Genomic DNA, 215,291 nt, shown 5'->3' with positions numbered 1-215,291 from the left:
CCCCAGGTAACATGGGGAGGGGAAGAGAGGGAGGGTCCTGGGCCGCGAGGGGGGTGGAGTCACGTGGGGGAAGTCACGTGACCCCTAGCTGGTGTGCCCGCCCCCTCGCATACTGGTTAGAACTTTTGTTTACCTACATCCGTATGTGTATCATCCATCCACACGCCAGGGGAGGCTCCAGGCCCTAGCACGCCAAGCGCGTGCTTGGGGCGGTATGCCATGGGGGGGGGGGCACTCTGCCAGTCACCGGGAGGGCGGCAGGCGGCTCCGGTGGACCTCTCGCAGGTGTGCCTGTGGGAGGTCCACTGGAACCGCGGCATGCCCCCCTGCTTGGGGCAGTGAAATGTCTAGAGCCGCCCCTGCCTCCCCCCCCCAGATATACACACACACACACAGTGTCTGTGCGTCCTAGTCAGTGCCCTCCAACTGCCCTTCTGTCCCCAACAGCAAAACTGACAGGCTGCATCATATACCAGGGATACACACATTGATGGATGCTACAAAGACCTATCAATTAACATCCCACCTATCTGTAAACTTGGGGGGGAATAGCTTAGTGGTTTGAGCATTGGCCTGCTAAATCCAACTGTGAGTTCAATTCTTGAGGGGACCACTTAAGGAACTGGGGTAAAAAACAAACTCAAAAAACTGTCTGGGGATTTGCCCTGCTTTGAGCAGGTGATTAGATTAGATGATCTCCTGAGGTCCCTTCCAACCCTAATATTCATTGCCAGACACTGACAACTGTACAGCCCATTCAACCCTTTACTATCTACTTTGGGCAGTGGCTCCCTGGAACTGTGGCAATATTCAATCACCTTCAATTTATGGTCAGGTTTTGAACACTCTGCTAGATTGAACAGTGGGATACTGTTTAATTAATTCTATACTGGCCTGGACTTGGGTTAGAACACACACATGAAACTAGCTTATTCAATTTTTCCTATTTTTAACTCTCATTGGGCCAGAAACCCTCTACCTGAACTCACCAGCCCTCCATAAACAAATTGAAGATTATTCCTGCACCCCACCCCTGGGGGTGTATACCCCCTGAATTTCCCCAACACCCCCCACCCATTTTTGTGAACTAGTTACATGCCAATTTAGTGATTGTTTGGAAATCTGAATTAAAATTGAAACATTAATACACACTTTAAAAGCATATACCGTGTATAAGATATGAGTGTCTGAAAAAGTATAGTAGATTTGAAAAGTATGAACATAGACTAGTTTCCTTATACAGCTGTTGTTTTTTATGACAACGTCAGTGCATTAATTTTGGTGATGTTGGCCAACCTAATAATTTCACATTATGATTTGTAAGCAAAGTCAAAATGAGCTCTCCCTGACAGCTAGTGATGAGCTGGGGGAAAGGCTTCAGGACCAGATAGTATTTACATTCACATCTAATCTACCTAGGTATCGAGCAAACAGCTGTGTTGCCCAAGTGATAGATTTTGGCTGGGGTTGGGTTACAAATTATTTGAATGCGGGGGCAGGGCAGAATGAACTGTTCTTATTGTATGACTAAAGAGCAGTAGAACTGTACTTAACCTGTACTGATTGCGGGCATCAAGAGGGAGGGTGGGGACAGGTGTTTTGCTTGATGGTCTGTCTGAGTCATAAGTACTATTTGTCCTGCCCCTCTGCACTGTTTAAAGACGGAGCTGATTAGGCTCCATAGATAGTCTTTTGTTTTGTTAAGTGACCACTACAGCTGAAATCACTGATAATCAGGTCTAAGTGTTTAGTCCTGCTGTGGGGACAGTGTTCCTGTGGGTACAGTATTTTTGTGTAAGAGATGGCCCAGACTGCACTAGGAGTGACGTTTCCCCACTAAGAGCTCAGCTGAAATCACTGAGAGCTGGATGGAACCTCAAAAGACCAACTCACAGAGGTCACAATGGCAGGTGGCAGCAGAAGGTGACGGCGCAGGGCCATTGGCAACAGAGTGATGGAGTGAACGGTGGCACAACAAACAACAGTGGCCAGAGCGAACAGTGAACAGCTGGAGGAACAAGCAAGGTGCCTTCTTGTCACTCACCTGGGAGGTGTATTCACGTGAAATTACCTCTGAACTCTGAGTCTCCACTGACCAAGGACAACACCAATGAGTGGGGTGAGGTGGAGGGAAAAATGAGGGGCACGTTAAATAAACATTTGTTTGTTGGACTATATTTCAGTGACTTTGCTCCAAGATGCTAGATTTGTGACTGGGAATGGAAATTTATATAAATGCCTTTCCTAGTAGGCCAAGATTTTTAAAATGCATTATTTGCCAAGGTTGTTATCTCACATCGTTGCTATCTTGAGAGGTCATTATTTGGGGAGTTTCTGCACTAAACATTATTTTTATTATAATTAATTTTTACATAAGAATGGTCATACTGGGTCAGATCAGTGGTCCATATAGCCTGGGTATCCCGTCTCCCGACTGTGGTCAAGGCCAGGTCCTTCAGAGGGAATGAACAGAACAGGTAATCAAGTGATCCATCCTCTGTTGCCCATTCCAAGCTTCTGGCAACAGGCTAGGAACACTCAGAGCATGGTATTGCATCCCTCCCCATCCCGGCTAATAGCTACTGATGGACATATTCTCCAGGAATTTATCTGGTTCTTTTTTTAATCCTGTTATAGTTTTAGTCTTCACTCCATCCCCTGGCAAAGAGTTCCACAGGTTGACTTTATGTTGTGTGAAGAAATACTTCCTTTTATTTTTTTAAAACCTGCTGCCTATTAATTTCATTGGGTGACTGCTAGTTCTTGTGTTATTTGAAGGATTAAATAACATTTCCTTATTCACTTTCTTCACACCAGTCAAGATTTTATAGCCTCCCTGTCATAATCCCCCCTTAGTCATCTCTTTTCTAAACTGAAAATTCCCGGTCATTTTAACCTCTCCTCCTGTTTCATACCCCTAATCATTTTAATTGCCCATCTCTGTACCTTTTCCAATTCCAATATATCTTTTTTGGGATAGGGTGACCAGATCTGCACACAGTATTCAAGGTGTGCACGTAGTATGGATTTATATAGAGGCAATATGATATTTTCTGTCTTATTATCTATCCCTTTCTTAATGATTCCCAGCATTCCGTTTGCTTTGTTGACTGCCGCTGCACACTGAGTGGTTATTTTCAGAGAACCATCCACAATGACTCCAACATCTCTTTCTTGATTGTTAACAGCTAATTTAGACTCCATCATTTTGTATGTAAAATTGAGATTATGTTTTTCAATGTGCATTATGTTGCATTTATTAACATTTAATTTCATCTGCCATTTTGTTGCCCAGTTTTGTGAGATCCCTTTGTAACTCTTCACAGTCTGCTTTGGACTTAACTATCTTCAATAGTTTTGTATTGTCTGCAAATGTTGCCACCTCACGGTTTACCCATTTTTCCAGATCACTTGTGAATATGTTGAACAGTAATGGTCCCGACCCCTCAAGTATACCACTATTTATCTCTCTCCATTCTGAAAACTGATAATTTATTCCTACCCTTTGTATCCCATCTTTTAACCAGTTACTGATCCATGAGAGGACTTCTCTTATCCCCTGATGGCTTACTTTTCAAAAGTCAGTTTAAATTAAATACATTTTTCTTTAAATTATATTTTTTGGACTGTGCACCTGGTGCACCTCTTGCAAAAAAGCTTACGAAGAAGGATAGCTTTCCAATGCTATAACTAGTAAAAGTGGAGGAGCTTGGTTTGTCAGACCGATCAGCAAAGCCAATGCTGACAAACTACGTGAAAAGGCAGCAAAACACCAGGTCTCTGGACTGCATCAACATGCAGAAAGCCTTATAAGCCCACTTTCAAAGCCAATTTTAGAAGTGCTTAATGAGGTATGAGGACACCCAAGAAAAACCTTAAGAAGAAGCCTTAGCCGGGAGGACAGAACAGTCAGCCTCAACACCTTAGAGCAGACAGAAGCAGCATAAGAATGTAGGAACAGCCATACTGGGTCAGACCAAAGGTCCATCTAGCCCAGTATCCTGCCTTCTGACAGTGGCAGGGGGGAGAGATAGCTCAGTGGTTTGAGCATTAGCCTGCTAAACCCAGGGTTGTGAGTTCAATCCTTGAGGAGGCCACTTAGGGATCTGGGGCAAAAATTGGTCCTGCCTAGTAAAGGCAGGGGGCTGGACTCAATGACCTTTCAAGGTCCCTTCCAGTTCTAGGAGATTGGTATATCTCCAATTATTACCTTTTAGTGCCAGGTGCCCCAGAGGAAATGACCAGAATAGGTAATCATCAAGTAATCCATTGCCCATTCCCAGCTTCTGACAATCAGACACTAGGGACACCATCCCTGCCCATCCCAGCTAACAGCCGTTGATGGACCATCCTCCATGAATTTATCTAATTATTTTTTGAACCCTGTTAAAGTCTTGGCCTTCACAAAATCCTCTGGCAAGGAGTTCCACAGGTTGACTGTGTGTTATATGAAGAAGTACTTCCTTTTGTTTGTTTTAAACCTGCTGCCTATTCATTTCATTTGGTGACCCCTAGTTCTTGTGTTATGGGAAGGGGTAAATAATTCTTTCTTATTTACTTTCTCTATACCAGTAATGATTTTATAGAGCTCTATCATATCTCCCCTTAGTTGTCTCTTTTCCAAGCTGAAAATCCCACTCTTATTAATATCTCCTCATATGGCAGCCGTTCCGTATACCTAATCATTATTGTTGCCCTTTTCTGAATCTTTTCCAATTTCAATATATCCTTTTTGAGATGAGGAGACCACATCTGCATGCAAATGACAGAGATGAGAAGCACTTCTTTCCTAAATAAACTGCTCAGTATGATTTCCACTGGCTGCTTCTCACAGGGATCAGAGCACAGATTACTTGTTGGTTGATTAAAGGAAAATCTCAGTTCATCAAAACCATCAATTATGAACAGGAGTTTTTCTGGAGTCATCAGAATCTCTTTAGTTGGTGCATTTTGATCAGGGCAATTCTTTAAAATTAAATCTTCAACACTTCTCTGCTCTCTGACAGAGTTATTTTCCCTACAATTTATGTAGAAAACATAATCAAACCTGCTCTGATACAGTTCTTCATTTTCCCAGTCCAACATGATCTTTCTTGCTGTCAGTGTTTTTCCAATCCCTGCAGCTCCCTGCAGCACAACAATTTGTGGTGATTGTCCCTTTCCATCAGATTCAAATAAATCGCCTATGGTAATAGGAGTAACATACTTAGTCATGATTTCTGCATGTTTCCATCCCAAGGCCATTATTTCATGTTCTCTCTGCATTTCATGACGATGTTCATTTGTAATGATCAACTTTGTGTATCTGCTGTTTAGCTTCACATTCTCACCAAAACAGGCATTCATGTCTTTTATTTTGTTGCATTTGCTTTTTATATGTTCTCTATACTTCACCCTGTAAGCTGAGTTTGTGACATGAAGCATTAGATATTGTAATGTTACAATACAGCTATTTAAACAATACTGGTACCGTAAATTTAGAGTGCACTTTTCTTCAAAAAGTATCCCCACATAAATTAACTATGGTTCCAGTCCTTACTCACATCAGTGATCCCATGTGAGAGAAAAGGCTCAGACCTTCTATGCATATTATATAAATAAAAGAATCACTTTATAAGTTACTGAAATGTGGGCACCTCTATGGTGAAACCTGTCAGGTGTTTAACAGTGAACAATGGTACTTTATAACAAACTAAGGCATGAAGGCATGGAGAATGACATGTATAACTGAAACAGTAATGGGAATTTAGGTGCAAAGAATATAACTAAAGTATAACCTAAAATTTGTGCAGGGGCCAGAGGTTTAAAAAAATGCCATAGCACCTTCAGTGACCACAAATGCTGACCTCCAGTTATTTCAACTCATTTAAAAGATGGCATCCCTAGCAAGATAGTGTCTTCCAGCATCATGCTGCTGCACTTGATCAGTACTGCCTCTGAGACAAGAGCTTCACCTACTCACCAGCACCATGTTCTGCAGCACCTGATTCTTTCCTGGAGATCTCCCCATTCATTTCCTTATCCTCCATCCCACCCTGCTTAACCTGTGTGATCTGATGAGACTGCTCTCTGAGACTTATTATTTCTACTAGTAAACCCAATGTCTGGCTGATCTAGCCTAATGCTGGTAATCACTGGTAATTATGCAGCACAATTTTGTTAGAATGTCACAATACCATTTGCTGATCTTTCAAGTGTTTGCTGAGGACCCAAAGCTGAAAGAGAAATTTCACATGAATGTTAGGGTATGTCTACACTACTCACCAGATCGGTGGGCAGCGAACGATCCAGCGGGGATCGATTTATCATGTCTAGTCTAGATACGATGATGGGAGAGGGCTTGGGGGTTGATAGACGCAATAAATCGATCCTGAGCCCTCTCCCGTCGACTCCTGTACTCTGGCGCTGTGAGAGGCACAGGCAGAGTCGACAGGGGAGCAGCAGCAGTCGACTCACCATGGTGAAGACACTACGGTAAGTCAATTTAAGTACATCAACTTTAGCTATGTTATTCACTTAGCTGAAGTTGCATAACTTAGATCAATCTCCCCTGCCCCTAGTGTAGACCAGGGTTTAGTGTAACAAAAATCACAGAGTATCATGCAGTTCCGGACATTGGGACAAGTCATTCATTCAGTGTTCTCTGCAGTAATAAGCTCCCTAGAAAACCCATGGCTGAGGCAGGCAGAGAGAATTTTTTTGGAGACACTAGTTCAGTGATCTGTTAAAAATGGCCATCAGAAGCAATGTTCTTTAAATAATAAAAAAAAATTAAAACAAACAAACAAACAAACAACCACTAGAGTAGCCACTTATGGTATGTCTACACAACAAAGCAAGCCTGGGCTCAAGTCTAACCCCCTTTGGGTCCACACACCAATTGTGCTAACCTAGAGCTCAGATCTAGGGTCCCTGGACCTGGCAGGGCTGGAGGGTCTGAGCCCATGTTAAGTTGGAACCTAGGATTCAAGTCCTATTGCTTTGGCTTGACTTGGGTCTTGGAAACCCTCTGGGTGTATCCCAGAGATCCTGGTGGCAGAGGAGCAGCACTGCAGGCAGCCAGCCCAGCAGCCATTCCTGCCTGGCCAAACACGATCCCTGGGCCTGCTCCTCTCGCAGCCGCAGCAGCTCCTGCTCTGGCTCCTCCTCACTGCTGCACAGAGCTTCCTAGAACCAAGGAGCAAAGCCGCCAGGCGGGAGGCAGCTCCCAGCCACTGGGATGCTGGGAGTCATCCCTTTCCTGGCCATGCTGAGCCGGGATCCCTGCTGCTCCCCTCCCTGCCTGTCTCTGGCTTTGCAGGTCCTTTTTATATGGCCTTCCTATGCCCTGATTGGCTGCTTCCCCTTCAGCCACTCTAGGCTGCTTGAAGGACTCCTCTACTACTCCTTTCCTGGGACAAGAGTGGCAGAAGCCCGAGGCCTCCAGCAAGGGGGCCTCTGGACCTGGTCCACCCCATCATACTCATATGGTAGAGGCAGCTTTGGCTCCAGCTCTTCCTTGTTGCTATGCAGAGCTTGCCAGGAACAAAGCCGAGAGGTGGGAGACAGCTCCCAGCTACCAGGATGTTCGGCATTATCCCTCTTCTGGCTGTGCTGAGCCGGGAACTCTGCTGCTCCCCTTCCCTGCGGGGCAGCCACTTGGTCCCACTCTACTCTCTGTTCCTTGCTCCCAGGCCCCTACTGCCCTTCCTGGGGCTCTGTGTGCAGAGATGCCTGGGCAGTGTGCACTGTGAGGGCAATGGGTGGGATCCAGCTCCAAAACATCCCTACAGACTCCAGGGATCTTTTATCTCTGCCTCTGGGGTGTGGTGGGGGCAGGGATAAAGGATCCTTGGGGGTGCTGGAGCACACTGCACCCCAAGCCCTGGGAAAACACTGCAGCACTCCATAGCTGGCAGCAGCCAGCCTGGGGCGGGAGTGTTTTTTTCCTATGATACTGTCATCTTATGTCAAACTTCAAAACAGACAAAAATAAATTAACAAAATAGCTTCATCGAACAGGCCATTTTTTAAAATTAAGAATTGCAAAGTTTCATTAAATAGTTTGACAGCCCTGGAGACTGACGTCCTAATTATCCACAGAACAGGAGCACATGGGAATTTTCCTGCCAGTGTGACTCAGCCTAGAGGTGCAGAGCCCAACTCTCAGATTAGATCGTAGTTCAGTATAAAGCCTTCACAAGATGCACTCATTCTACTGAAAGCCACCAAAGGAGCTAGTTATGCAGTTGATGTACTCGTGTGTCCTTATGGGCACCTGAATCTCATCAATAGCATCATCACAGTTAAGAAACAGGGTGGGCATTAGATTTTTCCCACAGTGCAACACATTCATAGGGCTAGAGTGCTGACAGTAGGATGGAGGGCACCAGGCACTCTGGGATTGGGTTACTTTGACTCAGGTCTGTGCACTGCAGTGTGGAGACTAGAACCCTAGGTTTAAGCACAGGTCAGAAAATCCTTAACCTAGGGTTAAAATGCAATGTATGTGCTCAAACCGTTCCCTGACATGGGCCAGCTAACTCAAATCCCACTAACCCTAGGCTTACAGGTTGATGCAGACATAGCCATAGAGTCTTTCTTAATGATATTTGAACACTGAGATCTGCTAATAAAAAGCCCTATATTAGAGTTGGGTATTATTATAAAAAACAAACAATCTGAAAGGGTTGGAAGCAAACCTACAAAGAACAAAACAAAAAATGTTAACAAAGTGGGGTTTTTCTTCTTTAAAAAAACAAAATAGAAATTTCATTACTGCTTCATTTAGTCATCCCTGGTTGTGGCAGGGGTCTCACCACAAGCCCAGATAAGAGGTGTAGAAGCTTTCTCAGCCCAATAATTAAAGGGGCAGATGTTCTGAAGATATTTTTTCTCATAACTGTATATCAGAAGCTTGAGTTGAACAAAAAACACGTTAAACACTCAAGTCTTCTTTATATATAATACAGCAGGACAATTTTTTTTTTAAAACAAACCTTTCCTCCCACCCCACAGGTAAGCAGTTCAGGAGAGTAAATGTATTATGACACTTCCCAAACTTATTTTTGGGCTGTCACACAGCATGAGGAATTTAATCCCAAAATAATATTTTTATAGAACTGAAAACAGGGAGCCTGAGGCCTGGTCTACACTAGGACTTTAATTCGAATTTATCAGCGTTAATTCGAACTAACCGCTCAACCGTCCACACCAGGAAGCCATTTAATTCGAACTAGAGGGCTCTTTAGTTCGAATTTGGTACTCCACCCCGGCAGGTGGAGTAACGCTAAATTCGCACTTGCTAGCTCGAATTAGGCTTGGTGTGGATGCTAATCGAACTTAGCAGCTCCGGGAGCTATCCCACAGTGCACCACTCTGTTGACGCTCTGGACAGCAGTCCGAGCTTGGATTCTCTGGCCAGCCACACAGGAAATGACCCGCGAAAATTTGAATTCATTTTCCTGTCTGGGCGGTTTGAATCTGACGTTCTGGTTGCACATCGGGGCGAGCTCCGCAGCACCTGCAACGATGCAGAGCTCTCCAGCAGAGGAGTCCGGCAATCCCAGAATAGAAAGAGGTCCCCAGCATGGACTGACCGGAAGTCCAGGATCTGATCGCTGTGTGGGGCGAGGAGTCTGTGCTCGGAGCTGCGCTCCAACAAGCGGAACGCGAAGACCTTCGAGAAGGTCTCTAAAGCCATGAAAGACAAAGGATACAGCCGGGATGCGATGCAGTGCCGCGTGAAAGTGAAGGACCTAAGACAAGGGTATCAAAAGTCAGAGCGGCAAGCGGACGCCCGGAGCCCAGCCCCAGACATGCCGCTTCTACGAGGCACTGCATGCCATTCTAGGTGGGTCTGCCACCAGTGCCCCACCAGTGACGGTGGACTCCGAGGACGGAATAGTGTACCGGACAGTTCCCTCCCTGTTCGCCGATGGGGAAGATGAGGAAGGGTCTTTAGAGGACGGCGCAGGCGACATCGAACCCACTCCCGCTTTCCCTGACAGCCAGGATCTCTTCATCACCCTCACAGAGATCCCTACCAACCGCCCCCGCCCGTTAACCAGGACTCGGAATCAGGGAAGGATCAGGCGGTAAGTGCTACAAACAGGGAAACATTTATTTTTTAAGAAACAGGGATTTATATAAAAAATAGAAATACTATATAAACATTTTTAAATATGAAACTAAACAAACAGCAGGTCTACACAAACAGCAATGGAGCAATAGTCCTCTGGGGATATTTCAAAAAAGCTCTCAGAGAGCAGCTGGAAAAGCCTCAGCAAGAGGTTTCTTGGGAGAGGTGCTTTATTGGGTGCTCCGTTGAAGCACACTCTTCCGCGCCATGCCATCCTCAGGTAGAGGGTGACCATCGCCTCTACGAGCATGGCAGCGTAGGGTCCTGGTCTGTGCAGGGCTTCTATTAACATCCGCTCTCTCTGTGTGCGCCTGACACGCCTCAGGGTGATGTCGTTGTGGAAGTGCTGCATCTAATTAGTGGAATTAGTGTACTGTTACTATTGTGCATGGTAGACTTTTACTTTGCATAAGAATGACCCTCGCTTAACAGAGTTTTACTTTGCATAAGAATGACCCTCGCTTAACAGAGTTTTACTTTGCATAAGAATGACCCTCGCTTAACAGAGTTTTACTTTGCATAAGAATGACCTCGCTTAACAGCCACTTGTGGCAGGCCTCAGAGGAAAAGCATACAGGGTCTTTCCTGTTCACTGGCGGGAGATGCCGCATAACGCTCATCTTTTCTGCTTTGCACATTGCCTCCAGCAGGAGAGCACAGCTAAGCACTAACTGATAAGCACTCTGTACTGTAAGGCTTACCAGGACTTTGTGCAAGAGGGATGCAGCTATCTTTCCTCGCTTGTGCGCTCTCCAGTGCAATGGCGCCGCAAATGAGAGCGTATTCCGAAATCTCGGACTAGTTCTGAGATCTCCTGAGACTTGGTTCCCTCTTTGGTCTTGTTCACTGAAACTGACTAGACTGTGTTTACTGTTGGCAAACATGTATGTGTTCAAGGAAATCACCTACTTTTTCACATCACACAGCTTCGGCTCCTTCCCGACTGCCCGCCATCCTCGCAGAGGCTGGCTCGGATTAGACGCCGAAAGAAAAAGACAAGGGACGACATGTTCCAGGAACTGATGGCCAGCTCCAGAGCGGAGGCGGCAGAGCAGAGACAGTCGAGGGAGAGCCTGTGTCAGCAGCATCGCACACACCTGGAACGGGAGGATAGGTGGCGGCAGGAAGACCAGCAGGCGACTCAAACGCTGCTTGGTCTAATGAGGGAGCAAACGGAGACGCTCCGGCGCCTTGTAGATGTTCTTCAAGACCGCAGTCAGGAGGAGAGAGCTCCCTGCAGTGCATCTGCAACCGCCTCCAACGCCAAGAAGTCCTGTCCCCTCACCCAAAGTGACAAGACGGAGGGGCGGTAGGGGCCGTGAGAACTGTCCCTGCACCGCAGCACACCGATAATGTTAGAGACAACTGTCGCTGTAAATTTGTACAACCTCTTTCTTTACAGCATCCACCAGTCCCAACTCCCAGTTCAAACCCCCCACTGTGTATTACATTATTAAAAGCGGGTGGGTGTTACTGACTGGTTCCGTCACGGTTGTGGTGGCAGAAGACTTTCTGTTGTTCTGTGGGGTAATTGTAATGTCACTGCATAGCCCACAGTGCCATGCTACAGACTTGGCTGCAGGGTCAACTGCAGGGCACACACAGACTGCAGTCACTAGGCACCAGGGACAGTCTGTGTGGTGTATGCTGCCCCGGTCTTTCCTTGAGGTGTATGCTTGTGCAGGGTCCTGGTGCCTGACATCCCGAATGTAAAGGCAGGCTTCCCTTCACATGCATTTGGACCGTAGTCACGATCCTCCCGGTGCCCCGAGCCCCAAAAATAGACCTCATCCAGGGCAGATACTCACCCTTCCCCACACCCTCACCCTTCCAACGCCCAAACCCACAGCCGTCATGGTAACCCCTATCCAAGGACGGCACCCTCGCCCCTTCCTGCAAACCCACCCATCAGTGCACACCTTAACCAGCACAGAATGCTTCCATGTTTCAACAAATAAACAGAAATGCAAAGTCAACGAAAGATTTATTATTAATTACTAAAACATGTCCTTAGTTTTAAAACGTCCTTGGGAAGTGGGAAAACTTGGTTTATGATCAGGCTCTCTTAAAATCAAGTGGACAGTCACAGGTTACCCTGCTCTGCGAGGAAACTCGCTTTCAAAGCCTCCTGATGCATATCGCTTCCGCTGGGATATTCTCTCAGCACGGGTGTCTGGCTGATCGTAAACAGCAGCCAGGCGATTTGCCTCAACCTCCCAAGCGGCCAAAAGGTCTCGCCCTTGCTCTCACAGAGATTGTGGAGCACACAGCAGCAATAACTACGGGATATTCTTTCGCTGATGTCCGAGCGAGTCAGTAAGGTCCGCCATCTCCCTTGAGACGTCCAAAGCACACTCCACCACCATTCTGCACTTGCTCAGCCGGTAGTTGAAGAGTTCCTTTTCAGTGTCCAAGGCGCCTGTATAGGGCTTCATGAGCCAGGGCATTAGCGGGTAGGCCGGGTCCCGAGGATCACTGTAGGCATCTGCACATCCCCAACCGTTATTTTGTGGTCCGGGAAGAAAGTGCCTGCCTGGAGGCGTCTAAACAGACCAGAGTTCCTGAACACACGCGTCATGAACCTTGCCCGCCCACCCGACGTTGATGTTGGTAAAACGTCCCCTATGGTCCACCAAAGCTTGCAGCACCATTGAAAAGTAGCCCTTTCGGTTAATGTACTCGCTGGCCTGGTGGGCTGGTGCCAGGATAGGGATGTGAGTCCCATCTATAGCCCCACCGCAGTTTGGGAATCCCATCGCGGCAAAGCCATCTATGATGGCCTGGACATTTCCGACAGTCACTACCTTTGAGAGCAGTTGCTCAACGATTGCGTGGGCTACTTGAATGACAGCAATCCCCACGGTAGATTTGCCCACGCCAAAGTGGTTCGCTACTGACCGGTAGCTGTCTGGCGTGGCAAGTTTCCAGAGGGCTATGGCCACTCGCTTCTGCACAGTCAGGGCTGCTCGCATCCTTGTGTCCTGGCGCTTCAGGGCAGGGGACAGCAAGTCACACAGTTCAAGGAAAGTGCCCTTACGCATCCTGAAGTTTCGCAGCCACTCTGTGTCATCCCAGACCTGCAGCACTATGCGGTCCCACCAGTCTGTGCTTGTTTCCGGGCCCAGAATCGCCGTTCCACACCATGAACTTGACCCATTGCCACCATGATCTCCACTGCCCGGCGTACCCTGCTTTGTGAGAGGTCTGCGCCACTCTCCTCACCGTGCTGCCGGAGCCTCCTCGCCCGGTTTCTCAGCATCTGACTGTGGAAGAGGTGGACGATAATGTGCGAGGAGTTGACAATGGCCATAAGTGCAGCGATGATCGCAGCGGGCTCCATGCTCGCAGTGCTGTGGCGTCCACGCTGTAACCGACCAGAGAAGGGCGCGAACAGATTTCCCGCCGGCGCTTTCAAGGAAGACAGGGAGGGCGGGATTGACGGTTCAATGACGACACATTTTTCCCCCCAGCATGCATTGGGGGGAAATCCCACAATTCAAATGGGCAGTGGGGAGTGCGGGAACTGTGGGATAGGTTCCCACAGTGCACCGCTTCCAAAGTCGAAGCTGGCCCTGTGAATGTGGACTAAGAAGTTCGAATTTGTGTATTTAGTATGGATACACAAATTCGACTTATTAAGGTCGAATCCACAAATTCGACTTAAGTAGATTCGAAATAGTCCTGTAGTGTAGACAAGCCCTGATTCTCCACTGCCCTGCACCTTTTGTATCCATTTGCACCTGTGCAAAGTGCCCCACATCACCAGTCTTGATATGGCCCATTTGTGCCTCTTTGATGATGCAGGAGGGCCATACAGCCATTGTAAGCAGCCTCCTGTGGATTTCCACTGTGTGGTGGAATCCTTAGGGAGAAGGACAGGGAAGGCCTATGTAACTAGCAGTACCCACTGCACGTTGTGGACATTAGTGTAGGAGCTGTGCTGGAGACATAGCTGGGTGTGTGCCTTGCCAGCTGCCTGAATGGATCCTCATGGCTCCACTGCCAGAATGGGATATTGTAAAACCATCTTCGTCTTCCTGCCATCAGCTGCACCGGGTGCTGCTCTCACACAGATGAGGATTGAGCCCCATGAGTGCAAAGGGTCTTGCAAAAAGCTTCCAATTGAGAAATCTCCACTCAGTTTATACTGAATGTAGCATTGGACATCCACCGAGTGCTCATTTTACACAGAGATTAATGACTATGCAAAGTATAAAGCAGTTTAGAATCAGGCCCATTAGTGTGCTCCTAACAACACATCATCCTGGAATGTTGTGTGGCTAACACAATACTATTATTCCTGGATGCAGCCTGGGGCCTTCAGAACTGCAGCTCTCCAGGTTTGCTGGCTACTTAATAACTCAGTTAGAGGAATAAAATACCCTCTCTCCCCATCTCGAAAATAAAGACAAACAAATATGTTGTCTGTTTGTATTGCACTGAATATGTGTCTTTATTTAAAAATAGCCTTGAAGATAAAGTTCCTGCCTGGAACCCCAGAAAGGTTTCATGGGGCCATTCAGCTGTTTGGGGATGTAACCCTTCTGCCAGGCCGAATTGATAGCAGCAAGGGCCGGGTTCAATACATAGGGGTCCCTTCCCTACAACGTAATGCAAAACCAGCTTGAGCCCCCACCCAGTGACCTGGGAAAATCTTACACACACCCCTGGGCGCCTCAAAGAGGCAATACTTCCCCTCTCGCAAGCAGAGAGTCTCGGTGTAGCAGAAAAGGTTGAATTACATGAGATAAACAACAAGCATTAAATTGGGAAAACACCTTAACTAGAGTTCATAGATCAAACCATGAGCAAAGATCCACCCCAGGAAATTGGGCCATGTCCTTCTCCCTGGGCTCTTGAGTCCAGCAACCCCCAAATCACCCACAGTCCCAAAAGTCCCACAATCCAAAAGTCTCTGTCCCGGGTCAGTGCAGCCCCAGAGTTTGAGAGTCTCTCTGCAGAGGTCCCCCTCCCCAGCCTGGGTAGAAAGGTGCACCTTACGTGATCCGGGGCCAACTGTCCTGCCTCTCCATGGGGTTCTGCTTCCACCAGCCGTCCCGTGATCCGCTCCAGCCGTCCCCGCAAACTGCTCAGCTCCACTCACTCTGTGGCTCCACAAACTGCTCCACTCCACTCTGCCAGCTGCTCTGCTCCACAGTATTGCTTCAGGCTCCCCCACTAGTTAGCACAATACTCAGTGCTTTCAGCTCAGCAATTCCAGCTCTTTAGTGATTTCAGCTCTTAGTGATTTCAGCTCACAGTAGGGGAGCCCCAGTGCCAGTGCACCATTAGCCCAAAGTGAATTCAGCTCAGTAACCTGTATCTAGATTCTTAAGGGAATCAAAAATCAACTCTGATATTCCACAGTGGAGAGAGACATAGGTGGAACTGGTGCTTCTGGCTCACACAAGGCACCTGCACCACCAGGTACAGATACCTGTCCCCAGCCTTTCTCAATTCACTGGGTTTTGGAACCCATGTCTCTTGTCTAGCAAGTGCTATTTAGTTGATAATGAAACCCTTTATCATAAAACAGTTTTGTAGTTCCTCATTTACTTAATCAGGGTGACAACATTTTATTCCTCCTGCCCCAATAACAAAGAAATTGGGGATCCCACAGCTGTGAAAATAACCATCCCAGGCTGCTGTGGGCTATGCTAGGTGGAGTGAGTGTGCCAATGCAAATGCCTGAAATTCCTTTCCCCACTCCTCATAATTTACCACCAGATGTCAGGTTAGAGCTCATCCTGACTCTGCTTACAGGGATAACATACTGAGCCAGGCTCTCTGCTGTGATCAGCTTTTAGTTACAGATCCTTGATTCTCTGACCCAGCCCTAGCACAGGCTAGAGCAGCCTGGGGGCTGTTCTACTTGTGCCAGCTGCTGCTGGTCCTCAAAGAATGGTGCTGCAACTGGGGATGCACTCCAGTAACTCCTCCTCCCGACCCCTCTCTGTCCATGACACTCCCTCTGCACCGCTCTGTTGGCTCTACACCCACTGGGGACTCCCCCACACTGGGGATTTCCTCAGATGGAGAGTTACAGGCTGACTCTGTTCCCCTTCTTCCAACTGAGTGGTGAAAAGGGAATGGAGCAGGTGAGAGAATCTGGGCCACTCTGGGCATCTCTGCTCTGAATCCCCCTGGTTCCCTACTGGAATTTAGAACTTGTCATTCCTGCCATCAGCCTGTTTCTCCTTCTGCTCCTGCTGCTGCCACCCTGGAGCAGATTCTTGGAGCAGGTTCCCAGGTTTTACAGTAACTTTAGGTCTCTTACCTTTCTCTCTTTCTTCTCTAAGTTTTGCAGCAGAATCTCTGAGACTGATCTGAGTGAAAATGTCTATGGTTACATCTACTGCAGCGTCTTCACCATAGAATTCCATCAGGAGGTTCTTAGTATGTATCCTGTTGTCATTCTCCAGCCGACCTCGGGGGATGTTACCTTTCCCCTCAAAGTCAGAGTGTGCTAGTTTGTCTTTAAACCTTTCAAAGTTTTCCTGAGGAAGGTTGTCGAGGGCACTTAAAAGCAGGTCACTGATTTTCAGTTTTTGGTTTTCCATCTTTGAAAACTCGGGGGAGGTCCAGGAAGATTGGAAAAAGGCAAATATAGTGCCCATATTTTAAATGAAGAAGGAGAACCCAGTGAACTACAGACTGGTCAGCATCACTTCAGTCCCCAGCAAAATCATACAGCAGGTACTCAAGGAATCCATTTTGAAGCACTTGGAGGAGAAGAAGGAACAGTCAACATGGATTCACCAAGGGCAAGTCATGCCTGTCCAACCTGATTGCCTTCTATGATGAGAAAACTGGCTCTGTGGATATGGGGAAAGCAGTGGACATGATATATCTTGACTTTAGCAAAGCTTTTGATACGGTCTCCCACAGTATTCTTGCCAGCAAGTTAAAGAAGTATGGATTGGATGAATGGACTGTAAGGTGGATAGAAAGCTGGCTAGATTATTGGGCTCAATGGGTAGTGATCAATGGCTCAATCTCTAGTTGGCAGCCAGTAATAAGCAGAGTGCTCCAGGGATCGGTCCTAGGGTCGGTTTTGTTCAATATCTTTATTAATGATCTGGATGATGGGATGGATTGTGCCCTCAGCAAATTTGCAGATGACACTAAACTGTGGGGAGAGGTAGATATGCTGGAGGGTAGGGATAGAGTCCAGAGTGACCTAGACTAATTGGAGAATTGAGACAAAAGAAATCTGATGAGGTTCAACAAGGACAAGTGCAGAGTCCTACACACAGGATGGAAGAATCCCATCCACTGCTACAGGCTGGGGACCAACTGGTTAAGAAGCAGTGCTGCAGAAAAGGACCTGGGGATTACAGTGGATGAGACGCTGGATATGAGTCAGCAGTGTGCCCTTGTTGCCAAGAAGGCCAACAGCATATTGGGCTACATTAGAAGGAGCATTGCAAGCAGATAGAGGGAAGTGATTATTCCCCTCTCTTCAGCACTGGTGAGGACACATCTGGAATACTGCGTCCAGTTTTGGGCCCCCCACTACAGAAAGGATGTGGACAAATTGGAGAGAGTCCAGTGGAGGGCAACGAAAATTATTAGGAGGCTAGAGCACATGATTTACAAGGAGAGGCTGAGGGAACTTGGCTTATTTAATCTGCAGAAGAGAAGAATGAGGAGGGATTTGATAGGAGCCTTCAACTACCTGAAGTGGGGTTCCAAAGAAGATGGAGATAGACTGTTCTCAGTGGTGGGAGATTACTGAACAAGGAGCAATGGTCTCAAGTTGCAGTTGGAGAGCTCTAGGCTACATACTAGGAAACACTTTTTCACTAGGAGGGTGGTGAAGCACTGGAATGGGTTACCTAGGGAGGTGGTGGAATCGCCATCCTTAGAGGTTTTTAAGGCCTGGCTTGACAAAGCCCTGGCAAGGATAATTTAGTTGGTGTTGGTCCTGCTTTGAGCAGAGGGTTGGACTAGATGACCTCCTGAGGTCTCTTCCAACCCTAATATTCTATGATTCTATCACCAAGTATCAGGAAACAAAAATAAAATACAAAGTAAATCGCTGTTAATAATTAATATAGAATAATTGCAATATTTCCCAGGTAGAGGAAAGAAATATAACCTTGGGGTTCATAACTCCTCAGTGCTTTGCCTCACAAAGGATTCACTGGACTTTGTCTCTCTGTGCCTCAGTTTCCCCATTTGTAAAGTAGGGATAATCATAGTGCTTTACCACACAGGGGCGTTATATGGCTTAGTTAATGTCTGTGAATCCTGTTGAGGATCTAGGATGAAAAGTGGTATAATAATATTTGTCATCCAAATGGACTTGACAACAGAGAGATGGGACCCCCCCTAATTTAAAATATTTCAGAAAACAACCAAATACAATCTGGAATCTGTACATCACAGTCCTGGAGTATGAGGACCTGTGTTCTGAGACCCGCTGTTAGCTTTACATGGCCTCAGGAGGGTTCTGGATATCAGAGCAGCAAGGTGAAGGGTAGCAATGGTAACTTCTGAAACACTGACTAGAGCCCATTTTGACAGGTCCCACAACCGTATAAACTGTAACATGTTCAGATTAGAAGTAGCCTATCCCCAGAGAACTATGTATTTACCATTAGCTGGACAGCTATTAGAAACAACAGCTGGTAACCCTCAGCTGATTTGTTCTCTCAGTCTTCTCAATGCTCAAACACAGGCACCCAGAGAATCTAGAAAGAGGAAGAGGAAACAATTGGCTCAAAGTTTATTTCTGCAGTAAAGAAAACATAACACATCTCCAGTTAAAGCTGAATTTAGAGCTTCAGAGCTCTCTGAATTTCTATAGCAGCCCTCATATTTTTTTTTCAGCCTTCCGAGGACTAATTACACACACACAAATCTTTTTGTCTGTTTTTTTATTCTTCCTGAAAGCTTGCCTTTTGGACACACCCCTTGGGCCTCAGCAGTTTGCACAACTGTTTTCTGCAACTAATGATGTAACAAACTCCAGCAGAGAAATGAGAAGAATGGACATAAGGAATCCATTGGATGGTCACAGTAGGGTGACCAGATCACACAGGTGAAATATTGGGACGTGGAGGGGTGGGGGAGGGCGAGAGAGCAAAAAAAACCCCAAAACCAAAAAAAAACGGCCGCCGGAGCTCCATGCTCCCTCCTCCCCCGCACCAGCTTGCCTCCGCTCCATCTCCACCTCCCCCCTCCCTCCAGTGCTTGCGCCACCATGGGGGGGGGGGAGAAGGAATGCGGTGTGCTTGGGGAAGAGGTGGGGTCAGAGCAGGGATTTGGGGAGGGATCCAATGGGGGAAGGAGGGGGCGGAGTCGGGGCGGGGTGGGGCAAGCCCCCTCCGGGCTCCGCTCCGCCTGTAGGTCCCAACCTACCTTTGGTGGGGACGTGGGACAAATAAGCAAATATCAGGATAGTCCCGATAAAATTGGGACGTCTGGTCACCCTAGGTCACAGAATGGGGCTTCTGCCTGGTATGATAGCAGAATTCTGATCCTCCCCTGGGGTAAGTCAGCACAGCTCTACTGACATCAATGGAGGCACCCTCATGTACACAAGCTGAGGATCTGGCCAAGGGACTGCTGTGCCCTGAAAAGGACAGAGGGGCTGGGAAGAACGCCAAGTCACCTGTACATAGGTCCCTACATGAGGGGCTTCCAAGGGGGACTGGATTTGCTCACATCATAGACTCATAGACTTTAAGGTCAGAAGGAACCATTATGATCATCTAGTCTGACCTCCTGCACAACACAGGCCACACAATCTCACCCAACCACTCCTGTAGCAAACCCTTAGCCTATGTCTGAGTTACTGAAGTCCTCAAATTGTAGTTTGAAGACCTCAAGCTGCAGAGAATCCTCCAGCAAGTGACCAGTGCCCCATGCTGCATAGGAAGGCGAAAAACCTCCAGGGCCTCTGCCAATCTGCCCTGGAGGAAAATTCCTTCCCAACCCCAAATATTGCGATCAGTTAAACCCTGAGCATGTGGGCAAGACTCACCAGCTAGCACCCAGGAAAGAATTCTCTGTAGTAACTCAGATCCCACCCCATCTAACATCCCATCACAGACCACTGGGCATACTTACCTGCTGATAATCAAATGAATTGCCAAAATTAGGCTATCCCATCATACCATCCCCTCCATAAACTTATCAAGCTTAGTCTTGAAGCCAGATATGTCTTTTGCCCCCACTACTCCCCTTGGAAGGCTGTTCCAGAACTTCACTCCTCTAATGGTTAGAAACCTTCGTCTAATTTCAAGTCTAAACTTCCTAGTGTCCAGTTTATATCCATTTGTTCTTGTGTCCACATTGGTACTAAGCTTAAATAATTCCTCTCCCTCCCTAATATTTATCCCTCTGATATATTTATAAAGAACAATCATATCCCCCCTCAGCCTTCTTTTGGTTAGGCTAAACAAGCCAAGCTCTTTGAGTCTCCTTTCATAAGATAGGTTTTCCATTCCTCGTGTAGGGATATTAAAGAAGGTTTATATCAAACATGGTTTATATGAGAAATGATTTATTGATTTATTGTTAATTGATACTTTATAACTTAAGGTTTATGTTAGAAGCAAATTTGTGATTCCCAACATTTAGCCTCTAACCTGCAAGCCACCAGCTGTGTCTGTGTAAAGCCTGCTCAAAGAGATACTTGGTATAAAACTTGTTTAATTATCTCTAAGTAAGCCAAAACAGTAGCTGTTATAGTGTATAGATAGAGACCCCCACCCTCTGTAAGTTTTCATCTCACTTTATCTTTGCTTGTTAAAAGACAGGGAGTCTCACATAAATTGGTAACACCCCAAAAGGTAAAGAGACAGTGAAATAGATGTAATTAAGATAGAGAATGTATGTGAATGAGTGCCTAGTTTAAACAATGAATGAATGGTTAGGGAGTTACCAGTCTAAAGAATTCAGTGTTGGCTGAAGAAGGTGTCAAATGGGATCAACCAGATGACCCCCGGAGGGCAAACTGGAATCCACCCACCACACCTCAAAGGAAGGAAAAACAAAACATCCAATAACATGGAGCCAGCCACCTGCTGATTGATTTAGCAACAGCAAAATGAAGCAACTCTCATGGACTGACATAGGAATAAATTCCTATAAAACTGGACTCTAAAGACTAAGGACTTTGAGTCTATGGTTCTGCTGCCAGCCTCCAGGAGCATCAGATGCATCTGACACAGACTCGGCTCCATCCTCATGACCAAGATACCTGGCCAGTAACTTGGCATGAGCAACATCTAGGCTGGTAACTATAACATCTATACAGAACCTGAATGAATGATTGTGTGAATGAATATATGTGTGTGTGTGTGTATGTATAAGGAATAAGTAGTAATAAAAATAAGTAGGAAAACATTGTCTTTTGTTTTGTTATGGTATTTACAATAAATGTGGCATCTTTGCCTTATCCCTCTTAATAAGATCCTGCTGGTTTTTATTATATTGGTATAACACTCGGATCATCCTAGTAGCCCTTCTCTGTACCAGTTCCAGTTTCTTAAACATAGGAGACCAGAACTGCACACAGTACTCCAGATGAGGCCTCACCAGTGCCTTTTATAATGGTACTAACACCTCCTTATCTTTGCTGGAAATACCTCGCCTGATGCATCCTAAAACTGCATTAGCTTTTTTAACGGCCATATCACATTGGCGGCTCCTAGTCATCCTATGATCAACCAATACTCCGAGGTCCTTCTCCTCCTCTGTTACTTCTAACTGATGTGTCCCCAATTTATAACTAAAATTCTTGTTGTTAATCCCTAAATGCATGACCTTGCACTTTTCACTGTTAAATTTCATCATATTACTATTACTCCAATTTACAAGGTCATCCAGATCTTCCTATATGATATCCCGGTCCTTCTCTGTGTTAGCAATACCTCCCAGCTTTGTGTTATCTGCAAACTTTATTAGCACATTCCCACTTTTTGTGCCAAGGTCAGTAATAAAAAGATTAAATAAGATTGGTCCCAAAACCGATCCCTGAGGAACTCCACTAGTAACCTTCTTCCAGCCTGACAGTTCACCTTTCAGTACGACCTGTTGTAGTCTCCCCTTTAACCAGTTCCTTATCCACCTTTCAATTTTCATATTGATCCCCATCTTTTCCAATTTAACTAGTAATTCCCCATGTGGAACCGTATCAAATGCCTTACTGAAATCAAGGTAAATTAGATCCACTGCGTTTCCTTTGTCTAAAAATCTGTTACCTTCTCAAAGAAGGAGATCAGGTTGGTTTGGCACGATCTACCTTTTGTAAAACCATGTTGTATTTTGTCCCAATTACCATTGACCTCAATGACCTTAACTACTTTCTCCTTCAAAATTTTTTCCAAGACCTTACATACTACAGATGTCAAACTAACAGGCCTATAGTTACCAGGATCGCTTTTTTTCCCTTTCTTAAAAATAGGAACTCTGTTAGCAATTCTCCAGTCTTACGGTACAACCCCTGAGTTTACTGATTCATTAAAAATACTTGCTAATGGGCTTGCAATTTCATGTGCCAGTTCCTTTAATATTCTTGGATGACGATTATCTGGGCCCTCCGATTTAGTCCCATTAAGCTGTTCGAGTTTGGCTTCTACCTCGGATGTGGTAATATCTACCTCCATATCCTCATTCCCATTTGTCATCCTACCATTATCCCTAAGCGCCTCATTAAAGACTGAGGCAAAGTATTTGTTTAGATATTGGGCCATGCCTAGATTATCCTTAACCTCCATTCCATCCTCAGTGTTTAGCGGTCCCACTTCTTCTTTCTTTGTTTTGTTCTTATTTATCGTCGGACCGCCGCATATATTCCAGGCCAAAAAAACCTCTGCAGAATCCGATCCAGGGTTTTATCTACCCCTAGATGTCCCCCGAACAGATGGCTGTGGGGCTAGCTCCATCACGCCCCTCTGATGTTTCTGTGGTACTAGGAGCTGTTCCACGACTTGCTCTTGGATACGGACTATTCTGTACAGCAGATCCTTCTTGATCATATAATACGGCCCTGGGCCCTTGGCTCTCCCTTCCACAGGGACCCCATTCACCTCAACTACTTCCTTGCGAATGTTCTGGTATACTGGATCATTGGCCTGATCCTGTCCAAAAATCTCTAACGAAGGTCCAATTTGCCCAAACTCAGGGGGTTCTATTTCTCCCTCCCCCTCACGGGAGGTCCCTGGGGAACTGGGCCCGGCTACCGGCTCTCCAACCTCCTGCCTAGTCCCCTTGTCAGTTGGGCGCACTCTCTCCCCTATGAGTATAGGCTTCTGGTTCTGGGTCAAGATTCTCGTTCCCCTCCTCTTATCTGCCCTCCTTTCTCGCCGAGTCTTCCTGGTCTTCCCAGGAGGCGAGAATAAATCCTGGGCAAATTCTTGGAAGGCTGGGGGGTTGCTAACTACTGAATCCACCCCATTACTCTCTGGGGTGTTCTCTTCTTCTGACTCCTCTCCAGGAAGTAGACCGCCAAACCCTGGGAAGTCTCGTCCTATGAGGACTGGGTAGGGGAGTTTCGGGACCACCCCCACCCTCACCTTCGTGGGGTTTCCTCGGACCTCTATTTTCACCGGGATGGTCGGGTAGTAATTGACATCCCCATGGACACAGGATATTCCTGTGCGCTTGGCCCGGGATAGTTGATCATACCCGACTAGCTTTCCCGAGACCAGCGTGACTGCACTTCCGGAGTCTACTAATGCGGTGGTCTTTATACCATTCATTTTAACTTGCCTAGTATATCTATGAGGGAGCATCGCTACCCCTACTAGACTTATTAGGTCACATGGCTCTTCTAGATTTCCCAGGTCGCATTGCATGGGCTCCTCTAGGTTTGGGCATTGGGCAGCTATATGCCCTATCTCTCCACATGCATAGCATGGGTACCCTCCTCAGGGCAGCCCCTTATTTTTTGGGCTGTGAGGCCTTACCTCCTGAGTCTTTCTCTCCCAGTCCGCAAGTCCCTCCGAGTACTCTGGCCGCTCTTCGTCCTCCTTCTTCCCTGCCATAGTTCGGCCTGGAGCTACGGCAACTCGGGCCCTTGGTACATAGACTTGTCTCCTATCCTGGCGCCTCCCTTCCCCAATGGTCCGAGAGAGTTCCTGTGCTGCTAGACGTCTCTCTACGAGGACAACTAGCTCATCTTAGGAGGAGGGATAGTTCTGACTGACCCATCCTCGTATGTCGGGCGGTAGCCCTCTCATGTACCTATCCACAACTATGGTTTCCACAACTTCCTCCGGCCGGCGGGTCTCGGGGCATAGCCACTTCCGGGCCAGATGGATCAGGTCGAACAGCTGGGACCTCGGGGCTTTGTTGGCTCGGTATTTCCACTCATGGAACCTCTGCACCCTTATAGCTGTCGTCAGGCCAGTCCTCGCCAGGATCTCCGCCTTTAGCTGGGAGTAATCTGAAGCTGCTTCTGTTGTCATATCAAAATATGCTTTCTGTGCCTCCCCACACAGAAAAGGTGCCAGGATACTGGCCCACTGGTCTTGGGGCCAGGCCTCCCGCCGGGCCGTCCTCTCAAACGCAAGGAGATATGCCTCCACGTCATCATCCATCGTCATCTTCTGTAAGTAGCGGCTTGCGTGCAGGGGCCGAGTCCCATGGGGGCCGTGCGTTAGGGTGGTCAGGGCCTTTAGCTGGTTCACAACCTCATGCAAGGTGGCTCGATCCTGAGCTGCCTGGCTCATCAGGAGTTGATTTGTCTCCTGCTGCATTCGCACCGCCTCCTGCTGGGCAGCCATCTGCACCCTAGTAGCTTCTTGTTGGGCCGCAGTGGCCTGCACCAATGCCTTCACTACATCTTCCATTTTTTTTGGGGGGGTGCTTTACCCAGCCCCGAGACGGTTTGCCACAAAGTCTCACTCAAATCCCACTCCTGACACCACGTGTGGCAAAGTACCTTCTCAGCCTCCCCAGCCTCTGCTGTTTTTAGCCCTGGGGAGACAGGCTTGGGTAATTGCAGTCCCTGTAGGACTCAGGGGAAGGCTGTTCCCTGTCTTCCCACCAGCCTTATTTAAAGTAATTTTTTCCTGCCTTGTGGGAGAGCGTACTGCCGCTCCTCCTGGGGAGGCTTGCTGCTCCAACACTCCTGGCAGCCAGGCTCCTTCTCTCTCTCTGCTTCCCCCCCTCCTTCCTCCCAAGAAGGGGTTTAAAAAGGTCTCAGGCAGCCCCAAGTTGGAATCACCTGGTCCTAATTACCTTCAGGTAGCTCCCCCTCAGCTGATTCTAATTTGCTACCTTGGTAACCCTTTCTCAGCTGAACCTGACTGACCTGTAGTTGTCTCTCAGTTGATAAGGAGGAGGGCCTTTTAACCCTCTGGGACTGACTCCTACCCCCCCCCCCTTGCAACTGTCTGTCCTGAGTTTATCACAGTAGGGACTGTCCAGTTTGGCCGATGTACATAGCAGAGGGGCATTGCTGGCATATGATGGCATATATTACATTGGTGGACGTGCAGGTGAATGAACCGGTGATGGTCAGCACTGTCCCTACACAGTTGTATGAAGACAGCTGTAACTCCCAGCGCTGCACATCTGTAAGTGTATCCATGCCCTAAAAGAACTAACTAGGGAGCCAATGCTGGAGGCCTCACTAAGGGAAAATGTATGTGTATATTCCATTGTTGCCCCCAGTCCCTGCAAACATTCTTCCAAAAGGGAAGCATTACAGGCTGCATGGTAGGTTTGGTGAATATCACGGAGACGGGCTATTTCCCTCATCACTCATGACTGCTCCCACTCCAGCTCGCTGGAGGGAAGGAAGAGGAAGATGGAATATGCAAGCGCTCCTCCCTTCTTCACATTTAGGGGTGGGATGGCTGGTTCAGTCATCCCTTCACTTGGGGAAGCAGGGAAGAACATTTTGCCCTTCATACCATTACAGCTCCTACTCTGGCTGCTGCACCTCACTTACTTTCTTCTTCTAACACAGCTCCAGAGATCTTTCAAGACATTTTGGAACCAGAGCAAATGGAATATGTTATTCTCCATGCTGGCTTTAATACAAATATATAAACAAACTATACAAATATATAAACCTGCAAACATATGCCGCCCATTTCAGGAGGGAGCAGAGAGCTTGCTACACCCATATATTCATTTGTCTATCTGCAGTGAAGATTCTGGCTTTCTCCGTAAAACTCGACTGACTGTAATATGATCTTAGCTCAATACAAATATCATGCACTGTGGACTCACCTTGAGGCACTGGAGAGAGCTTATTTAGGCAGAATTTGAGATTTTTTTCCATCCAGAAATAGAGGACACTGGTTCTCTGCAATCTGCTGTGATCAGAGCATAGTTTAACTTTTGCATGTGGCCCCTGCGTTTCCTGTCTCTTCAAAAGCAGTCACTGTTAGAACTAGCCCTGTCCCCCGTGGGGGAAAAAACACTCTTAAATTTAAGCTAATGCATTGACAGTTGATGTCCAGAATAACTGGTGGTCTTGCAAACATTCACATTCCCCTCTCCTCCCCCCGGTGTCCACACAACCTTCTGTTCTCATTGGTCTTATTTTTAAAAGTGAAAGCAGAAGACCGGAAGTCGAGCGCAGGCAACGCAATGTTTACTGGGGTTAGTTCCTTAGCCAGCAATAGCTCTACAGACCGGTAGTCAGTTGCCCAGTGTTCTGTTCCCAGCTCTGATACCACAGAGACTTTACCCATGTCCCCATTCCCCAGCTCTGACTCCGCAGAGCCTGTGTCCCTGTTCCCCATTCCCACCTCCTCTTTCTTAGCAGGCCCAAATATACCTGAAGTACACGCCCCTAATTCCACCCCTTACAACTTATGGTCATGTTCCCATTCGGAGGCGCATGAGTTTGGGGTCTTTGTCCCACCTCTTCTGTATCCCATGGGAGGGGTAAGGAGTGAGGTCATGTTCTGGCCAAAGCCAGGATTTCCTTTGGCTTTTAGTGTTTCTTATCCCTGCCCCCCATTCCCCCGTGCCCCTCCTAACTGGTTGCTTGACTTTGGCTTGAGAGAAAAGCCAGGCAGCCTTCCAGTGTCTGCTCATGTATTATACTCCCACCATACCCTGTAACACTTTTTACTCCATCTCTTATCGCTTTTCACTGCATCTGCTTGTGGGCAGATGTAACACATAGTGTCTTTGTTCACACACATTAGTATAAGATATATGAGTATCAAAAGGTCAAACCCAAAATTCTCTCTCAGGCTAACAAAGAGGCCTATATACCAACATCCCACCCCCTTTTGTTTTTCTTCTGTGTTCCACCTGCCCAGGTATCCCGGGAGAAGCATGGGACATATGGTGGCACATTTCCTGATAGGGTCATGGGTCATGATGGAATGGGTCAGTGCTCCGTTTGCCCCACTGCCCCCTGTGCAGTATAGTGTCCTGCACCTTCCCTCGTATGCCCATGCTGCACAGATATTCCAGTTTGTGTGTCAGACTTCCCATAGTGATGGGCCCAAGAAGGATGGGTCCGGGTTATCTGGTACATTATGTATATGGGACAATTAGTGGTTGTGCTTTGTATGTGCCCCCTTTAACCACCGCAGTGTACACTGCAGGATTAGTATACTCAATAATAGGCCAACAGCCATAATGATTCACAGTAACATGGAGAACTCTGACCATTGTAATATAGTCCAACATCCAGGCTACCACCAAAAACACTGCTTCTCCTCCTTAGACAGGGTTAAGATTTTTTAATGCCATTCTGGAGAATTTACTTTAAATGTGTCCAGTTGTTGGCAGTTGCAGTGTTCATGTGTTTTTGTCCATATTATGAGTCCACTGGATATTCACAGAGAAATGAGGCATTGTCTAAGTCAGCTTGACTACTTGGTATGGAATTAGGTAATATGTGCCAGTTTGATTATTTACAGCAATGAGTTCCAATGATGCATTCATGCATTGTAGTTCCAATGGCAGCGTATGGATATGTGTAACTTGGTCATGTGCTGGAGTAATTGAACCCCCTAGTATTGTGTACATTCCCAGCAAAATACCCCATGCCCTATATACATCACCCTTGATCACCCCCATTTTTCAAAAGGCCATTGGTTCTGCCCCTCCATGGACACTGGAAGGGACATACTTAAATATTTTTATGGACTGTGATGGTGTCAGGCCGGATGGCTACAGGAGAGTGATCCTGTTGGTATCCAGGAAGTGGGTGGGCTTTGCCCGCCTACTGCTAAAGAACCTCCCCCAAGCCTAAGGGGAGGATCCGCAGGTCTGTGATACCAAATAATTGTGGGGGACAACTAATGAAAGAACAGAAACGCAGGGCTAAATGAAGGGAACCTGACAGGGACACTGAGCAGAGAACCCCGGACAGCGCCCACTGCTCCTCAAAGGCATCAAGGGAGCCCACAGAAGCCACCCAGAGGAACTCTGCCTGGATGTGTGAATGGACGGAGGAGCGGAAATAGGCCCCACAGTTGCAGGAAATCCCGTCAGCCAACCTTCTCTCCCTGGTTTTGTAGATGGCCATTTTGGCCAGGGCTAGAAGGAGGTTGACAAGGAGATCCCACGACTTTGTGGGGCCATGGATGGGGAGCACATAAATGAACAGGTGAGAGGAAAAGTGCAACCAAAAACGTAATAATATATCCAAGAGCAGCTGGAATAGGGACTGCAACCTGGCACATTCCAGATGCATATGCACCAGGGTCTCCCTTACGCCGCAGAAGAGGCAGGTGTCCGGGACGGGGGTAAACCATGCCAAGTACATACCCATGTTCATGGCCCTATGAAGGAGCGACCAACTGATATCCCTGGCAGGCCTCGGGACCAGGGCAGAATATAAGCTGGCCCACCGGGGCTCCTCTCCCTCTAGAGGTGGCACTTTGTGTTGGGGCGGGACACGAGGGTGAGGAAGTGAAGGGTGTGCAGCATAAGCATGTATAGATGTTTCCTTTGTGCGGTCTGGAAACGAACCGGCTGCAAGTCATGCAGCTGGCTCACGTCGAAGGGGCTGGGGGGCCAGCTGGGTCCACGGGGCAGGGTCCCGTCAAAAAGGTCTGAAGGGCCAGGGTGGAGGGTGCCCTCATGCAGGACCCTGTTGAGGTATGCCCGAGCAGTGAGCGGTAAAGTGCCTCTCACCTCCTGAAGTACACACTGGGGAGTTCGAGGCCTGGGGATCCAGCCAGTCTCCCCGGTCATAGTCAAGACGTCTCCGACTTTGGTGACTTCTGCCAGGACCAACCTCTGGCGCACCACGAGGGACTCCATCACCTGCACATGGAGCTGGGGGCTGCGTAGCAGGGGCTCCGCGAGGAGATCTGCCCTCTCGGTGGCTGCCATGGACCTCATTGCTGAGAGCAATTTCCAGGTCCAGAAGAGGTCCTGGTAGAAGACCAGCAGCCCGGAGAGATCTTGTGGAAGACCTCTTGGATGGAGATAAAGGAGCTGCCGGTTGTATCGGAGCCCTCGGAAGCAGCGCAGGGAGGTGTGCTCCAGTACTCTCCATGCCGGACTATCTGCATCATACAGGAGCCTCTGCAGGGCCTGGAGGTGGAAGACATGGACTTGAGTGTGTAAGAACTTCAGGCCCTGCCCTCCCTCCTCCAGGGGCAGAGACCCAGTGCACTCCTGGCTAAAAGAACTTCAGAATCACCATCCGGAGTTTGGCCAGGAAGCCCGGGGTCGGGACCAGGGTGTTGAGCCGGTACCAGAGCATACACAGGACTAATAGATTGAGCACCAGTATCCTCCATCAACCTGCCCTCTAAACTGTGCCAGTTCTCCAGCGGAGACGGATGCATGGCAGAAATGTAAATGCCGAAATAGCGCAGCGGACCCTCTCTCCACCAGATGGCCTGAAGCATGGGTGGGAAGGAGCTCACCTGCCACTCGTCCCTGACCACCAGGCCAGAGGTCTTGACCCAGCTGACCCAGGCAGAGGAGGCTGCCGAGTAAATGGCCTGGCAAGCTTCAATCTGCGCCAAGTCGCCAAGGTCCTGGACCATGAGGAGCATGTCATCGGTGTACACCAACAGGATCAGTCGCAGCGCTAGCTCTCGGTACACCAACCCCATCAGCCTCCAGCGAAGGAAACAGAGGAAGGGCTCGATCGCCAGAGTGTACTGCTGGCCCGAGAGGGGGCACCCTGCCGCACTCCGCGCCCAAAGCTGACCGGCACAGTCAGGATCCAGTTGAGCCTGACCAGACACTCTGCGGAAGCGTACAGCACCTGGAGATAACCCACAAACTGGGGTCCAAAGCCAAACGCTCGCAGAGTGCTCAGGAGGTACCCATGGTCCATCCTGTTGAACTCCTTCTCCTGATCCATGGACAGGAGGACGAACGACAGACCATCCCTACACCCAAGCTCCAAGAGGTCCTGGACCAGATAGAGGTTATCAAAGATGGTGCTGCCTGGAACGTTGTAGGTCTGGTCTCGGTGGACCATAGACCCTAGCCGCAGGGAGATGGCCTTCATTGTGACTTTGTAGTCCATGCTGAGGAGTGAGATGGGAGGCCAATTTCATAAGTCACGGAGGTCCCCCTTCTTCGGCAATAAGGCAAGCACGGCTCACCTGCACGAAAGAGGGAGGACCCTGCTCTGCAAGGACTCGGCCCAGACGGTGACTAGGTCTGGGCCGAGGATGTCCCAGAACAAACAGTAGAACTCCACGGTCATCCCGTCCATGCCTGGAGATTTGTTGGTGGGCATATAGCGGAGGGCTTCCGAGAACTCGGCCAGAGAGAGAGGCAGCTCTAACCAGTCATGGTCGCCAGCACTGACCGTTAGGAGTCCATCCCAGAGCTCTCTGCAAGCGTTAGGATCAGTTGGATCCAGGGAGAAAAGGTGTGCGTAGAAGGCCCTGGCCCTGCTGCACATCTCCACCGGATCCGTGAGGGGGAGCCATCCTCTGCCAGGAGGCAGGTGATGTGCTTCTTGGCCTCCTTCTTTTTCTCCAGAGCATAGAAGAAGCGGGAGCCATGATCCATCTCATGAAGGAGGCAGATGCGGGATCGAACAAAGGCACCCCAGGCCCGATGGTCCTTGAGGGCCTGGAGCTCCTTCCGCTTCTCCCGGCATGCTCTGCGGAGGGATGGATCCCCGGGGCTGGCAGCCAGACACCTCTCCAGCTCTAAGACCTCCCGTTCCAACTGCTCTATCACTGCATCCCTCCATCGGCTGGTGCCCCGGGTGTAGTCGTGGCAGAAGAGCCGGGAGCGCACCTTCCCCAAGTCCCACCACCGCCGCGCCGAGGGAAAGGTGCGCCTCTTCCCTCGCCAGGCCAGCCAAAACTCCCGGAAGGATGCCACAAAGCCCGCATCCTCCAATAAACTGTTATTGATGTGCCAATAGGCCAGCCCCGGCCTCTCTGCGCACAGAGAGGCCATCATGGTGGCAAGATGGTGATCTGAAAATGGGGCTGGCCAAATGCTGGAGGAGTGGCCCTGTGAAAGGTGGAAACGTGACAGTAAATGTGGTCCAACTGGGAGTGGCACAACCGATGGGCCTCCACCCGGACGAAGGTGAACGTCAGAATGTCATCTGGGCGGTGGTTGTGCCAGACATCCACCAGAGAGTGATGTTCGATGATCTCCCAGAGGACATCCATGGCGGCCGGGCACTGCTTGGTCCCTGAGCAATCCCGCTCCTCGAGGCTGGTGTTAAAGTCCACACCCAGGTCCAGGCACTCGGAAGGATCTAAGGAGCCGAGGAAGGAAGATGCCTGCTGATAGAAATGCAACTGCTCCGGGCCCGATGTCAGGGCACAAACGTTGATGAAATTGACCACAAGCTTCTCCATGCGGATCCGGAGGTGCAGCAGACGACCCGGCACAGCCTCGGCAAACCCCAGCACCTCGGGCTGTAGGTCAGGAGAGAACAAGGTCATCACTTGGCTGTATGAACTGTGAAGTGGCTAAAATAGACCCTGCCTCCCCATTCCAGCCACCAGCTAGCTTTGGCAGCTGGACCCGTATGGGTCTCCTGCAGGAAAATCACGGTATCTCCGAAGGAAGGAGAGCACTTGGCATCTGCAGAGACTCATCCTACAGCCCTGGGTGTTCAGTGGAGCAAAGATGACAAGGGCCATGAGGAGGGCTGTGGGGGGATCCTCACGGGCAGGGGACCCCCATTGGGCCACGCAGCAAACTGTGACCTACCCCATAAGTGAGCAAGGAGTCACAGAAGCCACAGACCCGCTGGTAGGCTGCAGCGGTCTGCTTCCCGGTCCTTTTACCTTCCCCCATAGGGGCCCTGGCAGCCCGGAGGATCTGATGAAAATCCCCCCATCACTGGAGTACAAGCTGTACCTTGTTGCAGGAGCTATGGACGTCCTTGAGAAACTCCTGCAGCTCCTCTCTCAGCATATGGGGGGCGTCACCGATCTATGGTTTTCCCCTGGTGGGGTCCCTGTCAAAGCCCCATGGCCCACCGAGACAGGCAGGCAGGAGGCAGACCCCTGACGTGGCGCCTGATGGGCCAGCGCCATGTGGCCCGCTTTGATCCCCCGTTCAATGGGGGGCAGCGGACGGAAGATAGCAGCCCCTAGTGGGTCAGGACAGGGAAACACAAAAGCTGCTCGCTGGGGGTCATCCTCTGGGAAAGGGAAGGAGACACCCCTGGGGCGGCAATAGTATCACAGGAGGTGGAGGGGATAGGGATGGGGTTGACTTCAGGGTCAGGGCAGGAATCAGAAATAGGGGCAGGGCCAGGGGGCAGGAATAGGGACAGGGAAAGGAGCGATAGCAGAACCGGGGTCCCCAGTGGCTGGGCTCGTGCTCTAAGGCAGGTGGTATGGCCACAGCATCCGTAGGTGGAGAATCAATTATAGGACCCCCACCCAGGAAGGAGGTCAGCTGCCCTGCAACTATGAGGAATTCCCCTGGTGAGTTGAGTCCTGGCCGCATGGCACTGGCCGTTGCCTCAATAAGCTTGGCGGCCACTATCGGGATGCCATCCACTGCCGGGTTTGTGGAAGAGTCCAGGGGCTCCTTGGAGGAGGGAGCAGATGTAATGGTTTGGGGGGCAGAGCACAGGGAAAGTGGGGCTGGGGTGAGGTCTCCCAGATTGAGGTCCGCTGGCAGAGGGTCGTCCTACCCCTGGGTGACCGAGGTCAGATCCTGGGCCTTGATCTCCTCGTAGATGAAGGGGAGATCGCGTTCCACCACTCTGGGGTTCTCCCCACCAGGGCCCGAAACGATGCTGGCCTCGGGGTTTGCAGGGGCTTCAGATGATAAGGGGGCAGGAGGGGCTCCATCAGAGGCCTCTATGGGAAGGAACTCTGGAGGAGGAGTGGTGTTATCCTCCGGTGCTGCCATGTTGTCCCCAGCCGGCACCATTGAATGGGAGTTGCCAGGGGGCAGGGCAGAAAGCTCGGTGTCGGTACCCCCCTTCCTGTTCTTCCAGAGAGCCTCTGCATCAGATGGAAGGCGCAGAGCTCGAGCCTTCTGCTTGCCCGGCTTCCCCTGCGCTAGGGTCCAGCCCTCTATGGCATTATCAGGGGACTGGCTACAGGGGTCAGGTCTGGGGGCAGGGGTGATGGTTCAGGGAGGCAATGGTGGGGCAGCACAGGGGAGGGAAGATACCCCCTGGGGTGGGCCCTCTCCTATGCCTGGCAGTATCCCTGCTGCATCCTCCTCCACAGGCCCCACCAGACTGCAAGCAGTAGAGGCAGGACTCACCCGCTCATCTGGGCGTGCTGGGGGAGGTACCCATGGGCCAGAGTGGGAGCAGTGGTGGACTGGCAAGGAGGAGGGGCAGCTCCGGGCACCGGGCAGCAGGGTCACTAGTGATGATGGGGCTGGCACCCTGCCTGGGCTCAGGGGTCCCAGAAGCTCCTCTGTGCCAGGCCAAAGGGCAGTCCCTCCGGACATGTCCCATCACCCGGCAGAGGTAGCACCAGGCTTCCCCCATAGAATAATGCACCCAGTAGTGGGCCCCCTGGTAGGGGACCAGGAAGGACTCCTCAAGCACCTCTCCATCGCATGCTGCTGGCGGCAGTTGAAGCTGCACTTGCCGGCAGAACGAGAGGATGTGACAGAGGGCGGGGTCTTTGCAGCCCAGTGGCAGAGCGCTGATAGCAGAGATTGGTCTCTTCAGGGTAGAAAGGATGAGTAGCAGGACAGCATTAGGCAGGAAGGGAGGGATGGTGTTCAGGAATAACTGGATGCCCAGGTCTTCCAACGGCTCCAGGGGGATGAACAGCCCCTCCCAGGCCCTTCTCCACTGCCTCCTTGGTGGCAGCCTCTGATGCTATGAAAGAAGACCACCCTCCCATACAATTTGAAGACCGCCACGATGTCCGTGGGCCCCACCACCCTCGCCACATGGGGCGAGGCAGGCACCAGGAGGCAACGGATGCTGTGCCTCCTGGTCAAGGTGGGGAAGGGGCCCCAGCCGCTATAGATGGTAGTGGAGACTGTGGTCGGGAGAGATGACATAGCAGTGGGTGGGGGGGCACCCACAGAGCTGGTGGAAGGAGCAGCGGGGAGGGACTGCAGCAGTGGGAGCAGCCCATCATGGAGGGCCCGGTCTTTTTAGTGGGGCCTTTACCCTTCTTCCTTCCCTGGCCTTTCCCGACAGCTGGTGGGGGGCTCCCCCAGAATCAGATGGGGCAAGGGATGTGGCAGCAGTGGAGGTCTCCCCGGTACTTGCCACTGCCGGTGCTCCAGTGGGGGCGATAGCAGGTGGTTTGGCAGTGGCGGTTGAGGTAGAGTCTGGCGGGGGTGGTGGTGGATGCGGGGCCAGGTAGAGGAGGGGCAGTGGGGTCTGCTTGAGGGGGTCTCTCCCGCTGTGTCCCCCACCATAATGAGAGCAGGGAAGGACAAACACTGGAGGGGGTAGGGAAAGGAGGCAAGGGGAGTGAGGGCCCCCCGCTCCAGCGCTTGTTGCTGTGGACATGACCACCACCACCATCTGAGCGGGGTCCCTCCTGCCTGGCTACCAGACAACCACGTGGAGCTGCTGTGTTTGCTAAATATTCCTTGAGTCAGAGATGTCGAAAGTAGGAGTTTAGGTCACGACCAGGGCCAGCTCCAGACCCCAGCGCGCCAAGTGCGCACTTGGGGCGGCGTGCCGCGGAAGGGCGGCAGGTGGCTTCGGTGGACCTCCCGCAGGCATGCCTGTGGAGGGTCCGCTGGTCCCGCGGCTCGGTGGACCTCCCGAGACGTGCCTGCAGAGGGTCCGCTGGTCCTGCGGCTTTGGTGGAGCAGCCGCGGCGTGCCCTCCGCAGGCAAGCCACCGAACGCAGCCTGCCTGCCATGCTTGGCGGTGAAATGCCTAGAGCTGCCTCTGTTGCTGTATAGGATGTTGATCAGGTTGTTCCAGTTTCTTTGAGAATGTGTGGCACAATCTGTCAGCATAGTCTGTGTGGTATGTAGATTGTAATGGATTTTTTAAAAGACTGGGAGTGGATGGGTTATTTCACAAAGTAAAACTATTTCCCCATGCTTTTTCCCCCCCACCCCACTGTTATTCATAGCTTCCGGTCAACTGTTGGAAATGGGACATCCTGATTATCACTACAAAAGGTTTTTTTCCCTCCTGCTGATAATAGCCCACCTTAACTGATTACTCTCGTTATAGTTGATATTCAAACACCCATTTTTTCATGTTCTCTGTGTATATATATATCTACCTGCTATATTTTCCACTGCAGGCATCCGATGAAGTGGGTTTTAGCCCACAAAAGCTTATGCTCAAATACATGTGTTAGTCTCTAAGGTTCCACAAGTACTCCCCGTTCTTTTTGCTGATACAGGCAAACATGGCTACCACTCTGAAGTCTAGGATTAGTGGGACCTGAGTCACCTGACCTATGTCTGGAAACCCTGAGCTTAAGCATTTACTCTTCATTTTAACACGGGGTTAAAGTTTTTTTGACCTGTGTTTGAACCTAGGACTCTGGCACCCACACTGCAGTGCACAGATCAAAGTCAAAGTAACCCTCCCCTCCAGTGTCAACACTTCAGCCCTACGAATGTGCTGCACTCAACTTACTGCCCACCTTGGTTCTTAACTGTCATGGTGCTGTTGATGGGACTCAGATGCTCATAAGGACACACGAGCACAGAAACTGCATAATTAGCTCCTTTGGTGGCTGTCTCAGTAGAATGACTGCAGTGTGTGAAGATACTCAACTGCCATCTAATCAGAGAGTTGGACTCTCCACCACACAACCCAGGGAGGGCAGGGGGAGCCCATGAGAAAGGAACAGAGAATGGACCATGAGGCTGCCTTGCAATGGGGAAGGAGCATCAGGGCTCTCAGCTCAGCATGGCTGGAGGAGGGATGACCCCGAACATCCTGGCAGCCACAGTCACTGATTTTATTTCTCCTGGTGGATGCTCCCCCCCCACTCCCCGCCCAACGGGGCCCACCCTGGCAAGTGATCAGTGGCCAGTCCTAGGGCTCGGAACCGCTATGGCTGGTGGGTGCTGAGCACCATCTATTTTTTTTCTGTGGGTGCTTGAGTCCCGGAGCACCCATGGAGCCAATGCCTATGATGGCACCTGGGAGCTGCCTCCTACCTGTCAGCATTGCTCTGTGTTTCAGGAAAGCTCTGCAGAGAATAGAAGCGTTTTTAATATGCAAACTCTGTATCTCCTTTAGGGATAACCCAGGCTAATAAGATGGGGATCTCTAACTTATTCCTAGAAACCTCACCCCCAGAGTCCAAGCAGCATAGCAATAAAGTTATTTCTCATGAAGGATTTTTATTCCCGCTTTCCCAGCTCAGCTGATGGAAGGAATCACTTGCAAAACAAATCTTCATGGGGAGGAAGGAGAATAAAACAACAAAGTATTTTGTTCCCTTTAGTCATAGAATTGTATGACTGGAAGGGACCTCAAGTGTATGACTGGAAGGTCATCTACTCCAGTGCACTACTCTCCAGACAGGGCTAAGGACTAGACCATTTCTGACAGGCTTCTGTCTAAACTGTCCTTAAAAATGTCCACTAACAGAGTTTTCATAACCTCGCTAGGCAGGTTGTTCCAGTGCTTAACCACCCTGACAGTTAAGTGTTTCTTAATGTCCAACCTAAACTGCTCTTGCTGCCATTTAAGTACATTGCTTCTTGCCCTATCCTGTGATTAAGGAGAACAATTTTTCTCCCTCCTCCTTGTAACAACCTATTATGCACTTGAAAACTGTTAAGTCCCCTTTTACTGTCTTCTTCTCCAGACTAAACAAACCCAATGTTTTCAATCATTCCTTACAGGTGAGGCTAAGATTTAGTCATGGGCATTTTTAGTAAAAGTCATGGACAGGTCATGGGCAATAAACAAAAATTCATGGCCCGGTGACCTGTCTATGACTTGTACTATATACTGCTGACTAAATTGTTGGTGTTCTGGGAGGCATCAGGGGCAAAGCTGCTGCTCTGGAAGGGGACCTCCAAGGTGCCCGCTGGTGCTGGCTGGTGCAGAAGATAGCCCTGCCAACTCAGGACTCCCACTGACGCTACTGGCAGGGGACAGCTTCGCTAGCCCAGGACCATCACCAATGCTGCTGGAGAGGGGTGGCCCGGGACTGCGGCAGTCACTGCTGGTGGAGGACAGCCCAGGACTGTTGCCGCTGCTGCTGGTGGGGGATGGCCCAGGACCGCCGCTCTTGCAGGGGCTGGGAGGGGATGCTGTGGCTGAGGTCAGTTGCATCTGCTGGTTGCAGAAGTCTCAGAGGTCCCGGAAAGCCATGGAATACTCTAGTCTCTCCTTTTTCCCTGGTATAATTGCCCATGCTCCCCCTCAGATTTCGACCCTTCTCCCAGGTATCCATGTTTTTTACTTACTTGTGGACTTTTGTCTCCTAACCCCATGGAACCTAATTTAAAGCCTGCCTCACTAGGTTAGCCAGTCTGTAGCCAAAGATACTCTTCCTTTCCTTGGTAGGTGGATCCCGTTTCTGTTCAACAGTCCTTCTTCCTGGAACAGGATCCCATGGTCAAGGAAGTCGAAGTTCTCCTGGCAACCCCCTATACACAGCCATGCATGCACATCCAGGATGCATCTGTCTCTACCCTACCCTTTGCCAGAAGGATCAAAGAGTGTACCACCTGTGTCACCAACTCCTTCACTTACTCCCAGATCCCTGTAGTCACTTCTGATGGGCTCAATGTCCTAATTCGCAGTATCATTAGTGCCCACATGGATGAGTAGCATGGGGTAGTAGTCAAAGGGATGGATGATCCTCAACAATCCCTTCGTAACACCTCAGATACAGGCCCCGGCAGGCCTCATGCCTCCCGAGATGCCACGTCAGACTGACAGATGGGTGCCTCTGTCCCTCTCTGAAGGAAGTCACTGATGACCACTACCCTAGGTTTCCTCTTGGGAGAGGTGGCCATAATTCTCCCAGCCTTGGGAGAACAGATCTTCTCCTCTTCCACCTTTTGGGGGTGATTCCTCATCCCTCATTGCCAGAGCAACATAATGGTTCTTCATCACTATGGTCAGTGGGCTGGGAGCACGGGTGGAGCACTGCCAAAAGTAATCAGTAGCCAGTGTCCTCCCTCTGACTGACTTGTATCTTCCTCCTCCAGTGGTGTGACATCCATCCTTTTTAGGTGGACAGCTTCCTCAGCCTTGGATGTCTCTGTGACATTCCACCCCATAAGTCTTTATAGGATACAGATGTTATAAGTGAGATTATGTGAGTTGCCGCATGCACTGACATCTAAATACTTGGTTATAATTCTAACAGTTTTAACAATACTAACACAGAGATGAGCTAGACAAATACACCTATGTATACACCTCATGGAGCTTATTTAGCTCTATCTTTGAATAATGGGGAAGAACAGGTTAAACCAGACCGGGGACCCTTAGGTAGAGTCCACACCTCTTGCCAGGGACACTTGTCCCTACCCCTTCTTACTTTCCACAGGGGTCTTGTAGTCGAGCCCCTGGCTTAACTAGGTCCTTTCATCTGAGGATGACCTTCTCCTTTGGGACAGGTTATACTGCAATTAAACATAAACCGCTGGCAGAGGGGTACAGAGTTGGGGGAAAGCAAAATCACTGTTTTATCCCTGGGAAAAAGGAGGCTGGGTGTTCACCTCCCCATTCCCCTGTTACTCATCCCAAATCTCCTGTACAAGCAGAGGAGCCCAAGAGGTGCTATCATTGTAAGTCCACTGGGCACCTGAGAAATAAGTGTCCTTTGCTGAATGGAAACAGGCAGCAAGTAGCACATGAAGCTGCTGGTTCTCAAAGCCCGGCTGCTGCCTCTTTTCACACGGGGTTTGTAAAGGTTGCTTCTACACAACCAAGCAGTTAGCATATGCATGCTGTTGAACTGAATGGAAAGGTGGTTCTTGGATTGAGGGACACAGGGGGGAGAAATGTCTGTGGTCAGGAGGGACCTGATCCAGGAGAAGGATTTGTTGCCAGGGAAAATGGCAGAATTAGAGCTGGTGGGAGGGGGGTTACAAAGTCCTTGCACCTTTAGCAAAAGTACACATGGAAACTAGTCATTTGCAGGCTGAGCTGACTGTTGCAACAGTGGCACACAATTTTGCACCATTTCTACAAGGGAATGATTTCTTTAATGTGGCGGAATCTGTCCCAGGACTGGTTAGCAGTGCGAAGGAATCTTGCGCTAAAAGACCTGGAGGGCGGCATGAAATCACATGGACTGCTGAGGAAATAGGAGGGTGTCTCTTAGGCTTTGGCTACACTTGCATTTCAAAGCGCTGCCGCGGCAGCGCTGCTGCGGCAGCGCTTTGAAGCGCTAAGTGTAGCCAAAGTGTAGTCAAAGCGCCAGCGCTGGGAGAAAACTCTCCCAGCGCTGTCCGTACTCCAGCTCCCTGTGGGGAATAACGGACAGCGCTGGGAGCGCGGCTCCCAGCGCTGGGGCTTTGACTACACTGGCGCTTTGTAGCGCCGCAATTTGCAGCGCTGCAGAGGGTGTGTTTTCACACCCTGCTGCAGCGCTGCAAATTTGTAAGTGTAGCCAAGCCCTCAGATTCCTCTGTAGCAGTAAAGAATGCAGCTCTGGGGGCAGGGATGGTTGTAGCCAGTTCCTGTAGCCCCAGGGCTCAAGGTAAGTTCCAGAGAGAGGGGCTGGATGAAACCAGCTCCTGTTCCATAATAATCTGCCCGCGGGAGGGGAATGTTCCACCTTGTAGCAGGGGGGACACCCCAGCTACTGACTGCCAGGAAGTTGCAGATCAGCAGGGGCCAGGGCCTGCCTGGGGTACATAGAGATGTGTCCTGAAGGTGGAAGTTGAGATTCTGTGACCGCTGTGGTGGCAACAGACCCCCAAGGACTCTGTAGCTGGAAGCAAGCCCAACCTGAGTGAAATGGGGGGAATTTTGCTGGCCAGTGAAGGGTCTGGTAGCTGTGAGCCCACAGCCGGACTGGGGTCACCGTTTCATTTGGGGGACACAGGAGTGTCTGACCCAGAGGGGAGCCGAGAGAGGGAAGTCCAGACAGAAGGTGAGGGGGGGCCAGAGAGTCCGCCCACCTTTTGTAGGGAGGATCTTTCCCAGGAGGAGGGTGAAAAGTCTGCATTTAAGATGCCAGACTCCTCTCCTGTGGATCAAGTTTTAAGGGAAAACTGGGGGTCAGATCTCCTGGAGGGGGGAATCCATCCAGCTGACCTGTTGGGAACAGAAAGTGGGGTGTCCAAAGGGGTCTTACCAATCCAAGGCACGCCACTGAAAGATGTTCCTGCTATGTTTGTAAGAGATAAAACTCTCTCCTCAAGGCAGGAGGAAGAAAAGCTTTGCCTTATTTCACAAGTGTGTGGGGTCCAGCCCAAAGAAAGTCCAGAGGGAGGGGCTGAGGGCAGGCATGTTTGCAGTACACCCTTTCCTTGCCAGAGCCTCAAACAGATGCCTGAATTAAAAGCCTTCTCCAAAGAGGCAGAAGAATATGCATCAGAGTGCCTACCAGGGGGGCACAAAGAAATGGGAAAATGCAGTAAACACTAAACAATTTAACTAAATAAGCTAAATTGTGTGAACAAAGCCTGTCCACCGTAGACTTGCTGTTAACCTTATGTCTTTTACTACTTCATCTATGGGTCAAGACAAAGGAGTCAATACTAGTGGTTCCCTTTAAAGAGGTGGGACATACCTGATTGGTGGAAGAAACTGTTGTACATGCTAGGGATGGTGACAAGACAGCCCCACAAGCACGTTACTTTTCAGCCTATACCTGTAAACAGACTGGAAGCTTGGCACAGCAGCAAAAACCTAACAGGCCCATGCTGCTGTGTAGGAAGGGAAACTGAGGCACACCACTTCATGGCATTACTGGTTAAATGCCAAGACAGCTCCACTGTAACAGATATTGCTGTCTGCATTCTGTTAGCAATATTACACCCCAACGTGTTTTCAGGCACCTGGGGACCTGGAACCCCCGAACTTGCTAGAACACGTATGAATGACATCATATGGTTTAAAGGTACTGAAAGGGAGTGTGACCAAAGATAAACAGGGATTTTACTGCCTCTGCTGTGGACAGTGTCCAAGTCTCTGGCAGTAAGTTGAGGAGGAGGATGTGATGGTGCAACCCATAAAACTTCATGGGAATATGCTTATGAATGTATATATGATATAACTGGAATATGTTTTATGCCATATAGGCCATGTAACATATCTCTGTGTTTGTGAAGGTCAGAACTATAACTGGGTTCAAAGAAGAATTAGATAAGTTCACAGAGTGTAGGTCCATCAATGGCTATTAGCTAAGGTGGTCAGGAACACAATCCCATGCTGTGGATATCCCTAAGCCTCTGGGTATGTCTACACTAAGGGATTATTCCGATTTTACAGAAACCAGTTTTTTAAAACAGATTGTATAAAGTCGAGTGCATGCGGCCACACTAAGCACATTAATTCGGCGGTGTGCGTCCATATACCGAGGCTAGTGTCAATTTCCGGAGTAGCTATTTATCTCATAGCTATCCCATAGTTCCCGCAGTCTCCCCCGCCCATTGGAATTCTGGGTTGAGATCACAATGCATGATGGGGCAAAAACTGTGTTGTGGGTGAGTCTGGGTAAATGTTGTCAGTCAATCCTCCCTCCGTGAAAGCAATGGCAGACAATCATTTCGCCTCCTTTTCCCTGGATTGCCCTGGCAGTCGCCATAGCACGGCAACCATGGAGCCCATTTAGCCTTTTTTCATTGTATGTCTACTGGATGCTGCTGACAGACACGGTACTGCAGCACTACACAGTAACATCCCCTTGCCTTTGCAAGTTAGCAGAGATGGTCATCAGCCCTACTGTACCGTCTGCTGCCTTGCAAGTTGATAATGATGGTTACCAATCATATTATACTGTCTGCTGCTTTCATGGGTGCTCCTGGCTGGCTTCAGTGAGCTCAGCTGGGGACACATGGCCAAAAATGAGAATGATTCCTCAGGTCATTCCCTTCTTTAAGCTTTGTCTAAAGGGAGAGTCAGTCCAACCTAGAATATCAGGCAAGCCTACTAAAGAACCAGAGAGGCAAACAACCACTCTGGGTCAGAGCCCCAGACATCCCACAGAAATGATGAGCTGCATGCCATTCTAGGAGGTGCTCCTGCAACAACCCCACCCCTTGCTTCCCTTCTCACCCACCCCACCTGGACTGCTGTGGCAGTTATTCCCCCCATTTGTGTGATGAAGTAATAAAGAATGCATGAATAAGAAACAACACTGACTTTATTGCCTCTGCAAGCAGAGATCAAAGAGGGGAGGGAAGGGCAGCCTCCAGCTGCTATGATATTCCAGGCAGGAGTGAATCTCCAGGAGACAAAGTTTAAAGAGGAGAATGACTGGGAGTCATTCCTATTTTTGCCCAGGCACCCCCGGCTGACCTCACCAAGGCCAGCCAGGAGTACTCACTGGATGATAATGACAGATATCAATCATATTGTACCATCTGCCATCAGGAAGGGAAGGGGATGCTCCTGTGTAGCGCTGCAGCACCACGTCTGCCAGCAGCATCCAGTAGAGATACGGTGACATTGAAAAAAGGCAAGAAAGATTTTTTTCCCTTTTCTTTCACAGGGGCGGGGGTGAAGACATATACCCTGAACCACCCGTGACAATGTTTTTGACCCTTCAGGCTTTGGGAGCTCAGCCAAGAATGCAAATGTTTTTTGGAGAGTGCAGGAACTGTGGGATAGCTACAGTCCTCTCTCCCCGCTCCCTCCCTCCCTGAGCATCCATTTCTTTGGCTTTCTGTTACGCTTGTCTCAGCTCCTTAAGTTTCACGCAGCACTGTGTTGAGTCTCTGTTGAGACCTCTGTCTATCATAGCTTTGGAGATTTTTTCAAATGCTTTGACATTTTGTCTTTTGGAACGGAGTTCTGATAGAACAGATTCATCTCCCCATACAGAGATCAGATTCAGTATCTCCCGTTACAGTCCATGCTGGAGCTCTTTTTTGATTCTGGGACTGCATGGTCACCTGTGCTGATCGGCGCTCCACGCTAGGCAAACAGGAAATGCAATTCAAAAGTTTGTGAGGCTTTTCCAAGCTACCTGGCCAGTGCATCCGAGTTCAGATTGCTGTCCAGAGCAGTCACAATGGTGCACTGTGGGATAGCGCCCAGAGGCCAATACTGTTGAATTGTGGCCACACTAACCCTAATCTGAAATGGCAATGGCGATTTCAGTGCAACTCCCCTTGTCAGGGAGGATTACAGATATCGATATTAAATGCCCTTTATATCATTGTGTGGACGGGTGCAGGATTAATGTGATTTAACGCTGCTAAATTTGATATAAATTCATAGTGTAGACCAGGCCTAGGACTCTCCCTGAAGCTACTTTTCAATTATGGGGGAGAGAACGGGGGTGGTTTCTGTTGCAGTTGTCATGAACAGCTGTTTTGAAAGTGCTTTAAAATTCACTTGTGTAATTAGCTACGCCTGGAAATTGCTAGGCTAGTAGAAGGTCCAGGGTAGAGTTTGTGGTTCAAATTTGGACTCATTTGGTCAAGAGGTTCCCACATTACATCATTCCCTGTCCACCACATGAGTAACCATCTTTCAAAATGCAATAGTCTTCTAACACTTCTTAACACAGAGCTAAGGAAAGTCCAGTCCTCCTCCTGCTTGGTCAAGCCCACAAACAAATACACACTATGTGTGTTTGGGGGCATCTTAATTGTTGTGTAATGGGGCCTGCATGCGTGTTGTATCCCTATGAGCAAGGGAGTGGTTGTGAGGTGAGTGTGTTCACTTGTCCCTCCTCAATCATGCATCAGGCTTAACTAGAGCAGCAGCATCTGTCTAGGCACATGGGGTGCCTGTTAGGGCTTTTGAAAATACCAGGTGATCAGCCATGTTGTCCTTAACCATCTCTCTGTCCTGCTCTTTTGTTCTTCCCTCCCAACTTTTTATTCCGGGACCTTTGTTGTCGCCCTCACCGTTTTTTGGAAAAAGCCAGGAGCATCCAGAGAATGGGGGGAAACAATCCCCTCCCCCTTATAGCCAGCCAAACTGTCATTTTGCCAGCACACGCCTCTGAAAGTGTTGACTAGAATGGATAAGAAACTGGGATCATAACAAAATCTCTGTGAAACATCCCTGAGGACTCCCTCTTACCCCCCTCCCCCCAGCTCTGGAGAAGGGGAAAATTCTTTTACATTGAGCAGAAATTCTGAAAGTGCAGAATTATTTATTGATACGCGATCTCTATTGAACTCCAGCAAAACTGACACAAATATACATCCAGGACAAACCTCTGTTGGAGATGGCTACAGAAAAATTCCGACTTAATAGCTGTGGAGTTGTGTAAAATTACAACCCCCTTGTAAATATACACGTAATAGTATGAACCACTGTAAGAAAGGACAGTTCCCCTTTGGACCCAAGGATGGTTCTTGAGCCTCCCCCTGCACTGATAGACTGAAAAAGGGAGGTTACCAGACCCCTCCATCTCATAACCCCCCATCTCTCGCTCCCCTAGGCCCTGATCCCCTTTCTCCATTCTGCCCCCCGACTCCTCCCTAAAAACCTCTACCCCATTGCACAGTGAGAATAGAGCAAACCCAGCTCCTACTCCTAAGCCCTAACAATCTCTACTCAGCCTGTGCCGCGAATGTTGACATTTGCTGCTGGAGTCCCTGGGGCTGGCGGGGTTTAATTTTAACAGGGGCAGGTGTTCTCTCTCCCACTGCCCAGCTGCTCCCTCAGCTAGTGGCAGGGCAGCCAGGTCAGAGCTGCATTGGTGCAGTGGCTCCTGCTCACCAGTCCAGTAACTCTATGACCAGGTCAGGTTTTGTGTCTTTCACAGCATCCAGCTCTGCCTGTGTTTCTTCACTTAAATACCCTTTCGTCAAACTGTAGGAAAAACAGGGAAGGAAAAGGACGTATTAACTCTCTCTGCAGACACAACATCTGAGCCCACAGCCCCTAGGAAGCCCAGTGCTGCACCCACAGGATCTGTGTCACTGTCAGTCCCCTGCCTGCTGAGCTCTCTGCCAGGAGGTGCCTTTCCCTTGGGGGAGGGGGAAGAGAAGTGCTGGTGCAGTCTGTAGCCTGGCCTGCTCTGCACCCCCCAACACACACCCCACTCACCCTGTGAGCTCTGGGCAGGGACGGCAATGTCCTTTCTGCATGTAAAGGGCTGGATTGTGCAGCCCTTGGTCAGGGTGAGGAGCACTGACTGACACGGACAGTCCCATTGATCGCTGTGGGGCACTCAGTGCTCACAGGTAGCAGGGGCTGCAAAATCCAGCTCACAGAATCTCTCCATGGAAGCAGCATGATCTCAGCTCTCATGTGCTCCTCACACCCCCTTCTCACAAGCTTCAGTAACACTCAGAGGTGAAAGTAAGCCGGTACAGTCTGCATCGGCTTCAGCGGCGGGGATTTAAAGGGCTCTGCGAGGAGCCTCGAGCCTTTTAAATCCCGGTCCGCAGCTCCGGCGGCCGGGCTCGGGGCTGGCATTTAAAGGGCCCAGAGCTCCACGGCAGCTGGAGTCTCGGGCCCTTTAGTTCGCCCCAGGGGCCACCAGCCACTTCTGCAGCTGGAAACCCCATGGGTGATTTAAAAGCTCTGGAACTCCCAGCCACAGCTGGTGCCCCAGGGCCTTTAAATCTTGAGGCCCCACCTCTTCTGGATGAGCCCCCTCCCCTCAGAACTCCAGCCCTACCGGTAAGTCCTGTGAGTTACTTTCACCCCTGGTAACACTGTTCTTGAAGGAGAGTTTTTAGCAGCTGTTGTGGGGCTGCAGATTTGGCCTGACAATGCTGAAATGCAGGTGGGAGCTCAAATTCCACCCTGGCTGCAGGAAGACAGGAACATGTCACTTACTCTTGTATTTACTTTTACAGCCAGTTCAGATGAATGGGGTTTGTCTGTCTGCAGCCAGTTTGGGAGAGCAGGAGCCAGTGCTCAGTTCAGAGTTGTGATGCTGATAAACCAAGGGCCAGCTCTGGCCAAAGCCATAGACATCAACTAAGAACTGACAAACTCTCAGCTGGGAGCCAGACCAGCTGACTGGTATTTTAGTATCATTCAAAGGAGATGTTCAATATATAAGAATGTGTTCAGTATTTAAACTTCATGAAAATCTGGTGGGATGCAGCATGTGTTGTTTTCACTTATCTGTGCCCTGTTCTAACGTAATAGCAAACATATGCAGTGTATATGCCTCTGTAAGGAAGTAATTCATCAAACAAGAAAGAAGCTGCCTGTAATGCAAATTAAGAACTCTGACAGGGCCGGATTTACACCTTACGCACCCCTAGGCACAGCATCTTCAGCGCCCCTCTCCCCACCCAGAGATGCCTCTACAGACCCCCCCCCATAACTGTACAGCACCCTGCACATCACCACCCTCCCTTGAAAGGGGAAGGAGCAGCAGGGCTCTCAGCTCAGCATGGCTCAGGGAAGGATGACCCCAACATCCTGGCAGCCACAGACACTGCCTTTATTTCTCCCGGTAGATGCTCCTCCCCCCACCCACTCCAATGGGGCCCACCCTGGCAAGTGATCGGTGGCCAGCCCCAGGGCCAGGAACCTCAATGGCTGGTGGGTGCTGAGCACCACCTATTTTTTTTCTGTGGGTGCTTGAGTCCTGGAGCACCCATGGAGGCAATGCCTGTGATGGCAGCTGGGAGCTGCCTCCCACCTGTCAGCATTGCTCCGTGTTTCAGGCAAGCTCTGCAGAGCAGCAAGGAGGAGCCATAGACAGAGCTACCACCACAGGAGGCTACGGGAAGGTTTTGGGGCTGGCTCCCATTCGCAGCCCTGACAGTGAATGATGCCCAGGCGCCCTGCACACACAGCCCCAGGGAGTGCAGGGGGGCCAGAGAGCAGAGTGGGGACCAAGCGGCTGCCCTGTAGGGAGGGAGAACAGCCAGGGTGTTAGGGGTCATCCTCCCCCGGCTGGGGTGAGCTGGTTTGAGAGCTAGACAGGACATAGGGACTGTGAGGAGCTTAGTGTGATCTTATTGCTTATTCCAGGGGTGGGGAACCATTTTTGTAAGAGAAGCCATTGACCCACTGAAAAAATAAATGGTGGGCCACACACATTCAACTCACCTGCCCATGGGTGCATGACGGCTTTGGGCTTCTCCCCACAGTGGGATGAGCCAGCGCTTGTAGCTCCAGCCCTGGGGGTGGGGGCGCTGAGTTTCAGGGCTTCCCCCCTACAGGGATGCGAGCTGGCGCTCCTGGCTCCAGGCCCACAGGAGGATGCCCAGGCTTGGGGCTTCCTACCTGCGGCAGGATGAGCCAGTGCTCGCAGCGACAGCCCTGCGGGCAGGAAGCCCTGAGCCGTGCTGCCCCCGCATGGGGCTCGAGCCACGAGTGCTGGCTTGCCCTGCTGCAGGGGAAAGCCCCGAACATTGGTGTCCTCCCCCACCAGTGGGTGAGCTGATCATGTGTGGCCCATGGGCCAGATGAAAATGAGCAAGGGGCCGGATTCAGCCCTCAGGCTGTAGGTTCCCCACTCCTGACTTATACCCTGATATGAATATGTTTCAAGTTCTTTACTATGTATAACGACACTCATCAACCCTAAGAAGTCGTGTAGGTTCTAAATGTGAATGTGGCTCATGAGGCATTAACTAGGTCAGTGGTTCTCAGACTATTCACAATCCAGCCCTTGATTTATCCAAGGAAATAAATGTGTGGGGAGGGGGGACACAATCAAGACAGTGATCAGAAAGGGATAGAAATTCCTCTACATGATGGGTGAGGAGAGATTAAATGCAGTCTCCATCTGAGCAACTAGGGAGAGGCATGAATTTTTGTATACACTGAAGACTGATTTTTAAATCTGATATCATCTCACACACATTGGCAAAGGAGTAGAAGGGAGTTAGAAAGTCAAGAGACACTAAAAAAACACAATTGGATTTTTTTTTTAAATGTCATGATTTCAGGGGTCTAACTCATGATTTTTGACGTCTTCATGTTGGCAGTGCTGGATTCTTGTTGTTGTTTGTCTAAAGGGATCTGGCTGTTACTTACTGTAGTTTCTGTAGTTTGCAGTTTGGATGTTTTAGACCCTTACACAGCAGCCGCACTCCAGCATCTCCCAGTTTACCCCACAGGTTCAGCTCTGTCAGCCTCTGGCTGGTTCTGAGAACAGGGGCGAGATCCTTGCAGCCAGCGGATGTGATACCGCAGTACCCCAAGCTGCAAGAGAGAGAAAGGCAGAGAAGGAGGATCATGATATGAATGGGGCTCGTCACGGCTGCTCTGACAGGTGACCCCATCCACTAGCCCCTCTGTCTGACCAATCAGTATCGCGAATGAGCCAGAAATCCTGCGACAGACTCTTTCCCAAGCCCCACCTCTTCTTCCAGTGAGAAACAAACAGTGGGTGGGACTTTCTGTCTAAACTCCACCCCTTGCCCTTCACCAATCAACAGTGAGACTGGCCTAGACACTTCAAACCTCTGTCACTGAGTAATGAGAAATAAGATTTGGGGTAAGACTCTGTGGAGGCCAGGAAATATTTAATAAAAACTCCTTCCTAAGCACCGCCCCTCACTCTTTCCATTGTCCAACCACAATTCAGAAAGGTAAAAAGTTGCTCTTTAAGTCCCACCTATCCAGCTCTCAACTAATCAGGCTGGACTTGCCACTGATCAGCCCCGCAATGGTACAGCCCAAACAGAGCAGCCCCATCTCTACACGGAGGCTGTAGGGGAGCCCCCTCCTCAGGCAGCTGGACCAGGCTCAGAGCAGGAGGAGCTGGGAGATCCTGCCCCTCCGCGCCCCCAGCACTGGCTCTGCTGTTCCCCTACAGGATGCAGACGTCTCCTGTCTCTGTCCCCAGCTCTGACCATCAGGCATGGTGAGCGGAGACAGCCGGGAGGCCCAGCACAGGCAGCATCACACCCACCTTCCACTGAGACCAGGGAGCAAAGTGGGGGAGACAAAGAGAAAAAGATCCTTATGGCAGGGGGTTACCCAGGGTCCGGGGAGGGAAGAGCCCCTGAAAGGAGGGAGACTGTGTGACCCTGGTGGCAGGGCCTGTTCCAGAGTCTCTGTAGGGATTATAAAAGCAGAAGTTCTGCTGGTTTCTGCAACCCCCCTGCAGAGTCTGGGCTCCTGATGTAGCTGCCAGCCAGCTGAATGGGTAACCATGGCAGCAGACTGGCTATGACCAGGTGCACTTCAAGGACCACCTGCAAGTATAGCTGTCCTTTGTCTTCCTTCGAGGCCTCACAATGAGCCCCCTGCACAGCCAAATATGATCCCATCCCCACCTGCTAAATCTTGCACATGCTTTGAGACACCTTCCATCAGAGCTGTCACCTGCATGGCCTCCTTCATCACCTCATTTGCCTTAAAATATTGTTACTCTGCCCAATGGGAAGGTGACGGCACCCCCGGTGTGCAACCTGTGACTGTGGGACTGCTGTGTCCCTTTTACTCTCTATTCTGTGTTGTCTCTCACAATGCCATACTGGTGGCAAGCAGCAAACCCCTCCAGGTGCTGTTACCACTCAGTACAACCGCATGTGGAGCCCCATATCCAGGTAGGTTGCGTGAATGCTCCTACAGCCACTCATGATCACAGAGAAAGGGTCCACGAGTCGTACCTTAGGAATATACCATCTTGCACTGCTCAAGACCCTTTCTTGAGAAATGAAAGTTTATTAATTGGAAATTAAATGGAAATTGCACATACACCAGCCTTTGTAACCTGAGCAGATTTACCGAGCACTTCAGTCAAACTCACTGGTAAGGATAAACATTAAACTAAATTTATTGATTACAAACGGTCGATTTTAAGTGATTAGAAGTGATAGGCAAAAAGTCAGAATTAGTTACTAAAGAAAACAAAACAAGTGCACAGTCTTAATCTTAAACCTGTAAGACACTAGGCAGTGTTTAGAGTAAGCAGTTTTCTCACCCCACTGGATGTTACTGGATGTTACGGTTCATAAGACACCGAGAACTAGTATCTGGGCACTTCCCAAACCCACAGCATATTTTAGTGACAACCATACAACACAATTCTCATAACTTTATATTCATTAGTGATGTACAAATTTAGATGGAACAGTGGGTTTCAGCAGATCATAACCTTTCCCATGATACCTTACATGGCCTGCTTTACATGCAATATCCAGTGATGAGCTCCCAAGGATCTTCTGTGGCACTTCAGCGGCGGGTTTTTTTTCCACTCAATCCGGGTTTTTGGCGGCATTTCGCCAGCAGGTCCTTCAAATGAAGGTCCCACTGCCAAAGTGCTGCCGAAGACCCAGTAGGGAACCACCTGGTGAGTACAGTACAAGCCCCATGTGCCCGTCTCCACCCCCCCACCCACCTGACCCCAACCCATGTCCTGCCCCAGACTGCCCCCCTCAGACCCCGCAGGTTTCTCCCCCCCAGGGTAGCATCAGCAGCCCGGGCTCAGGGGGCTATTTAAAGGGCCAGGGCTCCCTGTCTTTACCACCCCGGTCCTTTAAATAGCTGCGGGAGCCCTGGGGAAGCGGAGGGGCTTTGGCGACTATTTAAAGAACCAGGGCGGCAGAGGCAGCTGGAGCCCCCCCCATCCCAGGACTCTGGGGGCTATTTAAAGGGTTGGGGCTCCCCTGCTTCTACTGCCCCAGCCCTTTAAATAGCTGCTGGAGCCCTGAAGTAGTAGCGTGGCTCTGACGGCTATTTAAAGGGCCAGGGCAGTAGAAGCAGCGGGACCCCCGGACTTTTTAAATAGCCCCCAGAGCCCTACAGCCCTACCCCAGGGCTCCAGCAGTGGGGCTCTGGTGGCAATTTAAAGGGCCTGGGGCATGTCATTACTTTTATAATTTATGCTCAGGTAAGGGAGAAAATCCCTGCAAACATTCATTTTTAGGAGGGGGTTTGAGAGACTTGACATTTTAGTGAAAGGAGTTCTTGAGATGTTCAAGTTTGGAAACACTGGATTAATGGGATGGGAAGGAGACCAGGAGCTGGAAATATTGGTTCAGGGGCTACATGTTGCAGGGAATGTTTGTATAGAGGGTGGAGGAGAGAGATACACCAGTCTTCTCTCATGTGCTAAAAGTTATGTAACAACCATGTAATAAAATTGTCAAGGTTTTGGGACATAAAGCATGGAAGAGATTTCTCTCACTGGCCCTGTTAGCAGCTGCTCATTGTAAACTTTCAAAGTACAACCATGTCATAAACAGATTGTGAAGGGTTAACATTTCACCTGTAAAGTGAAACCTGTAAAGAGCACCAATCAGGAGGCAGAATGTTTTGACTCCGGGTGGAGGGAAACCTTTTTGTCGTGTGTATTTTTTTCGTCTCTCTCCCTCTCCTGGCTGGGTGGCTTAAGGTTCTGAGGAAATCCTTTTATTTCCAGACTTGTTAGTCTTCGGTTTCTAACGTGTGAGTATAGGAAAAACAATATAGGCTTTTATATTTGTTTGGTATTTGCACGTGTGTAATGCTAAGATATTTTACTTGATATTTCTGGGTAAGGCTAATTATTCATTGCTCATAAGTTTACGGACCCTATATTTGTCATCTTGATATAGTGATTATTTCTATGTCTTTCTATTTCTTTTTTTCTTATTAAAAGCTTTCTTTTTATAATCTGATTTCTTGGGTTTCTTTTTCTCTCTCTCGCTGGTTAAGGCTGAGAGGGGGAAGGGAGAGAGGGAAAGAAAAGGTGGGGGGGGGGAAATGGTTTATTTCTCCTAGGTGTAAGAACTCCATGGATTTGGGGCTCTTGGGATCCCCAAGGATTTTGGGGAAGGACTGTGTCCCAATACACGTACATTATTGGGTGGTGGCAGCAAAGTAATGGCTAGGCTGGTAATTAAGCTTAGAAGTATATGATAACTCCCAATTGTTGGACTCTAAAGTTCAGATTTGGGAAATTCGGTTATTACAAACCACTATCCCTTTTCCACTATTACAAAATGTATGGGAGGCAGGGGAGCACTGAGGGATCACAAAGCAACCATGCATCCTAGTAGAAAGACCATTGGACTGGGACTATTCCTAGCTCTGCCACTGGCGCTGAGTGAGCTTGGGTTAGTCATTTCACCTCCCTGCGCCTCGATTTCCCATCTGTGAAATGGGGATAAATGATGTCAAGATCTTTGAGTGCTACTGAGGAAAAGCACCATATAAAAGCTAGGTCCTTTGACTATTACCTAGCCACAACAGCATAGCAGCTGCAAACCTAAGTGACAACCACAACTGTCTAAATGACGACTAACTCCTATCAAACATTTCTCTGTTTAAAAAACTAGTAATTTAAGTAGCAAGTAACTTAGATAATACAGAGTTAAGGCTGCCTGGTGATAGCTTGTGCCCTTCCAGAACACTTGAGTTCGGCAAAACTCAAACTTCTGAAAACAAGAAACGCAGAGTTATGGTAAATGCCCCCGCAACCTTAACTCTGCCCTCTTTGACCAATGGCTCAATACACCCATAACACACATAGTTGCATTCTTCCTTTTCATCATGATGCAGAGGCTCTACCTGCACTTGCCTTACACTGAAACACTGCACCTCCGCTTCTGCCAGAATACCACACTTGTAAAGTTTACACATGCATACAGGATACCCCCCAACCTTATACCTTCCCCATACCCATCATTCAATCTACAGACTGCACTCATATTCCCCACTTCACTACTGACAATACCCATGTGTCAAGAAGATCCCAGTGCCCTGCTACTGACACGACCTACTCAGTTTTGTACTGAAATGATGGAACCTCAAGGTACACATACATCTCTTTCCTTTGATAATGCACAAAGGGACTCAGACTTAAATCCCCTCATATCACAATCCCAGCTCTGCCAAGCAACTAGGCAACCTTAACTCTGTGTTAATGAAGAGTTTTGCCATTTAATTTAGACTGTAGGATCTTCAGGGCAGAGACTGTCTATATGTATTGTGCTCCTTCTTCTGAAGCCAGTCTCCAATTCTGACTTCGGTCTTACCCCTCTGTCGAGCAATAGTAAGTGTCTAGGACTTTGCAGATCAGAGGAGAAATCAGTGACAAGGAGTCTGGGTGCACTCTAAGTGTACCTGTAACTCTCCTGCTGCTCACTAAGCTCCCTCTCTCCCAAAGCTGCCTTTACACAAAACCCTGAATAACCTAAACACTGAATGTTTCCCCAAGACTGAAACTTGCTTATATCCTAAACAAAAAGAACTTGGACACATGTAACAGCTCCACCTGGGGGCACCTTCCATAATATGTCCAGTGCCTAGCACAGTGAGGCGCTGATCTCAGCTAAGGCATTTTACCACTACTACAATTCATTAATAAATAATTTTATTAAACTTCATGTTACTCAGGTTTGAAGGAAAGGCACTGTATATCTGGGGTGAAGCTTGGGTTATGAAAAATTAAAAGTCTTTGTGTAGCAGGGTGGACCCCTGCTCCGGCCCTGAAGGGGTTAAAAACTCCCCTGGGAAGGGGCAAAGGCTCGAGAGAGCAGCTTAAAAGCTGGGCTGAATGGGGAAGTGGCTGCAGCTGGGCCACACCCCCATTCAGGCCACAGCTGGCCCCGATAAAAGGCCAGGGAAGCCAGAAGCCCAGACAGTCTCTCTGTGCCTTCAGAGAGAGAAGGGCCTAGCTGCAGGGAGCTAGAGACTAGGTACCTGAGTGAAGCAGGGCTGGGGAAAGGCTGAGGCGCTGGAGAGCTCTAGCCTGGAAAGCCCCAGGCTGCGGCCTAGCAGTGGGCCAACAGGTACTGGGGGTTGCAGAGGGCAGCCCAGGGGTAGGCCAAGGCAGCAGGTCCAAACCCCTTTGCCAGTGATGAGTTGGCTGATACTGCAGTCTGCCCCAGGGCGTGGGGCTAGACAATGACTGGCAGTAGCCACTACTGAGGCGAAGTGGGGATAGTAGGGTGGGGGTTCCCCTGGGAAGGGGAAACTCAGTTAAAGGTTAAAAGGGCACCGGGTCCAGGGAGGGACATGGAAGGCCAGAAGACAGGCGGATCACCGGTCTGCAGAGGGTGCTCCAGTGCTGGAAAACGAGCTAATTCCCGGAATCACCAGCAGGAGGCGCTGCAGGGGTGAGTCCGACCCGTCTACACTTGGTTATAAAGTTGACGAGATACATAGGGTACATGACATGCATTGTTCCAGATTAATGTGTGAGAGTTTTTAAAAGTGGTAGGGAATAAGTGTTCTCAGGTATGTTGTTTTGGGCCTCGCAATTGAACACATCCTTGAAGTAGGAAAAGAGTGTCTCAGGTCTACCCCTTCTGCGCTATCCCATCTATGTTCTTTTTGTCTTTCAGAAAATCAGAGAAAACTGATGCCAGCTGAAAAGCAATCAACATTCCATGCATTTACTGGCACAATGGGAACTCTGTTCTGTGTTTTGTCCTGTGGCCAGAATTCTTGTGTTTAATATTTTCATAGGACAGTCTAGTTCAAAATCAAATAGAAGGGTTAAATCAAAATGCAGATACTTGTTTTATTCAACTTGAAATACAAAGTTTTTTGATAATATCAGGAAAATGTGATATACTGAAGTCTAATACATTTGCTAAAGTAAGAAAAATAAACTTCATTGGCCAGATCTTTGAATTGAAAAATATGTTGTTAAAATTTATACACAAACAGACTTTGGAAGCAAGGACATGAAAGATTAACCCATTCCCCATATTGCACAGGGGATCCTTCTGGCTACCTCAGATTTCTAGCCAGAGGGCTGGGGAGGGAAGGAAGACACCAGAGATTGTACCAAGTGGACTCCTCAAAAGTGGGTGTGCTTGTCCTGGCTTGTTGCTCCAAAGCTCTGTAATAAAGTTATTTTACTGGAAGGGTGTTTGTGGCACACATTGAATAATAAGACTAAAATACTGTATAATGGCAATGTGTATGTGTTCATTGTTGGGAAAAGGTGTATGAGTGAAGAGTGGAAGTTTTCTTTGTAGGTTAAAAGAAGCCAAGAAAGGGAGAAGCTCAGTCCAAAGATAAGACACTGGCCCCATTCAAGGACACTCCTCCCAGCTAAGACTTGGCTGACAACCAAGAAAAGGGGAGGAGGGGAGGGGAATGTGCCCAAGCAGCTGTAAAATCTGAAAAACAGTGCCAGGCATTTTACTCACAGGTAAAAGAAGCCCTACCCAAAGACCCTAGCTGCCTTGCCATTCATTGAAACCAGGAGACTGAGTCTACGTAAGGTCCATCAACGAAAGACCGCTCTGACTCCATGCTGGAAAGGCCCTTATCAAGTTTTGCCAACTACCAACATTGCTGTGAAGTGCCAAGGAGCCATGCTTTTTACTGCAAAAAGGCCCCTCCACCTCAAGATGACCCTCCGACTGCTGATCAGCCTGTCCCTCCTTTTGGTATTTCTTTTCCTCCTTCTTGACAGCAGGAGAAAAGGACAAGGTGATGTGCTGGTAACCTCTCCCTTGTCCATTGACAGAGCTAACCTGGATTCAGTATTTGGTACAGAAACCAAAGCACTCTAGGGTGACGTGCTTGTAACCTCTTCCCTGTATGATGCTGAGCCATGATTGCTTCCGGAAAGAAGAAGAAAATACTTGCTCCTCTGAAATTGCCAAAGTCCAGGAATTCCTGACTACAAAAGACATTAAGAACTGACCCTGGTGAAGAAACAAAGAATTATACACTGGCAGGAAGAAACTTGTGGGACGCATGTTTGGTAATGTGGTATTGATTGGATTCTGAGGTTTATTCTACAGGCTGCGCCCTGTGTTTTTGGATAAGTACCTTCAGCATGTATTGCCCTCCTTAAGTGAATTTTAAATGACAAATACCAAAGGCACCTTGTTGCCACTGCCCTTGCCATGTCCTCCATTACACTATTACCCCTGTAATACATCCAAATACAGACAATGCCATATATCTGATAAAACCCAATGGCCAAGGCCTTCACACTTTAGTGATTTATTTAAATATTGTTTGAAAAAAATATTTTTAAGGTTCAGAATAAGCGAACAATTGAGTGGAAAAGACTGGTCAGAGGAGATAAAAGTATATGACATCACTACAAATGAGCTTCAAGAATTTGAAATTAAGGTTTGAAAATGGGGTTGATATACTACAGACCCCTGGAATGGCCATTATATCAGGGGAAGGGGTCCTTATTATTTTGGTTACCCAATTAGTAAATAATCAGACTCATACTCAGAGAGTGTGTTCTGCTATTGGAAATTTTATTTGTACTGAAATGATCCCAGTAACTAATAATTTAACCTGTATCATATTACAGTATATCCCTTCCTATGCTATTAATGTTAATGCCTCTCTAAACTACCTGAGAATATTTAAATAATAGTTGTGGTATAATGCTATCCCCAAGACAGATGTACTAAGACATCAAATAACAATAATTAGTGCCCCATTAGGGACTGTAAAATTTACCCTGCCCCTATCCAGCTTTCAAATCACTTTCATGTATCCAAATTGCTCAAAGGGGGCTGCTATTTGGCTAGCAGAGCAAAGGACATGGGTCTCCTCTAGAAAGAAAAGAGATTTAGCTGGACACTTGTGGGATGGTGCAAATAGTGCAGCAGCAATTTGGAATATTCTTAAGGGCCAACAACATGATGAGAAATTAGAGCAACTAGAAAAGGCCACTCGTCTTATTACTGGAGCACAGCTGACCCAGGTGCAAGCTGGAGTTGGTGAATTACATGTTATTTCTGCCCTTAGTTCAATGACCCAGGAGCTGTTGACAGAGATGGTAGTAAAATCACTGAGGCAAAAAGGGAATTGCAGTGGGATCTAGCATGTTTGGAGATTCAGAATTTCCTGAATGATCAGCTGATGGCCATTCGGAGTGATCTCAAGCATCAGACATGGCCTAGTGCCCTTACAGTGCTTCAGGAGTGCCATCTGATTTGTGACATGGAGATATACTTGGAGATTTTCAGGATGTATGTGCAAGTACTTGTAGTGCTCCTTCCAAGCATACAGGCTGATAGGAGGGGTGTCGGCTCCCATATTCCGAATCCTGCCGGGTCCGTGGGGAGGAGGCATGTGATATTGGATAATTCACCGTGATATCTGGGAGATTAGACCACCTGGTAATGCCTAGCCGATTTGTTGTTAGTGCTCCTGGAATAACACGTGATATTTGGATTGGAATAGGGAATCAGTGGGTATTTGGTCCTTGGAACCCTCGCAGATTTAGTGTGTAAGGAAACTGAAACAAGGGAAGTTGTCACAATGTTTAACAGAGTTTGTTGGAAAGGTATGGGACAAGGAACTACCCTGATAAGATAGTTACTGTTCCAAGCTAATGATACCTGCGTATATATTAAGGCCACCACTTTGCTAGATATGCATTTTAATCTCACCATGACCACAGGAAATTACATTATTTATTGGCCTGTAGACAAAGCCCTACCACTTTAATACCTGACCGATTTCAGAATTTGTGTTTACTCCTACCAGATGTTCAAAAAAATTCTGATTTACAAGGTCAAATCCATGTGCTTCAGAATATATATCAAATTGAAAATCATGCTTTCCATATAGCCTATAGAGTGTTTACTTTGTGTACTAATTATGAAGTGATGTGCTATCTAATTAAGGCAGTGAAACTACCCCAGCATATTATTACAATGGGGACATTAATGCTTGTATTGTTTTTGTTTAGTCTAGGAATGTGTTGTTGTTGTGATAAGTGTAATAACAAAAATGCCTTTCATGTTTATAATAATCACGCATTATCATTATATCTAGCTAAGATGTATAGGGCTAGTCCTGATCCTTTTATGCTAGAAACAGAAACACAAGGCATGATGTAACTGGAGGTTTAAGAACGTTGGTTGTGCTAAAGACAAGCACAAAAGGGGGGAATGTGGAAACAGGGTTAAAGAATTTAAATATAGGCCTCTCAGTTGTAAGAAACAGAGCAACTGTCATGCAAGTCTTAGCCAAATATTGTGAGACCTGTAGAAGCAGGGCTCATGTCAGAAGCAAGTAAGAAACAGTAGAGTCAGTGTGACCCAGCTTTGAGATAGTGATGTTTTCAGAAGAGAAGTGAGAAAATACAGGAATGAGCAGGACATAACAAACAAACTGCAGATGTTTTTAATTAGCGCATGCCACTAAAATGTATAAATGCTTGTGTGATATTGCTTGTACTTTGAAGAAACTGAGGCAGAGATACTCTCTGTCAGCTGTGTTCTTCCCTTGCAATTGCATGTCCTGAATAAAGCGGTCTCTGATTTCCAACCTGAGAGTGGAGTTTATTTCTTCCACAGGAACAAACACATGGAACATCTGTTTACCAAATCAATACTGCATTTGGTGCTCAACAGGGAGATGCACAGAGCCTGTTCATGGGTAAATTGTGGAAGAGGTTCTATAAAAGGGCCAAATTTGGTAGCTCACTGGCTGAAGTGTTTGGTTTCCAGTTGAAGATTTGGTGAAAGACCTCCTCATGCACATTTGTTTCTATTGTAAACTAAAAAAATCCCTGTCACACAAACTTAAATCTTTGTTTTTAGTCTTTACTTGAAAGTGGTTACATAAACAAGCAATTCCTGCAGAAATACACCTACGGTCATGTTCTGCTTTGGCTCATGCCTCACACCTGATATTGAATGTAAGCAGGGTGCAGAAAAACAGATGTTTCTTTTAATAAAAGAATCACAGACATTGTCTGATGTTTTTTATTTGTCAGATTAATTTAAATTGGATTTTTCATTTAAATTAAATCTATTTTGCTTTTAAAAATATTTAAAATTAAATAAGAAATTATAACATCATGTGTTAAAGCATAAACTATAATCTGTATGTAAATTATTTAAATTAAATAAAAATGATATGCAAGAAGTCTGTGTTTGCTGATAAGCTGGTGGAAGTCACCAGCTGAGCACCTGGAAGCCCTGAGAACACCAGCTCGAGATAGGGATCGGTTTCTGGCTCGCCACTGCACAGCTGGAACCTCTGGAAGTCCTGGCTCCCTACCTCTACGGCTCCTGGCTCAGTCACTGTCCCCAGGGCTTCTAGGTTCTCAAGGCTTCTAGATTCATGGCTCACCATGAATCCGCTAGGGCTGATGGGGAGCCAGGAGTCTAGAAGCCCTGGGAGCCATGGCTGAGCTAAAAGAGTGGTTTTCAACCTTTTTGTCTCAGGACCCATTTGTAAACCTTGATGGCCTGTCACGACATAATAAGTAGCTTTAGTGCAAAATGTCTGGCTTATGAAATATTTTTAACCCATGATATAGAATATACATGTTAACGTAATACTTGCTAAATACAGCACTTAAGTATTTGTTATATAAATCCTAAGTTCTGAGCACTGCAACCTGACAGAATGTGTCAAAGGGTTGAATGGGAGGCCCTGACCTGAGGGTGGTGGAGGGGAATCATGTCCTGGCCCTGGGGAGTGGGTAGAGTTCACCATGCATTTAACCCACAGCAGCAGCTCCTGCAGCTTCAGTCCTGCAGGGCTGGCTAGGTCCCGGATCTGGGTGTTGCGACCTGGTGCATGAGGTCACAGTGCCACTCACTCAGATTTGAGTGAGCTCCCTGTCATGACAGAAAGGCAGTTGGGCCAAAGCAGTGGTAAAATTTTGACTGTTTTAAGGATAGATCAAGTCTTCAGGGACAACTATTTAGAGAGTAACTGACAATCAGTACAATGGGAGGCGGTGTATGAGAGATAGGTCCCCTGCACTTCTCCTTCCCGTGTGCGTGTGTTAATCAGAGAGAGATCACCGAATTCGGCTTTGCCTTGTCTTGAAAGAGAATGGCAACCCCTGCGTTTGCAATGGAAGCACAACTCAGAAAACCTCCCCTCTGCAATCAGGAAGCCTGTCAGTCTGGTTGCCTGCATTTGTGTGTATCTCTTGCAAAAACAAAATATTTATCTTTTTCTGGGACAGAAACTCAAAAAAAGACCTATGTTTTTATAGTCCCTGTGCACACTGACATTCAGAGAGCCACATGCAATATTATCCTTCAGACCAGAAAAAATAAAGAAAAAGATAGAAACAGGATCCTGCCCCCTGCAAAAAAAACAACAAACAAACAAAAAACCCCTACCAAGTGTTCCTATATCCGCTAATCCGCAATATTTCAATTGGTCAAAGAGAGACGTGCTTTGGTCATCACTTTATTCAGTCTATATCGCTTCTGTATGTCAAATTCACACACACAGACACATCTCATAGCATACTGAGCAGTCAGATAACAAAAACAGATGAAGTTCAGGAAACCAATCTGCCACTTCTACAGCACGTTTCCCCTTAGTCTTATCCAGAAACCTGTCATAGCCTCCGGGGTGTATCCCCCCTTCAGGGAGTTCAGGTCCCAAAGAATCCATGAGTTTTTCATCCCACACTCTGAGACTCAGAGTCACTAATGACCTCGAGGAGGGGGAACCTCAGAGAGACCAGAGGGAGTGGGCTGCTGGGACCGAGGGGCAAAACTAATACCTAAGAATTCCCCATGCCTCCAACCAAAGACTCACCCTCAGCAGCACCCACAGGTATGTGCTCCCTGACTGCACTGACTAAACTAATCCACTGGGGCCTTCAGTGGCTGTTTTTTTTATCCCAGAGTTTTGCCAACAAGCCAGAATCCACAGCCAAAGCCATGGAAACCACAGCAATAGGCTCAGCCTCCATTTCTCAGACAGGATCAGGCTGCGAGTCCACTGAATCAGGAGCCACAGAACCAGTAATACAATCTCCCCTGGGGGGGGAAGGGGTCACTAACCCCCTCCCCTCAATAACCAACATTCCCAGAGATATCTTGAGCCTGGTGGCGCTCAGTCTCTGCGACAGCCACCCCACCCTGTGCTTTACTCTCAGAACCCCCCACATTCCTAGGCACAGGGTCACCAGGGGCACTGATTGACTTAATGTGTCAGACTCCCACAACGAAAACAGGCCACGTCCTCAGTAGCAACAAACATGATGTTGTGTCACTCTCCAATCCGATACTTCATGGACACTTTAAATACTTTGGAAGCACAGCTTAATATCATATAGAGCTGCTGATGAAAGGAGAAGACATGCTGAACTTCTGGGCTTTACAGCCAAATGGAATCCTCCTAATAGAGCTAGTGATCGTACCATAACTCATCAGGTCTCTGGCCAGCTGCTCATTTCCTAAAAATGGAGGGACATTAGAAAGAGCAACTGTAATAGAAGATGTTGAGAGGGGCACAACAGGGATATAAACACCCTAATCCCCTTCCCCTCCACAACCACCTGCTCAAAGAGGCTATGTGTAGCAACAAACAACACAGCCTTGCTCATGTGGGAGACAATACATCATATTCTTAAACCCAGTGACCTTCCCCACAGCTAGAACATGCTCCTCCACAGAGGCAGAGTTTGGAGGCAAAATCCAAACCCCGTAGCCACACATTAAACCCTCACACTCTGCAACAAACTGCAGTCATTGTCCCCCTGGGCCCTCAACCGGCCATCCCAGTCCAGAGGGTGCACAAAAGCCTGCTAAGACAAAAGGATTCCTGACATAAACCCAGAACTACCAAAAAATAATGACACACACAGAATTTCCCCCCCAAAACACAGACAACAGCAAAGCACACTCACTCTCAACCTCCATCCTAAACAATCCCACAGTCCTCAGTGAGAGAGATCCTCCTGTACTTCATGTGTGTGTGTGTGTGTGTGTGTGTGTGAGAGAGATAAATGTCCATGCATGTGTGATCCCGGAGCACTGCTCATGTTTGGCCTGGCTACTCCCCATCATGACCACAAATCTCCTCCCTTAAATTAATTTGAAACTATTGGTCACTGTGCTCGTAAGCCTCTTATGGGGTTTTCCAGCTCCTGAAGCTCCAGTCTGAGCCTCTAGGGGGCCCTATCAAAAGCGACTGCAGCTAAAATGGCTACCAGTGCTCTTGGACCCTGTGCTCAGCATGCCTGGAGTCAGGACTAAGAACAGAAGAAACAAGGAGCCCTGGGTGGGCCTAGTTTGAGAGGCTTCTGCACGGGGTGACCCGGACAGTCTGTCCATCAGTCCAGTGACAAGCCAGGGCTGCACATCCCCCAACAGCAAGTTTACAGGGAAAAGGGCAGCCTGACAGAGAGAGAGGGTTTACAATTGGAAGCTGGGAGAGAGACAGCGCAGATCAGGGAGCCCCTGCTAAATTCCCACTACCCCGAAAAGGAGTTTGTATTACTCTGAGACTGTGGCTTCAAGAATATGGCAGCTCCAGCACTGCAGTGACCAGCATCCAGAGAGGAGAGAGAGAGAGAGAGAGAGAGAGAGAGAGAGATCTTACCCAGCACAGGTTACCAAGAGCCAGCCAAGATCCCAAGGGATTCTAGTGAACATGGACGGAGTCAGGAGAGGAGCCTGCCCTACCAAGGCATGAATTAAAAGGCGACTTTTGTTTTATCAGCCACCACCATAGAGCTGCAACACTCCATCTCAGGACATGTGACCTCAGGAGCACCAACCACCTTGGGAATGTGCTGGTTGGGAGCTGGGATTAGAGGAGTTTGTGAACTTTGAGTGCAGGAAATTGGGTTAATAATGTTTCTTAATTATTAGATAATCTCAACCTCTTCCTTCCCCAGATACTATTTTCCTGTGAACAATACCGTTCACCTTTCTGTTATAGTGTTATTTTTGGTGTCATTCATTTGTTGAGGCTTATTTTATTTACTCTATTGTCCCTTGTATACTGGGCTTTACACTTCTTTACAGATTGAAGTATTATCATGGCTTTATCAAAGGACAGTCACCCTGTGCACTGGGCTTAGTGCAGAGTCTCTTTGAGTGGAGATACCAGGAGCCAAAAAAGAAAAAGAAGCCAGAACCTGATCCGTGCAAAGAGTGGAGAGAAAATACCCCAAATATCAGTGATAGCAAGTGTCTGGGAGAGAAAAGAGAGGAGGGGTTACATACTATTATAATAAAAACAAGTTTTAAAACCGAAAGACATGTTTAAAAGAAAACCCGAAGAAAACTTAAAAGAAAGATAATGTAGCTAAAAGTTGTTTTGTTAAGTTTGTCAGAGATCCAAGTGGAGTCTTCCGTGAGCATTTAAAACAACAATAACTTCAGTCACAGCCTGAAGTAAAAGTAGAAAAGGCTTTTCATGCTGGTTCCTATGTTGTTTGAAAGTGACTCACAGAGCCTGAGTCCTCATTTAACAGTTAGGTCCAAAGTTTTCATTTCAAAGCCTGACAAAAAAGATGAGGTGTCAATTTTCATGGAACAGAAATTTAAAAAAAAAATTCAATTTAGAAATGAAGGAACTTTTTGTTTCAGCCCTCTCAACCCAAATGAAATATCTTGCATTAAGCTGCATTTTCCTGTTGTTGTGCATTGCCTCCTGCAATTGTAGTATGCAGCCATTCTCCCCTATGCCCAAGATTCCTGCATTGACAAGGTCTCCCATGATGCAGCCTCAATCCACCCATGATGCATCACATGCATTGATTAGAGGAGAATCTACACTGCACTGTGGGAGACGTAGACCTCCAGGGAGTCTAGCTCATAGAAGAATGAAGACCTGAGGTATAACTCCCATAAGACAATGTGCTAATAATGAAATGTTTTGGGTCAGTTCAACAAAAAAGTTCTGATTTGGGCTGAACAAACCCAAAACAAACAAAAAAATCATTTTGAATTTTCTTATGAAAAATCAAAATATTTATGCAAAATCAAAATATTCTCACACAAAGTTTCTATTTTGTGGAAGCTGCGTTTTCCTTCAGGATATCATTCCAGTGGTAAGTTCTTGACCAGCTCTTGACAACAGTCTCTGCATATGCCATTAGCTGCCAGAGCAAATTCTTCTTTAAGTATTGGAGCATAAAATGTACATGATAAAGTGACAAATTCAGTTATTGCTACAGACCTGCAGGTCTAATGCCTTGGGAAGGAACTGAATACTTGCAGGTGCACTGAGCAGGGGGAACCTGCATTAGATGTTAGTTTATTGGCTAAGAAAAGGAAATGAGAGGAACTGAGAAGTTAAAGCAGGAAAAATATATTAACAGGTGAGCCACAGTTTGTAAATCCAGATTGTGGTCGTGATGTAATAAACTGCCAGTGTCCTAAAAGTCTTTTCAGGGTACCCGGATTGCCTCTAGGGATCTCATTTTTGCATCTGATTTCCTTGTAAGAGTCCAAACAGTCAGAGATAAAGGATCATTCCCTCAATCCACATTTATAGTTTCTTCTGTCAGAAAATAGCCTGACAGCTTCTACCCACATGGGCTTTTCCTCTGATGACAGGAAGTGCAGAATGCCTTTAGAGTCTCTTATGTACAATGGTCATTATATAGAATGGCCAGTTGCTTTGAAATTAGCATTTCACAAGGCTTTTTTAAAATAAATGAAATATAAAATCCCTCTGACTAAGAAAAACTTCTGAGAGATTTGTTGTACAACACCACCACCAATCGTATTTCTCTGTGTTCTTTTTATAAGCATGTTAGTGGGAATAATGAACTGATAACTAAGGATTATAAGTATATGTAAACCTTGATGGCCTGTCACAACATATGTAATAAGAAATTTGTGTGATTTGCATTGTTTTCTGGTATAGTTTCTGCACCCCAGTGCTGGTCTATGTTAACCAATTCCAAGACTGCATGTGTTCTTAGTGTTCGGTAAATGCCTAGTGTATTAACATATATGGTTCTGGGGGAATTAATAAACTGTTGATCAGTTAAGAGCCCCACATGTCCTGATCTGAGAAATACTGTTCAAGGTAAAAGCTGACCTGAAAAGAATGTAGCATTAAAATTAGTTTGCAAACGCTCATTGGCTAAACGCATTTCAAATTAGCTAATCTAGTTTGTTAAATTTCAGGTTTAAAATCTAATCAGCCCCCTGGCAATTTTATAAAATAGCCCCACATTGACACTAACAGCTGTGGGCTATGCTTGAATTGTATGGCATTGGGCCGATGTCCTTTGCATATGCAGCAATTTAATCTCTATTATTAATTAATTTGCAATGGGCTTCTTCTCCCCCCGTGCCTGGGCTGCAGGGGGTTGTGGCGAGAGAGAGAGGCCGAAGGAATGGGAAACTGAAACAAAGTGTTCTTATGGTTACTGGTGTGCCCGTCTCTGCTCCAGGGTAAACAGGCACTGCTATGTTAAGAGATTTTTTGATTTTAGGTAATGTGGTTTAGCCTCATTCCTTCCAATACCCCTGATGTTACAATATATATTGTACCAGTATGGTTCTCTGGTAGGGGCACTAGGGATTATTCCCCTGGCCGGCCATCTACAATTACTTTGTCATGCTGCTGTGAGGCTGGTCATTTTTTGGTTTCTTGTCTGAGCCTGTGAAAGGTTGTTTTGGAAATGGGTAATATAAAGCAAAGTCAGGTTGTGAGCAACAGGCAGGCCCTGCTCATAGAATCAGGCAAGCATAGGGCTGATATTGCTAGGCACAGACACTCACACAGGCACATTCCAGAAAGGCGGTACCAGAACACCTCGACTCCAGAAAACTCCCCATAGATAACAAGAACATACTGACCCATCCTAAGGATAAAGTCAGGATGACAGCATGACACATAGGGATGTCATGATTGAAGACCCTGTACAAGGAAATGGGCGGCACCTTGATATGTCAAAGGGTGGCACCCTGATACGTCAGGAGTGAGGTATAACTTGTTTGTAATTGTGTATAAAAATGTATCCCAGAGGGGCTGTCTTTGTCCAGCTTAGGGGGCACTGGAAAATCCCAGCAATGAGTGAGCTTAGTCCATTGTCAGGGGGCACATATTTGTAGTAAATCCTGTAGTCTACTGGAAACTATTACTGTGCTTCATTTGCCAATAAACCTGGCTGGGTGCCTTCGTACGTTATCTGATTCTGTGGTCATTGGGGGTTCTCTTGGGGTTTGCTGTGCCAGCTATCTATGCAGAGTGAGGGCAGCACACAGAAGGAGTACACGCATTCAGCTGAACGGTTATCAACATTTGACAGGGTGACATCTGACAACAATAGGAAGTATTGCCAGTTGCAGGAGTTCAAAAGTCAGACTTCATGATCCCAAAATCATGATTAAAATTAATGCTTTTGTGTTGCTTTTTCTTAGTCTGCTAGTTCCTGAATGTGTAGGTTACACATGGTTCACATTTTTAATCTTTTCTCCACAATCATGAGGGCTGAGAAACATTATAAATAAATTTTAAGCTGAAATTCTAAATTATTCACATGACTCCAGGAGCTAAGGCCCCAAAAATCAAAGTATTGTAATCATCACAATAAAATGGAGGGTGATGCTTTGCAAAGTGGATTGTGTGATATGGCTTCCAGCACTTAAGTTTCATGAACATATATGGTCAAAAATCAATAGAGCTAGAATACACCCCAGACACAACAGCCAGCATATGTCTCTCAATGGGAAGTGGTGTGTTTAACTAGTGCTTTTGAAGCATATGCCACAATATAGTCATCACCCATGAGGACAACCCCCACCCATGACCAATCAATTGCAATTTTGGGCTCTACTTTAATTACAAGTTAGTTCAGTACTAGTGCCCAGTGACAACAGTTTTTTAAAATTCCTTAAAGCTTCTCTCTCATATATATCATCCCTAGGCCATCCTCTAGAGCCCTCAGGAGACATTCTGAGTAGAACACTCATTTGTGAGACGTTAAGGCTGAATTTGCTGAGACATTTTAACATGCTGTCATAGGATGCACTGTCCCTTTAAGGGAGCTACCAGGTCAGCTCTGTGATCTTGGTTTCTACCCTGAATGGGGGCTTCTGGTAGCTGTAATCCGGAGGGATGCCCAAGTGGTACTCTGGTTAAATAGCTCTGCCTTAATAACCTTAACCATATAAAAGAGAGATGTCCATTAAAAAAAGGCACAATTCTGAAGTCAAGAAACACAAGAATGAATATAGCTCCATGCACAAGAAAGCCTGGTTGTGCAGTTAAAGCTCTGGATGAGAACTCACAAGATCTGTGTTCACTTCCTGGCTCTATCATACACTACCTGTGTGACCTTGGGAAAGTCATTCCATCTTTCTGGGTCTCATTTTTTCATCTAAAAATGGGACTAATATTTCCTTCCACTTGCCTGTGTCCTGGAATGAGATGGTCACACAGCATAAAGGGCTGTCTCCTCTTTCAGGGATCTCAGCCCAACACCAAACTCCCAAGCAGAAACCTGCCTCCAGAATAGACTGTAATCAAGGCACAATGCAGACAGCAAACTCTCTGGCTGCTTGCCTAGTTCCCTTCTTCCCAAAACTGCACAACCCGTGTCACCCCACGACTAAACCTTGCTTACGTGCTAAAAAAGAACTTGGAAGACTACAAGAGAACTGCCTGGTGACACCTAACAATACAACATGTCTAGTGCCTAACACACTGAGGCCCTAATCGTGGCTGGGGCACTTAAGCAACACTGTAATACACTAATTAAATGACAAATCTTGTTTAATTCAGAGTTAAGGCTGCCCAGTGATAGCTTATGCCTTTCTCACACTTCAGAAAACCAGGAAATACAAAGTGAAGGCAAACACCCACACAACCTTAACTCTGCTCCCTTGGAGCTGACAATAGCCACTGGGTTTAAGTGCATGTCCTCTAGATGCATTCACTCCGTTAGTTGTAACTCTACTGAATAGTGGAGGAATAAGTCGAAGCAGCTGGGAAGAGCTGTGATTGTGATACAAGGAGCTCTGCCTCTGAGTCTTCCTCCTGTATATTCTCAAAAGAAAGAGGTGCATGTGAGCCATGAAGTTCCAGGCTGCATCATTCCAGTATAGAACTGTGGAGGTTGTGTCAGTAGCAGGACACTGGGTGGTATGGCAATTGTCAGTAGTGAGGTGGGATAGGAGAGTAGTCTGGGGATTTAATGATGGGTAGGGGAGAATATAGGTTAAGGAGGTAACCTGTGTGCAAGTCTGACAGGATTGTAAAGGGTATGAAGGGGTTGTTAAATTTTACAAGTGTGGCATTGTCTCAGGGGAGTAGGGTCAGTGTTTGAGTGTCAGTCAAGAGCAGGTAGCATCTGTCCATCAAATGAAATGCCGGATTGCACGTGTGTACGTTATGGGCATTCTGAGACATCACTCAGAGAGGGCAGAGTTAAGGTGGTGTGGGCATTTACCTTCATTTAATTTTTCCCACATATTTATATTTCATTCTCAGATTTCCACCCTGGGTGTGTTTCACCCCTCAAAATTGAAGGCTCAGACTGGTGTTAAATGGCCCATTCATTTAATCAGATGTTCGCGGCTGAAAGAGAAAACCCCATGGGGATGACTATAGTCTGAAAATTAGCTCAGATATGTGAACTGCTCCATTCATTTTGGTGGTTGTTCCCTTCCCTCTCCTCAGTGCCACAGAATTTCTGATATGTGCCAAGCGTATCAGTTCTTAGCTCCTCACCCCAGTCTCAGCACTGTGTTTTTGGTGCATGCTCTGAGCATGCCAGTTCTAAGCTAGTTGGCAGAGATTCCCCAGATCTTGGCTCACGTGGGGTAGGAAAATGAGCTCAGACACCCACAACAAGCGATCTCCTGTCACATGGCTCACATGAGGGCAGCAGGGATGGGGGAGGGCATATCGCTGTAGAGGGGCTGAGAAAACCCAGGTTGTGGCTCACACAAACTATTTTCCCCCGTGCCAACTGCACACTCTTCAGCTCCCATCTGTCTCCTTCCCATTCCTGCTAGACCCCCATGTCCTGAGCCTCAACCCCTCTTACCACCTACTCTTTCACCTCCAGTCTTCCTCCCCTCCTAATGAGCAGTTGCTTGTGTAGGTATTTTATTTTCAAACAATAGTTTCAGCACCTTCTGCATATTCTGCCCCACTCAGATTCTATTTCCCTTAAATTAAAATCCCCCTGTAACAGAGGTAGATTGGAGCAATATGCCTGCTTCTTTTACTTCAGATTTCTGCCCTGGGTTGGATTTTGACTTGGACTCACAGTGGTATACAGATGCAGTTATCGTAACACATCCCCGGAAATATCCGGGTCCTGTGATGGGTGGTTTTCCAGATAGTGGCCTCTATCTCTACCGGCTGTTACTTACTACAGTCTCTGCAGTTTGCAGTTTGGGTGTTTCACCCCCTTACACAGCAGCCGCACTCCAGCATCTCCCAGATTATTACCACGCAGTTTCAGCTCTGTCAGGCTCTGGCTGGTTCTGAGAACAGGGGCGAGATCCCCACAGCCAGGGGCTGTGACACCGCAGTACCGCAAGCTGCAGGAGAGAGAAAGGCAGAGAAGGAGGATCATGATATGAATGGGGCTTGTCACAGCTGCTTTGACAGGTGGCCCGACCCACTAGCCCCTCTGCCTGAACAATCAGCATCGAGAATGAGCCAGAAATCCTGCGACAGACTCTGTCTCAAGACCCATCACTTATACAGGAAGTTCCACCTATTGTTTTTTTCCACTGGACAACTCCACCCATTGCCCCTTGCCTTTCACCAAGAAACAGTGAGAATAGCCCAGATACCTCAAACCTCTGCCACTGACCAATGTGGAATAAGGTTTGGGGTAAGACTACTTTCTAAGCACCGCCTCCAATCCCTTTCCAGAATTCAGAAAGAGTAAAAAGTTGCCCTTTAAGTCCTGCCCACTCAGCTCCTGCCCAATCAGGTTAGTCTTGCCACTGATCAGCCCCACAATGGTGCAACCCAATCAGAGCAGCGCCATTACTACAGGGAGGCTGTAGGGGGAGCCACCTCCCCAGGCAGATGGGCCAGGCTCAGAGCAGGAGGAGCTGGGAGATCCTGCCCCTCCGCGCCCCCAGCACTGGCTCTGCTGTTCCCCTACAGGATGCAGACGTCTCCTGTCTCTGTCCCCAGCTCTGACCATCAGGCATGGTGAGAGGAGGCAGCTGGGAGGCCCAGCACAGGCAGCATCACACCCACCTTCCACTGAGACCAGGGAGCAAAGTGGGGGAGACAAAGAGAAAAAGATCCCTATGGCAGGGGGTTACCCAGGGTGTGGGGAGGGAAGAGCCTCTGAAAGGAGGGCGACTGTGTGACCCTGGTGGCAGGGCCTGTTCCAGAGTCTCTGTAGGGATTATAAAAGCAGAAGTTCTGCTGGTTTCTGTAACCCACCTGTAGCGTCTGGGCTCCTAATGGAGCTGCCAGCTAGCTGAATGGATAACCATGGCAGCAGACTGGCTATGACCATATGCACTTCAAGGAACACCCGCAAGTATAGCTGTCCTTTGTCTTCCTTCGAGGCCTCACAATGAGCCCCCTGCACACCCAAACATGATCCCATCCCCACTGCTAAATCTTGCACACACCTCGAGACACCCCTTCCATCAGAGCTGTCACCTGCACGGCCTCCTTCATCACCTCATTTGCCTTAAAATATTGGTTACTCTGCCCAATGGGGAGGTGTGATGGGACCCTCAAGATGCAACCTGTGACTGTGGGACCACTGTGTCCCCTTTCTATTCAGGGTTGTCTCTCACAATGCCATTCTGGTGGCAAGCAGCAAATCCCTTCTGGTGCTGTTACCATTCAGTACAACCACATGTGGAGCCCCATATCCAACTAGATTCCGTGAATGCTTCCAGAGCCACGCATGAATCACAGAGAAAGGCCTCAACCAAATCTCCCCAGCTCCATGAGTCGTACATTAGGAATATACCATCTTGCACTGCTCAAGAGCCTTTCTTGAGAAATGCAAGTTTATTAACTGGAAATTAAATGGAAAGTGGACATACCCCAGCCTTTGTAACCTGAGCAGATTTACCAAGCACTTCAGTCAAACTCACTGGTAAGGATAAACATTAAACTAACTTTATTGATTACAAATGGTAGATTTTAAGTGATAGGTGTAGACGGGTCGGACTCACCCCTGCGGCACCTCCTGCTGGTGACTCCGGGGAATTAGCTCGTTCCAGCCCTGGAGTGCCCTCTGCAGGCCAGTGATCCACCTGTCCTCTAGCCCCCATATCCCTCCCTGGACCCAGTGCCCTTTCACATGGGGTGCTGCCCCCAGCAGTAACCCCTTTCTCTTAAGGTCTCCCCTCCTTGGGGAACCCCCACCCTCTATCCCCACCTTGCCTCAGTTTATGGCTACTGCCAGTCATTGTCTAGCCCCACGTCCTGGGGCAGACTGCAGTATCAGCCTACTCATCACTGGCAAGGAGGGTTTGGACCTACTGCCTTGGCCTACTCCTGGGCTGCCCTCTGCATCCCCCAGTACCTGTCAGTCCTCTGCGAGGCCACAGCCTGGGGCTTTCCAGGTGTTAGGCCTGAATGAAAATAAAGCAGGCAAAACAGTTATGCCAACCTGACTAAAGTCAGGCTAAAAGAGGTTTCTGGGTAATCCCAGAGTGGAAAAGTAGTGAGAAGCAGCATTTTTTTACAGAGCCCTGGAAAACATGAGATAAGCCTGAGATAAACCAGGGATTGCATTGCTGGCATACCATTAGTTGTGCTAAGGACAGTGTTTGAAGAGCTGATAAGAAACTCTAGCATCCCACGGTTCAGATTCTAACTTTTTGGTTGAGTTATAGGTTGGTTTAAAACTCCCCTGTATTTTTAACTTTTGGGTGTTGTTAAGATATAATTAATAATCTAAAGTTGTAGACATAAAGTCTAAGCATGTGTGTATATTAAAAGTGTCTAGTTTTAAGTTGTTAAACAAAGGGGGGTGGGTTTTGCTCAAGTGAGTAATGTATGACGTAATAAAACTGTCTATATAGGCTAATACTAAGCTGAAAAGTGCTGCTGGTTCTCTTCGGATACGAGCTGTTCTTTTACTGACACGTGCACTTGTCAATAAAGAACTTTTGATCGGACCTTGCTGGTGTTGCCTGTCTCTCTGTGAACAGACAACGAATTTCACTGTTGGGGTTCGAGTCCCCGACACAGGCTAGAGCTCCCCAGCCTTGCTTCTCTCAGGTATCTAGTCTCTAGCTCCATGCAGCCAGGCCCTTCTCTCTCTGAAGGCAGAAAGAGACTGTCTGTGCTTCTGGCTTCCCTGGCCTTCTTATAAGGCCCTGTTGCTCAGTTTGGGGTGTGGCCCCTGCTGCAGCCACTTCCTTAATCAGCCCAGCCTTGAGAGCAGCCACTCTCAAGCCATGCCAGGCCGCTTTTAAACCCCTCAGGGCAGGAGCGGGGTCCACCCTGCTACATAGGCAAAAAGTCAGTTAGTTACCAAAGTAAACAAAATAAGTGCACAATCTGAATCTTAAACCTGTAAGACACTAGGTAGTATTTAGAGCAAGCAGTTTTCTCACCCCCACTGGATTTTACGGTTCATAAAACATCCGGAGCTAGTATCTGGGCGCGTCCCAAACCCACAGCATATTTTAGTGACAACCATTCAACACAATTCTCATAACTATATTCATTCGTGATATAGAAAGTTGGATGGAACAGTGGGTTTCAACAGATCATAACCTTTCCCATGATACCTTACATGGCCTGCCTTATATGCAATATCACAATTACATACGAATGATGAATATGGGGGTTACAGGGCGCTCCCTCAGAGTGTAGAGTGTCACAGGACAGAAACCTCAATATTTGAGAGAGAAAAAAGCCCCTGAATTTGTACAAGGGAGAAGAGCACCCAGAGTCTGTAAGGGTTTGTAGAGACCCCAATGTATTTTGGAGGCAGAAAAAGAGGAGCCTGCAATGGAGGGAGGGGAGAGATTCTAAGATTGGGTTGAAGAGGGGAAGAAAAAATCCAAAGGTGTATGTGGGAATCTGAGAGGATGAAGTCTGATTGGGGGAGGGGTGAACAGAAGAGGGCATCAAAGTTGAAGCAGAAGAGAAGAACCCCACAAGATTTAAATGTAAAAGAGAGAGTGGGAGAGAGAAAGAGAGAGAGAGAGAGAACACCTGAGAAGGTGAGGCGAGAGTCTGTTGTTACTGAACTCAGAGGCAAGAATAATCTGATTTTTCTTTCTAACAAAATGTTAAATGTAAAATAAAGGGTTTTCAGTTCTGATTAAATCTATAAATCTGAATGCAAACTTAATCCTGGCACTGTTTATGCTCCTCCATACATTCTCTCATTGACTCAAGTTGATGCTGGGTTTGAGAATATAGTTGTGTATGCATCTGTTGGCAAATAATCATATCTATTTAGGGTCTTGTAGTTTTGATGCATGTCTATATTAACAATATGTAACTTGAGACAGTAGAAAGTTATTCCAGTGCAGAACTTCAGATGAACATCACGAATGCTCTTATTAGTCTTATTGCATAGAATTTTGCATTTGAAATCTTTGAAGCCCTTCAAATATACTGGAAATGGCACCTGACATTTCAAAAATATTTGAGAGACTGCCACCCTCCACCTCCAGGCAACCCTACGTGGATTTTGTTTTGCTTCTTTATAGCTTTCAGATGTTTTTTTAAGTCTGCTCTGGTCAGAGCTTTTTGATTTTTTTTGACACATTTCAACCAATCAGAATGTGTATCATGGTCAGAAAATTCATCAGTAGTACTGGCCCTAATTTTGAAATGCCGATTGTTAAAGAGCACTACTTAAAAAAGCACAACCATATAAAAGAGAGGCCATGTCCAATCCAAAAAGCACATTTCTGAGACAAAAAACACAAGAGTATGAGCACAGCTCTCTGCAGGAGAAAGGAGGCTCTTGTAGTTAAAGCCCTGGATTAGAACTCAGAGATCCGTGGTTCAGCTCCTGGCTCTACCATACACTCCCTTATGTGACTTTGGACAAGTCACTCTATCTTTATAGGCCTCAATTTTCCATCTGGAAAATGGGAATAATTATATTTCCTTCCACCATCCTTTGTCTTTCTGGTCTCTTATAGGAGGGTGATGCTATAGTCAAGGTTTAGACCAGGTTTCTGTTTTAAATTCAACTCTTTTAACCATTCTAAAATCCACATGGTTACTCAGATTGCCTTGAAAGCTGGTAAGCCTCATGAGTGTCTGGGATTCTGTAAGTGTTCCAAACTTTTAGATGTTTGACAAAGTTGTTCCCAAGATATTATGTCAGGGAAAAAACAGCTTTTCTTAAAGATGACAGATTTCAGCAGCATTTTTGTGCTCAGAGGGTACGTCTACGCTGCAACTAGACACCTACAATTGGCCTGTGCTAGCTGATCTGGGCTCCAAGAATCAGGATATGAGGCTGTTTAATTGCAATGTAGACTTCCAGGCTCTGGCTGCCAACTTAGGCTCTGGGATCCTCTGACCTCAAAAGTCCTAGAGCTCAGGATCCAGCCAACCCCTGGAAACCTACACTGAAATTAAGCAGCCCTCACAAGCCCAAATCAGCTGACACAGGCCAGCCATGAGTTTTTAATTGTAGTGTGGACACACACACGGACAGCGATTAAACCAGGGCTCAGATCATTGCGCCAGGGTGCCCAGCGCTCGAAGGTTCCTCCAACAGAGAGTGTGGCACCCACCAGCCCTCTGGAGAAAATCAAATTAAAACTTTATGTGAAACATATTTTGCTTCTCTACATTACAGTATTAGAAGCATCCCCTTCCAAATGACATTTGAAATGGATTAACCTGATCATGTGTGGACAGAAGAGTTAACAGGATTGTTAGCCTTTGCTATTCTACAGCAACTGGATAGCTCAAAGGAATAATCAGTTGTCCTTTGATCCTAACCCCAAGTCAGTTTGACCTCCCACTTGGGGAGACATTTGGAAAAGGCAGGAGAGCAGATTATTAAAATGTGTGTCTGGGGAGTGTTATTTCTGGGAAATGTAATCAAAGTAGTTTTGTAAAAAAATAATTATGTTAATGCTTGCTGGCAGGGAGGACATTTTAGTGGTGCAGAAATGTGGGAATGAGGTTGAGAGGAATTTCGGGATGCACTGAGGGGAGGGGATAAATGGGGGTGGGTGGCAGAGGAGGTGAGGGGCCTGGAAGACTCAGGTGAGGGGGAAGGACACATGGGGTGAGTGGCAGGGTGTTTAGGGAGAATAAGGGGACAGGTGCCTGTCAGCCCCACATTCTTCCCTTCTGTGTGTGCCAGGATCTGGAGTGTCTGAGCCCCCATCCTACCCCCCACATGTGAATCAGGTTTTGGAGGGGTTGCATTTCTAAGGGTGTCTGAGTCCCACTCCCTCCCTGTGTGTGCCAGGATCAGGGGAAGCCCTGCCCCTCTGGGTGGGCAGCGTAGAACAAGCATGCTCCGAGCAAGCACCAAGCACCAAGCCCCATTCCCCCCAGCACAAACCGGCAGCCACCAGATGTACACTGGCTCACTTGGCCCTGCGCTGTCCGCGCACCCTGTCCCCTGGAGGCGGACCTGAGCTGAATCACACACACCCTGCTGAGCACCCTCCTCACTCAGAGACCCCCCAACAGACCCCTATACCCAGTGCTGCTCTGCTGAGACTCTCTGCCTCTGCACCGGTCCCAGCTGGCTTTGGTCCAGGGGGTGGGTGGGGCTCCACATGTCCCAGGCAGCAGTGTTCGGAGCCAGAGCTGCACTGGGGAGTGGAGCAGACCCCTTCGACATGACACCCATGAGCTTGTCCTAACTGGGTACATCCACTGGCCCTGTGGCCACCAGCCCTGCCCAGCCCACATGGCAGAGACCAGCTTCTGGCCGGCAAGTGGGACCTGCTCATAGAGCAAGGCCTGGGTGCTGGACTTCTCCAGAACGAGGGATCAAACCCAGTAGTGTGGATGGGTTAGACAGGTGCATAATGGGCCACTTCCCAGTGTAGGCCTGGTGCCATTGTAAACCCAGTACTGCACTTGACCCACATCACAAATTGTCTAGCACTGGGGAGGCATGGAGACTTATTGACATGAATGGCACAGTTCATAATTTCAGAGCCATTGTTTCAGGCTGTGTTCATCTCCATGAGGAGAACATCTCATTGAGATTAATGGGGTGCTTAACACTTCTCTAAGTTTGAAACCCACCCTAGGCAGAAATCTCAGAATGAACTTTAAATATTTGGGGAAAACCTGCCTCTCTTGAGGTTTTATTGTTTATTTTTGGGGAAATATCACCTGAGCACAGCAGAATATTCAGAAGGGGCTTACACTGTTGTTGAAAAGAAAACAAATAACACATGTGACTGCTCACCGGGGAGAGGAGTGATTAAGGGTGCAAGAGCAGGTAGCAATACGGGTAGGGGAGTTTGGGTCTGTAGCAAAGGATGGGGGTATTACGGGGAGGGGAACACCTGGGAATGAGTGGTTGGGGGGAGATACTTTGGTGAGCTCAGATAAGAGAGAGGGGTAGGGATTAGGGGGAGTGGAGAAGTAGGAGGGGTTGGAGAATGTTGTAGCCCAGTTGGCCACCAGTTTACCTCTATTATATTCACTGCTTTGCTTTATATTCTGCTTGATCATATTCACCAGTAATGCAAGGAACCTACAGGCTCGTATTCTGTAAGACACTGGCTTCAGCAGTTTGCATGGGGCTTGAGGCCTGCGACCTCTGGCACAAATAAACTCAGGTAACTCATATATTTTGGGGAACTAGAAGTAGAGTGTAGGGGGGAATTTTGTCCATAATGAGATTAGCCAACCACAGAACATGAACTAACACCAGCTTCTGAAAGGTTTTGGATGGAACATCCGACTGGAAGAGTGCCATGGCAATGAACTGACGTATACGATAATGGGGTGAAATCATGAATATATTAACCTGTAGAAGAAGGACACCTGAACATTGGTAACGGGAGGTGGAAATACAAATAAGGAAAAGGGGATAAACCCCTACTGAATAGGCATTAGACATATTAACGTCAGTGTAACATATTATAAATGTGGCATCCCAGCCTCTGGGCAGTGGAAGAGTGAGAGAACTGTAGCCCTTAGAAAGGGCTAGGATGATGGCCTCTGGTGAAGATGAGGAAGATGACTGTAATGAGGAAGATAATGGCTAACATTTCAGGTTGTTCTGCAAGGATGGTGTGAGTAGGGATGTTCAGACGTAGCTTCTGTGTTATCTCTATCTACCTTACTGAGTTAGAGTGTGTGCGACTTTGCTAAATGTATTAATAAATTATATATTTGTAAATATAAAAGAGTTCCTATAATGTGAGTGTTGCACCTGCGCACATGAGGGTTCCCAACTAACTAATAATTTTAATAATACTGGGCCTGATCTTGGAACAAGAACTTGTCTACCCTCAAAGTAATAACTGGAAATTCATATTCATAATCGATAGATCAAGGTACAATGTGAGTAGTAGCAGAAGAAGATGGAGGTTTAGGGGTGGGGGGCCTTGTCAGCCCTGTATTCTCCCCTTCTGTGTGTATGCTGAGATCTATGGGAGCCCTACCGCTTTGCAGGGCTCTGAGCCCCTCTCCCTGCCCACTGTATGTTCTGGGAGCTGGGGTCCCCGCTCCTCTTGGGGGATCTGAGCTCCCCTCTCTGAACCTCCCTGGGGGCTGGAATGGGGGTGGGAAAGAAGGTAACAAATTTAACATCTGAAATCCAGACAAAGAATTGTTAAAATACACATCACCCCTGTGTGGGGGTAGAGGGGAGGCTGGCCAGAAGATGTGAGGGGAGTGTCCTGGAGGAGGGGTGGACTGGGTGGACCTGGGACATGACTGGGGAAGTTTAGCTGAAGCAGGGCCAGGAGTCCCAACTGGAGCTGGGCAGTAGGAGTGAAGGGCCCAGCTCTGTGTGCGGTTTGGACTGTGTAACCAAGGAAGTGTGCAGCCCTTCAGTAAGCTGCTGCCTGTGATATGCACAGGCAGCAGCATATGGCAGGAGACAGCAAGGAGAAACGTCATACATGTTAATGTCTTCTACAGTACCAACCAATGGCTTAATGCAGTGGTTCCCAAACTGGGGTTTGTGAAACCCTGGAGGTTTACAAAATGTTACAGGGGGCTCTTGGGGATTTGTTTTGCTGTTTTTAAAATTAAATAGGCTGCTAGTGTTGTTTTTAAAGTTATTATGAAGAACAAGTTTAAGCTTTGTTGTATTGTGCGTTGTTTGCCTGGACTGCTGAAGACCTGAATGCTTGTGTAGGAGGAACTCTTTGAGTTGCCTTCTTAAATACCTTCATGCTGCTTCACATCTGATACTCCCTGATGAAACATAGGAGCCTTGTCTTATAACTGGCTTAATCAAAGTGATAGAAGCTACAAAAGTGAGATCTTGGAAGAGTGTTGCCATTTTCATAATGTAATAAAATACTGTAATGATAAATAATAATTAATAATAAATAGTGTGTAATAAGCATGTCATAAAACTAGATCATTGCTTTTATAATTTATGCTCAGGTAAGGGAGAAAATCCCTGCAAACATTTTAGGAGGGAGTTTGCGAGATTTGACATTTTAGTGAAAGGGTTCACAAGTTGTTAAAGTTTGGGAACCACTGGCTTAATGGGATGGGAAGGAGACTGGGAGCTGGAAATATTGGTTCAGGGGCTACATGTTGTAGGGAATATTTGTGTAGAGGGTGGAGGAAAGAAACACACCAGTCTTCTCTCACATGCTAAAAGCTCTGTAACAACCATGTCATAAAACTGTCAAGGTTTTGGGATTTAAAGCATAGAAGAGATTTCTCTCACTGGCCCTGTTAGCAGCTGCTCATTGTAAACATTTCAAAGTACAACCACTATCCCCTTTCCGCTATAACAAAATATATGAGAGGCAGAGGAGCACTGAGGGATCACAAAGCAACCATGCATCGTAGCGGAAAGACTGTTGGACTGGGACTATTCCTAGCTCTGCCACTGGCGCCGTGTGAGCTTGGGCACCTGTAACAGAACCACCAAGGGGCACCTTCCATAACAACATGTCCTAGCACAGTGAGGCCCTGATCTCAGCCAAGGCATTTTACCACTACTGCAATACACTAAATTTTATTAAAGTTCACATTACACAGGTTTGAAGGAAAGGCACTGTATATCTGGGGTGAAGCTTGGGTTATGAAAAATTAAAAGCCTTGTTTATAAAGCTGATGAGATACATAGGGTACATAACATGCATTGTTCCAGATTCATGTATGTGAGGAGTTTTTAAAAGTGGTAGGGAATAAGTGTTCTCGGGTACATTGTTTTGGGCCTCGCAATTGAACACATCCTTGAAGCAGGAAAAGAGTCTCTCAGATGGGATAGCGCAGTAGGATGAGAGCCCATCAAGGATCTCTCTCATGGCTTTCAGGCAGTTCGTCCTGTAGAGTTTTTGGATATGGGATGCAGCCAATGGGTCATAGCAGTGGCTGGCATTCCTTCTCCTGCCTTCTCTGGTGGTGGTGTCACGGTTTGGTGCGGGAAACCTGCAAGCAGTCTGCATGCCCTCCTGGGGTTCCCTTCTCCTTGATGCGATTTCTGCAGACAGTTCCACAGTCAGTCTGTCCATAAGGGCGTCAAAGTCCTCGAAGGAGTCCGTCTTCTCCAGCTCCTCCATCCAGGCTTTCTGCCATGGTGTGGCAGCTTTTGCCCATGGCTGCCGCTCCTCCAGCTGCCCTGCCTCCACAGGCTTGGGCTGGGAAGCTGCTGCGGGTACAACCTGCTGCCTCATTACCTCCCAAAGTTAAGAGAGGTGCTTGGGCGGATCTTGAGGCTAAGTGTGGTTGAGGGGGACTTCTCTCAGTGTTTCTGGGGCAGCGCTGGCTCTTTCAGGAGGGTGGGGGGTTCTGGAAGTGCTGATGTTGGATCTCAGAGGGACACAGTCTTGCTTGGAAGAACTGGGAGAGGTGCTGGTTCTCCTGCGGGCAGTTTTTAGCTGGGGAGTCCTTGGTGGAACACGGGACCTTCTGCAGATGGGGACTAGCTGGGCAGCCCTGGAGGCAGTGCTGGATCTCCCAGGGGCAAGGTCCTGCTGTGTGGTCTGGGGGCTGTGGGCAGTTCCTCCATCAGCTGTGTCTCACCGGGCAGCCTGCAAGCTGGCTGCTCCGATGGCAGAGTGGTGCGAGGTTACATTTGGGGGAGGGCAGACCTGTCTTGTGTCAGTTTTGAGCTGGATGGTCTGTATGAGGTCACTTAGCCCTCTAGTGAGGTCGCTGCCTTGCAAAAGGGCATTGATCCTCCTCGCAGTGGGGTCCAGCACGGGGATTCTGAAGATAGGGCTGATCCTTCTGGCTGGGGTGACCTGTTTGTCGGTCCCTGGGACGGGGATTGTCCTTCCCTCGGTAAGTGGTTGGGATGCCCTTTGTGACTGTGGGGACGCTGGCTGAGGTGCTGAAGCCGGATCTACAACTACAGGTTGTTCCTCCCTGGTCTGGCACCCTGAACCCAGGGCATTTTCCAGACCAGAGAAGGTCTATGCTAGCACCTCTTCTGCTGCCGGCTGCAGGGCTCTACGCCAGCGGCAGGGGCCAACCCGGCATTGATCTGGCGGGGGAGCGCGTGGGGGAAGAGGCTGGGCGGCTGCGGAGACAGGAGTGCAGCCCCATGGGTGGGTGCCAGGGCTGAGGGGACAAAACTAATACCTAAGAATTCCCCATGCCTCCAACCAAAGAATGACCCTCAGCAGGATCTGCAGCCATGTGCTCCCCAACGGCACTCCTGGCCCCACTGCCAGCTGCGGTGATATGCTCCTTTGACTGTTTTAAGGAGAGAGGAAAATCAAGTCTTCAGAGACAACTGTTTATAGAGAGTAACTGACAATCAGTACTATAGGAGGCTGTGTAAATTTTTTATAATCCCTGTGCTCACTGACATTAAGAGAGCCACATACAAAATTATCCTCCAGACCCGTACTCATCAGAAAAAATAAGAAAAAGACAGAAAGAGGGGGAAAAAACAACCAAACCGCAAACAAAACCACCAAGTGTTCTTATATCCATTAATCCGCAATATTTCAATTGGTCAAAGACAGACATGCTTTGGTTATCACTTTATTCAGTCTATACTGCCTCTGAATGTCAAATTCAGACACAGAGACACATCTCATAGCATACTGAGCAAAGTCAGGCAACAAAACCAGATTAAGTTCAGGAAACCAATCTGCCACATCTAGACCACGTTTCCCTGTAGTCTCATCCAGAAACCTGCCATAGCATGCGGGTGTATCCCCTTCAGGGAGTTCAGGTCCAAAAGAATCTATGAGTTTTTCATCACATACTCTCATACTCAGAGTCATTACTGACATCAAGGGGCGAGGAGCGGGGAACCTCAGAGAGACCGGGGGGTGGGGGGGAGGGTGCCAGGGCTGAGGGGACAAAACTAATACCTAAGAATTCCCCATGCCTCCAACCAAAGAATGACCCTCAGCAGGATCCGCAGCCATGTGCTCCCCAACTGCACTGACCAAACTAATCCACTGGGGCCTTCAATGGCTGTTTTTTATTCTGGAGTTTTGCCAACAAGTCATAATCCACAGCCAAAGCTGTGGAAACCACAGCAACAGGCCCAGCCTCCATTTCTCAGACAGGCTCTGGCTGGTAGTCCACTGAATCAGGAGCCACAGAACCAGTAATATCATCTCCCCTTGGGTGTAAGGGGGCTACTAACCCCCTCTCCTCCAGAACCAACATTCCCAGAGATATCTGGGGCCTGGTGGCACTCAGTCCCTGCCACAGCCACCCCACCCTGTGCTTTACACTTGGAATGACCCACATTGCGAGGCACAGGGCACCAGGGGCAGCCTGCCTCTTCTTTGGGCACTGATTGACTCAATGTGTCAGACTCCCTCAACAAAAACAGGCCACGTCCTCAGTGGCAACAAACATGATGTTGTCACCCTCCCCAATCCTATACTTCAGGGACACTTTAAATACTTTGGAAGCGCAGCTTAATATCATATAAAGCTGCTGATGAAAGGACAAGACATGCTGAACTTCTGGGCTTTACAGCCCAAAGGAATCCTCCTAATAGGCCTAGTGACTTACCATAACTTGCCAGGCCTCTGGCCGGCTGCTCATTTCCTAAAAATGAAGGGACATTAGAAACAGCAAGTGTAACAGCAGGTGTTGAGAGGGTCACAACAGGGACAAAAACACCCTAATCCCCTCCACAACCACCTGCTCAAGGAGGCTACGTGTAGCAAAAAAAACACAGCCTTGCTCATGTGGGAGGCAATACATCACATTCTTAAACACAATGACCTTCCCCACAGCTAGAACATGCTCCTCCACCAAGTCAAACTCTGGAGGCAAAATCCAAACCCCATAGCCACACGTTAAACCCTCAGACTCTGAAACAAACTGCAGTCATTGTCCCCCTGGACCCTCGACTAGCCATCCCAGTCCAGAGGGTGCACAAAAGCCAGCTAAGACAAAAGAAATCCTGAAATAAACCCACAACTATCAAAAAATAATGAACCACACACAGAAAAAATGTACCCAAAGCATAGACAACAGCAAAGCAAACTCACTCTCAACCTCCATCCTAAATAATCTCACAGTCCTCAGTGAGAGTGTTGGTGACATTAGGCACGGCCCTAGGTAACTCAGGAGGGTGGAAAACCACAGTTTCAATAAAGCTTTCCTGTACCAGGCCTGAATGAGCCAAAGTTAATTCTGTGCTTGCCCAAAGTGCTTCCATGTTTAAACTCTAATCGACCTCACAAGCTAGCAACTGAGAATGGAATGTGTAACAGCTGGTTATCAGTGCAACACTGGTACCAGGAGTTAATAATGAGGCCTGCTTGCACCTGGCTAAGGGCGGGCAGGATAACAAATCAAAGAAAGTAAGACAAGATAACGGTTCAAGAAAAATTCACTAACAAGATGAATTGTTTGCTGCCAAGTATGATTTAACCTGCTTAATGTAATTGCTGCTACATAGTGTACCTGCTACATGGGAATGTAAGGGGGAGGGGGGGAGAAAGGGGGAGGAGTGGGGGTAATAGGAATGCTTAGATGAAGTTATGTATAAAGAGAGAAAAACTGCTCGTATCTGTGTGCTTGATTTGAGACGCCTCTGTCTCCTTGCACCGCTTTGAGATCTCAAATAAACTTTGTCTGCTTCTCCACCTTGGTGTGTTTATTGGAGCGAAGCACACCGAGCAATGAACCTTCCCTGTTGCTGTCCTCGGGCATTAAGTGCCAGCAACAAGAGAGATCCCCCTCTACTTCCCACTCTGTGCGTGTGTGTGTGAGAGAGAGAAATCTCCATGTATGTGTGATCCCGGAGCACTGCTCAGGTTTGGCCTGGCTGCTCCCCATCATGACCACAAATCTCCTCCCTTAAATTAATTTGAAACTATTGGTCACTGTGTTCATAAGCCTCGTATGGGGTTTTCCAGCTCCTGAAGCTCCAGTGTGAGTCTCTAGGGAGCCCTACTAAAAGTGACTGCAGCTAAAATGGCTACAGTGCTCTTGGACCCCGTGCTCAGCATGCCTGGAGTCAGGGCTAAGAACTGAAGAAACAAGGAGCCCTGGCTGGGCCTAGTTTGAGAGGCTTTTGCACGGGGTGACCTGGAAAGGTTGTCACCAGATTATTATATAATCTTAACCCCTTCCTTCCCCAGATCCTATTTTCCTGTGACCAGTACAGTTCATATTTCTGTTACAGTGTTATTTTTGGTGTCATTCATTTGCTGAAGCTTATTTCATTTACTATATTGTCCCCTGTATACTGGGCTTTACGCTTCTTTAGAGATTGAAGTATTATCATGGCTTTATCAAAGGACAGCCAGCCTGTGCATTGGACACAGTGCAGAGTCTCTTTGAGTGGAGATACCAGGAGCCAAAAAAGAAAAAGAACCCATAATCTGATCCGTGGAAGGAGTGGAGAGAAAATGCCAGACATATTGGTGATAGCAAGCGTCTGGGAGAGAAAAGGGAGGAGGGGTTACATAGTATTACAATAAAAACAAGTTTTAAAACCGAAAGACATGTTTAAAAGAAAACCTGAAGAAAAGTTAAAAGAAAAATAATGTAGCTAAAAGTTGTTTTGTTAAGTTTGCCAGGGATCCAAGTGGAGTCTTCAGTGAGCATTTAAAATAACAATAACTTTAGTCACAGCCTGAAGTAAAGGAAGAAAAAGCTTTTCATGCTGGTTTCTATGTTGTTTGAAAGTGACTCACAGGGACTGAGTCCTCATTTAAGAGTTAGGTCCAAAGTATTTTGAACGTAAATAATTCAATGATCAAACTCATTCAACAGCAGAGTTGAGCAAAAGTCAAATTTTCCATCCAGTAAAGAAATTTCGATATTTCAACTTTTGTTTTCATTCCAAAGCATGACAAAAAGTGCAGTTGTCAATTTTTATGGAACAGAAATTAAAAAAAAATTCAATTGAGAAATGAAGGAACTTTTTGTTTCAGCCCTCTCAACCCAAATGAAATATCTTGCATTAAGCTGCATTTTCCTATTGTTGTGCATTGCCTCCTGCAATTGTACTATTGGAACCTCATGCAGCAATTCTCCCCTGTGCCCAAGGTTTCTGCATGGACTAGGTCTCCCATGATGCAGCCTCAATCCACCCATGGTGCATCACATGCATTGATCAGAGGAGAGCCCACACTGCACTGTGGGAGATGTAGACCTCCAGGGAGTCTAGCTCATAGAAGAATGATGACCTGAGGTATAACTCCCATAAGGCAATGTGATAATAGGGACATACAATTTAATGAAATGTTTTGGGTCAGTTCAACAAAAATGTCTGATTTGGGTTGAACCAAGCCAAAACAAAACAAAAATGATTTTGATTTTCTCATGAAAAATCAAAATATTTATGCAAAATCAGAATATTCTCACACAAAGTTTCTATTTTGTGGAAGCTGCAGTTTCCTTCAGGAAATCATTCCAGTGGTAAGTTCTTGACCAGCTCTTGACAATAGTCTCTGCATATGCCATTAGCTGCCAGCAAATTCTTCTTTAAGTATTAGAGCATAAAATGTACATGATCAAGTAACAAATTCAGTTACTGATACAGACCTGTGGGTCTCACTCCTCAGGAGGGAACAGGACGCTGCAGGTGCTGTGAGTGGGGGGATCTGTAGCTGAGTAGTGGCTCCAACAGCCACGGGGAGGGAAGGAAAATGGATGTGGTGGTGAATACTCTGAGATAGGAAATCACTGACAGATGGCTTTTTCTCATTACTGGTGTGTGGGTGGGAGAGGATCTTTGATAGCAGCTGATGGTTCCTGTCTGCTGCAGGCTGTGTAATGGAGACTGGCACCTCTGATCATCAAGGGGGAAGAGAAGGAAAAGGCTAAACAACACTGATGGTGGGGATAAAAGGATAAAACAAACAGCTCTGAGAGGAGTCCTATCCACCCACAAACTGATGGGAGAGCTCTGAGACCTTGATAGAGGCCTGGTGGGGTAGATGGCGACAGAAGCACCTCAGTCCTCCATGCCATGGATCTGATATTCTTGGGAGAGAAAAGTGGAACCTGCATTAGGTGTTAATTTATTGGCTAAGAAAAGGAAATGAGAGCAACTGAGAAGTTAAAGCAGGTAAAATATATTAACAAGTGAGTCACAGTTTGTAATTCCAGATTGTGGCCGTGATGTAATAAACTTCCAGTGTCCTAAAAGTCTTTTCAGGGTACCCAGATTGTCTCTGGGGATCTCAGCTTTGCATCTGATTTCCTTGTAAACAGTCAGAGATAAAGGATCATTCCCTGAATCCATATTTATAGATTCTTCTGTCAGAAAACAGGCTGACAGCTTCTACTCACGTGGGCTTTTCCTCTGATGACAGTAAGTGAGGAATGCCTTTAAATTCTCTGACCTCTGGTCATTATATAGAATGGCCAGTTGCTTTGAAATTAGCATTTCACAAGGCTTTTTTGAAATAAATGAAATATAAAATCCCTCTAACTAAGAAAAGCTTCTGAGAGATTTGTTGTACATCAACACCACCAATTGGAGATCACCAACTGTATTTCTCTGTGTTCTTTTTATTTTATTTTATATATATATATATATGCCTTAAGACAATTGAATGCTAGAATTACTTAAAGTGGGATAAGCATGTTAGTGGGAATAATGAACTGATAACTAATGATTATAAGTAGATGTAACAAGAAATTTTGGTGATTTGCGTTGTTCTGTGGTATAGTTGCTGGACCCCAGTGCTGGTCTATGTTAACCAATTCCAAGACTGCATGTGTTCTTTGTGTTCAGTACATGCCTAGTATTGTTTGTGTATCTATACCTGACTGATAAACTTGTGTATTTACATATGTGGTTCTGGGGGAATTAATAAACTGTTGATCGGTTAATTGCCCCACATGTCCTGATCTGAGAAATACTGTCCAAGGTAAAGCTGACCTGAAAAGAAGGTAGCATTAAAATTAGTCTGCTAATGCTCATTGGCTAAACCCATTTCAAATTGGCAAATCTAGTTTGTTAGATTTCAGCATTAAAATCTAATCGCCCCCCTGGCAATTTCATAAAATAGCCCCATATGGACATTTACAGCTGTGGGTTATGGTTGGTGGTGCTCTAGGGGAAGCAGGCACTGCTGTGTTAAGAGATTTTTGGATTTTAGGTAACGTGGTTTAGCCTCATTCCTTCCAATACCCTTGATGTTACAACATATATTGTACCAGTACGGTTCTATGATGGGGTATCAGGATTATTCCCTGGCCGCCATCTACACTTACTTTGTCATGCTGTTGTGAGATTGGTCATTTTTTGTTTCTTGTCTGAGCCTGTGAAAGGTTGTTTTGGAAATAGGTAGTATTGGAGCCAAACTCCTCTCCTTGTAGCTCCCTGATTTATAGATGGCCTTAAAAGCACAGCTGCTTTAAGGAGCTCCTTTCGGGGCCTTTCTTTCACATTAATAAGTACTTTTGTAAAGTGATAATTATTTTCTGACATATAGGTGTAGTGGGAAGGTAGCCTGAAATATAGGGCCATGTATCAGAGGCCTGGCATGACTCCTAAGGTCTGTCCTAAAATAATGATCAAAACTTGCTAATATAAAGCAAAGTCAGGCCGTGAGCAACAGGCAGGCCCTGCTCACAGAATTAGGCAAGCATAGGGCTGAAATTGCTAGGCAGAGAGCACTCACACAAACACATTCCAGAAAGGCGGTACCAGAACACCTTGATACCAGAAAGCTCCCCATAGATAACAAGAACCTACTGACTCATCCTAAGGATAAGATCAGGATGAGAGCATGACACACAGGGATGTTATGATCGAAGCAACATGTACAAGGAAATGGGCGGCACCTTGATACGTCAAAGGATGGCACCCTGATATGTCAGGAGTGAGGTATAACTTGTTTGTAATTGTGTATAAAAATGTATCCCAGAGGGGCTGTCTTTGTCCAGCTTAGGAGGCACTGGAAAATCCTGGCACTGACTGAGCTTAGTCCATTGTCAGGGGGCACATATTTGTAGTAAATTCTGTAGTCTACTGGAAACTATTACTGTGCTTCATTTGCTAATAAACCTGGCTGGGTGCCTTCGTACCTTATCTGATTCTGTGGTCATTGCGGGTTCTCTTGGGGTCTGCTGTGCCAGCTATCTGTGCAGAGCAAGGGCAGCACATAGAGGGAGTACATGCATGAAGCCGAATGGTTGTCAACATTGGTGAAATCTGACAACAATAGGAAGTATTCCAATTGCAAGAGTTCAAAAGTCAGACTTCATGATCCCAAAATCATGATTAAAATTAATGCTTTTGTGTTGCTTTTTCTTAGCCTTCTACTTCCTGAATGTGTAGGTTACACATGGTTCACATTTTAAATCTTTTCTCCACAATCATGAGGGCTGAGAAACATAATAATTAAAAAATTTTAAGCCCAAATTCTAAGTTATTCACATGACTCCAGGAGCTAAGGCCCCACCAATCAAAGTATTGTAATCATCACAATAAAATGGAGGGTGATGCTTTGCAAAGTGGATTGTGTGATATGGCTTCCAGCACTTAAGTTTCATGAACATATATGGTCAAAAATCAATAGAGCTAGAATACACCCCGGACACAACAGCCAGCATATGTCTCTCAATGGGAAGTGGTGTGTTTAACTAGTGCTTTGGAAGCATATGCCACAATATAGTCATCACCCATGAGGACAACCCCCACCCATGACCAATCAATTGCAATTTTGGGCTCTACGTTAATTTCAAGTTAGTTCAGTACTAGTGCCCAGTGATTATATTTTTTAAAAAATCCTTAAAGCTTTTCTCTCATATATGTCATCCCAAGGCCATACTCTAGTGCCCTCAGGAGACATTCTGAGTAGAACACTCATTTGTGAGGAGTTAAGGCTGAATTTGCTGAGACATTTTAACATGCTGTCATAGGATGCACTGTCCCTTTAAGGGAGCTACCAGGTCCAGCTCTGTGATCTTGGTTTCTACCCTGAATGGGGGTTTCTGGTGGCTGGAATCCAGAGAGATGGACAAGTGGTACTCTGTCTCTTTTATATGGTTAAGGTTATTAAAGCAGAGCTATTTAACCAATGTCCATTAAAAAAAGGCACAATTCTGAAGTCAAGAAACACAAGAATGAATATAGCTCCGTGCACAAGAAAGCCTGGTTGTGCAGTTAAAGCCCTGGATGAGAACTCACGAGATCTATGTTCACTTCCTGGCTCTATCACACACTACCTGTGTGACCTTGAGAAAGTCATTCCATCTTTCTGGATCTCAATTTTTTCATCTAAAAATGGGACTAATATTTCCTTCCACTTGCCTTTGTCCTGGAATGAGATGGTCACACAGCATAAAGGGCTGTCTCCTCTTTCAGGGTTCTCAGCCCATCACCAAACTCCCAAGCAGAAACCTGCCTCCAGAACAGACTGTAATCAAGGCACAATGCAGACAGCAAACTCTCTGGCTGCTTGCCTAGTTCCCTTCTTCCCAAAACTGCATCTCCACCAAATCTTGCAAAACCCAATAAAACTAACAAAACACGTCACCCTAAGACTAAACTTTGATTACATGCTAAAAAAGGTTTTGGAAGACTATAAGAGAATTGCCTGATGACACCTGCCAATACATCATGTCTAGTGCGTAACTCACTGAAGTCCTGATCGTGTCTGGGGCACTTAAGCAATAGTGTAATACACTAATTAAATGACAAATCTTGTTTAATTCACAGTTAAGCTTGCCCAATGATATCTTATGCCCTTCTCACACTTCAGAAAACCAGGAAATAAAGACTGAAGGTAAACACCCACACAACCTTAACTCTGCCCCGCTGGAGCTGGCAATAGCCACTGGGAATAAGTCCATGTCCTTCAGACGCATTCACCATGTTAGGTGTAAGTGTACTGAATGTGAGTTCTAAGCTAGTGAGGAGGGATTCCCCACATTTTGGCTCACCTGTGGGGTAGGGAAATGGGCTCAGACACCCACAACAAGCAATCCCCTGTCACAAGGCTCACATGAGGGCAGCAGGGATGAGGGAGGGCATATCGCTGTAGAGGGGCTGGGGAAACCCAGGGTGTGGTTCACACAAACTATTTTCCCCTGTGGCCATCACACACTCTCATGTTCCTCTCTCCAGCTCCCATCCCTCTCCTTCCCACTCCTGGTCGACCCCCGTTTCCTGAGCCTCAACCCCTCTTACCACCTACTCTTTCACCTCCAGTCTTCCTCCCCTCCTAATGAGCAGTTGCTTGTGTAGGTATTTTATTTTCAAACAATAGTTTCAGCACCTTCTGCATATTCTGCCACACTCAGATTCTATTTCCCTTAAATTAAAATCCCTCTGTAACAGAGGCAGATTGGAACAATACACCTGCTTCTTTTACTTCAGATCTCTGCCCTGGGTTGGATTTGGACTCACAGTGCCAGGGGTGGTATTGAGATGAAGTTATCGTAACACATTCCCGGAGATACCAGGTCCTGTGATGGGTGGTTTTCCAGATAGTGGCCTTTCTCTCTGCCAGCTGTTACTTACTCCAGTGTCTGCAGTTTGCAGATCGGGTGTTTCAGCCCCTTACACAGCAGCTGCACTCCAGCATCTCCCAGATTATTACCACGCAGGCTCAGCTCTGTCAGGCTCTGGCTGGTTCTGAGAACAGGGGCGAGATCCACGCAACTAGTGGCTGTGACACCGCATCCCTTCAAGCTGCAGGAGAGAGAAAGGCAAAGAAGGAGGATCATGATATGAATGGAATTAGTCACAGCTGCTCTGACAGGTCCAACCCACTAGCCCCTCTGTCTGACCAATCAGTATCGAGAATGAGCCAGAATCCTGCTACAGACTCTGTCCCAAGCCCCACAAGTTGTCCAGTGAGAAACAAACAGTGGATGCGACTTCCTGTATAACTCGACCCCTTGCCCTTTGCTGTTCATCAAGCAACAGCGAGAATGGCCTAGATACCTCAAACCTCTGCCACTGACCAATGAGGAATAAGGTTTGAGTATGACTTCCTTCCTAAGCACCGCCCCTTAGCCCTTTCCATTGGCCAACCACAATTCACAAAGTGTAAAAAGTTGCCCACTCAGCTCCTGACCAATCAGGTTGGTCTTGCCACTGATCGGCTCCAAGATGGTGCAACCCAATCAGAGCAGGCCCATCGCTACAGGGAGGCTGTAGAGGGAGCCCTCTTCCCAGGCACCTGGGCCAGGCTCAGAGCAGGAGGAACTGGGAGATCTTGCCCCTCCACGCCCCTGGCACTGGCTCTGCTGCTGCCCTGCAGGACATGGACGTCTCCGCACCCAGCTCTGGAACTCTGGCTTGGGGAAGGGAGACAGCTGCAAGACTCAGCACAGGCAGAACCACACCCACTTTCTACTGAGACCAGACATCAAAGCAGGGAGAGACAAAGAGAAGATCCCTATGGCAGGGGGTTACTCAGGGTGCAGGAAGGGAAGTGCCCCTGAAAGGAGGGCAACTGTGTGACCCTATTGGCAGGGCCAGTTCCAGTGTCTCTGTAGGGATTATAAAAGCAAAAATTCTGCAGGTTTTTGTAAGCCCCCTACAGAGTCTGGGCTCCTGATGGAGTTGCCAGCCAGCTGAGTGGGTAGCCATGGCAGCAGGTTGGTTATGACCATGTGCACTTTAAGGACCACCTGCAAATATGGCTCTCTTTGTCCTCCTTTGAGGCCTCACAATGAGCCCCCTGCACACCTCCACCTGCTACATCTTGCACACACATCGAGAAACCCCTTCCACCAGAACTGTCAGCTTCATGGCCTCCTTCATCACCTCATTTGCCTTAAAATATTGTTACTCTGCCCAATGGGGAGGAGTGACGGGACCCCCAGGGTGCAACCTGTGACTGTGGGTCTGCAGTGTCCCCTTTACTCTCTATTCTGGGTTGTCTCTCACAATGCCATACTGGTGGTAAGCAGCAAACCCCTCCAGGTGCTGTTACCACTCAGTACAACCGCATGTGGAGCCCCATATCCAGCTAGATTCCATGAATGCTCCCAGAGCAACTCACGAATCACTGAGAAAGGCCTCAACCAAATCTACCCAGCTCCCAAACACTTCAGTCAAACTCACTGGTAAGGATAAACATTAAACTAAGTTTATTGATTACAAAAGGTAGATTTTAAGTGATTACATGTCATAGGCAAAAGTCAGAATTAGGCCTGGTCTACACTAGGAGTTTATGTCAAATTTAGCAGCATTAATTCGACTTAACTGTGCACCCGTCCACACCAGGAAGCTAATTAGTTCGACCTAGAGGGCTCTTTAGTTTGAATTCTGTACTCCTCCCCGACGAGGGGAGTAGCGCTAAATTCGACATGGCTATGTGTGGACGGAAATCGACCTTAGTAGCTCCGGGAGCTATCCCACAGTGCACCACTCTGTTGACGCTCTGGACAGCAGTCCGAGCTTGGATGTTCTGACCAGCCACACAGGAAATGCCCAGGGAAAATTTGACACGCTCCGGCGCCTTGTGGATGTTCTGCAGGACCGCAGGCAGGAGGACAGAGCCCCCCTGCACTGTATCTGCAACCGCCCTCCCTCGCCACAAAGTCCCAAACCCCCCTCACCCAAAGTAACAAGAAGGAGGGGCGACAGGGGCCGTGAAAACTGTCACTGCACCCCTGCAGAGTGCACAAATGCAACAGGCTCTCATTCCCTAAATGTTGAGAAGTCCTTCCCTTCCTGGCTCACCGAAGCCCCAATCCCAGTTTCATCCCCTAACTGTGTAGTTGATTATTAAAAGTAGTTTGCTGTTAATTACTATTTCCGTCAAGTTTTTCTACAGAAGACTGTCTGTGAAGGGGGGGGGGGAAGGGGGTTGTTAATTGCATAGGACAGTCACCTTTACCAGGGTACAGACACAGGGGCAGGATCAACAGCAGGTCACACACACAGTGCAGTCAGTAGGCACCCTGGTCAGTCTGGGAGGTGTTTTCCATGTTCTGTGTGGGTGGGGGGTACATGACTTTGTGCCATGGGAGGGCGGTTACAGAACTTATGCAGCGGTCCTTGTCCCGGACCACAGAGCCACGCAGCAGGGGAATCTGTAACCGTCCTCCCCCACCACAAGGTCACGTAGCCCCCGCACACAGAGTCCCGAAAAGGAGGGATGGCAGGCTCCGTTGAAACAACCAGTCCGGCACTGCAGACTGCTCTAGGAGCAGGAGCCTATCATTCCTCGAGTGTAGAAGCGGTGTTAACATCACTGCACACCCTACCCACCACAGTCTGCGTCCCTGTTTCAACCCTTTAACGCGAATTCATTAATAAAGAAAACGTTGTTAATTAACAATGTTCCATTAACTTTATTTTTAAACGTGTGTTGGAAAGGGGGAAATGCGGTGAACGGGGTATGTAACCGCAGAAGAAAGTCAACAGTAACTGAAGCAGGGGCAGGTTCAGCTTCTCTGTAAAGAAACTGAACAGTCACAGGTTACCCTGCTCCCTGAGGAGCCTAGCTTTCAAAGCCTCCCGGATGCACAGCGCTTCCTGCTGGGCTCTTCTAATTGCACGGCTGTCTGGCTGAGCATAATCAGCAGCCAGGCGATTTGCCTCAACCTCCCAACCCGCCATAAAGGTCTCCCCCTTGCTCTCACAGAGATTGTGGAGCACACAGCAAGCTGCAATAACAATGGGGATATTGGTTTCGCTGAGATCTGAGCGACTCAGTAAGCTCCTCCATATCCCCTTGAGACGTCCGAAAGCACGTTGAATGATGACAGTTACCCAAGACCACCCTCGACACATTTTTCCCCCCAGCATGCATTGTGGGGAAATCCCAGAATTCAAATGGGCAGCGGGGACTGCGGGAACTGTGGGATAGCTTCCCACAGTGCACCGCTTCCAATGTCGATGCTTGCCCCATTAGTGTGGACTCACAAAGTCGAATTAGTGTCCTTAGTGTGGACACACAAATTCGACTTTGTAAGGTCGATTCCACAAATTCGAAATAAGTTACATCGAACTAATCTGGTAGTGTAGACATACCCTTAGTTACCAAAGAAAACAAAATAAGTGCACCGTCTGAATTTTAAACCTGTAAGACACTAGGCAGTATTTAGATCAAGCAGTTTTCTTACCCCACTGGATGTTATGGTTCATAATACACAGGGAGCTAGTATCTTGGTGCTTCCACAGCATATTTTAATGAAAACCAAACAACACAATTCTCATAACTTTATATTCATTAGTGATATACAAATGTAGATAGGACAGTGGGTTTCTGAAGATCACAACCTTTCCCATGATACCTTACATGGCCTGCTTTATTTGCAATATCACAATTATATACAAATGATGAATATGGGGGTTACAGGGTGCTCCTCCAGAGTGTAGAGTGTCACAGGACAGAAACCTCAATATTTGGGAGAGAAAAAAGCCCTGAATTTGTACAAGGGAGAGAAGCCCCCATGCCTTGGGGAACACCCAGAGTCTGTAAGGGTTTGTAGAGACCCCAAAATATTTTGGAGGCAGAAAAAGAGGAGCCTGCAATGGGGTGAGGGGAGAGACTCTAAGATTGGGTTGAAGAGGGAGAGAAAAAACCCAAAGACGTATGTTGGAATCTGAGGGGATGAAGCCTAATTTGGGGAGGGGTGAACAGAAGAGGGCATCAAAGTTGAAGCTGAAGAGAAAACCCCCACAAGATTTAAAGGCTAAAAGAGAGAGAGAGAGAGAGAGAGAGAGGACACCTGAGAAGGTGAGGAGTCTGTTGTTACTCAGCTCAGAGGCAAGAATAAAAGACGGTTACTCACATTTGTAACTGTTGTTCTTCAAGATGTGTTGCTCATATCCATTCCAATTAGGTGTGCGCGCCGCGTGCATGTTCATCGGAAGATTTTTACCCTAGCAACACTCGGTGGGTCAGCTGAGACGCCCCCTGGAGTGGCACCGTTATGGCGCTGAATATATGCCCCTGCCGACCCAGCGCCCCCTCAGTTCCTTCTTGCTGGCTACTCTGACAGAGGGGAAGGAGGGCGGGTTTGGAATGGATATGAGCAGCACATCTCGAAGAACAACACTTACAATGGTGACTAAACGACTTTTCTTCTTCAAATGCTTGCTCATATCGATTCCAATCGACTCCCAAGCCTTACCTAGGCGGTGGGGTCGGAGTGAGATGTCGCGGAGTGAAGGACCGCTGAACCAAATGCCGCATCATCCCTGGACTGCTGCACTAATGCATAGTGGGAAGCGAAGGTGTGCATGGATGACCAAGTCGCTGGCCTGCAGATCTCCTGGATGGGTACATGGGCCAGAAAGGCAGCAGACGAAGCTTGAGCCCGAATGGAATGGGCGGTGAGGTGGCTAGTTGAAACATGAGCCAAATCATAGCACGCATGGATGCATGACGTGACCCATGATGAAATTTGCTGCAAGAAGACCGGATGCCATCAGATCGATTGAGTGGGCTATACAAAATTCACAAAGATGTATAGCTTCTTGACAAAGGAGGGAGGACTGTGCCCCACCTTGCTTGTTGATGTAAAACATGGCCATTGTGTTGTCTTTGAAAATTGTGACACAATGGCCCTGCAGGTGTTCGCAGATACCTGAAACGCGAGGCGTACTGCTCTCAGTTCCCTTACGTTGATGTGAAGGGTTACTTCCTGTGCAGACCAAAGACCTTGCATGCGAAGTCCCGCAAGGTGAGCGCCCCAGCCCAGAGATGACGCATCCGTGGTCAGGGCTAGCGAAGGCTATGATGCATGGAATGGCATCCCCCCACATACCGGGGTGGGGTTCAGCCACCAACCCAGAGAGGCTAAGACCTCCATCGGCACAATGAGAATTGTCTCCAAGCTGTCTCGGCCAGGACGGTACACTGAGGAGAGCCAGGTCTGAAGTGGACGGAGGCATAGTCTGGCATGTCTGGTCACAAAAGTGCACGAGGCCATGTGGCCTAGGAGAGCAAGACATGTGTGTTTTTTGTCAAGGTCGGGAAGCTTCGGAGGCCCTGAATAATGGCCATCATAGCCTGAAAGCGGGGCTGCGATAAGCACACCCTGGCAAGATTCAAGTCTAGGATCGCCCCAATGAAGTCTATTCTCTGTATAGGTTCCAGAGTGGACTTTTTGGTGTTGAGCAGCAGGCCAAGTTGCTCAAACAGTGCCATGACAAAACGAACAAGAGATCGCACTTGCGTCTTGGAGGAACCTCAAATGAGCCAGTCGTCGAGATATGGGAAGACTTGTATCCGACGTCGGCGGAGCAAGGCCACTACGACAGCCATACATTTTGTGAAAACTCTTGGTGCTGTGGACAGGCCAAAGGGGAAGACAGTAAATTGGAAATGCTGCTGGCTGACCACAAAGCGAAGGAAACCCCTGTGCGGCGGGTAAATCGCTATGTGCAAGTACGCGTCTTTCATACTGAGGGAGGCGTACCAGTCTCCAGGATCCAAGGAAGGGATGATGGTTCCCAGGAATACCATGCGGAACTTCAACTTTATCATGAATTTGTTGAGTCTGCGCAGTTTCCAGGATGGGTCGTAGATCCCCCCTTTGCCTTGGGAATTAGGAAGTAACAGGAGTAAAACCCCTGCCTCTCAGGTCCTTTGGAAAAGACGGTTACTCACCATTGTAACTGTTGTTCTTCGAGATGTGTTGCTCCTATCCATTCCAGTTAGGTGTGCGCGCCGCGCGTGCATGGCTCTTCGGAAGATTTTTACCCTAGCAACTCCGGTGGGCCGGCTGGGCGCCCCTTGGAGTGGCGCCGCTATAGCGCTAGATATATACCCCAGCCGGCCCGTCCGCTCCTCAGTTCCTTCTTGCCGGCTACTCCGACAGTGGGGAAGGAGGGCGGGTCTGGAATGGATAGGAGCAACACATCTCGAAGAACAACAGTTACAACAGTGAGTAACCGTCTTTTCTTCTTCGAGTGATTGCTCCTATGCATTCCAGTTAGGTGATTCCCAAGCCTTACCTAGGCGGTGGGGTCGGAGTGAGACGTGGCAGAGTGTAAGACTGCTGAGCCGAAGGCTGCATCGTCTCGAGATTGTTGCACCAACGCATAGTGGGAAGCGAAGGTGTGGACAGAAGACCAGGTGGCCGCTCTACAGATGTCTTGGATGGGGACATGGGCCAGGAAGGCAGCAGACGAGGCTTGCGCTCTTGTAGAGTGAGCGGTGAGGTGGCTAGCTGGCACACGAGCAAGCTCGTAGCATGTCCGGATACATGCAGTCACCCAGGAGGAAATCCTTTGAGAGGAGACAGACTTGCCTTTCATGCGATCAGCAACTGCAACGAATAGTTGGGGTGAACGCCGGAAGGGTTTCGTCCACTCGATGTAGAAGGCGAGGGCCCTGTGGACGTCCAGGGTGTGACGCTGTTGTTCACGACTTGAGGCGTGCGGCTTCGGGAAAAAGACCGGGAGGAAAATGTCCTGGTTTAAGAGGAAGGCCGACACCACCTTAGGGAGGAAGGCCAGGTGTGACCGAAGCTGAACTTTGTCTGCATGGAAGATGGTATACGGTGGACCAGCCGTTAGGGCATGAAGCTCGGAGACTCGCCTCGCTGAGGTTATAGCGACGAGGAAAGCCGTTTTCCAGGATAGATGGAGTAGGGAACACGTGGCCAAGGGCTTGAAGGGGGCTCCCATGAGCCTGGCCAAAACTAGGTTCAAATCCCAGGACGGGGTAGGACGTCGTACTGGCGGGAACAAGCGATCTAGGCCCTTAAGGAAGCGGGAAACCATCGGATTGGAAAAGATGGACCAGTGACCGACGGGCGGCCGAAAGGCGGAAATGGCCGCTAGGTGCACTTTCAACGATGAGACCGCGAGACCTTGCTCCTTGAGAAACCAGAGGTAGTCCAGAATCGCAGGAATAGGGACTGTGAAAGGATTGAGACCCTTCTGATCGCACCAGAGTGCAAAACGCTTCCATTTCGCGAGGTAGGTTGAGCGAGTGGAAGGCTTCCTGCTGTCCATGAGGACTTGCTGCACCGCAGCCGAGCAGTCACGCTCCGCGTGGGTTAACCACTCAGGTACCAAGCTGTAAGATGGAGAGACTGTAGGTCTGGGTGGCGGAGCCTGCCGAAGTCCTGCGTTATCAGGTCCGGCCACAACGGGAGGGGGATGGGATCCTGTACGGAGAGCTCGAGCAGCAGAGTGTACCAGTGCTGTCTCGGCCAGGCTGGAGCGACTAGAATGAGTCGGGCCCTGTCCCTCCGAAGCTTGAGTAGAACCCGATGTACGAGTGGGAACGGAGGAAAGGCATATAGGAGGTGATCCGTCCAGGAGCAGAGGAATGCGTCCAACAGGGAGCCTGGGGAGCAACCCTGGTAAGAACAGAACTGGTGGCACTTCCTGTTCTCTTTGGAGGCAAACAGGTCTATCTGGGGAAACCCCCACCTTCGGAAAATTGTGTGCACCACATCTGGACGAAGGGACCACTCGTGGGAGAGGAACGACCTGCTGAGACTGTTGGCTAGCGTGTTCTGCACTCCTGGAAGAAAGGACGCTACCAGGTGAATCGAGTGGGTTATGCAGAAGTCCCACAGGAGCATCGCTTCCGTGCAAAGCAGGGAGAATCGGGCCCCGCCCTGCTTGTTGACATAAAACATCGCCATCGTGTTGTCCGTAAACACCGCCACACAGCTCACTTGAAGATGGGCGTGGAAAGCTTGACAGGCGAGGCGGATTGCCCGCAGCTCCCTGACATTGATATGTAGGGAGAGCTCTCGGGGTGACCAGAGACCCTGGGTGTGTAGGTCGCCAAGGTGTGCCCCCCATCCCAACGCCGAGGCATCCGTGGTCAGGGTGACGGACTGGCGAGGAGGTCGGAACGGGACTCCTGCACACACGACCTCTGGGGCCAGCCACCAGCTGAGCGAAGCGAGGGCTGGGTTTGTGACAGTAACTACCATGTCCAGGGGGTCGCGGTGCGGACAGTACACCAACGCAAGCCAAGTTTGAAACGGGCGAAGGCGCAGCCTCGCGTACTCAGTCACGAACGTGCATGACGCCATGTGGCCCAGGAGGCGGAGGCAGGAGCGAACCGTCGTTGTGGGAAAGGATTGCAGGTTCCGGATGAAGGAGACCATTGTCTGGTGCCGAGGTCGAGGGAGGCAGGCCCTGGCCAAATTGGAGTCCAGAACCGCTCCGATGAACTCCACCCTCTGTGATGGGGCTAAAATGGACTTCTCGGCGTTTATGAGAAGGCCCAGGCGCTGGAACAGGGCTAGGATCTCGGTCATTTGACTTGCTACCAGCTGTTGGGATGGCCCGCGGACCAGCCAGTTGTCAAGATACGGGTACACGTGCATGCGACAACGGCGGAGGGCTGCGGCAACCACTGCCATGCACTTGGTGAAGACCCTTGGCGCGGTGGAAAGGCCGAAGGGCAGCACCGCAAACTGGTAGTGTGCGTTGTTGATTACGAATCGCAGGTAGCGTCGATGGGGAGGGTAAATCGCGATATGGAAGTACGCGTCCTTCATATCGAGGGTGGCAAACCAGTCTCCCGGATCCAGGGAGGGAATGATGGTCCCCAGGGTCAGCATGCTTAACTTGAGCTTGAGCAGGTATCTGTTGAGCTCTCGGAGGTCTAGTATAGGTCGGAGACCTCCCTTCGCCTTGGGGATTAGAAAATATCGGGAATAAAATCCCCTGCCTCGCATGTCGCTCGGCACCTCCTCTATGGCACCCAAACTCAGCAGAGTCTCGACCTCTTGTGAGAGGAATTGCTCGTGAGAGGGGTCCCTGCTCGTGAGAGGGACGGGGAGGGGGCGAAACAAACTGAAGGCGGTAACCATACTGGACCGTACGAAGTACCCAGTTGTCCGATGTTATTTGGGACCATGCCGGGAGGAAGTGGGAAAGACGGTTGCAAAATAACGGGGAAGGATCCGGTAAGGAGACTGATGGGTCGTCCTCGGGTGTCCCATCAAAATGCCTGCTTCGGCCCTTGAGGGGCCTTGAAGGGCGCCTGGGACTGGTTACGCCGGTTTCCCGGTGGTCTACGGTGGTTCACCCTGCCTCCACGCCCAGTACCAGGCCGTGGTCTGGCCTGATTAAATGGCCGGTACGGCTGCTGCCGGAAGGACCTCCGTTGGGTAGCCGGTTCTGTATGGTGCGGATAAAGGGTAGGGCCACCCGCAGCGGGGCCTCAGCTCCAAGCACCGTGGTTACCGGGTCGTCATTCTCAGCGACCTCTTCAACTGGGAGGTCAATAGCCTGTGCCACCCATCGAAGGAGGTCCTGGTGGGCCCACAGGTCAATCGGAGGGGGGTCTGATGTAGATGCCCCCACCACCGCCTCGTCCGGAGAGGAAGACGAGGACAGGCCCTGAAGCATGGTCTCTGGAGGTGGTTCTTCCAGGGGGTGGGAATCCGCCTGGGCTACAGGATGCTCTGCCGCTACAGGTGGCGGTGGGGCCTCACCCTGTAGTGATGGAGGAGGCCTGCTGAACGTGGCTTCCGGCACCCTGCATTTGGAGCCCCTGGGGCACGAAGGGAGGGGGAGCCCTTGAGCCTCGTGGTAGGCCCAGGGGGTCCAAAAGCCCCACTGCTGCAGTCCGTGGTCCTGCCCTTGGGGGTCGGCCTGGAGATCTCCACCGCTGTCCGCCTGAGAGGCGACCGAGGGTTGGCGAGAAGGCCATGGGGGGGCAGAGGCGCTCAGGGACTGCGCCGTCGATGCCGCCGGTCTGTCCCTGGACGGTGCCGGGGATCGGTGCCGGTCGTCGCGGAGCCAGGAGCGAGAACGGGACCACCGACCGTGCCAGTGCCAGGAGGTCGACCGCGATCTCGACTGATGTGGGTGGGAGCAGCTTCGCGAGTCGCGGTGCCGGGAACGGTACCGGGATCCGGACCTCCTTCGGTACCGACGGTCTGGTGACCGGGACCAGGAACGTCTCCGGGAGTACGACCGGTACCACGATGCGGAGCGGTACCGGGACTGCGACCGGCGCCGAGACGGGGAGCGGTACCGAGATGGTGATCGGTGCCGGGATCTGGATCGGCGTGACGGCGACCGTCTCCAGGATCGGGATCGAGACCTGGAACCCCATCTATCCTGTCTGTCAGGGGAAGGTGGCCTCATCATAGCCGGCTTGCCCGCTGACTGTACAGCCCGCACCGGCGGTGCCAGGGGCCAGAGGCACGGTGCCTCTGTGAGCTCGATGAGCTCTCTCGCAGTCGAGAAAGTCTCAGGTGTCTAATTAAACTAACTATATACACTTATGCAAGGAGAAACACTAGGGTTGTGGAGGTGAACGGAGCACTCCACTGTTCCAATGGCGCCCGCCAGAGTTGCTAGGGTAAAAATCTTCCGAAGAGCCGTGCACGCGCAGCACGCACACCTAACTGGAATGCATAGGAGCAATCACTCGAAGAAGAACCTCTTCTATCACTCCAATGGCTAGGAGCGCCTGTACCTCCTGTAAGAGGATTTGCTCGTGAGAGGGGAGGGCGGGTGGGATGGGAGTGGGGTGAAACAAACTGAAGATGGTATCCAGTTTCCACCGTGCGTAGGATCCAATGATCTGAGATTACGTGAGACCACCCAGGGAGGAAATAGGAGAGTTGGTTGCGGAAGGGTGGGAAAAGATCCAGAAAGGAGACTGGTGCTCCATCCTCAAGAGCAGCTCCAAAAGTTTTGTTTGGGCCCCGCCGGTGGCTTTCGCGGGCCCTGATTCTGGGCTCCTTGAGTACCAAATTGTCTCCTGCAGTTACCACGGCCACGCCTTGTAGTGAAGTCCTGCCACGGCCAAGGGTTAGGGTAGGCTGAGGGCGGAAAGGTCTGCGCTGAGTCACCGGGGTATGCATACCCAGTGAGCGCATGATGGCCCGGTTATCCTTCAGGCTCTGAAGCCTGGGGTCCATTTTATCAGAAAACAGCCCTTGGCCATCGAAGGGCAAGTCCTGGATAGTCTGTTGTAGCTCTGGTGGAAGGCCAGATACCTGGAGCCATGAGATGAGGCTCATGGCCACGTCCGAGGCTGGAGTTCTGGCCGCCAAGTCCGCCGCATCTAACGATGCCCGCAGGGATGTGCTCGCCACTTTCTTGCCTTCCTCGAGCAAGGCCGCAAACTCCTGCCTGGACTCCTAGGGGACCAACTCTTTGAATTTCCCCATGGAGGTCCAGGTATTATAGTTATAAGGGCTCAGGAGAGCTTCCTGGTTAGCTATCCTGAGCTGTAGGCCACCAGTTGAATAAATCTTGCACCTGAATAAGTCCACACGCCTGGCCTCCTTGGACTTAGGAGTGGGCGCTTGCTAGCCAGGCCGCTCCTCTCGTTCACAGACTGTACCACCAGACAGCAAGGATGAGGGTGGACGTAGAGATATTTGTAACCCTTGGATGGTACCATATATTTCCTCTCCACCCCTCTGGCTGTGGAAGGAATAGATGCTGGGGATTGCCAGATTGTATCTGCATTGGCCTGGATGGTCCTGATGAAAGGCAGGGTGACACGTGTGGGTGCATCCACAGATAATATGTCCACAACTGAATCCTCCACTTCCGCCACCTCTTCAACCGGCAGGTTCATATTTTGTGCCACCCTGTGCAGGAGATCTTGGTGAGCCCGAAGATCTATCGGCGGGGGTCCAGAAGAGGATGTGCCCGCTACTGCCTCATGAGGAGGAGGAGGAAACCCCAGGGACCAGTGGATCCTGGGGGAGATCTGGTTGGGGAGGGTCCTGGTGTTCGAGGTCCACTAAGGTGGTGGCCTGAGTCTGGACTGGCGGAATAACAGCCGCATCCGAGTCTGGTGGTAGAGGGCGGCTTACAGTGGCCTCAGGCATCTGACGATCCGAATGGGCTGACCGAAAGGTGCCTGAGGGGGCTCCTTGGGCTTGATGGTATACCCAAGATGTCCAGAAGGACCAATGTGGTGGTCCCTGTTCAAGGTCCTGACCTTCATATTGTCCTTGGTTAGCGCCCTCGACGTCATGGCCCAGAGTGCGGTAGCCACTCCCCGCCTCGGACAATGACGAATTGTGTCTCGAAGGCCAAGAAGGAGACAAATGCCCATGCAACTCTGCCCCGTCTCAGGCTGTCAGCTCACGGGTTGGGGCTGGAGACTGGTGCTGGGATCTTCGGTGGTACCGCGATCAAGATCAGGACCGACGGTAGGGAGTGGTAGGGAGGCCGACTTAGATCTCAATGAGGATCTGTGGCGTCGGGATCAGCTGCGAGGCGACCAGTGCCGGCACTGGTGCCAGGACCCGGATCGGTACCAACCGTACCAGGAGAGAGACGTGCGTGAAGCGGAGCAGCACAGCGAGTACGACCAGCACTGCGGTGGAGAGCGGTGCTGGGACATGCGTGAAGTGGAGCAGCGCTGCGAGTATGACCAGTGCCATGATGGAGAGCAGTGCTGGGACTGCGAGTGGTGCCTGGACCGGTACCGCTGGCGGGATCAGGACCGCAACCTGGAGCGAGACCAAGATCAGTGCCTTGCTGTCATGCTTAGTGAGGAAGGTCTTGTCAAGGCAGGTTTGGCCATCGACTGAATAGCCCGCACCGGCGGTGCCGGGGGCTGGGGTGGTCCGGGCTCTATTAGCGCGATCAGGTCGCGTGCAGTAGAGAAGGTCTCCGGAGTGGCCGGAAGGCCGAGCTCAACCACAGTGCGCACCAGGGAGCTTGTGAGCACCAAACTCAACAGCCCTTGTGGAGCCGGAATCGATGGTGCTGAAGTCAGCGGCACTGGAGGAGTCTTAGTGGGATGGTCCGGTGTAGGCTGTTGCTCCAATGGCTGTAGAGGTAGTGCCGGAGAAGCAGGTGGCTTATGCTGCTTCTTAGGCTGCGGAGATAGCAAACGGTGCCGCGACTCTACCAGTGCCGGAGATGTCTGGTGCCGGGGTTCTTTGCTGGTGTCAGAGGAGCGCTTCGGACCGATGGGGTCTGTTCTGTGCGCAGTACCGAAGGCACTGGGCTAAGTGCCGCTTCCATGAGGAGCTGTTTCAAGCGAAAGTCCCGCTCCTTCTTTGTTGGTGGCTTGAAAGCCTTGCAAATGAGGCACTTGTCAGGTTGATGGGATTCCCCCAGGCACTTCAGGCAGGAGTCGTGGGGGTTTCCCATTGGCATCGGCTTGAGACACGCCGAGCAAGGTTTGAAGCCTGGTGACCTAGGCATGGGCCCTGGTACCGGGGAGGAGGGAAGGGGATGAACCCCGGTCCCTCCCAGTAGTATCTACATTATAGATATATATAACTCACTATTAACTACCAATTACTAAAACTATTAAAACTATTCACAACTAATTACTATCTACAGAAGAACGAGTAAAGCTAGGGAGGTGGAGAACAGCTATGCTGCGCTCCACAGTTCCAACGACCATCACAGGTGGTAAGAAGGAACTGAGCGGGCACTGGGTTGGCAGGGGCATATATCCGGCGCCATAACGGCACCACTCCAGGGGGCACCTCAGCCGACCCACCGAGTGTTGCTAGGGTAAAAATCTTCTGACGAACATGCATGTGGTGCGCTCACACCTAACTGGAATCGATATGAGCAAGCACTCGAAGAAGAACCTATTTTCTCATGACCAATACAGTTCACCTTTCTGTTACAGTGTTATTTCTGGTTTCTCATTCATTTGCTGAAGCTTATTTTATTTACTCTATTGTCCCCTGTATACTGGGCTTTACACTTCTTTCCAGTTTGAAGTGTTATCATGGCTTTATCAATGGATAGCCACCCTGGGCACTGGGCACAGTTGAGAGTCTCTTTGAGTGGAGATACCAGGAAATCCTGATTTCCCCAACAGACCCTGTCAGGGCTGGCTCAGTCCTCTGGAGCCCCAGGGTGGATCATACTTGGTGAAGAAGGGACCTTTGGCTATTCTAGCTGCAAATCTGAAATAAGTCTCCACTGAGTATCAAGACTGAGATTTTTCAGATATGTATAACTTTCAATATTGGGGCGGATTTTCATAGGAACAGAAATAGGCACCTCCCTGGCACAAATTCTTCCCCTTGCCAAATTTCAAGCTCCCCCTAAAGATGGGGGCATAGAGCTTCTCACTGAAAAGTTCATCAGAACTACTTTATGTGATTTCCCTAGCCTATGGATGAAAATGGATGAACCATTTACGCTGAAATTTCACAAAAATATCTAGCTTGAAGCAGAAAAATGGCATAGAACATTTAAATCAAAACAGATAAGATTAGCAAACTTATCAGCAACAGAAAACAGAGTCTACTGGAAGGGTCAGGCTACAATAACAGGCGGCACTTTCAGCTTCACTTCAAATCTATGTAATCTACAAAGCAAAACATAGCTTTTGACATTAGCAAATATAAAATCGATCGAAGGCATGATGCATCCATTGTACATCCTAGTACAGGCTGGGTAGCGCCTTCGTAGCTCTTGTAATGTAATATTCAAAAGGAAGAGAAAGATACACCATGATACAAGAAGAAAAGGTAAAAAACTGACCAGTGAATTCTAGCGCTGGGTGACATATTCAGTGCTTTCATATCAGCAACCACGCTCTGCTATCTTGGGTGCATATTTTTGAAGCACAACTTCTGTGTAAGGCCAACGTGCTGAGACATTCGTTGCTTCCCTGAAGGAGTGTATGTATGCCTCCTTCATATTATAGTGCTTTGTCCCTTATTAATAGATTAAGCTAAGCTTGGTTATTTGGTCTCTTAAATACATGAACCGCAAGTGTTGCCAAGGAATTGGCTAGACTTCAGTGAATACTGTTAGACTGACAAAAGTCACACTGCCTGTGGGGGAGATAAGTACCACATTCAGATGGCAGCAGCTACTTTTTTAAGCAACAATGACTGATGCAAGGGCCTCTCTATGATCTTCTACAAACTCAACTGGTTTCCCATTTCCTTCCAGAACTCAGAGTCCTCGTATTACTTGTCAAGGCCCTGGATAGGTTATGATCTAAAGTGTACATTAGAGAACTCCACATTGCAACTTGCATCAGTGTGACTGAACTAGAAGCTGCAACTATGCAGTGCATCCACACCAGGCATTCTATCTTGGCTGCACACAGTGCACTACATTCACTAAAGTGCACTCTACATGTTGCAGGGCCGGTGAGTTGTTGCACCTACCCTGCATTTCCTCGCGCTGCTTCCTGGAGCAGGTGCACAATGTCTATGGCTTACAGTGTTTGTGTGCACGTAGTCACTCTTTTTGGTTTGCTACATTGCCTGCTATAAATGGTTGGGTCAAACACAAGCATCTGCACATGTGTGGTTAGAAGCAACACCCTGCAATTGCAGATGCCATGACAGAGGGTCAGCAGCAGGGCCGGCTCCAGGGGTTTTGCCGCCCCATGCAGCCAAAAAACAAACAAACAAACAAACAAAAAACAGCCGTGATCGCGATCTGCAGCAATTCAGCAGGAGGTCCTTCAGCCTGAGTGGGAGTGAGGGACACTCCGCCGAATTGCAGCTTAATAGCTGGACATGCCGCTCCTCTCCGGAGTGGCTGCCCCAAGCACCTGCTTGCTAAGCTGGTGCCTGGAGCCGGCCCTGGTCAGCAGCTCCTACTGCCACTCCCCCCAGCCCCTTTCAGTTTCTGGGCCTCGCGGCCCAGAATGGATCATGAAGAACACCAGCAGCTTTGGGTGTTGGTGCTTCTGGTTGTGAGGAGCTGGATTTGTTTTCTTTTAATTCATTTCTTCATTCATGTTTGTTAGTTTTTTAGACAGAGTTTGCTTCTTTGTTTCAATTTTGTTATTTTTCAGATGTTTTGTTTGTTTAGTAGCTAAACTCAGTTTCTCTCTATCCTTTTTTACTATAGGAGCTAGAGAGGAGAGTGCTCTGGGCCCAAAGTAAGAATATCCTTAGGGGTCCTCCACACAGCCCACAGAATGATCACCAAAGTTCTTCCCCATCTCCTATAGTGGAGTCCGTTGGGGTGGAAGGATGGGATCATTCAGTAGGTGATGGAGAACCATGGAAAAGAGGTTTTAGTTGGGGTGGAAGAATGCAGGGGTTAGGATTCATCTAGGTGTTAATTTTTTAACAAATTACCTGGGTCTGAGCTCCCTCTAGGAGTGTGGAAATTGTTGGGGATGCTGCCAACAGGCAGTCATTATGCATTGTGGAGTGTCTGTGTTCATGCACCTGAATCACAGGTTATTCAGCATTGCCATGGTGTAGCATTTTGTGTTTTTGCACAAGAATTACCAATTCACCAATCGTTTTTTTAAGCTATCACATGTTTGAAGTTCTAATGCTATAACACTGTATTTCTCATTCACTGACGGGTGAGTGTTTGAGGGCATGCTGAACAGAGACTACTGAGTCTCCCCTCAGCTACTCTGGGGCTGGCATGCAGCAGGGATACCAGTGGCCAGGGGCGGCTCTAGGCACCAGCGGGCCAAGCGCCCGGCAGGGCGGCATCCGGGAGGCGTCATTTGGCTCGGTTGAGCTCCGCCGGCATGCCTGCGGCAGGTCCACGGAGCCCGGGACGAGCGGACCTGCCGCGGGCATGACTGCGGCGGGTCCCGTCTTCCCGCGGCTCGGTTGAGCTCCGCAGGCATGACTGCGGCAGGTCCGCTCGTCCGGGCTCCGGTGGACCTGCCGCAGGCATGCGGCGGAGCTCAACGAGCTACCGCCCTCCCCAGGATGCCGGAGCCGCGGGAAGAGGGGACCCGCCGCGGGACTGGGGAAGGGCGGCGCAGCGCTCCGCGCTGCTTGGGGCAGCCTACTTTGTAGAGCCGCCCCTGCCAGTGGCACAGCTTGCTGAAAAATGGAAACAATTCTCTTTGGAATATTTTGCTTAGTACTTCATCCATTTTTGAACCCAAATTATGAATTTTTGCAACTAACTCCAGTGAGTGGCTTGGCAGATGACAGAATCAGCTTTAGTGAGTTTAAGGCCACAAGAGATCATTAGCTCATCTAGTCTGCCCTCCTGCACATCACAGGCTGATACATTTCCCTTAAAATCCCCTGTGTTGAGCCCAGTGATTCTGAGTTATGAAAGTGCTTGTGGAAGAATTGGGTAAGGGTAGCGTGGAACTGCAATGCACCGAGACTCATTGCACAAGTGCAGCTCCTTTGCCAGTGTTTGTGCTAAAAAAAGTGCAGAGGGTTGTGTTTAGTAAAAATATGTGATTGTATTTCTTCTGTAACTCCACCAGAGAGGTCCTTTGGGGCCATCTGCCTGTCCCAAGTCAGGGTAAAGGAGGAGGGTTGGGCATGGGGCTAGCAACTCCACCCCGTAAAAATCAGCTTGCTACAGAAACGCCAACAATAGAGTTAACAGAGACTTTTAGCCTGGAAAAAGAAGGGTCTTCAACTCGAAGACGCATGGCGCTGGGTGGTGAAAGCCGCGAGGAAGCCACTAAGCCGATCACCCTTCTTACAACCAGGAGGATTACCATCGGCACATGGAACGTGAGGACCATGTACGAGTCAGGAAAGACGGCGCAGGTTGCAGCAGAGATGAGGAGCAACAACCTGACCCTACTAGGCATTAGCGAGACAAGATGGATGCAAGCTGGACAGAGACGACTGTTGACAGGAGAGCTGTTGCTGTATTCAGGACATGAAGAGAGCAACGCACCCCACACACAGGGAGTAGGCTTCATGATGTCCAAACAGGCACAGAGAGCACTGATTGGTTGGGAGGCACATGGTCCCAGGATCATCACAGCATCCTTCAGAACTAAAATGAAGAGGATTAAGATGAATGTTGTTCAGTGCTACGCTCCAACCAATGACAGTGAAGAGGAGGACAAAGACTACTTTTACAACAGACTCCAGAAAATATTAGAGACTCTCTCAGACAAAGACATTACCATCCTTTTGGGAGACTTTAATGCCAAAATTGGACCTGATAACACAGGATACGAACAAGTCATGGGGACCCACGCTCTGGGAGAGATGAGTGAGAATGGAGAGAGATTTGTGGATCTGTGTGCACTTAACAACCTGGTCATAGGAGGCAGCATCTTTCCTCACAAGCAGATCCACAAGAGTACCTGGGTATCGCCAGCAGGCATGACAGAAAACCAGATCGACCATGTCTGCATTAGCAAGAAGTTCAGAAGATCCTTGCAGGACGTTAGAGTTAGAAGAGGAGCAGACGTGGCGTCCGACCATCACTTAGTGGTGGCCAGATTGAAGCTGAAGCTGAAGAAGAACTGGATAGACGCGTCAGACAGAAGAGCGAAGTATAACGTCAACCTTCTGAAGGACCATAAGACCAAGGAAGATTTTGGATTGACGCTGAAGAATAAGTTTTCAGTACTACAGGATCGGTCTGAGGAAGAGGAAGACAGTGTACTCAACAGATGGCAGAAAGTGAGAGACACGCTTAGGTCAGCATGCCAGGAAGTGCTTGGAATTAAGAAACACCAGCAGAAAGAGTGGATCACAGCAGAGTCCTTGACTAAGATAGAAGACAGAAAGAAGAAGAAGGCAGCAGTCAACAACAGCAGGACTAGAGCAGCAAAGGCCAAAGCTCAAAAAGAGTATGCTGAAGCCCACAGAGCAGTGAAGAGGAATATTAGGAAGGATAAGAGAGATTATGTGGATGGACTGGCTGCAGAAGCAGAGCAGGCAGCATACAGCGGTAACATGAAACAGCTGTATGATACTACCAAGCGACTGTCTGGAAAGTTCAGCAAGCCAGAACGTCCCGTTAAAGACAAGCAGGGAAAGTCTATAACAGGAATAGAACAACAGATGAACAGATGGGCGGAGCACTTTGAGGAACTCCTGAACAGACCAGCACCACCAAATCCACCAGACATCGACCCAGCCAACGAGGACCTCCCAATCAATTGCGATAAACCAAGCAGAGCCGAGATCAGAAAAGCCATCACCATGATGAAGAACAGTAAGGTGGCTGGACCTGACGACATCCCAGCAGAGGCCCTGAAAGCAGACCTGGATACTTCAGTGGAAATGCTGTACCCCCTCTTTGAGAAGATATGGGAAGAAGAAGTGATTCCGGCTGACTGGAAAGAGGGATATCTCATCAAAATCCCCAAGAAAGGAGACCTCAGCAACTGTGCCAACTATAGAGGAATCACACTCCTGTCGGTGCCAGGGAAGGTCTTCAACCGAGTCCTCTTAGAGAGAATGAAGGATGCCGTCGATCCACAGCTACGAGATGAACAGGCAGGTTTCTGGCAGAACAGATCATGCACGGACCAGATAGCAACGCTCCGCATCATAGTCGAGCAGTCTATGGAGTGGAACTCCTCGTTGTACATCAACTTTGTTGACTATGAAAGCGTTCGATGGCGTGGATCGAGAGACCCTCTGGAAGCTCCTTCGGCACTATGGCATCCCAGCAAAGGTGGTCAACCTGATCAAGAACTCATCGACGGCATACACTGTAGAGTGATCCATGGAGGGCAGCTCACAAACAGCTTCCAGGTGCGAACCGGAGTCAGACAAGGATGCTTGTTGTCACCACTTCTCTTTCTTCTCGTCATTGATTGGATTATGAAGACATCCACTTACGAGCGTAGGAACGGAATCCAGTGGACGTTGTGGACTCAGCTTGATGACCTGGACTTTGCCGACGACCTTGCACTCCTTTCACACAGTAAACAGCAGATGCAAGAGAAGACCAACGTAGTGGCAGCCACGTCATCACAGGTTGGCCTCAACATCCACAAGGACAAGACCAAGATCCTTAGGATCAATTCCATCAGCAACGACCCAGTCACACTGAATGGACGCCCCCTGGAAGAAGTACAGTCCTTCACCTACCTAGGTAGCATCATCGACCAGCAGGGTGGCACAGACGCAGACATCAAAGTAAGGATTGGTAAGGCAAGAGCAGCCTTCTTACAGCTCAAGAACATCTGGAGCTCCAGAGAGCTGTCTTTGGCAATAAAGATTCGACTGTTCAACTCCAACGTGAAATCAGTCCTACTGTATGGAGCTGAAACCTGGAGGACAACCAAAACAACCACCAGGAAGATCCAGACCTTCATTAATAGCTGCCTCAGAAGGATTCTCCAGATCCGCTGGCCAGACACCATCAGTAACATCCACCTCTTGGAGAGGACCCGTCAACTCCCAGCAGAGGAAGAAATTAGAAGGAGAAGGTGGGGCTGGATAGGACATACACTACGCAAGCAGCCAACCAACATCACCAGACAGGCACTGCGGTGGAACCCCCAAGGCAAGCGGAAAAGAGGCCTCCCAAGAAATACCTGGCGACGCGACCTTCAGGTTGATAGCAAAAAAATGGGCTATACCTGGAACCAGCTAGAGCGAATGGCCCAGGATAGAAGACTCTGGAGATCTGTGGTTGGCGGCCCATACCCCGGTTGGGGTGACGGGCATGAATGAATGAATGATTTCTTCTGAGCAGGTTAAACACTAGAGGTGATGGGATCCCTTGTGCACTGCTGTGTGCATGTTTGTGTGTGGCTGTGGGGAAAACCTGGTTCATTAGATACGACAGGTAACTATTGATGAGTGTAGATCCAGATTCACGCTTTAGAAGTTTGTTTTGCTTCTAAACAGATTTTTCCATCACCTTCTCTCTTTCCTGAATAAATCTTTATTCTTTCTTAAATAAATCTCTTTTTGTTTTTAAGATAAGTATTCACAAGTGCTATGTGGCTTACAGGAGCAGTAGTTAGGGTAACTCTGATAAACAAGGGTGCAGAGATTCTGGTACTTCTTTGAGTCAGGGGCTTGGTATCACAGGAGAATGAATCAGAGATTCAGAGATTAGGGTGCCCATTTTGTCAGTCTGCAAAGCAAAGCTGGGGCTGGCATAAACCCAGAGGAGAGTGCTTGAGTGAGTGAAAGGCTGGTGGTGCCAGGGAGCTGACATCCAAATACTACTAGTAAGACTCTGTAGGAGGAGGGGGTGGAGTAATGAGGTGACGCTCCCTCACCAAGAAACATCAGAGTGGAGCAGAGAGAAAAAAAAATCTTCTCCTGCCACCATCTCTCAGTGTGTCAAGCACTTTACACAGAGGACACCTGTGAATACACAGAGGAGGCCAAATGTTACTTACTCCAATTTCTGCAGTTTGCAGTTTGAGTGTTTCAGTCCATCGCACAACAGCCGCACTCCGGCATCTCCCAGTTTATTACCACCCAGGTTGAGCACTGTCAGGCTCTGGTTGGTTCTGAGAGCAGTGGCGAGATCCCTTAAGCCAGTGTCTGTGAGACCACAGTCCCACAACCTGCAGGAGAGAGAAACACAGAGACGGGGGATCACAGTCTGAAGGGGGTGCATCACAGCTGTTCCCAGGCAGCTCCGCCCACCAGCCCCCTCACTGACCAATCCACCTGAAGAATGAAGTAGAAGACCTGCTACCCCACCTGTCCCAACCCCCACCCTATTGCAATGAGGAACCAGGGTGGGGTAGGACTTCCCACCTCAGTCCCACCCCTTGCACTTCACTCTTGACCAATCAGCACTGTGAATGGTCCAGAAACCCCAATCCTTAAACCTCTGCCATTGACCAATAAGGATGAAGGTTCTGGGCAAGACTTCCTCACACAGCACCGCCCCTCACCCTTTCCACTGGCCAACCAGAATTTAAGGGGCAGCTATCTGGGCACCCTAAGTCCCACCTACCCAGCTCTCAGCCAATCAGATTGGACTTGCCACTGATCAGCCCCGCAATGGTGTGACCCAATCAGAGCAGCCCCATCGCTACAGGGAGGCTGCAGGGGGAGCCCCCTCCCGAGGCAGCTGGGCCAGGCTCTGAGCAGGAACTGGGAGATTCTGCCCCTCTGCGCCCCCAGCACTGGCTCTGCTGCTGCCCTGCAGGACACAGACGTCTCCTGCCTCTGCTCCCGGCTCTGACCCTCAGGCCTGGGGAGGGGAGGCAGCTGAGAGCTCAGCACTGGCAGCGTCACACCCACCTACCTCTGAGAGCAGGAACCAAAGGCTGGGGGAATATGAAGACAGAGAACAGCCCCACAACCAGGGGTATCTCCAAAGTTTGGGGAAGAAGAGCCCCTGACAGAAGTGTGACCATGTGACCCTGTTGGCAGGGTCACATGGTGGAGTTATTGCAACAGAAACTCTGGTGGAGTTATTGCAACAGAAATTTTCTACTGGATTCTGCATCCCCCCCTGCAGAGACTGGGCTCCTGGGGGAGCTGCCAGCCAGCGGAGTGTGGAACTATGGCAAGAGCCTGGCTATGAACATGTGCATCTCAATGACCAGCCCCCAGCATGGCTGTCACTTACTGTGACGCCTCCCTCCCTCCAGGGCTCATGGGGAACCCTCTGCACCCCCAACAGCTGCCAAATCTTGAGCAAATGTAGAGACACCCCTCCCACCAGAAATATCACCTGCACAACCTCTTCCATCACTACAGTTGCCTTGAAAATATGGTCCCTCTGCCGAATGCAGAGGGGAGTCCCAATGTTTGAGAGCCAAAAAGAGCCCTGCATTTGTATGAGGGAGGGAAGCCCCCACTCCCTGGGAGGCCCCCAGGTTCAGTCATGGTTGGTAGAGCCTCAGAGATATTTTGGAGGCAGGAAGAGAGGCACCCCAATGTGATGAGAGATTCTAAGTTTGTGTTGAACAGTGAAAGAAAAAACCTCATGGGTGTATGTGGGAAACTACGGAGATAAGCGCTAGTAGGGGGAGGTGGGGAAAGGGTGTTCTTGATTAAGCAACGGAGAAGAGCTCGAAAAGATGTAAAGGTAAAGAAGGAGGGAAGACTAATAAGAAATTGAGAAGCAAAAGACCCCAAAGTGGGGAGAGACACATGAAAGAAAAAAAGGACACAACTGGGATAAAAAAGGAGAGACACCCCACAAATGAGGAGTGGTGTTGTGGGTTTTTGGAAGGCCGTAGCTGTGTCAACAGTATGGGAGTTTATTCGTTGCCCTTGGCGCTGATTCTGGAGGCAGAGATTCTCTTTGGGAATTTGGTGCTGGGCTCAGATCTCTGGAAGAGGAGCCTCTGCTGTGTGACCTTCTCAGTACAAAACAGATGAATAAATGTAAATATGGCAAGATTCACTTAGAGTTTATCCAGGCTCCCTGTCACTGATTTCTCCTCCAATCTGCAAGGTGCTGGACACCTGCCACCACTTGGCTGATGGTAATGCTGGTGTCAGAACAGCACACTGGTGCTAGAAGAAAGAGCAACATTACACACAGACAGTCCTGCCCTGAGGATCCTACCATTTAAATAGACAAGAAAGTTAAAAGGTAGGGAAAGGAAATATTATTGTTATTTTTCAAATGGAGAATTGAGACCCATAAGAGATTGAATGATTTGTCCAAGGTCACACAGTGTCTTGAGTTAGATCCAGCAATTTAATTACATGACCATCCTTTGTCTTGCACAGAGCTGTGCTTAGTCCCTCATGTTTCTCAGTTTCAGAAGTGCCCCCATATTTTTTAATCAACATGATGTCTTTTTCCACCTTTTTTTCTCATGGTTGAGGTTCTTAAGGAAGAGCTACTTACCAATCAGGTATTGAACACTAGGGCCTGAGCAAATTTTGAGGCTTCTCACTGTGAAACCTATTGTGATTTGGTAAAGTGTGTTGGAAAAATTTGAAAAGATCTAACTACTGACTAGACCGTACCCAAGCAAACATCGGAAGAGCTGTTCGAAGGGAATAGAAAATGGGTTCGCTAGAAGTGAGGGCACTCTAGTGTGTGTGAGTATGGGGACAATGGGGGTGGGGGTGGAGGGAGGTCGGACTGACTCAGATGTTTTTGAAATGTCACGTGCCATTTCCAGTATTTTAGAAATTCACCATACATTTCAAGGGCAAAATTGTGTTCTATCAAAATTACAAGAACTTTAATTGTTTTCATTATGTACTAGGATGGCTTACAAAAATGGCCACAACTAAAAAAAACCAGTGTTTAATTTTCACCAAAAGTGGTAGAAATCTTCAAAATATGTTTGATAATGTAAGTATGTACTGAAAATTGTACTGTTTTTGAAAGTTCGGGAAATACTTAGATCCAGGTGATATATTGTATACGTTTTCACATACTTTTTTTCTTTGGTTAAAGCAAAAGTTTGTAATCATAAAACAATATCAGCTTGTACCATGAAATGCAATAAATAAATAAATGGTCATCATTTGTACATTGGACTGATTTGAGAACAGTTTTTCTGTCTGCAATTTTTATAAAGATATGAAGAGAAGAAGACTTCTACCCCCTAGTTATAAAATGTTTTTGTTATTACCTCTTCAGCTCTGTGGCCATCAGGGATAACATGACCCCCTCCTTTTCAGAATTCTGCCCTTTCGCAAAATAGGAATACTAGAAACACTACAGGAAATCTATGTCTTCACATATGACTCTGATCCTTAAGCTTGTAGGCTGATGAAGGACAGTAAAATCACTTAGATTTCATTATTTATAGATGCCCTTGAAAGCACGGCTGCTTTAAGAAGCTCCTTTTTGGGCCTTTCTTTCACATTAATAAGTACTTTTCCAAAGACATAATCATTTTCTCACATCGAGGCAGTATTGCTCATTCCAAATGTTCAAAGTTCATGAGTCAGGCCCCTAAAATCATGATTAAAAATAATGTGTTTGTGTTTTTTTTTCATAGCCTTCTAGTTTCTGTGTGTGTAGGTTACACGTGGGTCACATTTTTTTATCTTCTCTCCACAATCACGAGGGCCCCAAAATATTATTAAATAAAAATTTAAGGTAAAATTCTCAAATATTCACATTACTCAAGAAGCTGAGGCTGAATAAAACCCCCACCAAGAATTGTAAACCTCACAATAAAATGGCAAAAATTTGCAAAACTTGGTTCTTTGCACAGTGGATTCTGTAATATGGCCAAATAGTGGATCTGAAAAATTGAAATTGTAATATTTCTTTCCCCTTCCCATTGTCTGTCCTAGAATAAGATGCTCACACAGGATAAAGGACTGTCTCCTCTTTCAGGGATCTCAACCCAACACCAGACTCCCAAGCAGAAACCTGCCTCCAGAATAGACTGTAATCAAAGTGCAATGCAGACAGCAAAGTCTCTGGCTGCTTGCACAGCTCCTTCCTTTCCAAAACTGCAAAACCCAATAAAACTAATACAACACATGTTGCCCCAAAACTAAAACCTTGTTTACGTGCTAAAAAAGAACTGGGAAGACTATAACAGAACTGCCTGGCGACACCTGCCAATAAAACATTTCCAGTGCTGAACACACTGGGGCCCTGATTGCAGCTGGGGCACTTAAGCAATACCATGATACACTAATCATTAAATAACAAAAATCTTGTTTAAATCAGAGTTGTGCGGTGACAGCTTATGCCCTTCTCACACTGCAGAAAAACAGGAAATACAGAACAAAGGTAAACAGCCACATTGCCCCCTGGAGCTGGCAGTAGCCACTTGGAATTAAGTGCATGCCCTCCAGATGCAATCACTGTGTTAGGTATTACTGTACTGAATGGTGATGGAATAAGTGGAAGAAGCTTGGAAGAGCTATGACTGTGACACGAGGAGATCTAGGGATTAGCTTGAGCAGCAGCATCATAGAGCTGTGACTGCGATATTAGGGGATCTGGTCTGAGTCTCCCTGCTGTGTGTTATCTCAAAAGAAAGAGGAGTATGTGAACCATGAAATTCCAGTCGGCATCATTCCAGTACAGAATTGTGGAGGTTGTGTCAATAGCAGGGCACTGGGTGCTATGGCTACTGTCAGTGGTGACGTGGGATATAAGAGCAGTCTGGGGATTTAATGATGGGTAGGGGAGAGTGTAGGTTTAGGTGATAACCTGTGTGCAAGTCTCAAGGGATTATAAAGGGTATGAAGTGGCTATTACATTTTACAAATGTGGTATTCTCTTAGGGGAGTAGGCTCAGTGTTTGAGTGCATGACAAGGCCAGGTAGCTTCTGTCCATCACAATGAAAAGGCAGAGTGCAAGTGTGTGTGTTATGGGCATTCTGAGACATCACTCAGAGAGGACAGAGTTAAAGTTCTGTGAGCATTTACCTTAATTTAATCCTTCTGCCCATATATTTACAGTTCATTCTCAGATTTCTACCCTGGGAGGGGTTTCACACCTCGAAGTTGAAGGCTCAGAGGGGTGGTAAGTGGCCCGTTTTAGTCTCAGCTGAAAAAGAATACCCCATGGAGATGAAGACAGACTGAAAAAATAGCTCTCAGACATGTGAACTGCGCCATTCTTTTCTGTGGGTGTTCTCTTCCCCCTTAGTGCTGGAGAGTTTCTGATGTGTGTCAAACATACCTGTCTCAGGAGAGTTTTCTTGGTGTGTGCTCTGAGCATGCCTGTTCTAAGCTAGAGGGCAGGGCTTCCCAAAATCCTGGCTCACATGCAGGATAGGGAAACAGGCTCAGACACCCCCAACAGGCAAGCCCCCTGGCACCTGGCTCACTTGAGGGTGGGGAGGATAAGGGTCAGACTCCCATAAATGGACAGGGGCTCCCAGCAAGCACTGGCTTATGTGTTTTTTTCAAACAATAGTTTCAGCACCTTCTGAATATTGTGCCATACTAAGATTCTATTTCCCACAAATTATCCCCCCCCCCCAATAACAGAAGCAGATTGGCATAATACACCTTCTTTTACTTCATATTTCTGCCCTAGATGAGATTTGGACTCACAGTGCCAGGGGTGTTACTCAGATACAATTACCATAACATATCGCTGGAGTCACCCAGGTCCTGTGATGGGTAGTTTTCCAGATAGCAGTCTCTGTCTCTGCACATGCTCAGTGTAATACATTAGGCACATAAATAGGTACACAATTCTTCTGAAGTGCCTATTGGGAGATGAAAACTTTCTCTGAAATAATGTTTTAATTTGATTTCTCCCAAAGGACTTGTGGGTACCAGGCCCTCTGTTGGGGAACCCTGGAGCATTTGAGACCCTGTTGTGATGACTTGAGCTCTAGATTGATCTTTATCTATGAGCATAAATAGGTTGCCGGAATGTGTCAACTTTAAGAAGAGCCGGGGAGGGGCTGTATTGCAAGAACCGCTTGGTCAAATTAGCCCAATGTTGGGTCACTAGCAGAAGCCCTTGCACCCATAAGACATGCCAAATTCAAGGCAATCTGATTAACTGGGTAGATTTTAGACCTCTCAGGCACCTAGCTAACTTGAAAAAGGAGGCTGGTCTGAACCTTAACTATTGCAAAGCTGTCTCTTTACTGTAATAAAAAAATACAACTACCCTAAATAAAATGTGGAATTTATTCAGCTAGCATCAATACATTGGTGATAATTCACTTGGCAAGAAGAGAAGCTCACTGGAGACACTTTTGGTTGAAACACTGGAACCCAAACAAGAAAGCTGCCCCACACATAACATTGGCTGATGAGCATCATTTGAGCCATCACAGTGTTTGGCCACAAACCATGATTAAGGAACAAGCACATGGAGGTTCTGCTGATCAAATCAGTGCTGTATCTCGTGGTGAACATTGAGATGCAGGCAGCCCGTTAACTGGTAAAGTGGGACAGACTAAATGGAGTGGACAGGCACAGAACACACAAGCAGAATAAACAGTGCAACAGTGACCTTTTGAATGTAATTTTGCTGTTGGGGGAAGGTGGGTGAGTCTTTGCATTTGGGTTTTCCTTAATTCTTTAGGTGGGAGTTGCTAGGTGGGGATTAGCTAAATGGAAGGAAATAGGAAGGAGGCGGATGAAGAAGGCGGGAAGGAAGGAAAGAGGTTGAGATGCACTGACTGTGAGGGGATGGGAAAGGACAGGGTTGTAACAAACAGCACAAAGAAGAGAAATGTTGAGAGTGACAACTTGTAGCAGGCAGTCTGACATCAATGTCTACCAGTCTCTGCTGAGGCTGCTTCTCTGTCTGCTCCTACTGGCTGGGAGTCATCTCTGGTCCTGGGCTTGGTTCTGGAGTTTCGTGGAGGATTAAGATGATGGCATTAAACTGGAAGCAGAAGCTGACTGTCAGCCAATGGAGGAATCGGAGCACTGATCTGATGTGGTCATAGTGGCATAAATCACAGAAGAGGTGGAGAGTTCTCTTCTATCGGCTGGTACATGTGCAGTGTTAGACTGAGTGTTAGGTGCAGTGAATTACAGTGATCCAGTCTGGAGAGGAGAAGTAGATTGAACTATTTGGCTAAGTCTTTGTCTGGGCAGAATGTGTGAAGTTTCTGAACAAACTGGTGATTCCTATTCAAACTCTATGACAGTTCGTACCTCTAGATCACCCCTTGGGGTGAGGGTGGGCCCCCTCTCATCCCTAAGGACCCTTTCTGGCTGGAGGTATTGCTATAGCACTGATTTGGAGTGCAACCCACAAAACAGTCTGGGTTCACCCTGCTGTTCTTCACAAGTTAACAGGTATATAGTCTCTGAGAAGGGGGCTGGGTTCCTAACACCCTCAGTGTCAGAGGACCAGGCTGAGCACCTGGGCTCTAATAAAAAGCAAAGCAGAGTGAAGATAGTTCTTCTGCCTCTCCAGAGGGTTCAGGCATCAGAAAGTCTTCTGCAGCTTCTCTGTGGAGCAGAGGAGCGCTAGTTCTGCTTCTCTCTTAAGTTCAGCCTGTCCTGAGCTTTGATCCTCCCTTTTAAGGAGCTACCTCTCTCCAGGTGCAATAGGTGTCACAGATGTACCAGGCTGGGGCTGAGTGTGCCCAGTGGAGATCATTAACCCCTTTCAGACTGGGATGGGAATCTCTCCCACCACATACCCCACCCCTCAAGATAGCAGTCAGGATTTCCCGATCTGATCCTTATTTCCCCAACAGACCCTGTCAGAGCTGGTTTAGTCCTCTGGAGCCTCAGGTTTGGAGCATACTCGGTGAAGAAGGGACGTTGGAGATTCTAGCTGCAAGGCTGAAACAAGTCTCCACTGAGCATCAACAATGAGATTTTTCAAATGCTTCGAACTTTGAAAATTGGGGCAGAAATAGGCATATCCCTGGCACAAATGCTTCCCCGTGCCAAATTTCAAGTTCCTGATCAAAAGCATAGAGGGAAATAGAGCTTCTCACTGAAAAGTTCACCAGAATTACTCTGGGGAAACAGTGTGCTTCCCTAGCCTGTGGATGAGAATGGATGAACCATAAGGCTGAAATTTCACAACAAATATCCAGCTTGAAGCAGAGACTCAACATGGAAAATTTAAGCCCATATGGTTAAGGTTAGCAAAGTTATAAGCAACAGAAAACAGGGTCTACTGATGGAAGTGTCAGTCTATCAGAACAGCAGGTAGCACTTCCAGCTTCCCTTCAAATATATGTACTCTGCAAAGCAAAACATAGCTTTTGACATTAGCAAATATAAAATCGACCGAAGGCATGATACATCCATTGTACATCGTAGTGCACACTGGGTAGTGCTTTCGTAGCTCTTGTAATATAATATTCAGAAGAAAGAGAAAGATACATCATGATGCAGGAAGAAAAGGTAAACACCTGACTGGTGAATTCTAGTCCTGGGTGACATATTCTGTGCTTTCTAATTTGTCAAGAACCATGCTGTGCTATCTTGGGTGCATATTTTGAAGCACAGCTTCTGTGTGAGGTGAATGTGCTGTGACATTAATTGCTTCCCAGAAGGAGTGTATGTAGCCCTCCTTTTCATACTGTACTGCTTTGTCCCTAATTAATAAATTAAGCTAAGCTTGGTTATTTGGTCTCTTAAATACATTTAATATTAAACCACAGGTGTTGCCAAGCAATGGCTAGACCTCTGTGAATATTGTTAGACTGACACAAATGTCCCTGGGGGGTAGATAAGTAAGACATTAAGGGTACGTCCATACTACCTGCCCAGGTCGGCGGGTAGTGTTTGACTTCTCGGAGTTCGATATATCGCGTCTCATCTAGACGCGATATATCGAACTCCGAACGTGCTCCCGTCGACTCCGGAACTCCACCACCGCGAACGGCGGTGGCGGAGTCGGCAGAGCCGCGGACTTCGATCCCGCGGCGTGAGGACGGGTGGGTAGTTCGAGTTCAGCTATGCTATTCGCATAGCTGAACTTGCGTACCTTAGTTTGAACCTCCCCTTAGTGTAGACCAGGCCTCAGATGGCAGCAGTTCCTTTCTAAGCAACAATGACTTATGGGAGCCCCTCTCTCTGATGCTCCACAAAAACAATTGGTTTTCCCTTCCCTTCAAGACTGAATTCAAAGTCCTCGTATTAATTGTCAAGGCCCTAAATAAGTTATGATCTAACGTGTACACTAGAGAACTCCACATTGCAACTTGCAACAGTGTGACTGTACTGGAAGCTGCAATGATGCAGTGCATCCACACTAGCCATTCTATCTTGGGTGCACACAATGCACTATGTTCACTAAGAATTCACTCTGTAAATGCTGCAGGGCCTGTGGGTTGTTGCACCTACCCTGCATTTCCTCATTCACGGAGAAGGTGCATAATGTCTATGGTTTAGAGTGTTTGTATGCACTTAGTTTGCTGCATTGCCTGCTTTAAATGGTTGGGTCTTGCACAAGGATCTGCACATGTGTTGTGAGAAGCAACACCCTGCACTTGCAGATGCTATTAGAGAGGGTCAGCAGCTCCTAATGCCACTCCCCACAACTCCCTACAGATTCTGGGCCTGGTGGCCCAGAGTGGATCATGAAACGCACCAGCAGCTTTGGGTGTTTGTGCTATGTGTAGTAAGTGCAGGCCCTGATAAAGGCCCAGTATGAGGCCAGAGGCCTGAACTGAAGTAACGAACAAGACTTTGCTAACATAAAGCAAAGTTAAGTTGTGAGCCAGAGAGGCCGGTTCACAGAAGCTGGCAAGGAAAAGGGCTGATGCTGCAGAAAAACATATTCACCTAGCATATCAAAGGATAAACACAGCATTAGAACATATTATACTGAAACATTCCATAGATAACGAAAGGACAGGCCGACCCATCCCAATGACAGGGGCAAAAGGGTAAAATGATGGATAGAGTTGTTTTGTTCGAACCAACATGTACAAGGTAGAAGGCGGTGCCTTAATAGGTAGAAAGGTTGTAACCTGCTACGTAGAAAGGTGGCACCTCAATACGTCAGGTGTGATGTGTAACTTGTTTGTATCTGTGTATAAGAATGCATCCTTGGGGCGGTGTCTTTGTCCAGCCTAGGGGGCAGTGGAAATCCCGCCACTGACTGAGCTGAGTCCATTGTCAGGGAGTACATATGTACTGGCTAGCTGTATCGCAGCAGCACCTTGGACTACGTTTGCCGGGGAGCCGGAGGCTGTACTTTTTTCGACAATAAACCTGGCCGACGTGCCTTCGTACCTTACTAGACTTTGTGGTTATTGGGGGTTCTCATCGGGTCTGCTGGGTCAGCTATCTTCGAAGAGCTGGGGCAGCACACAGAGGGAACACACGCACGCAGCTGAGTGATATTAACATCGGAGAGAGCAGAGCACCACACCGGTAATGCTCTGACAACACTATGGACAGCGAGGAGCTGGATTTGTTTTCCTTTAATTCATTTCTTCAATCATGTTTGCTAGTTTTTTAGACAGAGTTTGCTTCTTTGTTTAAATTTTGTTATTTTTTCAGATGTTTTGTTTGTTTAGTAGCTAAACTCGGTTTCGCGCTATCCTTTTTTCCTATAGGAGCTAGAGATGAGAGTGCTCTGGGCCCAAAGGAAAAATAACCTTGAAGGTCCTCCATGCAGCCCAGAGAATATCACCAAAGTTCTTCCCCACCTGCTGTAGTGCAGTCCCTTTGGACTGGAAGGATGGGAACATTCAGTGGGTGATAAAGTACCATGGAAAAAGGATTTAGTTGGGATTGGGTAGTGCAGAGGGTAGGGTTCATCTGGGTATAAATTTGTTCACTCATTACCCTGCTCTATGTTCTCTTTAGCATATCTCAGGATTGTGGAAATTGCCGCGGATGCTGTCAACAGGCAGTCATTATGCATTGTGGGGCATCTGCGTTATACATATAAATGGGGGGTTAGTCAACACTGCCATGGTGTAGCATTTTATGTTTTTGCACAAGAATTCCCAATGCACCAAACAATTTTTTTTACATTGACACGGGTTTGAAGTTCTACTGCTATAACATTGTATTTTTCATTCATTGTGTCTTTGTAAATCTGAGAGGTGGGTGTTTGAGGCCAATTCTCTTTGGAATATTTTGATTAATACATCCTACATTTTTTTAATAAAAAATATGAATTTTTACAACTAACTCCAGTGAGCGGCTTGGCAGGTGACAGAATCAGCTTCATAGAGTTTAAGGCCGCAAGAGACCATTAGCTCATCTAGTCTGCCCTCTTGCACATCACAGGCATTACATTTCCCCTAAAGGGCCCTGTGTTGAGCCCAGTGGTTATGCATTATCAAAATGCTCATGGAAGGACGGGCATGGGCAATGTGGAACTTCACTGGGAGAAGACTCATTGCACAACTGCAGCTGCTTTGCCAGTTCTTGTGCTAAAACAGTGCATAGGGATAAGGTGGTGGAAAATATGTGATTGTATTTCCTCTGAGCAGGTTAAACACTAGAGGTGATGGGATCCCTTCTGCACTGCTGTACGCACATTTGTGTGCGGCTGTGCAGAGTTACAGGTATGGTACGGAGTTTTGCTGTTGCTGCCAAGGCCAAAGGCCTATAGCAGACAGTCTCCACTGTGCTCCACAGGGACAATCTCACTGGAGAAGCCCAGATCCAGACTCTTGGGCATTGGAGCAAAGTGTTCTCAACTGCTAGAACTCAGCAGTAGAAGGCCTTCTGAGAGGGGATCAGGGCCTTCTGAGAGGGGCCTGGCCATAAAGCAAAATGAAAGATCACCTCTTCGCTAAAGCCCTTGCCAGGAACAACACCAGGGTCAGCATGAGATGGAGATGGTGTAATAAGAGGAAAGATAAAGAATAAGAGAAAAGAAAATTGGGTTGGTGTGACACAGAGTGGCCTTGGCAAAGGGCTGGCAAACTCAATACACCACAGGCCTGGCAAACTCAATACACCAAAGACATCTTATAGGATATTTATTCATCAAATATAACATGTAATGTATCTACAGAACACTGTGTTGTCTACCCTGGCCACATCCCAGAACATTCAATGGAAAAACAACGAAGACCATGGCAAATGATCAAAACCACTTGGCAGTGAAAAGGAACAACACAGCAGGCAGAGGATCACCAGCTAGTTCTGCAACTGACTGAGATTTCTGGAGAAAGCTTAGTTCATTAGATAGGACAGGTGACTATTAACAAGTGTAAACCCAAGTTCGTGCTTTAGGATTTTGTTTTGTGTTTCAACCAGTTGTTTCCATCACCTTCTCCATCACCTGCTCTCCTGGATAAATATTTATTCTTTCTTAAATAAACCTCTTTTTGTTTTTATGATAAGTGTTCACAAGTGCTGTGTGGCTTACAGGAGCAGTGGTTAAGATAACTCTGATAACTGGGGTACACCACATCTTTGGGTGCAGAGATTCTGGTACTTCTCTGAGTAGCCACAGTCAGGGGCTGGATATCACAGGAGAATGAATCAGGATTCAGGATTGGGCTGGCATAAGCCCAGAGGAGAGTGCTTGAGTGAGTAAAAGGCTGCTGATGCCAGGGAGCTGACACCCAACTACTACTAGTAAGACTCCCTCTAGCTGTAGGCAGGGGATAACGAGGTGACTCCATCCCCGAGAAACGTCAGAGTGGAGCAGAAGGAAAAAAGTCTTTCCTCCCCTCCACCATCTCTAACTGTGGCAAGCACTTTATACAGGGGACACCTGTAAATACACAGAAGAGGCCAAATGTTACTTACTCCAATTTCTGTAGTTTGCAGTTTGGGTGTTTCAGTCCCTCACACAGCAGCTGCACTCTGGCATCGCCCAGTTTATTATAAAAAAGAACTTGTGGCACCTTAGAGACTGAACCCAGTTTATTATGACTCAGATTCAGCTCTGTCAGGCTCTGGCTGGTGCTGAGAACACTGGCGAGGTCCCTGTAGCTAGCATCTGTGAGATTACAACTCCACAATCTGCAGAAGAGAGAAACACAGAGAAGAGGAATCACAGTGTGAATGGGGATCGTCACATCTGATCTGACAGGCGGCTCTACCCACCAGCTCCTCTCCCTGGCCAATCCACATGCGGATTTAGAGGTAAGAAATGAGGGAAGACAAATGAGAAGTTGAGGAGAAAAAAGACCCAAAGTGGGGAGGGTACACGTGAAGGTAAAAAAACACGCAACTGGGATAAAAAAGGAAAGGCCCCCCCTCAAATGAGGAGTGGTGTTGTGGATAAGCTTTTGGAAGGCAGTAGCTGTGTGAACAGTATGGGAGTTTATTCGTTGCCCTTGGCGCTGATTTGAGTCCATTCTGGAGGCAGAGATTCTCTTTGGGAATTTGGTGCTGGGCTCAGATCTCTGGAAGAGGAGTCTCTGCTGTGTAACCATCTCAGTCCAAAACAGGTGAATAAATGTAAGTATGACAAATTTCACTTAGAGTTTATCCAGGCTCCCTGTCACTGATTTCTCCTCCGATCTGCAAGGTGCTGGACACCTGCCACCAATTGGCTGAGGGTAATGCTGGTGTCAGAACAGGACACTGGTGCTAGAAGAAGGAGCAACACTACACACAGAAATTCCCTGCCCTGAGGATCCTACAATATAAATAGACCAGACAGGTAAAAGGTAGAGAAAGGAAATATTATTATTGCCATTTTTCAAATGGAGAACGGAGACCCATAAGAGACTGAATGACTTGCCCAAGTTCACACAGAGAGTCTGAGTTTAGATCCAGCAATTTAATTACATGACCATCCTTTCTCTTGCATAGACTGTGCTTAGTCCCTGGTATTTCTCAGTTTCAGAAGGGCACCCACATTTTTTTAACCAATTGGGTATTGAACATTAGTACCTGAGCAAATTTTGAGGCTTTTCACTGTGAAACCTATTGTGATTTGCTAAAGTGTGTTGGAAAAACTTGAAAAGATCTAACTACTGACTAGACCAGACCCAAGCAAACATTTGAAGAGCTGTTGGAAGGGAATAGAAAAATTCAGAACGGGGTTCCCTAGAAGTGAGGGAACTCCAGAGTGTGTATGAATGTGGGGACAATGCGGGGCGTGGTCGGACTCACTCAGATGTTTTTGAAATGTCATGTGCCATTTCCAGTATTTTAGAAATTTGCAATACATTTCAAGGGCAAAATTGTGTTCTACCAAAATTACAAGAACTTTAATTGTTTTCATTATGTACTAGGATGGCTTATAAAAATGGTCACAACTAAAAAAAACCCAATGTTTAATTTTCACCAAAAGTAGCAGAAATCTTCTAAATATGATTGATAATGTAAGTATGTACTGAAAAATTGTACTGTTTTTGAAAGTTTGGGAAAACTGAGACCCAGGTGATATACTGTATGCATTTTCACACACCTTTTTTCCTTTTTTCAAAGCAAAAGTCTGTAATCATACAACAATATGAACTTGTACCATGAAATGAAAAAAAAAAGTCAGTTTGTGGACTGGACTAATTTGAGAATAGTTTTTCTGTCTGCAATTTTTATGAAGATATGAAGACAAGGAGACTCCTATCCCCTATTTATAAAATGTTTTTTGTTATTACCTCTTTAGCTCTGTGGCCCTCAGTGATAACTGGACCCTCTTCTTCTCAGAATTTGGCCACCCTAGCTATTGAGGAGGGAAACGTAACCCACCAAACTCTTTGGGTTTCAGTCCAGTGCACCCTCCTGTACCCCAAATCCTTTATCCCCAGCCCCACCCCAAGGCCCGCACCCTCAGCAGAGCCTCCCCACCTCCATACCCCAATCCCCTGAAACAGCCCTGTTCCCCCTCCCACATTCCAAATCCCTCAGTCCCAGCCTGGAGCACCCTTGTGCACCCCAAAACTCTCATCCCCGGACTCATCCCAGAGTCTCCACCCACAGCCAGAGCTCTCACCCCCTCACAACTCCTTTCCCCAGCCCGGAGCCCCCTCCCACACTCTGAACCCCTCAGCCCCAGCCCGGAGCCTCCTCCTGTACCTGAGAGCCCACACCCGCAGCCTGAGCCCTCGCTGCCTCTCATATCCCAACCCACTGACTCAGCCTGGAGCCCCCTCCTGCACTCTGAACCCCTCATCCCCTCAGCACTGCCATGGTGTAGCATTTTATGTTTTTGAACAAGAATTACCAATGCACCAAACAATTTTTTTTAAATTGACACGTTTTAAGTTCTAATGTTATAATATTGTATTTTTCATTCATTGTGTCTTTGTAAATCTGAGAGGTGGGTGCAAGGGCGGCTGTAGGTATTTTGCCGCCCCAAACATGGCAGGCAGGCTCTCTTCGGTGGCTTGCCTGTGGAGGTTCCCATTCCCACAGATTCAGCGGCCCACCTGTGGGAGGTCCACCGAAGCCGTGGGACCAGCGGACCCTCTGCAGGCAAGCCACTGAAAGCAACCTGCCTGCCACCCTTGCAATGACCAGCAGAGGGCCCCTGTGGCTTGCCGCCCCAGGCACGCACTTGGCGTGCTGGTACCTGGACTGCCCTGGGTGGGTGTTTGAGGTCAGGGCAAGCAGAGATCACTGCATCTCCCCTCAGCTGCTGTTGGGCTGGCATACGAGTTTCCATTTGCTGAAAAATTGAAATAATTCTCTTTGGAATATTTTACTTAATATGTCATCCATTTTTTAATCAAAATTATGAATTTTTCAACTAACTCCAGTGAGCGGCTTGGCAGGTGACAGAATCAGCTTCATAGAGCTTAAGGCCACAAGAAACCATTAGCTCATCTAGTCTGCCCTCTTACACATCACAGGCCATTACATTTCCACTGAAGTCCCGCTGTGTTGAGCCCTGTTATTCTGAGTTATCAAAGTGCTTCTGGAAGGCTGGGAAGGGGCAGTGTGCAACTGCACTGGGAGAAGACTCATTGCAAGACTGCTGCTGCTTTGCCAGTGCTTGTGTTAAAACAGTGCAGAGGGATGTGGTGGTAAAAAACATGTGATTGAATTTCCTCTGAGCAGGTTAAACACCAGAGGTGATGGGATCCCTTGTGCACTGCTGTGCACATGTTCGTGTGCGGCTGTGCAGTGTTACAGGTATGGCAGGGAGCTCAGCTGTTGCTGCCAAGGCCAATGGCCTATAGCAGACTTTCTCAACTGTGCTCCACAGGGACAATCCCACTTGAGATGCCCAGGTTCAGACTCTTGGGCATTGGAGTAGAGTGTTCTCAACAGCAGAATTCAGCTGTAGAAGGCCTTCTGAGAGGGGATCAGACTGACCCCTGGCCTGGCCATGGTCTGAGCAAAATGCAAGAACACCTCTTCGCTAAAGCCCTTACCAGGAACAACACCAGGGTCAGCATGAGATGGAGATGGTGTAATAAGAGGAAAGATAAAGAATAAGAGAAATAAAATTGGGTTGGTGTGACACAGGGAGCCCTTGGCAAAGCATCCCCTGTTCTTTGCAAACAGTTCTCAGCTCAGGCCTGACAAACTCAATACACCAAATATGTCTTATAGGAAATTTATTCATTAAGTATAACATGTAACATATCTACAGAACGCTGTTGTCCATCCTTGCCACCTCCCAGAACATTCAATAGAAAAGCATCAGAGACCATGACAAATGATCAAAGCTACTTGAAGGTGAAAAGGAACAACACAGCAGGCAGGGGATCACCAGCTAGTTCTGCAACTGACTGAACTTTGTGGGGAAAACCTGGTTCATTAGATAGGACAGGTAACTACTGATGAGTGTAGATCCAGAGTCATGCTTTAGGATTTTGATTTGTGTTTCAACCAGTTGTTTCCATCACCTTCTCTCTTTCCTGGATAAATCTTTATTCTTTCTTAAATAAACCTATTTTTGTTTTTATTATAAATGTTTACAACTTCTGTGTGCCTTACAGGAGCAGTGGTTAAGGTAACTCTGATAAACTGGAGTATGCTATATCTTTGCCCTGGTTTACACTACGAGTTTAGGTCAAATTTAGCAGCGTTAGATTGATTTAACCCTGCACCCGTCCACATGACAAAGCCATTTTTGTCTGCTTAAAGGGCTCTTAAAATTGATTTCTATACTTCTCCCCAACAAGAGGATTAGCGCTGAAATTGACATTGCCTGGTTGAATTTGGGGTAGTATGGCTGCAATTTGATGGTATTTGCCGCTGAGAGCTATCCCAGAGTGCTCCATTGTGACCACTCTGGACAGCACTCTCAACTCAGATGCACTGGCCAGGTAGACAGGAAAAGCCCCGGGAACTTCTGAATTTCATTTCCTGTTTGGCTAGCATGGCAAGCTGATCAGCACAGGTGACCATGCAGAGCTCATCAGCAGAGATGACCCTGGAGTCCCAGAATCGCCAAAGAGCTCCAGCATGGACCAAACAGGAGGTACTGGATCTGATCGCTGTATGGGAAGACGAATCCATGCTATCAGAACTCCTTTCCAAAAGACAAAATGCCAAAATATTTGAAAAAATCTCCAAGGGCATGAAGGACAGAGGATATAACAGGAACCCGCAGCAGTGCCGCATGAAACTTAAGCAGCTCAGGCAAGCCTACCAAAAAAACAAAGAGGCAAACAGCTGCTCTGGGTCAGACTCCCAGACATGCCGCTTCTATGATGAGTTGCATGCAATTCTAGGGGGTGCCCCCACCACTAACCAACCCCTGTGGGTTTAGTTGGGTTTGTGCTGCACGTTAACCCGAAAACTGCAGCCTCTTCTTTTAAATGGCCAACCCGTTTTAAATGGCCAATCCAATAGGTGCTTGGTAAGGGAAATGAGGATGCTGCGGTTTGAAACCATTCTCATATGTTATGATGGCTAAAGAAGCCAAAAGACTGTGGCTTACCATGGTTGCCTGCAAACCAAATTCTGTTGTTCAGCCCTGCATGTGGAATCCACACAGGAGCGAGACAGGCCACGATGGAGACCAAACTAGAAAGGGAAACCCACCTGGGAACTAAGGAGGCTACAGTGGGCACCCAAACTCTCTGGAGAGTGTCTGGTTGCTCCTCTTGCTGGAGCACCTGCAGCAGGAATGGGATGTCCTGCAGGCCCAGCTGTGGGGAAAACTGGGCTGGTAGAACAACCCCCAGTGGAGAGGATCTTGAGGTGGGGTGTGTGTAGCTGGGTGGTCACCGGCTCCTGCCCTGAGGGGCTTAGAATAGTCCAGCAGAGGGCTGTGGCTGGAGCAAGCAGCTCCCAGGCTGATTGAGGAAGTAGGCACAGCTGGGAGCCATGCCCCAAACAAACCACAGCCGGCCTTATAAAAAGCCTTTGAGCCAGGAGCACAGACAGTCTCTCTCTGCCTTCAGAGAGAGAAGGGCCTGGCTGCTAGGGTGCCTAGAGTGAAGCAGGGCTGGGGAAAAGCCAGAGTGGCTGGGGAGCTCCAGGCTGGCAACTCCCCAGGCTGCAGGGCCTTGTCCAACGCCCCATAGAGACACTGGGTTGCAGAGAGAGGCAGCAGGTCCAGACCCAACCTTGCCTATGATGAGTGGCTGACACTGCAGTCTGCCCCAGAGCATGGGGGGTAGTTGGTGACCGGCAGTAGCCTATGACTGAGGTGAGGTAGGGATAGGGGGTGGGGGTTCCCCAGGGAGGGGAGACCCTGAGACTGTTAGGGATATGGGTTTCATCTATCGCCCCACCACAGTTAGAAAATCGCATTGTAGCAAAGCCATCCACAATGACCTGCACAATGATAGCAGCAGCACTTTGATTCCTTTGGCTACTTGGATCACAGCAGCCCCCAGTATAGATTTGCCCACTACAACTTGATTCCAGACCGACCGGTAGCTGTATGGTGTTACAAGCTTCCAGAGGGCTATCGCCACTTATTTGTAAACTCTGAGGGCTGCTCTCATCTTGGTATTCTTGCACTTCAGGGCAGGGGAAAGCAAGTCACAAAGTTCCATGAAAGTGTCCTTACACATGCAAAAGTCTCGCAGCCACTGGGAATCGTCCCAGACCTGCAACACTATGTGGTCCCACCAGTCTGTGCTTGTTTCCCAGGCCCAGAATCAGCGTTCCACAGCATGAGCCTGTCCCATTGCCACCAGGATGTCCAAATTGCCGGGGCCCGTGCTTTGAGAGAAGTCTTTGTCCATGCCCTCATCACTCTCGTCACTGCACTGCCGTCGCCTCCTTGCCTGCTTTTGCAGGTTCTGGTTCTGTATATACTGCAGGATAAAGTGTAAGGTGTTTACAATGCTCATAACAGCCGCGGTGATCTGAGCGGGCTCCATGCTTGCCGTGGTATGGCGTCTGCAGGAGAGCAGGAGAGCAGAGTGGCAGCGGAAGTGATGGTTGGAAGACCAGTTTTGCAGACTTACTGCACTGTCCGCTGCCAGGACGCAACAGCCTGTGTCCGTTAGTTGAGCTGAGTGGGCTGCACGATTGCTGTAGTATGGAGAGCCAAGAGCAGGAGAGCACAATTGCAGTGGAAGTGGCGGATGACGATGGTCATATAGAGGACCTCTGAGACCACCAGGAGAGTGGCAGTGGAAGTGGTGGTTGGAAGACTAATTTTTCCAGCCTATTGCAGCATCTGCAGCCAGAGCAGGAGAGCAGAGTGGCAGTGGAAGCAGTCCGTTGATGACGACCGTTAGCAGTCCTACTGCACTGTCTGCTTAAAGCAGTATGACATTCGCACGAAAAAAAGGCACGAAACGATTGCCTGCCATTGCTTTCATGTAGGGAGGGGTGACTGATGACATGTACCCAAAACCACCCGAGACAATGTTTTTGCCCCATCAGGCATTGGGAGCTCAACCCAGAATTCCAATGGGCGGTGGAGACTGCGGGAACTGTGGGATAGCTATCCACAGTGCAACGCTCCGAAAGTCGACACTAGCCTCAGTACTGTGGATGCACTCCGCCAACTTAATGTGCTTAGTGGGGACACACACAATCGACTGTATAAAATCGCTTACTAAAAAATCGACTTCTATAAGTTCGACCTAATTTCGTAGTGTAGACACACCCTTTGAGTGCAGAGATTCTGGTACTTCTGTGAGTAGCCAGAGTCAGGGGTTGGATATTACAGGACAATGAATCAGGGATTCAGTGATTAGGGTGCCCCTCTTGTCGGGCTGCGAGTTAAAGCTGGGTCTGGCATAAGCCCAGAGGAGACTGCTTGAGTGAGTGAAAGGCTGGTGGTATCAGGGAGCTGACACCCAGGTACTACTAGTAAGACCCCTCATGGGCTGTAGGCAGGGGGTAATAAGGTGACTCCATCCCCGAGAAACATCAAAGTGGAGCAGAGAGAAAAAAAAACTTTTCCTCCCCTCCACCATCTCTCACTGTGTCAAGCACTTTACACAGAGGACATCTGTAAATACACAGAGGAGGCCAAATGTTACTTACTTCAGTCTCTCCAGTTTGCAGTTCGGGTGTTTCAGTCCCTCGCACAGCAGCTGCACTCCGGCATCTCCCAGAGAATAATGAGCACCCAGGTCCAGCTCTGTCAGGCTCTGGCTGGTTCTGAAAACAGCGGCAAGATCCCCACAGGCAGCGTCTGTGACACCGCAGCTCCACATTCTGCAGGAGAAACCCAGAGAAGGGGGATCACAGTGTGAACAGGGCTCATCACAGCTGTTCTGTTAGGTGGCCCCACCCACCAGCCCCTCTCCCTGACCAATCCACGTGCAGAATGAACTAGAAGGCCTGCTCCCCTGCCTGTCCCAACCCCCACCCTATTTCAATGAGGAATTAGTGTGAGGTTGGACTTCCTGCTTGAGTCCCACCCCTTACACTTGACTCTTGACCAGTCAGCACTGTGAAAGGACCAGAACCACCTGATGACATCTGACATTGCAACATGTTCAGTGCTTAACACACTGAGGTCCTGGTCGTGGCTGGGGTAATCAGTAATAAACTAATTAAATGAAAAATCTTGTTTAATTCAGAGTTAAGGTTGCCCGATGATAGCTTATGCCCTTCTCACACTTCAGAAAACCAGGAAATACAGAGTGAAGGCAATAGCCATTGGAAATAAGTGCATGCCCTCCAGATGCATTCGCTGTTTTAGGTGTAACTGTACTGAATAGTGGCGGAATAAGCTGAAGCAGCTGGGAAGAGCTATGATTGTGATATGAGGAGATCTAGGGATTAATCTGAGGAGCATCATAGAGCTGTGACAGGGACATAGAATCATAGAATTCAAGATCAGAAGGGACCATTATGATCATCTAGTCTGACCTCCTGCAAGATGCAGGCCACATAAGCCGATCCACCCACTCCTTAGCAAGTGACCCCTGCCCCATGCTTCGGAGGAAGGCGAAAAACCTCCAGGGCCATTGCCAATCTTCCCTGGAGGAAAATTCCTTCCCGACCCCAAATATGGCGGTCAGCTGAACCCCGAGCATGCGGGCAAGACTCTCCAGCCAAACCCTCTGGAAAAGGTTATATCATACCAGGCACATAATTGACCTATTGACTAAGCCCGTTATCCTATCATACCATCCCCTCCATAAACTTATCTAGCTTAATCTTAAAGTCATGGAGGTCCTTCGCCCCCACTGCTTCCTCGGTAGACTGTTCCAGTATTGCACTCCCTGATGGTTAGAAACCTTCGCCTAATTTCAAGCCTGAATTTCCTGACTGACAGTTTATATCCGTCATTCCTCGTGTCCACATTAGCACTGAGCTGAAATAATTCTTCTCCTTCCTGGTATTTATCCCTCTGATATATTTAAAGAGTGTAATCATATCTCCTCTTATCCTTCTTTTGGTTAAGGAAAACAAACCGAGCTCCTCAAGTCTCCTTTCATACGAAAGGCCTTCCATTCCTCGGATCATTCTAGTGGCCCTTCTTTGTACCTGTTCTAGTTTGAATTCATCCTTCTTAAACATGGGAGACCAAAACTGCACACAATACTCCAAATGAGGTCTCACCAACGCCTTATATAACGGGACTAGCACCTCCTTATCCCTACTAGAAATACCTCGCCTAATGCAACCCAAGACCGCATTAGCTTTTTTAACGGCCACATCACATTGCCTACTCATAGTCATCTTGCGATCAACCAGGACTCCTAGGTCCTTCTCCTCCTCCGTTACTTCCAACTGGTGCGTCCCCAGCTTATAACTAAAGTTCTTGTTAGATATCCCTAAATACATAACCTTACACTTCTCACTATTGAATTTCATCTTGTTACTAATACTCCAGTTTACAAGGTCATCTAAATCTCCCTGGAGAATATCCCGATCCTCTTCCGAATTGACATGACAAGACCTGGGTCTGCATCTCCTCATGTGTATTTTGAAAAGAAAGAGGAGCATGTGAACCATGAGGTTTCAGCCGGCATCATTCCAGTGTAGAATTCTGGAGGTTGTGTCAGTGGCAGGGCACTGGGTGCTATGGATATTGCCAGTAGTGAGGTGGAATATGAGAGCAGTCTGTGGATTTAATGATGGGTAGGGGAGAGTATAGTTTTAGGTGTTAACCTGTGAGCAGGTCTGAAGGGATTGTAAAGGGTATGAAGTGGTTGTTAAATTTTACAACTGTGGCATTCTCTCCGGGGAATAGGCTCAGTGTTTGAGTGCAGGACAAGGGCAGGCAGCACCTGTCCATCACAATGAAAAGGCAGAGTGCAAGTGTGTGTGTTATGGGCATTCTGAGACATCACTCAGAGAGGGCAGAGTTAAGGGTCTATGGGCATTTACCTTAATTTATTTTTTTCCCCAGATATTTACAGTGCATTCTCAGAGTTGTACCCAGGGCGAGTTTCACACCTCAGTTGAAGGCTCAGAGGGGTGGTAGCGGTCCATTAATCTCAATGAGATGTTCTCAGCTGAAAGAGAATATCTCATGGAGATTAAGACAGCCTGAAAAAATAGCTCTGAGACACGTGAATTGCTCCATTCATTTATGTGGGTGTTCCCTTCCCCCTCGTTGCTGGAGAGTTTCTGATGTGTGTCAAACGTACTTGTCTCAGGAGTGTTTTCTTGGTGCATACTCTGAGCATGCCTGTTCTAAGTTAGAGGGCAGGGTTTCCTGAGATCCTGGCTCACATGCGGGATAAGGAAACAGGTTCAGATACCCCCACAGGCAAGTCCCCTGGCACCCGCCTCATTTGAGGGAGGGGGGCACGGATGAGGGTCAGACTCTCATAGATGGACAGGGGCTCCCAGAGCCAAGCACACACGGGGAGGCAGGGACAGGGAGTGGGGCTCAGACACCACCAAAGGGGAAGTGATTTCCAGATTACATGGAGGGGTTAGGGAGAGGGGCTCAGATACCCCAGAAAGGAAAGTCCCATCCAGAACCTGGCTCACATGAGGGGGCAGTGATGGGGCCTCATACTTACACAGGAGCATGGAGAAGAGTTCAGACACCACCAGGGGAACAAGGGACTCCCAGTCATATAAGGAATAGGGAGAGGGGCTGAGAGCCCCTGGAAAAGCAAACCCCACCCTGAAGCTGGCTCACATGGGGGGAGCAGGGGAGGGGGAGGTCACACCCCTGTACATGGATTGGGGGAAACCCAGATCATGGCACACACAAACCATTCTCCCTCTGTGCCCCTAGACCCCCATTACCTGAGCCTCAACCCCTCTTCCCACCTACTCTTTTACGCCAATCACGTCCTCTCCCAGTGAGAATTTGCGTGTGTGGCTTTTTTTCACACAATAGTTTCAGCACCTTCTGCTATACTCAGATTCTGTTTCCCCCCAAATTAAAAGTCCCCCTCTAACAGAGGCACATTGCAGCAATATACCTGCTTCTTTTACCTCAGATTTCTGCCCCAGATTGGATTTGAATTGACAGTGCCGGGGTGATACGCTGCTGCAATTACCATAACACATCCACAGAGCCACCCAGGTGCTGGGATAGATGACTTTCCAGATAGTAGCCTCTGTCTCTGCACATGCTCAGTTTAATCCACTAGGAACATAAATAGGTGTGCAAGACTTCTAAAGTGCCTAACTGGAGAGGCAAACTCTTTCTCCAGAAATGTTTCAATTTGATTTCCTCCAAAGTGCTTGTGGGTACCAGGCCCTCTGTTGGGAAACCCTTGACCATTTGAGACCCTGTTGTGGTGAGCTGAGCCCTGGACTGACCTTTATCTATGAGCATAAATAGGTTTCCAGAATTTGTCAACTTTAAGAAAAGCTTGGGAGGGGGGATGCTGTATTGCAGGAACCTCAAGTTTTGGTCACAAACAGAACCCCTTGCACCCATGAGGCACATCAAATTCAAGACAATCTGAGTGACTGTAGATTTTAGACCTCGCAGGCATCGAGTTTAAACAGGGAGCTGATCTGAACATTAACTATATCAGACCTGTCACTTCACTGTAGTATAAAATACAACAAACCTAAACAAAACGTGGAATTTATTCAGCTAGCACCTGAGGTCCAGTGCTGGCACAGCGAAGAATAAATTGGCAATAGTGTACTTGGTGACAAGAGAAGCTCATTGGAGACATTTCTGGTTGAAACACTGGAACCCAAACAAGACAGTTTCCCCCCCCCTTCCCGCCCGATACACACACATGTGACAGTAGCTGATGAGCATCATTTGGACCATCAAACTGCTGGGCCACAAATCATGATTAAAGGAGAAGCATATGGAGGTTCTGCTGACCAAATCAGTGCTGTACTCTGGTGGTGAACAGTGAGATGCAGGGAGCCCATTAACTGGTAAAGTGGACCTAAAATTGTGGAAGAGTTTCTGTACAAGCACCAAATTTGATAGCTCGATGGCCAGAGTGTTTGGCTTCCAGTCAAAGTTGATGAAACAAGATCCTCTCATGCAAATATTTTATAAAGTAAGCTAAAAAATCCCCCTTTGCACAAACTTAAATATTTGTTTTTAGTCTTGAACTCTGTCAGGGTAACCCCCACCCCAAACTCTAGGTTACACATGAAAGACCCTCTATGCTTATATTCTACCAGCTTAGGTTAAAACTTCTCCAAGGCAAATTCCCTCCATGTCCTTGGACTGCTATTGCTGCCAACACCAAGTGATTTACACAAAAATTCAGGGAAGGGTCACTTGGAATCCCTATCCCACTAATATATCCCCCAAGGCTCCTTTACCCCCATTTTTTGGGGGGGGGGCTTGAGAATAAAATACCAACCAGTTGTTTCAGCAATGTGAGCACAACCAGACCCTTTGTCTTCTGGCTTTTTGCCCCCGCCCCCAAGCAAAAAACAAACAAATAAATAAATAAAAACCCTGTGGGGTGGCTGGCGCGGTGAAGCACCAAAAAACCCACCAACAACAACAACCTGCGGGATGGCCGGAGCCAGGGTGCAAACTTTCAGCTAGCAGGACTCCCTGGTTGCAGACATGGGCAGTGGAGTGTGCCTCCGGCTAGCAGGGGGGAGGGGGAGGTAGCGGGGGGGAGAGAGAGAAGGGGGGTGGCCAGGCCTTCCTTCAGCCAGGGCACTCACCACTCGGCTCCTCCCACCGTGCTGCCTGCCAGGAAGGCTCCACGCCGCTCCGGTCGGCGGGGAGGGAAGGACACGGGCTGCTGGGCTTCCTGCAGATCTGGCACCGGCTGGGGCAGACAGAGCGCCCAGCCAGCTCCCAGCGGGGCACTCCCCTCCTCTGCGCCGTCACCCCCTACAGGGCAGCCAGAGCAGCAAACAAGAAAAAAAAGAAAAAAAAATGGTGGCCATGCCACCCTAGGCTTGGACAGAATGCCGCCCCTTAGAATCTGCTGCCCCAAGCACGAGCTTGCTTGGCCGGTGCCTGGATCTGGCACCAATCCGGTTCTTAAAAGAAAAACATTTTTTTATAAAAAAAAAAAGTAAAAGAATCACACCTGCAAAATCAGGATGGAAGGTAACTTTTACAGGGTAACAAAAAGATTTAAAACACAGAGGATTCCCCTCTGCGGTCAGCTTCACAGTTACAAAAACAGGAATTAAACTACCTCTCTACCATAGGGAAATTCACAAGCCAAAACAAGAGATAACCAAACACATTTCCTTGCCCTACTCACAGTTCCTGTGGTTTTAGATGGATTATTCCAGGTATGGTTTTAGGAGACAGTTTACCTGCTGGCATTTCCCTCCGTCCAGAGGGAGAACAACCCACAGAACAACAAAACAAATCCTTCCCCACCGATTTGAAAGCATCTTCTTTAATCATTGTCCTTCTGGTCAGGTGCCAGCTAGGTCATTTGAACTGCTTAACCCCTTACACGTAAGGCAATCCAGTACAGCTGCCAAGGAGGGATTTTATGCTACAGAATGGGCTGGCATACATAAAGGTTGCTACCCTTCCTCCTATATTCATGACATGCCTCCCAAATCACAGACGGTGCTGGAGAGCCTGGTTCACACCTCTGATTTCTTCCTGGAGCTCTAGGAGAAAACAGAATTAATAAGACACACTCACCTTTAATTTTACTACCAATTACATGAAGATTAGACAGTATTGTCCACATTTCAAGGGCTAAAATGACTTAGAATACAGGGACATTTTTACCCAGCTGATTCTGGGCAACTTTCATGGGAGAGTGCATCAGCCACTTTGTTAGAAGCTCCTGAAATGTGATGAATTTCAAAATCAAAACCTTGGAGAGCTAAAATCCACCGAAGAAGTTTCTTGTTATTCTCCTTGACTGTATGAAGTCACTTCAGCGCAGCATGACTGGTCTACAGGTGGAAATGCTGCCCTCAAACATATGGGCATATCTTCTCCAGAGCGTACACAATGGCATAACATTCCTTCTAGCAATCTGATTAGGAAACTACTGAATAACTACATCCAGCTTCACCAGTCCATTGCAATATCCAGCTGGGTTTAGGTCTAGACAAAGAACAGAGATGGCTCTGATGAGGTCGAGAGTGCTTCATTCTCAGCTCTCATATCTTTGGTCCTACGCTTTGTGAATGGCAGTGTCCCAGAGAAACCCAGCAATCTGGGGTTAGAGCCGTATTATTAATTATTATTATTGTTGTTGTTTGTATTACGGTAGTAGAACTCATATTTATCCTCATTGCTCTGTTCCTCCATTGAAGCACAGCACTGTATAACTGACAACTTTAGGAATCTGGTTTGGATTCTGGCGTCAATGATGCGCTGGTTAGTAGCTTCCCAGTTGATGAGTGATTTTTCTGCAGAATCTGTCATCATGAGAACTACTCCCTCTGAGTGCTTGTTGTCACTACACCCTGAGTAAATCAGATGTTTCTTCTCTTGCTTGAAGCACTTCTTATCCACATCTCTCAGTCTGCTCTCACCGATGCCCAGGATTTCAAGTCTGTAGTTGTCCATAACTCTCATGATCTGTAAGATCGTTGATGTATGAAATATTGTTCTCACATACCAGTAACCAGCCCTGAAGTGTCTGCTTGCTTTCAGCATCCAACTTTTCAGGGCCTTGGCTTCCAGAGACTGGCTTTCATTAGATGCCTCCTTGAAGCATAAAGGGGCAGCAGTGTTCATGTTTACAGGAATGGTAGCCTGGTTCTGTTTCTATAACTGGTGAGGTGTTTTTACAAGACTACGTGTTTAGCCTTGCACTCAACACTCCCCGCTTTATCTGGGCTTGGGACTGACACACACAGACACAAGACGCAGCAATGCAGAAGTGTATTAGTAACACAAATACCAGTATAGCATAGGTAGACAGAAAATGCCAGGAAGACCGAGACTTAGCTAATGGTACTGCGTTACTAAGCAAGAGCCCTGAAAATTTACAAAGTCAGAGAACTGGGGGAAAATAGCAGGCTAAGCAGAGTTAATTATGCTAAAGCAAACATCCTTGAACCCCAGATGTCATGCAGCAACAGCACATTAGAATGCAAAATTATAAGACAAATTGTTCTACTTTTTTATCTCAGAAGCACCATATTGACCATCAGATACCTCCAGAAGGAAGTGACATCAAGTATAGGAAAGTATCAGAGGGGTAGCCGGGTTAGCCTCTATCCACAAAAACCATGAGGAGTCCTGATGGCACCTAAAAGACTAACATATTTATTTTGGCATAAGTTTTTGTGGGTAAAAACCCACTTCTTCAGATGCATGGAGTGAAATTTACATATACAGGCATAAATATACTAGCACATGAAGAGAAGGGAATTATCTTACAAGTGGAGAACCAGTGTTGACAAGGCCAGTTCAGTCAGTGTGGATGAGGTCCACTCACAATAATTGGTGAGGAGGTGTCAATACCAAGAGAGGGAAAATTGCTTTTGTAGTGAGTATGCCACTCCCAGTCCCTATTGAAGCCCAAATTAATGGTGTTAAGTTTGCAAATGAATTGTAGCTTTGCAGTTTCTCTTTGAAGTCTGTTTTTGACATCTTTTTGTTGAAGGACAGCTACTTTTAAATCTGTTATTGACTGTCTAGGAAGATTGAAGTTTTCTCCTACTGTCTTTTGTATGTTACCATTCCTGATGTCTGATTTGTGTCCAGTTATTTTTTTTACATAGAGACTGTCCGGTTTGGCCAACGTACATGGCAGAGGGGACATTGCTGGCACATGATGGCATATATCACATTAGTAGATGTGTAGGTGAATAAGCCCCTGATGCTATGGCTGATGTGGTTTGGCCCTGTGATGGTGTCACTAGAGTAGATATGGGGACAGAGTAGGCAATGATGTTCATTACAGGGATTGGTTCCTGGGTTAGTGTTTCTGTGGTGTGGTGTGTAGTTGCTGGTGAGTATGTGCTTCAGGTTGGGGGGCTGTCTGTAAGCGAGGACTGGCCTGCCTCCCAGGGTCTCTGAGAGTGAGGGACTGTTTTCCAAGATAGGTTGTAGATTTTTGTTGATGCTTTGGAGTAGTTTTAGCTGTGGGCTGTAGGTGATGGCCAGTGGTGTTCTGTTATTTTTCTTGTTGGGCCTGTCCTGCAGTAGGTGAGTTCTGGGTATCCATCTTGCTCTGTCAATCTGTTTCCTCACTTTCCCAGGCGGGTATTGTAGTTTTAGAAATGCTTGATAAAGATCTTGTAGGTATTTCTCACTGTCTGACGGTTTGGAGCAAATGCAATTGTAAAGGAATAGTATAGGAAAGGCATTTACTAAACACAGCAATGTATAGAAACCAAAGATATTCAGCACCAGAACAAAACCAAGAATCTTCAATTCAAACATAATCTCGGTGTTAGGATAACTGCTAGAGCTGGAGAGCTACAAAGCTTTACTCAGAAAACTAGATGCCTTTGAAAATAAGTGCCCACAAAGATTCTTGGCATTGGTTGGGAAGATGTCATCCTTAACAAAAAGATCTGAGAAATCACCAATGAGCAGCCCATTTTCAATGCAATCTGAGGGCACACTGAACATATTTGGGGCATATACTCCAGAGGCCAACACAGACTCCCACATGAAGTCATCAAATGGAAATCGAATTCTGTGAGAAAACAAGGGTGCCCAAGTGAAACCTTGAGTAGAAGCTTTAGCAGGGAGGGCAGAATAGTCCATCTCAACACCTTAGAGCAAATGGAAGCAGCAGCAAAGGACAGAGGGGAATGGAAGAGACTGGTTTACACCCTGTATTCCAACTTCGGCACAGGAATGATGTAATAATATAATGTAGTACAGGCCTGCACAACTCGTAAAGCGGCGAGGGCCACATTCCTCCAAAGAAAACAGCCGAGGGCCGAAACCTCCCGGTCCCGCAGAAACACCCCGCCCCAGGGCCGTCCAGCCCTGCAGAAACAAACCCTCCTTCCCCAGCGCCGCCCCACCAAAACAGCTGTGGGCCAAAAAGGAAGGTTGGGGGTGGGGAGGTGATACTTTATTTTAAATCAACTGGGGGCTCCCAGCTGAAGAGGTGGCTGGGAGCCCTCAGGGTCAAATTAAAGGGCCTGGGGCTCCGGCGGCTGGGGGAACCCGGCAGGGTCGGCTCTAGGTTTTTTGCTGCCCCAAGCAAAAAAAAATTTGGCTGCCCCCCGTCCCAGCCCTGGGCTCCCCCCTGAACCCCCCTGCTGCCCCCATCCTGGGCTCTCCCCACTGACCCACACCCCTGCCGCCCCAGCGCTGGGCTTCCCTTCCTCCCCACCAGTGCCCTCCCCACCCTGCTGCTGCCCCAGCCCTGGGCTCCCCCCCACCAGTGCCTCCCCCCCACCCACCGACGGCCTCCCCAACCCGGGGTCACGGGGAACGCTCCCCGAGCAGGTCCTTCAGTAGGAATTTTGGATGTGCACAAAACACAGACAGGATTGCTTCCCATATGGTTACAGAGCTACAGTAAACTGGAACAATTTTCAGCTTGTGTGATTGGAAGATATCTGGATGCATATTATAAGACTGTCGTCCATAAATGAGGAAAAGTTGAGGTGCCTTTATTATTCTTTTGTTCCACTCTTTCTTTCTATGGGGAATTTGCCAATGCAATATCACTGTCTTCCTTAAACAACCAAAAAGGCAATGGCTTTTGAAAATAGCAATTCCAGTGCTAATAAGCATTTCTTGCTCAATTTTATCCTGCTTTTTCTACAGCAAGTTACAGTGGATGAGTATATTTGATTTGGGAGAAATGAAGTAACAGCTGCCCAAACTGAGCTTGAGCACTCCTGAATTTTGAGGTGTTCAAATCTGGAAGGCAGGTGCTGCGGGGGGGCCTGTGGGCTCCACGGGGGAGCATGGCAGCAATGTGTCTGGAGCTGCATGGAGCCAGAAATGCTGGTCTGAGTGGCACTGTAAGGGGGCTGGGGGTTGGAAAAGGGGTAGGGAGTTCCAGGGGGCAGTCAAGGGAGAGGGCTCTGGGCTCCCCACGGCTGCGGGCAACCCAGAGCCTTTTGATTCCCCACCGCGGCTGCAATTTAAAGGGCTCTGGGCTCCCCGCCACTGCGGGCAACCCAGAGCCTTTTGATTCCCGGCCGCAGCTGAGATTTAAAGGGCTCTGGGCTCCCCGCAGCTGCGGGCAACCAAGAGACTTTTGATTCCCAGCCGCGGCTGGGATTTAAAGGGCTCTGGGCTCCCCACGGCTGCGGGCAACCCAGAGCCTTTTGATTCCCCGCCGCGGCTGGGATTTAAAGGGCTCTGGGCTCCCCGCGGCTGCGGGCAACCCAGAGACTTTTGATTCCCAGCCGCGGCTGGGATTTAAAGGGCTCTGGGCTTCCCGCCGCTGCGGACAGTCCAGAGCCTTTTGATTCCCGGCCATGCCTGGGATTTAAAGGGCTCTACGTTCCCCGCCGCTGCAGGCAGCCCAGAGCCCTCTGACTCCCAGCCGCGGCTGAGATTCAAAGGGCTCTGGGCTCCCCGCGGTTGCCGGCAGCCCAGAGCTCTTTGCTTCCTGGCCGCGGCCGGGATTCAAAGGGCTCTGGGCTGCCCACAGAGCGCCGTGTGGGGGGGATTTAGAATCCCCTTGCGGGCCGCACAGTGAGGCTCCGCGGGCCGTATGTTGTGCAGGCCTGATGTAGTAACTCCAGCAGCGCCTGGGGCTCACCCAAGAGCAGGGCCTCATTGTGTAAAGACTAGTAACTAGTCCCTCCCCTGAAGAGTTTATGATGTAATTAGACAAGACAGACAAAAGGGAGTGGACAGAGATGGAACACACAAGCAGAATGAATACTGCAATGGTGACCTATTGTTTGTTATTTTGCCCTGGGGGAAGGATGGTGAGTCTTTGCATATGGGTTTTCCTTAATGCTTTGGGTGGGAGTTGCTAGCAGGGCCGGCTCCAGGCACCAACATTCCAAGCAGGTACTTGGGGCGGCAATCTGCAAGTGGCGGCAGTCCCTGTGTTTCTGCCCCCAAGCAGCGCGCCGAACTGCTGCTGCGGACGGCGGGAGCAGTCCGTGTGCCGTTAGGGTGGCATGCGTGTTTCCACGGCGGCGGCAATTCAGCCACAGCTTCTATATTTAGCTGTCTGCGGCGGCACAGCTTCTGTCTTCCGGCTGAAGACAGAAGCTGCTGCCGAATTGCCGCCGCTGTGGAAACACGCATGCCACCCTAACGGCACACAGACTGCCCCCACCGTCCGCAGCAGCAATTTGGCGCGCTGCTTCGGGTGGCGAAAACAGTAGAGCCGGCCCTGGTTGCTAGGTGGGGATTAGCTAAATGAAATGAGATAGGAATGGAGGGGGACAAAGAAGGGAGGGGAAAAGGAAGGAAAGAGAGGAGCATGGCAAGAGGCTGAGGTGCACCGACCGTGAGGGGAGGGGAAAGGACAGGGTTGCAAGAAACAGCCAATCAGCACAAGGAAGGAATGTCTAGAGTGACAACTTGTAGCAGGCAGTCTGATGACATCATTGTCAATCGGTCTCTGCTGAGGCAGCTTCTCTGTCTGCTCCTACTGGCTGGGAGTCATCTCTGGTCCTGGGCTTGGTTCTGGAGTTTTGTGGAGGATTAAGATGATGGCATTAAACTGGAAGCAGAAGCTGACTGTCAGCCAATGGAGGAATCGGAGCACTGATCTGATGTGGTCATAGTGGCATAAATCACAGAAGAGGTGGAGAGTTCTCTTCTATTGGCTGGTACATGTGCAGTGTTAGACTGAGTGTTAGGTGCAGTGAATTACAGTGATCCAGGCTGAAGATGAGAAGTAGATGGAAATATTTGGCTAAGTCTTTGTCTGGGCAGAATGTGTGAAGTTTCTGAGCAAACTGCTGATTCCTATTCAAACTCTATGACAGGTTGTACCTCTAGATCACCCCTGTGGGGCGAGGGTGGGCACCTCTCTCATCCCTAAGGTCCCTTTTCTAGCTGCAGGTGTCGCTATAGCACTGGTTTGGAGTGCAGGGTGTGGACTCCTGGATGTCAGTCTTTGGGAGGCATCTTCTCCTTTAAGGCATGGCCACAGTCCAAGACAGAAAAAAGCAAAGCAAATAATCCTGCAACTCACAAAACAGTCTGGGCTCACCCCACTGTTCCTCGCAAGGTAAAAGGTAAATAGACTCTGAGAAGAGGGCTGGGTTACTAACACTCTGCATATCAGGGGCCCAGGCTGAGCGCCTGGGCTCTAATGAAAAGCAAAGCAGAGTAAAGATGGTTCCTCTGCCTCTCCAGAGGGTTCAGGCAGCAGAATCTCTTCTGCGGGTTCCCTGCCAACCTGCACTGGGCTGTGATCCTCTCTTTCAAGGAGCCACCCATCTCCAGGTGCAATAGGTCTCACAGGTGTGCCAGGTTGGGGGTGAATGTGCCCAGATGAGTTCTTTAACCCCTTCCTGACTGGGGAGTGCCACCCCTCAAGACAGAAGTCAGGATCCCCCGATCCAATCCTGATTTCCCCACCAGTCCCAGTCAGAGCTGACTCAACCCTCTGGAGCTCCAGAGTGGAGCATGCTCAGTGAAGAAAGGACCTTTGAAGATTCTAGCTGTAAATCTGAAATAAGTCTCCACTAAGCATCAAGAGTGATTTTTCAAATGCTTATAACTTTTAAAATTGGGGCAGATTTTAAATTCCTGCGCCAAAGCATAGGGATGAAAATGGATGAGCCATTTAGGCTGAAATTTCACAAAAATATCCAGCTTGAAGCAGACACCCGGCATGGAAAATGTAAGTCAAAACGGTTATGGTTAGCAAAGTTACAAGCAACAGAAAACAGGGTCCACTGATGGAAGTGTCAGGTTATCATAATATATAACTCTATATATTATATGTACTCTACAAGGCAAAACATAGCTTTTGACATTAGCAATATAAAACTGATTGAAGGCATGATACTTCCATTGTACATCCTAGTACAGGCTGGGTAGTGCCTTCATGGCTCTTTTTATGTAGTATTTAAAAGAAAGAGAAAGATACCCCATGATACAGGAAGAAAAGGTAAAAAGCTGACTGGTGAATTTTAGTCCCGAGTGACACATTCAGTGCTTTCTAACTTGTCAATATCCATGCTGTGCTATCTTGGGTGCATATTTTTGAAGCATAACTTCTGTGTAAGGTGAACATGCTGAGACATTAGTTTGTTCCCACGAGGAGTGTATGTATGCCTCCTTTTCATATCGTACTGCTTTGTCCCTTATTAATAAACTAAGCTAAGCTTGGTTATTTGGTCTCTTAAATACTTTTTAATATTGAACCACAAGAGTTGCCAAGCAATGGCTAGACCTCAGTGAATATTGTTAGACTGATACAAGTTACTGTGCCTGGGGGCGGAAATAAGTACCACATTCAGGTGACAGCAGTTCCTTTTTTAAGTGACAATGGCCGATGCAAGCCCCTCTCTCTGATACTCCACCGAATCAGTTGGTTTCCCATTCCCTTTTAGACTAAATTCAAAGTCCTTGTGCTAATTGTCAAGAACCTAAATAGATTATGTTCTAACGTGTACACTAGAGAACTCCACATTGCAACTTGCATCAGTGTGACTGTACTGGAAGCTGCAATGATGCAGTGCATCCACACTAGCCATTCTATCTTGGGTGCACACAATGTACATTCACAAAGAGTGCACTCTGTAAATGCTGCAGGGCCTGTGGGTTGTTGCACCTACCCTGCATTTCCTCATGCTGCTTCCTGGAGCAGCCGCATAATGTCTACGGGTTATAGTATCTGTGTGCACTTCATCACTCTTTTTGGTTTGCTGCATTGCCTGCTTTAAACGGTTGTGTACTGCACAAGGATCTGCACGTTTTGTGAACAGTGATACCCTCACACCTGTAGATGCCATGAAAGAGGGTCAGCAGCTCTTACTGCCACTGCCCCAACAACCATACAGTTTCTGGGCCTGGAGGCCCAGAGTGGATCATGAAGAGTATCGACAGCTTTGGGGGTTGGTGCTCACGGCAGTGAGGAGCTGGATTTGTTTTCCTCTAATTCATTTCTTCAATCATGTTTGTTAGTTTTTTAGACAGAGTTTGCTTGTGTGTTTAAATTTTGTTATTTTTTTCAGCTGTTTTGTTTGTTTAGTAGCTAAACTCAGTTTCTCTCTATCCTGTGTTTTCCTTTAGGAGCTAGAGAGGAGAGTGCTCTGGGCCCAAAGGAAGAATATCTTTGGGGGTTTTCCACGCAACCCAGTGAATGCTCACCTGTAGTTCTACTCCACCTGCTATAGTGGAGTCCCTTGGGGCTGGAAGGATGGGAGCATTCAGTGGGTGATGGAGAACCACCGAAAAGAGGATTTAGTTGGGTTGGGGGATTGCAGAATGTTAATTCATTACTGTGCTCTGTGTTCTCTTTAGCAAATCTCAGGAGTGTGGAAATTGCCGCTGATGCTCTCAACAGGCAGTCATTATACATTGTGGGATTGTCTGTGTTCATGCACATAAATTAGGCGCTAGTCAGCACTTCCCTGCTGTAGCATTTTATATTTTTGCACAAGAATTCCCAATGCACCAAGCAATTTTTTGTAAGTTGACACATGTTTGAAGTTCTAACACTATAACATTGTATTTCTCATTCATTGTGTCTTTGTAAATCTGAGTAGTGGGTGTTTGAGAATAGGCCAAGCAGAGATTACTGAGTTTCCCCTCAGCTGCTGTTGGGCTGGCATACGAGTGGCACAGTTTCCTGATAAATGGAAAAAAATCTGTTTGGAGTATTTTGCTTAGTACTTCGTTCATTTTTTAATCAAAATTATGAGTTTTTGCAACTAACTCCAGTGAGCGGCTTGGCAGGTGACTGTACCCACTTCACAGAGTTTAAGGCCACAAGAGATCATTAACTCATCTAGTCTGCCCTCCTGCACATCACAGGCCATTACATTTCCCCTAAATTCCCCTGTGTTGAGCCCAGTGATTCTGAATTATCAAAATGCTTGTGGAAGGACGGGCAGGGGCAGTGTGGAACTTCACTGGGAGAAGACTCATTGCATGACTGCAGCTGCTTTGCCAATGCTTGTGCTAAAACAGTGCAGAGGGATGTGGTGGTTGAAAATATGTGATTGTATTTCCTCTGTGCAGGTTAAACACCAGAGGTGATGGGATCCCTTGTGCACTGCTGTACACACATTTGTGTGCGGCTGTGCAGTGTTACAGGTATGCTACAGAGTTGTGCTGTTGCTGCCAAGGCCAAAGGCCTATAGCAGACAGTCTCAACTGTGCTCCACAGGGACAATACCATTGGAGATGCCCAGGTTCAGACTCCAGGGCATTGGAGCAGAGTTAGCTGGAGCTAGAACTCAGCTGTAGAAGGCCTTCTGAGAGGGGATCAGACTGAACCCTGGCCTGGCCATGGTCAGAGCAAAATGCAAGATCACTTCTTCACTAAAGCCCTTGTCAGAAACAACAAGAGGGTTGATCTTGCATTTTGCTCTGACCATGGCCAGGCCAGGGTTCAGTATGATCCCCTCTCAGAAGGCCTTGTTGTTGTTTCATGTTGGGCATGAGTTGGAGACTGTGTAAAAAGAGAAAATAAATTTGGGTTGGTGTGACACAGAGCACCCTTGGCAAAGAGTCCCCTGTTCTTTGCAAACAGATCTTACCTCAGACCAGACAAACTTACTACAAAAAACACATCTTACAGGATATTTGTCAAGTTTAACATGTAATGTATCTACAGAAAGTGTGTTGTCTACCCTTGCCACATCCCAGAACATTCAATGGAAAACCATCAGAGACCATGGCAAATGATCAAAACCACTAGGAGGTGAAAAGGAACATCACAGTAGGCAGCGGATCACCCTGGCTATGAATATAGATTTAAGTAGAATCAGGATGAGCTCTACCCTGACATCTGGTGGTGAATTATGGCGAGTGTGGAAAATAATTTCAGGGGCTGATCATGCTTGCATAGGCACACCCACCCTACCTGGCATAGCCCACGGCAGCCTGGGATGGTTGCTTTGGTAGCTGTGCGATCCCCACTTTCTTTGTTGTTGGGGCGGGAGGAGTGGAGTGTTGTCACCCTGATCGTGTGGATGAGGAACTGTGAAACTGCTTTGTGACAGGGAGTCTCACCATCAATTGAGTGGCACTCGCTAGACAAAGGAGTGGGCTCCTTGTGTGAGCCAGAAGCAGTAATTGCACCTTCTTCTCTCTCCACTGTTGAATACCAGAGCTGATTTTTGATTCTCTTAAGAATCTAAGTTACAGGTTACTGAGCTGAACTCACTTTGGGCTAATGGTGCACCAGCACTGGGACTCACCCTACTATGAGCTGAACTCACTAAGAGCTAAAATCACTAAAGAGCTGTGCCAACTAGTGGGGGAACCTGAAGCTATATTGCAGAGCAGCTGGTGGAGTTTAGCAGTTTGCGGGGACAGCTGGAGCAGATCACAGAACGGCTGGTGGAGCAGAGCAGCTGGCAGAGTGGAGCAGTTTGTGGGATGGTTGGAGTGGCCCATGGAGCGAGCAGAGCTGAGCAGTTTGCAGGGATGACTGGAGCAGATCACGGGACGGCTGGTGGAGCAGAGCAGCTAGCGGAGCAGAGCGGAGCTGAGCAGTTCGTGGGGTAGCCAGAAGCAGAACCCCACAAAGAGGCAGGGCAGTCAGCCCCTGACCACGTTAGGTGCCCCTTTCTACCCAGGCTGGCAGGGGGAAAACCCCTGCAGATAGACTCTTGAACTCTGGGGCTGCACTGACCCAGGACAGAGACTTTTGGGTTGCAGGACTTTTGGGACTGTGGGTGATTTTTGGGTTGCTAGACTCTTGGGACATTTGAGGTATTGGACTTTGGAGTCTTGGGGTGATTTTGGGATTGCTGGACTCAAAAGCCCAGGGGAAAGGACATGGCCTAGTTGAGGTGTTTTCCCAATTTAATGCTATGTTGTTTATCTCATGTTATTAAACATTTTCTGCTACACCGAGACTCTATGCTTGCGAGAGGGGAAATATTGCCTCTTTGAGGCGCCCAGGGGTGTGTGTAAGATTTTCCCAGGTCACTGGGTGGGGGCTCGAGCTGGTTTGCATTACATTGTAGGGAAGGGACCCCTATGTATTGAACCCGGCCCTTGCTGCTATCAATTCGGCCTGGCAGAAGGGTTACATAACAAATGATGGTTTTCAGTATAAGAGAGTGTAGGCAAAGGCACTCTGTATTTATTAAGGAAAGCCTTTAGGAGTTCAGGGAGCTGTCCTGAATATTTGGATCCTGGTTCTTATGGAACCAGCTAGTTCTGCAACTGACTGAACTTTGTGGGGAAAACCTAGTTCATTATTTAGGACAGGTAACATCAAGTGTAGATCAAGGTTCTTGCTTTGCTTTTGCTTTTGCTTTGCTTTTGATTTTGTTTTGCGTTACAACCAGTTGTTTCTATCACCTTCTCTCTTTCCTGAATAAATCTTTATTCTTTCTTAAATAAGCCTACATTTGTTTTTATGCTAAGTGTTCACAAGTGCTGTGTGGAGTACAGGAGCAGTGGCTAAGGTAACACTGATAAACTGGAGTACACGGCATCATTGGGTGCACAGATACTGGTAATTCTGTGAGTAGCCAGAGTCAGGGGCTGGATATCATAGGAGGCTGAATTAGGGATTCAGTGATTAAGGTGCCCCTCATGTTAGCCTGGAAGGCAAAGCTGGGGCTGGCATAGCCCAGAGGAGAGTGCTTGAGTGAGTGAAAGGCTGCTGATGCCTGGGAGCTGACACCCAGGTACTACTAGTAAGACCCCCCATTGGCTGTAGGCTGGGAGGTAACGAGGTGACTCTCAGTCCCCGAGAAATATCAGAGTGGAACAGAGAGAAAAAAAAATCTTCTCCTCCTCTCCACCGTCTCTCACTGTGTCAAGCACGTTACACAGAGGAGGCCAAATGTTACTTACAAGAGTCTCTGCAGTTTGCAGTTCGGGTGTTTCAGTCCCTCGCACAGCAGCTTCACACCGGCATCTCCCAGTTTATTACCACCCAGGTTGAGGTCTGTCAGACTCTGGCTGGTTCTGAGAACAGCGGCAAGATCCCCGCAGGCAGCGTCTGTGAGACGACATTTCCACAAGCTGCAGGAGACAGAAACACAGAGAAGGGGGATCACAGTGTGAAGGGGGCTCATCAGGGCTGTTCTAACAGGTGGACCTGCCCACCAGCCCCCTCCCTGGCCAATCCACATGCTCCACCGACTCTCCCAAACCCCACCCTATTGCAATCAGGAACCAGTGCGGGGTGGAACTTCCTACCTAAGCTCCACCCCTTGCACTTCACTCTTGACCAATCAGCACTGTGAATGGCCCAAACACCCTAATCTTTAAACCTCTGCCATTGACCAATGAGGATTAAGGTTTAGGGTAAGATTTCCTCACACAGCACCGTCCTTCACCCTTTCCATTGACCAACCAGAATTCAAGGGGCAGCCGTCTGGGCACCCTAAGTCCCACCTACCCAGATCTCAGCCAATCAGATTGGATTTGCCACTGATCAGACCCGCAATGGTGCGACCCAATCAGAGCAGCCCATTGCTACAGGGAGGCTGTAGGGGGAGCCCCCTCCCCAGGCAGCTGGGCCAGGCTCAGAGCAGCAGGAGCTGGGAGATCCTGCCCCTCCACGCCCCCAGCACTGGCTCTGCTGCTGCCCTGCAGGACGCAGCCATCTCCTGTCTCTGACCCCAGCTCTGAGTCTCAGGCCTGGGGAGGGGAGGCAGCTGAGAGCCCAGCACTGGCAGCATCACACCCACCTTTCTCTGAGAGCAGGGACCAAAGGCTGGGGGGATTGGAAGACAAAGAAGGGAACAGCCCCACAACCAGGGGGATCCCCAAAGTTTGGGGAAGAAGAGCTCCTGAGAGGAGGGCGACCATGTGACCCTGTTGGCAGGTCCTGCTCCAGAAACACTGGTGGAATGTGAAACTATGGCAGCAGCCTGGCTGTGACCACTATTCCACCTCAGCCACCTTCCCACAAGCTGCAATGCCAGAATGGGAAGAGGTGCTCTGTGGGATAGCTGCCCATAATGCACTGCTCCCAATGCCGCTGCAAGTGCTGCAAATGTGGCCACACCACTGTGCTTGCAGCTAACAGTGTGAACACTCGGCAGCGCTTTCCTTGCTGCGGTCTCCGAGGGCTGGTTTAACTCACAGCGCTCTACATCTGCAAGTGTAGCCATGCCCTAAATATTAACCAGAAGTGAATTATTGGAAGTCATTCAGAACAAGCAGATGAACAGTAACTATCTCCACACTGTAAAGCAAATTGTCTTAAGTTGGTTTAATTGGAGTAGGCAAAACTCTGTGGTAGCTGTGTTCTGTATTAAAAAATAGAGAAAATAAAGGATATGAAGGGGGCGTGTATAAGTGGGAGATCAGAGCTGGAGGAGACTTGAGAAAAGAGAGAGGGAATCAGAGGGGCCCTCTGGGGTTCTGTGTAAATCCTTCACCTTTATCTCAAACCATCTGATGGTAATTTATCTCTGGGGTGGAGGGCTGAGGTCCCATATATGGAGAATGTACTTCCCTTGGATTGTTTCCCTTTTAGTTCAAGTGTTATTCGGAGAGTACAGGGTCTGAGGAAACCCCTGCCATTTGGGGACAGATTTATATGATATTTTGGTATTTTATTTTTGGAATTAAATGAAAGAAAATGCAGGAGCAGGGAGGGGAAATAATAAATGGGATAGGTGTGGAAGTCTACAAACTGAAATCATGCCATATCAAGGCACACCATTTTACACAATTAGAAATGGGAGAGCCATTTCCCACAACAGAATTCAATGCATCAGACAGCCTCTCTGCGGACAATCCTCAGTTATAAATTTGAGGAAAAGACTAGCTGGATTGCAATCTTTAGTGAAAAGAAAGAGTAAAAACTAAACAAAAACAACCCCCACCACCCAAAATTGTGCCAAGATTACCTGTGTCCACATCTTATAAACTATTGTAATAATCTTTCTCCAAAATATGCCTTGTGAGGTATCATTTGAGAACTCATGGTTTGCTGGTCATTATTGTCCTGGTAAAATGTGTGTGGCAACATCACGTGTAAAGTTATAAGATTCCACTGTACGGTGTTACTAACACATGTTCCAAACTGAGGTTGGCAAACAGGTCAGCCCCAGACACAGGAATGTGTGCTCTGTAGAATTTGTATTCAGGAAACAGTCATCAAACAGGAAGGGGAGATAAAGGAGGGTCAAATGAGAGAGGGAAAAGCAGCAGGACACATCCTTCCCCACAGACGTTTTGTCTCCAAATCCCAACTGGAAACGCTTCTCAAAGGGAAGACAGGACTATTAAAAGGAGAGGCAGACATCACAGGGATACACGTCTCTCACTGCCCACTGAATTCATGGCACCTGGAAGACAAAGGAAGTAGCACTGGATTGGTGGAGGGTTTCTGACCTAACAATTTGGTCAGTGATCTGCTGAAGCATGTGGTGGGAATCTTTGATTTCAATCTAATGTAGCTTGTTAAGTTGGCATTAGTAAATATTTTATCTTTATTTTTCTTGTAACCATTTTTTTTACCTTTATGTCTCATTCCTTGTATTCACTTAAAATCTCTTTGTAGTTAATAAACTTGTTTTATTGTTTTATCTAATCCAGTGTGTTTAAATTGTAGTGTTTGAAATCGTAAACTGGCATATTATTTCTATGAAATAAATGACAGACTTTATATAATTTGTACTCTACAGAAGAGGGTTTGGCAGTACAGAACATACATTTTGGGGGGGAATCTGGGACTGGGGGTGTGTTGAGGTCACTCTGATATATAACCAAGACTGGTGAGAAGAAGAGGGTAACACAAGTGCGGCTGGCAGGCTGCAGTTACACACAGACTCAGGGTGTAAGGTGGGTTTGGGGGGTATGATAGCAAATAAATATATTTGCATATTAACTTAGATAAAAGCATGCAATGTAGCTAACCACGTTGCTTACTCGACAACTGGGTTGAGGGGAACAAGTACTGCAATAAATGAGTCTGTTTACTCAGATCTGCTTCTGGGTTCTTCCTTCTCCTTCTTTCCATCTCTAAAAGATTTCCATTTTAACAGAGCACATTTCTGAAACTGAGTGTGACGGTGCACCCCATAAGGCTTTTTGGAAATATGCTTATGAATGTGTATATATAACATAACTGGAATATGTTTCATGCTACATATGCCATGTAACGTATCTCTATAAAGGTTACACCGTCACACAGAAAAACACAAGAATGATCACAGGTCTCTGCACAAGACAGTCCAGTTGTGTAGTTGAAGCCCTGGATCAGAACTCGGGAGATCTGTGTTCAGTTACTGGCTCTAACATACACTACCTGTGCGACTTCGGGCAAGTCATAACATCTTTTTGGGTCTCTATTTTTCATCTGAAAAATGTGAATTGTAATATTTCCTTCCCCTTCCCTTTGTCTGTCTGGAACTGGATGGTCACGCAGCCTAAAGGGCTGTCTCCTCTTTCAGGGATCTCATCCCAATATCAAACTCCCAAGGAAAAACCTGCCACCAGAATAGACAGTAATCCGAGCGCAAAGCAGTCAGCAAACTCTCTGGCTGCTTGCACAGCTCCCTCCTTCCCAGGACTGCATCTCCGCCAAATCTTGCAAATCCCAATACAACAAGCAAAACACGTATCGCCCCAAAACTAAAATCTTGCTTATGTGCTAAAAAGAACTTGGAAGACTATAACATAACTCCCTGGTGACACCTGCCATTACAACATGTCCAGTGCCTAACACGCTGAGGCCCTGATCATGGCTGGGGCACTTAAACAATACTGTAATACACTAATAATTAAATAACAAAAATCTTGTTTAATTCAGTGTTAAGGTTGCTCAGTGACAGCTTATGCCCTTCTCGCACTTCAGAAAACCAGGAAATACAGAGCGAAGGTAAACACCCATACAACCTTAACTCTGCCCCCTGGAGCTGGCAATAGCCACTGGGAATTAAGGGCATGCCCTCCAGATGCTTTCACTGTGTTAGGTGTAACTGTACTGAATGGTGGAGGAATAAATTGTAGCATCTTGGAAGTGCTGTGATTGTGATATGAGGATATCTAGGGATTAGCATGAGGAGTATCATCATAGAGCTGTGACAGTGATATGAGGAGATCTGGGTCTGAGTTGCCTCTGTGTGTATTCTCAAAAGAGGGAGGAGCATGTGAACCATGAAGTTTCAATCTGCATTATCCCAGTATAGAATTGTGTAGGTTGTGTCAGTAGCAGGATACTGGGGTATTATGGCTATTGTCAGTAGTGAGTTGGAATATGAGAGCAGTCTGTGGATTTAATGGTGGGTAGAGGAAAGTAAAAGTTTAGGTGTTAACCTGTGTGCAAGTCTGAAGGGATTGTAAAAGGGTATGAATTGGCTGTTACATTTTACAGATGTGGCATTCTCTCAGGGGAGTAGGCTCAGTGTTTGAGTGTATGACAAGGGCAGGCAGCACCTGTCAAGCACAATGAAAAGGCAGAGTGCAAGTATGTGTGTTATGGGCATTCTGAGACATCACTCAGAGAGGGCGGAGTTAAGATTGTGTGGGCATTTACCTTAAGCTTTTCCCAGACATTTACAGTGTATTCTCAAATTTCTACCTAAGGCGGGTTTCACACCTCAAAGTTGAAGGCTCAGAGGGGTGGTAAGTGGCCCATTCATCTCATGAGATGTTCTCAGCTGAAAGAGAATACCCCATGGAGGTGAAGACAGACTGAAAAAATAGCTCTGAGACATGTGAACTGCTCCATTCATTTCTGTGAGTGTTTCCTTCCCCCGTTAATGCTGGAGAGTTTCTGATGTGTGTCAAACATACCTATCTCAGGAGTGTGTTCTTGGTGCATGCTCTGAGCATGCCTGTTCTAAGCTACAGGGCAGGGTTTCCCGAGATCCTGGTTCATATGTGACGTATAGAAACAGGCTCAGACACCCCCAACAGGCAAACCTCCTGGTACCAGGCTCACTTGAAGGGAGGAAGGGATGAGGGTCAGCCTCCCATGGATGGGCAGTTGCTCCCAGAGCCAAGCACACAGAGGGAAGCGGGGGACAAGGAGCTGGTCTGAACATTAACTACAGCAGAGCTGTTGTTTTAATGTAATAAAAAATACAACTACCTTAAACAAAATGTGGAATTTATTAGGCTAGCACCTGAGGTCCAGTATTTGCACGGGAAAGAATAAATTGGTGATAATTCACTTGGTGACAAGAGAAGCTCATTGGAGACACTTTTGTTTGAAACACTGGAACCCAAACAAGACACCTCCCCTCCACACATATGACAGTGGCTGATGAGCATCATTTGGACCATCGAACTACCATAAACCATGATTAAAGGACAAGCATATGGAGGTTCTGCTGACCAAATCAATGCTGTAACTGGTGGTGAACAGTGACATGCAGTGAGCCCCATAAAGTAGGTCTAAAATTGTGGAAGAGTTTCTGTAAAAGGGCCAAAGATGGTAGCTCAATGGCCAGAATCTTTGGCTTCCAGTCAGAGTTGGTGAAAAAAGCTAAAAAATCCACTTCGCACAAACTTAAATCTTTGTTTTTAATCTTGACTTCAAAGCAGTAACGTCAACAAGCCAACCCGGCAGAAATAAGCCTACTGTCATGTTCTGCTTTTGCCTTAAACTTGAAATTACAAGTAAGTAGGGTGTAGAAAAAAAAAGTTTATAAAAAAAATCTTTAAGTCAGCTTTCATTGAAAGCAGAGTAGTATATACATTATATAGGTTTATATTTAAAAAGAAAATGTATTTAAAACTAAATTTGAAATTAAGACATCCCACACTAAGGCCTAAATGTACTATAATCTACATACATAATTTACATTACATTACTAAAGAAGATCCAAGCAATACGTTTTTGCTGTTGATGTTCTAACAGAAAGTGAAACCACTGAATTGGAGAAGTCACTGGCTAATGATCTGGAAGCCCAGGGTACGCTGCTCTGGCTGGTGCTTGGCTTCAGGCTCCGCCGTAGGGACTGGTTTTGCGTGCCAGTCATACATTTTAACATTTTTAGAAGGTCTCTTTCTATAAGTCTATAATATATAACTAAACTATTGTTGTATGTAAAGTAAATAAAGTTTTTAAAATGTTTAAGAAGCTTCGTTTAAAATTAAATTAAAATGCAGAGCTCCCCGGACCGGTGGCCAGGACCCAGGCAGTGTGAGTGCCACTGAAAATCAGCTCGCATGCCACCTTCGGCACGTGTGCCGTAGGTTGCCTACCCCGTTCTATCATCTGGAGGCCTTGCTTGAGGCCTAGCCATGGCTAAAAGTATGAACCATAGTAAGGCTGTGGACCAAAGTAGGCCATGTCAAAATAGTAACACTAGGTATCAGATAACCAAGCAAACCCATTCCTAGTCTGCGAGGATGGAACAGGAACCCAGAGACCCCTCTGAGATAAGGAGAGAATGACAGGATAATGGATGAGAAAGTTTTGTTTGAGCTATCAGGTACAAGGATGATAACTAAGAACATCTGGAGTGTAACATGCAACTTGTTTGTATCAAGGTATAAAAGGAGAAGTCATAAGAGGGGTAGCTTTGCCTAGAAGAGAACATTATGTTGATTGTCATGGGCATACATGTGTCAGTGTATCTGTAACCACTGAGTCGGGGCTCTGAAACTGCGCCTTGTCGACAATGAACCTGACCGAGCTTTTGCCAGAGAACTGAGCCTGTGGTCTTTCTTTATTATTAACACTGAAATCTGCTGAACCAGCAAGCTACAAGCTACGCTGGTGCAGTTAACACTGGAGCTCCACAAATGACACAGGAGCAGCACAGACCCACAGCAGCACAGAACACCATCATCTGGTCTCCCTTTCTAGCAACCTGATTAGCTGAGGCACAGCTCTGTATAACTGACATCTTTAGGAATCTGGTTTGGAGTCTGGCATCTGTGATGCGCTGGTTAGTAGGTTCCCAGTTGATTAATGATTTTTCTGCAGAATCTGTCATAATGAGAACTACTCCCTCTGAGTGCTTGTTGTCACTATGCCTTGAGTAAATCATATGTTTCTTCTCTCGCCTGAAGCACTTCTTATCCACTGATGCCCAGGATTTCAAGTCTATACTTGTCCATAACTCTCATGATCTGCAAGATCTTTGATGTGTGAAACATTGTTCTCACATTCCAGCATTATCTTGCTGTCAACGTCCAACTTTACAAGGCCTTGGCTTCCAGAGACTGGCTTTCATCAGGAGCCTTCCTGAAGCACAAAGGGGCAGCAGTGTTCATTTTTACTGGAATGGTAGCCTGGTTCTTTTTCTATAACTGGTGAGCTGTTTTTATGAGTCTATGTGTTTAGCCTTGCACTCAACCCTCCACACTTTATCTGGGATTGGGACTGACAGACCCAGGCACAAGATGCAGCAATGCAGAAGTGTATTAGTAACACAAATACCAGTATGGCATAGGTAGACAGCAAGTGCCAAGATGACCAAGACTTAGCCAACGATATTGCACTACTGAGCAAGAGCCCCAAAAAGTTACACATCTTACAGGATATTTATTCATCAAGTATAACATGTAATGTATCTACAGAATGCTGTGTTGTCTACCCTTGCTACATCCCAGAACATTCTATGGAAAAGCATGAAAGAACATGGCAAATGATCAAAACCACTTGGCGGTGAAAAGGAACATCACGAAAGGCAGAGGATTTCCCTGCTATGAATATAACAAATGAAGGTTTTCAGTATAACAGAGTGTAGGAAAAGGCACACTGTATTTAGTAAAGAAAGCCTTGAGGAGTTTGGGGGCTGTCCTGAATATTTGGATCCTGGTTCTTATAAAACTGGTTAGTTCTGCAATTGACTGAACTTTGTGGGGAAAACCTATCGTTAGATAGGAAGGGCAACTACTGACAAAGGTAAACCCAGGTTCACACTTTAGGATCTTGTTTTGCTTTACTACCAGTTGTTCCCATCACCTTCTGTCTTTCTTGGATAAATCTTTATTCTTTTATAAATAAACCTACTTCTGCTTTTATTATAAGTGTTCACAAGTGCTGTGTGGAGAACAGGAGCAGTGATTGACGGTAACTCTGATAAATTGGGGTTCACTACATCTTTGGGTGTAGAGATTCTGGTACTTCTGTGAGTAACCAGAGTCAGGGGCTGGATATCACAGGAGAATGAATCAGCGATTTAGTGATTAGGGTGTCCCTCTTGTCAGCCTGGAAGGCAAAACTGGGTCTAGCATAAGCCCAAAGGAGAGTGCTTGAGTGAGAGAAAGGCTGGTGGTGCTAGGGAGTTGACAACCAGCTACTACTACTTACTGTAGGCAGAGGGTAATGAGGTGACAGAGTCTGAGAAACATCAGAGTGTAAAAGAGAGGAAAATAATCTTTTACTTCCCTCCACCATCTCTCACTGTGGCAAGCACTTTACACAGAGGATACCTGTAAGTACACAGAGAAGGCCAAATGTTACTTACTCCAGTGTCTGCAGTTTGCAGTTCGGGTGTTTCAGTCCCTCACACAACAGCCGCACTCCAGCATCTCCCAGTTTATTATCAGGCAGTTTCAGCTCTGTCAGGCTCTGGCTGGTTCTGAGAATAGCGGCGAGAGTCCCGCAGCCAGCGTCTGTGAGATGACACCACTCCAAGCTGAAGGAGAGAAAAACGCAGAGGAGGGGGATTACATTGTTAACAGGGCCCGTTACATCTGTTCTGACAGGCAGCCCCGCCCAGCAGCCAAGGTTCTGGGTCAGACTTCCTCACACAGCACCGCCCCTCATGCTTTCCACTGCCCAAGGGGCAGCCATCCGGGCACCCTAAGTCCCACCTACCCAGCTCTCAGCCAATCAGATTGGACTTGGCACTGATCAGCCCCACAATGGTGTAACCTAATCAATGCAGGCTTCTCCCTGTACACCTGGGCCAGGTTCAGAGCAAGAGGAGCTGGGAGATCCTGCCCCTCCACTGCCCCAACACTGGCTCTGCTGCTCCCCTGCAGGACACAGATGTTTCCTGTCTCTGCCTCCAGCTCTGAGCCTCAGGCCCGGGGAGGGGAGGCAGCTGCGAGGCCCAGCACTGGTAGCATCACACCCACCTTTCTATGAGACCAGGGAGCAAAGGCTGGGGGGGATATGAAGACAGAGAACAGCCCCACAACCAGGGGGATCCCTAAAGTTTGGGGAAGAAGAGCCCCTGAGAGGAGGGCGACCATGTGACCTGTTGGCAGGGCCTGTTCCAGAAACTCTGGTGCGGTTATTACAACAGAAATTTTCTACTGGATTCTGCATCCCCCTGCAGAGTCTGGGCTCCTGGGGGAGCTGCCAGCCAGCGGAGTGTGGAACTATGGCAGCAGCCTGGCTATGAACATGTGCATCTCAGTGACCAGCCCCCAGCATGGCTGTCACATACTGTCACTCCACCATCTGCCCTACCTCCTGGGCTCATGGGGAACCCTCTGCACCACCGACAGCTGCCAAATCTTGCACACATGTAGTGACACCCCTCCTATCTCAACTGTTACCTGCATGGCCTCCTCCATCACTACAGTTGCCTTCCAAATATGGTTGCTCCACCAAATGGGGAGGGAAGTCCTAATGTTTGAGAGGGAAAAGGAGCCCTGAATTTGTGTGAGGGAGAGAAGCCCCCACTCTCTGGGGGACTCCCAGGTTCATTCATCATGGTAGAGCAATGTGGGAAACTATGGAGATAAGCCCTAGTCTGGGGAGGTGGGGAGAGGGTGTTCTTGATAAAGCAACGTAGAAGAGCTCCACAAAATTTAAAGGTAATAACGGAGGGAAAGCAAATGAGAAGTTGAGGAGAAAAAGGCCCCAAACTGGGGAGAGGACACATGAAGGGAAAGAAGGACACAACTGGGATAAAAAAAGAGAGGCATCTCTCAAATGAAGAGTGGTGCCCAGGGTAAGCTTTGGGAAGGAGGTAGCTGTGCCAACAGTACAGGATTTTTTTCTTTGCTCTGGGTGCTGATTAGAGTCTATTCTGGAGGCAGAGTTTCTCTCTGGGAATTTGGTGCTGGGCTCAGATCTCTGGAAGAGACGCCTCTGCTGTGTGACCCTCTCATTCCAAACCAGGTGAATAAATGTAAATATGACAAGTTTCACTTAGAGTTTACCCAGACTCCCTGTCACCAATTTCTCCTCTGATCTGAAAGGTGCTGGATACCTGCCACCACTTGGTTGAGGGTAATGGTGGTGTCAAAACAGGACACTGGTTCTAGAAGAAGGAGCAACACTACATACAGACAGTCCCTGCCCTGAAGATCCTACAATCTAAATAGACCAGAAAGGTAAAAAGTAGAGAAAGGAAATATTATTATTGTCATTTTTCAAATGGAGAATTGAGACCCATAAGAGATTTAATGACTTCCCCAAGGTCACATAGAGACTCTGAGTTTTGTTCCAGCAATTTAATTACATGAGCATCCTTTCTCTTGCATACAGCTGTGCTTAGTCCTTCATGTTTCTCAGTATCAGAAGAGCACCCATATTTTTTAACCAACATTTTAACCCTAACCCCCCGCCCTATTTTTCTCATGGTTGAGGTATAAAAGAAAGAATCAAAATTACTGTCTGTCTGTGTAAGGGCCTTCTCTTAGTGTGACAGTCTAAGGCCTGGTTCTTAGGCTAAGGCCTTTGGTTAAGCATCAGAGGCCAGCCATAAACTGGGAAGTATATGGTCACATCCTCACGTTCCAAACTAGTCACATTGAAAAAGGTGCTATCGGGCTGTTAGGAATACAATCCTGTCCTGATATTCCTGTCACCTCCAGAGAAAGGGAAGAGCCTAGAAGATGTAAAAGGAAACTTAGTTTGATAGCATCGCGTCTGACAAGAACTTACTTATCAATAGCTGGGATGTGACATCCTAATATCTGTATTGTTCTATCACTGTCATCTCCACTTCCCTATTGTTTGTATAATCTCTGGTTCTGTGATTGTTTCTGTCTGCTGTATAATGAATTTTGTTGGGTGTAAACCAATTAAGGTGGTGGGATATAATTGGTTAAATAACCATGCTACAGTATGTTAGGATTGGTTAGTTAAATTTCAGTAAAATGATTGGTTAAGGTATAGCTAAGCAGAACTCAAGTTTTACTAGATAGTCTGCAGTCAATCAGGAAGTAAGGGGGGAATGGGAACAGGGACTCGGGGTAGGGGAATTGGAATAATATTTCGCTAAGGGCGGGGAATGGGAACAGGGACACAGGCAAGGTTCTGTGGTGTCAGAGCTGGGAAGGGGGACACTGAGGAATGAACTGGAATCATCCTTGCTGGAAGTTCACCCCAATAAACATTGAATTGTTTGCACCTTTGGATTTCGGGTATTGCTGCTTTCTGTTCATGCAAGAAGGACCAGGGAAGTGAGAGGGTGAAGGAATAAGCCCCCTAACACTAATTCCTAAGTTATTATCTGCCAAAAAAAATAAAAAAGAGTTTTCATGTGCCTAAGTAGCCCCTGGAATCATGGTTAAATTTGTCCCCTCCTCCACCAAAGTCAGAAATGGCCCCCTGTTCATTGACTTGGGGCAGCTTTATCACCACAAAATCAGCCTGGACGCTACAGAGTCCCCTGTGGCCCAAGCCCATTCTGGAGCTAGTAGACAATCAATGGGTCCCACTTATCCTCTCTGGACCAGTGGCTGCAGAAACCGTTCCTCTCGAGGTTACTATCCAAGGGCATTGAGAGACCCTACACTTCAATGTCATCCATTCCCCACATTCCCCTCTGATTCTGGGAATCTCATAGCTGGCCCCCCACAACCTCTTTCTCTGTTGATGTGCACTAAACTCAACTTTCACTCAGAATTCAGCCATCAGCACAGCTTAATGGCAGGAAGTGGGCAGTGGACAGTAGTTCCCTGGTGGTCACAAAGTAGGGCATCTGGCCTGGCAGAGCCACCCACTGAACTGGTCCTCAACTTCCATCCAAATACAGTGACTACAATGATGTCTCTAGGGTAAAAATGCAGATGTCTTGCCCCGCACAGCAGCCGATTGCCCACTCAAGTTACAGCCAGGGACAAACATTCCATTCAGGCATAAAAATGCCAGGCCTGAGCCTAAACGGGCCACACTGTGCACCCACCTTCAATAGAACCAAGTCAAGAACTTCTAAGTCCACCTCACCTGCTGGGGATCCATCCTCTTTGTTTCAAAAAAAATGGAAGGCTACACCTGTGTGCGACTATTGGGCCCTGAATCAGGTCACCATGAGAAACTGATACCCATTACCACTAATCTCTGAGCTAATGGACCATGTGAGCACTGCTTGAGTATACACAAAACTAGATCTCCAGGGGATATACAAACTATTATGAGTTAGAGCTGGGGATGAATGGAAGACTGCCTTTCAAACTCATTAGGGTCACAACAAGCATCTCATGATGCCCTTTGGTTTGACAAACACACCCGAAATGTTCCAACATTTTATTATTGACATACTTTGGGAGATTCTGGATCAATATGTGGTAGAACTCCTGGATAACATACTTTTTTTTTTAAACAATACCAAATACTGCACCATGTATGTCTGTTCCATCTTGAAGAGGCTATGCGAACATGGCCTCTATGCTAAGCTAGAATAATGTGCCTTGGTCAGTCCTTCATAGAATCCTTAAGGTTCATCCTAAATCCCCCTGGTATCAAAATGGACTCGCACAAGGTAAAGGGAGGCCTCAAGTGTGCAGCACCACAGAAAGAAAGATACAGCATCTTCCGCTTAAGGCAACAAAAACTGTTCTGAAGATGTATACGGGAGAAGCTGTGCCCATGTTGGGCACTACTGATGTTAAGGTGGAGCTCAATGGACAGGCCACAGGGTATGGCTCTCAACAAGATACCCACACATGGACAGGCCAACTCATAATTGGACTACAAGTTCCTTTGACCCACCAAGATCCCTGGCAAATAAACACAGTCTTCTTTCTACTTGACTTAACCTGTTCCTTCTGAATACACCTGGTTTTCCATATACTTCTGGGAACTGGGGCAGGATGTTCACACTACTGACCTTGTAAACACCTTCCACAAAAACCACCCTGGAAAACCGAGACCACTACTGCCTGGGGTGGGGCATGCTAGGGGAGTGGGTGATCTGAGGGGACATGGTTCCCAAACCCTAGCCCATGGTTCCCAAGCAGTGTTCAGACCATGGCCACCACCCAGCAGCTCACCAGAGGAGATCTTGACAAACAATTTCACAGAGAGTCACTCAAGTATTTACTAATCAGCAGTTGAATATTGTTGAACAAGAATCCTGGACTCTATCCCTCACTCAGGGTGATGAATGTGGTTTATAGTGGTTAGAGATAGAATAAGCAAAACTGGTCTAGAGAACATGAGAGGCAGTATGCTTCAGTGGATGAAATTGCAGTGTGTTATGTTAGAGAGCTGGAGTCTGTCCTGGCAGTGACCCTGCATAATCTCTCTGCCAATTTCTTCAAACAATGGGGTGTGTTCAGCAGGTCTTTGGGAACTGCCTTCTAAGATTGGGGTTCATAGCGTTGGTCAATGAAAAGGGTAACGAATTGCATGAGAATATAATATAAGCAGCACTGAGAAGAGGTGAGGTTTGAACTTCTGGGATTCTGTTTCCCAGACTTCGGAAGTTTGCCCGATACTATAATGGCATTTGGTGAAAAATTCCCTCAGACTGAGTGTTGCCATTTGGGCAGTGGCAGATGCATTGGCACATTTGGATTGGTGCACAGATTTACTGTTATAATTAAACTGTTATAAAATGCTCCACAGACAAACAGGACCTACATATAACTGATACTAGCGGCCCAAAAATGTTGTTAATGCAGCGTTAAGGTTGCCCAGCTCTGCCTTGTCCCCTTGCAGAATGTGGAGAGTGGCTTAACTTAATCCCCTGTGTGACAGGGTTTGCTCCACAGCAGCCTCATGGCCCCCCAGAGCACTATGCACCCTGCCTCAGGGCCTCCAATGATCAGCCACTGCCTCTTGTGAGGTCCAGTGCAGTGGTGCTTTAGTCCTCTGGCTAAGCCACTCCCTCCACTGGCCTCATTTCCCCTTCCTTGTTTTCCCTCACCCCCCTTCACTTCCCACCTGCTCTACCGACTCCATCCCAATCTCCCCTCTCCTTTCACCAGCCCAAATAGATATAGGTCGCATATCCATAACTGTCTCCTGACGTCTGGTGATATCTGCCTGTGATGGGCCAGGTGCCCCAGCGCCCCCTCGCGGCAGGGGCGGGGTGGGGCCTAGCACTGCACCACTCGCTTGTCTTTCGGTCCGTCTCTGGTAGCCGGCGTATTACGGCCTTACGGCCAGAGTCTACGGACACCCCCTCCGGGGTAGAGTAGCACGGCCTAGCGGTCGGAGTCCATAAGCGCCCCCTTCGGGGCCGGGTAGCGCGGCCTAGCGGCCGGAGTCCATAAACACCCCTTCGGGGTGGGGAGCGCCCAGCGGCCGGAGTCCATAAACACCCCTTCGGGGTGGGGTAGCGCGGCCTAACGGCCGGAGTCCATAAACACCCCTTCGGGGTGGGGTAGCGCGGCCTAACGGCCGGAGTCCATAAACCCCCCCCTCTCTGGGGCGGGGTAGTGTGGCCTGGCGGCCGGAGTCCATAAGCGCCTTCGGGCGGGTAGCGCGCCTAGAGACCGAGTCCATAAATCCCCTCGGGTGGGGTATCACGGGTGGGGTAGGGGACTCGGGCCCGCCTCTCCTCCGAGTCCCGACCCAGGGCCCTGATTGTGGCAAGCTCTCCTTGCCACCCGCTCGGCGGGGATCCGCCCGCAACACGCCGAGCGGTGCCGCAGCTTTAAGGCTGTCAGTTTCTAAAGTCCCCTGGGTCACTTCCTACCCCGTCTAGTCGGACGTTGGCGTTGTGGGAGCGGTTCCCCGTAGGTCCTCCGGCCGGCGTCCTCTCCGGGTCTCGGTACGGCCTCTGCCCGGCTGACGCCCCGGTCCAGGCTCCCTGGCTCTCCTCCGCAGGAGCTGACGGTCCGCGTCCTTCTCCCCGGTGGTCAGCCCAGACTGAGCAGACCTGCAGCCTTTATACCTGTCTGCCAGTTAGAGCATGCCCAGCAGAACTTCCTGGGCGTGGCTTCCTCTGCTAGCAAGGAAGGGTTAACCCCTGCTGTACCAGTGCGGGGCTGTCCCGCCCCGTCACACACCCTCCCCCTTAAGACGGCCGTCGGGCCCGGCTGACCCTGGACTCCCGCCTCCCCCTCCTCCTCCCCGATGCGGGAGAAGTCCGCGTTCCCATGAGCCTTGCCTGGCCGATGTGACACGCGGAAGGCGTAGGGTTGGAGGGACAGGTACCACCGCATGATCCGGTTATTCGTCGCCTTCATACTATTGATCCATCGGAGGGGCGCGTGGTCAGTCACTAAGGAGAAGGGGTTCCCTAATAGATAGTACCTTAGTGCTTCGACCGCCCACTTCACTGCCAAGGCCTCGCGTTCTATGGTGGAGTACCGGGTTTCGCGGGGGAACAGCTTGCGGCTAAGGTACAAGACCGGGTGTTCTTCTTCCCCTACCTCCTGCGACAGTACAGCCCCCAGTCCCACCTCCGAGGCATCCGTCTGTAGGATAAAGGGTTTTGAAAAATCCGGTTGGACTAGTACCGGTTCCCGTGTTAATTGTTCGCTCAGGGCGCGAAAGGCCTTTGCGCAGCCTTCCGTCCAGCGTACTTTCTGGGGTTGTGAACTGCGCGTCAACTCCGTCAGTGGGGCAGCGAGTGTGGCGAAGTTAGGCACAAACCGCCGATAGTACCCGGCCAGCCCCAAGAACTGCCGGACTTGCTTCTTGGTCGTGGGCGTAGGGTACGTTCTTAATGCTTCCACCTTGTCTACGAGGGGACGGATCTTCCCCCGGCCGACCGTGTAGCCCAGGTAAGTCACCTCCTTCTGGCCCAGGTGACATTTCGCCGGGTTCGCGGTGAGGCCGGCTTCGCCTAATGCCCGTAGAACTTTGGTCAGGTGTTGCAGATGTTCCTCCCAAGTGCTACTGTAGATGACAATGTCATCGATGTACGCTGCGGCGTATTCGTTGTGTGCGTCCAGCACCTGGTTCATGAGTCGCTGGAAGGTAGCCGCGGCGCCGTGCAATCTGAACGGCATCATCGTAAATTGGTAGAGTCCGAACGGCGTTGGAAATGCTGTCTTTTCTCGTGAGGCCGGTGTTAACGGGATCTGCCAATATCCCTTCGTCAAGTCCAGGGTGGAGATGAACTCGGCTTTTCCTAGCCGCTCCAGCAGCTCGTCCACCCGGCATGGGATAGGCGTCAAAGCGTGAAATGGCGTTTACCTTGGCGGAAGTCGATGCAAAACCTGACTGTCCCGTCTGGCTTGGGGACCAACACTATGGGGCTCCGCCATTCACTCCGCGACTCTTCCACCACCCCTAAGGCTAGCATCAGCCCGAGCTCCTCCTTCACTGTCTCCCACATCTTCCTGGGGAGTGGGCGGTGTGTGTCCCGCACTTTGTGCCCTGGAAGGGTAGCGATGTGGTGGCTTGCTAATGTGGTTCGTCCGGGTCGCGTCGACAAAACCACGGGGAACGCCGCCACCAGTCTTTCTACCTGGTCCCGCTGGGCTGGGGTAAGCTCGTGGCCTATGTCCGCCGTCCCGGCTGCCTCGGGCTCTCCCACCAGTGGCCCCAACTCCGGTTCTGGCGGGTATGGGGCTATCAGCAGGCCCTCTCGGTCCCTCCAGGCTTTAAGGAGGTTCACGTGGTAGACCTGGGTATCCCTCCTTCGCCCGGACAACCGTACCTCATAGTCGACCGGCCCAATCCGCCTGACCACTTCAAAGGGGCCCTGCCACTTGGCCAGCAGCTTGGACTCTGAGGAAGGAAGCAACAAGAGGACCCGATCCCCCGGCTCGAAAATCCGCACCTTGGCCCCCTTGTTATACTGAGCCTCCTGAGTCTGCTGGGCTCTAACCAGATTTTCGCGGGCCAAGGTCCCCAGCTCCCGGAGGCGTTCCCGCAGATGGAGGATATACTGCACCGACCCTCGAACACGGGTCTCCTGCTCTTCCCAGGTTTCCCTTAGGAGATCGAGGATACCCCTAGGCTTCCTCCCGTAGAGGAGCTCAAAGGGGGAGAACCCCGTGGACGCCTGGGGTACCTCTCGCACCGCGAAGAGGAGTGCGGGGAGTAGTTTATCCCAGTGCCGTGGGTCGTCCTCTACAAACTTTCTCAGCATGGCCTTCAAAGTGCCGTTGAATCGCTCGACCAAGCCATCCGTCTGGGGGTGGTAGACGGAGGTCTTTAGTGCCCGGATGTTCAGCAGCCTGCACAGCTCTGCCATCAATCTAGAGGTCACATTCGTTCCTTGGTCCGTTAGTATTTCCTCGGGATACCTACCCGGCGAAGATCTGCAATAGTTCGTTAGCAATGACTGGTGCTGTGGTGGACCTCAGTGGCACCGCTTCGGGATAGCGTGTGGCATAATCGACCACCACCATGATGTACTTATGACCTGTGCCGCTCTTCTCCAGGGGTCCCACGAGATCCAGGCCTATCCGGTCAAAGGCGTCCCCACCACCGGCAAGGGTACGAGGGGGGCCCTTGGTACACCTTTTGGACCGGCTCTCTGGCATTCTGGGCAGGAGGCGCAATAATCTCGTACCTCCGCATGGATGCCCGGCCAAAAGAACCTCTGGGCCACCCTTTGCAACGTCTTCTCCCTGCCTAGGTGTCCGGCCCACGGCACCGAATGTGCCAGACGGAGCAAGTCCCGTCGGAACCGCCGCGGGACCAACAGCTGGCGTAGCTCTTCCTTTGTCTGTGGTTCTGGTACCACCCGATAGAGTAAGTCCCGATGGATCTCAAATCGGGGCCCTTGTGGCTGGCGGTGGGGCGGGTCTTCCTCCCCTGGTGGGCTAGTCGCCTGTTCCCAAGCCCGGCTGAGAGTGGTATCCCCTCGTTGCTCCTCGAGGAAGTCGGTGTCCACCTCTAGCCAGCCCGGGCCCTCTGTTGTCGGCGCTTCGGTGGGGACTTGGCTCCTTACCTCTCTCTCGGAGCTCCCCGAGGGCCCCTCTAGGGGGTCCTCGGCCGTTGGCTGGCCTAAAAATCCCGGTCGTCTAGCCCGTTTCCCAGTTCTCCTCCCTGGCGGCGTAGCCCCTTCCCTCAAGAGGTTTGTGAAGCCAGGCCAGTCACGCCCTAAGACCACGGGGTAAGCCAACTTAGGAGCCACCCCCACTAGACACCGCGCCCGGTGTTGGGCCGCCTCCAGCTGTACCCAGACAGTGGGGTAAGGCTTCACATCCCCGTGGATGCACTGTAGCCGGATGGGGGCCCCGGCGGGGCCGGTGGGCTTAATCAGCCCCTCCCGAATAACCGTCTGGCTACACCCGGAGTCAACTAAGGCCCAGGCAGACGTCCCATCCACCTTCACCGGCAGAACAATTTTCCCCGGCTCCCAAGTCCGGGCCCGGTGACCCGCCGTCAACACCTGCCCATAATTGCAATCCAGGTACGGGCACTCCCTCCTGAAGTGCCCTACCTGACCGCACTCGTAGCAGCGGTCCCGTCTCGCTTCCTCGATAGGGTTGTGGCGGGGGCTGCCCGGCCTTACTGGCGCCTCCTCCAGTCGTCGCGGGATATCTCCTCGGGGTGTCGCCCTAGGGCCCCGGGTTACTGGTATTCCGGGGGGCTGGACATGCCGCCGAGGCTCTCCCCCGTCCCCCTTACGTGGCCCCCGGGCCTGCCCTGGGCTCCGTCCACCAGGCTCTCCCCCCTGGGGGTTGGTCTTCAATGCCCCATCTGCTGCCTGGTAGTCCTCCATCCGGGAAACCGCGTCCGCGAGGGTCTTGGGGCGGTGTCGCTGCACCCATTCCTTCCCTCCCGGAGGCAGGGCTTGCAGGAACTGCTCTAGGGCTACCATCTCGGCCACTTGAACGCCCATCCGCCCTTCCGGCTCCAGCCACCTCCAACAGAGGTCCCGGATTCGCTGGGCCACGGCCCGCGGCCTGGCCCCTGGCGTGTATCGTTCCTGGCGGAGTCGCTGGCGGTAGGTCTCCAGGCTGACGCCAACTTCGTCCAAGATGGCGGCCTTGACCTTCGTGTAGTCCAGTGCGTCTTGGGGGTCCAAGTTCCGGTACGCCGCTTGAGCTGGGCCCGTCAGGTAGGGTGCCAGTATCGTGGCCCAATGAGTGAGGGGCCACTGTACGGCAGTCGCGACTCGTTCAAAGGTCACGAGGAAGGCCTCGGGGTCATCCCCCGGCCCCATCTTAGCTAGGCGCACGGGTAATCCCGCGAGACCCTCGCCAGGGTTGCCCCTGATGGCCCCTAGAGGCGTACTCGGTGCCGGGCCGATTAGTGCCGCCATCTGTTGAACCAGCCGCTCCTGGTTCGCCTGTTGCTGGGTTGTCAGCTCCCGGATCAGCTGCTGCTGCTGTTCCTGTCGCTGTGCGGCTTGTGCCTGCTGCTGGGCCGCCAGCTGCTGGAGCAGCTGAGTTTGCTGCTGCTGCTGTTGCGCCATCTGCTGCTGCTGATTCTCCAGCAGCCACTTCAAAAGTTTCTCGGGGTCCATATTGGGTCCTGTGGCCTTATCTCAGGCCCGTTCAGGTCCCTGGTCAGGTGCCAATTGTGATGGGCCAGGTGCCCCAGCGCCCCCTCGCGGCAGGGGCGGGGTGGGGCCTAGCACTGCACCACTCGCTTGTCTTTCGGTCCGTCTCTGGTAGCCGGCGTATTACGGCCTTACGGCCAGAGTCTACGGACACCCCCTCCGGGGTAGAGTAGCACGGCCTAGCGGTCGGAGTCCGTAAGCGCCCCCTCTCGGGGCGGGGTAGCGCGGCCTAGCGGCCGGAGTCCGCAAGCGCCCCCTTCGGGGCGAGGTAGCACGGCCTAGCGGCCGGAGTCCATACACACCCCTACGGGGTGGGGGTAGCGCGGCCTAGCGGCCGGAGTCCATGAGCGCCTTCGGGCCGGGTAGCGGCCTAGCGGCCGAGTTCATAAACACCCTTCGGGTGGGGTAGCGCGGCCAGCGGCCGGAGTCCATAAGCGCCTTCGGGTGGGGGGTAGGCCTAACGGCCGGAGTTCATAAACACCCCTTCGGGTGGGGTAGCGCCTAACGGCCGAGTCCATAAACCCCTCTCTGGGGCGGGTAGTGTGGCCTGGCCGCCGGAGTCCAAAACCGCCCCCTTCGGGGCGGGGTAGCGCGGCCTAGAGACCGGAGTCCATAAATCCCCCCCCTCGGGGTGGGGTATCACGGGGTGGGGTAGGGGGACTCGGGCCCGCCCTCTCCTCCGAGTCCCGACCCAGGGCCCTGATTGTGGCAAGCTCTCCTTGCCACCCGCTCGGCGGGGATCCGCCCGCAACACGCCGAGCGGTGCCGCAGCTTTAAGGCTGTCAGTTTCTAAAGTCCCCTGGGTCACTTCCTACCCCGTCTAGTCGGACGTTGGCGTTGTGGGAGCGGTTCCCCCAAGGTCCCCTCCGGCCGGCGTCCCTCTCCGGGTCTCGGTGCACGGCCTCTGCCCGGCTGACGCCCCGGTCCAGGCTCCTGGCTCTCCTCCCGCAGGAGCTGACGGTCTGCGTCCTTCTCCCCCGGTGGTCAGCCCAGACTGAGCAGACCTGCAGCCTTTTATACCTGTCTGCCAGTTAGAGCATGCCCAGCAGAACTTCCTGGGCGTGGCTTCCTCTGCTAGCAAGGAAGGGTTAACCCCTGCTGTACCAGTGCGGGGCTGTCCCGCCCCGTCACACTGCCCTAACCTGGGCTCTCCCTCAATCCTTTCCTTCTCTGCCTCCCACACACATACCCCACCACCACATTGGCCCTTCTGCTGCCATCCCGCCTAACCTCATGCCCACCCTTCTGCTTTCCTACCATCACCTCCTCTTCTCTTGCTGCCTTCAGAACACTCACTCCATCTTTAAAAAGATCTCAGCCACCCATAAGCTCTTCATCTCTCATTCACTCTAGCTCCACACTCTAGCACTTCATAGAGTTTTACACTGGAGTGTAAGTGTGATGAAGTTGGGGTACATATTGCTTTTGGTAGTTATTGGGAATGGAGGTGAAAGCCAAATGGAGCACTGCAGCATTACTGACAATGTTTAGGCAACATCAAGGTAGAAATGAGTGCACAAGTCTTTCCCCTTAACTTCATATTTTCCATGCTTTTAATGTCTGGGAGTGGATGTGGCATGGTCCTTCCCAGTCTTAAATGTTTGTCACTAAATTGAGTCACTTTTATGGTGGGTCATTTGGCCATTTGTGAGCTATGAAAACCCAAGGGGAAAAAATCAATGTTTAAAAAAATAAGTTAAATATTTTTAGATCTCAGATAACACTCACCGAAGTGGCCACTTGCATAGTCCTGGGGAATCTTCATTCGGGTCTTCAGTTAGAAACCTACACTTCTCTATGTAAACTGACTTCAGATTACAGCAATTCTTTATACAGAATTGAAGAACAATTTGATCCATTTTGGTAAAGGTATGATGAGTAAATTTTAGCTCCGTGAAATGATTCATTGCACTCTGCACAAATTTGGTTTCTTGAATTTCATGCAAACAGTAAAAATAATCCAGATAGAAAATTATCTCCTCCTTATCAGAAAGCAATTTATCATAGTTGAACAATGACAAAAAGGGTTTTTCTTTAACCCACATTAGTAAATTATTTTTAATTTTGGGTGAAAATTTGCAGCTAAGATTTTTCTCCATCTCCTCCATTCTCTTTTTATTTAAGAGACCAAACAGGAATTGCACTGTTAACATTAAATAATTCCTAGATTTTCCACACTTTTCAAACAATTTTTCCACAGGTTGTATAGCAGTTTCTGATTTTTTTGCTGTTTCTTCTTTCTCCAACACATAAAACAAAGCTGCAAAAAACTCTTGAAAACTCAGGTGAATGAAGCTGTAAACACGTTCACAGACAATGCCTTTTTGAAACATGTTCTCATTCAGAAAGAGGGAATCAGGTTTATCTAAGCCATGTTTCTTGACATCTTCTTCTTCAAATAGTATTTTCTGCCTCCAGAGTCCATCTGCAGCCAAAGAGCAAAGTCCCTTCAAGTTATCTTGTACCTGTTGTTTCTCTGAATTGCTGCTGTGACCCTCTAATAAACTGAAGAGATAGAGCATGTAGATGCCAGTGATTGTATCGGAAGTTTGTGCAAGATCTTCACCTGCTTCCATCTGTTGTTTCAGAACCGTGCAGATGATCCAACACGCAATGGGGACAAAGCACATGGTGAACAGCATTTCATTGTCTTTTACAAAGTTAAAGGCTCTTCTCGCTTGTTCTTCATTCCCAAAGAACTTGTAGAAATATTCCTGTCTCTCATTTTCAGAAAATCCCAAGATCTCTGCATATGCACAACATTCATCTTTCGGAGACTGCCCAAGTTTCTCCAGGGCAGTTGGTCTTGTAGTAATTATTAAGTACGATTTGTGAAGCACTTCTTTCCTGAATAAACTGCTCAGTATGATTTCCACTGGCTGCTTCTTACAAGGATCCGAGCACAGATTACTTGTTGGTTGATTAAAGGAAAATCTCAGTTCATCAAAACCATCAATTATGAACAGGAGTTTTTCTGGAGTCATCAGAATCTCTTTAGTTGGCGCATTTTGATCAGGACAATTCTTTAAAATCAAATCTTCAACACTTCCCTGCTCACAGACCAAGTTTATTTCCCTGCAATTTATGTAGAAAACATAATCAAACCTGCTCTGATACAGCTCCTCATTTGCCCAGTCCAACATGATCTTTCTTGCTGTCAGTGTTTTTCCAATCCCTGCAGCTCCCTGGAGCACAACAATTTGTGGTGACTGTCCATCTTTATCAGAGTCAAATAAATTGGCTATGGTGATAGGACTAGCGCACTCAGCCATGATTTCTGCATGTCTCCGTCCCAAGGCCATTATTTCATGTTCTCTCTGCTTTTTGTGACGATGTTCATTTACAATGATGAGCTTTGTGTATCTGCTGTTTAGCTTCACATTCTCACCAAGACGAGTTCATGTCTTTTATTGTGGTGTATTTGTTTCGTACATGTTGTCTGTACTTCACTCTGTAAGCTGAGTTAGTGACAAGAAGCATTAGATATTATTGCAATGTTACAATAAAGCTATTTAAACAATAATACTGGTACTCTAAACTTATAGTGCACCTATCATCATAAAGTGTTCCCACATAAATTAACTATGGGCGCAGTCCGTACTCATATCAGTGATCACATTGAAATCAGTGATGTGAGAGAAAAGTGTAGGCTAAGACCTTCTGTTTCCCTGGATTTGAGGGGTTTGTGTACCCCAGGATACGATCAAGCCAATTGCAGCCATATTATGTGCATTCAGACACCATGAATTAATGAAATAGAACACCACATAGTTAAGAGTTGATTTGGAGACAGGCTTTTACAAGCAAAGTTAAAACTAGCTACAGTTTCTGCTAATCAGAATGGGAGGAGGGTAGAGACAAGTAAATATCTAGGACTGAAAACCTTGGTGGTGTTTTAGATGAGGTACATGCAAGTAAGCGTGCTCTATCTGACGGAAGGGCTGTGTTCCCGTTGATTTATTCCTTACACTGTCTGGAGTGAAATACCAGTAGTTAAGTTCTCCTGTTGAGGGTGCTGAAAACTCCAGATTAGACTTCTAAACATATAATAAGAAATCACTTCATCAGTTACTGAAATGCAGCCACCTCTAGGGTGAAACCTTTAACAATGCACAATGGCACTCTGTAACAAAGTAGGGCATGAAGTGATAGAGAATGACAGGTATAACTGAAACAGTAATTGGAATTTAGGTGCAAAGAATATAACTAAATATAACCTAAAACTTGTCCAGGGCCCAGAAGTTTAAAAAAGTGCCACAGCACCTTCAGTGACCACAAATGCTGACCTCTAGTTATTTTGACTCATTTAAAAGATGGCGTCCCTAGCAGGAGAATGTCTTCCAGCATGATGCTGCTGCACTGGGTCAGTACTGCCTCTGAGACAACAGCTCCACCTACTCACCAGCACCATGTTCTGCAGCACCTGATTCTTTCCTGGAGATCTCTCCATTCATTTCCTCATCCCCCATCCCACCCTGCGTAACCTGTGTGATCTAGTGAGGCTGCACTCGGAGGTGTTACTTATTATTTCCACTAGTAAACCAAATGTCTGGCTGACCTAGCCTATTTCTGGTAATCACTAGTAATTATGCAATGCAATTCCTTATTGAATGCCACATACCATTTGCTGATGTTTCAGGTGTTTGCTGAGGACCCAAAGCTGAAAGAGAAATTTCACATGAATGTTAGTGTAACAAAAATCACAGAGTATCACGCAGTTCAGGACATTGAGACAAGTCTTTCATTCAGGGTTCTCTGCAGTAATAAGCTCCCTAGTAAACCCACAGCTGAGGCAGGCAAAGAGCATTTCTTTGGAGACACTAGTTCAATGACTGATTCAAAATGTCCACCAGAAGCAATACTCTTACTTTTTTAAACCACTGGAGTAGCCACTTAATGGTATTTCTACACAACAATGTAAGCCTGGGCTCAAGTCTAACCCCCATTGTGTCCATGCACCAATTGTGCTAACCTAGGGCTCAGATCTAGGGTTCCAGGTCCTTGCAGGGCTGGAGGGTCTGAGCCCATGTTAAGCTGGGACCTAGGATCCAAGCCCTATTGCTTTCCTGTGTGCACGTAGCCCTGGCTTGACTTGGGTCCTGGAAGCTCTCTGGGTGTATCCCAGAGATCCTGGTGGCAGAGGAGCAGCGCTGCAGGCAGCCGGCCCAGCACCCGGAAACACCATTCCTGCCTGGTCAAACACGATCCCTGTTCCTGCTCCTCTCCCAGTGGCAGCAGCTCCTCCTCCTCCTCGCTTCTGCACAGAGTTCCCCAAGCCAAGGAGCAAAGCTTCCAGGCACGATGCAGCTCCCAGCCACTGGGATGCTGGGAGTCATCCCTCTCCTGGCCATGCTGAGCCGGGATCCCTGCTGCTCCCCTCCCTGCATGGCAGCCGCTTGGTCCCTACTCCACTCTCTGGCCCTTGACCCCAGCCCCTCTGGGGCTGTATATGCAGGGGTGCCTGGGCTGCATGCACTGTGAGAGGAATGAGTGGGGGTCAGCCCCCCAAATTCCCGCACAGTCTCCTTCAGTGGTGGCAGCTCCAGCTCCTCCTTGCTGCATGGCAGTTGCTTGTTCCCACTGTGCTCTCTGGCCCTTGCTCTCGGGCCCTCTGGAGCTGCATGTGCAGGGGTGCCCCAGCTGAGGCACTGTCAGGGCGGCAAGTGGGAAGTAGCTACACACCTTCCCGACAGCCTCCTTGAATGGTGTGGCACTAACCTCTCAAGAGTGCCCCTTCTGGTCAGGTGTATCTTCAGTCTTAAAATAGCTCCAGCCCTGGTATCAGGCTGTAGCCCCAGGGCTTCTCCCTGGCAGCGATACTTCCTATCTGGGCCCGTCTGGCCCCAGCTCTTCAGCCAGGCCACTATGTAGTTCAGGTCCCCTTTTTGGGAGTTATGGCTGTCCAATTATAGGCCACTTTCCTAGTGGCCTATGGGGGGCACCCAAGACCACCCATTACTGCAAGTCCCAGCCTAGGGACTCTAAGAACAGTGGCCACATGCCACTGTGTCCCTCTAACTAAGCTGCTTTCAGTTCCCCACAGCCCCAGCATTCACCAGTGCTTCACCCTTAGCTCAGGGCTCTTCTATGTTCAGGGCCAGCAGCCAGCCAGGAGCTCTTTCTCACAGTCCCCGCTAGCACTGATCTGTTCATGGTGCTGCAGTTCCCTTTGGCCAACCAGGGACACCATCTGGACTCCTCTGGCTCCAGCAAGTAATTGCCTGTCTCTGGCTTTGCAGCTCCTTTCCATATGGCCTTCCTGTGCCCTAATTGGCTGTGTCCCCTGCAGCCACTCTCAGCTGCTTGGAGGACTCCTCTACTACTCCTTTCCTGGGACAAGAGTGGCAGGATCCTGAGGCCTCCAGCAGGAGGCTGTTGGGCCTAGCCCACCCCATCACACTCATATGGTGGTGGCAGCTCCGGCTCCAGCTCCTCCTTGCTGCTGTGCAGACAGGGCCGGCTCCAGACCGCAGCGCGCCAAGCACGCGCTTGGGGCGGCATTTTGCCGGAAGGGTGGCAGGCAGCTCCGGTGGACCTCCTGCAGTCATGACTGCGGAGGGTTCGCTGGTCCCGCGGCTTGGGTGGATCTCCCGCAGGCATGCCTGCGGATGCTCCACTGGAGCCGTGGGACCAGCGCACCCTCCGCAGGCATGTCTGCAAGAGGTCCCCCGGATCCGCGGGTCTGGCGACCGGCAGCGCACCCTCTGCAGCGTGCCGCCGTGCTTGGGGCGGCCAAATTCATAGAGCCGCCCCTGTGTGCAGAGCTTGCCAGGAACAAAGCTGAGAAGTGGGAGACGGCTCCCAGCTGCCAGGATGCTCATAGTCATCCCTCTTCTGGCTGTGCTGAGCCAGGAACTCCGCTGCTCCCCTTCCCTGCAGGGCAGCCACTTGGTCCCACTCTACTCACTGTCCCTTGCTCCCAGGCCCCTACTGCCCTCCCTGGGGCTGCATGTCTAGAGATGCCTGGGCAGCGTGCATTGTGAGGGCAATGAGTGGGAGCAGCCCCAAAATATCCCCAGAGACTCCAGGGATCCTTTATCTCTACCTCCTGGGTGCAGTGGGGGCAGGGATGAAGGATTCTTGTGGGGGTGAGGGGTGGAGCACACTTCACCCCAAGCCCTGGGGAAACACTGCAGCACTCTGTAGCCGGCAGCAGCCAGCCTGGGGAGGGGTGGGGGTGTGTTTTTCCTCTGATACTGTTATTTTATGTCAAACTTCAAAACAGTAAAAAAAACCAGCTTATTTGAATAGCCCATTTTTAAAAATTAAGAATTGCAAAGTTGCATTTAATAATTTGGCAGCTCTGGAGACTGACGTCCTAATTATCCACAGAACAGGAGCACATGGGAATTTTCCTGCCAATGTGACAGCCTAGAGGTGCAGAGCCCAACTCTCAGAATAGACAGTAGTTCAGTGTAAAGCCCTAACAAACTGCAGTCATTCTACTGAGACAGCCACCAAAGGTGCTAATTATGCAGTGAATGTGCTCATGTGCTCCTTATGAACAGCTGAATCCCATCAACAGCACCATCACAGTTAACAAATAGGGTGGGCATTAGTTTTTCCCCAAATGAAACGTATTCATAGGGCTAGAGTGGTGACACTAGGATAGGGGGCACCAGGCACTCTGGGATCCGGTTACTTTGACTCAGGTCTGTGCACTGCAGTGGGGAGGCTAGAACCCTAGGTTTAAGCACAGGTCAGACAATCCTTAACCTAGGGTTAAAATGCAATGAAAGTGCTCAAACCATTCCCTGACATGGGTCAGCTGATTCAAATCCCACTAACCCTAGACTTACATGTCGATGTAGCCATAGCCATAGCGTCTTTCTTAATGATATCTGAGCACTAAGATCTGCTAATGAAAAGCCCTATATTGGAGCTGGGTATTATTATAAAAAACAATCTGAAAGGGTTGAAAGCAAACCTCCAAAGAACAAAACAAAAAATGTTAACAAAGTGGGGGGTTTCTTCTAAAAAAAAAAATTAGAAATTTCAGTACTGCTGCATTTAGTCATCCCCAATTTTGGCAGGGGTCTCACTGCAAGCCCAGATAAGTGGTGTGGAAGCTTTCTCAGTCCTATAATTAAAGGGGCATTAGTTCTGAAGAGATCTTTTCTTGCAACTCTATATCAGAAGCTTGAGTTGAACAAAAAACACTTTAAACACTCAAGCCTTCTGTATATATAATAAAGCAGGACAGAATTTTTTTAAACAGACCTTTTTTCCCCCACAAGTAAGCAGCTCAAGAGAGTAAACGTATTGATACTTCAGCCTTGACAAAAGCTAACAACTATTTCTGAGTATAGCTCAAATGATGAGATCCCAGCTGAGCTGAGGATTTATAGAGACAGAGTTCAAATCCTGCTACTAGCCCAAGTTTGGGGGTGGCATGTCATGGAATTTATTTTTAAAAAACTAGCCCCCCTTCCCTCCCACTGTTGTCACCCTCTTTGCCCTCATGGCACACTCATGTCTTCATCCCTCCCAGCCTCTCCCTCCAATCTGAAGATAGGAAGTATCAACCTTGCATTTTTTTTTAATTTAATTTTTAAGGCCAGGTTCAATGGCATACTCTGGCTGCTCTAACCCAAACTCAGAGCATGGAGTCCAGTTAGACTGGGTTAGCAGATGCTTTGCATCACCAGATTCACACAACACCATACCAAAAGTTCCCTGCCTCTTTCACCTCCCGACATCCCCTCCATGCATATTCCAAATCCCTCTTCCTCTCTGTCCTCCATAGTCCCTTGCACACACTTGCTCCAGTTTCACCCTCCCTCCTGCTCCCCACATATTCCCTCTTTCTCTCTCTCTCTCTCTCTCACACACTCACTCATTTCCCCCCTCTTATATCCTTCCACACACAGCTCTGTTTTCCCTTTACTCTCTCCTCTGTTGAGTAAATCTAGTGCAATAAGTAATATTTGAAAATAAATATTCTGGATTATTTTTTTCCTTTTTTCATAACTGAAAGTTTCTTCCAGCAGAGGCTGATGCATAACATTCTTCTCTATGGCTTTGTCTACACTTGAGGCATTAAAGTGTTGCTGTGGCAGCACTGTCAAAAAACCAACTTTCCAATGAGAGTGAGACCAACACCCATATTTGTTAAAAGCAGCCTGAAACTTCAGTCCCACTGGGAACAATGGGAAATAGATGCCTTTCTCAAAATAGCCACCTGACCGTGGGCTTGGACTTCAATCCTGATGGAGATAGCCATTTTGAAAGAGAGCAGTTCTTAGTGGACTTCTCAGTAGTAGAATATTATTGGTTGAGCTTGCGAAGGCCATACACTCACTTCAAAGGCATTTTTCTATTTGTCCGTCTGTGTGCATGCCGTATACCGCAGCCAATCCCAAAATTTCAGAAAATGCTTTTGGCATCAATTGCAGAACCCTATTGATTTCTGGGGAAACTAGGGGAAACACATGAAGTCCCTGCCATCTATTTAGTACCGCAACAGCTTGAAGAATCTCTAAAGTTGTCTCTACAGCAAACAATCAGTTGATGGAACCCTTTAATGCCTTCCAGCATAGCAACATCCTATTTCTTCTCTGCTCATACTCCCTATTGAGTGTAACCTGTTGACACCCTGAATGACCTATTGTGACATTGCATTCCATATTCTTTATGGAGATATGCTTATGAATATGATACAACTGGAATATGCTTTATGTGAGATAGTTCATGTGAGATATCATTGGATAGGTTATGTTTTACTGAATGTGTTTGTCCTACTTGTGTGAATATTTCATTTCTGTATCTAAAGTTAGGAATATTGGCCTGTGTATCTATTTAATATTTCCTGCTTTGGTTCACTTCCACTACTAACACTTCAGGTACAACAGTGGAAAAGCCAGACAGTGCTAATGGCCCATCAGCTAGCACAATGGACTATGAAAAGGCTTGCCTTCCTGTGGGTGCTCCATATTGCTGCTAATGCATGGACTCTGGAATACTACAATCAGGTGGTTTTGTCACCTGATACTGAACATTACCTGTGACTTCTTGTAACTTTCCACTGGAAAGGAAGTGGGGGGGGTGTTCAAGTTTGGGAGACAAAGGATTCCTGCCTTATGCAAATCCTGTTTAAGGGTGGGGAGTGAAGTAATCTGAGTGTCAGTTCTCCCCTGCTACGCCACTCAAGATGACTGCTGGAAACAACTAAGACTGAACAGGGGGAAATTGGGAAATGGCTTGTCTTTTCCAAATGTATTGCATTTCAGAGCATGCCTACTCCTAAAATGCCACGCTACTGTAGCACTTTAATGAAGTGCTCTCCCCTCAGCTTAGTTAATCCACCTTCCGGAGCGGCAGTAGCTATGTCGGCTACCACTGCCATAGTGCTGTGTACATGGAGGGTTAGGTTGGTATGACCATGTTGCCAGGAGCGAGATAGTGACGTACCGATTTAAGGCTATAGTGTAAACCAGACCTTATATTTAAATTTAAAACAAAAAATAAAAATATCAAAATGAAAACATTTCACAATTTTTAAATGAATCATTTTTTTAAACATTTCAGTTCTTGAACTTCAAAATTTTAAGTTTCTGTCTCAATTTGTGATGAAACAAAATTTCAAAATCTAATTTTTTTTATGAGATAGACCCATTTCCAACCAGTTTTAATAATTAGATTGTTGCTGTTCCTCCCGCACCCATTTCAGGGAATATTCAAAAGGGGGAAAGATTCAGAAGTTGCAGGAACATTAGGTTTTCTTACCTTTCTTTCTTGCCTCTTTGAGTTTAGCAGCAGAATCTCTGAGATTGATCTTTTCAAGGACCGATATAGCTACATTCACTGCATCATGTTCCTTGTAGTATTCACACAAGAGGTCTACAAGTTTCATCCGAGTGTCAGCTTCCTGCAGCCGACCTTTGGGGATTGGTGCTTTTTTTTCATAGTCAGCATTTTGTAAGCTGAATTTAAATCTTTCAAGATCTCCTTCCTTTTCCCCTGAGAGATTGTCCAGTATATCTAGAAGGATTTCTTTCAGATTTTTGTCTGTAGTCATCGCAGGATATTACCAATAACCTGAAAAATAAGTGGAGAATTAAAAGTCAATTATGTATGAATATCATAGTGTTGCTGAGGTGGTAATTCAGTACGCATACAGCTTTAGGTGTACTGATGTCCTAATTGGAAAAAGAATCTCTACCTGCACGGAGAAACAAAAAAGTCCAACATCACAAGTTACACTGTAGCCTGTATTTCTCTGCCCTGAATGGCAGTGATCTCCATGTGATCAATAGTGTGACCATATGAGAAATGACAGTGTGGTGCAGTGTAACATACAGTTCTTAGTGGCATGAGTTTGTGATGGACTTGCCACCCTAAGCTCACACTGCACCCAGGCATCAGCAATCACTGGGTTTGAGGCTGGAGGGCAGCTCGGGTTATGTGTCAGTTAAACATCCGAAGAAGTGAGCTTTAGCTCACGAAAGCTCATGCTTAAATAAATTTGTTAGTCTTTAAGGTGCCACAAGTACTCCTGTTTTTTTTTTTTTTTGCGGATACAGACTAACACGGCTGCTACTCTGAAACCAGTTAAACAAGGGTTATTTTGTTGTTTAGTGTATTGTGTTACTGCTGGGGTTACAGGGTGATTTTTCTCATAGGGCTCTGTTAATGGTCCTTCTTATTAATTATGGTTTTGTCCCTGCCCAGAAAAAAGAAATTGATATATATCTGAGTTCAGCATTTATTTTGGTGTAGATTCCTACATCCCTGAAGGCTATGGAAGAGAAACAATGGGTTGTGGCATAATGGGAGGCAAATGGGGGTTTCCATCCCAAGGCACGTGGGTTGGAATTTGGGGACAGCTGACTGAACCAGGGTGCCCCCACCCACCACACTTTGTATCCAGAGATGGTCTGTTTTTCTGCCCACTCTCTCTTTCACTGGCCTTCTCATTCACTTCCAGCTGTAGCAACAGGAGGCAGAAACCACTCAGATCCTAGTGATTCCCTTTGTGAAGGAAGAGGGATTTCACTCAGAGTGCCTAGCGCCAGCATCCCCAGCGGTGACAGCAGAAGCAGAATTGCCAACCTCAAGAGATCAGAAATAATTAGACTTTTAAAAGACATTATGTTATTTGGTCTGTCACTGGATTTCTGAACTCCCCCTGCCCACCCTCAGTGTGTGAGAGATAATTAGTGTTGCCCAGTCTCTCAGGTTGGGGTGAGGGACATGGCTCCAAGAGCTCTTCACCCACCCCTGTCCCTTCCTAGGCCAGATGCTCCCGGGAGGGAGGGGGCAGGAGTAGACGTGCCGTCCATCCCAGCCCCATTGCTCCCAGCCCTACGCTGCTGTGTTCTTTCTGCTCCCCCTGCTCCTATGAGAATGGCTTCCAGTTACTGAAGGGAGGGGCTGGGAGTGGAGAGACCTCTTCGAAAGCAGCTCTGATTGGCTGACTGCTCCACTTGCTGGCCGTCTGGGGCAGAGCAACCAATCGCAGGGGGCTCTCCCCATGGCAGAACTCTGCTGAAGGGGCTGTCACCTGTCCTCCTTGGCAGGCTGGGTCTTCCCTCTTCATGACAAGCAGGGGTATCAGCAGGGGACCCTGCTTTCCCTTGGAAGCTGCTCAGGGGTCCCCTCTCCCCCTCAGAAAAGCAAAAGCAGCATCAGAAGAACCCTCCAGTACTTCCCTCAGCTGGCAGGGTATATCCGGTTGGGTGGGGTATCTGGCCCTACCACAGGCTTCTCCTCCTGCCACATCGCAAGTGATTAGTGTACAAATCACTCCTCATACAAATCCAGCATATGAGAGCCCAGCACATTTCTAATTTGCAGTGCTTGCACTCTTATTGTTTGTGCCTCAGAAACTGAGGAAGGAGCTGGTCTCTTCTAACCCTCAGTTCTATCAGATGATGTTTGTCTCTTGCTGGGGTGAGGGGAGTGAGGGTCAGTAGACGACCTCGCCGAGGATGAGGATCTCTCTGGTCCAACACAGGTCGATCTTCCAGTCTATCTTGCCAACCTGGTCAGCTAAACTTATGTCATCAATGGCTGCTTTACTCCAAAAATCACAAAATGTACAAGTTGTTCCATCCCCGAAGGACCAGTCACTTATCTCAGGGCAAGTCACACCTTAGACCTCACACCAAGGACAACACTGACAGGCAATTCTATAGTAAACTAACTACAGATTTAATAACTAAGAAAAGAAATGCCAGAGTTATTTACAGACCATAGCTTATAAGCCTGTTTGTTGGCCTGAGAATGTCCATGCTGAGGTGTGGGCAGGGAGCTGGGACATTGTCTGTTGTTTCTGCTTGGCCAGATGGAATCGCTAGTATAATGGGAAGAGATAAGAGATGGAGCTGAAGTGTTACAAGTTATGGTGGAAGTGCAATATATGACCATAAACAGTTAGGAAGAGCAAAGTCGGGGAGGGGAGGCATAAGAAACACTAAAAGTCAAAGTAAAGCCTGGCCTTGGCCTAAGCACAACTTCACTCCTCACCCCTCCCATGGGATACAAAAGGGATACAGAGACTCATGATCCTCCAAAACAGAACATGACCATAAGTTGTAAGGAGTGGACTAGGGGCATGCACTGCAGATATATATGGGCTTGCTAAGAATGGGGGAGAGATGGCTGCCAAGGTAGGCAAAGTATTCTACACTTTCCAGTTCTTCTTTGTTAATGTAGATCTTCCTTGCTGAGTCTGATGATTGACCGGGGACTGGCTGGTGGAGAACTTTTGTTTTGCTGATGTTCGGAGTTAGTCCTAGGCTTTTGTAAGCTTCAGAGAAGCAATTAAGGGCTGTTTGTAGATCCTCCTTGAATGGACGACTACAGTACAGTCATCTGTGTACTGGAGTTTGGTTAGTGTTGCTGATGTTACTTTAGTTCTGGCATGGAGACAAGAGAGGTTGAAGAGGTTGCTATCAGTCTGATATTTGATGCCAATGCCCTGTGGTAGACAGTCTTGTATTAGTATTTTCATAGCTGCTCAGAAAACGGAGTAAAGGGTGGATGTCAGTATACAGCCTTGTTTTATACCAGTTTGGTGACAAAGGGCTCAGAGGTAGAGCCATTGCACTGGATAGAGGCAGTCATCTGACATGGAGGAATCTAATAATGGTGATAAATTTGCTTGGACAGCCAAAATTTGACATGACTTTCCACAGAGACTTACGGTTGACAGAGTCTAAGGTGTCATAGGTCTCATCCCCACTCTGAACTTTAGGGTACAGATGTGGGGACTTGCATGGGCACTTCTAAGCTTAATTACCAGCTTAGATCTGGTCTCGCTGCCACCATCCAGAATTTCTGAGTACCTGGATCACTCCCTTTCCCCCAAAAACCTTCCCCTCCCTGGGTAGCCTTGAGGGACTCCTCCACCAATTCCCAGGTGAGTCCAGATCCAATTCCTTGGATCTCAAAAATAGGGAAAAAATCAATCAGGTTCTTAAAAAGAAGGCTTTTAACTAAAGAAAAGAAAAGTAAAAGAAAGAAAAAAAACCCTCTGGGAGACAGCATACCAGCGCATCTCGCAGACAATAGATTGAAAACACAGGATGTTCCCCTGGGCAGAAATCTTAATACACACAAGAATACCCAATTTGATAATTCCCCCATAATTGCACCAATACAAGTTACAAAAGAAAATAAACATAAACCTATTTATTCCTTTCTAAAACTTACTACTCTGATAAGAGGCTGGTTCCTTGATCTTTTTCACTCCGGCTGAAAACTGAAACTGACTAAACAAAGGAAACTTCCCTCCTTCCTTTTGAAACATCTTGTTCCCCGATTGGTTCCTCTGGTCAGGTGTCAGCTAGGCTAGGTGAACGTCTTAACCCTTTACAGGTAAAAGAGGTATTAACCCTTAACTATCTGTTTATGACAAAGGCTTTGGTCAGATCAATAAAGGCCATGTACAGCTCCTGGTGTTGTTCTTGACATTTTTCCTGGATCTGCCTGACTGCAAAAATCATGTCGGTGGTGCCTTGCGATGGTCTGAAGCCACACTGGGACTCTGGAAGTACTTCCTCTGCAAGGGAGAGTAGGCAATTTAGTAAGATTCTAGCAAGAATATTCCCAGCAATGGAGAGGAGGGCAATAGTTGCCACAGTCGACTCAGCCCTGTCTCCCTTTTTGAAAATGGTGATGGTGTCAGCATTATGTAAATCAGCTATGATTTCTTCTGTGCACCAGATTTTAAGGAGCAGCAAGTTAAGCTTGTTAGTCAATGTTTCTCCCCCCGCATTCAGTTCTTCAGAAGGTATGCCATGTCCTGGTGCTTTATTGTCCTTCATTTGTTTAATTTCTTTGCAGATCTCGTCAGGTGTCTGTGGGTTGGCAAGAGTTTCCCAGATTGGGTGCTGAGGAATTGAGTCCATGGTGTCGTTAGATTTAGAAGCTTTTGCTAGTGTTCTTTCCAGTACTCTGATGGATTAATTATCTTTAAGAAGGGTACTATCATCTTCAGATCTCAGAGGTATGAGGCCCCATGAGCGTGGTCCATTCAAGGTCTTTGTCTCACAAAAAAAGCTCCACATATCATGTCTGTCAGCAAATATTTGGATTTCTTTTGCTTTGTCCTCACACCATTTGTTTCTTGGATCCTCCTTTGAACTTCAACTTTGAGCTGGTGGAAAAACTCTGCTTCTGACTTGATTGTGGTTGGTTTTTTGCCAGTCACAGAAAGCTTTCCTCTTCTGGTTCAAAAGGGCTGTAATCTCAATGTTGTTATTGTCAAACCAGTCCTGATAGTGGTATGTAGCAAGGCCAATGGATTTCACGCGAGCCTTGTAGATGGTCTATTTTAGGGTTTCTCAGTCTTCTTCAACATTTCTGTTGTCATTTCCAGGTATGCATATGGCCAATGTTTCACTGAGGAGTATCTGGAAGTTCTCTTGGTGCAATGAGGATTGAAGTCTTTGGATATTGTAGTGCCATCTATGTGATTTGGATTGTTTTCAAAGTTTCAGTGCCATCCTGATGGACATGACTGACCTTGCCAAGCAGTGGTCAGTCCTGCAATCATTGGCTTCTCTCATGACATGGGTGATTTGGACATCTCTTCGATTCTGTATTCTGACAATGACATAGTCTGAAGGTGCCACTGTTTTGAATAGGAATGTTGCCATGTCATTTTGTACTTGTTGTTTTGTCGGAAGATTCTGTCTGTGATCACAAGGTCGTATTCTGCACATTTGCTGAGTAGAAGGATGCCATTGGAATTGGTCTTGCCCACTCCTTCCTTCCCAATGGTACTACTCCATACATTAGAATCTCAGCCAACTCTTGCGTTAAAGGCTCCTAAGAGGATTATCTTATCTGGTTTTGGAATGGATGAAAAATTGTATCAAAGTCAGTGTAGAAGGATTCTTTCTGTTCTTCTTCAGCATTAAGTGTTGGTGCATATGCATTGATAATAGTGGCAAATAACTTATTGACCAATTAGATGCAGAGGGTGGTAAGGGGCTCATTGATGCTGATGGGGAGCTCAGTCACGCAGTTGACTAGAAGGTTCTTGATTATGAAGCTGTCACCGTGTATTTGCCTAACACTTGCTGGTTTTCCTTTCGAAAAGAAAATGTAACTATTGCTCTTTTCCCTCAAGTGACCTTCATCTGCATGTCTTGTTTCACTGAGAACGACAATGTCAACGTTGTACCTTGAGAGTTCTCAGGCAACAATTGCTGTTCTGCGTTCTCCAAACAGCATTGCTCTTAGGGTCTTAAGTATATGCAAGTTTCTCCACCACGTCAAGGTGTCAGCCCAAGGAGAAGAATTGTAGTATATAGGAGTAGAGTAATACCCCTGTGATGGTATACCCCATAAGGCTTCATGGGAATATGCTTATGAATGTTTATATTATATAATTAGAATATGTTTTATGCTGCACATGCCATGCAACATATTTCTGTAAAGATTATGATCTAGTGAATCTATTAATTCTATTTGTATGCATATATTATTTGTATATTCAAAATGATGAATATTGGTTATGTACTTCGACAACTGGCTTGATTTTTAAATAGCCTTTGTAAAGCATTTGTCCAGCTTCTTGAGAAAGGAATGTGCAAAGTAAAGGCCCAGTCAAGAAGCCCTTAAGGGACAATGAATCTTGGAAGGCTCCAATCCACATAAGAAGTCTACATGAGGACTTTCAAGGTAAGCAATGGCTGCTGCCTGTAAAAACGGAGTCATGCATGGACATGTGACCTGCCCACGTGACTCCAAAACTCCATTGTGGAGCTGGACTTTGCATAGGAGAGAGCAGAGGGTCTCCACCCACAAGACAAAGTCTATTTAACCCCCTGGGATACCCCTCCAGTTTGTCTTCAGCTGGCTAAAGAGATAGACTCTCCACCCCCCAGGATACCTGAAAGAAACTGGAACAAAGGACAGTAACTACAAGGGGTGTGAGTGATTGCCTGACCCAAACTGGAAGGAGAGTCGTCTGTAAACAGAAGCTTACTGGGTGAGGTTTTTAATCTGTATGCAGCTTTCTTAGACATAGACTTGCGTGTCCTATTTTATTTTGCTTGGTAATTCACTTTGTTCTGTCTGTTACTACTTGGAACGACTTAAATCCTACTTTCTGTATTTAATAAAATCACTTTTTACTTATTAACTTAGAGTATGTATTAATGCTGGGGGGTGGGGGAAACAGCTGTGCATATCTATCGGTGTTATAGAGGGCAAACAATTTATGAGTTTGGCCTGTATAAACTTTATACAGGGTAAAATGGATTTATTTGGGGTTTGAAACCCATTGGGAGTTGGGCACCTGAGTGTTAAAGACAGGAACACATCTGTAAGCTGCTTTCAGTTAAGTCTGAAGCTTTGGGGCACATGGTTCAGATTCTGGGTCTGTGTTTGGAACAAACTGGCGTGTCTGGCTCAGCAAGACAGGGTGCTGGAGTCCCAAGCTGGCAGGGAAAGCAGGGGCAGTAGTAGTCATGGCACATCAGTTGGCAGTTCCTAAGGGGGTTTCTGTGATCCAGCCCATCACAACCCCTTTAAGTAGTTTGTGAGCTGTCTAGTGATGATCACTGTTCTGTTTTAGAAGCCATCACAAACTAGTCAGAGGAGCAGTGTGTATTAAACTAGACCTTGTATGGCTGTATATAGTTAATAAACATGCTTATTTGGGAGCTATTGAAATGGATTATTAAGGGCCCATGGTTTGTCAGGCCTTTTCACCGGTACCAGTGAAAAGTCAAAATCCCTTATCTGCAATACAGAGCAGTTTATTTGAGAAAGAATTATACAAACGGTATACAGTTATACAAAATACATTCCCCCATAGTTAGCCTCTCTCCCACAAACATACACCCTCAGTAACTACGCTGGCCTAACGCAGTATCCTGATTGGCAAACATGGCAGATAGCCACCAGCTTTACAGATGGCTTCTCTTCTCTTCTTTGCTCTTCTCTTCTCAGTCACCTGGTTTGTCTCAGATTCCCTCATAGCAAGTCTTTAGCTGCCTTGAGACCCTCTGGTTTCAGATCCTACTTGAACCCATGAAGCAGAGTCTCAGCTACTCTGTCTAACAGCATTATGAGCCTCTAATTAATAGTTCCCCTTCTTCCTTTGTGTAACAAGGTTGCACTCACTGCTGTGGCACCTCCTGCTGATCAGTCTGTAAATTAGCTCATTTCCAGAGCTGGAGCACCCTCCTCTGGTGGTGTCTCATCTGCCGTTACCTAACCTTTTTGTCTCCACCATGCCAGGGCCTGCATCCATCCCAGACCATGGTGCTCCTTCCTCTGGGTATTGCTCCACAGGATAATCTAGGCAGCACCCATGGAGCAGAGCTTACTGCTCCCCCTGCCTAGGCGCCGGATCTGCTGGCAGCTGGCCACTTCTGACAGGCTGGGCACAACAGGCAAGGAGCCAGGCAGGGAGCCTGCCTGAGTGCCACTGACCCAGAGGCACATCAGGTCAGCCCCCACCCCAACCTCCAGCCCCCCCGTGCACTCCAAACCCCTTATCTCTAGCCCCACCCCAGAGCTCGCATCCCCAGCTGGAGCCCTTACCTCCTCCCGCACATCAAATCCTTGCTCCAGCCCAGACTCTCCCACACCCTGAACCCCTCATTCCTGGCCCTACCCTGGGCCCCACACTACCATTTAGAGCCCTCACTCCCTCCCAACCCCTGGGCTAGAGTGTTTGGTTTTTGTGCCAATAGAAAGTTGGCAACCCTCTGACCCATACAAAGCTGTACTGAGTTGAGTCACAGGAACAAAGAGTGTGATGCACTTATGGTGAGACAGGGGGAGGCCAGACAGAACTTGGGAGCCAGCTTCCTTTCTCTGCCTCTGTTTTCTAACTATTTAGACCAGGGGTAGGCATATTATGGCACACGTGCTGAAGGCGGCACGCGAGCTGATTTTCAGTGACACTCACGCTGCCCACGTCCTGGCCACCGGTCTTGGGGGCTCTGCATTTTAATTTAATTTTAAATGAAGCTTCTTAAACATTTAAAAAACCTTATTTACTTTACATACAACAATAGTTTAGTTATGTATTATAGACTTACAGAAAGAGACCTTCTAAAAACGTTAAAATGTATTACTGGCACGCAAAATCTTAAATCAGAGTGAATAAACGAAGACTTGGCACAGCACTTCTGAAAGGTTGCTGACCTCTGATTTAGACCCACAAATAGAGACAAGATCCCAGCACCCAGAACCAGTGGTGATGGCTCCCTCTCACCCCACCTGCAGAGTCTGCACCGAGTGAGAAAAACTCATCTGTGAAAGGGAAATTCAGAGCAACCCACTCAGAGTGTTAACCCTTCCCTCACCTCAGTGCTGCCCTGTCCCCCGGGGGTTCAGATGAGCCTGGCTGTTACACAGGAGCACAGATCGGGAGGGACACAAGGCACTTCCCCTGCAATTTGCACAACTTGTTTTGTGTTTTAAGGGGTGGCTTCTGCTTTTTTGTGTTTTGGGTTGGGTTCCCCCCGCCCCCTGTCCCGCCAGCGAGTTGCGCAATCCTCTTCTCTAGGTGAGAGTACACAACTGAAAAACAAGCTTGAAAGGCTGCTTCCTTCCCATGTTGATTTTCCCTTTCACCTTTTGGGTGGCTCGACTCAGCTGCATGTGTTCTTGGTGCTTGCTGGCTCCCTGCCTTACTTTCAATTCAGCCACCTCAGCACATGGCACTGGTTGTGTGTATGGGGGGGTTAAGAAGGAGGTGAACTGGAGGGCACTACTGCTCTTAGCAGCAGCCCACGATTTGCCTGCCTTCAACTGTGTAAGGTCAGGCACAATTGTAGTCCCTGCAGAGATTGCTCCCTCCAGGTCACCCCATGGAGGGGAGAAGGCAGGAGAGGTGGGGCAGTGACACCAGCCTGCAGAGAGAGACTGGCACACCCAGAGGGGGCAGCAGGTGCTGTGCTCCTTCTGCAAACCCAGAATTCCTCCCTGACCTCGCCTTAGACCTCCCCCAGCACGGGGCTGTACAGACACATGGGGAGGGGAGGTAGCAGCAGAGGTACATGAAACATCACAGGTACAAAGAGCCACATGGGAATGGCAGATGGGAGGACTGATGGGTCAAAGGTGCACATCACACCGAGGGGCGTGGGGGTTGGGAGTCCTTGGAAGGCTTCGGGGGGTCTCACTGGCAAAGTCCAGCCCACACCAGTGGGGGTGCAGTGGGGAGCTAGGAGCTCAGGGAAAGTGGGGATGTGGGTGGTGGGACTTGGGGGGAACCAGGCTGAGGGACCCCTTGATTGGGGCATATAGAGGGGCACTGGAGTGAGAAATTTTCTGGCCAGAGACAAGGGAATCAGGCATTAAACTTGGGAGACCAGATACTGGTGAGAGCCCGTGGGCTGCCTGGGGGACTAGGTCTGTGGCAGTTTCTTGCCCAGGAAACTGGGAGATGGGGGTAAAGGTGGGAGCCAGGGGCTGGGCACTCACAGGGAAGGATAAGACTTGCACTGAACACATGGAAACCCCTCCTTCTCCAGGGCCAGGCCTCTGGCTGTGCTATCCCGCTCCGGTGTAGTTTGGGGGTTGGTTTGGTGGAGCCATGGAGGCAACTGCTGAGCTGCACCTGGAGGTGATGGGACGTGTGCACAAGATGAATGGGGGTGATGTGTATCGGGTGACGTGGGCATGAAACAAGTGGGGCGATGTGTGCGCTGAATGGAGCGTGAATTGGTGTGTGCAGGTGCCACAAATGGCTATAAAACGGCTGGGGTGGGTATGCACAGTGATTGGCTCTGTCTGTGTCTGGGATGTGTGTGTGGGGGTAGGTGATGCAGTAAGTGGTGTCTGGAGAGTTTGTGTGTAATGAGCATGTGGGTGGAAGAACAGGACGGAATGAAAGTGGGTGTGCAATGAATGCTCAGTTGGATGGATGGAAGGAATGCGCCAAGTGGGTGTGAGTAGGGCAAACAGGCAATATATCAATCTATGCAGATGTATGCAAATATATGTAAATATTCATTTTTGTTTGCTAATGTTGGCAGGTCAACAGCGTATCTGAGCAACTCAATATTTTTAACATATTTCTCCTCTCAACTCCCCTTTGATGTAGGGCAGTGCTGTTATCCTGTTTTACAGATGGGGAAACTGAGGTACAGGGCAACTAAGTGACTTGCTCAAGATCATACAGGGAGTCTCTCACAGAGAAGAGAATTGAAACCAGGCACCCAATGTCCAGGCCAGTGTGCTGATCCTGCACCATCCTCCCTTTGTTAAAGCTAATTTAAGTTAAACTTGTGCAACTTCCCCATGGAAATGACCACTGAAATTGCACCATCATGATTCTCCAGGAGGTTTAAGACAAGAAAAATGCAGAAGTGCAAACAGAAGCTCCTTTGGGGAGCAGAAGGAGCCAAAGATCTGGGCCCTACAGTCACTCCCCACCCACACATCCCTCTGTTCCTTCCCAGTGTCTGCAGTAGCAGTGGGGACTTGTAATCCCGGAACCTATGGAATGTGAAGAGTAGCACAAAAGGGTGAGAGGCATCTGTTGGCTGCATGTGAAATTGTCCCAAACATTTCCCTACACAAATGCTGAATAAATCTGAATGAATCAACATGTCTCTAAGCAAAAGCTTTCATTCCCTGGCCACAGCCATGGGGAAGTCCTCTGGATCTGCACCACTGCAGAACTCACAGTTTAGCCTGCAAAGACCTTGCCTGCTTTTTACAAGCACTGGCTGGGATTTGAGGGGCCCCACTTTAACATCTGAGAAAACCTGTTCAGCTGCTTTGTGACTCTCCTGTCTCCCCACCTCCTGTTTGCACAAGGCCTCAGTGATTGTCACATGCTGCCTCCAATCAAACGTGGTCTCGGGTGACCCTCCACATTGCACAAAGGCAAAGAGATCCCCATGGCCATGGATTAATTACAAAAAGGCCGTCAGGGACAAGTGCATGAAAAAGGGAACAGAGCTCACTGGGGGGCATCTGGAGATGGACAGCCATGGAGCTGGGCACACACTCTATCCTTTACAAAATGCAGCTCGGGTCTCATCTTCTGTAGTGCCCCATGCTCTTTAGCTGCAGTTTGGAAGAAGAGCCCTCACCTCACCCTCCTGATTCCATGGAACACAGAGCACCCTGGGGATGTTCTAACAGCCAGAGAATGAACTATCACACCCCCAACTCACTCTGGCTTCTGTTCAGAGTATGAAGAAAAAGCTATTGCCAGACTAAGCACCAAGCCAGCCCAGTCCCATCCCCAGAAAACAATGATGCTGTTAGGATGTGGAGGTTTCTCTGCAGGTTTCCCATGGGCTTTGGATCGGGCCCATAAAACCCATGTCTGCTCCACCAAAGTCAATGGAAGTTTTGCACTTTACTCCAATGGCAGCAGTATTGGGCCTACAGAGTGGGGGAAATTCCCTAGTAAGGTTTAATATGCTCTTCACACCAGCTTTGCTCAGACACAGCTGTCTGGACATGGGGCTGTGCAGGGGAGACTCATCCAGAGTGTGTTAGGGGCAAATTCCACCTTGAGTTACCCCCGGTGCAGCCCTTTTGGCTTCTGCAGGAACCACCCTGTGCTACCAGGAAGATCCTGGGTCTTGTCCATGTGTCACTTCCATGGTTCAGTGGAGCAGCATGGACATAACTGAGGGAAGAATTTGGCCCTTGTGGCCCAGCACCCTATTGGCTCCATCCTAGTTCTGGGAGAGAGGAATTACCATATAAACCAATCCAGGTTTATCAGGACAAACTACTGCACGGCCTGCTTCCATCACTATATACACATACAGTGCCAATTCATAACTCCTGAGTAAAGTTGCCCTCAGTATGGAAAGGAGCAAATGTACATTCCCTCAGAGAGCAAAAACACTTTTAACTCAGAAGGAAGATGCACTTCTCATCCCCCAGGAGAGATGAAGAGCATTTGGAAGAAGGCAGGTGACTCCTCTGCACTGTCTTTACTAGTCACTCCTCAGCCAGGCATTACTAATCACTCAGAGCACCTGGCAGCAGACAGAGCCTGTCAAAATCCACCTCCACATGCCTGAGAAGCTCAGATTTTATACCCAATAGCTTCTCCAATATTCCTGGAACTCTCCCTGAAACATTTCACCCTTCTATGACCTCAAGAAGAGATGTCTGTAAACCCAAAAGCTTGTCTCTCTCCACCAGAACTTGGTCCAATAAAAAATATTACTTCACCCACCCTGTATCACCCCTCTATAGTTGTGACACACTGTACCTCAAAATAACACTCTGTAACCCCCATATTCACCACTTGTGTATGGTTATGATATTTTGTACTCAGCTTGTCTTGAGAGGCATCACTTAAAAAGTCATGATTTGCTGAAACTCATTGTCCTGTTTAAATGTGTGTATCATCATGTATATGAAGTTATGTGATTTTGCTACATGTGTGTTACTGAGGCCTGTTCTGAGCCCATGGTCTAACCCCTTAGCAATAAAAGAGACCATAAACAAAAGACCTGCATGTCATCCCCAGAGACACATCGGGCTGCATGTATACAGGAGGTGAAAGCAAGATTTTACCATTCGTATGAAGGATATTTGACAGCTCACGCAGATAGTGGGGAAAAATCTTGCTGAAAAATCTGGGAGCCCATAGAGAACAGAAAACAAACCAACCTTCTCCCAGCTGCCCAAACTGTCCTTTTCCCTGCACAGGCTTCCAAAAGCATTATAGTAGCTCTTCCCAACTTGCTATTATAAGAAGAAAAGATGCTGGACTTCTTAAATAACAAACACTTACTGTGTTGTAGGGTTGCTAACCTGTCTCCAAGTGCCCTAGCACTTGGAATCTCCATCCTTAGAGGTTTTTAAGGCCCAGCTTGACAAAGCCCTAGCTGGGATGATTTACTTGGGGATGGTCCTGCTTTGAGCAGTGGGGTGGACTGGATGACCTGCTGAGGTCTCTTCCAACCCTAATCTTCTATGACTCTATGTGTGCTTCTGATGATAAGACTCACTGCATAAAGATTCCCTCGTCTCCACCTCTGTACAACGCTGTGGGTAACTTGGGTTCCTACTATCATTACAGTGTTGACCATAATGAATAGGAAATGGGAACAATGAAACGAATGTCTGGGAACTCCTTGAGGACTCCCCTAGCCCTGAGGAATGGGAGAATTCTTGTGCATTAGCACAAACTATGGCAAGAAATACAAACTCTGAAGGGCAACATTAGTTCTTGATTCATGATCTTTATGGCCCTCCAGCAAAACTGACACACAAATGGTACGTCCAGGATAAATGAACTGTTGGAAATGAATGCAGAAAATGCCACTATCATAGCTTTGGAACTGTGTAAAATTATAAAGCCCCCTGTAAATATACAAATAATAGTGAATGAATCATTGTAGCAGAATGGAAATTCCCCAGTGGCTCCAAGGATGGTTCTTGAGTCTCCCCCCTGCACTGACAGAGACTGAGAAGGGAGGTTACAGACCCCTCTGTCTCATGATCTCACATCTCTCCCTCCACTGGGCCCTGACCCCCTTCTTCCCTCCTGCTCATTCCCCCCACAAACCAGGGTCGGAGAAAAACTCAGTTCTCGCTTTTGCCTTTGGGTGCAGCAAAATCAAATACTTTATTATTTCTCCAGTAATTACAATGGAGGGAGAGAGTGCCATAGGACACAGGGTCGCCCCAGTCCCGGACAGGTCTCTCAACTGGTAAACAATTACAGCAAGCCTTTATACCTTTGTTACAAACAATTTCTAGCAATAATACAGACGGTAAAAAGCAACAAATACATTTTGTTTATACATAAGCCTTTCTGCTATCTTATTTGTCTCACTCCTAAAGACGACAGTCTGCATATTTAGTTATCAGTTGCAAGGTCGTAATAACTTTTTACACAGTTCTTGTCCTCTGCCTCACACTATCCTGCTTCTATAAATCTCACGTCATTAGGGTCACAGCTAGCCTAACTCTTGCTAACTGACTGACATGCATTAAAATCCCCTTCAAATCTTTATTAATTCTTTCCTGCTTCCACACCAGCTACCACCTCCAAGGTCAGCCCAGTAGTGGAGCAAACCCAGCTCCTAGTCCTGTGTCTCTCACCCTGAGGCAGGAGGGTTGGCCCTGACAATCACTACCCAGCTCCCTACCACAGCCGCTCAAATATGTTGACAAAGTCCCTGGTAATGGTGCGGTTGCTCTTAGAAGGGCAGGTGTTGCCCACCCCACAGCTGCTGTCCTGGCTAGTGGCAGGGCAGCCAGGCTGCAGCCATGTTGGTGCAGGGTTGGCACCCACCAGCTGCATCAAATCTCTATGACCAGATCAGGTTTTATGTTTTTCACAGCATTCAGCTCTGGCCGGGTTTCGTTGTTTACACTGTGATAGTCCAACCTGAAGGGGAAATAAGGAAAGAAAACAAGGTGTTAATTGTCTCTCAGACGTGATGCCTGAGCCCACAGTCCCTCTGAGGCCCAGTGCTCTGCACACCACTGGCTTTAGTATTATTGCTCCTTGTATTGTGGTGGTGCCTAGGAGCCCCCGTCATGGGCCAGGACCCCATTGTGCTGGGTGCTGCACAACCACAGAACACAAAGATGGATCCTGCCCCAAAGAGCTCATAGTCCCAGCTGCCTGCCAGAGCCCCCGGATCTGTGTCTCTGTCACTCCTCTGCCTGCTGAGCTCACTGCCAGCAGATGCTTTTCACCAAGGAAGAGGAGAAGAAGCGCTGGTGCAGTCTGTAACCTGGCCTGTTCCCCTCACACTCCACTCACCTTGTCAGCTCTGGGCAGGGACAGCAATGTCCTTTCTGCAAGTAAAGGGCTGGATTGTGCAGCCCTTGCTCAGAGCGGTGAGCACTTACTGACACGGACAGTCCCATTGATTGCTGTGGGGCTATTCAGCACTCACAGGCAGCAGGGGCTGCAAAATCCTTGGAAGCAACATGATCTCAACTCTCGTTGCTGCAGGGGCTCCTTACACCCCCTCCCCACAGGGCTTTGGTAACACAGCTCTAGAAGGGGGTGAGGTTTCAGCAGCTGTTGTGGGGCTGCAGACTTGGTTTAATTCCAGAAAACCAAGACCCAGATCTAGCCAAGGCCACAGGCATTAGCTAAGAACCAACAAACTCATAGCTGGAAACCAAACCCGCTCACCTGTATGTTTATTTTGAAGAAAACTGGTATTAGTCTTATAAGAATGTATTTAGTGTTTAGAGCAGAGGTAGGTAACTTATGGCACAGGTGCCAAACGCAGCATATGAGCTGATTTTCGGTGGCACTCCCACTGCCCAGATCCTGGCTACCGGTCCCGAGGGCTCTGCATTTTAATTTAATTTTAAATGAAGCTTCTTAAACATTTTGAAACTTTATTAACTTTACATACAACAGTAATTTAGTAATATATTAGAGACTTCTAGAAAGAGACCTTCTAAAAACGTTAAAATGTATTACTGGCACACAAAACCTTAAATCAGAGTGACTAAATGAAGACTCGGCACAGCACTTCTGAAAGGTTGCCGACCCTGGTTTAGACTCTATGAAAGGCTTGTCAGTAGCTGCATGCATTGATTCCCTGGCAATGTCTGTATTCCATGCTATAAAGAAATATGTAGCTTTGCTTTATAACTCAGGGGCACCAGAACGGGAGGGGAGGGCCAGACGGCCAGGGCCCCGTCACTTTTAAAAGTGGGAGAGCTTTGCCCTCTCACTTTTTACCAGCCTTAAGGGCGAGCAATGTGGAGGAGAGGGCAGAGAGGAGCGTGCAGGGGGCAAGGCCTTGGGGAGAAGAGGAGGCGCAAGGGCGGGGCCTCAAGGGGAAAGGGTGGCATGGGGGCAGGGCCACAGTTCAGGCGCTGGTGATTCCCCCCCCGCCCACATACACACTTCTAGGGAGTTTCCAGCATTCCTGTTATAACTGTGAAAATCTTTGCTCTGAATTTGTGGACCCAGACATGGGAATGGACCCTCTCACCTCCCCTGTCAGGAAGCCTAGCAACAGTAAATGAGCCACTGAGGAACATCACAGTACAAAGAATTGGTGAATGGCTCTATCACATCTTGGCAATGCTACAGGCAAGGGAGCTCCTCTCATGGACTGGAAGGCCAAATGTAAAAAATAAAACAGGGTCAACAAGAAAATACTTTAGCTAATACTCTTCTTTGTGTCCTTTCACTCTTCCTTTCTTTTTCTCTTTCTGTTTGTCTCTCTTTTAGTCTTTATCCCAAGATTTATTGTGGTAATAGTGGCAAATTAGCTGAGTGAACGAAGGTTCCATAAAGTTCTCAGTCCTCCTTACTGAAGAAAATAACTTCATGTTCTAACAAGACAATATCCTGCCTTAGAGTGCACTAAAATACACCATACTACCCATCTTTTAAATGAGTAAACTACATCAATATAGCAGTGGGATAAGAATGAGAGCTATTTCTTCGGTTGTGGTGTGATGCTGTATGATTAAAGATGACCATTTATATAATTGATATTACCACTGATATAAAATCACAACAAATTTTGTATGAAGTGTTTTCACGTAAGCTGTCATTGGAAAAGTTACAATCTATCAAGTATGATTACCCTGGTTAAATTGATGTATCATCTTTGTATCTAAAGTTATGAATATTGGCTATGATTTGTCTCTCAGACGTGTTTTGTTCCTAAAACCCCCTAGATAGATTTACATCACAGCGAGACACAGATTTACATCACAGCTGGACAGCTATGTGTTGATGGCCCACTAAGGACACTCCACTCTCACAATGGGCCATTCATAGAATCATAGAATCATAGAAACTCAGGGTTGGAAGGGACCTCAGGAGGTCATCTAGTCCAACCCCCTGCTCAAAGCAGGACCAAACCCAACTAAATCATCCCAGCCAGGGCTTTGTCAAGCCTGACCTTAAAAACCTCTAAGGAAGGAGATTCCACTACCTCCCTAGGTAACCCATTCCAGTTCTTCACCACCCTACTAGTGAAAAAGTTTTTCCTAATATCCAACCTAAACCTCCCCCCTCTGCAACTTGAGACCATTACTCCTTGTTCTGTCATCTGCTACCACTGAGAACAGTCTAGATCCATCCTCTTTGGAACCCCCTTTCAGGTAGTTGAAAACAGCTATCAAATCCCCCCTCATTCTTCTCTTCTGCAGACTAAACAATCCCAGTTCCCTCAGCCTCTCCTCATAAGTCATGTGCTCCAGCCCCCTAATCATTTTTGTTGCCCTGGACTCTCTCCAATTTATCCACATCCTTCTTGTAGTGTGGGGCCCAAAACTGGACACAGTACTCCAAATGAGGCCTCACCAGTGCTGAGTAGAGGGGAATGATCACATCCCTTGATCTGCTGGAAATGTCCCTACTTATACAAACCAAAATGCCATTAGCCTTCTTGGCAACAAGGGCACACTGTTGACTCATATTCAGCTTTTCGTCCACCGTAACCCCTAGGTCCTTTTCTGCAGAACTGCTACCCAGCCATTCGGTCCCTAGTCTGTAGCAGTGCATGGGATTCTTCCGTCCTACGTGCAGGACTCTGCACTTGTCCTTGTTGAACCTCATCATATTTCTTTTGGCCCAATCCTCTAATTTGTCTAGGTCCCTCTGTATCCTATCCCTAGCCTCCAGCGTATCAACCACTCCTCCCAGTTTAGTGTCATCTGCAAACTTGCTAAGGGTGCAGTCCACACAATCCTCCAGATCGTTAATGAAGTTATTGAACAAAACCGGCCCCAGCACCGACCCTTGGGGCACTCCACTTGATACCGGCTGCCAACTAGACATGGAACCATTGATCACTACCTGTTGAGCCCGACCATCTAGCGAGTTTTCTATCCACCTTACCGTCCATTCATCCAGCCCAGACTTCTTTAACTTGCTGGCAAGAATACTGTGGGAGACTGTATCAAAAGCTTTGCTAAAATCCAGAAATAGTTCATCCTCTGCTTTCCCCTCATCCACAGAGCCGGTTATCTTGTCATAGAAGGCAATTAGGTTAGTCAGGCATGACTTGCCCTTGGTGAATCCATGCTGACTGTTCCTGATCACTTTCCCCTCCTTTAAGTGGTTCAGGATTGATTCCTTGAGGACCTGTTCCATGATTTTTCCAGGGACTGAGGTGAGACTGACTGGCCTGTAGTTCCCTGGATCTTCCTTCTTCCCTTTTTTAAAGATGGGCACTACATTAGCTTTTTTCCAGTCATCCGGGACCTCCCCCGATCGCCATGATTTTTCAAAGATAATGGCCAATGGCTTTGCAATCTCATCGCCAACTCCTTTAGCACCCTCGGCTGCAGCGCATCTGGCCCCATGGACTTGTGCTCGTCCAGCTTTCCTAAATAGCCCCGAACTACTTCTTTCTCCACAGAGAGCTGGTCACCTCCTCCCCATACCGTGCTGCAGAGTGCAGCTGTCTGGGAGCTGACCTTGTCTGTGAAGACAGAGGCAAAAAAGCATGGAGTACACTCGCTTTCTCCACATCCTCTGTCACTAGGGTCCCTCCCTCATTCCGCCAGGGGCCCACACTTTCCTTGACTTTCTTCCTGTTGCTAACATACCTAAAGAAACCCTTCTTGTTACTCCTAACATCTCCGGCTAGCTGCAACTCCAAGTGTGATTTGGCCTTCCTGATTTCACACCTGCATGCCTGAACAATACTTTTATACTCCTCCCTGGTTATTTGTCCAATCTTCCACTTCTTGTAAGCTGTTCTTTTGTGTTTAAGACGAGCAAGGATTTCACAGTTAAGCCAAGCTGGTCGCCTGCCATATTTACTTTTCTTCCTACACATCGGGATGGTTTGTTCCTGCAACCTCAATAAGGTTTCTTTGAAATACAGCCAGCTTTCCTCGACTCCTTTCCCCGTCATGTTATTCTCCCAGGGGACCTTGCCCATCAGTTCCCTGAGGAGTCGAAACCTATCCCGCCCAGACAGCTCTTTCTGCAGATGCCTCAGACAGCAAGGTGCCAATGCCTGCCCAACTGCATCTTACCACAATTTCTGCAGTTTGCTTTCTGGATGTTTCAGTCCCTCACACAGCAGCTGCACTCCAGAATGTTCCAGCTTTTCCTCCCTCAGGTCCAGCTCGGTCAGGGTCCAGCTGGTGCTGAGAGCAGAGGACAGCTCCCCACAACACCCAGCTGTGAAATTGCAACCTCACAATTTGTGGGAGTCAGAGATACGGAGAGGAAGCTGTGCTGATCTTTGCTCCCTTCACTGATGTCAGTGTTGTCTATAAGGAGTTTCTTTACTCTGGACATGCACAGATACATCACAATGCTCCCATTGGCATGACAGCCGCTGTGGGGTATTCCTTTCCTTGGGCACTTCTTCCCCCAGAAACTAGAACTTCTCTCTCCCCACCGTTCCCCTGCAGATACTAGGACCTCTTCCCACTCCCCTCCCTGTCTCTGGCCAAGGGGGGCTACCCCTCTTCATTGCACCCCTGACCCTCCACCCCCAAAATGAGAGAAAGGGAAGATTGGTGCTAGGAAAGCTGCCCTCCTATGCCACCTAGGGCCCTTAATTGCCTTGGCCAGTCCTGGGCCTGGGCCCTTCCTGGGATGATCCTCTTCCTCTTCTCTCCCCTCTGGCCTGTTCCCTTTCTCCTCCTCCACCACTGCCTCCTCCTGCCCTCCAGCTTCTCCCCCACACACGGTGCAGTTAGGGTCTGACAGGAGGCAAGTCGCAGCCGTTGTCGGGGGGTCTGGTGTGTTGGATTCAACACTGAAGCAACATGCTGCGCGTGGTGCCCTTACATCCCATGTGGGCCCTGTTGCCCACATGATCTTTGTACCTAGGCGTGTTTACATGGTCCAGCAGGGTCCGCATGGAGTAGTTACAGCTCAACACACAGCCAGCGGTTTGGGCAGTGACTCCATCAGTGCCCTGAACTTTGTTCAACATTGCCACAGCTTGTGTCTGATCAGGCGCTCACCGTGCAGTCTGGGAACTGCCAGGGCCAGTGCACGGATGTTTTGTGCCCTAGGCTAAACTTCCATCTTGCCCTCCCCGTCCCCAAGCTCCTGCCCTGAGGTCCACCCCGTGGCAACTCCCCTCCACCCTGAGGCACCCCCTCTGCAGCAGCTTCCCACCCCCACCCTCTGCCATGAGGACCCCATGACCCAGCTCACCCCTGCTCCACCTCCTCCCGAGCACACGGCGGCTGCTTCACTTTCCGCCTCCCAGGCTTGCGGCACCAATCAGCTTAGGCGCCGCAAGCCTGGGAGGTGGGAGAAGTGAAGCAGCCATGGCGTGCTCGGGGAGGAGGCGGAGCAGGGGTGAGTGTGCCACCCCCAACCCCCTTATTTGCTGCAGGCAGCCCTCCCCGCACTCCCCTGCCCCAGCTCCCTCCACCTAAATGCCGGTGATGATTGGGGCGGCTGAAGATCCAGCTACTGCAGTCGCTACCAAAGAAAATGCCACCCTCCAAATGCCAGTGCCCTAGGCGATCACCTAGGTTGCCTAAATGGTTGCACCGGCCCTGGGCACTGCCACAGGGGTGGTGTAAAAATGTAAAAATTGGGAGGATTATTAAAAATGAGGGAGAGTTGGCATCTCTGCTTCCACCAAGAGTTCAGCTGAGGTACCGGAAGCAGGGCAGACATCTACAAATAGGGCCTCAGCGTCTCCTCTGCTCAGTTATGCTCGGCCACACCAGGCTCTCAGGCTTCAGCTGCTCTTTCAGCTGGGGTGCAGGTCCCAGTGGTAGGAGATACACCCAGGCTAGCTCTAATTGAGCCGGCACACAGAAAATAAGGCGATGACTGCAACTAAAACAGAATACCTCAAATGGTGGAGAATTGGAAAGATGCTCTGAGTGTCCTTGTCAAACATTCATCCCTGGATTGAAAAACTTGTGTCTACAAGACAGGCACAAACATCTCATTAACAGTATATTTGAAACAATGTTTAAAAATAGGTTAACATATTCATATCACATGACTAGTTGAATTGGACTTTATTTTAACAAACAAACAGAATTGGAGTAGTGTTCCTGTGTTGGTAAGCAAGTAATATATGCCTTACATGCAGATAGTACAAAAAAGAAATGCCTGGCAATGCTGAAAAAACAGCAGGAAATACAAGTGAAACACTGTTGTTTTTTTTCTCTCAAGCAGTCCATGACTGTTTAGGAAAGTAGCAAGTTGTTCCCTGGTCTCAGAAAAGTGGAGAAACACTGTTATAGATAACCTAAACAGTGTAGAAGTGAGCAGTAGTGGTCTTAACTAAGTCCTATGGAACTGAAGAAAGTATTTATTTACAGTACTTAAAATACACCATATAAGAAATTATTTCTTTAATAGAGCAATATTTTAATAAAAACATAAACTCACCTCAAGGACAGGCAAATTAATGAATATTAAGACTTTTCACTTTCAAATTAAATCCCTTATTTTTCTTATCTAATCTTGCTAAAGCAAACAATTTCTTCACTACAAGAATATGTTGTCTAACCAGTTTGGGTGTTTAACTAGTAGTACCTTAAGTTACAATGTCATTTTAATATCCCATTAAAATTGTTTTAGGAATAGCTTTAATTGTAATCTTTTGGCAATGCTTTGGCAAAAATAAAATTATGCTTGAGGCTCATGACATTCTTTTGTAGCAGTGGTGTTGGTTTACTTGTTTTTTTCTCATTTTGTTGTTGTTGCTGCTTGCCGGCAGATGTGTTAACTTAAAGGTGTGAGATGCAATGATGTGGTTGTGAGTGCTGAAAGAGAGAGATTGGAGTTGAAACAGAGTAAGTGGAATCCTGGCTTCATTGAAGTCAGTGACAAAACTGCCATTGACTTTGGTGGGACCAGGATTTCACCCAGAAAGTCTCAGTTCAGTTCATAGAATTATAGGTACCAAGGCCAGAAGGGACAATTAGATCATCTGAGCTCATATATAACATAAGCCATAGAATTTCACCCACTTCCCCCTGTATTGAGTCCAATAGGTTGTATTTGGCTAAAGCATTTCTTCCAGAAAGGCATCCAGTCTGGATTTGAAAAAAGCAAGAAATGGGGAATCCACCACTTCCCTCGGTAGTTTGTTCCACTGGTTAATCACCCTCACAGTTTTTTTTAAAGTGTGTCTAATTTGAATTTATCTGGCTTTAAATTCAAGCCACTGGCTCTTGTCATGCCTTTCTCCACTACATTAAAGAGCTTGTTAGTACCTGCTATTTCCTTCCCATGAAGGTACTTGTACACCCCAATCAAGTCACCTCTTGGTCTTACTTTGTATAAGCTAAACAAAAATTGAGCTCTTCAGTCTCTCACTGGCATTTTCTCCCTCTCCCTGCCCCAGAGTCAGTTTTGTGGCTCCTTTCCAGTTTTTCAACATCTTTTTTAAAATGTGGACATCAGAACTGGACACAACATTCCAGTATCAGTTTCACCAATTAACGCATGTAAAAACCCCACTGAGGAAGATTGAAGAGGGGGTGGATTGATATTTATGATTCTTGTTGTCTTTGTTGGTTGCTCCATATTAAGTGGCAGGACAAGTTCAGCAATGAGAATATTCATTGCTGAACCCAGCAACCGCTTCCATCAGCACTGGTTTGGTTTTGACTGCTTTCTTGGCATGGACACATTACAAAGATGGAAGATTAATGAATTTCACAACATGTTTAGCAAGGAATGCTGCTACATGGTCAGTGGTCACGTGGATGCCAAAAGTTTTGGTGGTACAATAAGGATGTCAATGATGGATGTAGACTGAGAATCCAGCCAGACCATCATAAGGTCCTAGGTAGAGACTGAGCTGCAAGGAGGCAGAGTCCCTTTGGGATTTGCCCTGATAATGATAATCTAGCATTATTTCTTATACAGATGCTGCCTCAAGATTAACTTGCCCCATTACGCTCTTTGGTGTCAGGATCTAATAAGCCACCATTTCTGGTTAGTTAAGGGGATGTCATTTCAGAAAGTGTAACATCAGTTACACATCGCTGAGTGATACTTACTATTTTAAGCAAATACTCATCTTTTTGGTATTTGCTTTAGTGAGTAAATTAAAGTCAACTCTCTGGGTTAGATAAACACAATCATTCCTATTGTAACTCAAGAACTAGTTTTAAAAAAATGACTGACCAGACAAAAGTGTAAAACCACTGGAGATATTCCCATTGGTGAGAGTTTTTAGGACTGCATGTGAATGCTCAGAGTAATACAAATTCAAAAAATGAATAGGTTACACTTAGTGGAACCTATTCTGTTTGACTCTGTGTATTTAAAGTACATCTTAATGTACTGGATATATTTTTGGTTTGAAGGATTTTGGTATGAATGTAATGAATTGAAATGCCAGAATAACTCAAACACTGCGTATGATCATCCCATGCAAGAGTCTATTTTAATGTTCAGGATATATAATTAAATTTGTTTCCAGAGAACAACATAGAAAATGTCCATTCTCTCTTTTCAGGGAACAAAATCAGGATGAGCCACATCATTCACCTATTTACTTGCTCTGTCACGCATTGAAGGATCCAAACTGTAAATTAAAGAAACTAAAGCAAGAAATTGTTCCTTCCTTTTATAACCTCCCATCTTTACTGCTATTATCCCAGAAATTCTACAGCCATTCAGATCTTCCCCAGGGCTGCCCAGGAATTTGTTTAGCTGTCCAGTCCATGGGGCAGATACTCAGCTGATGTAAACTGTCCTAGCTCCATTGAAGTCAGGTTACACCAGCTGAGAGTTTTCTGGAACACATGCTTGGTTGACATATATGTCAGCCTAGCAGTTCAACAACATTTATCCCAACTCCCATAGCAAGAGGTGTGCAGGAGAGACAGAGTGAAGCAGTGTGGCCAGGGTGTGGCTTGAGGTCAGGAAAGACTCAGGAGTCTGGAGAGAATATTGTGGGTATTTTACTCTTAGGTATTTCTAAGGAGCCTGTCACCGTGGTGTCTGAGCCCTGTATGTGTTTCTTTGTTTAATGTTCATGTATTCTCATCAGATCTTATTTCTCCCTGATTCAAAGGTGACGATTTGCGGGAAGCTGTGGATGGTTTCTCTTTTTCTCTGTCCCACTGTGACAGTTCTCTGGGCATCCAGGACTGAGAGTCACCTTGTTTCCTCTGCCTCCAGAGGGAGTCTTACTTGTAATAGCTGGTCATCAACTTCCTGACACCACCAGCCCTCACTCCCTCAAGTACTCTCCTCTGGGCTTATGCCTGCCCCAGTTTTGCCTTGCAGGTTAACAAGAGGACACCCCAATTGCTGAGTCCCTTTAAATCATTCCTCTGTTATACCCAGCTCCTGACACTAGCTACTCACAGCACTATCAGATTCTATGCACCCAAAGGTGCCATGTACCCCAGTTTACCAGATTTACCTTAAATCACCACTCCGGTGCAGCATGCAGCACTTGTGAATACTTGTAATAAAACAAATGTAGGTTTATTTTAAAAAGTATAAAGATTTATCTAGAAATGAGAGACAGTGATGGAAACAACTGGTTACAACAGAAAACAAAATCATAAAATGCGAACCTGGGTCTGTACTTGTCTGTAGTTACCTGTCTCATCTAATGAATTAGGTTTCCCCACAAAGTTCAATCTGTTGCAGAACTAGCTGGTTTCACAAGAACCAGGATCCAAATATTCAGGACAGCCCCCTGCCCTTGCTCCTGAAGGGGTTTCCTCGTGAATGAATACAGAGTGCCTTTCCCTACACTCTGTTATACTGAAAATAGTCTTTTTCTTTATTCATAGCCAGGGCAATCCCCTGCCTGCTGTAAGGTTCCTTTTCATCCCAAAGTGGTTTTGATTATTTGCAATTGTCTTGGATGGTTTTCAATTGACTGTTTTGGGATTTGGCTAGAGTAGACAACTCACACAGCCTTACATTAGCTAGCAGGCTGACTAGGGAGGGATGACAAATCCCTCTTACTTGAATGGGTCATCACCAGGACACATTACTCCGGTGACTAATTTTTATTGTAAGTCCATAAAGCATACTTTCAGTATATATACATTGTTCCATAAGTATTATCCATACATGTCTCTTTCAGTGATTGAGTCTTGACAAGTTATAAGCTTTCTGTAGATACATTACATGTTATACTTGATGGATAAATATCCTGTATGATGTGTTTGGTGTATTGAGCTTGTCAGGTCTGAGGCAAGAGCTGTTTGCAAAGAAGAGGGGACCCTTTTCCAAGGGCTCTCTGTGTCAGACCCACCCCAGTTTCTTTTCTCTTATTCTCTTTTTTCCCTCTTATTACACCCACTCCATCACATGCTGACCCTGGGGTTGTTCCTGGAAAAGGCTTTAGCATAGAGGTGATCTTGTATTTTGCTTTGACCATGGCCAGGCAGCACTCAGCTTGATGCCCACTAAGAAGCAGTTCTACATCTGAGTTCTAGCTGTTGAGAACACTCTGCTCCAATGCCCCAGAGTCTGAACCTGGGCATCTCCAGTTGGATTGTCCTTGTGGAGCACAGTTGTGCTGCTGGGTGCTGGATGGATAAACCAGTCTGTGAGACTATGTGTGCTAGAGAACTTTGGCCTTGGCAGCAACAGCACATCTCCCTACCGTACCAGTAGCACTACACAGCCACACACAGACATGTGCAAGGCAGTGTACCTGGGATCACATCACCTCTGGTATTTAGTCTGCTCAAAGCAAATGCAATCATATGTTGTCCAGCATCTTGTCCCTCTTCATTGTTTCAACACAACCACTGTCAGAGCAGCTGCAGTGGTGCAGTGAGTCTCCTCCCCAGTGCAGTTCCACACTGGCCCTTCTCATCCTTCCATGACGCGTTGATAACCCAGAATCACTGAGCTCAACACGTGGGTATTTGGGTGAAATATAATGGCCAGTGACGTGCAGGAGGTCAGACTAGAGGATCTAATGGTCTCTTCTGGCCTTAAACTCTATGAAGCTGATTCTGTCACCTGTCTAGCAAGGATTAGCAAACAGATAAAAGCTGTATCAGAGGGGTAGCTGTGTTAGTCTGGATCTGTAAAGCAGCAAAGAGTCCTGTGGCACCTTATAGACTAACAGACGTATTGGAGCATGAGCTTTTATGGGTGAATACCCACTTCATTGGATGCAACGAAGTGGGTATTCACCCACAACTCATGCTCCAATACGTCTGTTAGTCTATAAAGTGCCACAGGACTCTTTGCTGCTTTTACAGATAAAAGCAGATTACCTAGCAAAAGAAACAAACACGCAAGATAAGCTTAAATACTAAAGATACTGAGGAGTCTGGTGGCACCTTAATAAGTAGTAATTTCTCAACCAAGATATTGTTTTAGGCAGATTGCAGAGATTCTTGAAGGTCAACTGTACTTGCCTGCAGCTTAAAACCTCAGCTATTTCATTCACATGCTACTCCACCTATTAGCCTGGGCTCAGCTTTTCTTCCCCCCACTTCACCCCCCAGTCCTTGTTTAAATGTTTAGAGCAGTCATTGTAGGCAAGGAGCCAGTGAAGAACAAACTCCCCTGCCGTAAATAGGTTTTATGTATGGTAGGAATCCTTTGTCCCCCAGTGTGATTCCCACCCTGGGTAAATGGAAAAGTACTAATATTGTCATGGTGTCCAATATCAGGTGACTTGCACACATGACCCTAGTCTGGTTGCAGCACTGCCAGAACCCATGTCAGTGTGTTGCGGCCAGGATCCCACTGACTCAGCATTGGGTCTTCTTCTGCTGCTAGGGCCCCGGGCTGGGACATAGTGGAGCAGGAGGGCCTGCATCCCCCCTGCCACCCAACTCATGGGTTGTAGTCTCCCCCTCTCCCGGGTCATTTGGATGCAAGGGCCTGGTCTTATTGTTATATATTATTGTTGCTCAGACTCTGTCTGAGGGCTCTGTGTTGCTTGATAACTTGTCTCTCTCACCAACAGAAGTTGGCCCAATAAAAAAATATTACTTCATCTATCTTGTAGCTCTAAAATGCTGGGACCGACATGGCTACAGCTATACTGCATTGTGGAGAGGTCAGCGAGGGCTCACCTCTCTCCAGGGCGGCGGAACCACACCACCAGTCTCACTGGTTGAGAGTTGAGTGGGTGGGACTTAAGGGATGTTGTACCCATCCTGAAATCTGGCTGGTCAGTGGAAAGAGCTGGGCGGTGTTTAGAGAGGAAGTCTTACCACAAATCTTATTCCTCATTTGGTCAATGGCATTGGCAGAGGTTTGGGTTTTGAAACGTCTGGGCCATTCTCAATTGCCCAACACTGGTCTTCCATTGGCCAAGGGGTGGGGCTTGGAACAGGGCCTACGGTAGAACTTATGGCTCAGTCTCAATGCTGATTGGTCAGGGACAGGGGCTGGTAGGTAGGGCCACCTGTCAGATCAGCTATGACAAGTCCTGTTCACACCGTGATTGCTCTTCCCTGTGTTTCTCTCTCCTGCAATTTTCAAGGTTGTTGTCTCACAGATTCTGGCTGTGGGGATTTCTGTTCTCAGAACCAACCAGAGCTTGACAGAGCTGAAGCTGAGTGATAATAATCTGGGAGATGCTGGCATGCAACTGCTGTGTGAGGGACCGAAACAAAACTGCAAATTACAGAGTCTGCAATGTGTAATATTTACCTTCCTCTGTGTATTTACAGATGTCCTCTATGTAAAGATGTGACAGGGTGTATGGCTGGTGTCTGCTCCCTGCAGCTACATGGAGAAGCTGGGAATTCAGTGTCTCCAGAACCTGTGTCAGTAGTTCACAACATGCCCCAGCCTGCCCTGTTTGTAAAATAAAAACTTTAACTACAGCTGAGCTCACACTGGACAACTAGCGCCTCAGCTCTCTGGTGTTTGGGGAACACACACACACACATACACACATTAAAAGTTGGTATCTGTGTATTAAAAAGAGCTCACTCTTACCCTTCAGTTAGCAGTCTATTTTACAGATCATTTTAATAGTTTTGACACCTTGATATTTTCATCTATAACTAATAGAATGATTCTAAACCTCCCCATCTGAGCAGAAATGGTCAACTTGAGTTTACGCTTCAGCCCCAGCCATGGTGGCTTCTCCCTTTGGTGTTCCCAGAGTTGGGGCAAAATGTGCTCCCAGCTGAGAGCCAGCACCAGTTTGAAGAAACACCCTTTGAAGTGCAGCATGTTGGGGATGGGAGGTGTGTTTACAGTCATAAATAGGGCAGGTGAGAGTAGGTACCAATTGTACTCATTATACAAAAACTGAGGCTTTTCCTTTTTCTTTTTCAATACATTTCTGTTCTTTTCCTTCTTTCTAGGTAGAAGCCCCATCCCAGGCCTCTGAGATTCTGGGGAAGTTATGGGACTTGAGGCCAGATTTTCAAAAGAACTCAGCACCCAGCAGCTCCAATTATGACATTTCCAATAAGATTTTCAAAACACCTGCACATTGGATCCTGAGCCCTCTTGAAAATCTGCCCCAAAAGCACCAGCAAAATGAACCGCAAAATCAACCTCCTTTTGCACCAGCTGCTGTCTGTCATTGGAGGTTTCGTGTTAATGCCACTAACCCCCAATTCAGGTTCCCTTTTACTCTCCCCAAGAGACCAGATCCATTGCCTGGAGGGCAGAAGTGCTTCTGTCCCCATCTATTCCCAACAGGCTTCATGCAAGACCTTCAAAACTCTGCCTGTTAGTATGTAGATGGACAGGACTCATCTCAGGCCTGTCTGTTTTCTCCTTTAATTCTGATCATCAGTGATGTTTATCCTTCAAAGTATGGGTCTGTGGGTAGGATAGTGGAAGCTCACAAACTGTCTGCATTACCTATTCTTTGTTGAACGAAAACCCATGCTGTGCCAATGACACTCACTGAATTGTCTGCAGCTATAAAAAGTAGCCTTGGGAGAGATCTTGCTATAAAGATCTGTAGTTTCCGCATCAGAGTGTTCCCTTTTTAAGACTTCTGAAATCATGCTCCACACCTCGTCTCTCTCAGATTTTGGAAAGCACTTCAGATTCTTAAAACTTGGCTGGAGAAATCTCACACTGGTGCCTTCTTTACATTTTGTTAAATTTGCTGTGAAAATATTCTTAATGTTAGCATCCGAGACTGCTATAACATGAAATATAGGCCATTATCTTTGAAAATTCATGGCGATTGGGGGAGGTCCCAGACAATTGGAAAAAGTCAAAGTCAAAAGTCAAATATAGTGCCAATCTTTTAAAAAGGGAAGAAGGAGAATCCGGGGAACTACAGACTGGTCAGCTTCACCTCAGTCCCTGGAAAAATTATAGAGCAGGTCCTCAAGGAATCCATTTTGAAGCATTTGGAGGAGAGGAAGGTGATCAGGAACAGTCAACATGGATTCACTAGGGGCAAGTCATGCCTTACCAACCTGATTGCCTTCAATGATGAGATAATTGGCTCTGTGGATATGGGGAAAGCAGTGGACATAATATACCTTGACTTTAGCAAAGCTTTTGATATGGTCTCCCACACAATTCTTGCCAGCAAGTTAAAAAAGTATGGATTGGATGAATGGACTATAAAGTGGATAGAAGGCTGGCTGGATCATTGGGTTCAATGGGTAGTGATCAACGGCTTGATGTCTAGTTGGCAGCCGGTAGCAAGCGGAGTTCCCCAGGGATCAGTCCTAGGGCTGGTTTTGTTCAACATCATTATTTATGATCTGGATGATGGGATGGATTGCACCCTCATCAAATTCACAGATGACACTAAACTGTGGAGAGGGAGGGAGATATGCTGGAGAGTAGGGATAGATTCCAGAATGACCTAGACAAATTGAAGGATTGGGCCAAAAGAAATCTGATGAGGTTCATCAAGGATAAGTGCAGAGTCCTGAACTTAGGATGGAAGAATCCCATGCACTGCTACAGGCTGGGGACCGATTGGCTAAGCAACAGTTCTGCAGAAAAGGACCTGGGGATTATAGTGGACAAGAAGCTGGATATGAGTCAACAGTTGTCAAGAAGGCTAACGGCATATTGGGCTGTATTAGTAGGACCATTTCCAGGAGATTGAGGGAAGTAATTATTCCTCTCTTCGACACTGGTGAGGCCACATATGGAGCATTGCATCCAGGTTTGATCCCCCCACTACATACAGCATGTGGACACATTGGAGAGGGGCCCGTGGACGGCAACAAAAATGATTAGGGGCTGGGCCACATGACTTATGAGGAGAGACTGAGGGAACTGGGCTTATATAGTCTAAAGAAGAGAAGAGTGAGGGGGGATTTGATAGCAACCTTCACCTACCTGAAGGGGGGTTCCAAAGAGGAAGGAGTGAGGCTGTTCTCAGTGGTGGAAGATGACAGAACAAGGAGTAATGGTCTCAAATTGCAGTGGGAAGGTCTAGGTTGGATATTAGGAAACACTATTTCACCAGGAAGGTGGTGAAGCACTGAAATGTTTATCTAGGAGGTGGTAGAATCTCCATCCTTAGAGGTTTTAAGGCCTGGCTTGAAAAAGCCCTGGCTGGGATTACTTAGTTGTGGTTGGTCCTGCTTTGAGCAGGGTTGGACTAGATGACCTCCTGAGGTCTTGTCCAACCCTGATCTTCTATGATTCTATATGAACTACTTGAATCCTGGCACGGGGGTGTTCTAGGTGAATGGACAGAGATCCCCTAAAGACATTTTGTGAGTCACTCTGGACACCATCAGAATTGGCATAATTTTTTGCAGGATTCACGTAACACAGGTTAATTGAGCTTTGAGATCATAATCAAATGCTAATCAAAATTTGATCTTGAGAGTTTTAAGGGTTAAAGATCAGGTACAATCATATGAGAATCTGACCACAAAAGAACTTAAAGCTTTATATAAAGATAGGGGGATAACTATTAAGAAAGACATCTCAGCTCTGGAACTGAGAACTTTGGTCATGGACTGTGACCAAAAGCACGGTCTCAGTCTCCCCATGTGCCAGATGCAGAAGCGATCCGAAGGTAGGTCCTGGCATCGGAGAAACTACATGAGCATGAATCGAAGATGGTGGAACTCTGAATGAAGGAGAGGAAAGATGCCATGGAAGCTAAGGCTGAGGAGAAAGCCCACCAAAGGCACCTAGCTGATGCTGAGATGGAGAGGAAGCTCATCTAAGGTGTATGCAGCAACTGGAAGCTGAGAATGAAGCAAACCAGATACAGGTAGAGGCTAACACATTGCAGCTTCAAATCCTGGACAGGCAAATGGATGAGCCACCTCAGCCAGGAGCTCTCTTGATACATTCTGACAGGTTGCAATGCTCAGAATCTTGGATTTATACAACAACTACTTAAGTACTGCATATTAATATTTGCTGCATTTAGTATGTATCATGTTAATGTGTATATCTTGGGTAAGAAATATATTCTAAGCCAAACTTTTCTTGAGCTAAAGATATTTACTGGGTTGCAACAGGCCACCAAGGTTTACAAATGGGTCCTGAGACCAAAAGGTTGAAAACCAGTCTTTTAGCTCAGCCATGGCTCCCAGGGCTTCTAGACTCTTGGCTCCCTGTCAGCTCTAGTATGCTGACAGGGAATCAGAACCTAGAGGCCCTGGGAACAGTGACTGAGCCAGGAGCGTTACAGGTAGGGGCTGGGGCTTCCAGGTTTCCAGCTCTGCGGCAGGGAGCCAGAAGCCGATCCCTCTCTCGAGCTGGTGTTCTCAGGGCTTCCAGGTGCTCAGCTGATGATTTACATTAGTTCAGCAGGAAACACACACTTCTTGAATATCATTTGGTTTAATTTCAGTTATTCAAATAGATTATAGTAGGAGTCCTGCACTTAGGATGGAAGAATCCCATGTACTGCTACAGACTAGGGACTGAGTGGCTAGGCAGCAGTTCTGCAGAAAAGGACCTAGGGGTTACAGTGGATGAGAAGCTGGATTTGAGTCAACAGTGTGCCCTTGTTGCCAAGAAGACTAACAGCATTTCGGGCTATATAAGTAGGAGCATTGCCAGCAGATCGAGGGATGTGATCGTTCCCCTCTATTCAGCAGTGGTGAGGCATCATCTGGAGTACTGAGTCCAGTTTTGGGCCCCACACTACAAGAAGGATGTGGAAAAACTGGAAAGAGTCCAGTGGAGGGCAACAAAAATGATTGGGGGGCTGGAGCACATGAGTTATGAGGAGAGGCTGAGGGAACTGGGATTGTTTAGTCTGTAGAAGAGAAGAATGATGGGGGATTTGATAGCTGCTTTCAACTACCTGAAAGGGGGTTCCAAAGAGGATGAATCTAGACTGTTCTCAGTGGTAGCAGATGACAGAACAAGGAGTAATGGTATCAAGTTGCAGTGGGGGAGGTTTAGGTTGGATATTAGGAAAAACTATTTCACCAGGAGGGTGGTGAAGCACTGGAATGGGTTACCTAGGGAGGTGGTGGAATCTCCTTCCTTGGAGGTTTTTAAGATCAGGCTTGACAATGCCCTGGCTGGGATGATTTAGTTGGGGATTGGTCCTGCTTTGAGTAGATGACCTCCTGAGGTCCCTTCCAATCCAGATAGTCTATGATTCTATAAGTTTGTCTTACTATAGGATGCATAATCTCAAATTTAATTTTAAATGCATTTATTTTTAAAAGCAAAATATTTTTAATTTAAATAAAAATTCAGTTTAAATTAATCTGATTTAAGTTACAGTGTCTTTGATTCTTTTATTAAAAGAAACATCATTTTTTCTCCACCCTGCTTACTCTCAGTATCCAGTGTGAGGAATGAGCCAAAGCAGAACATGACAAAAGGTGTATTTCTGCAGATATTACTTATTTATGTTCCCACTTTCAAGTAAGAAAGTAAGAGCATAAGAATGGCCATACTGGATCAGACCAAAGGTCCATCCAGCCCAGTATCCTGTGTGCTGACAGCGGCCAATGCCAGGTGCCCCAGAGGGAGTGAACCTAACAGGTAATGATCAAGTGATCTCTCTCCTGCCGTCTATCACCACCCTCTGACAAATAGAGGCTAGGGACACTATTCCTTACCCATGTAAAAGTAAAGACTAAAAATAAAGATTTAAGTTTGCATGACAGGGATTTTTTAGTTTACAGGTGAAAAAAATTGCATGAGGAGGTATTTCACCAAATCTTTGATTGGAAGCCAAAAACTCTGGCCATTGAGCTACCAAATTTGGCACATTTACAGAAAAACTTGAACAACTTACCCATGAACAGGCTCTGTGCATCTCACGGTTGAGCACTAAATACAGTATTGATTTGTTAAACAGATGTTCTGTGTGTTTGTTCTTTAGTCATGGTTCGTGACCCACCAATTTAATAGTCAGGTGATGCTCATTAGCCACCACTATGCTGGTTGTGGTGATGGTAGTGGGAGCGGTCTCCTGTTTGGGTTCCAATGTATCAATGAAAAGTTGCTCCAATGAGGTCCTTTGTTCATCCAGCCAACCATCAACAACTCAGGTGGTGGCAGAATGAATTCCACATAGTTTACAGTAGTTATAGTATTATCTATTAGTGATTTACAGTAGTGGTAAAATGCCTTGGCGGAGATCAGAGTCTCACTGTGCTGGGCACTGGACATGCTGTTATGGCAGATGCCCCAGATGGTGCTGTTACAGGTGTCCAAGTTCTTTTGTTTAGGATATAAAAAGCTGTTTATTTGGGGAGATGTGTAATGTTTACGTTATGCAGGGTTTTCTGTAAAGCGGCTTTGGAAAGAGGAGCTGCGGGAGTAGCAGGAGAGTTACAGGTACACTTTGAGTGCACCCAGATGCCTTGTCACTGATTTCTCCTCTGATCTGCAAGGCCCTGGACACTTACTGTGCTCAGCAGAGGGTTGTTAAATAATTGTAATCAAGTGAGGGAAGACTGGTGTGTCTCTCCTCCTCCACCCCCTGTACAACCAGTTGCCACAAATGTAGCCCCTGTATGATTGTTTCCAGGATCTCCCTCTCTTCCCACCCCATTTACCGAGTTTTTGCCTTTCTCTCTCCTGCAGCTTGTGGGGTGTGGTGTCTCAGGCGCTTGCTGTGGGGATCTTGCCGCTGTTCTCAGAACCAGCCAAAGTCAGACAGTGCTGGAACTGGGTGATATCAAACTAAGATATTCAGGAGTCCAGCTGCTGTGTGAGGAACTGAAACATCCAAACTGCAAATTACAGAGGTTGGGGTAGGTGACATTTGGCCTCCTTTATGCATTTACTTTATGTAAATCAGTGGTTCCCAAACTTTTTGGCATCACGCCCCCTTTTTAATTTTCAAGAAACCCTCACCCCCCACACGTCCCCGTTACCACCCCCCCGGGGTTTTGTCCCCGGAAAACCCCCCGCCCGGGCCCCCCCCCAACTACCTCCTCCGGGGACCCCACCTCCTATCCAATGCCCCCTGCTCCCTGACCCCTGACTGCCGCTGCTCCGGGACCTCCTGCCTCTTATCCAACTCCCACTTCCCCTTCTCCCTTACCAGGCCACTCAAAGTGGCAGGACTGGCTTATTGGAAAGCCTAGGAGGTGGG

The 215,291-nt window shown here is 48.0% G+C and overlaps 1 protein-coding gene across 1 annotated transcript; it reads right to left on the bottom strand.

Annotated features, from left to right (window-relative positions):
• Nucleotides 1-44,659: 44,659 nt before the first annotated feature.
• LOC120394388 (NACHT, LRR and PYD domains-containing protein 12-like) lies at nt 44,660-172,904 on the bottom strand. Its single transcript, XM_039518626.1, has 9 exons — nt 171,244-172,904; nt 158,437-158,607; nt 149,900-150,070; nt 131,704-131,877; nt 124,147-124,362; nt 111,473-111,643; nt 90,073-90,243; nt 48,483-48,650; nt 44,660-45,341 (listed from the first exon to the last, which is right to left on the bottom strand). Exons 1-9 carry the CDS (start codon nt 172,815-172,817, stop codon nt 45,245-45,247), a joined length of 2,913 nt encoding a protein of 970 aa, XP_039374560.1. The 5' UTR covers nt 172,818-172,904; the 3' UTR covers nt 44,660-45,244.
• Between the last annotated feature and the right edge of the window lie 42,387 nt (nt 172,905-215,291).

Source organism: Mauremys reevesii, unplaced genomic scaffold, assembly GCF_016161935.1.
Source record: "Mauremys reevesii isolate NIE-2019 unplaced genomic scaffold, ASM1616193v1 Contig54, whole genome shotgun sequence".
Taxonomy (NCBI): domain Eukaryota; kingdom Metazoa; phylum Chordata; order Testudines; family Geoemydidae; genus Mauremys; species Mauremys reevesii.
This window is presented reverse-complemented; position numbering and strand designations above follow the sequence as displayed.

What these genes read in the sequence shown, in the direction of transcription:
- LOC120394388 (XM_039518626.1), bottom strand. Translation starts at nt 172,817, where the DNA reads ATGGCCTTGGGACGGAGACATGCAGAAATCATGGCTGAGTGCGCTAGT. An exon ending in TGCAAACTGCAGACACTGGA is followed by an intron (nt 150,071 to 158,436) that starts GTAAGTAACATT and finishes TGTCTCCTGCAG; the next exon opens with CTTGTGGAAATGTCGTCTCA. An exon ending in TGCAAACTGCAGAGACTCTT is followed by an intron (nt 131,878 to 149,899) that starts GTAAGTAACATT and finishes TTTCTCCTGCAG; the next exon opens with AATGTGGAGCTGCGGTGTCA.